The following is a 288,358-nucleotide window of genomic DNA, read 5'->3' as shown; positions in this document are numbered from 1 at the left end:
ATCGATATTTGTAAAAGACACAATAGTTTGGTTTAAAGATGATAAGAGTAGGTCTCACAGATCTACGTGGAGATTTTCACCAAGCTAAGAATTTGAGGAACCATATTTTTAGAACCTCAAAGGCACCATCATGTCATTCCAAATGTGTGCTTTAAAACACCTTCGGCTTTTAAATATGAGATTTTAATCATATTCAGTTCTAATTTAGCAAAGACAGTGACTCCAGGATACCACCTTTTCTGGAACTGTTTTTTTTTTTTTTTTTTTTGAAACAGAGTCTCCCTCTGTCGCCTAGCCCATCCTAGCTCACTGCAACCTCAAACTCCTGGGCTCAAGTGATCCTCCTGTCTTAGCTTTCTGAGTAGCTGCAACTACAGGTGCATTAGCCACCACACCCTGCTAATTTTTGTATTTTTAGTAGAGACAGGGTCTTGCTCTTGCTCAGGCTGGTCTTGAACTCCTGACCTCAAGTGATCCTCCTGTCTCGGCCTCCTAGAGTGCTAGTGGCACTGTGATCTTTCCTAACAGTTGGTCCCCTTTTTTTCTCATAGCAGAATTAAATAGTAGATCTCTTATATTAACTGCTATTTAGTTTGTAAATGTTGGGCTTTGTATTTTTGTCTGACATTTCATTTTTGCATCTTCCTCAGTAGATAGATGTGATAAAGAGATCATTGGTCGTGTTGTCCTCTGTGCACTGCATGTCAATTGCACAGATCTCCCCCACCCACCACAGGAGGCTTGTACCTCTGTGTGATAACATCTCCCCAGGTGGGGACTGTTCATACACTAGGAAAGAATCACTCTGGGTTTTCCAATTTTTTAAGCCCAAACAGAGCATCTCCTGTCTTTTTGTGCCATTGGGATCCCATTAATTCTCCAGCTCAGCCGTATGTATAACTCCTGTCTTATACTCCAGCATCCTTGTGGTTGGAGATGATAGAAGCTACTATTTGAACACTGGGCTAATGTCAGTACATGGACTCCATGGATAGGCTCATCTCCACCCCCATCTTCAATTGCTTCCTCTACTGGCTTTTTCTTTCATACGAATGTTTAAATCTATTTTAGATTTAGAAATAAACAACCACTAGCATCCAAATAGGAAAGGAAGAAGTAAAATTATCTGTGTTCACAGATGACATGATCTTATATGTACCAAACCCTGATGATACCACCAAAAAAAAAAAAAAAACAAAACATGTTAGAACTAATAAATGTATTCAGCAAAGTTGTAGAATGCAAAGTCACAAAAAAATCAGGAGCAGTTCTTATACCCTAAAAATGAGCAATCCAAACAGGAACTTAACCAAACAATTAGCGTGAAAAAAAATAAAATACTTGAGAATAAAATAAGCTTAACCAAGGAGGTGAAAGACTCATTTATGAAAAACTACAAAACATTGCTAAAATAAATAAAAGACACAAATAAATGGAAAGACATCCCGTGTTCATGGATTGGAAGACAAAATATTGCTAAAATGTCAATACTACCCAAATCGATCTACAGATTCAATACAATCCCTATCAAAATCCCAGTGATAATTTTTATAGAAGTTGAAGAATCCATCCTAAAATTCATCTGAAATCTCAAGGGACTATGAATAGCCAAAAAAAATCTTGAGAAAGAACAAAGTTGGAAGTCACACGTCTTGATTTTAAAACTTGTTATAAGGCTATAGTAATCAAAACAGTGCCATACTACATAAAGACAGGCATGTAGACCAATGCAATAGAATGGAGAACCCAGAAATAACCCTCACATATATGGTCAAATGACTTTTGACAAGGGTACCAAGACCATTCAATGGGGAAAGAACAGTCTTACTAACAAATGGTATTAGGAAAACTGGATATCCACATACAAATGAGTGAAGTTGGGTCCTTACCTTATACTATATGCAAAAATTAACTCAAGGCTGGGTGAGGTAGCACACGCCTGTAATTCTAGCACTCTGGGAGGCTGAGGCAGGAGGATCGTTTGAGGTTAGGAGTTCGAGACCAGCCTGAGCAAGAACGAGACCCTCATATCTACTAAAAAATAGAAAAAAGTAGCTGGGCGTGGTGGTGCGTGCCTGTAGTTCCAGCTACTGGGGAGGCCGAGACAGGAGGATCCATGAGCCCAGGAGCTGAGGTTGCAGTGAGCTAGGCTGACACCACAGCACTCTAGCCTGGGCGACAGAGCGATACTCTGTCTCAAAAAAAAAAAAAAAAAAAAAAAATCAAAATGAATCAAAGAACTGTAATAAATGTAAGACCTAAAACTATGAAACTCTTAGGAGAAAACAAGGAGGAAAATCTACATGACATTGGATTTGGCAAGTACTTTCCAGATATGACATCAAAAGCATAGGCAACAAAAGTAAAAACAGGCCGGGTGCGGTGGCTCACGCCTGTAATCCTAACATTCTGGGAGGTCAAGGTGGGAGGATCACTCGAGGTCAGGAGTTCAAGACCAGCCTGAGCAAGAGCAAGACCCCATCTCTACTAAAAAATAGAAAGAAATTAACCGGACAGCTAAAAATATATAGAAAAAATTAGCCGGGCATGGTAGCGCATGCCTGTAATCCCAGCTACACGGGAGGCTGAGGCAGGAGGATCACTTGAGCCCAAGAGTTTGAGGTTGCTGTGAGCTAGGCTGAAGCCATGGCACTCTAGCCGGGGCAACAGAGTGAGACTCTGTCTCAAAAAAAAAAAAAAAATTAATTAAAAAGAAAAGAAAAGAATTGGGGGTTCGGAAACCATCTTAATAGGAGAATGAGAGGTAGTGAGGGAAAACCTGACTTTTAGGAAAGATAAATGGCCCGTAGGAGAAGAGATGGGGGATGTGATAGTTTTTGTGGCTGTGTCTGTTTAGGGAAGGTGCCGACTCCTCTCTGCTCCAGGTGAGAGAATTTGTGACAATTGACTTCTTCTGGGAGGCTCTGCTTTTCGGCAGATAATGGAGTTCAGAAAAAGCCTATTCCCAAATGCCTTCAGTTCAAAATAATTTTTATACCACAGTGGTGTATTCTGGACCCTGTCGGTGGCCACTTATTTGTGGAGAATGCCCAAATATGTACCTCAGCTCCATCTCCTTTCTGTGACCCAGACAGACTGTCAATTGCTTTGCTGCACGTCAGCAAGAATATCAAAATGTTTCTCTGTATTCCATATCCTGCTAGTTCATCAAGTCAGAAGGCTTCAAGTCACGCAAAATCCACCATCTCCTTCTTCCCCTCATGCAGTAACCAAACGGCCGGGTCTGTGTCCTAAGAGTTGTTTCTCTCCCTCCATCATCGCTGCTGCCGACGCTTGTCCTCAGGCCCTTATTATCCTCCCTTATTGTATTGTCCTGATTTACATTTGTGGCACAGACATACACAGTCTGACACATGTATGTTTGTGCAAGTTCACTTTAATCCACATTCTAAGAGTGGCTAGTGGACATTTAAAAGACCCTGATCTTAATATTACTCAGCCTTTAAAAAGAATGAAATTCTGCTACAGGCTACAACATGGATGAACCTTAAAATACATGCTAAGTGAAATAAGCCAGACACAGAAGGACAACTATTGTATGATTCCTCTTACATGAGATACTCAGGATAGTCAAAAGCAAAGAGACAGAAAGCAGAATGGTAGTTTCAAGGGAGTGGGAGGGAAGGGTAATGGGGCATTAGCATTTTATAGGTACAGAGTTTTAGTTGGGAAAGATGGAAAAGTTTTGAATATGGATGGATAACAATAATGTTAACGTACTTAATAGCTCTGAAATTGTACACTTAAAAATGATTAAAATGGCTGGGCATGGTGGCGCATGCCTGTAGCCCCAGCTACTCAGGAGGCAGAGGCAGGAGGATCGCCTGAGCCCAGGAGTTTGAGGTTGCAGTGAGCTACAATGATGCCACTGTACTCTACCCAGGACGACAAAGGAGAATTGGTCTCAAAACAAAAAGGTTAAAATGGTAAATTGTATTTGTATATTTCATCACAATGAAAAGAGTGGGGGAAAAAAGACCAGACTCTAATCAAAAGTCCACCCTCAGAAGGTACTGCAGATATCTCACTTAATCTGCACTAGAGGATTCACTGATTAGCATAAAGATGTTAAAGATCATTTTCAATTGGTAAATGAAGTGATCCAGGCAGTGGCTGCTAGAAAGAGCTATACCGGCACTTCCCCTCTTGTACAAATGGGTATACGGGTGAGCTCAGTATCCTAACCCTTTCAGAGTGCTGCTTTAATCTGGAAATCCTAGAAATCCACTAGTGCGTCCCCTCCAATCGCCACACACGCACACATTTAATGGAGCCTACTTAGGGAGAACTTGGTGACATCCTGCCCTCAGCACACTCACTGTTGAATTTGTCATAGATTAAGTCTTTCTCGCATGAGCCACCTCTGCTCCAAAAGGGCAGAGGGCTAGGATTTCACCAGGCTCACTCACACAGTGGGTTGTCTGACTTTCTGTGCCTGCTTGCTCCTGACATTGGGACATGTTTTAGAACTCTGGGGACCTGTAGCTCTTGGCTGCCTCTAATCCCGCGAGGCTGCTGAATTTCTCCAGCCATCTCCCTACAATGCAAACAGGTCATGTCAATTTCTCCCTCAAAATTCTTCCTGCCACCACCACCACCACCACTGCTTTCCAAGTAAAATCCCAAGGGCTGGCCTCCGGGATCTGCACCTGTCTTCTTTCCCCTTTGCTTCCCAACCTCACTCTTGACCCCAACATACTAAACTCCGACCCCAGTGTGTCAGACCTTGAAGCTGCCCACACCTTTCCCACCTCTATACCTCTGCACTTGCCATTTGTTCTGCCTGAAAAGCTCTTCCTCCCCATACACTCTGGCTTTTGCCTCTGGGAACACAGCCGGTTTCAGGGACGCCAAGTCCTTGCCTGGGATAGCATCTGTGCCTGGAATTTTACCTTTTCTCACAATACTTTCAGCAGCAATGAAAGCATCCAGTTGCTGCTGCTCAGAAAGGAGGGAGAAAGAGAGACCCAGAGGGCAGCTGCCTTTGTTCTTAAACTGGTCCAGTTCCCGGCTCCCTTTCCTCCAGGGAAGCAGCTCAGCTTCCTGTACTTGGGTTCTGGGGAGCGAGCTGGAAAACTCTGTTGTACCCAATTGAATCTTGACCAGGCAACAGGTCTGCAGACTAACCGCACTCTTGGAGGTGAGGCCAGCTTCCAGCCACACTGGAAGACCGCCTCGGGGCAGGGAAGGGGGCCAAGTGACTGCCCCCAGCTCCCTCCCAGGACTGGCCACCTGGGGCAGCTGGCTCCCTCGCTTTTGGAAGAACTGGTTTAGCAATCTGACACTTTAAAGTCAAATTAGGTAATTTGACTTTCTATTCTGTTCAATTGATCACCAAGAGAGGATTTTAAAAACTAAAAGGAATTGTTCACAATTTCTTCAAGAGGAGCATATTTAACCTCAAAGGAAAGAAAAGACAGAAGGGTACCTAAAATAACAACGGAAACCATAAGGATTGTTTGCCAGGGACTGGCTAACACACAAAAGGGAATGGCATCTCCTTGGGTTAGTTATAGAAAAGCAATTTTTTCTAGAGGTTTCATTTCCTTATGCTCCAACCTGAGGCTCTTCTTGGGAGCTTAGGTGAAACTAAAAATGTGAATAAGCTGTATTGGGGGCTTTTAAGTTAATAACAGCAAGAAAGACCCAAAATAGGACCTTGAAATCAATATTTATATTCTTAAAGGGCTTGTATTCACAGCTGATTTCCAATGTGAGGAACCAGGCAGCTTTTTGCTATAAAGCTGCGCGTGAGAACAAGAGGTACCTTTATCTCACAAACATCTTCCAGTGGTGCTGAGTCAAGGCACCTCATCCGATCCTGCAGAAACACCACCGTGGCCTGCAGCTGATTCGCTGCTGACACAGAGAGGCGCCCAGCGAAAGCAAGCACTGCAGTCTCCAGAGAGCACTTAATCAGATTGTCGGGACGAGCTGGGCTCCTTGTGAAATGGAGGGTGGAGTGGGCACCAGGGCAGGGACAAAGCTCATTGAGAACAAGGGCAGGATGCAGGGAAGGAGCAAAGAATAAACCTGAGCTCTGTCTCGATTACAGTTAAGTGTCAGCCACCAGAATGCAACTTCAAACAGAAGGCAACCACCTCGTCTGCTACCGCCTGCAGGCTCTTCGGACCAGTCCTGGCTATGCAGCTATTCTTAGTCGCGTCCCCCCACCCCCAGTCGGGAGTAGAAGTTAAAAGACTCTTCCACCTACAATAAAGGGCTGTCCTCTCCCCCTCTATCTCTTGATTTTTACATTCTGTTCTGTAGTCTCTGTTAGTGCGTGTCCGGGACATGATAAAATGTAGCTAATTAATTCAAGCAAAAGCTTGTGGTGAGTTGGCAAACCATTATCGTGATTAATAAGAAGACAGGCAGAGGGTAAAAGGAGGTTGAAACTGGCTTTCTTTGTATTTGAAAATCCTAACTCCTCTTTTTTTTTTTAAATTATCTTAGCTGTGCATTTTTTTAAAGCTTCTTGAATTCAAACTGGATACAGCTTCATTTCTTTCAAATGTACATAATAACTCACATTGAGCCCTCACTGTGTGGTTTCAATGACTATAAATGCTCTCTTTAAATCAGCATAATTTCTAAATCAAAATGTTCTGAAAGCAGCAGAAATGTTTACTCTTAGATAAATTAGCTATGATTCAACAAGCTTGTTTGTGCTCAAATCTGTGGAAGGGATTCTTTCTCCAGGAACACGGGCTGGGTTGTGTTGTTATACATGTAGCAATACGAACTGGGGAGATTTTCCTGGATCTGCCCTGTCAGGTTGGGTATGTCTCTTGAGACTGATGGAGAGGAATGGCAAGTGTCAGAGAGGAGCACCTGAGTCTCGGGGGTGGGCACGTGTCGGGAAGAGAGGGGGGGGTGTCGCATTGTGCCTAGAACACAGCCTTTACTGTCAGACAGACCTGACTTGACCACTATAGGACCTTGGGTGAACTGCTTAATGTCGCTAAGTCTTCATTTTCTGTTTTCTCATGTGTGAAGTGGGCATATAAAAGCCAATCTACACGACAAGATTGTTTAAAGGATTCCATGAGATGAAAGATGTAAGGCATTAAGCCCAGCAGAAAAACATTAGCTGTTGCTATTGTTCCAATACCAGCCCCAGCACGTGTGACTGTGGAAGGTCGGGCGAGGCTGCTGAAACCTGGTTCCTCATTTGTAGAGCGGGGCTATCAACATCTGCTCGGCAGGATCACTGTGAGAATGAGCAGACAGAGGTGTGTGTGCAGAGTCCTGGCACACAGCCTGTTGCCAGTCAACCCTCGTCGTGCCTCTGTCTCACCCCTGCTCCCTTCACGAGAAGACCACAGATTCTCTGGGTGTAAGGTCTTACAAAAAAAGGAAAAGAAAAACACGCACACTCAAAAAACAAAAAGCATCTCCCCAGATTCTGATGTGAACCCAGGGCAAGACTCTGGATTGCCTGGAGGTTTGGCTCTAGAACCTGGGACACGGAAAGTGACCTACCTCTATTTCTGCCACAGACACAGAGTAGAAGTCCTCATCCTCATAAATGCCAGCCATTGGTCATGAGGGACGTTGAGTATGTGAATGACAGTCCGGCTCATCCTTACTCCTGACAATCAACGGTATTTGTTAGCTGGAGATGCCATAACAAAACACCATGGACCAGGTGGCCTGAATGACAGGCATTTATTTCTCGTGATTCTTTCTGGAGGCTGGGAGGTCCTTGCCAAGGTGCCAGCCTATTCACTTCCGGCTTGCAGATGGCCCCTTTCTCTGTTTCCTCACATGGCAGAGGGAGGGGAGGAAAGAGAGAGAATGCTCGGGCAAGCTCTCTGGTGTCTCTTCTTATAAGGGCACTAAGCCCATCACGAGGGCCTCACCCTCATGACCTCAGGCAGCCTCCTTGTCTCTGAGCCCAACTTTAGCCCTGCCTTGAGGTAACCTAATTACCTCCCAAATGCCAGCACATTGGGGGTCAGGAATCTTAGGAATACAAATTTTGGGAGCACATAATTTAGTCCATGGCACCAACTCCAAGAGGAGGCCCCACTGACTAACGATTGATCATCCCTTAGGGCCAAATAAGCTCATTCAATGAAAAATCATAAGTTAATGCAAAAGTTTTCAAAATAGCAATAATAGCTATATTTTTTGAGTTTTCACTATGTTCCAATTTTGCACATACATAAAAGTTTCTCCTCTTTCTAACAGCTCTGTGGGATAATTGTGAAATACGCCAGTTGTTGCCTGTTGCAGGTTGTGCATCTCCCAGTGGCTGAGCCAGCAGATTCCAAACTTCATTCTTTCCATTATATCAAATAAATGGCCTTGAAAGATCTGTAATGAGGACAAGAGTGACCAGTCAGAAAAACAGCAAGGGAAACAGTAACACAAAGGAATATGACAATTAAGTGTATAATAAATCGGGTAGGGGAGATAATGACAAGCAAACAGATAAAGGAAGAACGCATGAATAGAATTTAGGGCAAGCATCTATATTAGCAAAAGAGACCGAAAAGTCCAAGGGAGTCTTTTGTGAAAAATAACGAAACAGGCCCAGCATTTTCTGACTCGTGTTTTATGTGTGTGCAAGGCTTATGTTTAAAAGTTTTTCCTGAACACTCCTTCCTCTACTCCACTCTCCCAGGTTTTTTGACCTCAGGAAAATCAATATAAAGAGACTATTTCTGTCATCTCCAGCTGTCCCCGTTGTCCATCAAATCCAGGCTTTGTTTCTCCAGCAGGCAGCCTCCTCGTCTCTGAATTGTCCTCCAGGCTGGGGGCCGACAGCGGAATCCAAGTCTCAGAGACACAGACCTTGACCTTTACAGCCCACTGACCCACAACATGCATCAGTTAATACCCACAGGAAGAGATGGGAGAAAGGCAGCACAAGAGTGGGAAGGATTATCAAAGGAGGAATAAAAGGACAGAGAGCAGAGCCAGCTGAGCAGAGAAATCTAGATACATGCTAAGGCAACCGGTGGATGGCTTTCAGGCAGGCTGGGGAAGGTCCTGCTGATGGTGTTAGCAGCCATTTCTTTTTCTTTTTTCTTTTTTCCAACTAGGCCCAAAAGAAAGGAGTTAAATATAACCTGGAATTTTGATCATCTGTAAGAAAAAACGTTCACGGACAAAGCCTACTTAATAAAGGAAAAGATGTTGACAAGGCTCCAAGTCACCCTTATTGGAGAATGTTGGGACGTAATTATTATCAAGCACCAGCTAGAAGTCTGGCAGTGTCCTTGGCACTTCAAATGTATCCATTTCTTCATTTAATCTTTTAGGAACTCCCTGAGGTGAACATTATTACCCACAATTTACAGAAAAGTAAACTGAGGCTCAGTGAGGGTGAGGGACTGGCCAGAGACATGAGCAGTGAGCAGAACAGCTGGGTTTAGGCCAGGTGATGTTTGACTCTAAAGTCAATGCTCCAGACACCCTATCAGAGGGATCCCCGGTCTTGGTTCAGATTAAGCCTCAGGCATGACCAAATCAACTCAGGTGGGCATCAAACCTGCCTTATCTTAGGGACTGAGTGTAAGAAAAGAGAAGGGAAGAGAGGGGAACTGAGAGTGACCTCACAGGGACAAGTCTCCCGGTACTGCCCCCAGCACAAAGCCAAGGAAAACCTTCACCTATTTCCCTCAGGGTAAATGCTTTTAGATTTGAATTAATGGCATTAGGAAGTCCAAGATCAAGATGCCTGCCTATTTGGTTCCCCAGGGAGGGCTCTCTTTCTGGTTTGAAAAGAGCAACTTCCCAGCCTCTAGAACTGTGAGAACTAAGTATCTGTTGCATAAGCCAGCAGTCTGTAGTATTTTCTTATGGCAGTCTGAGCAGACTAAGACAGCGAGGCTTAGAGAAAAAGACCAGGGGCTTTGAGGACACCACTGAGCAGAGGGTATAAAGCTCCCACCCAGGTTTGAAATGTAAAAAAAAAAGGATGTCAGCAAAAATAGCAGAGAAAGGACCCCTGAAAATTATCTTCTTTATAAAAGTAATGAGAAAACTGGCAAAAAATTGTAGGAATCAACTTTTTGAGGACTCTGGAAATTAACCAAAGGGTGGTAGGAATTGAGGGAGCATGTATTCAAGAAAAATGGCCAAATCTCAGTAATTAGAGAAATTAGAAAATACTTTGAGATAAATGAAAATGAAAACATCCCAAAACTTATGGGATGCAGCTAAAGCACTTATTACAGGGAAATTTATAGCTGTAAAAGCCTATATTAACAAAGAAGAAAGATCTCAAATCAATAATCTAAACTTCTACCTTAAGACATCAGAGAAATAAGAGCAAACTAAACTCAAAGCAAGCACAAGGAAGGATATAATAGAGATTATAATGGAAATAAATGAAATACAGAATAGAAAATCAATAGAGAAAAATCATCAAAACCAAAAGTTGATCTTTGAAAAGATCAAGAAAAATTGACAAAATATTAGCCAGACTGACCAAGAAAAAAAGAGAGAAGGCTCAAATTATTAAAATTAGGAATGAGAAGGACACCATAACTCTAGAGCCTATAGAAATTTAAAAAATAACTTATGAGGGAATATTTTGAACACCAGGAAATTATTAATAGATAACCTATATAAAATAAACACATTTCTAGAAAGACACAAGCTATTTAAACTGATCCAAGAAGAAACAGAAAATTCAAACAGACCTATACCAAAGAGATTGAAGTAATAGTAAAAACAAAAGGACAAAACAAAAAAATACTCCCACAAAGAAAAGTTCAAGTCCAAACACAAGAAAAGAAAGGATCGTTAGACGTATGATTGATTGATGAAGAAAAAAGACTTAGCATTCCAAACCCTTGATTAACCTACCATCCTTTATTTTTATTGTGGTAAAAAACACATAACATAAAATTTATTATCTTGACGATTTTTCAATGTACAGTTCAGTAGTGTTAAGTATGTTCATGTTGTTATGAAACAGGTCTCCTGAACGTTTCATCTTGCAAATTGGCTGCTCTATACCCATTAAACCACAAGTCCCCTTTTACCCTTCTCCCCAAACCCTGGTAACCACCATTCTACTTTCTGTTTCTATGAATTTGACGACTTTAGCTACTTCATGTAAGTGGAATTATATAGTATTTGTTTTTGTGACTGGCTTATTTCACTAAGCATAATGTTCTCAAGGTTCATCCATACTGTAGCATGTGACAGGATTTCCTTCCTTTTTAAGGCTGAATAATATTCCACTGCATATATAGACCACATCTTGTTTATCCATTCATCCTTTCATAGACACTTTGATTGCTTCCACCTCTTGGCTATTGTGAATAATGCTGCTATGAACCTGGGTGTGCAAATATCTCTTTGGGATCTTGCTTTCAATTCTTTTAAATACACACCCAGAAGTGGGGTTGCTGGAACATGATAGTGCTATTTTTAAGTTTTTGAGAGATTGCCATATTGTTTTCCATAGCAGTTGTCCCATTTTACAATCCCACTGACAGCGTGCAAGCATTCCAATTTCTCCATTTTCATTCTCCATTTATATATTCTAGATATTAACCTATTTTCAGATATATGACTTGCAAATATTTCCCCCCATTTTGTACATTGCCTTTTTACTCTGTAGATTGTGTCCTTTGATGCCCTAAGGTTTTTACGATTGATGTAGTCCCATTTGTCTATTTTTCCAAACTTCTTTTTAAAGTTGATTTTCTTTTATGTATTTCAATCTTACTTTTTTTTTTATTTTTTTTTATTTTTTTTGTTTGTTTGTTTGTTTTTCAGCTCATTAAGGGGGTACAAAAGATCAGGCTATATACATTGCCCATGCCTCCCCATCCCCCCGAGTCTGAGCTTTAGTTGTGTCCATTCCCCAGACAGTGCACATCACTCTCATCATGTAGGTGTGCACTCCTCCCCTCCCCCCACCCCATCCCCCCCATTTTTCCACCCCATGTTTCTTTACCTTGATTCGTGACTCTCAAACTTGGGTATGCACCGAAACCTCTTGGAGGGCTTGTTACACCATAAATTGATAGGCCCCACCACAGAGTTTTTGATTTGGTAGATCTAGGGTGGAGCTTGAGGACTTACACACCTACCATGCTGATGCTAATGGTCTAAGAACACACCCTGAGGACTGATGCTCTAGTCAAACTCAACTCCATGTTTTTAAGCAATGATTGGCATGCTACCGTGCCCTTGCTCGTGCTGTTTCTTCTGCCTAGAATGCCCCTTATTCATGCACCTCCTCTGTGAACTTTCACTGAACTCTCAAGCTGGGATGAATCTCTCTCCTCCTGAGTTTCCGTGTCATTTTATATTTGTTTTATCACTTAACACCTTTTACTTCCGATTATACTTATTTATGTACCTAATTGCATCCTCTATTAGGATAGTAGCCTTTTGGGTGTCAGTACTCATGTTTACTTTATCTTCTTACTGCGTCCTCTATTAGGGTAATAGCCTTTTGGGTGTCAGTACTCATGTTTACTTTATCTTCATACAGCCCCGCAGTGCCTAGCGAAGTACCTCACTTGCACTAAGCGTCCATGAATATTTGTTAAATGAATGAAAAAATAAGGAAATGCTCCATGAAGAAAGAGCAGTATTTAAGGAAAGAAAAAATAAATAAAAATAAATTTAAAAAGGGAGAAGATAAATGTGGTGGAGTAAAATGGTGGGAATTCTTTCCGAAAGGGAATTTTGTTTTGCCAACTAGATGGAAAACAAAAATAGACCAGGTCTTCCCAGCTGTTCTGTTTGTGTCTCTTTTCTTGCAGCTGTGCTAGAATTCTTCTTTTTTTTTTAAGGCCAGAGTTGCTAATGACCATGCCAGTAGGGCCCTTGTGATTTTAAAAACAAGAAAGAAAAAAATCAGTGACTTTAATTCCCAAACACCTAGGGTGTAAGTATGGAGGAGTGCAATGTTCTGGCATATGTCTGGAAATCTATGCTGTACTTTGCATCTGATCAAAGATCAAGACACTTGTCCCTGTGGAGAATTAGGTGCCACTGAAATATAAAAAGCAAGCACTGAAGAAACAGTTAGGAACTCTAGAGTTATTAATAGTTGTCTATGCATGAAATTTTAAATTAATGCTTATAAAATGATCCCAATCTACAATTCTATATTATATTTATGGTCCCACTTCTCTAACAGGTTAGACTCGGCATGATTTCTAGCTTTTGCTTCTTAGTTTGATTATTTATTAGGTGAGCCTTCATTTAAAACTAGTAATACCCAATAGAGTGTTTTCTCTGCCATGAGATGGCCTGTGGGCTGGCAGGGAGCTTTACCAGTGCATTTGTGAATAGGCCTGTGAGCCTGAGAATACAGCCTCACTGCAAACACTATGAGCCAAGGAAAGAAAAAAAACGCAAAATGCCCAAGGGTTTCTCATGGAACACGTGCCCTGAACACCCTTTGGAAGTTTCTGATTTTTGTCCCCATGGCAGTGGTTCACACTGGGTCGTGGCTGCTACTCTGGGGTTGTTCTGTTCATCTGCTTGCTCTTTCCATTTTTGTTTCCTTGCTGTTTCGATACATTAGGCAGATTCCATTTTGTTATCCAGATGTTTCTATGCCCAGGTGCACTACCTAGCATTCTAATCACTGGACATGTGTTGCTCTTTAATAGTACATAGAAAATTCAGAGTCTTGAGAGCTGGCCTGAAAAATTTATTAGGCTCTTACTAGAAATTCATATTTTAAAATCATTTCTCCATGGTGTGATTGCACCTGGAAGAACTGGAAATCAGCCACTCAATTATGAGCGTAAAAGTCTGTGAAATTAAACACGATCAGAAATTAATCATTATTCTCTTCTCTTCTGTGAATGATCTCTCAGCAGTCAAGTTATCTTCTGCTGTGAGGAGACATTCAAAAGAAAGAATTTGGAAGATCTTTCTAAAAGACTTTACACAAGACCTTGAAATAGATTCTTTGCATTTTGTATGCAAATTGATTTTTTAAAAATTTCCCTACATATGCTAAGGGAAATGATGAGGCTGTCTAGATGGCTTTGTGTAGCAAAGTGGGATTAGAGCCTTGGGGAGATGAAAGTGTAGCTATTGCTCTCAATGAAATTTAACCCAAACTGAAAATTTTGGAGGAAATTGGCTATATCAAACATGAACCTGTTCTAACATCAAATGAATAAACTATTTTCTTCCTCAACCAGGGTGAGCTAGCAGTGACCCTAAGCTGGGCATCAATAGCCCCCTGTTTCTTCAAGGACTTTTAATACATGGTGCCTGTGTTTATCCATAAATGGGACAGAGATGCTAAAAGGCATTCTAAGAGGAGAAGCAAAACTGAGAAAGAAAGAAAGAAAGAAAGAAAGAAAGAAAGAAAGAAAGAAAGGAAGGAAGAAAGAAAGAAAGAAACCGGTTTTAGTACCAAAAATTCTTTCTTTTCCTTTTAAAAGTGATAGTATTTTTCAATTTTGGAAAATAAACCCCACAACTACACTTGTATACACGTATTTTTTTTATCTGTCCTGTACCAACCCCTGTTCTGGGAACTGCTCCTTCTATGACTTCAGCCCTGCGATTCCTGTGGGAGTTCTTACGTGACCTGGCCCTCTCCTATGGATGCTTAAAGGAAAGATAGCACCAGTGATTCCCTTCTCTGGGCTATTTGGACCTGATTCCAGGGATGATTGGCAATATCTGTAACAACCAGGTACCCACCAGTCAGGGCAGACATTGAAACCCAACGGATACGGTTGCCGCAGTGCATGTCGTCTGACGAGCACCTTGTTTGAGAAGAGAAGCCACAGGGAGTCCCCTTCAGAGGCAGGACCTGGACCGTGTGATTTGGGGAGGACGTGTTTTCTCCATGTAGACAAGCTGATTACAGTGAATAGGAACAAGGCCAGTGGCAAATACAGACATGGACAGAGACTCTCCGAGATGTTGAAACTCCTGGTCCCTGCTGTTCCAACACGCCAGCTGGATTCTCGCTCTTCCATAGCTTTATTGCTCAATGCCTCCTCATCTGGGAGCAAATAAATTCCATTTTTGGCCTAGTTAGTTCAAGTTCAGTTTTTTCCCCCCCCGTAACAGAGTCCTAACTGATTGAACATTAAACAAAACTTTTTTTCAGCTTTATTGGAGTAAAATTGACAAATAGAAATTACATATAATTAAGGGTACAACTTGATGTTTTGATATATATATACATATATATATATATATGTATATATATATACACTGTGAAATGATCATCACAATGGAGCTAGTTAAGATGTCCAGCAGCTCACATAGTTACCTTAGGGTGAGTGTGTGTGTGTGTGTGTGTGTGTGTGATGAACACACTTAAGATCTACTCTCTTAGCAAATTTCAAGTATATAATACAATATTGTTAACTATAGTCATAATGCTGTACATTAGATATACAGAACTTATTCATCTTGTGTAACTGAAACTTTGTACCCTTTGACCGACATTTCTCCATTTCCTCCACCCTCCAACCCCTGACAACCAACATTCTACTCTGCACTTCTCTGAGTTCAACTATTTGAGATTCTACATATAAGTGAGATCATGCAGTATTTGTCTTTCTGTGTCTGGCTTATTTCACTTAGCATAATGTCCTCCAGGTTTATTCATGTTGTTGCAAATGGCAGAATTTCCTTCTTTTTTAAGGCTGAAAAATATTCCACGCACACAACCCCACACCCCCACACCCCTACTTTATTTTCTTTGTCCATTCATCTGTCAACACTTAGCTTATTTCCATATCTTGACTATTGTGAACAGTGCTATAATCAACATGGGAATACATCTATCTCTTCAACATACTGCTTTCATTTCCGTTGGATATACACCCAGAAGTGGGATTGCTGTATCACATGGTAGTTTCACTGTTAAGTTTTTGAAAAACCTCCATACTGTTTTCCATAATGACTGTGCCAATGTATAGCCCCATCAAAAGTGTGCAAAGGTTCCCTTTTTTCCACATACTCACCAACATTTATCTCTTGTCTTTTTTTTTTTTTTTTTTTTTTTTTTGAGACAGAGTCTCACTCTGTTGCTCAGGGCTAGAGTGCCGTGGCATCAGCCTAGCTCACAGCAACCTCAAACTCCAGGGCTCAAGCAATCCTTCTGCCTCAGCCTCCTGAATAGCCGGGACTACAGGCACGCACCACCATGCCCGGCTAATTTTTTCTGTATGTTTTTAGTTGTCCAGCTAATTTCTTTCTATTTTTTTTAGTAGAGACAGGGTCTCGCTCTTGCTCAGGCTGGTCTCGAACTCCTGAACTCAAGGGATCCTCCCGCCTTGGCCTCCCAAAGTGCTAGGATTACAGGCGTGAGCCACCACGCTCGGCCTATCTCTGGTCTTTTTGATAATAGCAATTCTAACAGATGTGAGGTGGTATCTCATCGTGGTTTTAATTTGCATTTTCTTGATGATTAGTGATGTTGAGCATCTTTTCCTGTACGTGTGGACCATTTTTATGTCTTCTTTTGAGAAAAATCTTTCAGGTCCTTAGTGCATTTTTTAATTTTTTTTTCTATTGAGTTGACTGTCTTATATATTTTGGTTATTAACCCCTTATCAGATCCTTATCAGATATGTGATTTGCAAATATTTTCTCCATAGGTTGCCTTTTCACTCTGTTGATTATTTCCTTTGCTGTGCAAAAGTTTTTTAGTTTGATGAAATCTCACTTGTCTATTTTTGCTTTTGCCTGTGATTTTGGTGTTATAGCCAAAAGAATCACTACCTAGACCAGTGTCAAGAAACTTTTTCCATATGTTTTCTTCTAGTAGTTTTATATTTTCAGACCTTACATTTAAGTCTTTAATCCATTTTGAATTGATTCACTATATAAGGTGAGATAAGGACCCAATTTCATCTTTCTGCATAATTGGATGTCCAGTTTACACAACAGGATTTATTAGAGACTATTCTTTCTCCATTGTGTATTCCTGGCATCCTCGTTGAAGATCAGTTGACTATAAATGTGTGAATTTATTTCTTGGCTTTCCACTCTGATCTATATGTCTGTTTTTATGCCAGTATCATCTGTTTTGATTAAGGTAGGTTTGTAGTATATTTTGAAATCAGGAAGTGTAATGCTTCCAGTTTTGTTCTGCTTGCTCAAGATTGCTTTGGCTATTCTTGGTCTTTTATAGTTCCATATGCATTTTAGGATTGTTTTTTATGTTTCTGTAAAGAATGCCACTGGGATTTTGATAGGGATTGCATTGAATCTGTAGCTCCTTTTGGGTAGTATGGACATTTTAACAGTATTAATTCTTCCAATCCATGAACACAGAATGTCTTTCCATTTATCTATGTTTTCTTCAGTTTCCTTCATCAATGTATTATAATTTCAGTGTACAAGTCTTTCACCCTTGGTTAAGTTTATTCTTAAATATTCTATTCTTTTTGTTGCTATTTTCAGTAGGATTGTTTTCTTTCCTTTCTTTTCTTTTTTTTTTTTTGGAGACAGAATCTTGCTCTGTCACCCAGGCTAGAGTGCCATGGTGTCAGCCTAGCTCACAGCAACCTCAAACTCTTGGGCTCAAACGATCCTCCTGCCTCAGTGTCCCCAGTAGCTGGGACTACAGGCATGTGCCACCATGCCTGGCTATTTTTTTTATATTTTTAGTTGCCCAGCTATTTTTTTTTTTTTCTATTTTTAGTAGAGACGGGGTCTCACTCTTGCTCAGGCTGGTCTCGAACTCCTGAGCTCAAGGGATCCTCCCACCTTGGCCTCCCAGAGTGCTAGGATTACAGGCGTGAGCCACCATGTGCAGCCCTGTTTTCTTTCCTTTCTTCTTTCCTTCCCACCTTCCTTCCTTCCTTTCTTGGGGTCTCACTCTCTCACCCAGACTGGAGTAAAGTGGTGCCATCATAGCTCATTGCAGTCTCAACTCCTGGGCTCAAGCAAGCAATCCCTCCACTTCAGCCTCCTGAGTAGCTGGGGCTATAGATGGGTGCCACCATGCCTGGCTATTTTTTTTTAAATAAGTGGAGGTCTTACTATGTTGCCCAGGCTGGTCTCGAACTCCTGGCCTCAAGCGATCATCTCATCTCAGTAGCTGGGATTATAGCCACCATGTTTGGCTATTTTAAATGGGATTGTTTTCTTAATTTCATTTTCGGATAGCTGGTTGTTTGTGTATAGAAATGCCACTGATTTTTTGTATGCTGATTTTGTATCCTGCAATTTTATTGAATTTATTTATTAGGTTTGTTTTTGTTTTTGTTTTTGTTTTTTGAGACAGGGTCTCACTCTGTTGTCCAGGCTGGAGTGCAGTGGCATCGTCATAGATCACTGCAAGCTTCAACTCGTGGGCTGAAGCGATTCTCCCGTCTCAGCCTCCCAAGTAGCCGGGACTATGAACACATGCCACCATGCCAGGATAATTTTAAAAATTTTTTGTAGAAACAGGTCTCATTGTGTTGCCCAAGCTGGTATTGAACTCCTGGCCTCCTGAAGTACTGGGATTACAGGCATGGGCCACCATGCCCAGCCCTTCTTTTAATTTTTGGGAAGAGTTTAAGAAGGATTGGCATTATTCTTTTTTGGATGTTTGGTAGAATTCACCTGTGAAATCATTTGGTCTTGGGCGTTTCTTTGTTGGGAGGTGTTTGATTATGGATCCAATCTCCTTATTTGTGACTGGTCTGTTCAAGCTTTCTATTTCTTCTTGATTCAGTTTTGATAGGTTATATGTGTCTAGGAATATATCCATTTCTTCTAGATTATCCAATTTGTTGACATATAGTATATGCTAGTATATACAATATACTATACATATAGCACCTAAAACAGGAGGAGCATTTAGTAAAGAATAATAAACTGTTACAAATTGTTATTTTTATATATTCTCTCTTTATATATTTTGTATATATATTTCTCATAACAACCATAGAGGAATTATTGTCTTCAGTGTAGTGATGTGGGGACTGGCTTAGAGAGGCAAGGTTACTCCCTTAAAATCACATGGAAAGTTATAGACTAAGACTAAGTCTTGGTCTGTGCCATTCCAAAGCCATGTCTACCATGCAGCGTGGCTCCCCACTACCATGGTTCACTACAGCAATCCCACCCTTGGTTGACATCTATGTTACTTCTGGATTTTGGATGCTTCAGACTGGGTTAGAAGTTTGGCATCTAATTGTTTGCTTCTGTTGACTTCCAAATTGCTGTTTTTATCCACAAAGAGCATTTAACCTAAAGATATATACATTGTGTCATGTTGTTGGACTGTATTTTGTTATCCTGTTGGGTCCAGTTCTCTACCTTTATTATTAATAATTTACTCAATAAATTTTTTGAACAGCCAGCAGGTATTTGATGTTAATATCTAGCGTAAATGTGAAGAAATATGATATCCGTGGGAATATCAAGTTGACTCAGCCATGGATCCTGCATAGAGCTTTTAGTTTCATGGATCCTGCGTAGAGCTTTTAGTTTAGTAGAGAGGAAGAGAAGTAAAGCATGAATAATTATAATAAAAGGAGTAAAAGTTTAATATAAAGTGTAGGTTAAGAGACATACAGATAAATATTGTAGAAATTCAGAGGATGAAAAGATGGCTTGCAGCTGAGAAGACTGGGGAAGACTTCCTGGAGGAGATGGCATTTGAGCTGGGATACGAGCCGTGGGTAGCGTTGGAACCAGTGAAGGACAAGGGCATTTGGAGAACAGAGGTCAGCATCAATGCTGCGCATGTCAGACAGAACTGCAAGGCCAGTGTCCACCAAAAGGAAGCACTGAATGAAGACTCAGACATCTCCAAACAGGAGGAGGGAGAGAGGTCAGCACCATGATTTATCAACCTCAAACATATTATTAAGTCAGAAGATGGAGTTATTTTCCTTTCAGATAATATTACCCTACTTACTAACTTTCCTTTCATTCCTCTATCCACTGCAATCTGACTTCTAAAGTCAACAGAAACCTCCTAATTACCAAATCCAGTTGTGCCTGTTCAGCTTGCATCCCACTTACCGTTCACATTGTATGTGATCATCTTCCTCCTTGAAAATCCCCCCACCTCACCACACCCCACCCAGCTTCTGTGACCACCCCGTTATCCTGGCGCGCCTCACCTCTCCTCTCCCGTTTCAAGAACTTTGAGACAATACATTTCTGTTCTTTCAAGCCACCCAGCTTGTGGTACTCTGTTACAGCAGCCCTCGGAAACTAAAACATTGTTTTAAAAAATCCTTTACAGATACGTGAATTTTTTGTTTAGCTTTGTCTAGCCTGAAGTTAGACACTGAAATACCTATTGGAAGAATGAATTCATTAATAAGCATATTCTCAGTAGATAGACCCATCTTAAAAATGGAAAAAAATGTTAACATCTACCATAGCTTCAAATCAATATTTATTAAAGTAAATTTACTGGAAGGTAACCTGTGATTGTGCAAAGTAGTAGATATTTAAGGATATTTATTGCAGCATTGTTTACAATAGCAAAGGACTGGCAGCAACCTAAATGTCAATAGAGGAACTGATCAAATGAAGGACGCTTCTATATCCACTCAGCTGTTAAAATCAGGACTTTGCCTGTGTGTGAGAAAAGCAAGTACAGATTCACATGTATAGTTGCTATCTTTCATGTAGAGAAAGAGAAAATTTTATATGCATATATATACACACGCATATGGTATTATAGAAAATCTCTGAACGTAAACAGAAGAAAATGGTAACAATGCAATAGCTGCTTCTAGGAAGAAGAAGAACCTGGTGGTCTTTAAATAAGTAAATAAATAAAATATAAAAGTAGAGTGTGTGAAAGGGTATACCTTTACATTTATTCAAATGCACCTTGATATTTGGTGGTATTTCACTGGATTTTTCTATTTTTTCTGGCCTAAGGGGAACATTCTGTAATGAAAAATCAGAGGGTAGTCAAACCCTAAAAGAGAAAAAAAATCACTATTATAAATTCGGCTCTAGTTTAAATTTTTTTAAAGTTTAATAATACAAACAGACTTCTTATTACGTGAGCTTTTTAATTGAAGCAGAACATTCACGCAGACAAGCTCACCCATTGTCTAAATAAACAAACCCTGAGTAAACACTACTAAGATCAAGATTTAGAATGTTCCCAGCACCCCAGCCCTCCCTCATGCCTCTTCCCAGCCCTTTCCCTCAAAAAGACAGCCACTGTTCTGACCTCTATCATTGGAAAATGGTTCTGCCTGGTTTTGAACTGTATATGTTAATAAATGGAACCTCATGGTCTGCCTTTTCTCTGATGGACTGCATGAGTGTGATGAGTATGATGAATATGACGAGTATGACGATGAGTACTTAACCCGCTCCACCCATGCCTGCGAAGCTCACCCACGTGGCTGCCATCTTCCTTCCGGTCTTCCCCCATTGCACGTCTATGCCAGTTTATTTATCCTGTTATGGCCATCTGGGTTATTTCCAGCCTGGGGCTCTTACAATAATACTGCTATGCACACCATTGTACACACTTTCTGGTGCACATACGTAATGCTATGGTTTGAGTTCGTCCCCAACAAAACTCATGTTGACATTTGATCTCCGATGTGGCAGAGTTGGGAGGTGTTTGGGACATTGGGTGGATCCCTCATGAAGGGTTTGGAGTCATTCTCAAGGTAGTGAGTTCCTCCGCTGGTGAGGATGGACTAGTTCTCTTGGGAATGGATTAGTTCTCGAGACAGTGGGTTGTTGTAAAGCCAGGACGCCCTTTGGGCTTTGCCCACTTCTCCTTTGACCTTCCCTCCCATGTTATCATGCAGCATGAAAAGCCCTCACCAGAAGCCAAGCAGGTGCCAGTGCCATTTTTTGTGTCATTCCCAGCCTGCAGAACCATGAACTAAACAAACCTCTTTTCTTTATAAATTACCCAGCCTCGGGTATTCTGTCATAGCAATGCTAAAAGAAACTAAGACAGGTACACATTGCTATCGGGTATTGTATTAGTTTTCTATTTCCGCTGTTAACAGATTACCCCAAAACTTTCAGCTTAAAACAGCACATATTTATTATCTTACAGTTCTGTGGGCCAGAAGTCCAGCCTGGGTCTCACTTGGCTAAAACCAAGACATCTGTGGGACTGTTTCTTTCTGGAAGTTCTAAGGGAGGATCTGTTTTCCCACTCATTCAGGTTGTTGGAAGAATTGTTTTCAGTTGTTGTAGAACTGAGGTCCCCGTTTTCTTGCTGAAGATCATTCCCAACTTCTAGAAGCCTCTGCAGTCCTTGGCACCTGGCTCCCTTTCTCCATCTTCGAATCCGGCAATGGAGGTTTTGAATCCTTCTCCCTTCACGTGTCTCCAACCGTTCCTTCTTTGTAGCGTGTCTCTGACCACAGCAGGAAAAGTTCTCGGCTTTTAAGGATTTCGGTGATTAGATTGGGCCTCCCCAGTTAATTCAGGATAACTTCCCCATCTCATGGTCCTTAACTTAGTCACACCCACAAGGTACCTCTTGGGATGTAAAGTAACACATTCACAGGTCCCCGGAATAGGACATGGACGCCTTAGGTGGAGAGGGATGGTCTTTATGGTTGTCCCTCGGTATCTGGTGTCTGTAGGGAATTGGTTCCAGGACCTTCCAAGGATACCAAAATCCATGGATGCTCAAGTCCCTGATATAAAATGGCATAGTATTTGCGTACAACCTATGCATATCCTCTGCATACTTTAAATCATCTCTAGATTACTTATAATACCTAATGTAATGTAAATGCTATGTAAATAGTTGTTATACGGTAGTTTTTAAAATTTGTATTATTTTCATTGTTATTTTTAATTTTTTTTTCCTGAATTTAGTCATGCAATGCATATATCATTTTGGTCAATGAGGTACTGTATATATGACAGTGGCCCCGTAAGATTATAATACTGTATTTTTGCTGTGCCTTTTCTTTCTTTTCTTTACTTTTCTTCCTTCTTTTCTTTACTTTTCTTCCTTCCTTTCTTTACTTTTCTTCCTTCCTTCTCTCCTTCTTTCCTATCTTTCCTTCTTTCCTTCTTTCTTTTTTTTTTTTTTTTTTGACACAGTGTCCTGCTCTGTTGCCCAGCCTAGAGTGCAGTGGCATCATCATAGCTCACTGCAACCTCAAACTCCTGGGCTCAAGTGATCTTCCTGCCTCGGCCTCCTGAGTGGCTGGGACTAGAGGTTTGAGCCATCATGCCTGGCTATTTTTTCTATTTTTTTTTTTTTTTTTCCTAGAGACAGGGTCTCCCTATGTTTCTCAGGCTGGTCTCTACTCCTGGTCTCAAGTGATCCTCCCATCTCAGCCTCCCAAAGTGCTGGGACCATAGGGATGAGTCACCACACCCAGCCCAGATTGTACCTTTTATATATTTAGATATGTTTAGATACACAAATACCATGTGTTACAGTTGCCTGCAATAGTCAGTACAGCAACATGCTGTACAGGTTTTGAACAGGTTCATAGCCTAGGAGCAACAGGCCATACTATATAGCTAGATGTGTAGTTGCCTGTACCATCTGGATCTGTGTAAGCACACTCTATAATGTCCACATGATGACAAAATTGCCTAATGACAAGATCCTCATCATTAAGCAATACCATGACTGTATTTTTGATCTGAGGTTGGTTGAAAATGCAATGTAAACGCACAGATACAGAGGGCAGACTGTATTCTGACTACCACAGGTGTATACTCGGGAGTGCTGGGTCACAAGGTGTGTATCTATTCAACTTAGTATAGTCACGATTTTTTAAGTGTAACAGTTTACACTCCATCAGCAGTGTGGGAGACTCCAGTTGCTCCACATCCTTGGCAATTCTCAGTATTGGCAGCTTTTGTCAATGTTAGCCATTCAGTTGGGCATGTAGTGGTCAATAAATGTGAGTTTAATTTGCATTTCCTTAGGGATTAATCATGAGCCCTCTTTCATGTTTCTTGGCCATTTGTATGCCCTCTCTTACAAAGTACCTGTTCAAGTCTTTTGCCCTTTTTAAAAAATTGGGTTAAAAGAAGATCTTTTTTTAAGACTGTAAAAACATTCATCAGGGTGAGATTTTTCCATCTGAACATGTTAAAATACCTAGAAAACAAAATAGATCATTCTAATGCATTTAGGGTGCCAGGAAAAGAAGAAAAGTAGCTAACATGCAGTTCTTTTCTATCTTTTTTTCCTTTAAGTAAAGCTTAATGGACAATGAAATCACTGAGAGTAACTCACATCTGTATAGTGCTTTAGGATTTACAAAGTGTTTTCCTACCCATTTTTATTAGAAGTCACAAATGAAATATTGCTTGCTAGTCCCATTTTCGTAACATATATTACTTCCACCAAATGCAAAAATCAAGGCAAAATGCATACATTAAACATAATTGTAGTTGGGTAAATCAGTAGCATAATTTGTGGATTTGATAATTTTTCTTCTGTGCTCACAATTACCTCTAATTTGGTAATAAATATAATACATGCTCGAAGAATGTCTAAAAACCCTCCATCTTCTGATATTGAAAGGTAACCGCCTTCTGTGAGTTGTGTTTAAATCAGGAAGAGAGCATAAATCCACAGGAGCCTGGTGATTGGAAATGTGTCTGCTTCAGACAGGAGAGCAAACTGCTATTGTTGAGGGCAGCAGAGAGATACAAATCAAACAGACATTTTTGCAACAAGCAGATCACAAATAACCTTTCTGCATTACAGATGCTGTTTTCATTCCTTCCAGGCTAGACACTAATTAAATTCGTCTTCTTTACTCTAGTGCTTAAGTAAAAAAACTGCTTCCTCTTTGAAGCCACATGTTTCCCAGGACTAAATATGTGTGTCTTGGGGTTAGGGCAGTAATATCTATATGTACGTGTGAAATGAAGAGAAGCAATGAACATGCATTACAATTCTCAGGCTAAATGGTACCCTGATGTTTTTTACTTTTTTGCTTCTTGACATTTTAAATACCAGTATGCTATAAAAATATATGACCTCTTTTCCATAAAGTTTACAACCTTCAAAGATAAGACAGACAAACGTAAGATAGAAATAAAAATAAAAATTTAATCACTGTTTTTTTCATATAGCCATCTCAAAATTAGAATCATATCTCATAAGAAGTGACATTGTATTAAAAGCCACCAAAGACAGAAGATCTTACTTGCAAATATGGTACCTCCTGCAAGTATGTGTGGTTTTCCTCTCTCTTCTTAAACCACCATCTACCTCAACACAGATTATTGTCTTGTGCCTTTTCTTTATTTTTCATACTTCTTTGCTATTGTATTATCGCATTGGACATCATGGTGTCACTCAACATGCATTTTCCCTTTTCTCGATAGCTACTCTGCTCGGGATTCATCCACACCTCCCCCTCGCAGCTCATCTGCTTCCAGGGAAGTGGACGGCCCTCACCCCCCAATTCCAGGGAAGTCACCCAGCTCAGGCCCAAATTCATCAGCAAAATTCCTTTCTTGGCCACGGCTGGGCACATGCTCCAATTTTGCAAAGAGGCTTGCTGGGGCACTTGGGAAGAAGCTGTCCGTTCTTCTGAGACAGCATCCAGAAGAGCCCTGGTCTCTCTCCCTAGGCTTGGATAAGGACGCGCATGGGCGTGGGAGGGAGAGACGCACCTGCTCGTATAGAGTGGAGGTGAGAGTTAGACAGTGAGTGGGTCCTTCCTGGAGAACCTCACCAGATACTGAAATAGACCAATCCTGGTCAACTCACAACACACCTCCTTCATGGCTTAAGGCAGTTTGAATTCGGTTTTCTGTACTTATAATTGAACATATCTTAATTGGTATATTGTTTCTAAAACGTAGTGTATTAACAGAAAATTTGAGGTATAGTAAGGCCAACAGATCGGGACACAATTGCCATTGAAAAGATGGCTTGTCACTCACAGTTCCTAAGAGAACGGGGCATGCCACACCCATGGGAGCTACACGTGGACACGCCAGGGTTGGCCCAGAGGCAGAGCGGCAGCAGGAACTGTGGTCAAGAACCTTTATTGTGGTTTCTGTGGGAAGAAACAGATGAAGCAGAGTAAGCAGTTGAGGATTGGCTAGTTTGAATCATTTCCGTGGGCTCTGGGGCATAGAAGCCGTCTCTAGTAGTCTGATACCTGGCCCTGGGTGATGAGGACAGGTGGATAGTGGCCTGGAGCACGAGCACTCCGTAAAGGAGGTGGTTGAGTTGTGAGCCCTGGAGTTCTGGGTTTGCATTTGGAAAGGAGGCTTGTGGCTGAGTTGTCTGGGATCTCTAGGAATTGGCAGTGCCTCCAGGGCCAGCAAGGCCCCCGATGTCAAGCATCACGACACAGAAAATGAAAGATGTGATTAATGGATACAATCACTAAAAGTTTAGCCAAGCACCTAGGGGATCATATTTTTACTATTAATATTGCAAAAAGGAACAGGGAAATAAATAAAGCTGATTTTCATGAGGCCACCACAAATTTTCTGACCCCAAAGTAAACGTTGACCGTGCATAATTTTCATGGAATGAAGCACTCTGGACTGCCAGACTCCCCACAGTGATTGATGAGTTGGGTGTGGTTACCTTTGCTTTATTAAAGAAGACTCTGCTATCCTTTGCTCTTTCTCCTTTATTCATGCAACCATGTTTTTGAGCATCTGTGTGCTGGGCACTGTCCTGCGTACAGAGACACAGTGAGGACCACAAAAAGGACCCTTCTGTCTCAGAGCGTATATTCTGGAGGTTGTGGGGGAATGGACTGTGGAAGTAATTAAGCAATTATACAATTTTATATGTTGATAAATACTAAGAAATAAATAAATAGGGTGGGCAGGCAAATAGGTGACATAGGATAAGGCCAGCAGTGTGTGTGTCGGGGGGCGGGGAATCTGTTATTGACGGGGTGATCTGGGAACATAATCCACTACCTGCTCCTCCTCCCACCTCCGCCCCTGCCGCACACAAACTCTGGAGGTATCTTATCTCTTATCTCATACTTATGCTCTCAAGGGCTTCCAAATCCAAGTGCTGGTGGCTTTTACCCCTCCCCTCCATCCTGCTGCCCCAGACGTTAGGGGTTCTCCACTCTATGCCCATTGTCAGAACAAAGACAGCTCACCAACACCACGGAGATCCTTTCTGCCTCCGTCTGCTCGTATTTTCATAATTTCAATCCAGTCGTTGCTTCTGGTGTGTCTGCTGTGCACAGAACAGTGTATGAGGCAATGGGTCTTCCAGCCCATCAGGAGGCTGCATGTCTTGGCTCCGCCCAATAAGGCTGGTTAGCTGAGTGTCACTGACCTTCCCACAGGTAACCAGCTAGTTGCAGAGTGTTTGCGTGTGTGAATGCACCTTTGATTTGTGCATTCCTCGGCTCGATTCTTTTTGTTTGTTAGTTTGGTTGGTTTTGGCTATGCACTGCCATTCCAGAAGGCTGAGGTTTTAGAAGCCTAGTTTCTAGAGAGGACAGATTTATCTTTCAAGATGGCAGGTTTTACTGATTTAGGGTGTTAAATAAAAATTATAGCAGCCCATTGTTTTGGACTAAGCTCTGCACTAGGCCCTAACAGACCAGACTAAAAATTACAATGGAGTCACTCATGCTGAAGTTCCAGATTTCCAAACTAAATTGTTATCTGACCTTCAGAGAAATCAGGAGCAAGGTAACAGCTGATTTCCCAAACAGGCCAGTTTCCATCTTCAGCCAGCATGATAATGATGTTCCCTCTGTTTTAATCCTTCACCAGAAGTAACCCAATGTTAACCAATCAGTTATTTTTCTGTTGTTCTGTCTCCATGTACTCACCTTACAAGGAGATGAACTTTGAAATGACCAATTCACTTTCTGTCCTTTGTTTCAAACTGCGTTCTTCAGCCCTTTTTCTGTCTGTGAAGCCAACCTCCTCTGCTCACCTCATTGGAACACTTATTCTATTTTACAGAACGAAGTGTTGCCCTATTCTAGAATCGCAATTAAAGCCACTTTGGACCTTTAAACTAAATTTGTTGTAAATTTGTCTTTTGCCAGGGTCATAAAGAATATTTGCTGAGAACTAGCTGTCACACCATTCAGGTGTCATTGTTGCATTTTCTTTTCTTTTTTTTTTTTTATTTCATCTTATTATTATGGGGGCTACAGAATTTCAGGTTACATACGTTGCCCATGTACCGCCTGTCCCCCCAAGTCAAAGGCATTTTCTATAAATGTCAAAGAAATCCAAAATCTATGTGTTTCATTATTGCCCTTTGACCACGGTGACTGGTATGGACTGAATTCCATCCCCCAGTGCTGCGTACTGTAACCGTATTAGAGATAGGGCCTTTGTGGAGGTAATCAAGGTTAAATGAGGTCATCTGGGTGGGCCCTAAACAATGCGACTGGTGTCCTTATAAGGGAAGGAAGAGATACCAAGGGCACATTACAGAGGGGAGGCAGGGAGAGGGCCATCTGCAAGCCAAAGAAAGAGGCCTCAGAGGAAACCAGCTAGCCAGCACCTTGATCTTAGACTTCCAGCCTCCAGAACTGTGAGGAATGAATTTCTGTTGTTTAAGTTGCCTATTCTGTTGTGACAACCCAAGCAAACTAATGCAGCAAGGAAGAAGTGGGGCCCTGGCAGCATTATTTCTTGTCTCCATGAGTTTTCTCTTCTGTTCAGCCCATCCTGTTTCACAGGTCCTAGACTTTACAGCTTTGCTTTTTCTCTTCTGTGCCCTAAAACTTGAATGACATCCTTCCTAGCATCCATTCCCCTTCTACTGCCAATAGCACCTCACTTTTTTTTTTTTGAACAGCCACCCTTTTGAACTCTGAATCCCTGCAGTGTGGGTGGGACTGAGGCGACATTGGACTCTTCTGCCCCACCCATCCAGAGTCACAGGGAGTTGGGCAGGTTGTGGACGTTTCTGCAGCTCTAAGGAAGATGAGCTCCTTGGATGGCTAAACTGATAGGATATAAACCCACAGCTGCCAGAGGCCACCCCGTGCATTATGAAGATGCAGTGAGCTCAGGAAAGCAGAGCTGAGGCCACATCCTAATGACATCATTTGGTCTCGAGCCAGCCTTCTCTGAGCTGACTTCTTGCTTTTTTAATTACATGATCCAGCTACCAACCTCCTCCCCACCCACTCTTTTTTTCAAGCAGGGTTAGGTTGAGTTTCCATAACTTGTCGCTAAAAGAGTCATGACTTCCATACTAAATCAGCTTCATTCCTTCACGCCCAGGTCATACCTCATCTCCTTCAACAAACCTTTAATCATTTACTCCTGCACGCAGACTTTCTCAGCTCTGCATCTTCAAAGAAGGTGCAGCCTGTGCTACACAATTCTGCAAGTCACTCTGCACATGCTGCTCCTGGAACACTTCAGCAGATGGTGAGTTCAGTCCTGTGTCCTAGCTTTCTTCCCTGCCGCACCCGCCCCACAGCCATCCTGTGTCACAGCAGGCCAACTAAAAGCCCTGTGTGCTTTCTCCTGGTCTCTCGTTAGTTTATGTCATTGGGTTCTCCCTGCCACTGTGAGAAAGGTTAAGTCACATGCTAAATGAAGGTCGCATAGTAGGATTTGGGGAGGGGAGGTGCTTATAGAACTGTGCCCTTTTAGGAGTTAGGATTAAATTTGCCTACAATGACAAAAACCCAAAATAACAATGGCTTAAATTAGATAGAAGCTTACTTCTCTTTCCCATAAAAGAATGGGGGTTGGCAGTCCAGGGTGGAGGCTGTGCCCCAGGGACTTGGGTCCCTGGGCTTCTTCCATCTGGAGCCCTGCCATGAGCGACTGCCACTGCCAAACTCCCCTCCTGACTCAAGGTGGCTGCTGCAGCTCCAACTGGCAGGAAAGAGGAATGGATTGTTCTTTCCCTTTAAGAATCTCTGTCGGAAAAGCATCATCATTTCTGCTTTTATCCCGTTGAACAGAATTTACTCACACTAAACTGAAAGAAAGGCTGGGAAATGTAGTCTGTGTCCCAGCAGCAGGAGGCAGGAGGGCTGTCTTACTAAAGAAGAAAGGGAAACTAGGAGTCTCTGGCACTGGTTGCTCAGCCCAACCCCACCCTTAGGTAATTTATTGTTTCATATTTGGGTTCTCTCTTCCGCCTGGCAGGAAGTGTTGTATGCAATTCTCCCTTGCATTCCTAGTTCCTTCGATAGTGCTTTCCACATTGTATTTTGGTGACGATAAACCTACAGGTGTTAAGGAGAGGAGGATTTGTAAAAGGAAACCAAAAGCTATGTGACAGCTTAATTGTCCCCCAACGAGAACACCCAGCATGAAGCTGGGCCCATGTTCTTGCTCAGGGTTTGTTTTCGTTTTTTGAGACACGGTTGCCCAGGTTGGCCTCGAACTCCCAGGCTAGAGGGATCCTCTTGCCTCAGCCTCCCGAGTAACTGGGCCTACAGGCATGAATCCCTGCGCCTTTGCACAGGCTTTGAAATCAGATGATTCGGTTCTAGAATCCTGGCTTTACGTCTTCAGAGCTAGATGGTCATGGAAAAGTAAGTAAAAGCTCTCTGAGCCTTATTTTCTTTATCTACTAAAGCAGGAATCATCTCTTCCTTACAGTGTTGTGAGGATTCCAGAGATGGTTTGTGTGAACTGCCCAACACGCTACGGGGTTCATTTATTCCTTTCTTCAGTTTTCAGTATGTGATTATGGACTTGGGGAGGATGCTGTCTGGCTGTGTGTGTGTCTAACTCAGCAGGGCAGGTTTACTCCAGGCACAGAACCTAAAGCCTTGTGATTTCAAAATTGTTCTTTTTTGGCTGGGCTCAGTGGCTCACGCCTGTAATCCTAGCACTCTGGGAGGCTGAGGCAGGAGAACCGCTTGATACCAGGAGTTGGAGGTTGCAGTGAGCCATGATGACACCATTGCATTCTACCCAGGGTGACAGAGTGAGAGAGTCTAAAAAAAAATTGTTCTTTTTTTTAGACACCAATGGAGGCAAGAAAACCTTCCTCTTTCTCTGGTGCACCCCTTTTAATAAAAAGATTTGCTCTGTGAAATTTGGATTCAGTCAAAAGGCTGCACTTAAGGACCTAGGACACATGTGGCCTTAAGGCCACAGGTTCCTCACCCCTGTAGGGCATCAGAAACGTGTCTACTCTTTCTCTGATTTATGCAGTTAGGACTTAATCTTTGGCCAAGTGTGGTGGCTCACACCTGTAATCCTAGCACTCTGGGAGGCTGAGGTGGGAGGATCGCTTGAGGTCAGGAGTTGAGACCAGCCTGAACAAGAGCGAGACCCCATCTCTATTAGAAATAGAAAAAAATTAGCTGGGCAACTAAAATTAGGAAAAAAAAAATTAGCCAGGAGTGTTGGTATGCACCTGTAGTCCCACCTACTCGGGAGGATCACTTGAGCCCAGGAGTTTGAGGTTGCTGTGAGCTAGGCTGATGCGACGGCACTCTAGCCCATGCAACAGAGGGAGACTCAGTCTCAAAAAAAAAAAAAAAAAAAAACCAAAAAACAAAAGGCTTAATCTTTGTCTATCTTGAGCAAAACAAAGGGTGATTCAAAACATAATTACAATGTTAATGTAAGAAGTTTCTAGGTTTGCACACATGACTGAATAAGTCGCATTTATTGGAAGATTTCCTCTGCAATGACTTGCAAATAGAAACTGTAACTTAATTATTCAGAAAAATTCCGGGAACAGTCCCTTTGCCTTTGTATCTCCCTCTTCTGGAACATCAACAAATTGTTCCCTGGTGACTTTCAGCAAATTATTTAGAAAGCTATTGCAGCTTGATTATGGAAGGCTCTCGGTTCTAAGGTATCAGAATTATAACAGGACCAACCCTTAGGAAATTGTTGTCTGTTGCTTCTTAACTTTAACAGTCAACAGATTCATTTTTTAAATTCATAGTAGTCAGGTTTCTGATGCTTGCAACGAGTGGAGTCTAATACATAGGGATTACAATGTTCTTTTTTTTCCTAGTCAAGCATATCTCTTCTGTATTTTAGGTCAGAGCTATATCCATCAGTCATGAGCCTGTTCTCACACGCTTGTCTCAATCCAGAAATTTCTCATATTTAGAAGAAGAAAAGACCTGCTCACAAGAATATTCTAATTTCAACTCAGCCAGGGACAAAACCATTTGCCCAGATACATGCTGCACTCCCTGCCCACCTATTATAGTCTCTCCCGTTCCTTCTGCCAACGCACTTCTCTTCTCTCTCGTAATCATCTTAAGACTCACCTAATTTAGCACAAGGCACTTCCAAAACTTTTTCTTATGCCATTTCTCTTGAATCCACCTGTGAATACTGTCCTATTCCACGTGCAGGAACTTCAACACTGTGACCAGGAAGTGATGGGGTGCTTTTAGCCTCCGTTCGTCCTGTTCTGACTCTGTGACCACTTCTACAAAGGGGTCCCTCTTCTTTTTTTTTTTTTTTTTTTGTCTGAATTAATCTGCTCCAGCCCCCTTTGGTTTTGGAATCGCCCTTCTCTTTTCCCCTGTGACTAGAGTGTCATTGTCAATTACAAAGCCCTGCATCCCCTCCCCACCAAGATGTGACTTGTGCTGGTCAGCGGCCCCACTCCTCAAGGTCCAGTCATCAGTTCAGCCATGGGCCAAGACGCCAGCAAGGCCAGGCTAGGCCATTTTCTAATTTTTTGTTTTTTGTAGAGACAAGGTCTTGCTATGTTGACCAGGCTGGTCTGGACCTACTGGCCTCAAGGGATTTTCCTGCCTCAGCCTCTCAAAGTGCTGGGATTACAGGTGTGAGCCACCGTGTCCAGCCCAAGCTAGGCCAGTTTGAGAGACTGAGATGGATGCAGGGCGAGAGATGATCTCTCTTCACTTCTGGGATTGCAGCCTGCAGGGGGATTGAGCATGGCGGTGGCCGTCTTCCCCACCATGCTGAAAGAGGCCGCCTGGGAAAAGAACAACCCAGAGGAAAGCAAACTGAGCGAGGGGGAGTGCCTGGCATCAGCTGGTGCATTGGAGCCTGGGCTTCTCATGAACAGCAGCCAATAGTTTCCTTTTTCGCTTCATTCATATTAAATCAGGTTTCTGATGCTTACAACCGGAAGAGTCTAATGCACAGGGATTATAAATAATCTTTTCCCCCTTCTTGTCAAGCACATCTCTTCTGTATTTTAGGCCACGGCTCTCTCCATCAAACGTGATTCTGCACAGTTATGGGCACTCATACATTAAACAGACATTCACAGGTAGTACTATAGATCCCTTCATTTCAATACAGACTAGGATTATATGTATTATATGTTTGTTTAAAAGTTTATCTGAAAGGTTTAAAGCTTTTCCTGTGCACATATCTTGCTATCTTGATTCTGGTTGTGAGCTCCTGGACTGCGGCATGCATATGTCTATCTTTCTGTTGTCCCTGGACACTGCCTAGCATATTACAGATACACATTCCCTTACCCAAGGCCCCGGGGGCCATCCTCAGAATTCAGAATACTCTAGATTTTAGAAGGGCAACACAGAGCATAAAAATCCCCAGTGGGGCCTGCGGAAGCTCCATGTAATGTAATGCAGTGATATATTTTCATTAATATGCATATTAACACTATTTGGGGTAAATAAAGACTGAATGGCTTCACATCATTTGAGGTTAAGGTTTGCTACCAAATGAGTTTTAAAACATTTTTGTGTTTTGGAACTTTTTAGGCTTTAGAATTATGGCCAGGCTTGGTGTCCCTGTTCTCTGGCCCGGGTGAGACGCTCTTTCCTAACCACCCTTCTCACAGCAGGGACTAAACTGCTCAAGGTAACACAAGAAGTTCCTCTGTCCAGTCACTTTATATTTCTCCCAACAGTAAGTGGCCTTATAAATAGATATAAGGTGTTTGGAATAAATATATTACGTGTACACAAACATAAACATACACAAATACGTGCAAAAACATAATAGAAGATATGAACCAAATTATTCATTTTTAACATTGGTTTCTTCTGATTAGAGGGATTATGGATGATTTTTATTTTCTTTGTGATTTTCTGTGTTTTTGAAGTTTCCACTTTAAACATGTCTTTTTATTTACTTATCTTTGAAACAGAGTCTTGCTCTGTTGCCCAGGCTAGAGTGCTGTGGCATCAGCCTAGCTCACAACAACCTCAAACTCCTGGGCTCAAGCGATCCTCCTGCCTCAGCCTCCTGAGTAGCTGGGACCACAGGCAAGTGTCACCACGCCAGGATAATTTCTTCAATTTTTAGTTGCCCAGCTAATTTCTTTTTATTTTTAGTAGAGACGGGGTCTCACGCTTGCTCAGGCTGGTCTCGAACTCCTGACCTCAAGTGATCCTCCCACCTTGGCCTCCCAGAGTGCTAGGATTACAGGCGTGAGCCATCATACCCAGCCTAAACATGTCCTTTTAAAATTAAATGCTTCTCTTGGATTTTCTAGGTAGTCAAACAACTTTTTTTTTTATTTTTTATTTTTTACTTTTTAGAGGTCTTGCTGTGTGTCCCAGGCTGGAGTGCAGTGGTGTGATCATAGTTCACTACAGCCTCGAACTTCTGGGCTCAAGGTGATCCTCCTGCCTCACCCTCCTGAGTAGCTAGGACTACAGGCATGCTAAAAATTTTGTTTTGTAGAGATGGGGTCTTGCTGTGTTGCCCGGGCTAGAAACATATCATCTTTAAATTGCTGTTTTTGTGTTTCTTTCTTTCTATTAACTATGTATCTTTATTTCCCAGGTCTCATTTCATTGGCCAGGATTCCAGAAGAGTTTTGAGTAATAATGTGATAGAGACTATTCTCACTTTATTTCTGACTTCAATAGGAAAGAACATATTTATGGAATTAGTGATTACATAAACAGTATTTTTAAAAGCTTTCATAATTTTGATTTATACCACATGGGGAATCCAAATGGTATAGATAAAGGATCTTTCCACATAAAGGGATCCAAACAAGTGCGTAACACAAGGAATTTCACAGTTATAATCTTCACCACCGATTGTCTAGAGGATAGAAAATTGAAAATGGAAATGGGAAGTCAGTGATCAAACACTGATTTATTCTCTATTTATATTCTGAAGAAGTAGTTTTACAGAGTAAGTTCAAGAAAATATAATCTGAAAGCTAAAATGAAAACATTTATCTAAAAAGAGTGGGAGAAAAAGAAAATTGAAAAATATAGCAGCCGTAAAGTCCGCCAGAAAGAGAATTGGGAAATCTTAAAACAACAACAACAAAAGTCTGAAGCGGGGAAAGTTCTAGGCAAAGTCAAGTAAGAGTCACCCAAACCAACACACCAAACAAAAACCGAAAAAACTCCAGGAAAAGTATTTCGTGTGTTAATGACTAAGGAACAGAATATATGAATACCGTGTTAAGGACGTAAGATAAATTTGAGATCAGTTTAAAGTTTATAAGACCAAATTGAAAGGAAAGACAAAAAAGAAGAAAAATGCACCCCACCATCCAATGTCAACGCGTCCATCACTGACAAGTGTGCCACCTTTGTCTAAGCATGGCAGTGCAAACCTGTGACCCTGGGGTGCCTATTGTTCTGAAATTTAAGTCCCAGCTCCAGCCCTTCTGCTACCCACCCATACCCACCAACAGGATTTATTCTGGGGTCCTCACTGGTTTGTTGCAATTCAGAAAGGAGCCAGAAATATTTGCTAAAAAATGCTTTTTTTGTGGGCCAGTAAATTTGCCTTTTATTCCAGGAATGATCTTTGTAATGAGAACTAAGTTCTGTAGAATCATGCAGATCATAACATTTTAAAAAGAAAGCAAAATTCTATTTTAAGGGAAACTTTGCTGGAACAATGCTGAAACCAGCTATTTTTGGATCACAAGATAATTTTACATCTTAAAGAAGAAATGGGCTGGGTGAGGTGGTTCACACCTATATCCCAGCACTTGGGAGGCCAAAGCAGGAGGACTGCTTGAAGCCAAGAGTTTTTGAGACCAGCCTGGGCAACATAGCAAGACTCAGTCTATAAAAAAAAGAAAAAAAAAGCCAGGTATGGTGGCATGTGCCTGTGGTCCTAGCTACTTGGGAGGCTGAGTCAGAAGGATTCATTGAGCCCAGGAGTTCCAGGTTGTACTGAGCTATGATTGTGCCACTACACTCCGGCCTGGGCAACAAAGCCAGATCCTGTGTCTGGGGGGAAAAAAAAAAGAAAAAGAAGAAGAAGAAACTTACGGTTAGAAAAAATAACACAGTCTATCAGGCACGATGTGATGTGGCCCTTGCCCGCCTCTGTGACATCATTCGTCACTCTCCCCATCTCTCAGTGTGCTACGTCTGTTCCCAGGACACATTTTTCTCAGTCCTGGCCTTGTGCCAGCTATCTCCCCTGCCTGGAAGGCTCTTTTCCCAGATCTTCACCCAGCTGATTCTTTCTTGTCTTTAAGTCACTGCTCAGATGACACCTCGGAGATTTGCTTTACCTTCCAGTCTAGAGCAATGCTTGCCTCACTTTTTCCTATTGTATCATTGCTTTCATTTCCTTAGAATCCATCATTATCTGTGATTATCTTATGTGTTTTTTTATTTTCTATCTTCTCCAATTAGAATGAGACCATGAGACTTAGGGTGTCATGTGTCATTTACTGCTCTATCTTTAGAGATTGGAACATTCTGAAACTTGGTGCGTGCTTACTAAAAATCTGTGAATGAATGAATAATTCTCTGTTTTAGAAAATGCATAGCTCATTGTTCTAGGCTTTCAGTAACCTGGCGCTGCGTCCAGCCTGGTCCCTGTGGGATCCCACAGCCTAAGCAAGCAGAGGGTCTCAGGGTCTTGGGGGAGCAGAACTTCAGTAGATGGATCTCTGTGAATATTTATGCAATGGCCTTGAAGTTTCTGGGCACTTTTCCTTGGTGAGGTAGAGCAGGAAGGACCAACAGCCTCACTGAAACTCTTTATCTCTCAAGCTTTCTCTAATAAAACCCGCAAGGAAGTCTCCTCTGCAGAATTTTGGCTCAAAGCCTTTACCCTCAGATGCTCTGCCTGCCAACCGGTGTCTTAGAATTTGAAATCTTCTTGTCTGGTTGCATCTCTTCAACTTGTGTTAGGAGGCTGCTGCGGTAAACCACCTCGGGATTGGTTGAAATGTTTCTTTTTCAAGGAAACTTCCGTACAATCTTATTGCAGTATTTGATGACATTGGGAGAGAGAGACAGCAAAGATGAATACTGGCCTCTGAACAAGGCCCTGGAAAAGATGTATTACGTCTGCCTGGGTTCTGCCAAATAGGGTGGAGAAGATCGATCCGCATCAGGTTGAACATGCAAATGTTCACACTCACCAACCACTGCAAAAAATGCCGTGGTTGGTGAGTGTGGCGGCATGATTTAGGACTCCCACTTAGACAACGATGCTTTTCTTAGGCTGTGATTCTTTGAGGATGTGCCAGTGAATTACAGTTGTCTTTTCCTGTAGACCTAGCACCATTAACAAGTAGTTGGGAAGTTATTGAACACGACCAAGTGCAGGCACTGGGCTAAGCACCTTGTTTGTAAGGTCTCACAGGGTCCTCAAAACAGTCCTGTGAGACAGGTAACATGGTTAACTTCCGTTCTGCAGCTGAAGGGGCTCAGGCACAGGGAAGACAAGTAACTCACCCAAGGCCACGTGGGGGGTGAGTAGCAGCTTTCCTGTGAACCCTCGCCATGGACCCAGGCTAGGAACCCTCATCCCCATGACCTGTGGCTGGGCTGCATGGTTTCCGTGAACTCCATGAAATTGTTTGTGAAAATATTCACCTTATGCAAATACTTCTGGAAAGAGGGTCTATAATGATCACATTTCCAAGGGATTGTGACCTCAAAAGATTAAGATCCACTAAAAAGGAACAGGGGAGAACAGATTATAATTTGTCCTAGAACAGTTTCTATGCTGGTTGGCTTGCTTGGTTTTGGTCCCATATAACACTTATCTACTCACCAGGAAAGACTTTTTTGAGCGTTACTTTCTCCACTGTGTGTAAGGAAAAAAGAAAGCAATAGTATGTTTAAGATGCTTTTTAAAATTACACCTGTCCCCAAGAACCAATAGCCACCCTAGACTATTCTCAAGGACCCCTAGTTCGGTCTTCTGCTCCCCTGTGGTCTAACATTTTTTTCCTTCGATGTCCGAAGGATAAACCCATAAGAAAACTCCTTGGTATTTCTTGTATTTCTTGAATATCTGTCATCTGCCAGGCACTCCGTTTTCCACGAGCCCACAAAGATGGCTGGAACAGTCCTTGATTCTAGTAGGGCAAACAGATATGTAAGTGCACAATTTCCTTCATTTATAAAGAGTTCCTATAAATCAATATAAAAGACTTAATTTCCAGTGAGAAGGTGGCAAAGGATGTGAAGAGACAAGCCACAGAAGAGGAAATGCACATGGTTCTTATACATGAAGTGATGCTTTACCTAATTCATAATACAAGACACACAAAACTAAAATGAGATCAAAATCTTTCCTGGAGCGACCCATAGATCATCTCGTAGCACAGTGAGGCCAATAGGATAAAGTGTGAAGAGTGTCCTGGGTTGGGTGATGAGGGTACAGCTTCTTAGGAATGATTTTTGTTGACACAAAATCCTACTTTGTAAATTTTTAAATGGCCACTCAACATCTTTTGAATGACCTTCCAATCTTTGGGGAATTTTATGCCTTACGAATCTTGACACCCTAGAAACACACTTCCCCTTGAGGTTAGGTCTCAGGCATTGACACAGGCTCTGCCAGCCAACACTTGTTTAGAAAGAGAGTAATGCAAAGAAACAGGTGCTGTGGGGAGGGTGGTGGTGTTGGTCCTGGCTTTGGGGCAGCAGCAGTGGAGATTCTGCAGCACATGCTGGGCAGTGCCCTGGCCGGGTACAGCAGCAGGAACTCTCATGCCGGAGCAGTGCTAGCTGCAGAAACTCTCAACCTGATTTCTGGACTCCCATAAAAATTTTGGTAGTATATTTATTAACATTATTTAATAAATATGTTTTCTGTTTTAAATAGCTTATAAAGGGTTTGTAGTGATTTGCAGGGTTGGGGCGGAGGATGTAATTTAAAAAGAATTCCAAGGGTAAATGGATGGTGGATGTTGGAAGCCAGTTTTCTCACCGTTGGAGTGGGAGATCACAGATAAGCAAGAAGAGAATGCTAGGATGATTCGTGCAGTACTGGATTAGAGTTGGAGATCAGTACAAGCTCGTTTAGCTTGATATAGACACAAATGGCTACATATAGAAATATTTAAAATATATGCATATACCTGGGTAAATATAGCATATGCACATATATTTCCTTGCTCTGTCAGCTGAAAGGCTTACTTGGAAGCAATAAGACCCCAATAGCAATGTGCACACCTAAGGCCTAGATCTTGGCTTCTATCACCATTCTCCAAGAAAGGGTACCAAGGATTCTTGAAGGAATGACTGATGCGAGAAGTAGGGCAGGAAACATACAAGATGAACGTGGAGAATTTTGTAGTACCAGAAAATAAGGAAGTACTCAAAACAAACAAACAAACAAAAACCCCAAATAATGAAAAACCCTACATTGATGGGGATATATAAAAGGGACAGTAGAGCCTACTTAGAATTCCCAATGGCCAAAACTGGAACAATTTTAGCAACCAAATGAATAAAATATTATAAAATATTCCTAAGTCCATACTGATATAAATAAATGATCAAGTAAATAATTGAGGAGAAGAGACAAATCTCCCATGCAGAAGAATTGCAAATAATTTATGTAGATACTCCACCCTCAAGAAGGTGGAGCACAACTCCCTGCATTTAGCTATTTCTTTCCAAAGAGTACAGTATGGCAAGGGGGAGGGTAACTTTAGAGCGGAGAACCTGACGCATATCATCTCAGCCAGGTGATCAGCGTCAACATCAACAGTGATAAGTTATGCTGATACATACCCTTGATGAGATGTGATAAAAATGGCACTTTACCTCTGTGGTCTTCCTCCCAATAACCCATAACCCCAGTCTAAGTGTGAAAAAACTTCAGACAAATTCCAAAAGAGGGACTTTCTACAAAATACCTGACCAGTGCTAGGAGCTGACCAGGAACAAGTCAAAGAATCCGTAGGTGGCATGAGGACCAGCTGAGATGGGGAAATAGACACTTCTCATGACAGCAATCTGTGCTCTTAGCTCTTTTCTCTACGCAGCTGGAGATAGGGGCAGAGGAGACAGAGCGAATTGATCCTGGATTTGTACAGGGAGTGGAATAGGTGGTTGGGGAGTTGAGGGCCAGAGAGTAGTAAAGTTTTAGACTAAGAAAGAAGGTAGTAAGGCCAGGAGAAGCTTGCTATTGGGGGAAAGCGCGGGGCCAAGGAGCTGGAGGTCTGGATTTGGTTGAGGACTGTGGGTTATGGGATAGCGGAATGAAATTCCGATTCTGGTCACAGTAGAGGGACTTGAAGTGTGAGATTTGAGGGCCATGCCATAATAAACTATGGAACATTCACATAAGAATATGTTAAGTAGCTCCTAAGCAAGGTAAATGGGAAAAGCAGAAGCAAAGAGGTGGGAAAACATTAAGTGTGGCTGAGAAATGTTAAGGAATCCTGTTTGGTTAGAATGGAAGATCTGTATATGCGTAAGTTGGGGCCAGATTGTGCCACGTTTCTGTCTGGAGTAGGGTGTCTGCAAAATAATAATGTCTTCTTATTCAAGTCAACATCCTATCAGAAGGTGGGAGATAAACATGGAGATCACAGAGGTAGGTTAAAAGATGAGGACGACTATCCTGATTTCTGTACTAGGTCAATGGCACTAAAAAAAACTGACGAGGGAACTCATCAATAGAGTCTTAAGAGGTATAACAACCAAATGAAATGTGTGGAACTTTTTTGGCTATTGACTCAAATCAACTAAAAAAGATTATTCTATGAACTAGGGGAAATCTCATATGGACTGTGATTTAGATACTATCGAGGAATTACTGTTAATTTTGTAGGAGTGACAATGACATTGTAATTATGTAAAGAAAATGCCTGTATTTTTAGAGATTCTTAAAGTGACATGATGTCCGGAATTTGCTGTAAAGAAAGAGGAAAATTGGGCTGGATAAAGAAATGTGGCAGATCTTGGTAACTGTTGAATCTGGAAGTTCAGCATGCTCTGAATTTTCACGTACACTTGAAATTTTTCACAATACATTAAAAAAAATAATACCTGAAAAAACATTTGGGTTGAGAGTTAGAAATGTTCATTCTACCTGTAATCCCAGGGTGGGTAGAAACCCAGAGGTGACACCACAGTGGTGGGATAGGTGGTAGAGATGGGTGGGCAGCCCCCCAATCCAAGGTTGGACTCTGATCTCAGATCTGGAGTTGGGGTTGGGAGGTGACCGCTGGAGAACCCACCCATTTTTTCCTCTGCTCAATGTCTGCGGAACCCTGAGGCTCCTTCTTTTGGTCCTGCCAGCTGCACTACAGCCCACAGAGCACAGGCTGAATGACAGAAGAAACAGAAGCTCCCACCTCACTTGTGTGTTTGTGGCTACTTAGCAGTTCTTGTTACCCTAGAGTAGGGTGTGAGAATCAGTGATTATGGTAAAGTTTGTGATGTTTGTTTTTCCCAAGATCAAAACTCCATCTCCCCTCTGTTAACATAAGCCATCAAAAGTCGATCTGTATTTAATTTTCCCTGGGTGGTCCTGGGTTGACATCTTGACCTTTTGTCTTACCATATGAACTTGGGAACCCAATCCTTCGTTCCATCTGCTTCTGAGACAGCCCACCTCCCGCTGCTGGCCTGGAGGTTCCAGCATGGATTCAATGTTTTGAAACCTCGTCTAAAATTACAGGGAACAAGAGATCCTTACATTTCATGTGAGTACTCTCAGCGAAAAGCATGTGTCCTGGCCACAGTTGTGCACAATTGGTCTGCATTTATGAGAAAGCAGCAGAGCAGGTGAGGCCAAAACTGTGACCCCTCCTCGCCCCCGCTTCCTAAAGCCTTCCCTGCATTGGACAGACTGCCCTGCTGCCTCAAAGGAGTAAGTGAAGCCCACTCTGGAGTGAGCGAATAGGCCGCCAAAGGCCTGAGGTCTGGCTGGGGCTCAGTGAACTGTCCCCTGCCTGGCCCTGGAGGCTTCTCCCCTCTCTCCCTGGTGGAGTTGGGGTGGGTGATCAAGACCAAGAGTTGTGATAACTGACCCAGGAACCCGAGCTCCTCGAGTTTTGAAAGCACCTTTGCATGCTGGAGTCTTTCCCAGAGGCCACTCCTCCAATCTGAGCACAGCTGCACCACCACCCCGACTCCACCGAAGAACAAACGTGCTTCTCTGGCACCTGCAAGGCTGGGCTGTCCCAGAAATGCAGAAATGTACACAGGGCCACATACTCCTGTGACCGATTACAATCACAGGGCACACCTAGAGCCGGGGGAGGAGCACGGGAGTCCCAGTGTCCCTTCTTGTACGGTTCTTTCCTTGGAGCCATTCCTCCCTGCACAGGGAAACGCACTCACTTTGTTCCTTACCTCCTGGCACCCTCCGGCTACAGGACAATAGTGTTGGAAAGTTAGCAGTTATCTGAAACTTCGGATCATTAGCTTTCTTTTCATTTCCCTGGGGTCTGAAGTCTGTTCCTATTGAAAAATCCTAAAAAGGCTGGATCCAAATCATAAAACACAGCTTTTACATGGAATTACTACGATGTGGGCATCTTGAATTCATTACGAGTATGGTTTTATAGGGTATATTTAAAATGCATATACTAAGATGAATGTAAACTTTATGATTCATTTTGCCCAAGAGGAAAAAAAAAAGAATGAGAGGAAATTGGAGTTGTGTTCTGGCGCGTTTACCTTCACGCAGCCTCACTCGGTCGACGCAGCTGACGCGTCTGGATTGCGGAGGTCTGCAAAGCGCCACCCCTCGGACTCGCTCCCTTTGCGTGCAAGCTCACTTCCCGGGTTGACAATCGCGTTTTTACACAGCTCCGCTCATCGCCTGAGAATCTGCTCACGTGAAACCACCTCATGGCTCGGAGCAAAATTGTTCAGATTTTTTCAGGTGTGTGGATGCAATTATACATCTAAAGCTCGGGGAACTGCCGCTCACCTGCGCGTGGACATTTATCAGTCGTGCCTGAACCTTCCCGGAGATGGGTCCAGAGATAAACTCATTCAGGCATGACCATGAAATTCGAGGCTGGGAAAGCAGATTTGAAAAGCTGCGTTTAAGCAATCTTGATTTTCAGGTGAGGCCGAACTCCCTGAACTTAACTCACAGAAGCTCCGACGTAATGCAGGGCAATCCCCGGTGGCCGTGACAGTCTACCCCTCGGTAAAGTTCTTTCGTCACTTGTGGTCATTAAGTTGTCTGGAGGAAATAAGTAGTACATGCTGGCTCTCTGGATAAAATAAATCAATATATTTAAGACATTCATAACTGATTGACAGGTAGCAAGTGTTACATACAATTTGTTTCAAAATCTGGTTTCCCAAACAGTGTGATCTGCTCTCTCTCTCTTTCTATTTGTCTGTCTGTCTGTCTATCGAGAGACATTGGGTTTGAATCCTGGCCCTGCCACTTTGTAGCTGTGTAACTTATGGCAAGTTACACAATCAATCTTTCTTTGCCTCAGTTTCTTCATCTGCACAAAAGGCATAAGAATTGTACTTTGCAGTACTATTTTGAGAATTACATGAAGGACTATCAAAACTCTTAGAACAAAGTACAAGAGCTCTATAATTCTGCAGTGATGGGCCTTGCTTAAAAATAAATAAATAAATAAAAGAACTCTATAGTGTTCATTGTCATAATTATTGTAACTGGAATGATGTGCACCAAAATGTTAATAGTCACATTTTTGAGTGGTAGACTCCAGATGAATGTCTACTTCATATTACGTTGGGTAAGTTGAAGCTTCTAGGCACGGGTACATTTTCTTGGCCCTCCTAATCGTGGTGTATTTAGTGCTGTGTCTGATTGATAGTGGCTGCTCAATAAATGTTGAACTCAGCTGTTAAGATTGCATTGCGTGGTCAGCATCTCTCCCAGGTATCCATGGTCGTTGTCTCATGTTTTCATAGCTTTTCAAGCAGTTTCTGGAACTAAAGTGGTAAAGTGGGATGAAATAAACAAAGCTTAGCAAATACTAATCCACATGAACATATTTCTCACAAAATTGTGTATCTTTCTCAAGACTTCTTGAGGACTTAGATAACAGGTTCTGGACTTGCCTTCTCAAGCGAGGCCCCTCTGTAAGCCTGCACTGTGTGGTTTGCCATAAAAGTAACAAACAAACTACTAGTTAATCATCTGCATATGTGGCCCATGTACTGCTGGTCCCCGGGAATAGTAAGTAGATGGGATTTTATGGAAGTCAGACCTCTGAACAGGCAGTGAAATTGGCAGTTGAGGAAAACATAAACAGCAAAAAGCACGATTACAAGACAACATATATGGCATGATTTCATATCCATGTAAAACTACATATATAAATTTATATACACATACATGTATGGAATGTCTTAAATATAAATGATGTTTATCTCTGGTAGTGGGATTTGGGGTGATTTTTTTCTCTCTGTTTATACTTTTTCTATACAGAAAAAATACACACAAATATATTACTTATGTATGAGAAAGAAAAAAACATACACCAAGGAATATGCTCTGTTCAATAGACTTCAAAAATTAACCATAAGAATATCAAATCTGATGTCTTGTAGGGTTTCTAGATTTCGCAAATAAAAATACAAGACACCAAGTTAAATTTGATAAGTTTGATAAATAATAAGTATGTCCCATATAATATTTAGGACATCACCTCTTTTCTTCATTTTTTTTTTTGAAAAAAATGAAAAGAAATATTTAATGATAGGAGCATAGCTTCTATACGCCTACCATTATTTATATTTCTTTTCATTCTTTTCTCTATAAGTAGGTTTTGTTTCACATTGTCCAAAATCATACTGTGTGTGTGCAGTTTTCATTCACTTACTAAGTTTGTATTGAATCACTGCTGTAGATCAGGCACTGTGCTAAGAATTGCAAATACAGCTGGGGTAACACACCTTTCACTTTGCCTCCACTCAACATAAAGTCATTTTACATGGTCTTTGTATAAAAAAAATTTAAATGAGTGCATAATCTGCCATCGAGTTGGTATATTCCATTTTACTTAACTAATCTTCCATTGTGGATTAATTTATTCACTCATTTACATATTAGCTTTTTGTTATTGAAAATAATAATGCCCTGAATATCTTTGTATATCAAGCTATTCTCATGTCTTAGCATTATTATTATTATTATTTTAGAGACTGGGTCTTGCTCTGACACCCAGGATGGAGTGCAGTGGCACAATCACAGCTCACTGCAGCCTCAAACTCCTGAGCTCAAGTCATCTTCCTGCCTTAGCCTCCCAAAGTGCTGGGACAACAGGGGTGAGCCATCGTGCCTGGCCAGCATTATTTTATTTTTAGGATAGATATCTAAAAATCCTTTTATTTTTAGCTAGCTGGAATTTCCTAATCATTTGCTTAGAAAAGGTCAATTGGCTAGAATGACAAAAAGAATTTTTCTGTATTTCTCTGACTACTAATATATTTAATCATGTTTCCATCTATGGGTTCACTAATTTTATTTGCTGGGTTATCTACTAATTTTTTTGGTGGGGAGAGAAGGTCTTAGTGATTTTTGTTATTTACTTTATGAACTCACATAAAAATTGTGTTAACTTTGCATCATATTTATTTATTGCATTTTTCCATCTGTTGGTGTTTTAGTTTTGGTTATTGGTTTCATTTTTATTTTTGACCCAGAGCAATTTAACATTGAATCTAATAAAATATATTCATCTTTTGGTTTCTTTAGCTGTTTTTCAAGAAGTGTAGAATATCATTTTTCTATCCAGATGTTTACTACCTGTTTAATTCTATTTTATTATTTTTTATATTTTAAAATATATTAGTCTGGTTCCACTTAGGGGTTGGAAAAATAAGAATTAAAAACAAACCAAAAAAATATCAAAACCTTAAATCATCTGGAACTTATTTTGGTGTAGGTTTGTAGTGAATGGCTGATAGGATTTTTTTCCAGATGACCTATCAATTATTCACAAAGAATAATCCATTTTTCTTTCTTTCCCTTTGATTTTTATGATGTCCTTTTTATCATATATTTAATTTTCTTACATAATAAAGCTTATCTTTGGATTTTATATTATATTCCTAATTCTTTATTATACAAACTAATTACATGGTATTAGAAAGTGTTATAGGATTATATTATAAAGTACATAAAATGCAAATTATTATAGTTTTTAAAAATATTTTTAAATGTTAGAGATATTCCCCTAATTCTAGACTCTTCTTTCTGAAAAAAAAGATTAAGTTCTACAAAACTTCCATGGCGATTTGAGTTGGAATAGCACTAAAGGTAAAAATGAATTGGATAATAATGGACATTTCTCCACCCAGGGGCATGGAATTTCTCCAGTTATTCAATTCTGTTCTTTTCTATATATGTTAACAAAATCTATGTTTACCTCCGTTTTTTACATTTCTCTTATGAAGGTTATACCTGGGTTTCTCCTATCTTTCATGGCCAAGTTCCACAAGATACACCCTGATCTACTCAGATCAGCTCCACTTTTGTCTGTTTTATATGTTGTCTGAAAGTAGTCTTTTAGTTAAACAGAGTTCTGTGGTTTAACATGATTTGAAAAATCACTGGACTAACCAGTCTGTAGAGATTTCTTCTACTCCTGAAGGTCTCCATCCCATCCTCTCCTGAATGCATGGTGCTTTCTTGCCTCTACATTTGCCAATACTGTTCTTCCTGCCTGAAGTGGACCCTTCTCCACTGAACCCAACCGTTTCTTACAATCTAACTCACCTCTCGCCTCCTCTCTTCCCTCTTCATCACATTCTCTAGGACTGAGAAGCTCTCCACTCCTTTGGCACTTAATATATTGTCTTATATAGTTTAATACTATCTCTCTCTACCCATGTCTCGTCTTGATTTTTTTTTTTTTTTTTTTTTAGAGAGAATCTCACTCTCTCACCCCAGCTAAAGTGCAGTGGCGTCATCGTAACTCACTGCAACCTCAAACTCCTGGGCTGAAGTGATCCTCCTGCTTCAGCCTCCCAAGTAGCTGGGACTACAGGCATGTGCCACCACAAGCGGCTAATTTTTCTATTTTTTATAGAGACAGGGTCTTGCTGTTGCTCAAGCCAGTCTTGAACTCCTGACCTCAAGCGATCCTCCTGCCTTGGCCTCCCAAGGTGCTAGAATTACTGGCGTCAGCCACTGTGCCTGGCCTTTGTCTTTGAATTAGATTATAAATACTTCGAGAGCAAGAACCATATATACACATCTATTTCAACAACATAGTGCTATTATACTTTGTATGCACTCCATAAATACTTAGTAAATGAACATAATAAATAGCAAGCATAGAATTAGAAATATGTTTGCTTATTTGTTTTAATCCTATGAAAGTACAGTTAAGGCATGTTACTTTTTTTTTTTCTGGTGTAAGTGAAACCTCATATCTTTTTTTTTTTTTTTTTTTTTGAGACAGAGTCTCACTCTGTTGCCCAGGCTAGAGTGAGTGCCGTGTCGTCAGCCTAGCTCACAGCAACCTCAAACTCCTGGGCTCAAGCGATCCTCCTGTCTCAGCCTCCCGAGTAGCTGGGACTACAGGCATGCGCCACCATGCCCGGCTAATTTTTTCTATATATATTTTTAGCTGTCCATATAATTTCTTTCTATTTTTAGTAGAGGTGGGGTCTCGCTCTTGCTCAGGCTGGTCTCGAACTCCTGAGCTCAAACGATCCGCCCACCTCGGCCTCCCAGAGTGCTAGGATTACAGGCGTGAGCCACTGCGCCCGGCCTGAAACCTCATATCTTAATAAAAATGGAATACTCAGTCAGAGACCCAGTGCAGACATAACATAATTTGTTTACTCATTCATTAGCATTCGCTGGCCTAATCAACATAATGGGTGCCATGGCGTAATGAGCTCCCCATCATTGCTGGCATTCAAGTAGAGCTGGGTGACTGCTTGTGAGACGTGGTAGAGTAGATTCATGTCTATATTCCTTCCAATACTGGGATTCACTTGTTTATCAGATACACATGGCTGAGGAAATATAAACGAGTAAGACATGGTCCCTGATTTCGAGGAGTTCACAGACTAGAGAACAAAAACTTACATATGAGGAAGAAAACCCAAAAACACATGCTGTTCATTTTGGTAGATGTGAATGAGGTATAGAGAAAGCAAAAAGTATTAAAGGGAGTTTTGGTGGAGGTAGAAGTCAGAAAAGGCTTCGTTGAAGAGAGAAAGTGACTGAGTCTTGAAGCTTTTTTTTTTTTTTGCTTTTTTTTTTGAGGCAGAGTCTCGCTTTGTTGCCCAGGCTAGAGTGAGTGCTGTGGCGTCAGCCTAGCTCACAGCAACCTCAAACTCCTGGGCTCAAGTGATCCTCCTGCCTCAGCCTCCCAAGTAGCTGGGACTACAGGCAAGAGCCACCACGCCTGGCTAATTTTTTGTTTCTATTTTTAGTTGACTGGCTATTTTTTTTTTTTTCTGTTTTTAGTAGAGATGGGGGGGGGATCTCACTCTTGCTCAGGCTGGTCTTGAACTCTTGACCTCGAGCGATCCTTCCGCCTCGGCCTCCCAGAGTGCTAGGATTACAGGTGTGAGCCACCGCACCCAGCCAAGTCTTAAAGCTTGAACAGGTGTTTTCCAGGCCGACGCAGGTGAGGGGAATGGGGTTCTTGGTGGAGTGAGCAAATTGAGCAAAGGCATGCAGGTGTGAAACCAATTAACTCTGAATGGTTCACCATAGCTGGCATAACTGCCAGGTCTTGAAGACCCCAGATCTCTGTGAGTGTGGTTGATTCAGAGCACAGGCTAGTGAGGCCAACGTCCACCTCCATGTGGCCCTGCTCCAGGGGCAGTTCTGACCCTGGCCAGGTTGCCACATGAAGGTCCCTGGATCCTGGGGCCTTACTGACCAATGGGGTTGGATCTGCCCCAAATAATTCCTACTACTATAAAAATATCTTAATGGATAGCCTTGTTTGTTGCTGCAAGATTATATACGTGTGTGTTTATATATAGAGAGAGAGTAATAAATTATAGAAAATAAAATACATAAATGTATATTCTTGGACAAGCTATAGAAGTGCAAGGTGGTATTATTATTACAAAACTTATAGCAGAGAATTTTAGTGGCTTCCCAATATCCATTCTATCAACCTATCTGTGGTAATACGTATCCTATTGATCCTCTTTTATAAATTAATCCTGATTTTTATTCAACTGAACACGCTGCTTCCCGGCAAAAAGGCTACGTTTCCTACCCTCCCTGCACCTGGAATGCCTGGCCAGAGAGATAAGAGCAGAAATGTGATGTGATATTTCTAGCAAATCTCCCTCAAAAGGGAAGGGTAGCGTCCTTCGTCCCTCCTTCTCTTCCTTGTTCCCGATGGCTGGAATGCAAATGCTGAGGCTTGAAGATCTATCTTGGAACCTAGAGCAGCACTCAAGGCAGAACTGCTAAGGTGGAACAGCAGGACCGGGGCCTTTGATGATCGTGGGGCTCCCATCTGGTTACAAGAAAGAGTTCTCTCTTTTGTTTAAACTACTGTTATTTTGATTTTCGTTTTGTTGTTATTCAGTGAGGTTGAACCTAATTCCACTGCTCCAAGATCTCTGTTATAGGCTGAATTGTGTTCTTCCCAAATCTCCATGTTGAAATCCTAACCCCAGAACCTCAGAATGTGAGAGCACTGGAGACAGAGCCTTTGCTGTGGTTTAAATTTAATCCCCATTGTAACAGTAGTAACACGTGGGCCTTTGGGAGGTAATTAGGATTATATAAAGTCATCAAGGTGGGGCTCCCATAATGGGCCTTGTGGCTTTATAAGAAAAGAAAGACCTGGATTGGCATGCTCTCACCCTCCCCGCCCTTCCACCATGTTATAACACAGCACGAGGCCCTCACCTCGTGAGGGATTAAGTTAAAATGAGGCCATTAGGGTGGGCCCGAATCCAATCTGACTGGTGGCCTTATAAGAAGAGGAAATTTGGACACACAGAGACCCCAGAGATGCACACGCAAAGAAAGACCATGCGAGGATGTAGACTGCAGACATCTGCAAGCCAAGGTCAGAGGCCTCAGAAAAACCAACCCTGCCAACACCTTGATCTTGGACTTCCAGCCTCTGCAACTGTGAGAAAATAAATTTCTGTTGTTTAAGCCACCCAGTCTGTGATACTTTTTTATGGCAGTCCTAGAAAACTAATGCAATCTCTAAAAGAAGCTCAAATAAATCAATGGACATACTGGTTTCTTAGTCACTTTGGAAACAGGTGAAAGTAATGTTTTAGAATAAAGCTATAAACACCTTTACCAATGTGTCTCTCCATTTTTTTGGAGATCTTATGTAGTCCTGACATGTTTACTCCTGATTAGCATGAACAATTTAAGATTTACAGAAATATCCAGATTTATCTTGTGCAAATATGGTTAACTTCTTATACTAGAGTAAATGAAAGGGCATGGATTTGAAGATTCGTTCACAGGACAATAAACCACTGTACACTTACCTTTCTGTGAAAACCTACTTGTGATCACACCTATTCAGCCTCTAAACACTAAAAAATGTGTGAGAAGTTGCCCCTTTGGGGCGAGAGGCAGCCGTGGAGGCCAAAATGGGATTTTTATTTGTTTTTGTTTTTTGCTAACTGGGTTTTCCTCTGGTTAAGACAACACAGTGCAAACCCAGAGGGACTTGTGCTGTCGAGTATAGAAAGATATTCTGAATCAATGTTGCTTAAAGAGGAGGCCTTTTCTTCCTGGCTCTTTGGCAACAATCCGAAAAAGGAGTGGAAAGTGCCAAGGAACTGGGCTGGGGTGCGGAGTCGGCAGCAGAGCTCACAGCAAACCTCTTCTGACTGTATTTCTTCAGCTCTTCCTTTGAACACAACATCCAGAAAAGCAACCTTTCCTGAGGGTCTGCTCTGTGTCAGGCACTGCCTGAAGTGCTAATCTAGCCACGCCCACAGTCTGAGCCTCCACCTACAGCTGTCGGGTACGAAGCTTGGCGCTCAAGTCTGTAATCCCACAGCTTCTTCCCCTTCCCAATCCCTCTGGCCCCGTTCATCTGGGCGTCCACTTTCTGAATATACCAAGGAAATACACCCCTTCTTAACCACGTCAGAGCACAGAAGCAGAACAATTTAGAGAAAGAAAGTCTCTTAAAGACGGTTAGATTCCTAAGGCTCCCAAACAAAGTACCACCAACTAACTGGGTGACTTAAAATAACAGAAATATATTTTCTCATAGTTTCTGGAGGCCAGAAGTCCTAAATCAAAGTTTCAGCTGTGTTTGCTCTGAAATCTGTAGGGAAGAATCCTTCCTTGCCCCTTCTGGGTTCTGGAGTTTCCCAGCAACCCTTGGTGCTCCTGGGCTTGCAGATGCCTCACTCTCCTGTCTGCCCCTGTGGTCTCAGGGCCATCTTCTTTCTTGTTTCTCCACCTCTGTGTCTCTTCTCTTCTTATAAAGGCACCAGTTATGTCGGATAAAGGGCCCACTACTCCAATATGACCTCATCTTTACTAAGTACATCGGCAAAAACCCTGTTTCCAAACAAGGCCACATTCTGAGGTATTGAGGATCAGAACTGTAACATATCTTTTTTGGTGGGGGCGGGGGTACAATTCAAGCCATAAGAGAGATCATCTCCTCTTACTCATTCCTTTTATAGCTGTTTGTTTTTAAGGAAGTCAGGATCTCAAAGGTTGAGTTGGATTGTGAATTTGTATGAAATGGTACATTATTACTCTTGGCAGTCTTGGTTTCAAGAAATTAGAAACCCATCTTGCTCTACATTAGGCTAAAAAGAGTTCTTGGATCATAGAGTCTAAAAAAGAATGAACCAATCGGTGCAGCTTGGCTTTAGAACTGGAAGAAGGGACTCAAGTGGATCAGGAATTTTCCCTTATTCTCTTCTTTGGGCTTCATTCTCTGTTGAAAGGATATCTCTCTCTCTCTCTCTCTCTCTCTCTCTCTTAGAGACAGGTCTTACTCTGTTATCCAGGCTGTAGTGCAGTGGCCCCATCATAGCTCATTGTAACCTCGAACCCCTAGGCTCAAGAGATCCTCCTGCCTCAGCCTCCCAAAGTGCAGATGGAGGTGTGAGCCACCGCAGCTGATCAGGATGTCTCTCAGTGGCAGGTAACATGACTATTGTCAGTTCCCACATTTTACTCTAAGACTTTCTGGCACCAGAGAAGGCCTGCCTTTAGGGCTGGATCCCAAGGGTACATGCCCTGGGGGAGAGGGGCAGCCGCCCATAGGGACAGGGCACCTAATCATGGACAGTGAACTTTGGCCAGTGGATGGAGCACGGTAAAAACCAGGCAGTCCCCGCAGTAGCCTCACAGATGAGGGCAAGTGAAACAGGACTGAACAGATGATATTATAGATGTCCACTATAAAAAGATAACTCAAGAGAAGAAAATCCAATTTTTATGTAAATTATCCAGACGGGCTCCAATGCATATTGATATTCAGCAGAGAAATTGCCCTGTTCTCTATTCTGTGTCACTTGGTAGATCAGGTTTATATCTGTGCTCCAGGGAAATGACCTATGACATTTACTAAATCTTCAAATAGTGATTTCAGACTAATTTGAAAATTGATTAGGTTGGATGCTTTTGCAGACATGTTTTTGCCCTTTTGAGGTGGGTGGATGTTAAATATCCATTTATGAATCCAGGGGTTATTTGTCAAAACAGGCTTTCAAGTCAATTACTAACATCCACTGGAGTTTAAACATAACCATTTTCTTTCTTTTTTTTTTTTTTTTTTAAATAGAGACGGGGTCTCGCTCTTGCTCAGGCTGGTCTCGAACTCCTGAGCTCAAGGAGTTCCGCCTCGGCCTCCCAAAGTGCTAGGATTCCAGGAGTGAGCCACCACCCCTAGCCAAATTTTGTCCTTCTTTCAAAAAGCTGTGTTCTCACTTCTCCAAGACTCTTTCCCTCTCTCATCCTGTAATTCTCTCCCTGTCCCACACTGCTTGCCTTTATTGCCTTCCTTGCTGCCATTTTTAAAAATTCACGTCTTCCTCTATTTAATTTAGACAGACTGGCTATACAAACGGGTAACGGCCAGATCATATATAAAAGCAGACTCACAACCTCTAGCTGCCTGCCCAGGAAACCACCCCTTTACCTACAACCAGCAGCCCAGGAAGCCAGCCTGCTGTAAGTCAGACTGGCAGGAAGTCAGGCCCCTATCTCTAGTAACAATCCGGAAGGCTAAACACCAGCACCTGCAACAAATGGCCAACACTTGATTAATAACAGACAGTTTCCCTAATTCTTAATTCAGGACCCTACTTCCCTACTTCCAATTTAGGACCAACCAAAAAAACCCAAGTATGTACCCCTAACCAACCACATAGGATGCCCTGCGTCCAGTGAGCCGCCTGCAGCTTCCAGCAGCCTCCAGTCAGGGCACACCTGCAGCCAACCCTTTTGTCCACTATAAAGCTCTCCCACTCCACTCCCTGTGTTTGAGTCACTGTCAAAATGCAAGTGACAGTGGCCAACTCCCTTGCTATAAGCAAACTCTTCATAAATAGCCTTTGCTGTTTTTATTTGGTGGGTCTTTATTTCCACAATTTGTAAAACTGTTTTAAAAAAAGCAAAACAATTGTATCACTGGTCCCTATTTTTTGTATACTCAGGGAAATGCCCATTTATTCCTTTCCTTTGTTAAATCAGTTCCCTAATCTGGATAGAAAGTGATTAATCTCTACGCCAGTCCAAGAAGAAATGGTCAGATGTCCCAGGTCACCGTAGGAGTTTTCTTGTCCCTTTTGTTGGTTTTTTTTTTTTTTTTTTTTTTGAGACAGAGTCTCACTCTGTTGTCCAGGCTAGAATGCCGTGGCCTCAGCCTAGCTCACAGCAACCTCAAACTCTGGCGCTCAAGCGATCTTCCTGCCTCAGCCTCCCGAGTAACTGGGACTACAGGCATGTGCCACCATGCCCAGCTAATTTTATATATATATATATTTTTTTTTAGTTGTCCAGCTAATTTCTTTCCATTTTTTATTTCTTTTTTAATTGAGACTGGGTCTCTTTCTTGCTCAGGCTGGTCTTGAACTCCTGAGCTCAAACGATCTGCCCACCTCGGCCTCCCAGAGAGCTAGGATTACAGGCATGAGCCACCGCGCCCGGCCCTTTTTGGGTTTTATACAACATACTGCTATAATAAATCTTGTCTATTTGCTGCATCACTGTGTTGATATTAATTTGAAGTTATTCAGGTCAGAATTGATATTTTACTTTGCTAGAACCACTTCACTCATTTACCTGAAAGAGTAAGACAAGACGTCATATTTTCAGCTTGTCGTGAGTGACGTTCCTCCTGGCAGGAAGGCGGACACTGTAGTCAGCCTTCTCCAGCCTCTTAGACTTCTCGCCTCTCGAACCAGCCCCCTAAGGGCTTCTCTTGTCATTTCTTTCTGCTCACTTTAACCCTAAAAAATCTGATCCTCTAAAGTCTCATATTTCAATTTTCCAAGATTTCCTGGAACCCTGATTAAGCGGCGGAGTTAGAACAGCCTGCCAACCTGGTAGGACGGAAAACCCAAGACACTATTCTTTAAAATGAGTTATTTTATCCTAATGCAAAGTTCTAAAAAGCTTCAGTGGCTTTTCCCCTGACTATAGCATGAAGTCTGGATGGATTTGTGAGCCTTTCCACTAAATCTTGCTCAATTTCCAGCCAGTCTTTTCTGGTAGATGATTGTCTGCTCCGGCATATGCCTCCTGCCCGCCTGCCTTTGTTCCTGTGGCTTCCCCTGCTTGGAAGGCCCTTCTGCCCTCCTCACGTCAGTAGGTGGCCACACCTGTTGTTCTCCAAGTCCAGCTTTGGCAGTGGGAGAAGCACACTGTGTAGGGGATCATTCTGGGCTTTCTTACTTCCCAGCTGTGGGAAGTAAGAAAGCTTAATCTTTCTAAGTCTGTTTTATCATCTGTAAACTAGGTCTCATAATAATTACCAAATAGGCCTGAGGATTTAAAGAGAAAAATCCTTATTAAAACATTCCCAGTCAAATGTTCTCGTTCTTGACATGGGTGGTTACACAGGCATTTGCTTTGTGATAATTCATTGAACTGTATATTTATGTCCATGCACTTTTTTGTATGTGTGTTGACGTCACTTAAACAATTAGGAACAATTGTCTAGTCTCGCTTAGTGGGGTCTTTTTTTTTTTTTTTTGAGACAGAGTCTCACTCTGTTGCCCGGGCTAGAGTGAGTGCCGTGGCGTCAGCCTAGCTCACAGCAACCTCAAACTCCTGGGCTTAAGTGATCCTACTGCCTCAGCCTCCCGAGTAGCTGGGACTACAGGCATGCGTCACCATGCCCGGCTAATTTTTTTTTTGTATATATATATTTTAGTTGTCCATATAATTTCTTTCTATTTTTAGTAGAGACGGGGGTCTCACTCTTGCTCAGGCTGGTCTCGAACTCCTGACCTCGAGCGATCCACCCGCCTCGGCCTCCCAGAGTGCTAGGATTACAGGCGTGAGCCACTGCGCCCGGCCGAGTGGGGTCTTAATAAAGATGATAAATATTGGTTCTCTTTCATCCTTGTCTTTTTCTGCTGGAAGCAGATGATCAGAGCTGGGTTTGGTAGCTAGTGAAGGAATGACAGACCTACATTCACAAGAGTTTCAACACGATGCATGGAATAAGATGAAATTTAAGAGCAATAAAATGAAATTTAACAGGAATCAATACCTAGGAGATTCAAAAAGAAATAGCACAAGCAACAAGTGGGAGATCTGCTTCAAGAAGAATTGTTATGAAAACTCAAAGATTTTTAATTGACTGCAAATGTGATCTGAGTTAACAGACCAGCTTGGCCAATAAATTCTATGACCCTCTGCAACACAAACAAACAAACAAACCCAAAACAAAACAAAACAAACAGAAATTTCAACATAACTTTATGTTGCAGTAGAGGTATCATGCTCGCATCCAAGAAGTAAATGCAACCACTGATTCCTGAATCCATCAGACCACATCTATTTTGTAGGTTTCAGTCTTGGAAGCCGCTTTTTAGGATGAGCTGAGACCAATGACCAGGTCTAGAGTTCAGTAACTAGGATCCTAAGAGGGTCTTAAAACCATGTCATATGAGGCCAGGGGTGGAACCTACATCTGTAATCCTAGCACTCTGGGTGGCTGAGGAGGGAGGATTGCTTGAGTTCAGGAGTTTGAGACCAGCCTGAGCAAGAGCGAGACTCTGACTCTATTAAAGATAGAAAAAAATTAGCTGGGCAACTAAAAACAGAAAAAATTAGCTAGGCGTGGTGGTGTGCACCTGTAGTCCCAGCTACTTGGGAGGCTGAGGCAGGAGCATAGCCTGAGCCCACCCTTGCTGTGAGCTAGGGTGATTCCACGGCACTCTAGCCCAGGCAAGACTCTGCCTTGAATAAACAACCAACCAAACAAACAAAAAAAAAACATGTCATATGAAGATCTGGAAAATTTCACCTTAAGAGAATGTTTGGAGACTGGCTGGGAGGGCTTTCTATATTTGAAAGGATTTTGTCAAGAGTGATTAGATTTACTCTGTGTGGTTCAATAAGGGAAAACTCAAACCAATAGGTGAAAATTAGGAGAGGCAGATTTTGGATCCTATTAAGAAATGAGGTAGCTTATGATTGAGGCTACCTAAAAATGGGACGGATTGTGCCTGGCTATCATTGGCAGTATTTAAGCAGATGCTCTGTGGCTATACATTATGGGCATTTAGATTATATTTTTATTCTGGGTGAGATGATAAATTATATGCTTTCTGCTATGGGTTGAATGGTTCCCCCAGAAGATATGTTGAAGCTTTAACCCCCCAGCACCTGTAAATGTGACTTTACTTGGAAATAGGGTGTTTGTAGATGTAATTACATGAAGTTAGGGTCATTAGGGTGGGCCCTACCCCAGTAGGACTGGTGTCCTTGTAAGAAGAGACACGTAGACAGGCAGACGGCCATGTGAAGACACAGATGCACAGAGGGAAGATGTCCACGTGACGTGGGAGGCAGAGAACCGAGTCATGCAACTGCCAGCCAAGGAACGCCACGGATTGCTGGCAACGACCAGAAGCAAGGAGAGAGAGCATAGCTCTGCCGGCACCTTGGTTTCAGACGTCAGCCTCCAGGACTATGAGAGAATACAATTCTACCGCTTTAAGCCACCCAGTTGGTGGTGTTTTGTGACAGCAGCCCTAGGAAGTTAATACACCAAAATCCATTCCCATTCAGCCTCTGATCCTTATTATAATAGTTGATGGCAACAATAAAGGCAGGCTTGCCGTACAAAATGGTCTGGACACACAGATATCTTTGGCCTTCTGCAGCCATCCCCAGGATGACAATCTTGACCCTCGACCCCCTTGTCCCCGGAGCCTTCCCCAGCAATGCCGTGGCTGCTGTAGCCCTGCGGGAGCCTCGCCACATTTCACCTTTCCCTTCCAGCCTGCTTTCAGGCCCAGTGCTGCCCGGGCCTCACAGTCTGGAGGCTCCATGAGGCCCAGGGTCAAAGCCAGGAAGCTGTGATAGTTGCATCTTGCTGACAATAAGAATCAATAGGCTTTGAGATCTCTGGCCCTGAATATATTAAAGAAAAGGCTTTCTGAGATGCAAACAAATCCTCTGCAAATGAACCTTTGGCATACATAGTCATGTGCAAGTTCAGGGACAGTCTGTGTTTGACACTCAGGCCGAGTTTGTAGATAAGGCTGTAACATTGCAGCGTTTGGGAACATTCAGCTGTCCAGAAACACACCGAAGGAGCGCAGAAAGCAACTCATTTTTCCTCCCACTGAAACTCAGGAATGTCCTGTGAGCACTTTTGCTGAGATATGCGAATGATTTGCTTTTCAAAAAATTGTAAATCAGGACCTCCGTGTGATTTTCTCCCAAGTCCTGACTATCACGTGCAGAGCTTTTCTGGGCACTGATTGTCCCCGTCGGGGGAAACAGACCTGCAGAGCTGAGACCCAGAGCCTGAGAAGGAGGGAACGGGACATTGTCCATGAAGACAGTAAGTACAACTTGGTCCTCCCTCTGACATCCTTAAAAAGATATCAAAGACTGGAGTCCTTGAGCCCCCTGCAATCCTACATGTCCTTGATTGAGTAATGCTGGTCCCCCTGCACCGTCCCCCACACTCCATCTCAGCCAGATAGCCCAATGTAGCCTTCCATATCAGGGTGCCACATAAGACTGCCTTTGCAAAGAGTCTACTGCTAACATATACACGCTCATGTGAATCTGTTTGAAAACCACTCTATGACCTGGAAGAACATTGTAGTGCGTTGAATGGTGGCGCTGCAAGGACATGGCCTTTGCCTTAACCCTTGGGACCAGTAACGTGATCTTATTTGGAAAAAGAATCTTTGCAGATGCAATTAAGTTAAGGATCTTGAGCTGAGATGATCCTGGATTATCCAGTGGGCCCTAAATCCAATGAGACGTGTCCTTGTAAGAGAGAGAAGAGGAGAACACATAGACACAGAGAGAAGAGGAGAAAGCCATGTGAAGATGGAGGCAGAGACGAGTGATGCAGCCACAAGCCAAGGAATGCTTGGAGCCACCAGAAGCTGGAAGGGACAAGAGGGCCCTCCCCTAGAGCCTTCAGAGAAAGTGTGGCTTTGCCAATCCCTGGATTTCAAACTCTGGCTTCCAGAACTGAGAGAATAAATTTCTGTTGTTTTGAGCTACCATGTTGTGGGACTTTGTCACAGTGGCCCTGGGAAACCAGTAGAAACATCATGAGCCATTTGAGTGTGCTGCACCGTGAGAGGGGCTGGTGCATCCTGCCCGGTGATCTCAGCACTGTGTCAAAAGGAACATTATCATTCTACTTCTGGGAATCTATCCTGAGGAAATAACTAAGAGTACATGTGAGGATTTAACTCGAAAAATGTTTGTCACGGTGCTGTCTGGAATAAACAAATGTTGGAAACAATCTGAGTGTCTCACCCTAGGCCATTAATTTAATCAATTATGGTGCAGTCACTCAAAAGAATCCTATGTAGCTGTTAAAATAACATTGCAGGCCGGGCGCGGTGGCTCACGCCTGTAATCCTAGCACTCTGGGAGGCCGAGGTGGGCGGATCGTTTGAGCTCAGGAGTTCGAGACCAGCCTGAGCAAGAGCAAGACCCCATCTCTACTAAAAATAGAAAGAAATTATATGGACAGCTAAAAATATATAGAAAAAATTAGCCGGGCATGGTGGTGCATGCCTGTAGTCCCAGCTACTCGGGAGGCTGAGACAAGAGGATTGCTTGAGCTCAGGAGTTTGAGGTTGCTGTGAGCTAGGCTGACGCCACAGCACTCACTCTAGCCTGGGCAACAGAGTGAGACTCTGTCTCAAAAAAAAAAAAAAAAGAAAAAAATAAATAACATTGCAGAAATGCAACTATTGATGTGAAAAGATGTTACCAATGTACTTGTATAAAAATACATCATAGTCTGATCTCATTAAAAAATACATAAATACATGTATTTTGTATATATGCCTAGAAAAATCTAGAAGGGAATGTGAACAGTGGTTTTCCTTGAGAAAGTGAATGCTTTATGTTCCTTCGCTTCTCTACGTCATCTGTAATTAATTTATAATTTATAGAAATATTGAAAAGTACTTGTAAGAATAATGAAAAGCAATCAAAGACATTTCATTTAGGGAGAGCAAAAACCCTGAAACTTGTCATCAGCAACACAGCGGGGAATGTTATTTTGCCATGTGGAGGATTTAGGGAGACAGGCCAATCCAGCCCCAGGAAAGCCCTTTGTCCCGGGAGAGGTTGTAGTGTCAGGAGTAGGCTAGGACACAGCGGATACTGAATTAGACAGCTGCAGGACTTGTCAGAGCCTTGTACATGCTAACGTCATCGTAAATCTCCAAGAGGTGGCTGAGTTACAATTTCCCTCCTACCTAATTCGATCACTGATCCAGAAACATATTATAGTACTCCTGCTCTGAGAAACACATTTTGGGAAATTTTGGAATACCAATTGACAAAAACCAGTTCAACTTAATTAAGAGCAAAACTACCCAGACACAAATTGAGGAAGAATGTTTTCAGTTTATATATTGCCGAGAAAGACAGGCTGCTCTAAAGCGAACACAAGCAACAGTGAGCTGTAAACCGAATGTGAGTAACAGTGTCCTGAAACAATATTAAAAGTCTGGCAAGTAAGGACAAGGAGGCTGTCGTTGAGGGGATCCTTGTGGCTGCCTGTGCTTTGTGTTTTGGGAGGAATGTAGAAATCTTAGACAGGGTCCTGAGGATGGTGGCAGTCGAGGCCGCAGACGAGAGGCAGAGCCAGAGGAATGAAAATCTTCCCAGGTTTGAGCTGACAGTTCCAACACGCTCTGTGTCCAAGCGTTAGTGCACACGAGAGACCTGCTGGCAGAGACCTTCCTTGAGCTGACTGGTGGGTTACGAAACCAGCCCTTTCCTGAAGACGCTGACACCAAGTGTTTACCTCGCATTCAAGCGTTCCCTGAGTCCCTTACAGACTGCTGTTTCCATGGGAGCGGGGCTTACCTGGCCTTCCCTTTTCTGCCCAAATGCACACCAGTAATAGGTGTGGTCCCCTCCGTCCCTGCCTTCCTTTCTTTCTATTTCTTTCTTCTTTCTCTCTTTCTTTCTTTTCTTTTCCTTTCCTGACGAGCCTTTAGGAATCAAGTGGCCTGTCTTGCAGGCTTGCCAGGGGGCGAGGACGGGCAGAGGCTGGACACAGGACACAGGAGGCCTTTACCAAAAGGGATGTGATGGGACATCCCGCACTGGTGGGACACTCCTGGATTCCAACTTCCTGCCCCACGATATTATTACAAATGACTTCGCTTTCTGTGCTTCATCTGTAAGACAGGGATGATGGCAGTAACTTCTTCCCTGGGGATCGTGGGGTATTAAATGAGTAACTGTGCCTGGTACACAGCAAGAACTCAGCAGATATTACCACCAGCAGGTGCTATGGTCCCAGGGCTGCATCTCTAACTGGGGACCTCTGACGCACAGTGTGCAGCCAGGCCCCTGGCTCTGTGACTTGGGCTGTTGCAGAGAAGCATCTGGAGCATTAGGGCCGGCTGGAAACAGCTGGAGGTTTGTCCCAACCAGGGCGATCCTGGCACTCAACTTGGGACAAAGTAAATAGAAATACAGCAGGAGGAGCTGGTGTGGTGGGGACAGCAATGCAGAGAAGGAGGAAGACCCTCTTCACAGGGGATTTCTCAAAGATAAAGAAACCTGGTTTTAACATTTCTTTCAGCAGCCCGATATTCCGTGCAGATCATTGTCAATCAATACTTACTGGTTGGTTGGTTGGCAGTGCTTTGTACACATTTTGTCTTCCATGCAGAGAGCACATGTAATTTTGACAGCAGAGCCTCCGTTTAGCGGATGAGCGAAGTAAGGAATACTGTTGCATGAGCTGAATTTGTCCAAATGTTTCCATTTCTTATCATTTGGGTTTACTAGACCTAAATCTCTCCTATTAGGGAAAGACTTTCAAACTGAGGCGGGACACTCCCCAGGTACAAAGTGCCAGGCACCGCACAAGGCACTGAGGCCACAGCTGTGAACAAGGCAGATACTCTCCCAGCCCCGTTGTCGCTGCCCGTCCGGGCAGGGAGGGATGAGCCTTACGTAACCGGCAGCACAGGTGCTGCAGACTCGGGCTTCTGCTTCTCCTGATAGCGTCCTCCCCCAAGAGATGGCTCGTGAGGCCGGCACCCAGGACAGGAGCTGCCTGAGGAAGAGGCTGGCGACACAAATCCCGCGCCTGCTGCTTTAAAGGGCTGTGTGACCCTGAAGCAGGCTGTCTGGGGCTCTGCAGAGCTCTCCCGCCACCCTTCCCTGGGCTGACATTGCCTACCCGTGACCTCCACATGGTAATTCTGATGGAAGCCTTTCCTGCCACCCAGGGCTGGGTCACAGCCCTGAGCACCAGGGCTCTGGCTGCTGCCTGCCTGCCTGCCTGCCTGCCAGTTTCCTGGGCTCCCAGAGGAAGCCAGTGCCACCACTGGACCCCCAGCTCAGCACAGGGCCTGGCACACAAGAGTCACTCTGTAAACATAAGTTCCAAGAAAAGGAGATGCAGAGGAGGAGGAGGAGGAGGAAGAGAAGAAAGAGGGGGAGGAGGGGAGGAAAAAGAGGAGGAAGAGGAGGAAGAGGAGGGAGAGGAAGAGGAAGGGGAGAAGGAGGAGAGGGAGGAGGGCAGCTCCTGAACACTGAACACCCCCAGCTATTTAAGGAAAGAGTGTTAGGCTGAAAGACGGAGGATCTCATCTCAGTTTCCCCACTGATTCTCTGTTTGACTTTATGTATTTTAATATAATTGTAATTTCTGGAGCTTTATTTTTTCCGCTTTTAAATGTGGATAATACTAGGAATTAACTGACTTGTAGTGAAGTTTAAAATAAAATGATATGTATAAAAAAGCTATAAAATTCAGTGTGACATAACTACAAAAAATTGTTTGCATATAAAATACAGAATTACAAAAGCTTCATAAATCAGAATGGAGCTCCGGGGTAGATGTTCCACCTGCCACATACACGGCCGAGCCCAGTGCGCTCTTTCTTGCCTGTGACGTGTTCTGCTCAGGGCACCAAGAGTCCAGGTGGCTCTGTGGGAGGGGGAGAGGTAGCGCTGGGGGAAGGGGAACCATGTTTCTTTTGACTTGATCACTGAGCCAGAAACTTTGAAAAACACACCCTACTGGCCTGGCCCGAAATCCTCATTTGCAAGCACTTTTAGCACCATATTACAGGAACAATTTCTGAAAAAGAAAAACATCAACATAGATTACAGAATATCAACAACACATACAAATTTGGAACTGGAAGATCTTTGGTGTCAATGCTGAGATGATATTCTCTGCCCTCCCCATTCCTTTCTTCCAAACCTTTGTCTCTGCTCCGGCTCCAGGCCCCCTTCCGACTCCCAACCCAATCCACTCTCTACAGCTGAGCAGCCTCCTGACGCACAGAGAAAACAGAGGCCGCAAAGCAGGGACTGTCGCAGCTTCCCTCCGCCCGCCACCCACCACCCACCCACCGCAGTTGTCTGCATCCACACTCATCCTCCCCTCTTGTTCCTGGGGAAGAGGTGTTGTCGTCCCTGCCCAATTCTAATTCTTCCACCTGTGTTTGGAATCTTATTCCTCTCTGTGTCCTTCAGAATTTCATTCTATGAATTCAATCTTCCTTCGCCTCCATCTTTGACCTCTGGGCGCTTCCGCTCCCACCGCCAGGTGCATCCCACACTAACCCTAACCCTAACCCAGCACAGTGACTTTTGGCTGCAGGCTCTTTCATATCTTTTGAATTTTGCTTATTAAATGTATTCCTAGGGATTCACTAGGTACTCAATTCCTATTTGATGAATTTGACCTCATTTAAATGTAGAAGATTCAAAATCCCTAAACCAAAGCATGGCATCAAAAACCAGTGGTGGGCCCCAACGCTGCCTCCCCTTCTCTCTGAGCTGTGACTTGCAACAATTGCCGGTGCTGTGAGCTCCCCAAGGGCAGAGGCCAACTCTGTTTTCACACCTCTACAGCCCCAGTGCCTAGCTCAGTGCCTGGGTCTCAGTGAACATTTGTTTAAAGAATGGACTCAGGATGAGAAGGGATGAATATTTCATGGGGGTTCAAATGGCCCATTGGAAATCATTTTGAGCACTGGCATTTTAAGCATGAAGAATGGTAAATGAAAATGATAACTTACATGTATATATCCGTTTAACATTTATAAAGTCCTTTTGCATATGCTTTAATCTGATCCTCACATACCCTTGAGAGAAAAGCTGAGCCCCAAAGTAATCAAGTTTCTTGCTCAAGTTCACTGGGCTAGTAAGTGGCGAGTTAGAAGCCAAATCTCTTTGCTACTGTTGGGCGTTGAGTCATTTTGTGCTTTCAACAAACAGGGTTTGATAAAACACAGTCCTTCTTCCTCAAGTACTTACCAAGCCTATTGTGAAAAAAATTTCAGTGAGGAAGAAAGTATCACATTTCTCTTTCAAAATGACAAAAATATACACTTGAAAATGAAGCTAAAATTCCATTTTTCTTTTTTTTCAGAGACGGGGTCTCGCTCTTGCTCAGGCTGGTCCCGAACTCCTGAGTTCAAGCCATCCTCCCGCCTTGGCCTCCCAGAGTGCTAGGATAAAATTTCAATTTGTTATGAGAAAAGCCAAATGAATTTTTTTTTCCCCTAAGCTAAAAGCTTGAAAAACATAAATATTAAATATTTCAATATGTAAAGCATTTGCTTTAAAAAAATTGGTCCTGTTGCACTGATCAGTAGTACAATCGTGCCTGTGATAGCCACTGCACTCCAGCCTGGGCAACATAGCAAGACCCCATCTCTTAAATAAATAAATAAATAAAATAAAAGAGTAAAAAAAAAAATTGGTCCTGAAATGAACAGATTAGATTATGGCTAATTATTATTGTTTATCAGATTTTAAATATTTCTATTTTCTTATTTCCTATTTATGACGCAGACTCATCATTGGTAATACTTTTCATTAAATTCCAAATACAAACAAACGTTTTCATCCAGATGGTCTATGGTGGGGTTGGCAAGCTATGGTCGAAGGCCTGTTTTTGGATAGTCCAAGAGTGAAGAATGACCATTACATTTCTAAGGGTTGTAATAAAAACAAAAATATGCAACAGAGACAGTATGTGGCCCACAAACTTTAAAATATTTACTAAAAATGTTTGTTAAGCCCTGGTTTGTATTCAAGTGTGTGTGTGCACAAAATCCTTGGGCCAGAAAGCCTAGCATTTATCTATACAGTCATGTGCCACATGATCACATTTTGGTAAAAGATGGACTTCATATAGGACAGAGATCCCATAAGATTACAATACTATATTTTTAGTGTATACCTTTTCTATGGTTAGATGTGTGTAGATACACAAATACCACTGGGGTACAGTTGCCTACAGCATTCAGTACGGTAACGTGCTGCACAGGTGTGTAGCCTAGGTGTGTAGCAGGCTACGCCATGGAGGTTCGTGTAACCATACTCAATGCTCCCACGATGATGACATCACCCAGTGACGCATTTCTCAGAGCGCATTCTTGTCGTTAAGCGACCGTGACTGTATATTTACTTACTCCCTCCCTCATTCCACAAAGGGCTCTATCAAAGCAGATGACTCCCAAAGGATCCATAAATCTTCTGCAAAATAAGCTACTTCAGCTGTATAACCACGGCATCCGGGGCTTAAAAGTTGAAGGAGAGAACCAGCGTCGGACGGCCTGCTGCGGTCCCTGAAAGGACATGCGAAATGATGAGAGACACCGAGGAAGAAAGCTGACATGGAAGAGCAACCTCTGCTAGGAGAGATGATTTACAATGTACACAGAACTTCATATTTTACAAGTGCATTTTAATTCCGTTTTATCAATTTTCCAGTAACTCCTGATGGTCCGTGTGATGTTAACTACAGACAAATCAATGAGAAAATAATGGCCTAGGCAATGCTAAGCAGTGATCTGTCAGTCTGAGATTTGTTTTCCGGTGCCACAGCAATACAGATTTTAAATATTCCTGATTTTTCTCTAGAGGCAATTGAACTGTGTTCTAGTGGCCATCACTGTTATCTTGCTCTGAGATTTGAAAGTGGTTGTTAAGCTTTCAGGGTCCCTGGATTAAAGTGGAGGGTCCAGAGAAAGGGGAACGAGAAAGGGCAGGGTGGGGCGGAAGGGAAAGGGGACAGACAAATCTCCTCCTGGCCCTGGGCCTTCTACACTTGCGTTGCCCAGAGACCCACACAAAGTAGGGGCTGCTTGCAGGGAGAGCGTTAAAGCATGGGAGGAAAATAACACACCAGAAACTTGGTGAAGCAGCCGGGGTTTCAGGAGCAAAAACACCAAAGGTGTTTTCCTAATTTTCTTAGCATCAGCATTCAGGGTACTCATTCACCAAATGGGTGAATCCTCCCCCACTTACCTAGTCAGCCCTCCCCAAAGACAACTTCGGACAATGTATTCATCTGGCTGTTCGACAGGAGAAGTGATTTCTTAAGCCTACTGCTCAAATAACACGGTTCTGTGTGTCTTCACCACTTTGATGTCTCCCCTCCCAGCCTCTTAATGATGGGACTGCAGCCCCCAAGCCATTCTTTATTTGCCAGGAGGAAGAAAGAGGAAAAGGTCAAAGTGTGAGAGAACAAGATCAATGACTTGCCTGAAGCTAATTCTTTTAACTCTGCCAGTGAGCAGTCCTGTGTTTCTGAGAGAATTCCAGAGACCCGTAGAAGACTGCCCTGTGGGTCCTCTGTATTTGTTAAGGTAGCCCTAGCTACCTTAACAATGATCATGAACTGGATGACTTAAACAACAGAGGTTTGTGTCTTATAGCTCTAGAGGCTAGAAGTCCAAAGTCAAGCTCTTGGCAAAGCTGGTTTCTTCTCAGGGCTGTGAGGGAAGGATTGGTTCCACGCTCTCCACGAGGCTTGTAGATGGCATCTTCTCCCTGGGTCTCTTAGCTTCCTTGTATTCATGTCTATTTCTAAATTTTCCCTTTTTATAAGGACCCTGGTCACCCTAGTGACTTTATCCTAACTTGATTCCAAAACTTTCTCTCCAAAACACTTCCACAGGTACAGCACTTCAACATATGAATTTGGAGGGCATGATAGTCAAATCACATCAGAGAGAGGCAGGAGACACAAGAGACTGTTGAAGAAGTGGAAGGATCACTGAAGGAAATGGGAACGAGTTCACCACAAACAAGTGAAAGATTAAACAGTGTAAGGGTCCAGCTGAGGTTGGAAATAAAAATAATAAGAATAGCTAAATTGATGGAGCTGCTACTATTTGCCAAATATTATGTTAAGCATTTTGTGGCATTATCTCATTTAATCCTTCTAGTAGTCATGTGAATACCGTTGTTTTGTTTACTTCACAGGTGAGGAGCATGAAGTGATAGTAGTACACACAGCTGAATCATTTTCCCAGCTGTGCTGAGCAGCGTGGGTGTAGGAGCAGAAACCAGCAGATGGGAAGGCTGGGTCGTGGCTATGGATCTCCCGGTACAAGGGAAGGACAAGAAATTAAGAAACGTAATGGTTTATTCATTTTACTCAACAGGATACTAGTCCATGTAAAATTAGTTCAAGGGTCTACTCAGAAGATCCAGAGTGGTGCTGTTCATAAACTTCCTGCTGTGATGGGAATGTTCTATAATTTGCACTGTCCAATACAGTAGCCATTAGCTCCATGTGGCTAGTGTGTACTAGGGAACTGAATTGTAAATTCTGTTTAAATTTGAACATCCGTACGTTGCTGGTGGCTACTGTCTAGCACACATAGCACACATCTATGGCATGCCGGAAAGCAAATAGCTCCCTGGGTGCACTCTGGACCTTTGCAGTCACATGATAATCAAGGTTAGATGAGGGCATTGGGGTGGACCCTAACCCAAAATGACAGGTGCCTTTATTAGAAGAGGAGACAAAGGGACAGAGGGAGGATGCTCATGTGAGGACGGAGGCAGAGAGGTCAGATGATGCAGCCACAAGCCGAGGAATGCCGGCGGCCACCAGAAACTGGCAGAGACAAGGGAGGACTCTCCCCTGGAGGTTTCACAGCAAGCACAGCCCTGCCAACACCTTGATTTCTGACCTGTAGCCTTCAGAAATGTGAGAGAATAAATTTCTGTTGTTTTAAGCCACCCAGTTTGTGGTCCTTTGTCATAGCAGCTGCAGGAAATGGACACATTCAGTGGATGAAAATAGAGACCATTAGTTGTGAATTCTCTCAACCTCCTGCACTCTCCTCTGACTCCCCCTCCCCGCACCCCAGCGTGGTTACATCCACGCCCATCCTTGCAGTCTCTCTCATCTCAGAGACTGGAGGAAGAGGTACTTTTCCTGTTCAAACTTAATCCTTTGCATCTGTTATTCTCAAGTTGTCCTTGCATCTCTTCCCAAAGCCTTGCTCTGCCAGTCTCATGTTCTCTCTCTCTCTCTTTCTGCTTATTCCTCAGTTCATAAATGCTCTGTCCCTCCGGCCCCTTGCATGCAGCCTCGGTCTCCTGTCTCCATCCTCCACTGCCCAGCTCCTGCCAAGGTCATCAGTCAACATCGGCACCAAACCCCATGGATGCTTGCTGCGATTCTCTTCCTTGAGCTTCCTGTGGCATTTGCCTTTGCTAACCATTCCCTTCTTCTTGAACCTTTCCTCTCTTAGCCTCCAGAGACATACTCCTGGCTTTTCTTAGTTTCCTTTGCTGATACCTCTACCACTATCCATAATTCTGGGCTGGTGACTCTCATGGTTTCACCCCTTTCCTTTCCAGTCTCCAATATCATGGGCAACTCACGCATGCCTGTCGGTGCACAGCGGGGCAGCCGTGGAGAGAAGCAAGGTCTTCAGGCCTCAGCTGCTGGATCAAGACAGCACTTCCTTGGGTCTTTTCAAATATGAGAGCCGATAAATTATACCTTTGTTGTTCGAGCTTGTTTGAAGTGAGCTTTCTGTGTCTTGTAGCCTAAGAGTCTGACTTGACACAGTGGCCTAGCCTAGTTACTTCTGTGTTCTGCATGTAGCACAGAACCTGCACCTCCCTGACTTTCCAAATCATTGCACCCCTCCCTTCCTGCTGCTAGAGGGGAGAGGCATTTTTAAAGCTATTCTCCTCCCACCCCCCCAAAAAAGCTTTATTGAATTCTTCTTCCAGGTCAGTGAGAAGAACTTTTCCTTGTAGTAATTATTTGTGGGATAAGGCAGATCTGCTTTAAGGAGGTGATCCTCAGTCCCTAAAACAGGTGGTAAGATGAAAAAAACTCAAAATGTAATTCCTGGGAGAACCCCTCGGTAGGGTGCTATCTTGTTTCCTGTGGCTGCTGCAATAAATTACCATAAAATTGGTGGCTTAAAATGACAGGAGAGTATTCTCTCATAGTTCAGGCCAGGAGTCTGAAATCAAGCTGTCAACAGGGCCAGGCTCCCTCCAAATGTTCCAGCAGAAAATCCGTACCTTGCCTCTTCCACTTCTGGGGGCTCCAGGCTTTCCTTGGCTTGTGGCTGCATCACTCAAATCTCTGCGTCTGTCCTTTCATGGCCTTCTCCTCTGTGTGTGTCTCTGTGTCTGCTCCCCTTCTGTCTCCTATAAAGACACCTGTCGTTGGATTTAGGTCCGACCTGATTAATCCAGGATGATATCATGTCGAGATCCTTAACTTAATTACACCTGCAAAGACCTTTTTCCAAATAAGGGCACATTCACAGGTTCCAGGTGGTCATATATTTTGTGGGGGCCACTCTTCTACCCACTATTGGCTCTCTGCTAAACAACTGTCCCTTGGAACCCCTCTGCCACTGTCCAGGATCACTTCCTGGTCATTTGTTAGCTGGCTTACCGTAAAACTTGCCTCTCTCTTCTCGTTCCTCCTCTGAGCAGCATCAAAATGATCTTCCTGCAATGTGAAACTGACCGAGTCACTCCGCTGCTCAGATAGCGTGAGACTGCATCAGCACTGTAATTCTGAGTGTTTCAGAAAATGAGTTGTAATGGAAATGTCCCCAAGCTTTCAAAAGACAGAATTTGCTCCAATTTGTCTATTAGAACAATTCAAATACATTCATCTGGGCGATGCCTGCATATAACCTCCCACTCTGATGCCTGAATTAATGAATTAATATCAGGGCTCCAGCTTCTACCCAACTGCTTTATCTAATTGCATGCAAATTAAATATGCATACTTAGTAAAGTGAATTTGGAAAATCCACAGTCTCTCAGAGGAAACAAACTTCCAAATGCTCAATATGGCCAACCAGTTCCCTTAGACCTTAGTGTGAGATAATTTTCTTAAGTTTCCCACACTTTATCATAAATTGAGAACATAGAACTCCCATTATACATGGGCTAGCACAGGATGGTTAGCCCAGGCCCAAAGCCAATTCACTTAAGACCATGCAAATCTGCTTTATTTCAGCAAATGCAAAAAATCAAAATAAAATGAACAATACTTTTTAAAGATATCTCAGTGCTTCTTATATGCTGATCTCCAAGGATATGCTGAAAATCACCTGCTGGACTGCTTAGATTTCCAAAATCACTGAACAGACCAAACTCCTAATGATTTAGAAGCCTTCCCCTTTGGGAAGCAAATCATATTTTTAAAAATGTAATTGTGTCTCTGAAGCCTAGACAATCAAGTTATAAGACATGATTAGAAAGTCTCAAGTTATCACCAAGTTGAACTTTTCTCATTGAGTCTGTCCAAGGCAGCCCAGCCAGACCCCTGGCGTGTACCACTGTGGAGGACAGGATTAGATACTTTATAATATGCCAAGGGAGCTCGGCTGTTGCTCTGATTTATTAAATCTCTTGAGAGAGCAAGTGACCGAAATTTAACTCAAATGTATGTAATGTAAAAGAGCAACTCTATTGGCTCAGTAACTGAAACGCTTAGGGAATGGTTTGGTTTTAGTCATGATGGAATCCAGGGGCGTAAACAAATGTCATCAGGACATGGTTCCCTTTTTCATCTTTGCTATCGTTTCTTTTCTGTTGGCTTCATTCTCAAGACACCTCTCTCTCGGTAGCTCCAGGCTTACTTCCTACTAACTCAGCAACCTCAGTGGAAAAACTAGTACTTTGTTCCTCCAAAACCTCCTACTCCAAGCAAAGTTCTAGGATTGGCTTTCGCTGGCCTAATTTGGGTCACATTTTCATCCGTAAACAAATCCTGGTGATTGGCAGACCTGGGTCACCAGCTCATGCCTGGAGCCAGTGATGGGGTTTGCCCTACCAGAATCACTCAGGAGTAGAGAGATGTGGTTTCCCAAAGGAAAACTGAGATGTTGTTTCTAGACAAAGAGGACTGGGTGCTGGGAAGGCAAAAGCAGTATATCTGCTACATACCAGGATGTGAGTCAGCAGCACATAGCGTCATAAAAGCACTCTTGTTCCGTCTCTGAATTTTTACTGTCTGGTGCTTAACAAGAAGGAACTCATTGGTGCAAACTAATATGTATATATTAATATATATGTATACCTGGCCGGGCATGGTGGCCCACGCCTGTAATCCCAGCACGCTGGGAGGCCAAGGTGGGAGGATGGCTTGAGGTCAGGAGTTCGAAACCAGCCTGTGCAAGAGCGGGACCCCGTCTCTACTAAAAATAGAAAAATTAGCTGGGCGTGGTGGCGCATGCCTGTAATCCTAGCTACTCAGGAGGCTGAGGCAGGAGGATCTCTTGAGCCCAGGAGTTTGAGGTTGTTGTGAGCGAGGCTGATGCCACGCACTCTAGCCCAGGTGACAGAGAGAAACTCCATCTCAAAAATAAATAAATAAATAAATAAATGTATCTGTATCTGTGTAGCTCTTTTGATTAGAAGACACAGCTCCTGAACCTTGTCACTCTTCAGACGCTGATGCATATGAAATTCGGAAGAGCCCAGGTAATGCTATTCAGGTTTATTTGTGATGAATATGTACCATCAGGCTGCAGGGACTGATTTGCTCCTCATGCACGTGGGTGCTAGTCTGATTGTCATCACACGGTAAAGGTTGGCCAGTTCTGAAGGACCAAGAACTCCCCTTCCCTCCTCATTGCTTTAGGCCTGGTCTTTACTGGGATGCCCCTCCCAGGACTCTGCAGTCTGTGACAGGTTGACAAAGTAAACCTTTGCCACTTCTAGGTTTGTTTTTTCTGTGCTAGAAAGAAACAGCCCCTGAACACTGATTTATTGAGTACAATTTGCCTGAGTTTTGAGCTTAGAAATGTGTTCTTTGGACCACATACTTGCCCTAAAATACTGAGTGGACTACCACACATATACCCCTACCCCTACCCCTACATTACCGATGGTAGGATGGCCACATTCACTGTTTACAAAGATCTCTTCTTCAGGACGGAGTCATTAATACAATCCTGTCTTCATAGCTTATTGGAGAAATCTGAGATAGGATATTTGAATTGAAAGGTACCTAAGAGTCCATCTTGTTTTCCATTGATTGATTGAACCCCTTTCATACTGTTTCTCGAAGATGTTCAATCAGTCCTGCTTAAGTATTTCCCCTGAGGGAAAATCACTATTTGCGTGTTCCCCAGCCCCCTTCCTTGCTGGAAAGTTTGCATCATGAGAAAGGTCTCTCCCATATAGATCTAAAGTTGCTCTCTCACTAATATCCACTGCTTCTTAAAGCAACAAAGCAAGTTTTGAGGAATCTCTTTGTGCCTTTTTTCAGTAGGAGATCAGGGTTTATACTTCAAACGATTTCTTTGGTATCTCTTTATGAGTCAAAGGCTTATCATCTTTATTTCAGATCAGTACCAAGGCAGGTTTCTGGAATGTGTATATGGTTTTCGTATAAACAGTCCCCAAACTCATACATCAATCTGACAAAGTCTAGACTCAAGAGTTTGTTTCAAGAAGAAATAAAAAGCCACTCATGATAGAAAGAATTGCAAGCCTGTAAATTGTGCTGAGGTGTGTTTATACAAGTAGATTAGAGTTTAAATAAAGCAATCCAAGAGTAAACTAAGCCACAAGTCATAGTTGTAAAAGCAACCTCAGAAGGGTCAGTTGAAAGAACAGGGTACACTTGTCTTGATTGTGCACACAAGCAGATGGCCAGGACATCAGGACACTGCTTCCAGGGGGTAAGTTTCATTATCATCATTTTCATCTTGAGAAAATGAAGTTCAGAGAGATGAGTGACTGCCCCAAGTCAGACAGAGCTTTCATTTCAAGGGGCAGGAATATCTGTGACCACTCTGACCTAGTCCAGGTGACAATTTACAGCTGATGCATATGACCCTGTTGACTTAGGCCAGTACCCCAAAGCTGTTTCTCATTTCTTGAGATGGCAAGCTCACCTGGGAGTGCCATATGAGCTGTGAATTTTGTGAATTTTCATCAGTTTCTTACAGATGTCTGTGATATGCCCCTCCCCGCCCATGACTATCTAGAACTCCTGAATCACAGCTCAACCGTCAATCAAGTGTTTTAGAGAACCAGGGAGATAATTTGCTCAGTGGTTTTGGCTTATGCTAAGGGTTAAGCAAAGTCAGGAAAGGAGGAGGGAGGGAGTAATGTATTCAAGTTATGTATTAAAAACAAGTCCAGGAAGTTAGTAGGGTTTATAAGCAAGATCAATGCTTTACAAAATTTCATAGTGTTAAGTAAATGTAATTTTAAGGCAAACTATATTATATGTGTATAATCACAAATACATACAATTATACAGTTATACATCACTTATGATGGAGATACATTCGGAGAAATGGATCGTTATGTGATTTTGTTGTTTGATCTTCATGTGCACTTACACAAACCGAGATGGTACAGTCTACTATACACCTAGGCTATATGGTACAGCCTATTGCTCCTAGGGTACACACCTGTACAGCATGTACTGTACAGAATATTGTAGGCAGTTGTGACACAATGATAAGTATTTGTGTCTAGACATAGAAAAGGTACAGTAAAAATGTAGTATAAAAGATAAAATATAGTATACATGTATAGGGTACTTACCATCAGCGGAGCTTGCAGGACTGGAAGTTGCTCTGGGTGAGTCAGTGAGTGAGTGGTGAGTGAATGTGAAGGCCTAGGACATTCCTGTACACTAATGTAGACTTTATAAACTCTGTACACTTAGGCTACACTAACTATATAAAATTTTTTTCTTTCTTCCATAACAAATTAACCTTAGCTTACTGTAACTTTTTTACTTTATAAACTTTTAATTTTTTTTAGCTTCTTGACACTTTTGTAAGCTTTCTTCTGTTTAAATTTTTTTTTTTTTTTTTTTTTTTAAAGACAGGGTCTCACTGTGTTGCCCAGGCTAGAGTGCAGTGGTGTTATCATAGCTCTCTGTAACTCAAACTCCTGCCTTCAAGCAATCCTCCGGCTTCAGCCTCTGGAGTACCTGGGACTACAGGTGAGCACCACCATGCCTGACTAATTTTAGATTTTTTTTTTATAGTGACAGGGTCTTGCTGTGTTGCCTGGGTGGGTCTGGAATTCCTGGCCTGAAGTAATCCTCCCACCTCAGCCTCCCAAAATGCTGGGATTGCAGGAGTGAGCCACTACGCCCAGCCTGTTTTTTAAATTCTAAATATTTTTTACTTTTTAAACTTTTTTGTTGAAAACTAAGACATAAACACACACATTAGCCTAGTCCTACCCAGGGTCAGGATCATCAATATCACTATCTTCCACCTCCACATCTCGTTCCACTCGAAGGTCTTCAGGGGCAATTACACACATATAGCTTTCATCTCACATGATAACAATGCCTTCTTCTGGAATACCTCCTGAAGGATCTGCCTGAGGATGTTTTACAATCAGCTTTTTTTATATAGTAGAAGGAGTACACTCTAAAAATAATGAGAAAAAGCATAGTATAGTAAATACGTAAACCAGTAACATAGTCATTTATCAGCACTAACAAGTATTATGTACTATATGTAATTGTATGTGATAAACTTTTATACAACTGGCAGAGCAGATTTGTTTGCACCAGCATCACCACAGATACATGAACAACGTGTTGCACTATGAGGTTAGGATGATCAGGATATCACCAGGTGATAGGAATTTTTCTGCTCCATTATAATCTTACAGGGCCACCATTATATATGCCGTCGACTGAAACGACATTATGCAGCACATAACTGTATTTCCAAGGTATCTCTTTAAGGCCTATAATCTATTAATATTAGATGCTGGAACTACTTGAGTCCTAGCTACATACATAATTAGACAGGAACAAAAATGGACAGATGGTGTAGGCTGGTGGCTCAGAAGTGCAGATACATGTCATTGTCCAGACTCCTGACGTTCTCACCTGGGCCACTTTAATTAACTCCCAATTTGTCTTCCTGACTCTTGATTCTCCTTTGTCTAATCCACCCTCTCTAGGGCCAGGAGGGCAATGTTTGCTGGAAATACTTCCATGGCTCCCTAGAGCTCCCGAAATAAAATCCACATTTTTGATATGTCATTCCAAACTCTCTGAAATTTGGCACTAATGTATCTTTCTAATCTCATCTCCCACCATGTCACCAGAAACCAAATGTTTCCCCATTCATCAGTTAGGATCCGCCTAAGACTCTGTCATTTATGAAGTCATTGTACTGTGGAGCACATACTTATAGAAACCAGCTTTAAAGCAGAACTCTGTAAGGGAAGGCTATAGGTGTATCCCAGTCTATGTGCTCTTCTTCCGGCACAGATGTCCGTCCCATGGAGATGTGCGTTTACATTCCCTCCCTTTGAAGCTGGTGGAGGCTTGTGATCAGCCTGGTCAATGGCGTTTGTTGGAAACAATGCTGTGTAACTTCCAGGATAGGTCAGAGCAAGGACACAGCTTCTGTCTGGCTCTCCCTCGGAATGCTTGCCCTTGGATCTCAGCCACCGCCTTGTGAAGAAACCCAGGCCACGTGGAGAGGCCCACATGTGAGCGTCCCAACCAATAGCCCCAGTCGGGCCCTTAGCTGACAGACAGCATCAATGGTCAGACATGCGATGAACAAGCCTTCAGGTGATCCCAGCTCCTACCCTTCAAACTTCTAGCAGAGGCCCCAGACACAGTAGTACAGAGACAAATCTGTGCTCCCTCTGGGCCTTTCCCGATTTCTGGCCTAAGAAATCATGAGAGATAATAAGTGACTCTTGTTGCTTCAAGTCACTAACGTTTGGAGTGATTTGTTATGCAGCAATAGCTAACCAACATGGCGCTACTCACCTGGTTTTACCTGCTCCGGGTAACAGATCTTGGTCATCAGCAGGTAGTATCCAATGCAGAAATCTATACATAAAGTTACCCCCAAAGGCCTTTTAATTCTGGACGTTGTAGGAAAAAGAGAGAGAATTTTTGAATCCTGATGAGGAAATGGGTATATATGTGTGTAGTACCGGATACATAGATAAATATGGTCAGTGGAGTTCTGATTATAAGCATCAATTGCTCCTCCTGAATTCTGGTTAGGGGCCTTAGCCAACATAGTGCAAAGGAGAAAAGCATACTTGGGCTTAGATTTCTGTTATTTGCACTTGAGCTATTCCTTCTTCTACTGTGTCCTACACTATTCTTTTTACAGGCTCTTGTGGTGGCATTGGCTACCTCTCCTTTAAAGATCTTAACAGTATTTTGAGATCTGTTTCTATCTCTGCAAGATGATTGCTCAATTTGGCTTCAAGTTCCAAAGCTCTGTTGATTTGGACAATGATTTGCTCTGTTAGAGATCCCATGCATTCTTAGTAGCTGCATAATGTCATTGTATGGATGGTCCAAGTCCTTTTTATTGTTGTTATCCAATTCCTAGTTTGATTTCCAACAATTTTGGTCCAGGAAGATAAATACAACTGGCCAATGTTCAGTTGTACTCTTGGGGCCTCTTCTTGCATTTCCTCCTGCTTCTCTGGCTGAGGGTCTCTGGGCAGAGCCCTGATCATTGCTGTGGTTTAGGGGGACAGAACAAATAATGGTTAGAAATAAACTTAGAGAACATTTGAAGGTCAATGGATCTTCATTGCACACCTGAGAGTGAGCCGATGTCTGCTTCACAGTCTGCATGCTCAGGGGCGTCAACTGTTGATTGTATTAATGGTGGGGAGTAGGAGTCAGCATAGCCTAACGTTCTGCCTGTCTTCTCATACAGACTTTAATCACATTGAGATAAGGATGTGGCTAATTTGGGGGGATTGCAAGTTGTTGAGAGAGAAAAAAAGAACCCACTATGAAGGCCCGACTTTGAACGAGCCAACAGGCTGCCTAGCTGGCCTGTCCTCAACCCTCCATCCCTGATGAGACGACAGCATCATCCGTCACCCAGTAGGAAACACAGCACTGCGGAAACAGCTGCTCTTTTTCTGGACCTAGGTCTTATATTCCAGCTAATTGCTTTTCCAGGGAGAAAGGTCCTTGGTGGTTTGGTTCGGATGTTTGTCCTGCTGCAGGACAGAGCAGCAGCTGAGTGCATGGGCTTGGGGGTCCCACAGACCAGAGTCCAAGGACAAGGACAAGTCACAGAAGCTGTCTGAAGTCTCAGTCTCCTCTCTCCCAGAAGAGGATAATCCTACCACCCCCATGGGATCCGTGTGAGCAATGGATGGGATAATGCTTATGGAATGTACTGCAGGGAGCCTGGGATGGGGTCAGCTCTCATAAACAGCAGTTGTTATGAATCCTGGAATATCAGAGCTGCAAAAGACCACAACAGGCAATTCTTTTCAAATCTCTCATTTTACAGGTGAGGCAACTGAAGACCAGAAAGGCGAGAGACTTACGCAGGGTTGTGTAACCAGTCTGAGTAGAACCCTGAATCAGAACGAGGGCTTACCTAGTCCCCGGTGACAATATGGGTAAGGATGAGGAGACAGATTGGTAACAAATGAATCAAAAGATTTGTAGGTGTCTGATAATCAAGTATTGAAGCATTTTTTTTTAATTTGGCAAAATATATACAACATAGAATTTACCATTTTAATAATTCTCCAGTGCACAATTTGGTGGCATTAAGTCCATTGACACTGCTGTGCACCCATCACCACCATCCATCTCCAGAACTTTCCCCGTCTTTCCCTATTGAAACTCTGTACCATGAAATAATAATTAATGGATTTTTAAATTAGAATTAAAATATTTTGAATTGGGAAAATAAACGTCCAGTCCCCCAGCATATAGTTATGACTTAAAATCTCGTTAAGTTTTCCTCTTCTTCTTCAACTATTAGTGGATTACATCAGTTTTGACCACTTTTACTTGGAAATTATTTGTTCATTTTTGGACCACGGGGAACTTTTGATTTTCTACTCTCCACCCCTGAACGGGCTCTTGCCGTGTCCTGGGCCTGGCTGGGGGGGAGACTCGCGCCATCCAGGACCTACGGCTTTACACATATTCTCACTCCCGGACACCGGCTCCCCCTCCTCCCCACCCCGCCTCATCTTTCCAGGATGCTTTGGTCACTGTGGTGCCTTGCATAGAGTGTTCGCCGGTGACACCAACGTAGTGATCAAGGGAAGCAAGAACTGTACTCTCTCATCGTAGGAACGGGCTGAATCCCATATGACATGTAGAGAAGAAAAATAGCCCCAAACCGGTAACTGCGACTCATACCCAGGAAACTTTCAGGACAAGGAACAGCCAAACTAGCCAGTCAAGGCTAAATCTCTGCACCTCGAAAGCTCTCGCCACTGGCTGAGCTCCCACGAAACAAGAGCTGCACAGGCTGCGAGGCCTGTTTGTGTGAGAGAAACCGTTTCTGTGCCCAAGCATGCTTTTCTCTTGCTGGATGGTTCCGTATCAGACCTGACACCTTCAAAGCAGGATGGTGACACAGACCAACTGTTTCAAACCCTCCCAAACGTCACTGGGGTCTGGGGCGGGACGGGTGAGAGGGCTAAGGAAAATGGGAGGTTACTGTGTCCAAACTAGCATGGGGATGCATCCCGGGAGAAAGTGACAAAGTGCCAATGGTAAGAGCGAAGGGAACTGTAATGATGACGGAGACACTGGGTCCATTTGCCCACAGCTGTGATTGGCAGCTGCTGGGGACTGGTGGTTTGTCCTGCGTCCCCAAGGAGCCACCAGCAGGCTCAGCCTCACCACCAGGGAATGTTCAGGGGGGCTTCATGCCCTTTCTCAATTCCAAGGACCGAGTTTCCTGGTAGGCTTTTGAGCCATTCTCTACAATTCCTTCTTTTGGGATTGTTAGTGCTTCTTAATCATTTTTCCCTGTTAAATCCCAATCACCCATTTAAAAACCTGAATTCTGTGATGATAATATTAATAGGATTAATAGCTTAACTATCAGCATTTACTATGTGCGAGGCACTATATTAAGCACACTACACTTGTAACATATTTTATCTTCATGACAACACTATGAAACAATTATTATTGTATGAAGCGGAAACCGAGGCATTGGAAGGGTAAGTGACTTACTGGTGGTTGCAGAGGCAGGAAGCAGAGAGCTAGACAGCCTCCAGGCTGCCCTGGCTCTGCCCTCGTCCTGGATCCACTGTCCCCAGGACAGGGCAGTCCTAGCCAGGCTGCCATTATATTGATCACGTCAGCTAAGTTCAAAAGTCATTCAAAATTGGAGTAGTATATTGGAAATAATTGTCATTACAATGCCTTTAAACACAAGCCAATATGAATAATAATTGTCCTCTTGGCCAAAAATTGAAATACTAACAGAAAACCTGAATTTTTTTTCAAAATTTTTGTGTAAAAATATACATAACACAAAATCTACTGTTTTGACCAATTTAAATGTACAATTCAATGTCTTTAAATACATTCACAATGCTCTGCATCCATCACCACTATCTAACTCCAAGTTTTTCAACTCCCCAAACAGAAACTCTGTACCCTTCAAGCAATAAGTCCCTATTTCCCCCTCCTCCCAGCCCCTGGTAACCTCCAATCTACTTTTGTCTGTGTTATAATTTGCCTAACTTATGGCTGTTTCATGTAAGTGGACTCATACAATATTTGTTCTTTTGTATATGGCTTATTTCACTGAGCATAGTGTTTTCGAGGTCAATCCGTGTTGTAGCAGGTGTCAGAATTTTATCCTTTTTCTGTATATACCACATTTTGTTTATCCATTTATCTGTTGATGGACACGGGTTGTTTCCACCTTGTGGCTACTGTGAATAGTATTGTTATGAACATGAGTGTACAAGAATCTACTTGAGCGCCTATTTTCAATTCTTTGAGTGTATACCTAGCAGTGAAATTGCTGCGTCATATGGTAATTCTATATTTAATTATTTGAGGAATTTTCTTTTGCTATGGAAAAAAGATTTAAATAAAGGAGATAAGGGTGCAGCGGCTCATGTCTGTAATCCCTGAGTTTTGGGAAGCCGAGGTAGGAGGATCGCGTGAGGCCAGGAATTCCAGACCAGCCTGGGCAACATAGTGAGACCCCATCTCCACAAAAATCATTAGCTGGGCGAGGTGGCATGCACCTGTGGTCCCAGCTACTCAGGAGGCTGAGGCAGGAGGATTGCTTGGGCCCATGAGTCTGAGGTTGCAGTGAGCTATGATCATGCTGCTGCACTCCAGCCTGGTTGACAGAACAGGACATTTATCTAAAAAAAAAAAAAAAGAAAGAAAGAAAGAAAAGAAAAAGAAAAATGTAAAGTTAAAAAAAAAGAAATGAAAAAAGGAGATAAGCTGCAATTCTACAGAGTAAATTTCATTGCTACGATTAAAAACCAAACAAATAGTTCCATTTGTGGTTGAGAATGGCAATGATATACTTTTCTATTTTATTATTTTTTTTATTTTTTTATTTTTAGAGATGGGATCTTGCTCTGTTGCCCAGGCAGGAGTGCAGTAGCTATTACACAGGCACTGTCATAGCTCACTGTAGCCTTGAACTCCTGGGCTCAAGTGATCCTCCTGCCTCAGCTTCCTGAGTAGCTGGGACTATAGGCACGCACCACTGCACCCGGCCTGCAATGATATCTTAACAATGTATTTTTAATTTTATGGGACAAAAATAAGAAATACTTGTTGTGAAAATCATACTCAAAATTCAGCATAGTTGAAGTGAATCTGTGGTTGCATTCCAAGGATTGGGGTCTCTCCCTTCTTGAGGTGACGTTTGAAACATAGGCTAGAAGAACTGGCTGTGCCGGGGTAAGCGGTTTTCATACCAAGTCACTGGGCCTCGGCCTGGGTCCTTTAAGCCTGAGAGGGTCCTGGCGCAGGGAGGGCGCAGTGCCGGGCAGGCAAAGCCCATAGGAAAGGGCACTTCCAGGATGCTGACTTGCGCTTGGGGGACGTGCGGAGGAAGAAACGCTGGACTATGAAATCACTCCTTGGCCACCAGTGGATCAGAGGAGATGTCGTTCAGAGCTGCAGGTGGTCTGGAGTTTGAGAGAGCAAAGTCGTTGTAGAAATCCCGAGTTCCACGCTGAAGGCAGGTAAGAGCAGTCCTGGTGGGACCAGGAGGGCTGACAGCTCCTCAAATTCCACCCCCTCCCCCCCCCAGACCATCTGGAGTCAGAACTTTGCTCTTTTTGCTCAATTCAAAGCATCTTTTCGGCTTGCACCAGTGTACGGTGTGTGAGTGGGGGCAGGGAGGGGAGCTACCGTGACTTGGCAAGGGCCCTCTTGGCCAGCCTGCTGCCTGCCCCTCTGCCCTGAGCGTCACTGTAACCAGGTCACATTAAAATGGAAACACCCTCAGCAAATGGATAATAAGGTTACACCGGATTGAATTATTTATTTATTTATTTTGAGACAGGGTTTCTCTTTGTCACACAGGCTGGAGTGCAGTGGCATGATCATGGCTCCCTGCAGACTCCAACTCCTGGGCTCAAGGGATCCACCTGCCTCAGCCTTCTGAGTAGCTGGGATTACAGGCATGCATCACCACACCCGGCTAATTTTTTAAAAAAATTTTTTTACAGACATGGGGTCTTGCTGTGTTGCCCAGGCTGGTCAGAAACTCCTGGGCTTAAGTGATCTTCCAGCCTCGGCCTCTTAAAGAGCTGGGATTACAGGCATGGGCCATGGTGCCTGGCCAGGTTCAATTGATTAATAAAGCATTCTAAGGGATGAGTTTTCTCTCCAACTGTTTTCTAAGAGTGTCAGGGGTGGAGAAGGAGGAGGAGATTGTCTAGACTTGGTTGCCTTGGGGAGGGCGCTACGGCCACCAGTTTCCATGGGGCCTGGCCCTCACGCTGTCCTTGGAGTCTGAGAGGGAGTCACTGTCACCCTTTCCTCGGCTGTCAGCTCCACACGTGGGGTTCCCTGCCCACGGAGGCCCAGCCCACACCTGCGCTCATAGCTCCTGGCAACCTCTGGTGGGGGCCCCAGAACAGGCAGGAACTTTCCAGGACATTCTGGGCTCTAGTTTCTCCACCCAAGTCCTTTCTCCCGACCATGAAGACTCCATCGCTGGCTGGATTCTGCCCCTCGGGCTTAGCAAGTCTCAACTTGCACTCGAGCAGATGGAGCAAGTCTTCAAGTAGAAAGTCTTAGTCTTTTAACTTTATAAATGACCAACCATACATTACTGTTGAACCCGGGACGTGCTTCAGCAAATGTGAGGCGACTGTATCCATCCTTCTACTTGCTATCACCTCCAGGACAAGACTTCACTTTCCTCAGCGACACCAGGCTCAGGGGTTCTCTCTGTCCTGTTTCCTGCTGCCATCTTGGGCAGCTGTAGTCTGCATGTTGATGATGAATTGGTGAATTCACTCATTCAATGAAACAATTCTTGAGCAGCTACTACAGGCTACTAAGCAGCAATAGAAATAATACTGCTATCCGCGATAATGACAATGCTTATAACGATAATAATAATGCTCAATGAGCACCATGTGCCAACCCCAGTACTGAGCACGTTATGAGTATTAACTAAGTAATTCCTTCATAACAACCCTGCCAGGCTGGTGCTATTATCCCTATTGAACAGATGGGGCAAATAAGGCTCAGAGAGGTTAAGTATCTTGCTCAGTGTCACACAGCTCGTTAAGGGTAGAGTTGGGAAGGTGATGATTTACTTCATATTCTAATATCTACTGAACCCTCAGTTATGAATCGTTCTCTGTCCCCCATCACCCTCACCTTCCAGTCTCTCTTCTTACCCGTGTTGGACACAATCTGGTGGTTATGGGCTGTCTGTCCGGGTCAGTCCTGTCTTCCTCACTTGGCTGTGTGGGGACCGGGTGGCCTGGGGACCACTCTACTGCATGCTCCAAATTTTTTAAATCCCACTTTCCAAATCATCTATCACAGAAGTGGCCTCGCTCTCTGAGCTTTCGGACTGTCTCCATACAGCTGGATTGGCCCTAGTCCAAGGACCCTTGGGAGCTTCTCTAAGCATTTGTTCCTTCTGAACACAGGCTCATCCCAATTCGGACAACCCCCACTGGATTCAGGGAGGGGTGCTCAGTGGGTCTGTGCATGGGGTCCGGCGGACCAGGCTAAGAGTCCTAGCTGTCATTTGCTGACTGTGGCACCTTGAGCATGCCCCCCTACCTCTCTCAGCCTCAGTTTCCAAAAGGGGAAAAATTTTAAAAAAAACTACGTACCTACTTCCTAAGGTGGTTGTAGGATTAATAATAATCTGTGCAAAATGTTTGGGGTAGTTTCTGGCAGATATTAATCTTTCAGTAAATGTTAACTATGATAGTCAGATGTCACATAAACAGATGCCCCTTTTGACTGGCTTCATTTCTTGTTCTCATTGTTATCCGGTCGCCAGGAGCCTTCACTTAGACGGTGTCTCGAAGGGCCTGGTCTCCACTGTGAGCCCTCACCAGGCAGCTGACGTGGGCTTGGAACAGGACCTGCCAGCCACCATCAGGCGTCTGCACAGATGAGGGACATCTGCTCAAACCTCTGCTAAGAGCCAAACTTTTCATGATTAATTTGTCCTGTAGGAATGACCACTATCGCCAGCCAATTTTGGACTTTCATTCTCGAGCTGCCCGTGGGTGCTTTAGGGTTTGTGCAGAGTTCCTTTCTGTTGCTGACCTTCTTGTGTCTGAATGGGAACACACTGTGGTGGTGAACTGGGGCTGGGGAGGGGACTGAGGGGACATCACATTCTTTTACCCTCAAGACCGGTTGTGTTCTAAGTAGCTGCTTTGAACTCCTAAATTTTTTAATTTTAAGTTTTTTGGTTTGTTTTTTTTTTTTTGTAGAGAAGGGATCTCACTATGTTGACCAGGCTGGTCTTGAACTCCTGGCCTCAAGTGATCCTCCTGCCTCGGCCTCCCAAAGTGCTGGGATTATAGGCATGAGCCACCACTCTTGGCCCCTATTTTTTTTTTAAATAGGGGACCCTAATCCATTTGCCAGTTAGCATATTCTTGCTCCCAAATTGCCACTCACTAAGAACATTTTTACCCCTTGCTGTCTCTGCAGAGGGGCAAGTGGGGCCAGTCCTGGGGTGGAAGCTGCAGATGTGATGCTATTAGGTGTTTCTCTCTGCTCTGTCTCGAAGTTCCAGGGGGACCTCAACCATCTCATGTATTGTGAACTTCCTTTTCTTCACGTTGGCCATGGCTCTGTCACCTCTGCCTCACTGAGTTCAGAGTTATCAGAAACCAGAACCCACCCCATTGGGTCTTTCCCTGCACAAGCTTTGCTCCCCAGCCCTGGCCGCCCCCTTCCTCTCCAGACCCCACCCCTCCTCTCCAAACCAGCCCCCATCTCCAGCTGTTTCCGGAATAGCCCCACTTGCTTGTCCCTCCAGAGCCGTCCCACCCCGCCCCCTTCCTCGGCTTCCCTCCGTCCTGATTATTTAGCACTTAAGTGGATCTTTCTGTCCATCTGTAGTTTGTTGTGGATGTTGTGGCTGTTTCTGTTTCTGTCATTTCTGTTTATGCATATTTACGGTTAGTACAATTAATTGTTCTAATGGCGAGCTAGGTGGCATGAATAATTTAAGAATAATTTACATTTGGCTTTGGAATGCATTTCTGTACTCACTTTTGAGTTCATGTCTGATATTCTGGTAATTTACATTTCAAACTAAGAAATGGAGCCACAATCTAAAACGCCTTGGGAGGAGCAGGAGAGTTATTCAGCATTTCTTTTCCCCTGGCTCCTGAAAATCTCCTTTGGCTTCCAACTGCTTGAAGAAGTTGGAAAGCATCAGTTCTCATCCAGTTGGCTTGTTCTGAACCCAGGAGAGCCTTCGCAGCTCTTTCGGGCTGTCTGTCTCTGCTGTTTGTCTGGTGCACGTCGTCTCTATTGAGGGGGAGGTAATCAGCAGGCGGACTTAGAGGAGGATCCTCAGGGCTCATGTAATTATCTGCGGAAGAAGAATTCCTTAATTGTAAGTCTTTGCCAAATGAACATTCATTAAATGTGTCTGCTCATAAGCACATACACAAATGTAACCTATCTCATTGTTTTGGAAAATTGTCTCTCCACAGTCCTTATTGTAAAATACGTAAGCAACATGATGTATGCTTGAAAGTATTAACTGGCTTTAAACGATCAGGGTCCTCTCACGTAAACACGATGCCCACACAGGGCCGAGTAAACAGATGACATTCATGCTGGGGTGCCGGGCGAGGCTCGCAGCCCTGACCGCACCATGAGAAATATTTAAGTCGAACTGATTTGTTACATAAACACTCTAACCACAAACTCGGTCTGAGCAATTAGACTGCTCTCCTCCGAGGTCTGCCATGCCAAAACAGAGGGGGCATGGGCCGGTTTTCATTTTAATCGTGGGATGAAACGTGGTTGACAATCTAGCCGAAAGTTCGTATTTTTAAAGCATTTCAGGAGACTGAAATACAAACCTAGGGCGCTGAAGAGAAGAGAAGCCTGACCACTGAGTGTGATTTTGTGAACATGAACTCAAAGTATGGATATAAACCCTCTGGCAGGTGGGAGGCAGGCCTCATGCTGTTTGCAGGAGACCCTGCCAGCCCCTGCCCCGCCAGGATCCTCTTGGTGGCTTCTGGGACCATTTTAGAAGTACCCCTCCCCAGACTTGTTCCTCTTCCTTAATCCGCCGGGCCTAGCGAGATGGCTGGCCTGGGGCGGCACCCAGCCCATCCTGGATTAGCGGACAAGATTCTGGAAGGGGAGATTCTGAACTCGGATGACCCCATCCCTCCTTCGTTGTGAACTGAACCTTCCTAAGAGGGCTGTGGTGGCTGAGGTGGCATAGAAATCAAACTTTTAGGGCTTGGGAGCCTAGCACAGCCATAGCTGAGAAAGGCAGGGGAGAGATGCCATGAGAGCGTACCAGGGACTGTAGGGCTGTATTGGGGATGTATTAATGTCTGATGACGGGGAGTGGGGAGGGGGACATAAGGCCAGAAGGTGGCTGCTCCCAGCCTTTATTCATCCTCTCAACAAGTATGTGTCCAGCACCTTCTATGTGTTTAGCATTGTGCTAGGCAAATGGTGATACAAAAGTAGAGTTTAGGCCGGGTGCGGTGGCTCACTCCTGTAATCCTAGCACTCTGGGAGGCCGAGGTGGGTGGATCGCTCAAGGTCAGGAGTTTGAGACCAGCCTGAGCAAGAGCGAGACCCCGTCTCTACTAAAAATAGAAAGAAATTATCTGGCCAACTAAAAATATATATAGGAAAAAATTAGCCGGGTATGGTGGCGCATGCCTGTAGTCCCAGCTACTCGGGAGGCTGAGGCAGGAGCATTGCTTGAGCCCAGGAGTTTGAGGTTGCTGTGAGCCAGGCTGACGCGACGGCACTCTAGCCCGGGCAACAAAGCGAGACTCTGTCTCAAAAAAAAAAAAATGTAGAATTTAGGTAAATTCTTGAACTTTAGTACGTAGAAGAATAATTTAGCGAACTTGTTATATAAATTATAGACTCTCAGGATCACTCCCAGGGAGTCAAATTGATTAGGTCTAAGTGGAGACAGGAAGTTGCATTTTAAACAAGCATCTCAGGTAGTTCTAATGAAGATGGTCTTAGGACCAGTTTAAAAAAAAAGTCATAATTCTAAAACCTAGAAGTAAAAACTAGCCTCAAAACTTAGGGACCTGCTATAATTGCCCAGAGAGGATTTCTGTGTTGAGCGAGCTCACATGGACTTAGCTTAACTCGAATACTCCGACGGGCCAGCCACAGTGCTGCCTCCTGAAACTGCCCACTGTGGTTGAGACAGGACACCCACAGCCTCAGACGCAGGAAAGCAGTGCTGGGTTAGGTGGCCACACCCTGGACCTGGGGAGGTTGCTAACCCAGAGCGTAAGTAGCACAAAGGAAAGGATCAGATCACCTAGGATGAGGACCCACAATGAGGAGTCTGGATCACAGAAGGGTGGCACAGCTAAGAATTTCATTCTTTCTTTCTTTTTTTTTTTTTTTTTTGCTCTTATTGAAGACTCAGCTACATGGTCCTACTTCAATTTGTGAAGTTATGTTCCCGTCCTTTTTGGTTCCTGACATCTACCTTTTGTTCTGGAAACCAACCCTCTTCCTGAGACTTTCAGGGAGGTCCAGGAGCCATCGAGAGCTGGCCCCTGGCAATCCCCTGAGGCTGCGGTTATCTACTTGCACGCTCAGGGCATGGGGTGCCCGCAGGCAGCATTCCACACAGTGGCCAAGTGGGACTTTGGCCTTCCAGGAATGGACACTGGCTATCCAGCTCTGTCCCATCTACAGTGACCAGTGGCATCTGACCAATAGGATGCAACCTGGGGCCCTGTGTAAGCTGGGGGGGGAGGGGCAGGTCAGGTGGGGACTCCGTTGCTGGGCAGCATCTAAAGCCACAGGGGTTAGGGGGAGCCTGGCCTTGGAGCAGAGTGGGGTGGGCGCTCAGGAGCTGGCTGGGGTAGGGGGAGGGTGTGGAGTTGCTAACCCAGCTGTTCCCTGACATGGCACTCTACAGTGTCCAGAGCTTCTAGTACATCATCTGTATCAGGGGAAACTTTGGTGACTGGCACTGCCTGTCTCACTATTGGACAGAGACCAAGACTCTCTGCTAGATGCAGACCAGCCGCCCTGAAGCAGGGAGTCTCGGGGCTGGCCCGAGGCACACAGATATGGAGGTAGCAACATCCAAGACAAGGCAACTCTGCCACAGAACCGGGAGTTAGGCTGTCAGAATTTCATCTAGTCCAGGGGATTAGAACCATTTATGTGCCAGGCACAGAACACTTTGAAATGCTGAAGCTAAAACACATATGATTGTAAAGCAAACCAATGATAGTGAAGGCTGATTTTATTAAAACATAGAAAAGGTACCCAAAATTGGTTATAGCTCTTTACACTTGAAATAAGGACACATGAAATAAGGACAGTGGCAGATCTAATAACCACCATAATTTTGAGGCAATGATGAGCATAAATGCGACTATGAATATTTGCAGAAACTATGTAATATTAAAATATCCGTGATTCCTACTGGTGACAAAGACCAGAGGTACTGTTGATAGCTGTGGTTTGTTGCTGACGCTCATTCTGGAAGGAAATTCTCCATTACAGTTAGAGGACAGTGAAAATAAAGACAATGCTCGACTTTTTCAGAGGACACAGATTAAAGATTTGTAACAAATGCTATCAGAATGCACATATTACTTTATTTTTAGTCTCTTGTACATACAAATTTATACAAAAGGAATGTACAAATACGTGTCTGTGGATTTTCCTGGAATACATAGGGTTAAGTTTAGCACACCACCTTATTTGTTGGTATGTGTAAATCATGATAAAAACTAAATTCCGGCCACTGTCAGAGGGGAGAGAATCAGAATTCCCTAAGTGTGAGGAACACCTCTGTGTACTTTAACGGAGTCGGCACATTCTGGTTAAACCAAATAGCCCTGGCAATAGCGGAATGAAGAGTATTAATGGATGGGTCGGCTAATTGCCTTGCTGCCACTTTCTGGAGTCCCTGTTCAGCTGTCCCCCAGTCAGTCCCTATGGTGCATTCCTCGGGGAGCTTTCTGACGATTCTTCTGGCTGGGAGTTAACCTTTGCCGGCGCTGCCACCACCGGCCCTCAAGCGGAGAGGGGGTGTGACCGCACATTTGTGCGCCATGGTGGGTAACTGGGCCCCTCACCATTTCTGCTCTGTTAGTGTTTGTTTGTTTTTTTTTATATTTCAATGACAGAGGCAGAAGGAAAGCAGGGCCCACCCTCCCTGGGCACATTTCTAACCTAAACCCACCAGACCAAAGGTTATGTAATTTTTTTTTTTCTCACACTGTGGCCTCAGAAGAGATGGTTGATAACCAGCTACTCCCAATACTCCCCCAAACAATCCCTCCTCTTGTCTATGAATACCTCAAGTCATCATGCATTGATAGGCCCACTAATTAACCTGCCAGAGACCCCTCTTTGTGGTGGAGACTGCGAATCACCCGGCAGGAGTATATTCCACCACCAGTAGGGTAGTGAACAAGGGAAAACACAACAATCAGAGGCTGAGTTACGACACCCAGAGGAGTTAAAATGAACTCTCCAAATGGGAAAGTGGTTCCCAGCAACACCTGGGTTACAGATCCTTCCAAGGTGCTGATAAAACTCTCCCACACCTGTGCAGAGGATGCTTTTCTCCCCTCGTTGACGGGTTGCCTGTGAAAATAGGTAAGGAGTCCCTAGTCTGAAGCCCTTTGAGTGTAGATTTCTAAAATATATTTTTTAAAACATTTCCAAAAATAGAAAATGGAACTCTAAATGGCAGAGGAAAAGAATAAAAAAGTCAATAGCAGAAGGCGACTGCTTAAAAATCAATTTGCAATGAGAAAGACCACTTTATATAGAGAAAAAAATTACTGTGAACCCTTATAATCTTAAATTAGATTTATACATCAAAAATAACGGGCCAGGCACAGTGGGCTCATGCCTGTAATCTCAGCACTTTGGGAGGCAGGGGCAGGAGGATCACTTGAAGCCAGGAGTTTGAGACCAGCCTGAGCAACATAGTGATGAGACCCCCATCTTTACAAAAAATAAAATAAAATAATTATTAAAAATAAAAAAGAAAGTACTAGTTAATTGTACATCAGGAGAGGTGTACTCCCAAATAAAGGGCACGGATGGGGAGAGACACTTCAGAATTGCCAAGTAAAATTATTCTTGGGACAGACAGCCTTTGAGTGGGGAGGCTTTTCTGTGATTGGACAGTGTTTTGGAACAAATGAAATTGTGCATAAAGATACATCATGGGCTGAGCAATGAATAAGTTGGGTCACTGGAGAGTGGAGCACAAGGGCATGCAGGAAAGATACTGCAGGATGTGCCTGGGGGACAGTCAGGATATTTATGGCGACTGTTTCACTTACACTGTTTGGAGGACAATCACTTCTTGTTTGTTCCCCAATCCTTGGTTTTAACTTTTATATAATTTTATATTTTTTGTAGGAAAAAATGGAAACAAAGAAGGGTCAGGAACTCCCGGGAGAGGGAACAGGACACAGAACATTCTCAACTATGAATTAAGGGTTGGGCCAAAGGAAAAACATTTGCCAAACACCTGACCTTTAAGAGCTACTTTTCCTAGCCCTCGGGGCCTTACTTAGAAAGTTTAATGGCCACCGAGATTCATTCATAGGTGGAAGAAACTAGCATAAACTCATTTGTTTTAGGTAAGAGATAAACTTTACTGGCACTGAAAAATGGTTCTGGATATACAATGCACTTTGTTCCAAAATCTTACAACTCTCTAACCGTCAGAAGGTTTCACAATTGACCAGCTATTTCTCTATGTGTGTTATTTCTTGTCTTGTTGCATTTAAAAAGCTCTTGTTAGCTGGGCGTGGTGTGGGCGCCTGTAGTCCCAGCTACTCCAGAGGCTGAGGTGGGAGGATGGCTTGAGCCTGGGAGTTCGAGGCTGCAGTGAGCTATGGCTACACCACTGCACTCCAGCCTGGGCAACAGAATGAGACCCTACCTCTAAAAAAAAAAAAAAAAAGCAGCTCTGGTTGCATTCCCAATGTTCTGAGAAACTGGTGCCAGGTAACAACCCTGCCACACATAATTGCTTCACATGAAGTTACCTCTAGAGAGCACAGAGTTTTATCTGGCACTGAAGATTTGCTGGTTGGTTTTCTAGATATATGTTTACTTTCATTTCAAAGACAAAGTAGAAAACTCCATAATGGAAAATGTTACCTTTTAGTTCACACTCTTTTAATCCCTTAGTCCCCATAAAATAAACATTCTAAAGTGTAAGCAGTGGAAATAATGTAAACTCTGCAGAAACAGAAAATAAATTAGTCTCTTTCAGACGTGGCGGAGGTCTTTTTGCCGAACACTATACTCTTGCAAACAGAATTTGACTTGGAGGAAGAAGAAATCTTTGGCCTATTTAACCATTTCTCCAACATTGCATAAGAGACATATTTCAAATTCACTTTCTTCTCCAACTATAGCAAAAAGGCAAGTAGTTTGTGTTTCAGGAGCCTGAAAAAGAGAAAAAAAAAAAAAGTTTCAGTGGTTTAAGAACAGCTTTCTCCTTTGGTGTTAAACTGTTAATATGTTATAGCTCTAAAGTTTGAGGCCCAAAGAAAATTCGAGAGCAGAGAAGCGATTCTATGCACAAGATGAAGGCTGGTGGGATCACTGTTCGGAATATTTCACTCATGGGAAGTGGAGACTCAGATTGTGCCCCACTCTGGAACCACGAGTCAGCCGGGCTACTGCACACCGCATTCTGAACCCCCCAAGAGATTTACTTGGGGACAGTGGCAGAATTTCCAGAACTTCTGCATATGGTATCTATAGTCTGCAGGATCCTGTGAAATGAGAATGTTTAGGATAAGGGATCCTGTCACCCTGGATTTTTCTCTCTCTTTTATATAGTAGGCACAGAAAGCAAGGTTTAAAAAATGTACTTAGGACAATATGGAAATTAGTGGTCCTGGAACTTCTTATTATTGAAGCTTTGTTGCTTTCTCTCAAAGAATATTAAATTCTTTGTTATTCTTTAATCCTGCAATCTTTTAGAAAGATACGTGATCAAACTATACTTGAAAAACAAACAAAACACCCAAGTCCCAGGAAAAAATGCGTTCACCACTCCAGAAAAAATGTCAATGCAAGTATGTTGCCTTTAATCTGAAGTTATACATGGAAGGACGTATCTGTTGGGCCGAGACAGTTCAAACTCTGCCGCAAGCCAGGGAGTTGGCCTCCCACAGATAACTGAGAGGTCTGGAGACAGAGAGGATGCTTGATTAGTTTCAAAACAGAAGACAGTGAAGAGAGGGGATGAGGAACTTCAAACACTCCCTTAACATCTGACTCAATCCAGGGGAGTAAACAGAAAACAGAAGTATTACAAGTATAATAAATATTAACAAAAAGAAAATATTTTAGATGTCAGGAAGGGAGGTTTGGTTGGTGCACTTAAACATGCCCAGCTTCACGCCAGTGGCTCTGGTGACCCTAGATGTGAGGGTCAGTATCTCCTGGGATGGGAGGGCATGCTGGGGGCAGGAGGGTGGCTCAGTAGACGGCGTAGCAAGGCAAGGCCGGGCAAGGCCGCCCGTGCTCCAGAGGCAGGCGGTGGAAGGCCCGCTGATTAGGCACGTTACCTTCGTAGGCTACGGTTTTGTGTTTAAAGGGGCTTAGAGTCTGTGGTCCCACATTTTAAGGAATGTTGAAGGGTTGCCCAACATGTAGAAAGTCTCATTATAGATGAAGAAAATCAGAGACACAGTAGCTAAGGTGAGAATGTAAAAAGGCATCTGTTGTTTATTCAGTGCAAAAAACAATTTCAGAAGTTTATTCAGTGGGAAAATATTTTGGAAGATGTACAATATAGGAAACATTCTATTTTGGTATGGGAATTCTAAGAAATCAAAACGTGTCCAGAAAAAGTTTCTTTTAAGGGGAATTAGGAATTTCACAATTGTTACCTAAACTTCAAAACATTTCATTTTAGTTAGATAGGGACCTATCATTACCTTTTAGATGTCAATGAGGGTTATTTGAGTACCCAGGGCTTCCAACTCACCTAGTCCCTGCCTGGAAATGGGAGGGAAGGGGGCACGAGGTACTCATGGATGGCTCAGGGTGATGAACTGACACTCTATTCCTTGGAGCACAGAGGCGATGAACAATTTTTGAGCTGCTCTGTGAAAAGAAGTTTCAAGACTAAAATCACAGAGCTCAGGTGCTCTCGCCGGGCACCTTGCAAGCCTGTGGTTTGTACCTTGGGGTTGACCAGCCCTGTCCACAGAAGGGCCAGCATGCAGCAACCCTCCTCAAGATGAATTTATGATTATTGAGTATCATTGAAAATTTCTGCCCTAAAGGCAGTTTAGGAAAGAAATGAGCTGGTATTATACTTCTTTCTGTGTATGTCATCAGAGAAAAGCAATTCTTTGGTAAATAACGAACATTTATTAGGAGCAGAGTGAATCTGATTCTGCACTAAACAGAACTTTGTACATCAGAACCAAGTAAGGGAGAACCTGAATTCTTTAGGAAATCTGCCAGACTTTATTACGTGTTCATTTGAATGAATCCTGCCAGAGCTCGGAAATATGATAAACGTTAAGAACAAGAAACCAGAAGACAGGGAAAAAAAAAAAAAAAATCAACTCCCCAAATCCAATTATTTTCAAACAAAAGACTCAACAGCAGGATCAATTTCATGAGGACAAACAACTTATTTCAATTAGTTCTATTTACTGACAACCAAAAGAATGAATCATGCCCTTATTCTAACAGTAGCGAAAGCACAACACCGAAGTCTTGGGGAGGCGGAGCAAGAGCTCGGATTCTGGTGATTCCGGGGCATCTCACGTTCACATTCAGTCTCACAAAACTTCCTAGAGGGCGAGGGAGGCAAGACAGGTGAGGGAGGAAGGAAGAAAGGACAGTGGTCATCCACTGATCACAATCTTCCCACGTGGGACACGTCTCCAACACGTTCCTCGAGGAATGATGCATGTGCTGTCCAGCACCCGAGTGTGCAGAACCATCAACAGTCCGATCCCTGAGTGAGCAGAGTAAGCCAACCAGACATTTCCTTCCGGATGCCCAAATTGGTCCAAGCTGGCTTTTGTCCAAACTTTCACATTTTCATGTTATGCATTTTTAATAGCCACAGACCTCTGACTATCAGAAGTGGTCCCTGACTGCCACATGCGAGAGGCACAGGAAACAGAAAGAACATTTGCTGGACCATTATATTGATGAGTCACCGAGAAGGAACGTTTGCTTTATATTGTGGTTTTATCTTAGGACACTGGATCTGTTTTTGATTGTTCAAGCAGGGTCAAATGATGGGTTCTGAACCACTGCCCGCCAAGCCTAGAACAGTGTTTAGCAATTTACAAGGAAGAAAGAGGCCTTGGACAAAGGAGGGGGAAACTGCCATTCAATCAGAGAGTTAAGAGTAGCCCTATTATACTTGGACGAAAAAGAATTTTGACAAAGCTTTTAATACCCAAATAATTACCCGACAGATAACAGATCTGATTTGAGTCTAGGCTTTTGTAGTTATCAGCTGCGCAAATCAAGCAAGTTATCAACCTCTCTGGGCTAGAGTTTTTGCAGCTTTGATATAAAAATACTACCCATCTCCCTGGGGTTCATGCTGGCACAACACATGATGGGGGGGGGTGGCAAAATGACATATACCAGCTATGAAATGAGAGGCAGCACCTCTCTGTGGCCAGGTGGCTCTGCAGTCCTGTGCAGAGGGACCCCAGGAGAAGACCCAATGCTTCTGCAGCCTTTGTGGCCTTATGGGACAACATCTGTCTCCAGAGGTGCTGTGACCATTCAGGCAAGGTGTGGCACAGTGCCTGGGTCATGGGAGGTCATGACCACGGGCCAGTGTCCTGACCTGCAGGGCCCTGTTCAATCTGTGAATAAGATCTGAAGGCGAACTTGTTAGGAAACACCAATGTCTTAGGTAGTAAAAGACTTAAGTGTGTGTGTTAGTAAAGCTAAGGACATGTCCCTTGGCATTACCTGAGTCTTAACTGCAATAATTAAGGTATAATTGGTCTCATACGACCTACTTGGAGAGTAAATTAAAATTAACCAAAAGGCTGGAAAAATACTATTCAAGAGAGACAAGAGAATTGTACACACTTGTGCTGGAGAGAAATGACAAATGGCAGAAATGTAGCATAATGAGTTCTTGACATGAAAAGAGAGATCAGTTGGGACCAGCGGTTGATTTTCGGTTTAAGAGGAATGATGCTGCTACTTTCCCAAGGTCCAGCTGAGAAATCCAACTCACAACACACAAAGTCGGCCGGGCGCGGTGGTTCACGCCTGTAATCCTAGCACTCTAGGAGGTCGAGGCTGGAGGATTGCTTGAGCTCAGGAATTTGAGACCAGCCTGAGCAAGAGTGAGACCACGTCTCTACTAAAAATAGAAAGAAATTAGCCAAACAACTAAAAATAGAAAAAATTAGCCAGGCATGGTGGCGCGTGCCTGTAGTCCCAGCTACCCAGGAGGCTGAGGCAGGAGGATCGTTTGAGCCCAAGAGTTTGAGGTTGCTGTGAGCTAGGCTCACGCCAAGGTACTCACTCTAGCCTGGGCAACAGAGTGAGACTGTGTCTCAAAAAAAAAAAACACACAAAAAAAACCACCGCAACGAAACAAAACAAAACAAAACAAAAACCCCACACACAAAGTCATACCAAAAAGACTAAAATAACACTGTTATCAAAGGTCAAGTTTATGGGTTTCTTTGTTAAACTAGTGACTAGTCTCTCTTGTTTCATTTTCTGGAGTTTTCTTTTTCAGAAATGACAAAGATATAAGATGTGATTGTAGCTAAAACTTAACACAGTTCCCACTCCTCGGCAAAAACCACACACAAACCCCACCCACAACCTAAACCAAGCAATTCCACACCTTGTTTTAACGTGATTTCATTTTAGCGATCACTTACCTTTCTCATCATCACTTAGGTCTTTAGTGTTTTAGTAACAAAAACTTAGAAAAACAAAAACCAAGACACAAACACCTCGCGTTGACACTGGTAGGGGAAGAAATGAAAGGAGAACCCTGGGCGGCTTCGGGCCATGACGCACAGACAGCTGCAGGGAAGGACCTTTAGGTCAAGGAAGCTCATCTGGAAGGCCCAGAATATGCTGGCAAGAGGGAGAGGTTCTGGGCCAGGACAGGAACGGCAGTGAGTGGGGAGAAGAGACCGGTGGTGCTTGGGGGGAAGGTACGTGTCCTAAGACCATGGTGAGGCCATGTTTGATCCCTGGGGTGGGGAGAAGCAGCCCTAAGCCTTTCAAACTTCTGATTAAGAGTTGTCCGGAGAGGAGGAGTGGGAGTTTGGTCATTTTTCTTCAGATGGGGAGTTGGGACAGAGGCCAGCAGGTGTGGCTGCAGTATAAGGGGTGGACATGAATGAGGCTGCGAGCCCCCAGCTCCAGCTGCCCAAGACAGCGCCAAGTCAAGCACGACCTTCTTAAACCGTGTAGACTGTGAGTCGCCAGGTGGCCTGACTTCTGCTGCCCTGTCCCTCCTGGGACTCATCTCCAGTTAGATGGATCTGTCCCATCTCTATGTGTCTTTCCAGGGGCATGAGAGCCCAATACACGTGTTGTGCCATAGTTGACTGTTATAGGTTGAATTGTGTCCTCCAAAAGATATGCTTAAGGCCTAACCCTGGGCACCTGTGTCAGGGACCTTATTTGGAGCCAGGGTCTTTGCAGAGTAATCAAGTTAAGATGAGGTCAACAGGGGGGCCTGAATCCAAGAGGACTGGGATCCTTAAGAGAACACTGTGTGAAGACAGTGCCACACAGGGAGGACACCGTGTGACCGCAGAGGCAGCCTGGAGTGATGCAGCTGCAGGCTGGGCAACCTGACGGATTGACAGCCGCCAGCAGATGCTTGGAGGATGCAAGGAAGGATTCTATCCAGAGTCTCTGGGGGCGTATGGCCCAGCCGGCACCTTGGCTTTTAACTTCTAGCCTCCAGAACTGTTTTAAACTTTCTGTTGCTTTAAGCCACCCAATTTGTGATATTTTGCTATGGCAGCTTTAGAAAATGAATACCCCAAGATTCCTCTATCCCATGATTCTAACTCTGTACCAAGAGATATATGGTATTGGTTTTAATTGGTATGTGATATTGGTTTTAATTCTGGAAAAAGAATAACGAGTTTACAGGGTTCCTTTGTTATGGCTAGAGATGCTCTACACAAATTCATAGATGACAGGATCTGACTTTCACTGGACTCAAGCCAAGGTCCACTAAGGGCCTGTGTACTGACCACCTAACTCATATCTGCACCCAGGAGCGGACTCAAGTCATGAGCAGTCATTAGGTAGGAATTTGTAGTAACTAGGGAAGGAAATGACTTATCAGATCACTTTTGTAATAAGTATTAGAAAAACAAAACAGAAAAAGGATTTGAAGAAAGAAAGAAAGAAAAAGAGAGAGAGAGAGAAGAAAGAAAAGTCGAAACACGGCAGCTTACCTGAATTGGGTTCTGTGAGAGTCTTGTTCACTTAGAACAAGCCTTTAACTTGTTCTGTTTCTGTATCAAGATCTATATCATAAAAGCAGGGCCGAGTGGGCAGTCCCGGCATCGTGCTCATCTGGGGGAGAAGACAACGTGTTATACATTAGCAAATGCTAAAAGTGATCGTATAGAACACTGTGCATCTGATGCCACGAATTAACCATATAATTGAACACAACTTCATGTAACTTTTAGGGTATATATATATATATATATATGTATCTCTTTAAATTTGCCATCTGCTATTTAAATTTTTGTTTAAGGAAATAAAATGGAAAAGACAAGTGTCAACTTCCCGAAAATGTAGAGCATTTACTTTCCTCCATGGTCCATGCCGTAGCTGCAAAACTGACTTCCCGAAACTTCTCTTCCAAAACAAATCTTCATGCTGAACCCCAACAAAGATGACCCCCTCCGGTTGAAGGGGGCGCTGGTGTAGGTGGAGTGAAGGATGGTCTCCTCCTCATCCCCAAGACACATTTCTGTAAAACCAATGGCTCCTCCTGGAGCACAGTTTGAAAACTGTTCTCCAGATCCCAAGGTCCCTGCTGTACTGAGAACCTGCTTTGTGCTGGGCACTAAGTGCTTAATGCATTTTATCCTCTCAGCAACCTGCAAGGTAGGTACTTTAATTATTTCCATTTTACAGGGGAGGAAATGGAGGTTTAGAGAGGGTAAGTCACTTGCCCGAGGTCACACAGGTAATAAGTGGCAAAACCAGAAATCTGATTCCACGCCTGCAATCTCAAATTACTCATTTCCCCACTACCTGTCGCTGCCACCACCAGCACCCCCCCACCACTGTGGCACTTGGTGGGCCGTCTATGGGTCTTACAGATAACCTCATTAAGTTCCCCAGCATCCTATGAGGTAGGTACTAATTTTAGCCTCACTTTATAGATGAGGACAGAAGACATTCAGACACAAAGGCATGTGTTCAAGGACACGAGGCTAGTTAGTGGTGGAGACAGGGTTAAAACCAGTTCTTCACTGCTTTACTTTGCTGACTCTGGGTGAAAGATCTTCAGACTGTGCTCCTTGCCCGCCTGTATCAGAAACCCTCCGCGTGCCAGGGGCGGGGGCGGGGGGAGGAGTGCTGGCGCCCCAGCCGGTGATTCTTAGACACCAACACTGCTCTGGGATCCGGATTGGGAGGCTCCCTGATGACCCACTTTCTTTCCAGTGTAGCATTTCCCACTGTGCTTTAATAGTATGCATTTCATAGGAATGAACGACGCTGATAAAGCCATGCTGCGAGCAATGACTCGGAGGAAATACCTGCGGCTCTGCTTAGCCCGGCTCTCCCAAGGGCTGATGCTGCGCCTCGCAGACCTCCCACCTGCCCGGGCCAAGAACACCGCAGGGGATGAAGCTGCGGTGTGGCTAGCGGTTAAGGCATTAGGGTTTGCTCGCTTCTTCCCACCCAGCAAACAGGAAGCCCCCTGAGGCCCACAGAATAGAACTCAGCCCTGTCACTCTCCGCTGCCTTTATATGGTGACTCGGGACTTCCCCACCTTCTCCTCCCACCGTGGTGTTTAAAGATTCTTGCTACTCAAAGCGGGTCTGTGGACCAGTAGCATGGGCATCACCTGGGAGCCAGTTAGAAATTCAGAATCTCAGACCTCACCCTAGACCTGCTGGATTGGAACCGGCAACTGTAGCCAATCCCGGGGGATTCCCGTGCACACTGCAGTTGAAGAGCGCTGGCTTCGGATGGCTCCCACTGCCCCCCTCACCTCCCCGCCCCGCCTCTTCAGCACTGGGAAAGAGAGCTTGCAGGGGAAGGGAGAGGAAAGCCTATTTAACCCCCACCCCAGCTGTGGCAGGTGGGCAGCAAATCCCTGCACCTGCAGGCCTCATTAACCACCCCCTTCCCTGCCCGCTGGGCCCGCTGAGAGTGGGAGCTGGGAACACATAAAACATGTGATGGATGGTGGCTGGCTCCTGTCTTGCTAATTGCACAGGACTGCACTTTAGGTATATTACGGGCTAAAAAGGCTTCTGAGGCCTGCCCGGAATATAGGTACCGTTTATAACATGCCTATGGGAAAATGCATTCTGGGTTCCAAACGATGAACTACAACTAAACTTTTGCACATAACCTGCTGGTAGGTGGGGACTTCCTGTATTTTAAAACTGTAGGTATGTGGATGGCCACTGTAGCCTCCACAGGCTAAGGTCTCTAGCAGGAACATGTTTCTCTGGTTATTACAGTGGCTGCAAATAACTGAGGAGACCCCAGAAAGAAAACCACTTACTGTTTTAATGCTGGGACAAAGACAAGGGTCATTGGTTGACCTTGTTCATATTTTTTCCCAGTTGCCTGGGTTACAACTCAAACCAGGCACTCTACAGCAATTTCTCTGCCTAACTGCATTTGAGATGGCATTTGAAGGCATCTTATGGCATTTATAGAAGGCATTTTAAGATGCCTGTATAACCTGTGTAGAGCTATGGATTTGGAAAAACCCAAGTATTTTATAGTGTAAGAGAAAGGAATAAATGATCACATTCGGCCACAGTGATGCTGCCCCACCCCTTAGTTCAGCACTCTAGGTTAAAGGCATCGTTTACTCGTGGGGCCATCTGGATTCTCTGTCTGCTGCTGCTGAGGCTGCAACACTATTACTCTAGGGCAGAAGTTGGTACCCGTGAGGCAGGTCAAGTTTAAATATGCTGGGGGGTGACAAAACCCAACAAGAACCCTGAAGGCAGTGTATTTGGGCCCATGTGACCAAAGCTACTAGTGGAAGATTCTATTGTAGATAACACCCTCGTACCCCATGCTGGTTTACACACTATCTCAACTCCCCACCGGTAACTTTCAGCTGAGGAAAGACGAAGACAGACAAAGGCAGAGTGTGATGCGTGTGTTTCCTGGAGTCGTACCGACTAGCTGCGGTGAACCAGAATGGGCATCTTTTGGTCACTCTGATTCTGTCACAAAACCAGGAGCTAAATTCCACCAAAATATTAAATGCCAGGAAGTGTGAAATGTCTTTCCTCTAATTTCAACTTCTTTCTTTCAAACGGGAGAAAAATGAGTTCAATCCGAAGACTCCCACGTTCCTTTCCAATGATGCAATAATCACTTCCAAGAAGTGCAACTACTTATTCGGGGTAAGCAACAACAGACAAGAAACCACAGAATCTGCAGACCCAAGGGACTCCTTGACTTGTGAATAAACAGCCATCTCTAATAAGTCTACTTTTAAAATAAAACTTCTCCTGTTGAGCCAACACAATATGGAATTATGTGGACAAGACCTTATCTATTCACAGCAAATTCTCTCTCAATAAAACACTGTTATCAAAGGATTGTAGCCCCCAGACAAGAGTCCACACAGCACTACAGGACAAAAGGAATCCAGACAGCCTTGGGAGCTGACCTCTGGCCACACGCCTGGGGTCAGTGGTGATCCCTGTTGACTTTATCTGTGTGCCCTCTAAGGAGGCCGCCTGCTTAGAATAACTGAGGAGCCACTAAATTGTACTTACTTGTCACGCACATTAATGGATTCTTTTACAAAGGCTGAAAAACATGGGCTTTTGCCCTTCACAACCCTGATTTTAACTACACTGAAACTTCCAAATTTTTACTGTTTCGGTTTAACCTTATTTTGGAGAAAGGACAAGGTTCTATCAATAGCCTTTATGAACATACAGTAAAGACCAGTACAGAGACAATAGTCATGTTTTTAAAACTAGTCATTAAAAGAATATTCTTGGCATGAGCAGAAAAATCATTACAAATTCTGTTTCATAAAGTGAGAAAATCATAATTTCTAACCGTAATTTTCTTTCCTTTTTTTATTGTCTTTTTTTTTTTTTTTTTTTAAAGAGATGGGGTCTTATGTTGCCCAGGCTGGTCTCAAACTCCTGGGTTCAAGAGATCCTCCCTTCTCAGCCTTATAAGTAGCTGGGACTACTACGGGTGCATATCACCACGCCCAGCTGTAACCATAATTTTCTTAGCCAAAATATTGGAATTAGTTTTGTCGTGTTTGTGAAATAATTTATTTTCTGATTTCTCCTGAAATCTACTGTCTTTTCCAACTGAATAAATAAGCTAGTTTTATTTTGGTTCAGAAAAGAAATACCATTTTTACACATATCTATTTTGTTCCTACGGTTCATGATCTGAAGTGGAGGAGAGTCCTTCTATACTCTGCTTCCCTCCTCTACCAGGGGAGTGACATATGTCATCTTGTTTCAAAGCTTTAAAAATAACCAAAAAGATTATAATGGTTAACTATATGATGATATAATTTAAATAAAAAGAATTTCTTTTTGAGGAAATAACTCAAAAATTTAAAGTCTTTAATAGGCAAATGTGTTTTCTGAATTAACACAGTGCCTGGCAATATTAGACCCTCAAAAAATATTTTTTAAAATAGATGAGTAAAAGTATAAGATGATTCGAAAATAGGAAACAAAAAGAAGTCTTCTCAGGCATTTGGCCTTTCCTTTCTGTTTCTTCCCTTCTCCTCTTTTGGATGTGAGGAACGGAATTGCTTATATCAAAGGTCATTTGATAATTATACAAGTAACCCTAAGATGATGCATGAGGAGAAAGAATGGCCCAGTATGAATGACAAGTGACCGAGGGGAAGAAAGAGAGAGATTAAATGTCATCATAGGCTGGTGAGGTGGCTCTCGCCTGTAATTCTAGCACTTGGGAGGCCAAGGCAGGAGGATTGCTTGAGCCTGGTTTGAGAACAGCCTGGGCAATCAATATATAGAGACCACATTTCTACAAAAAAATAGAAAAATTAGCTGGGTGTGGTAGCATGTGTCTATAATCCCAACTACTTGGGAGGCTGAGCCAAGAGGATTGCTTGAGCCCAGGACTTTGAGGTAGCTGTGAAATATGATGTTGCCATTGCACTCTAGCCTAGGAAACAGATCGAGTCTCTGTCTCAAAAAAGATAGTGCTGCTACAACTGGAATTTCTATTGGCTTTACTTAGTAGAGAAGGAATGTTCTAGGATAGCCTGAGAGCTTGACGATATACCCTCCTGAATATACTTGTCTTTCTTGGTGGCTGATTAGCGAACCCTGTGACGAGGACCCTCGAGTGCTTGCTACTGTATGAAAGGACATAGGGCCTTTGTTAAGGGCTAAGTACGAGGACACCAAGGTGACCAGGACCTGGCCCCTGCCTCTAGAGGGACAGACCGTTGAGACATTCAGGTCACGTCATTTTTTTACTTTTTAGTTTTAAAAAAATGTTTTTCATATTTTACTTTTTATATCAAAAGAATGAACAAGATGAATTCCTAACTTATGACTTTCCGAGATGGAAGTCACATTCAATTACTATAAGAATTACCATATTGTGCTCCCACACTGTGCTGGTGCTACACAGCTCAAATCATGCTGTTTCTGTGGCCTTGAATGAAAGACTGAACAAGCACAGTTATTTTTTGCTTCGTTTGTAAAGGAGATTACAGATTTCTTTTAGTGGTAGGAAGCCTGGCCCTGAGTAACTTTTCTATTAGTTTCTAAAAATTTAATGAAAACTATATTTTCAACATAGAAGTAAAAAAGCACACCCCCCTACTGCTTCCCAGAGGTAACCCCTGTAAATAATTTCTTATGTAAACTCCCAGGTAATTTTCTATTCCTATATAAGCAATGTGTCTATATAATGTATATTTCTATATAGAAATTGGATAATTGTACAATTCTAGAATTCGACTTTCAGAAAGATTACTGTTTAAGCTTCCCCCCTGTATTTGTTCTGATTATAAAGCTGTTCTCCCTTTGGCTGCCGTCACCTGTGGTTAGCAGCTCTGCCTCCCACCCCTCCCCTAGTAAGGCCACACCCTGCTCCTGTGCCTGGAAGCCCAGCCACCCAGGCTTGGCCGAGTCCCCAGCCCCAGCAGTCCTGCTGTCCTTCGGGTGTTACCTTCATGCTCAGGCTTGCTGCCGTGCGAGCAGCTGCAGGCCAACCAGCCACCCCCATGAGATCCAGTGAAGGAAGAATGTCTTCTTTGGTAGCTCCTTATTCTTTTTTCTTGATTCTTTTGTTCACCAATTTTTGCAGTAATAATTTGGTGCCCTTGCAACTGCAATAGTGACACCTCTTGATGGAGGTGTTTACCATTTAGAAAATGTAGCTATGGATGTAGTCATGCTCAAGGAAGGTTTCTAAGGAAGTCAATTTCTTGTATTTCAGGACCTTACATATAACTTGTGTTTGTGAATTTCTGACTGTACACCAGGCGCAGTGGTAAGTGCTTTATGTGCACTGTATCTCATTTAATTCCTACAACCCTGCAAGGCCAGTGTTGTCATTATTTCCATTATCCCTATTTTGTAGATTAGAACAATGGAGATATTGAAAAGCTCACTGATTTGCCCCAGATAGCTTGTACCTGGTGGAGCTAGAAGTCACATGCAGTGTGACTCCAGGGTCCAGGCCCTAGCCACAGAGCCCTCCTGCCTCCCTTGCGTCGTGGTATTTGGGGTTACTGACACCCAGGGACAGCACGCCTGCCTCTGTTCCCATCCACAGGTGCAGCGTCAGGCTCAATGCAGTTGTGTGACTTTCCCTGGACCAGTTAGGGAGGAGAACCGAAAGTGCAAGGCTCTCAGCGGCTTCACAAAGCCTGAGGGGTAACAGGAACCGGCTGGAGACTCAGGTGTGCTGGAAAGGGCCCCAGCTTCCCAGGGAGAGGTGTGACTCCTCTCCGGTACTAATACACCTTCTCAGGTAAGTGACCTCACTGGGCCTTGGTTCTTCATCTGTAAACACAGTGTAACAATACCTATATTATGAAGTCTATTTCCAAATTAAAATGAGATAAGGAAAGGACCCTAGTTTAGTGTTTAATACATAATATTTACTTTTTAAAATTATCGAATGTACAACTATAATCACCTGCATGAAATGACGGAGTTGTAAGTTATTTATGATGGAAACAAAAAGGAAACTCAGAACCAAATCTGATCGATGACTAATTATATGTTTCTTTTACAGGGGAAAAAAGGTCCATTAGTTTTATGAGATTATTCCCTAATTTTTCTGGCTCTATAAACAATTTAAAAGTCAAACTTTCCATGGTTCCTTCTTACGGCAATCAAATCCTAGGCTAAACCCAAGAGCCAAGAGCCAAAGTATTCAAGTAGCCAGGGATGGGTCCGGCTGAGGTCAGATTCTACTGGGAGGGAGAAACTTTCCGAAGAGTGACCATAATCCCAAAGCAGGTATGACTCTAAACTGAGCTTCGGTCTTCAGGAAATGAAAAGATGCCCCTGTGCAGCCAAAGAAGATGCTGTGAAGAGCAGGGCACAGTTAGATTCTTCACGCGTGCTCTTCTCTCCCAGGGTTTTTGCAGCACACGCACTCGCCAGCCTTTGATGGACAGGTGGCAAGCCACAAGTGTCTCCACCCGCTTGGGCAAAACAAACCAATTTCATAGTATGTCTCATTGTTTGGAAACTCAAATAATGAGAAGCTCATCTCCTGGGCATGGGTTTTACGCCAAGGTCCTGCAGCCAATTACATCATGATCCCGTAACCCCTTTAGGAAGAGAGAAGGTGGAGGTGATGGGAGGCGAGAAGGAAGCAGGGAAAAGGGGGCGGTAACATTGCTTCTACCTGGCCCAACTGGGCTTTCTCTTCCAGGGGCTTGTCATCAAAGGCACTGCCGCCCAGACCTCATCGTGGCATGTAATTTAGCATTTCCCTTTGGTTTTCATCCCCACCCTCTGACCCCGGCAAAGCCCCTCCCCTGAGATAATAAGATCTTGCAGCAGGAAACATAACAAGACACAGGGAAATTATATCCATTATGTAAACTCCCCTTTATGCCTCTCTCGGGACAGTGGGTACGTCTGAAGGTGGCTGGGGGAGTTGCCTCATCGGTGCTCACCACCACCCCGACACTCGGCTGGCCAAGATTTGCTGAGTTAGGAAAGAATTCAGGGCCACTCTGCGACTTAGTTTAATTATTTTAAATACTAGAGGCCTACAATGTTCTGTAATTTTTTTTCACATGATCCAGGCCAGATCCCGGTTGAACACTCAGGACTTCAGACGGGGTCTAGAAGTGATTTACTGTATATTATGGACTGATTGGGGTCCCCTCAAAATTCGTATGTTGGAGCCCTAACCCCCAATGTGACTGTATTTGGAGATAGGGCACTTAATGAGGTGATTAAATAGAAAGGTCCTTTTAATGTCATGATGTATTGTTTAAAAAAAAAAGATAAAAAGGTCACAAAAGTGGGGCTCTCATCCAAAATGAATGGTGTCCTTTTAAGAAGAGGAAGAGACACCAGGGATGCACGTGCACAGACAAAAGCCATCTGCAAGCCAAGAGGCCTTAGGAGAAATCAAACCTGCCAGCACCTTGATCTTGGACGTCCAGCCTTCAGAACTGTGAGAAAAAAAACTTCTGTTGTTGAAGTCACCCGTCTGTGGCATTTTGTTATGGCAGCCCTCGCAGACTACTACACCAAACTTACGTGGGTACTTCCTTCCCTCCACACACTTTTGAGAATATCAACTGAACACGTTTTTAATTATTTTACCTTCCCCCAATTCCTGGACTGAAAGGGTCCTAACTATGCGACTTGCCAAGGCTTCTAGACACAGAACACGCTTGCTCCTTGCAAGAGCAGACGATAACGAATGGACCAGGTGGGTGCAGCTGTTCCTCCTTGGCCCTCCCCTGGGCCTCTCCCACCCTCTATCACCGGCTTCTCCAACACCTCCAGCACTGTGGGGACACAGCAGCCGCCCACGCCGTCTTCCTCCGGACCAATGCCAGAGGTGAAAGAAAAAGAAAACTGTGGACCAAACATCTTCAAATCCTTCACAAATCACCTCTCCCTCTTTTAGTGTCTCACAGGCACATACACGATATAGTAAAAATAAGGAGAAACACAAAGAGAGCAAGATGATGAATTCTTTTTTTGAACTTAATTTTTACAGAAGTAAATCATGTACATGGCTCAAGTCACTTTGCTCCTCGGGGTTGACTATAAAATATGACTGCCCCGTCCCCCACATTCTTCCTCCTGAGAGGGACCCACTAAGGACTCTCAGCTGTGTCCTTTCGCTGCAGTTTTAGGTGTTAACTACTCGTTTTCTGATATATTAGTAGAAGATGAGGACTTAGCTCTTATTTCCCACTACACATTCTCATCTGCTTCCATCTCTCAAATACAGATCTGTCATGACTGGTTTATAGCAGGATCTATCAGGGCTGTGTAAGCATTTACAGCAAGGCCGTCTTATGCACCGATTGCATCCCCATTCTTGTGCAGCTTCTGCTTCTCCTGTTGTCTTGCCTCTTCATTTGTTCAGCGGTCTACATACCTATCACTCACACACCACCACACTTGTGGAACTCTATCTAAGTCATCCCTTGATACGTTCGAGTGTAAGATTAGTCTTCCTTGGTGCCGTCCTGGAACCCTTGAGCCTGTGGCCCCATGAAACACGGTGGGCTCTTCCTTTACCGTGATCCTGGGAGTCCCGTCACCTCTCTATTTTGGTAGTTGTCACTTCCTGGAGCCATACTGTGGTGGCTGTACTGTATGGCGACTCTACTCTCAGGGAGCCCTTCCCCTGGAGTGCAGGGGAGACCTGTGACTTGCTTACCAACAGAATGTGGCATACGTGATGTGACATTACTCTGTCTCAGCAGAATCAAGAGAAAAACTTTGCTCCTCGCTGGCTTGCAAGAAACAAGCTGCCGTGTTATGAGTGGGTATAAGGAAAAGGTCACGTGGCAAAAACACACATGTGGCCTCTGGGACCTGGGTGTGGACTCCAGCTGACAACCAGAAAAAGCTGGACCCTCAGTCCTACAACCCCAAGGAACTGAATTCTGCCAGCAGCCCTGTAGCTTTGAACCCCAAGCCTCAGACGAGACCATTACGGCACCGCGAAGCAGAGAACTCAGCTAAGCTGCGTAGACTCCTGACCCACAGAAATAGAGATAACAAACATGTGTTGTTTAAAGCCAAAAAATTTGTGGCAATTTGTTATACAGCAAAGGAAAGAGAGAATTAATACACATATCTTACTCTTTCATAGTTTACTTGCTCATTTGTGCGGAACATCTCCTCTAGTAGCTTCTTGAGACAAAGGACATTGAAAGTAAAATTTTTATAAACTGTCTGGATTTGACTTTATTCTTATACACTTGATTGATGGCTTGGCTGGTTATACTATTTTCCTTGAATTTTGAAAACATTGTTCCATGCAATCTAGCGCCAGTATTGCTGCTGAGAAGTCTAATGCCATTTTGATTCCAGACTATTTGTCAACATTTTCCCCCCTCTGAAAGCTTTTATAAATAGTATCTTCTTTTTGGCCCTATTGTTTTTTAATTTTATGATAAAGTGCATTGGTTTGAGCCTATAAATCCATTTTGTTGGCCCTTATGATTTGGAAGTCCTTCAGTTCTGAAGGAAAAAAACATTTTTAGAGGAAGTTTGAGGATTATTTCTCTGATAATTTCTTCCCATCTGGTTTCTTACTTTTGTCTTATTGGAATTCTAATTATTTGGATGTTAGACTTCTTGGACTGGCCCTGTAATCTCTGAAACTTTTCCCTCTAGTTTTTATACTTTTTACAACTTCATTTTGGGAAACAAATTGCATTATTTAACACCTTTCATTGAGGCAAATGGCATACAATGTCAAGTGTAAAGCTTATTGGATGTTATTACCAAAAAAGCTGCTATGAAGATTCATCTACAGATATTTATATGGAAATATGCTTCATTTCTCTTGAGTAAATATTTAGGAAGCCAATGGCTTGGTCATATGGTAGGTGTATATTTAGCTCTGTTGCCCAGGCTGGAGGGCAGTGGTACGATCATAGCTCACCACAACTCTAACTCCCCGAATCAAGTGATCTTCCTGCCTCAGCTTCCTGAGTAACTAGCACCACGGGTGTGCAACCATCATACCTGGCTAATTTTTCTGATTTTTGTAGAGATGGTGTCTTGCTTTATTGGCCAGGCTGGTCTCAAAACTCCTGGCCTTAAGAAATCCTCCCACCTTGGCCTCCCAAAGTGCTGGGATTACAGATGTGAGCTACCGTGCCCGGCCATGTTTAACTTTTTAAAAAACTACCCCTAACAGTTTTCCAGAGAGGTTGTACTACGATATATTCCTACAGTAGTGTATGAGAGCTTTAGTTGTTCCATATTCTCACCCACATTTGGTATGGTCAGTCTTTTTCATTTTAGATACTCCAACAGCTATGTAGTGATATCTACTGTGCTTTTAATTTGCATTTCCCTAATGACTAGTGATAGTACATTTTTATGTGCTTATCATCTATATATTTTCTTGGGTGAAATGTCTGTTCAAATCTTTTACTCATTTTTAAAAAGGGTTGTTTATGTTCTCATTATTGAGTTTTGAGAGTTCTCTTAATATTCTGTATACAAATCCTGATCAGATAGATGATTTGCAAATAATTTTTCCCACTGTGTAGCTTATTTAGTTTCCAAATATTTGGAGTTTTTCCAGATGTCTTTAAGTTTTGATTTCTAATTTGATTTCATTGTGGTTAGAGAACATATTTTGTATGATTTGAGCCCTTTAAAATTTATTAAGACTTACTTTGTGACCCCGAATATGGTCTATCTTGGCAAATTTTCTGTGTACATCTGAAAGAATGTATAATCTGCTGTTGTTGGGTGGAGTGTTTTAATCATGCCAATTAGGTCAAGCTGGACTGGAGTATTGTTCAAATCTTGCTGAACAATTGACTTCATTGTACTTGTTCTGAGAGGGGTTGAGAATTTTCTAAATATATTTGTGGATTTTCTATTTTTCCTTAAAATTTTATTTTTTTTCCTTCATGTATGTTGAAGCTCTTATTATATGCATAAAGACTTAGAATTGTTATGTCCTGTTGATAAAATGTCCCTTTTATCATTATGAAACAATCCTCTTTATATCCTTGGTACTATTCTTTACTCTTGTTCTTCTTTAATATTAATATACCACTCTGGTTTTCTTTTAATCAGTTTTAGCATTTTCCCATCTCTTTCCCTTTAACCTACTTGTGTCTTTATATTTAAAATGAGTTTCTTGGCTGGGTGTGGTGGTTCATGCCTGTAATCCTAGCACTCTGGGAGGCCAAGGCAGGAGGATTGCTTGAGCTCAGGAGTTCAACAGCAGCCTGAGCAAGAGTGAGACCCTGTCTCTACTAAAAATAGGAAAAAAAATTAGCTGTGCAACTAAAAATAGAAAAAATTAGCCAGGCCGTGGTGGTGTGCACCTGTAGGTCCCAGGTACAGCCTCAGGAGTTTGAGGTGGCTGTGAGCTAGGCTGACGCCATAGCACTCTAGCGTGAGCAACAGAGTGAGAGTCTGAATCAAGAAAGAGTTTCTTGTGGACAACACATACTTGTTGCACTTGCATTTTTTAGCCAATCTGTCAATCTTTGCATTTTAATTGGGGTATTTGGACCATTTACATCTAATGTGACTATAGATATAGTTGAGTTTAACGCATGAACTGCCACACTAGAAAAGAAATTTTTTTTTCCCTGAGGTGACGGTGTTTTAGTACAAAAATAGAATAAAAACTTCAAAAACAAGATGATCCTTTCTAATTTAATGCAAGATTTGTTATTTTTTATTGTTTTCTGTGTGTGAGTTATATGGCAACTTGAAAAATAGTTCTCGTGGCTTCCAAGGTGGAGAGATGTGTGAGTTACATATGCTTCACGAGGCCCCGGGCTCAGAACTAGTGTGAGTTAAATACAACTCACTATTCTTTTTCTCATTGTACTATCTGTTCTTTGTTCCTTTTGCTCTTCTTTTGCCTTCTTTGGGTTGAGTATTTTGAACAATTTCATTTTATCTCTTTTGTTAACTATAACACAGTTATAGTTGCTAATTATAACTGTCATATTATTTAGTGGTTTCCTTAGTGTTTATAGCACAATCACGGCTCACTTAACAACAGGGATATGTTTTGAGAAACGTGTTGTTGGGCGATTTCATCATTGTGTGAACATCATACAGTGTACTTACACAGACTGAGGTGGTACAGCCTACTGCATACCTAGGCTATACGGTATAGCCTATTGCTCCTGGGCTACAAACCTGTGCCCCATGTTACTGTAGTAAGTACTGTAGGTAACTGTAACACAATGGTTAGTATTTGTGTATCTAAACAAAGAAAAGGTACAAAAAAATACAGTATTATAATCTTATGGGACTGCTGTTGTATATGCGGTTTGTCATTCACCAAAACATTGTTATGTGGTGCATGACTGCATATACATTTAACTTTCCACAGTCTACCTTCAAGTGATATTATACTGCTTCACATATGGCATAAGAATCTTACAAAAGTATACTTCCATTCTCTTCTTAGATTTTGTGCTATTGTCATATATTTCGTTTCTATATATGTTATAAACTCTATACTACATTTCTATTATTTTTGCTTTGTATGGTAATTTACCTTTTAAAAAGGCTTAAATAATAAGAACAAGTCTTTATTTACCTATGTGGTTACTATTTCTGCTGCTCTTCATTCTTTTGAGTAGATTCAGGTTTTTGACTGGTATCATTTTCTTTCTGTCTAAAGGACTTTCTTTAACATTTTTGTACTTCAGGTTGGGTAGTGATGAATTCTTTTAGCTTTTGCTGGTCTAAAAAAGTCTTTATTTCACCTTTGTTTTTGAAAGATATTTTAACTGGGTAAAAAAAATTACAGGCTGTGAATTTTCCTTTAGTACTTCAAAAATGTTGGCCCCGTTGTCTTCTAGTTTGTGTTATTTCCAACAAGAAAACAGCTGTCAGTTTATCTTTGTCCTCTGCACAAGATTTGTCTTTCATCCTCTGATTATTTAAAAAAAATTTCTCTATCATTTTCTTTGTTTCTTGTACTTGGGGTTCGATGAGGTTCTTGAATGCGTGGGTTTACAGTTCCTATGAAATTTGTAAAAAAAAAATTTGGCCATTATTTCCTCAAAGATTTTTCATTTCCTTTCTTCCTCTCCTGTGGGACTCATATAATTACATGGGTTTTTGGCTGGTTGAAATTGTCCAAAAGCTCTCTGATGCTCTTTATCCTTTTTAGCCTCTTTCTGCTTCATTGTGGATGGTTTCTATTGATATGTCTTCAAGTTAACTAATTTTTTTCTGCAATGCCTAATCAGCTATTAATCAGCGTATTTTTTAATATTAGACACTGTAGTTTTTATCCCTAGAAGTTTGCTTTGTGTTCTTTTAATATCTTCTTTGTCTCTATTAAGCATGTTAAATCTTTCCTCTAGTTTCTTGAACATATGAACTATAGTCACAGCAGTTTTAATGTTTTAACTTAGTAAACATATTGTATCACCCGTGTAATGATTAGTTTTGATTGACTTGTTTCATTATAGGTGGTATTTTCCTACTTTTTTGTATGCCTGGTAATTTTGGATTGGATGTCAGGTAAGACCTTTTTTAGTATTCTAATCAGCGCCCCTGCATTATGAGGTTTTTCACTCTAACTGTTGGAAATAGGCAGCTCTTCCTGGGTCCGTGTGGGAGCCAGGCACTAGTCCTTCTAATTCTTTGGGTGATCCTGTCCCTGGCTTCAGGTAGTTTCTTTGCATCAATGCACGGATCGGTGCTCACTTGACTATTCAGTACTTTCCTCCTTCCTCTCCTCCCTTTTTTCCCTCTCTTCCTCCTCCTCCCCGGTCTCTGAAGTTCTTGCCTCTCTAGTACTCTGCGCTGCAAACTCTAGCTGCCTTGGTTGCCCTTGAGGTATCCTCAGCAACATGTCTTCAACCCAGGGAGACAGCTGAGCTCTCCCGCTCCTAGGTTCCCTCTCCCTACACAGCAGCCTGGCAACTTTTCCTAGGCTAGGACAAATGTAAGGCTCATCTTGTTTGTTTCCTGTTTTTCAGGGATCACTGTCCTTTGCTGACTGATGTCCAATGCCGCAAGTGATGTTTCTTCATATACTCTGTCTGGGTTTTTACTTGTTTCAGGTGGGAGGGTAAATCTAGTCCCTGTTACTCTATCTTCACTAGAATGCAATTTACTTTCAAGAATGTTATGTATCATTGGGTGAGATAATATTGTCTTATAAATGTAAGTATGAATTTTATAGGTTATTATTCTATTCACTCTACCTAATTAAATTATAATATGATAAATTTTATTTTAAGAAAGTATTCCAAGAATACGGCTGGGTGCGGTGGCTCACGCCTGTAATCCTAGCACTCTGGGAGGCTGAGGCAGGAGGATCGCTCGAGGTCAGTTATTCGAGACCAGCCTGAGCAAGAGCAAGATCCCGTCTCTACTAAAAATAGAAAGAAATGATCTGGACAGATTAAAAAAAAAAAAAAATATATATATATAAATTAGCAGGGCATGGTTGTACATGCCTGTAGTACCAGCTACTCGGAAGGCTGAGGCAGAAGGATTGCTTGATCCCAGGAGTTGGAGGTTGCTGTGAGCTAGGCTGACGCCACAGCACTGTAGCCTGGACAACAGAGCAAGACTCTGTCTCAAAAAAAAAAAAAAAAGAAAAAGAAAGTTTTTCAAGAATAAAATTAATTAAAAAAATGTCCAATGACACAATACAATGAGCTTAAAATAAATTCACTTTCTTAAACCTGGAGCCAAAATTTCAATCACTTACTAACATATACAATAAATACTGGAAAAAATATACTGTTTTGTGTAAAAAAGTTTGCAATCTTTAAAAAAGGGCACGATAAGTACTATACTTAAATGTAGGTTAATATATACAATTTTTTTTTTTTTTTTGAAACAGAGTCTCACTCTGTTGCCCAGGCTAGAGTGCAGTGGTGTCAGCCTAGCTCACATCAACCTCAACCTCCTTGGCTCAAGTGATCCTTCTGTCTCAGCCTCCCGAGTAGCTGAGACTACAGGCATGCGCCACCATGCCCGGCTAATTTTTTCTATATATATTTTTAGTTATCCATATAATTTCTTTCTATGTTTTTAGCAGAGACAGGGTCTCACTTTTGCTCAGGCTGGTCTCGAACTCCTGAGCTCAAACAATCCACCTGCCTGGGCCTCCCAGAGTGCTAGAATTACAGGCGTGAGCCACCGTGCCTGGCCTTACAATTTTTCTAGAAGATAATTGTTTGTAGAAAATAGGAAATAAGGCAACAACAACATTTTCTGTTTAGATTTATAAACTGAACAACAACCATGATTTTAAAAAAGAGGATTCATTAGTTGCTTGGTTATGTGCTTTTCTCAAACAAAACAAGTCAGTTTTCTCTGAACTCTTATTTTTTTGGCAAGTCAGCTCCTTACTTCATTGCTTTGCAATTGACACAAGCAGCAAGAACCATCTGAAGTTCAATGTGTTTCCCTCTGCTGCTTTCCCAGTGACCTTGGTGAATGAAAGCTTTCCATGATGGCACATTCTCAGTTAAATATGTGGTTCAGGCATCTGACAAGTGTCTCAGTAATTCTCTAGCGTGTTGAAGCAGAGTTGCTACCATCCACCCACTGGCAATTTTCCCACAGAAATCAAGCCAATAAAGCCTTAATTTTTCATATATATTATACACACACACATGCACACACACGAATTATCAATGTAGATGCACTTTATAACAGAAAACAGTTCTACAGCATCGCTCATCTCCCAGCTTAGTATGCAGGTATCCAGTTTTGACCAAAATCTCTCTTTTCCTTCCATCTCCATCCTCCTACAACCATTTTACCCAATGCAATGCCATTTTTTGTAAACCTAAAGTAAGTCTGGTGTTTACATGAGAATTCCATTTCAAGCACATACATCACCTAGACTGGGCAGGACTACAAACAACATTTATTTCATTTGCTGTTATGTTTTTGAGTCGAGGCAAAGTGACCTGGAGCAGGGCTTAGAGACCCCTAAGGAAACTGGGACTGGCTGGGGCCTTCCAGACCAGCTGCTTCCCCTCCTCGGTGCCCAGCGGGGATTTCCATGGGGAAGGGAACAGGGCTGGCTACCCGCTTTAGGGAATGGTACTCTTGGCCCCCTTTCATCTCATTCCCACCAGTACTTGCGGACGCTGGGAAAGTAAAAATAGTTCCCAATAAGGAAGAAGTTAGGGACTCCTGGAACCGTTTTGTATGCTTATTACCCAAACATGAAATTTCATGAAACTCTCTCTTCTTCCATATCAGGGGTTGGTAAACTAATGCCCACACGCCAAATCTGGCCAGCCGCCTATTTTTACAAATAAAAGTTTTATTGGAACACATCCACAGACCCTTGTTTGTATGTCGTGTATGGCTGCTCTTGTGCTGCGACAGCACAGCTGAGTGGTTAGGACAGAGACTGCATGGTTCGCAAAGCCAGAAATACCTACTGTTTGGACCTTGACAGAAAGTGTTTGTCAACTTCCATTCTCAAAGAGACAATGTCACAAACAAAAGGGTTTCATAAAAACCAAGAGAGATGAACAACTTGAGAAGAATATGGATATTTCATAACTTTCCCTAAAGCCACCCAAAACATCTTATAACTAGTAAAGTGCAGATATCAACTGAAAGAAGGAGCCCAGTGATGGGGTCTGAATCTAGATTAGTGGTTCAACAATATACACATTTTCCAAAAGTAAAAGGATATTGATCTGGTATAGTTTTAATATTTTGGGGGACTTCTGGGGAGCAAGCCCATCTCAGGTTAAAAGATATTGAAATATAAGGGATAGTACTTTACAGTATTTTTGCTTAGAATCTACTTCATAGATTCTGATTGGCAGAATACAATTCATAAAACCTAGTTTGCAGAGCCTAGATAGAAGTTTTACTTGGAATCTAATTCTCCATGATTGGAAAAACACCCAAGTTCTTGGAGACATGATGTCTTCTTGTACCAAAGGGCATGTGTAACTCTGTTCCACCTCGGCCAGAGGTGGTCAACCTATCAATTTATGTGTCACTGAAGGCTGAAAAAACAACACTCTCGCTAACAAAGAGTCAACACAGGTCCTCTGTGTCCTGAGAGCAGCACTTGTTGATGCTTAAGAGGGAGTGTTCTACTGTGCACTGGAACAAATAACTGGTTCTGTGGCACATTCAATGTGTCAATGGGACTTGTGGAGGGATCTATGATCTGAGAACTCTGACATGGTGGTTGGGGTGATCTAGTACTTGCTAATGTCCCTTAGTCACATGGTGTTGTCCCAAAGGCACTGCTGGGCTCTGAGCTAGAGGGTCACCGGAGAGGCCTCACCAGGGAAGTGATCCCTGGACAGGCTGGTAAACAAGACCAAGGACAGGTGATGCTAACAAAAGAAACACCGAGGCCTGCTGGAAGAAGGAAAGTTGCTATAGCAGCTTGGTTTAGCTAATGATGGTATGGGGGCAGTTTCCTAAGATCAAAATCAAAGTTGCAAATCCAGGGGAGAGGACTGCGATAGGAAAACAACATAATAAGGAATTTGGTCAAGGGGGAGCAGTGGTGAAGAGAAAAAGCGCAGAGTACACGAGAATCTGTACGGATTCTGTATTTAGTTTTTGCCATGAACATCCAGCATCCAAAGGTCCCCTGACCTACTGCGCCAGCAAGGCAGCAACTCCCTTGTTCCTGACTACACCTTACGCTTCCCGGCGGTACAACCTGAAGGGTTAGGGAGAGCTCCCCATCAAAGAGAGAGAGACAGAAGAGATAAGTGCCCAAATAAACATTGTGTGGTCTCCAGGTGCCTAGGTTTGGGCCTGATGACTGCAGTCACTTTGGAATGAAGCCACAGCTAAAAAATGATGAGGTCGAGGTGGCTGAACTTATAATATAAAGTGAGTCCTTATTGAGTTCCATCCTCCTTGCCCCTGGACCTGCCTTCCCAGCCTGAATTCCTCATCTTTCACCAAGACCGCCCCAAATTATGATTGATGTGAGGATTGCAATAAAACGATACCATAGTTTTAGTCCTTTCCAAAAATTTAATGAAATCAGGCAAACTGGCACAAGTCCACAGAAAAGGAATCAAAGCTGGATACCACAATCAGTGCTTCAAAGAAACTGAGCTGAGTTCAAAAGCAGTGAGGCTGCGGACAAGTATCGATACTATTCTCAAAGACAGCGATGAGCCCTCCAATGAATGTGTCAGAAAAATGAAAATGCTCTCGCCTACTTAAAGCCCTAACATTGACTAGCTTTTACATCCTCTCAAGTTTAACTGTCTTAGGCTGTCAGTAAACAATTTTTAAATTAAAAAATGTATTCAATTGATATCAAGCTTAAGAAATTTTCTGTTAAATTAGCTTTTTGAAAAATAATTGGGCTGTATACTCAGAATATTTAGAGTGTCCCTTGGGATGAGTGGATGGAAACATTAAAAGCCTGCAAAAGTAGTGGAAAAGAACAAAGGTCAGAGAGGGGCTGGGAAGCATATGGATGTTGTAACTAAACCCTCAGTTCAAGAAGAACCTGACCCGCAGCAGCTACTTGGAGCCATGAGGAAATGCCTCAGGATTTGAGAGATCTGGTAGCATTATTAACCATGTCCAAGAACAAAAAGTGAAAAACGATACTGGAAAATCCTGAGGTGTCTCCATCCCCATTACTGATAAAATCTCGGCTCGAGTTCCTCTTAATGGGTCACCAGGCAAAAGGCACCGCCCCTCCCGCCCCCCAATCACAATGTGGCTTTTCTCCCTCGGTGTGGTCAGGCAGGCATGCCTCTGTCGCTACACATAGGAGGACTAGCATAAACTTTTCTTTGTCATCTTTAGATTTCATCAAAACACAGTGCTGTTATCAGATCTGCATGAGAGCTGTAACTTTGGTTTGTTTACCCAGAAGTCTCCTCTGCTGCCGATGGCGTGAATCAGAATTGTGTTATCTGTTTAGCATTACTCATCTCTTTTATGTAGCTTGCCTGGGAATAAATTTGTTATTCAAATGCCACTTTCAAGTCCTCTTGGATCTCCCTTAGAGTCTCACTAAAAATGACAAACGTGCAATCAAGAATAACCATCCCCTGTTTATGTGCACCAGAAGTCCACATGCAGTACGTGAGACACATCAAAGTTCGTGTGGCTGGTGTCCCCACAACATCAGAAGAAGAAAACCCCAAATCAATGGTGATGCCAAGCTGGCAGGCTGCCACCACGTCCCAATTCCTGGAGAAGAACCAACCATACAGTGAGCCCGGGCCACTGGGTTGGAGAGATTTTACTCTGAGTATAAGGAGATTTGTGTTTACATATCTAGTTACCTAACTACATTTAAGTTGAACATACAAACTTATTTCTGTTATCTATTACTTATGAATTGATTTAAAAATGATGAAATAACTTGTGATATTTTTAACTGGTCAAACTAATGTAACTTGATTTTATAATAATCAAATTGATACCTTTTTAAACACTACCATGCACTACAAAGACCTACATACACTGCTTAATGAGCTGAATATGAAAGGAGTAAGATGAGTAACTGTAGGAATTTTGTGGGAATAAGATGAAAGAATACAAGCTTGAGAGGACCCAGGTTGGGCATCAGAGAAAGGATGCCCTTGGCTGCAGACCCTTTGGAAGAGCCAGCAATAGACTAAGGACACTTTTCCTGTGGTTCTTTTAAAGCTAAAACATTATTTTTAAAAACCCAATGCTATTCAGCCTTTGTGAGGATGGGGACCTCTTTTGAAGTGGAAAATTAATTCCCTTGGGGCAGGATCCATTCAACACAAAAATATACAATGAGAAGAGGCTGCTATAAATTTAGTTATGCTTTTAAATACCTTTACATTTCATGCACTCCAACATCCACCTATAATTAAACGAAGAGTAGTTTTTGCCTGTGGGATACATTTGATTCATCCACACTAGAGATCAGGCACAGTCTGAGGGGCAGCCACAGGGGCCTGCCCTGCCCAGCACTCCTGTCCTGGTGGTCTTGCAACCACGACGGCCATCCCACGCTGTACAGGTGCGTCTGCCCCCACCTCACCCACAGATGGGCAGTGGTGGATTAGGACTGGGCGCAGGAGCCAAAGAGCTCAGCAGTTCCTGAATATTGACACGCAGATGGTGGGGGAGACAGACTCCTCTTCTTCTGTAATAGTGAGTTTTGGGTTTGAAGTAGTCCAGTCTGAATGGAACCCGTCACTCCGAGAGAGGCGGGGCTGAAGAATGCAGAGTGACAGCCAGAAGTCTGAATCCAGCTGTGGCTAAAGCCAGACCAACCCTGGAAGATTTCTGTTATCTGTGTCAATTCAGCCCCTCTTTTCATGTAAGTTTGAGCTGAGTTTGTCTTACTTGCACCCACAAGAGCATTCTGACAACACAGTGGGTCTAAGACTGCCCTGGCTAGGAATGTTTCTGTCCCCGGCTCCCACCCCCAGCACCCCACCCAGGGCCCTCAGCCCGGAGAAGGTAAGGGGAAGAGGCCAGGGGAGCAGTGAGAGGCAGCCTGGGGCTGGGGGCCAGGCCGACAGGAAGGACACACAGCTATGGTCATCTGCTCTCCTGAAAAGGCTTCCTTTGCTAACATGCTCCAGCTGTTAGGCCAGAGTGGCATTTCCAGATACTCCTAAATTAGATGACATCGCAGGCACAAAATTGTAAAGAGAGATGCTGGTGGTCATTTAGGAATATTAACACATTTTTCAAGATTAGCGAACATTTGCTACCTTGAAAAGTTATAAGCTATGATTTGGTTTAATATTTTAAGTGTTTTATGGGGAACCATAGTGAATTATTAAACCAATCTTCACTACATTGGAGAAAAAACTGTTTCCAGCAAGTTAAAAATAATTTAACACTTTAAGGATATTTATCAGGAATTTTTAAAAAAGTAATAAAGAGAAAAATTTTTAGATGTATGGGATAAAAATAAATTTCTTTGGAAGTAAGCTCTCTAAGTGAAATCAGAGATTTTAAAGAGACAGCTCTTCAAATTGATTATTTTTGCCAAGTATTAGCTTATTTTTCCTTCTTTGATTTTTTTTTCTAGGACTTTAAAATAGCATATTTTTAAGACAATTTGATTTTGTATTTTGAGAAACTCTCAATCTGTGAGTTCATCCAAGAGTGGCCTGGTCCCAGTGGAAAGATTCATGACAAAGATATCCTGAATGTCTTTACAAATTCTAAGGAGCATGTGCTGAAAATGAGCACTCCCAGAAATGCTCATAACTTCCTGCAACAACTATAATATTATACTGTGCTTTATTCAAAGCTGGGGGGAAAAAAACCTGAAACACAATTCAGATCTTTGGTTTTAAGGGTATATTTTTAAAAAATTCATTAACTTCCAACTTAAGGCCAGATAATGTAACATGGCAGTTGGTGTTACTACTTCCTATCCTATTCTTGACATTTGGATATTCTGTTATTATATTCACTTAACTGTCTAAATATATTTGCATAAGTTTGCAACAGTATCAGATGGAAGCCTTCATGAATTTGTCAATATTATTTTTGGCTAGCTTAATGGAAACATGCTACGCTAAAAGCATAAAATTTTGAACAGGGAAATAAGCAAACTACCCTTACATCTGCATAAGACATATTTGTTGGTAAAGTTGAAAAGACAAGAAAGATGGGCGTTTAACTAGATTACTCATCTTACAAAATATTCAGCCTTCTCCCTATGCTATGCTGCACAGCGTCAATTAATCATGTTTGAAAGCTGAAAGAACAAAGGCTGTTTAGATGACAAATGAGGCAGTAAATGAAGCTGAGATAGGAGTAAAGATTCAAGAGGGAAAAATCTTGTTTCTTGTTTAATATATATTTCGAGTTTATACAAATGACCTGTAACTTGTTTTAAAATTTACATTCTATCATTAAGTTTGACTTGACACATATTTGATGCTGTCCCCTGAGACAACTTAGGATGATGCAAAATTGCCCAGTATTATTATGGGGGGGATGTATGACCACACAAAAAGCAGCAGCAAACACAAGGAAAGACATCCAGTCTAGCCCTAAAAAGGCTGGCGTGGGCATCAGAGAAGGTCACTCTGCCCACCCCTGCCCCCACACACCCCTAATTTACAAGTTGTGTTCATCTATCTCCTTCCTGGCCCTAGAATATAAGTAACTTGAGGGCAAAGACTATGCCACATCTATCTTTTTATTCCTAGTAGCTCAGTGTCTAGAACCATACAAATTTGTTGCACAGACACAAGAGCAAAGAGGAGAGAAAGGTCTTAATACGTTGCTGCCCTTTGATAATCAAGATGGATTGAAGACGAATGGCTGATTCGCGGCTGCTTAGAAATTCCTTCCAGGCTGGTCTTGAACTCTGGCTTCAAGCAATCCTCCCACCTCAACCTCCTCAGTAGCCGGGAACACAGGGGAGAGCCACGGCACCCAACTCAGTTCTATGTTTGAGGGTCCCAGGATCAGCTCTTTGGGAAACCAGTTGCATTAACCATACTTACAAGGGCCTGCTTTATAACCTAAATGCCATTTCATTCATTTATGCAAACGTATGACTCCGTTACTTTGCGAGGCAGTCTGGTACGATGGAAAGAACAATAGGATTAAAACAGAAAAATGTGCAGCCAGCCCCTGCCGTTGGAGCCTCAGTGTTCTCACTGTTATAATGGGAAGAGCTGAACTAGATGATCTCTAGCATGGTGGTTTGCAGAAATATGAAATTGGACTTTCTGTATCACCTTGGTTTTAACGACGATTTGAGGTGCTAGTGACTCCAGAATCTTTAATTTATAGCCCAGATCTCTTCACTGAACCTTAGACTCAATACCCAATTGTCCACCAGACATCTTCACTTCAACTTATAACAAATGCTTCAGATCCAACATGTTCCTAAGTGTATTCATATTGTGTAGAAAAGAGATAATGTAGCAGGTCTGAAAAGTCTGTCCTTGGAGAGACCTGCTTGCAAGGCTGGCATCTGGGAACTTGGATTGTGGGAGGGCTGCCACTACCCGCTAACTGGTAAGAGTGGCTCCCTCTGCCTAAGTTGTCTGTACAAACAAAATAGTTTACGTGGAACATTCACTTTCCTTCTGGGAGTCTGAAACTTGGTGTGTGGCAGGCAGAGGGTGCCTATGTGACCAGCCTCCAGCAAAAACCTTGGGGATTGAGCCTGTAATGAGCTTCTCCTGTTGACAATGTTACAGGTGGTGTCACAATTCGATGCTGGAGGAATTAAGTGCATCTTGTGTGACCCCATGGAGAGAAGACTCTGGAAGCTTGCGCCTGGTCTCCTCTGGACTTCACCCCATGTGCCATTTCCTTTTGCTAATTTTACTTTGTATCCTTTTCCTGTGATAAATCATGGTCTGGGGGACTCCCCTCACCCCCCACCAACACAATTATCTTCCTCCTAAAATTGGTTCCATTTTCTTTATTGCTTATCTAAAGAACCCCCCTGAACCTAGGGGAACAAGTCAGAAGTCCGAGAGCCATTTTTGAACTTTCTCTTGCCCTCTCCTGTTCATTCTCCCTCTATAATATCTGTCATCCCCGTCTCCTGCCTGTACCTCAGTTTGGGCCTTGTGCATTTCTTGCCTTCTTAACTACCATCTCTCCTAACTACGTCTTTATGCCTCTAATCTCTCCTCTTTCCACTCCATCCTCCACATTCCTGCTGGAGTGATCTTCCCAAAATGTGAAAATAACTATGATACTGCTCTGTTTAAAGTCATGACTCTTAAGCTTGACCCTCAAGGCCTCAAATGACCCGGGGTCTGCCTTCCTGCCCAGTGTCACACCTCATTCTTCTGTTGCCTTTCCACACCACTGCCGTAGTAAAGGATTTTATGCTGGGCGCGGTGGCTCACGCTTGTAATCCTAGCACTCTGGGAGGCTGAGGCGGGAGGACAGCTTGAGCTCAGGAATTCGAGACCAGCCTGAGCAAGAGCAAGACCCCATTTCTACTAAAAATAGAAAAAATTAGCTGGGCATGGTGGTGTGCACCTGTAGTCCCAGCTACTCGGGAAGCTGAGGCAGGAGGATCGCTTGAGCTCAGGAGTTTGAGGTTGCTGTGAGCTAGGCTGATGTGCCTGGGCAACGGAGTGAGACTCTGTCTCAAAAAAAAAAAAAAAAAAAGAATTTTAGCGATGTCCTCTCCTGCTTCGGTGCTGTGTACCCACTGCCTTTCTGTCCCCCAATGCCTGCTTAACCTGTTCTTGCCCTTCACGATGCAGCTACGGTAACCCCACTCCCGGCCTGACTTCTCTCGCCCTGCCAGCCCTCAATGCCACTGGCCCCCCAGGCTCCTAGAGCACAGGGCTCGCTCTGTCCCTGGCCATCAGCTCTTTCCATTGTCTATATATTTCACCTGTGTTCCTCTCTAGCCTGTGAACACCTCAAGTGCAAGGCCCAGGCCTGTGCTGTTGTTTTTTGTTATGGCCTAGTACACAAGCACTCCTCGGTATATATACTGACAAGTGAATCAGAAATTAGGCATCTGTGAGGCTGCATAATGATGCAGCCATTATGTTAGAATGGCCTAATGAATCATCGCTGTTCGAGGAGGCTTGTGTGTCTAAAGAGAGAGGGCCAGTCCACTGCAGTGAGAAATCTCTATCACCCGGACTCTCTTGGTGACAACAGTGAAAGCTCCTTCTTTCTAAAGTCCTTTCTAAAGTCCATGTGGTCCTACACCCCCTGGTGTCCACATCCCGCCCAAAGCAATGCACTGAATTCCTTATATGTAAACACTGAGTAGTTTTCCGCAGATTTTCCTGCATTGCTCCCCACAAGCTCAGTGCTGTTCATCTTAGAGATGTCCCCTTGCTGACCTTGGCCTGCTTTGCCCTTCCCTTAAATCCCAATGTCCTTCCTCAGTCTCTGTTGTACCCTCCCTATGTCACATGAAGGATCTGAGTCTGGAACTAAGCAAAGCCAAGATCCGTGGAAAGCATCAACTTACTCGTAAATAAAACGGATGGCTGCCTAGCGCACTCTGTGGCGTACCGAGGAAGAGCCCGCCCGCACCGTCCCGTAACTGAGCTGTCTGTGCCCACTGTGCAGAGAGCACAGCCACCCTCCCGCCTGCGGGGTGACATGCGGTCTCATGCACGACGTAGAAACTGCTCTGGAAAATGCCAGTCTCTGCGAAGCTTGACTAGCAAGAACACTTCGTATCTCCAAGAGTTTTTTGGGATAAAAGCAGGGCCTCAATACATAGGGAAGTACCTGATGACGTTCAGAGCATTTTAATCCTTCAGTAGTTGTCATTCCGCATCAAAAAAGAACATTTTCAAATTTTACATTCTGATTTTATAAAAATTCCAATCACATCCAGTTTAGAATTCCAGAAACTTGGAGCTAAAAGGGCCTGGAGAACGTTATCCCACCGCAGGAGTAGAGGGAGGTGCCCGGTGGCAGAGGCAGGACTTTGGGCCTAGAGGCCCTGCCCCTTCAGTGGCCTCACCCCTGCACCATCTTGCTCTTCACTGAGGTGCGGCCTCCCTTTGATTTAAAAAAAAGTTCCTTTATAAGCAGGGTGAAATGCATAATATTGGTAAGGTGCTATCAAATAAGTTAAGACAGTTCAAAAAAAAAAAAAAAACCACAACGCTTGGTCCACAGCTGCGGTGTCCCTGACTGATGTGCACACGTCCACACGGCTCGCGTGGCCAGGCCAGGCGCCGAGCCCGCCAGGCGGGGACAGGGGCCCTTGAGAAGGAGGGGACGCGGCCACGCCTGAGCCATGGCTCTCTCTTCTCACAGAAGCAAATCACACAAATCACAAACCACATGATCAGCTGTATCTTGGGGGTTACGTGGGCTTCTGTAGGCTTATTATCATCCATCCCACCACAAATTTGCAAATGTACATGGAATTAAGGATTGTGGCTGGCTGCCAACCAGGTCAGCCTTAAAAGCAAGCAAAACAAAACACGTTTCTGCACAGCATGTCGACAAGCTTTCTGTGAGATCAGAAATGCAGTCTCCGCCAGGACAAAGGCCAAAAACGAATGTGACAGATCTGAGCATCAGAGAGCCCTAGCCCGGCCCCGCCCAGGGAGACCTCCAGATACTCATCTTTCTCTCCTCTCTGTTGAGAAGCTATTTATATTTCATTAACACATCAACTTGGTAAGTCAGCTTAAGCGCTTACTAGGTACTGAAATGAAGGAAGAGAAGAGGTAAAATCCAACCCCTCAATACACAAGCCACAGGTTGCCCCCAACTAGCAATGAAAATAAGGGTGCAGCCAGGCGCGGTGGCTCACGTCTATAATCCCAGCACTCAGAGAGGCCAAGGTGGGAGGATCACTTGAGGCTGGGAGTTTGAGACCAGCCCGGGCAATAGACCAAGACCCTGTCTCTATAATAAAAAAATGACAATAAAATAAGGGTTCTGCCTACCACTTTCCTCAAAGGTAAGACTATTCCCTGGAGTATTCTAATTGTGGAGGAAAAGGCAGAAATGCCATCTTTGTGTGTGTGTGTGTCTATGTTTTTGGCAGGGAGGAGTCTAGGTCTCTTGGTTCTTGGAGCCGTCTGAGGCAGCACTGTTAGGTAGACAGCAAGGGGTTCTGGGGCTCCTAGGGACTAAAGTGGGTGCTGCTGTGATTCACGCCCCCCATGGGCTTTCAGAGAGGCTCATGGGAGATTTGTGTACGCAGTACGACTCAGGTCATGCAGCTCCCAACTATACAATCAAAGTGGTTCCACGGTGACATCTGAGCCACTAGAGAGGTCCCAATCTCCGCACTATAAAACAAGATGCAAACAATGACCAGTCCTTTTTTTGCACCCTAGCTTTTGCTCTCCCCTTGCTGTGATGATAGGTCTGGTCGTCATCTGTGGCGCATGTATCACGCTCTGTAAACCTATATCTTGTTCTTGCCCTATAATCCTATCTTTCTCTCCTTGATAAACCTCATTTTCACGCTTGCCTAACTTTGGCGTGTCCGGTCATTCTTCCACCATGAGCGCACTAAGAACCGACATTTTCACACTGAAACCTGACAGCGCCATTATCATATCCTGCCTCTTAATCTTCTGTATGTCCATTCCAGAAGAGGGAGGTTTTCAGCAAAGAACATGAGGAGGCTTACCTTAGAATAAAATTTAAAAATGAGATTGACAGAAATCAGGATCACGGAAAATATATACGGAATAAGAATCAAGATTCAGTTAGAAAGTAGGCACAGGGCCCAGGCACCCTACAATTACTAGAGCTGAGCTGTTTATGAGTTACAGAGATTCTTGGCAATCAGAGCAAACGAAAGACATTCAGCCCCAGGATGTGCCTTGTTCATATGGAAAAGGAATTTAAACATTCCTTTATTCCTGCTTTTTTTTCCCCCATGCATTTCTACATTGTTGACATTTTGCTCATTTTTCTCCACTAAACACACCAGTTATTTCTCCAAGTCATTAAACATCTTAAACATATAATCACCATATATCTTTAGAGACACTCATTCTGGCTACGAAACTATCTAAACATTACTATCTTTAACCCTCCTTTCAATGAGTCTTTTTGGATTACCCATTACATTTCGGGAAAAAGAAATGATTATTCGGGGCTAGAAAGATGTCAGTTCATGTGCTCAATAGAGAAGATACAGAAAAAAATAAAATTACAATTCAAGATCTTTGAAGATTTACTGAACCACTGCAGGCAGAGTTTTTGTTCTTAAAGTAATGACATCGAGCGCCGTGACCGTATGTTGATAACACTCTGGAGGGAGGCCGGGAATGTCAGAGTGCGCGGCAAAGTAGACTCGTGCACTTCGGATGAACTAGAACACTCCATCACTGTCCTCAGCTTGAATTTGTAATCACAAAGAAGTGCTAGAGAAGGATTTATGGGCATGTGTTTTTTTAGTCCTGCAAAGATCCTCCATCATGGTTCTCACGTACCATTAACTATTTACTGTCCAAAAAAAAGGATTCCACCTGAAGTTCTAATTTGTAAACTTAACTTTATTATTCTTACGAAACCATCTATTCTTTTTCCAGTGATGTGGTGGTAGCAATCATTTTTTTTTTTTCTGTCCCAAATACTTCCTACTCCAAAGAAAGACATAAGGTTCCACTTTATGCTCAAAATGAAAACTAAAAATGCTCCAAAGAGGCTGAACAAATCTCCCATTGGAATCCTGTCGTTAGGTGTCTCTTCTTTCTCCCTGCCAAAATGTTTCCACCTCGAAATAGGAGCACATTCCACTCTTTACGGCAAACTTATCAAAATTAAAATAACCTCCAGCTGCCAAAACAGCTTTAAGAAGAAAAGTCAGTTATGGTTCTCATAAATAACAAAGAACTCACAGCTACCTACATGTTTAACGAAATGATTTTTAAATGGCATAAAAAATTACAAATGAGTAATTTGCTGAATTCATTATGTATTAACTTGGGAGGGAATATCACCCCATGGACCAGGGGGAGCTGGACTGACTGCCCTAAACTTGGAGAACTGAGTCCTTGTGAGTGGTGATGTAAATATAAGTATTTTTAGGACAAAACTAAAAACTATCTCTTGATATGAGCGCTGTAGTTGGGATTTACACTTCTCTTGGATACTAAGGTACGAAAGAGAACCTTTCACCTCTTGTTGTAATTTTATAGCTTTGATGACAAGTCTTTTTTTTTTTTTTTTTGAGACAGAGTCTTGCTCTGTTGCCTGGGCTAGAGTGCCGTGGCGTCAGCCTAGCTCACAGCAACCTCAAACTCTTGGGCTCAAGCAATCCTTTTGCCTCAGCCTCCCGAGTAGCTGAGACTACAGGCATGAGCCACAATGCCCGGCTAATTTTTCCTGTATATTTTTAGTTGTCCAGCTAATTTCTTTCTATTTTTAGTAGTGATGGGGTCTCACTCTTGCTCAGGCTGGTCTCGAATTCCTGACCTCGAGCGATCCTCCAGCCTTGGCCACCCAGAGTGCTAGGATTACAGGCGTGAGCCACTGCGCCTGGCCTCAAGTTAAGTCTTGAAAGTAGTGTCAACTGTGCTATAAAAGGTCGCAGTGGCCCTATAATAATTGCGACACAGCAGCAAATCAGTTGAAATTAGAGCATTCTAATGGATCAGAAATATTTGTACAAGTCAGACAATGCATGGCATCTCAAACGGAGAGATTACCTCCTTTATATGTAGGATAATTCTATTTGTGTAATATAGTTTGAAATAATATTAAAAGCTTTTGAGCTATAGCAAATAACAGCCTATTTAGCAACCAAATTATTGAGGCTTCATAACTAGATGGATATAGAAATATTATTTCAGCACCTCCACACAGGCCATCCCACCGTGCAGGAATGGCTCGTCGGTCCCTCGGCCTGGCCTGGAGCTGCCAGTTTTGGCGCTTCTGGCCTTCCTGTTTACCTAGGCCAAGATCCCTCCCGCAGCCGGGCTCACACAGCCCAGGTAGGGCAAATGGCTGAAAGAAGCATTAAAGGCAGTGAGGAATGGCCCAGAGCCCTTGCTCAGTAGGCACCCAGGAGGTGGCCTTGTACATGTCCGGGGACCACCATTCACACAACCGCTGCTAGGAACAGTGTCCCTTGGTTAAGGGCTTCTGTGGCTCACCCCACGGCCTTTGGGGTCCAGTCCATTGCTATGCTATATGGAGTGTACCACCCTGCCCTCCCCCATAAACGCTGCTCTTTTTAGGACACTGTGGGCCACTTCTGGGCACAGGAGAAGCGACCATCCTTCCTCTGTGTCCCTTTGCACCCTGGCAACTGTGGGCTCTCTGCTTGCACACGGCAGCCTGTCTGCCTCCCCCAGCTCTGAGCCTGCAGGGCAGGGTCTGGGCCTCTTCCTTCTCGGTAACCTCAGCGCACGCTGCACGGGAGACACGCAAGGGTATTTTCAACTGGAAGGAAATTCCAGGCTGCATCTCACCCCCCGTTTAGAGAACTCCCCGGTTTTTACCTCTGGCCTCTCCCCTGAACTCCAGAAGCTAATTTCTAACTGTCTGATGGACAACCACGCAGGAAGTCAAACAGACACTCCTACCGGCAGGGCACTTGCCAGTCAACCACTTCCCTGCAAAGGCCAGTTTGCTGTCCTTGCTCTTCTGGGTCCATCCTTCTGGGTCACCAGGACTCACCTGGGCTCCTTCCTCACATTCCATCACTTGTCAGTTCCTGGGACTTCCCCTTCACTGAGTTTCCCAGCCACACACACCAACCTCTCCACCTACTGGAGATGTCATTGCCCCCGCTGGTGGCTCGGCACTACTCCCCGGGGCCTTGGCACAGGCCTAAGGTCTCCTGCCTCTGTCCCTCCCTCCCTCAGGAGGGCACTGCCAGGTGGTCGTCCACCCACAGACCCTCCAGTGCCCTCGTATGTCTTCCCAAGCCCCACCTGCTCAGCCCACCTTCCGGGACCAGCCCATCCACCCACAGTGGTCTTTGTCATTTATATCTTTCTTTTGGCAAGCAAATGACACTAATTGTATTTGCTTTGATTTTTCAGGTGTTTACGCCTTATTTATCCAAACATCCTGGTGCCACCTCGGGAGAAGTCTCCTTTGTCACTTATCCCTGACTGTGCTCGCTGGGCTGCACGAGGAGTGAAGAGCTAATCTATGCAAAGCGTTTGGAGGAGAATCTGACCTCTGGTGGGGACAGGCAATGCTGGTGACGATGCCGCCTGGTACGCAGGTGTACAACGTGGACACGCAGCTTCCACACACACGGTGGGACTGCCCAGCAATCACGTTTGGTGGGTGTGGTGTAATAGAAAAGGTATTTGGTCTTTGTCCTCACAGGGCTCCTAAAACCCTAGAAATTTCCTGAGAGATATGAGTGCCTTTTCTTAGTCATAATGAGCTCTTCTGATAATACCTGAGTTCATGCTAATGAGGTGACTTAGGCTGGGGCCCCCACACAGCCTTAGGATGGAAAGACCAAGTGATCAGAGGTCTTTCAGCCCCATCACCAACCTCCAGGAAAGGTGGGGGTTGGGGCCGGGAGATTAGGCTCTACCAAAACTCCTGACTGAGATTTGCAGAGCTTGCACGTGTCAGGAGGGAGGCACACCCCAACTCCACAGGGACGGAAGCTCCTGTACTCAGGGCCCTTCCAGATCTCGCATCTGGCTGTTCACCCATATCCTCTGTAATTCCTTCACGTAACCTCCCTGAGTTCTGTGGGCCACACTAGCAGATCAGTGGAACCCAGGGAGGGGGCCGTGGGAACCCCAGTTTTCAGCCAGTCTGTCAGTTGTCTGGATTTGAGATTAGCATCTGGAGTGGGGGCAGTCTTGTGGGACTGAGCCTGCAGTCTGCAGGACTGGACGCCCCCTCTAGGTCCACAGTGCCAGAAGTGAATGGACTGATGGGATGCCCAGTTGGTGCTCGCTAGAGAATTGCTCAGTGTGTGTGTGTGTGTGTGTGTGTGTGTGTGTATGTGTGTGTGGGGGAGGGAACCACCACACAGCTGGTCACAGGAGTGTTCTGTGTTGAACGCAAGAGCACCAGGAAAAAAGAGTTTGCCTTTTTCCTTTATAGTGGGACATTCAATGTGTACGTCCCTATTTAAGCACATTAATAAAAATGTATTTGGGCTTGGTTTTATTGTCTTGTTGGTCAGTGACTTGTTAGACAAGAAAGACGAGGGAACTGATCCCAAAAGGGTGGAGTTGAGAGCAGATAGGATTTGTGGGCACTTGAGGCGCTCCTATTAGCTCCTTAAAAGATGTACTGTTCTAGACTTTTTGGAGCCTGGGATTCTGGTACTGCCGAGTTTACATGGCCAGTGGACTCCTTAAACATTCCCTTGCTCTCTGCAGTGCTAGCGGGCCGCCAGCACCCTAAGTCGGCTCCTATGGTATGTTCTACACTGGACTTCCAACTGTGGAAAGGTCAACAGAACTGAAGACACAGTCCCTACTGGGGTGGGGAGGGGTTCCTGGATTAACAGGAGACATTGGGTAAGGTGACATGGTAAAGTAAGAGGACCCCCAAAGGCAGTAACTGCAATAAACCTTAGCTGGGTAGAGCTGGTGACACAAATGCAGAGGTGTGCCTGAGTGACAAATGGGGTGCTGGAGGTAGGTAGGTATTAAATATATCCTGGTGGGTGTGCTGAGGACACCACCCCCCCAACTCCAGTCCTGCAGAGGCTCGGGAGCCCGGGTGACGATGTATGCAGAGGAGAGACACAGGTGAGTCTGGGAACCGGAAGATGGGCTTGGAGGTGCAAGGAAGCCCAGGGTAGGTAACTTTAATGGGTCCTGCATCTCCACACTGATGCTTGGGGGTAGGATGGGACTCATACAGGAGACTGACGGCTTTGATGGCTTCAGTGCCTTATGTCCTGAGCCCTGGGTGTCTTCCTTGGCAGCTTGTGGTACCTTTATCACAAATGGCTGGGGCAGCACCGCTCACACAGGCACCTCAGCAGATTCTTGCAGGGGTTGGTGATGTGGTTATGAATTTTCACTCTGGGTCTTCCAGGGACGTAATAAAATTCCTTCAGTTAATCATTTAACCCAACATAAATTATTCCCCTAAGCCTACTTTACACCTGTTCCCTGATTTTATTATACCAGTGAGTACAGCCAGATCTAATTAAAAGTTTTAAACCTTCAATGATGTCCAGAAAAAAGTCTGTGATAACCAATTCTCTCAAAAGCAATTTCTTGCAAATATTTTCATTTACAGTAAGTACATTTTCTTCATGTAACACAGTGGATAGATTCCTGGAAACTACAACTTTAAGCGAAATGAGGCACTGTGTGCCCAGGGAACTTAACTCTCATTTATATTAATGAACCTATGGTAAAACTGGGTTTGTTATACAGAATGACCATTTGCTTAAAGTGGCCGTTTCCAAGAACCTGTTAATGACATTAGGTGAGGACTTACCATAATCTGATATTCACGGGTGGGTAGTTTAAAGAACACGTATACAGTTAAGCCTGCAAACTGCCATGAGTTCCAGATACTATCAGTTATGTTTCTCCACAAATTACAATTACAGTTTTTAAAAGTTTAGCTTTTCTTTTTATCCATCCTTCCCACTAAACCCTCAAACTGACTCTGAGGGTGGCCTGGCTGTGTAATTTGCAAAACTGGTATTTTGGTTTGCATTACTTTTATTCCCTTGCATAAATTGTTTAGCTGCTTCTGATCACAAGCCTCTTAGTGAAGACTGGGATGCAGAGTATAATTATTTAACAAAGAGGCACAGAACACAGAGAAGCTCCAGGGGTACCCAATAATTTTATGGGTGCCTTTCCGATGTTCTAAACTGGGATATATCTTTGTTGTCAATTTTAGGCTATGAATCCAAACCAAGAACAGGAGAAAGGAAACAAGCTGGCTGCAGATTGCAGTGGAAGAAAAATGAGCCAACATTCCATCAGCTGCTAGGAAAAATGATAGATCAATATGCTGATTGTGTGCCTGGACACAAAAGTATCACAAGCACTGTTTTTCCCTTTTCTCTTTTTCCCTCTACCCTGAAGAGAAACATACACCCTTTTCCTACGCATATCAATAGTAAAAAAGACAGAACCAGCACATGGGGATTAACGGCAGTGGATTGCAAATTCAACTCAACAGTAGAAATATCTGGCATATTTCTAAAACTAAGTATTATTACTCAGCATATTTCCCTGGGTGAGACTGATTTCACTTAAAGTCGTTTTATATTTGTGCTAAAACTAAATCTGCATCCAACCAGGGGAGAAAAGATCCTTTAAACAAATGGATTGGACCTAGATGACCTCCTGTGTCAGAGAGGAAAACATCATTTTCATGAGTCACAGAGCTTTTCCCCCCTGATCAATATGATACGCAGTTTCTGGAAATTGAGAACCACGATGGTCACCTTCCTCTCCCCCGAACACGCCACACTGAAGAGACAGGAACACTCCTCTCCTACTGGACAGAGGCTGCGGAGGAAGGCGTGGCCACAAAGCAGTCAGGTGACCTGCTGCAGGGATGTCAGGACACCAGGAAGCTGCGCATGCCTGGGCCAGGGAAGGGACTGTTGGGAAGAAAGCAGGAAGTTCTGATGCAGAGATAACGGAGAGCATGGGGAAAAGGACCCAAGCTGGGTGGGGAGAAGGAAACAAAATTCCAGGATTGCAGGGAAATGACACAGGGACACAATGCGAGGCCAGCCTGGGGCCGAGAGTGGGGGGTGGCCCTGGGCGGGGCATGAGCTGAACCTGGCTTCTTTCATACTAATCCGACGTTGCAGGTGTGCAGCTAAATCAAGGCCCAAGAACACGGGAGATAGGAAGGTCATCTGCAGAGACGTTTGTAAAATAAGCTAAGAGTTTCTCTGTTTATTTGTGGGGTGAGAAGGTAGGGACGTGCAGAGCGAGCGGAGAAAGGAGGGGTAGGTGCTGTCACAGGCAGCGTGCCCGCCCGGGCTAGCGCTTTACTACATTACTGCCCATACGTCTCACTTAAGGTGCAGCTTGGGGAGCGAGTGCTTAATTTTCTCACTATGTGACTGGCCATCAATCTCTGGAAAATGTGAGGAGTCATGCATTTGATTTAAAGCTCCGCGGTCTGAATGAATTCACCTTCACGCCTGATGGAGTGAAGCGAGCGTGTAATAACCATGCATCCCTAATAGGGCTGGTACAAAGGGGAGAAAGCACCTCCCCACTGAGCTTGCAAAGAACTTCACCACTGACCCGAATCAGATCCAGCAGGAAGCGAAACATTCAGTACATACTTTTACTAGAGGGAGGAGAACAGAAAACAAAGTGAGCGAACTGAAACGTGAGAACCAACAGCATGGCAGCGACTCTGCCAGGCGGTTCCCCGCCCCCCAGCCTCTGGTCGTGTACCACCTTCCACCCAGTATTAGCTGAGGATGACATTGCTGATGCCCCAACACACTCCAGCAGTGTCCTGCTTCCCAGAGTCCAGCCGGGCCATGACATCAGCGGTGCACCTGGGTAGAGATGTGGCCGGGCCAGGTCACAGGGAGTGGAGGAGATAAAGAGCAAGTGAACCACATACACTTCTAGTTTGACTACAGGTCTTTTAGTCCCTTGTCCCTGGACAGACTTCCACCTTGTGATGGGTCCAGCCCAGGCCAGTCCCAACAGGAGGAAAATAAAATGCACGTACACATGCTGTGCTGCCTTCACTTTCTGCCCTAGAAAGGGCACAGGGACCAAAGTGACGGGTTCTAGGAAGACAGAGGAAAGGACACGTCTCAGGGATAAACACAGCATGGGGCCAGGCCAGGGGCTCTGAGCTGCGGGGTCTTACAGTGGCCCCAGCCACCATGCGTCTCTCTCCCGCATCTGGAGGACACAGCACACATGGTCTATTTTGCTATAGTCCCAGGAGCCACCCTGTCCCCAGAAATACCCTAAATGGCACTGACCACCACCTAAATGCCACAAGACAGCTTCATCCCTTCCAGGTGAATGCCAGGCTGTTTTACCCTGAGAGTGCAGCCCGGAGTTTGTCATATATAGCCTTCATGGCTTAACTATATGTCCCAGGTTTGTCAATGAAAAAAGAGTTCATATTTTAAGTTCTTCAAGAGCCTCTCTGACTGTCTCAATGCGATGTCAAAGGAATGGACATCTGCTAAGAATTCACACTTGGTCAGACACCTCCCCATGCCAACTGTCTTGAAAATGCACCGCTGTTTTAGAAAGCCCTGTGAGAAGAAAGGGGTCACTCATTCTCTTCCGACCCTAAAACAGTACGCAAGAAGGGCCCCGGGGCAAATTAACATGGGGAAAAATCTTGCCTTTCCTTAGGAGAATTTGAGGCTCACAAACATTAGTCAGATCTAGATGAACCACACTCAGGAGTGTATTTCTTTTTCTTTCTTTTTTTTTTGAGACAGAGTCTTCCTCTGCTGCCCGGGCTAGAATAGAGTGCCATGGCATCAGCCTAGCTCACAGCAACCTCAAACTCCTGGGCTCAAGCGATCCTCCTGTCTCAGCCTCTCAAGTAGCTGGGACTACAGGCATGCGCCACCACACCCGGCTGATTTTTGTATTTTTAGTAGGCACAGGGGTCTCACTCTTGCTCAGGCTGGTCTCGAATTCCTGAGCTCAAGTGAGCCTCCCGCCTTGGCCTCCCAGAGTGTTAGGATGACAGGCGTGAGCCACCGCGCCCGGCCAGGAGTGCATTTCTTATAGGAACGTTCCAGCTTGTTTGTCCTTTCATCACTGTGCTACCTTTTGAGGTGCTGAGCCACTGCAGCCAGGATGGGCCAGGCGATGTCCCACGTGCTGCGCGTGTTCTGACTCTCTGGCAGCTCTTTGGCTTGAGTTAAGCATTTTCCCCAAGTACTTATATTACAGTTTATCATCTTCCCATTTATTGCATTTTCATGTTATAAAAGTGATATATGCCTAATGTAGTAATCTGAACTACACAGAAAAGTAAAGAAGAGAAAAGAAAAAAAGCTACTCATAATATCACTGTCCAATGTTACGGTTTTGATGTTGTCTTTACAGACTTTTTCTATGTGGAATGTAATTTACTTCTCTATAATATCATTTCATATACTTTGCTTACATATTAGTATTTTTATGTGATGAACTTTATGCCAACTGATTAAACAGTCCTTGTAAATTATAAAAACTTAAAGACAATATCAAAACAATGTGACCACAAGACAAAGACCACCTACTACTTAATTTTTTTTTGGCATGAGATTGTTTTTTGAGAAGTTTTATAAACTCCTGGGTTTATTGAACACTATAAACCATAAGCTTTGAGAGAGAATTCTGGAAACATACCATAACAGGGTAATTTTTAGAATATAGGGTTGGAAAATCCTAAAAAAACCAACTTGTTCTTTTCTTCCTAGATCAAAGATCTATACTGGATAAACTCTTTCTTTCAAAAATACATATTATGTGTTGTGCTGGTTGAGAATCTTGTACTATTTCCTAGCTTTCAATAATATGGTGGAAAAAACCACGTAAGTGTATCATCAAACAGAGGCAAGAATACCTATGAAGCTTACTGGGAATGAAGAGTTATTTAAGGAAAAATGAGCTACCTTAAAGTAATATGGAAAACACTCCCAATGTATCTGAGAACGGTAGCGAAGGGCACAGCTGCCCTGTTCTTGCTTCTGTAAGAACAGCATGGGGACGTGAAACCCACCACTGAAGCTGCTACACTAGTTAATGGTATTTATTATTATTATTATTTGATTGTGTTGCCCAATGTTAAAGCAATAACTAAATAGAACATGATGAAATAATTCATTGGTAGAAAAAATTTGTTCTCCAAGTAAAGATGGAAAGTAAAAGTAAATATTTAGAAAGCTAAATCTGGAGGGGAGAAAGGCTGAACTGTCCAGCATCTCACCACGCCATCTCCCAAAGTGAGCAACGCTGGGGATGTTTGTTGCAAGCAACAAACACTTTTGGACCTGTGAGGTAGCCAGCGGCAAGCGGGGCTCTCTGCCTCCCTTGAGGACATTCCAAGAGGGAATTTCCTTCTTTGTTATAAAGCCCACAGCGTTCTGTCTTGTACGGTTTTACTCCAGTCCACCTAAGGCCCCTGCGGGAAGGACCGGATCTTGCTCATCTCCCTGTGGTCTGTGGCCCTGCACGCTGTGGGTGTTTAGTAACAGTTTGCTGAACGAATGAATGAACACTGCAGAAGAATGGGGAAACTTTCTAATTCTGAGGTCTCAGTTTGCACTTTCTTTCTGGAGTGGATAGAGGAATATCTACTTCAATGACACTCTGGTCAGCCCAAGTTGAGTGACTAAGCACAACAGTGATTCATTTTGCTAGAATTTTCCCACCTGCAGGAACCAGCTCCCCCCATCTTGTCCCCATTCCCCTTTCCCTCGGTCATCTCAGCAGGAAATTGCCACACTGTCTCCCGCACGGGTGATGAATGTGCAAAGCATTCCAGCCGACTGTGCCAGGGCCCAGAATGGGACAAAGTAAAAGTAAATACCAGCCCTTATTAGGAGATCCTGGCTCCGCTTGTGCACTGTCCCAGCTTCCTGCTGTCATAGAAAGCAGCCCTCTAAGGCCACCACCCCCAGGGACAGTTTCCTGACCTCCAGGAACTTCTTTAGTCAGGCATCACTTCCTTCCTCGCGCCTCACACCGATTGTGTCCGGAGGATTTTACCACGCTGTGTTGACGCTCACGGTGACCCTGCCTGTGGCCGTGGGAGGAACCCGGCCAGTGCTGCAAGGATGAGATAGCTGAGATAGCGTCACACAGCACGGAGCGCACACAGCACGGAGCGCACACAGCACGGAGGGCGTGCTTCAGGAATCCAGGGGCTGCGGCCGCTCCGAGGCCATTCCACACGTTCTTTTTCTACCTAGTCACAGTTCCGAGTGACATCAAGAGCGGCCACCAGCCTAGTGCTCGGACGCGAGCCAAGGCTGACGGAATTCGGATGTTCTAGAACTGTTTGGTCTTTACCTGGCACTGGGTGTGGTGGTGTTAGCTGGGGTAGGAAGAGATTCATATTATACATTTATATTATAGATAAGATTTTAAATTATATTGTGGCTTTTATTCAGTGACTGTTAAATGTTCAGAAATGAATTAAAGTATCAATCAAAAGCACATTATTTTTACACCGAACCATTTTCTTTGTCAATTTACTTCTATCTACCTCTGCTATGTAGAAACTGACTAAAGCAGCGAAAGCTTCTGCATGTCAGGGCTCCCTGTCCCCCTGAGCAGAGTGCCGGGTGCACAGCGGCTGAATGAAGGAATTTTGGGGGTGAATTACCCTGGGATTTCGAATCTGCCTGGGGCAAACCAGGACACATCAGGAATGTGGCTAACCTTCTCAGTTATGCCCACTGTCTCATGCTGTGTGTGGGCACCCCGCTGCCCTGGGTCTCCCCTGGCACTCCACTCTCCCGGCCTGCACTGCATGGCTGTCCTCTTACCCCTAAGCTAAGGCCTTCGCCAACTGAAGCCCAGGAGCGCAGTGGCCACCACGGAGGCCATTATAAGGAACAGAAAGCAAGCTTTTCTTATACTCATTTTTGTTAATTGAGTTATAATTAAATTATACACAATAAAATTCACCTTTTTAGGTGTACAGGCCTATGAGTTTGGATACAGTCATGGAACCACCACCACAATCAAAATATACAGTATTCCCATCGGTCCCAAAAGTTTCCTTATACCCCTTTGTAGTCAACCCTGTTCTCCAATCTCCAACTCCTAGCAACCAACCACTGATCTCAATTGTATGCCTGAAACTGTCATTCAGAACTCATTTTATTCAAACTCTTCCCTATCACCATCCAGAGTCACTAAGCTGGGACAGCCCCTTTCCCCCAATCTCCACCTGTAGGTAGCTGGGTCTCACTCTGTCACCCAGATGGGAGCACAGTGGTGCGATCAGAGTTCACTGCAACCTTGAACTCCTGGGCTCAAGAGATCCTCTTGCCTCAGTCTCCTGAGTAGCTGGGACTAAAGGCACACACCACCACACCTAGCCAATTTTTTAATTTTTGTAGAGATGGGGTCTTCCTATGTTGCCCAGGCTGGTCTTAAACTCCTGGCCTCAAGCAATCCTCTCGCCTCAGGCTCCCAAAGTGCTGGGATGACAGGTATGAGTCACCATGCTTGACTGGTAGCTACTTTTAAAATATGTCTCAAATTCACCTCCGTTTTCCTTATCTGTGGTGCTGTTCTAGATTGCCTCTGGCCCCCGCAGATGTAACCTGTCTCCCTGGGTCTGGTTCTCTATCCTCTAAACACTCTCCACACTGCTGCCGGAGCTATTTTTCTAAAATACACATCAGACCACATTCTTCTTATTATTAAAAAAAAGAAAAACAACCCAAGAAACAAATCAAAACCCTCCATCCTATAATGGCTCCCCAGTGCATACAGGACAAAGTCTAAATTCCTTAAGATGGCATTCCAGATCCTTAACAATTTGGCCCCGTTCTGCTCTCCCAATCCCATTTTTCAGCCTCCCTGCCCCATCCAACTCTGGCCACACTGGACCACCCCAGTAAGGGACATCACGTACTTTTGTGACTTTGAGTCGAAACTCACTCTGCTTTTCCAGTTCAGAGGTTGAGCCCTTCATTAAGCCTTCTTGAGTCTCCTCGTCCTCAACAAGCCCTTCCCCTGGTAGAACTAGCTGTAGCCTCCCCTGGGCTTGGAGGGCATCCGAATGCCAACACAGCACTCCCCAGATGCCCTGTGCTGTGCAAACCCACACATCTCACACTTCTCATCTGAAAATCCCCGTGCCTCACATGAAGAATGCAAAAAATGCTTATTGAAAACATTTTGCCCAGTATTAGATGAAATGTGTAAATATCAAGGCAAGAGTTCTGTACTCTTTGCCTATCCACTGCTTGTTCGCATAATAGAACCACATGGCTTATTACAAAAAATTGTTGTAATGTGCTCTGTTTGGGCTCAGATCAGTCTGTAATAGTAACAGTAATATTGAGGAGAAAGAGGAGGCATTAGAATTTTTTTGGTCTAAACCTAATCCAGGAGCGCTTCCATGACAAGAAGTCAAATTTAGGCCACTGGCATGCACCAAGAGAAGGCTATCATTGTGTAGCTCCAATGAAGTAGTTGATGTATGAAGCCCATCACCATGGATTTTAAGTGCTTTGATAAGCTTTTATTTCTCTTCTCATTTCCTTTCTCCCATAGATAACCTGAAATAGCATAATAATCATCTAATAGCAATGCAGTCCCATCACAACAATGTTAAAAATGAGAACTGGTGTGATTCACTGATTTTCTAAACCAGAGCTTCCCACCTGCCATGCTGGGGAAGAGGGCGGCAGGGGAGGCTGGGCTGGTCCTGTCCAGCAGGAGCAGTCGCCTCCACCCTGCACTGAGGTACAACGTCATCGTTCCGAGAGCCACGACAGGACCCAGGGCCAGAAGCCTGTCCTAAGTCATTCTACCACTCATGCAGCAGACTGAATTCTCCCAGCTATTTTCTTCCTAGTCTTAGGATGGAAACAGTTTTGACCCCGTGGTTCCTGAGCACATGATCTAAAAAAAGAAAACCCAAACCACAATGGCGGAGGTGGTTGGGTTTTTTTGCTGGACGAGCGTTTAGAAAAAGAGCAAATACTACACTATTAATTACTCCCTAGAACATGATTGGCAAACAGTCGGCAGAGCATGATCGTTTTAGGCGCCACGACAACACAGAACCGGGAGGGTTTTTGGAGAACGTTACTCACTCACCGTTCCGACCAAAGGGTAAATGAACCCAGCGCCTATGCTGGCCCGGACATCACTGATAGGTAAGATGAAATCCCTCGGCACACCCTTCTTGTCAGGTTGGTGAGACAGAGAGAGGTGGGTCTTTGCCATGCAGATGGGCAAATTTCCAAAACCCTGTAAGAAAGGAAACGTGTTCATTGCCATAGATGTTAGTCTCCTGTGCTTGTTTAATTTGCACCGTACACAATCTCTGCAGCAACAGTACGTTGGCTCAAATCCAGGAACACACAGTAGCTGCCTGTTACTACTTGTTCATTAAACAAGAAGTTGAGGATAAAACTCCATGTGATCATTACTGAGCAGGTTGAGGATGACTGTTGTTTATTTTGGCGGTTCTCTTTAGATAAGGCAGCATTACGAGCACGTTTGGGCAAAGCATGGCTATTTTCCGGCAAAGCGGCTGTAGAAACCCCTTTCCAAGGCTATTAATATCCGGGACCTAGCAAGGTAGTCTGGAGAAAGGCTCCGGAATGAGGCTTTTAGTTGTGTTGTTCACTCATTCTTGGAATCTGTCAGGAAGCAAAGGGCCCTTTTGTGCTGCTGTATGAATCATGCTTATTTGATCTGCGATTACATTATAGGAACTAAGATGAGGTCACTATTTAAGCCTCTTATTTTTAAGGACCAAAGTCTAGGCCTGACCCAGAGTTAAAAAGGTGAAAGGGCAGGAAGTCACATGTGGTGTCTCACAAAAAGGACAGTGTCTTCGAAGCCTGGATCTGATTAAATGGCACATAGTGTTCCTTTAGAGACTTTGTTAATTAATTGCAACCACATACTTGACACTTAACTTTTAAGGAATATTCCCTTGGTAGACAGAGATAAAGGGGATGCAATCTTCGGAGGTAACCCACATAGAATTTCTTATGATTCAGCCTCAAACTATTTGGAAGATTTTGGAGTCTTACCAATGGGGGGGTAGGGGAGGGGTGTTAGAGCCATTCTCTTTTGGAAACCCCTGTTCTTATAGTCTGATAAGAATTCTGCTGAGAGACAATCACAAATGCCCTACAGAAATGGTGCCAGAATTTTGGATATCAAAAATCAGTCAAATATTAAAATAACTTCTATGAACTGATATAGGTTTGCCAATTTAAAAATTGTGCCAGTAGGGATAGTAAAAAAAAAAAAAAAGCAACCAACGTGCCACACACCATCACCTCGTTATGTTATAAAAGAAACACATTTTAAAACTAAAAAGAGAAAAGATTTAATGTTAGAATTAATAATAGTCCTAAATAGCTTTATTAAAAACTCATGGAAAAGACCAAACCAACCTCATGACAATGACCTTGTTTTACTCAGTTCATTGCACACGAATCAAAAAATCTCACAATGCCAGTGGGAATCTTTTTGTGGCAGATAAGCCAAGAGCATACATGGAAAATTCTAAGAAAAACTGCATTGCTGACTATCTTACTAAACCTGGGAGAATACCCTGGTTAGCAATGGTAGTGTTTAACAATATATTAAACAGGATTTACAATAGGATTAAGGAGTTGAAGTATTAAGAAAGGAGATCAGTGCTATCCATAATGAAGCTCTCTTGCCAGCAAGCACCTTTCTTTCTTTTTCTTTCTTGTTCTTTCTTTTTCTTTCTAGGCTGGAGTGCAGTGGTGTGATCATAGCTCACAGCAACCTCAAATTCCTGGGCTCAAGTGATCTTCCTGCCTCAGCCTCCTGAGTAGCTGAGAGTAGCTGAGACTACAGGTGCACAGTGAGACACGTGGCAAATTAAAAAAAAAAAATTTTTTTTTGGTAGAGATGGGGTCTCACTTTGTTGTCCAAGCTGGTCTTGAACTTGAGTGCTGAGATTATAAGCGTGAGCCACTCCGCCCGGCCTTCCAGCAAGCTCTTAAAGCACTCTGACTTCTATCTTATGCAAAACTGGACGGGGCACTCAGCATACAGTCCTTTTGGTCAGGATGGCTGAACACCTTGCAATGGAGTCAAAGGATTATGACCATTATAGGACTTGGTGACTCTGCTGCCAGAGCACAGCCATCCTCACAGCTGCCTGCCAACTTGGCCTTCTCATTGCCTAGAGGTAGATGATGATGGAGCCTTCAACCTCAGAGGACGATCTCAGCAACAAGCCAACGAACCACCATCTTCATACGCTGTGCTCCTGTTTGCCTCACCTGGCAATAGGCTGACATTTTTAAGGTAACAAGAGGCCTGCTCTTTAAGAAAGAGGAAGCACTACAAATCACCTAACCTGAAGCCACAGGTGCACACCAAAGGACAGTTTCGGTTTCTGGCTGAGTGGGAGGGAATCAAGATCACACATCACACACAAACATGGACACATCCTATGTCAGACACATCACAGAAGTCAATGATGCACGTATCAGAGGACATGTGCCCTCATCATGTGTTCTCAATATAGTGGACACTCTCTACCCAACGAAACACCTTCAATCTTTATTAACTATGAAGTAGACTAAGCCAAGTTTGGCTGGTCAGACATATACCGTAAGTCCTCAAGTTAAGGTGAGTATTTTGAGAGGCAAAGGTGGATTTTTTTCCCTAAAAGTACAACTTTTACCTGTTCAGTATAACGATCTATTTTGGATTGTGCCATAGGAGATAGTTCGATATCTTTGGCTCCATAGACAGCCTGGGCAATGGTTCTTATCTTTTCCACAATTGGAAGCTGGAGAAACACAAAAGATAACAAAATTGTTAACTTTAATATGGTTAAGGAATTAAGGGAAAGCTTAGTGAGATTTTCTGCAATTACTTAAAATTCCCTACGAGAGTACCTCCTCAGCAACTGCAGCATTTGTAGCAAACCCTCTTTTCCCTATTATTCTTAAAGCACTGAAATTTTCAGATCAGATGTCAACTAGCAAATAAGAAGCCTTAGATGTTCAGCTAATTTAGAGGCTGCTTATCTAGTTATAACCATTTTTACCCATTGCAACATTTTAAAAAATGTAGTTTATACTATGCTTTTTAATGATCATGTACATTAGAACAGAAGTCTCCTAACTAAATCGTTAGTTTTAGCTAATTTTTAAGTGGATCTGAATAGTGATTCATAGCACTGCTAAAGAAAAGATAGCAATACTAAAGAATGAGCGTATTTTTTTGTGAGCAGGAATGGGTTGAGATTTTAATATAAATGCTGATGTGATCAAACACGTTATTGGAAAATTAGAAGTTGACCCTACTGTCACTTTAACAAATTATGAGAAATCACGCTGCCTGGGAAAAATGCGATAAGACTAGAAATGGGCAAATAAATGTGAGCAGGGAGATGATTTCCATAACGCTGTATGGAAATCCTGCATGCAGATTGCTGGTCACATACAGAAAGTGACCTTAAGAAACAAGAATGGTTCATTAGGAAAGGAATATTCCACAGATACAGTGATTCTTAATTGAAGCAAAGCACTTGACAACATTGTTCATAATCTTACCACGGGTAGAAAAGACATAGGCCTGATGCAGTTAGAGGATTTAGTTTGGTGGACAATTGCTGAATCAAGTGCTAATGAAATGATGTCAACCAAGGGGCAGAAGTCTCTTGAGCCGCCTCAAGGACTTTGCTTGGCAATGGTAAATGGCATTTGTATGAATTACTGTTGATACAGGAGAGTTATCCAACAAGAGAAAATAAAAACTAGTACTCTCCACCCTCCCAACCCTGACAGACCCCAAAACTGCTTTAAAGTGTGTTTTTCATTACTATAGTTTTTATTACTGTAGAGTTATTCTGTGGTCTGGAACTTAAATATTAGACAATTTAACAAATAAAAAGGAATAAAGGTACAAGCCATTATAGCCTTTCATCGAAGGGCATAAAAAAGGTCTGAATCAATGGAGAAAAATACTACTTTGTTCATGGATAAGGAGACTCAATACTGTATAGATGTCAATTCTCTTAAACCTACCCCATTAGTTCCATGCAATTCCAATTAAATTCCCAAGATCACTTTTGCATACTTGGCCAACTAGTTCTAAAACTCATCATGAAGAGTAATGGCATAAACAGATAAGATAACTTAGAAAAAGGACTTCTCTACTAGGTATCAATCACACCATGAAACTATGCTAATTAAGTCCATGGGTACTAGCATGGGAATAGACAAATTAATCAATGAAACAGACGAAAGAACCCAGAAAGACCCCTCAACAGGTGTAGGACAGTATATCATGGAAATGACACGAATCAACCAAGAAAGGGCTGACTACCCAACTGACTGACTTTTGGATGGAGAGAAATAAAATTAGGTTCCTACCACATGCCAAATCCCCAGATAAATCCAATATGGAACAAAGGCCTAAACTTGACAAATAAAACTCTAAACATTAGTAGAAAACAGTGGGAATTCTATCATCCTGCGGTAGGGAAGGATTTCTTAAACTCGACAACAACAGAATAAGCCATAAAGGAAATGATTTATAGACTTGACTACATCAAAATTTAAAATTTTTTTAAAAAAGACATTATTACTTAATAATGGGCAAAAGGAGTGACCAGTAACCATATGAAAAATTGCTCAATCTCATTTGTAATAAAAAAAATGCAAAAAAAATGACAAAAACCAAATCCATACTCATTAAATCAGCAAAACTGTAATGCAGATATTATAATATCAGCTGTAGGTGAAGATGTGAGGAAATGTGTTCTTGCCGTGGTTGAGATGCTAACCTACCAAGAAAGACAACTTCCTAACTGATCTCTTTGCTTCTAACACTCTCTACCACAAGGCTAACCTTCCTGGCATATAACTAAGCAAGAAAAATTCCCCCATCTTCAGCTCCCCACGGTTTACTGAAGAACAAAATCTAGTTCTAATATTTAAGCATCTGCACAATATGTCCTCTGAAGTGTAAGTAGATAAACCCCTGTATCTTCAAGTTTCTCCCCATCTTCTTGTGCCTGGGCCCTGCACATAAAGCCTCTTTCCCTATAATCTTCAAAGACCAACCTCGGTTAAAACTCTCTAAGCTCTCCAACATTGGATCCTCAAGGCCACCTCCTATGGATCCTCCTCAAGCAGCTGTGAGCACTCTTCTTTGATGTGCAGATGCCCTCGTGGCCTCTCACCTGCTGCTTCAGAGGACAGAGGTTCAAGCGAGTGGCTGCTAGAGAAGCTCATGCTATTCTGGGGAGTGCTGATGGAGCTCAAGTAGTTGACAGTCCCACGACACTCAGCACGACCAAACTCTAACACTGAACTCTGCTGGGGGAAAGGGGCCTTTTGTAAACAATGTCGTATGACAAATTGAAGAATCTCCTACTCTAAAAGGGACAAGTCTGGAAAGAAATGATCTTTATTTGCAGGAAACCAGAATGTGAACCAAGGGACAAAAGTTAGCAGGAAGTAATTTTTAGCCCAATGATTAAGGAAGAACTATAATAAACAAAGCTCTCGCACTAAGCAGTGACCTATCCACTCCAGGAGGGTTCAGTATAAGCTGAACATGGTGCCGAGAATGTTGAAGAAAGAGTTCCTGTTCAAGTGCAAAGCTGAGGCTGGGCTGGAGAGAGAACCTTCACGGTAACTTCTAATGTAAAAGATTCAATGTTCAAATCAGCTGCAGAATAAAGCATGGCTTACAAACTCTTTGAGGTCAAGGACCATCTCTTGTTTACCTAGAGGTGGGATATAATACAGCCCCTGGCATATATACTAGGCCCTCAATGTAGATAGAGTTGAACAGATGAATGACTATTTCTAAATTTCCTGTTGGCTAAGCATGGGTTCCATACTGCAGATAACAGGGAGAGAGGACTTTTTCCATGAATCTTAGATCTCATCCATCAGCATATGTTGCTGGACACTGAAGTGCTTGATATTGACACTATCCTGAAGCCCACATGAGCTCCTCTGCTGGTCAATAAATGCCTTGCAAGGAGCAGCCTCTTTTTTTTTGAGACAAGAGTCTTGCTCTGTCGCCCCGCTGGAGTATAGTGGCGTCAGCCTAGCTCACAGCTACCTCAAACTCCTGGGCTCAAGGATCCTCCTGCCTCAGCCTCCCGAGTAGCTGGGACTACAGGCATGTGCCACCATGCCTGGGTAATATTTTCTATATATATTTTTAGATATCCAGATAATTTCTTTCTATTTTTAGTAGAGACGGGGTCTCGCTCTTGCTCAGGCTGGTCCCAAACTCCTGAGCTCAAGGAATGCTTCAGGCTTGGCCTTTCAGAGTGCTACTAGGATTACAGGCGTGAGCTACTGTGCCCGGCTGGAGCAACTCTTTTTAAGAGATATTAATAAAAGTTAGTAAGGCGCTGGAAGATGTTTCTAGCAGGAAGGGAGCCACAAGACAAGTGCAAGGACCATGCTTTGTCAGGGTATAGGTCAGCTCCCAGGATACCTGTTCCCTAAGCAGTGTTAACAGTGGTTCCTGGGAACCAGGCAATGTTCTTGTTGCATCCGGTCTCTTCTCTGTGCCTCCCCCAGCTCGGCAACTCCCTCCACGGGTTTTGCGCAAAGGCGGCTGGTGGCTGTGTAAGGCAGGAGGGCTAAGAGAGAACACGGGCCTTGCTTATGGTTAAATCATGCAGCTGCTCTGATGATGTTTCCTCCTTTCTAGGAGGGGGATGTGAATTACTCCATTTGTATCATCGAATTGCACACATCGAAGCAGCGTAAAGCAAGCCAACGTAATGCTGCGCTATACAAACCTTGAGTAACATTATTACAGAGTGAGGTGGTAGGGTGAATGAAAGAACTGTGTTTTCTCTGGAAGCACCACAAAACAATAAGATATTACTACCCATAACATATTTAAAGAACAGAATGCATTTTATACTGAACTCTAGATCATGATTCTAAAATAAAGAGTGACTGTGATTTTTCTATTAAGACAATAATCAAGGAAAAACTCACAGGGGAGCAAAATAATAGCAAATGAATGACTAGTGAAGGAATGAATGTGAGTGGGTACCTGATTTATTATTATTTTGAAACATGAATGTATTTTATTTCAAGAAATATATATATCAATTTTTAAAAATTTTAATTGTGGTAAAGTACATGTAACATATAATCTACCATCTAACCATTTTCTAACTGCAGTTCAGTAGTGTTTAGTACATTCACACTGTTGCACAACCAACCTCCAGGACGTCTCCTCTAGCAAAACCAAAACCGAAACTCTCCACTCCCCCAGCCCCCAGGCCCCGACAATTACGATTCTACTTTCTGTCTTTATGAATCTGCCTACTCAGCTTCGCCACTGCTGGGGATGATGAAGGTGCTTCCCAATGGCTTCAACAGGTACGATACTGGCTCCTGGGACCTGAAGAGAATGTACCATCTGAGCTGCAGTCCTGTGGCCACATGCTTCAACTCACATAGCTAGGAAGCCCACGGCCAACATCTTCTCGGGACTCCTGATATAATTTTTCTTTTTCATTTACATGTACAAGTAAAGAAATAAAAACATCTTAGCTAACACATCTTTTGGATTTGGTGTAAAAACTAAGGACCACTCTGATAAGGTACTTTCCATTGCACGCCATCTATTTATATTGCGTCAGTAGGCAAGAACTTCCTGTTGTTTCTCTGCTCAATTTTAGGGAAAACTGTAATCTTCAAAGAAAAAAATAAAAGCCAAGCTTAGTCCAGTGATCTTGATCTGAACTTAATATTCACTTGTACTTCTCTGTAGTAAATGATAGCTTTTATAAAACAAACAAAATGGCAAAATAAATTATGAGTGTTTATGCATTAATCATTGCTGGCTCTTCCCTGGTCCTGTAAATATTGACTAATCTATTTATTCACCACATCTTTCATCCTGATAGTCCTAGGGCATAGGAGAGTGGCTGGCACACAGTGGGCATCCCATAAGCATTTGCCGAATGAACAAATAACCCTCTAGGGCAAGTACTTTAAAGATGCCAGGGCATCGTACATGGAGCTTCAGGGACTTTGTGCACAAAGAATTGATGGACTGGGGATAATGAGAGACAATAAGCAAGTATGACAGAATAGAGTGTGTGACCAAGGCTCTGCATAAATATTACTATTTAAGTTGGGAGACTGCAGATTGCAGGGGGAGGCATAACAATCGGCAAAAGCTGGCAAGACATAAAAAGGAACTTGAATAGTGCCTTTAAAGGAAGGATAGGAAAGATCTCAACAAGTAAAGGAGGGAAAGAGTATTGCACGTGAACAGCAAGGCACAAGCAAGGTGCAAATGGTGGCAAATACAGGGCTTATTGGGGAAATAGTGAATATTCTATTTATATTATGCACAATTGCTTAACATATTAACAAGTTACTTCATGAAGCCTGGAGTCCACACTAGTATCTGTGGTCACTTTTTAACTAACCCTATGTTAACTTTTCATATTCGCCAAGAATATAACTCTACACATATTCTACATTAATTCCCTCCCCAACTTCTGAAATACATATTTAGGAAATGAAAATACTCTAGAATACAGCTGTCCACTGGCATTTTCTGCCATGATGGAAATGTTCAATAGCTACGCCTTCCAGTCCAGTAGCCACCAGTTTTGTGTGGCCATTAAAGCATTTGAAATGTGACTACTGCAACTGAGGTACTGTATTCTCAATTTTGTGTTACTTAACTTAAATTTAAATAGTCATATGGGATCTTGGGCAGCGTGGCTCTAGAAAATAACTATGACCCATTATCATATTGCTGTTATCTTGCATAGGGTAGGCACACCATCACCACTAGCTCGGTGGCAAGAAGGTATGTTGGAGGATGCGGTGGTCTTCGTGCTTTATTAAGTGCTTTGTGTAGATGTGGCGCTCCAGGTTCATAGACATCACTCAAAGTTAGATAGCATATCCTTCTTGAAAAGGTTCTAGAAATGCCCACTGGAATTATGAAACTATTTCAGACATGCTTTTTAGTGGAATAAAAGTGCTCTATAAGTTCCAGAAAAGCAGTTATTTAAATTTTTAAATAGTTTTTTGGTGATAAAAATGGACAAAATAAAGTGAAATGAACAAAAGTTTAAAAACGAAGCTGCTGGAAATAAAATGAAGTCTTATGAAGGCTTTATAATGTAGTGACATCTCATCTCACTGGGAGATCAGATTCTAAAGTCAGCAGCCCTGAAAATCATTTAGAAGACCCGCAAAAACACTACATACTACTCCCCCATCAATACCCTACTATCTCTTAATAAGCCCATGCCGTTGCTGAAGTGTTGGAACGCATTTCTTTCTTTAATCCTGCACCAAATGAAGTCGTTGGTGTGCATCAGGGCCACACTGAATGAAAAACACATTGTTCTTTTGTTTCACCAAGGCCAAACAGCTGAATTCATGTGAGTTAAATGTTTCTATGCTATGATACTGGCGAAACATATTCCAATGCCCGTAAAATATATAAAGAAAAGGATCAATTAATAAACTTGCCAGTTGAATAGAAATCTCTGGACACAGAGTAATTATTTCAATTTGTATTTTGTATTTTAAACGAAGCATAAATTTTAAATGATCTATGAGTATAGTTTGGGAAATAGTCCTTCCTGTACTTCAAATACAAGTACAACATGAAATTCCCGATATTAATTTATATTGACCATTTGTATACAAGGTGCAAGTGTTAAAAACACACCACCTGGCCAGGCTCGGTGGCTCACGCCTGTAATCCTAGCACTCTGGGAGGCCGAGGCGGAGGATCGCTGGAAGTCAGGAGTTCGAGACTAGCTTGAGCAAGAGTGAGACCCTGTCTCTACTAAAAATAGAAAGAAATGATTTGGACAGCTAAAAATACATAGAAAAAATTAGCCGGGCATGGTGGCACATGCCTGTTGTCCCAGCTACTCGGGAGGCTGAAGCAGAAGGATCGCTTAAGCCCAGCAGTTTGAGGTTGCTGTGAGCTAGGCTGATGCCACGGCACTCTAACCCGGGCAACAGAGCGAGACTCTGTCTCAAAAAAAAAAAAAAAGACAAAAACAAAACCACACCACCTGGAGCCACGGGAGCAGCTCTGCCATTGTTGCTGAGAACAACAAGCCCTTGTATGTTTGACACAAAGCATGTCCTTGGCTGGAAACCAACACTTCTGAGCTACCAAAGGTGTACGTGCCGACTTCCATGAGTCCGCCCACGGAGCACCAGTCCCTGCTGGCTCGCTGGCCCTGAGCAACTGGTTAACTCTGCAGATTCCCAGAGGAATCGGATTCTCCCGAGGCAAATGTGTTATATGGTGGAGATAACTGGGAAGTGAAAAAAAGGCTCACTGCCAGAAAATCTGCATTGGTCCACGTGAAATGATGACAATAAGGAATTCACATGGTGATCTTTTATTACTCCCAAATAGAACATTACAGCAATGCCAAAGGAAGGGTATCCATAGAAATACGTGACTTTAAAGATCTCGTTTCGGCCGGGCGTGGTGGCTCACGTCTGTAATCCTAGCACTCTGGGAGGCCGAGGTGGGAGGATCGTTTGAGCTCAGGAGTTCGAGACCAGCCTGAGCAAGAGCGAGACCCCATCTCTACTAAAAAATAGAAAGAAATGATCTGGACAGCTAAAATTATATATATAGAAAAAAATTAGCCGGGCATGGTGGCGCATGCCTGTAGTCCCAGCTACTCGTGAGGCTGAGGCAATCCAAGGCAGAAGGATCGCTTAAGCCCGGGAGTTTGAGGTTGCTGTGAGCTAGGCTGACGCCACGGCACTCTAACACGGGCAACAGAGCAAGACTCTTGTCTTAAAAAATAAATAAATAAATGAATAAATAAAAAAATAAAGATCTCGTTTCACCCAAAAGATGGGGAGGGGCTGACGGTGGCCCGAGCTCTCTGCTGGGCTCACTGACATTCACGCAGTATTTGCTCATTCCTCTGTCACCAACCTGACTTAGGGACCTCAGTGTGGTATAGGAGCCATATGAACGAACGCAGGCGCAGTTGTGGTTCTATTCTCACAGGCAGGGAGCCCTGGTCCTTTACGAGTGGTCGTTTTTCTTGACTGGACGACAGAAGCCACATATTGCCCATCGAAATCTACTGAAGACATGCTTCCAAAGAAAACACCTTCTGTCTAAGACTAAAAGTGCCACTGAACAGCAAACTACTTACATGAAAGGAAAGAGAAATCATTTTCTGAGAAAATGTTATTGCTCAAAACAAATCCCCCGGCCTCTGCGAGACTGGAGTGTCAGGAAGCCTGTGCTGTTTGAGCATGTTTTCTCCCCAGTCCTAAGGTTGCAGTTTTCTCTCTTAAAGTGGTCTATTATACGTGGTACCTTTAATGTTTATACTGGAGACCATATTTAATGTTCCTTAAGTGCTTGCTTTTAGGTTGAGAAAATGGATACACTCTCTATTACAATGGTCTCATCCCATCTAAACTGAAGTCGGAAAGCCTGTGGGGGGATGGAGTGGATGGTTAAAGGCAGCTGGCCAACATGTGGTGTGACTTTGATAGTTCATCATTTTATATTATCTCATAATTTTAGATGAAATAATGCATTTCTGGAAACTTCCATCATAATGACATTCCATTTTTCATGCTAGAAGAAAGCATTTCAATGAAATTATAGGGATCTTTGTGACATGTACAAAGGATGGGGCACGCTTTGCCAGAATCACACAGGATGCTTTGAGAAAGCTGGGCTGGTACTACCAATAGCTGCAGATCTCTTGAGACTATCGAACACAGACGAATGACCCACCACATACGCTGGGGAGGAATGTCACATATTGCAGGCAAGAAAAGACTCCACAGAGAACCTAGCAGCCAGTGTCGGAGAAGAATCTAGATTTGACACGGATCTGAGGTGTGTTTGCGGAAGCAGCAGGGCATCTGGGGGCTGAGAGCTGAATCACAGAAGAGGAGGCCAGGGAAGAAGAGGCTTATGAGGGGCTCGTTGAAGCAGTTCAGGTTGGATGATCAAAGCTCTTTAGAGGCAGCTCAATCATAAATAAGATGGCAGAACATTAAAGAGTATGGGGAGAGAAACAGATTTACGAATGAGATTCTTAACGGACTGGAAAACGTTAAGGGGCAGCTTTCCACAGCGCACACCACACATTCAATGCACGGGGAGAGGAAAGGCGAGCGAAGACAGGCCTGGTGTCCCAGCACACGTGGCAGGCGTGGCGGGGTGGGGGTGGCGGGTCATAAGGGGTCCTGAAGACGGGAGGAAAGTGCCTGGGGAGACAAAGGCCCCAAAGGGGAGACAATCCTCTAGGGATGAGAACAAAACGAAGGGACACCCTTTCTCCTTAGATTCCTTTTTTTTCAATTACTGTGAAATACAAAAGATGTACAGAGATGTGCTAAATATTTTAAAATTTAAAACTCTTAAACTCTATATGTACAATGTGAATGTACTTAACGCCACAGAACTGAACATTTAAAAATGGTTAAGGGAGAAATTTTATGTTATGTATATTTTTACCACAATATAAAAAAAAACCCCACTATATACACATAGATACAAATATATACATATGCATATTTATTTATTTATTTAATTTTTGAGGCTCTGGTTGCAAATGCCCTAAGTTCAATTAAAGGGTGATTCTCAAAACCCCACCAATAACTGGCATGTGTTCAAGTTTGAACGTTTAAGGAATAAGAGGCCAGGCGTGGCACTGTGATCCTAGTAGCCCTAGCTGAGGCGGGAGCCCAGAGTTTGAGGTTGCAGTGAGCTACGATGATGCCACTGCACTCTAGCCAGGGTGACAGAGTGAGACACTGCCTCAAAAATAAATAAATAAAAAAGAAAGAAAAAATAAATAAAAAAAGAAGAAATATGAAATATGTTCTCCATAATGCACCAGATAACACCAATGACAAACACACCCTGTTTTACAAAAGGCCAGCAGGGGAGGAGGCGCCCCTAACCACATGGACAGTGAAAGTGTAAGTTCAGAAACCAGCGTGGCCGCTGGTGGCCCTGGGCTGAGACCTCGTGGTGTGTTTTGGTCTTCCTTCCTCCAGCCCCCACTGTGATCAAGAGAACGGCTTCACGCAAGGAACAGGAAAGATCTTTTAATAAAAACAAACACTATTCTGTCTCGCTGTCAAGGTTACACCTCAAAATGTTTGTAAGGTTAGAGGAAGGATATAGAGATGGTTTTTAACCTTAACTCCTGATTCAATAAACAATACTCACACCGACTTTCAAGTTCACTTTCGGTGCCATACCTACCTCTTCGCAAAGTGACCGACTTTCTGTGATATCACTAAGGGCTCCCACTTCTCACTGAGAAGGAAAAATGTCAAATGCCTTGGTTTAGCTGAGTGGTGCCTTTCTTTCCTGGTGCACTAGGAGCCCTACCTTCTAATTCCTATTTTAACCCACGTGAAAAAGAAACCAACCCTAGAGTTTGACAGAGTGACCTTGACTTACTGGAGAATAGTTGAGGGTGAAGTCAGGAGGCCTACTTTCCTTCTGCAGAGAGCATGACTGCAGAAGAGCTGGCAGCGCCTGTCTGCTTCCTAGGGTCCAGATTCTACGCCAAGGCCTTTCATTTTGTCCCCGCTGCAGTTCAGGGAAGTTGGTGTCCGTGTCAGACGCCACTGCGCAGATGAGGAAGCGCAGGCTCAGAGAGATTAGCTAGTTTGCCCACGTTTATATCCAACCCAGGAGGACGAGTCAGGATTTGAACTACATTCTGCATGGCCCCAAAGCTTTAGCCTTTTAATGACATGTAATATGTCCGTCTCCTATCAAGTGTCCACTTGCTATGAAGCAAGTCTGTCACCGTCTTGTCCATAACGCAGAGCTGAGCCCATGTAGCAGATGGGACTTGCTGAGGCCTGAAAGAATGTGTGGAAGAGGCATTTCTCAGCTGACAAGGTGTACACACAGAGTAGGTCTTCTTTCAGCTATACTATCTCCCTGTGTGCTTGCAGATAAGGGGACATTGCACTAGTCAACTGTACAGATATAATCCGGAGCAATCACACCACTACATCTTATTTCGTATTTTTGAATTATTATTCTGAATCTGGTTCCATAACCAGAAGTTGACTGCTGTTTAATTAGAAGCTACTCTGGTAAAAAGAGATGTAAAATTGTTCTCTAGATGACAGTGGCTGTGAACTAACTCAGTTTCTTATAAAGTTCAGCAGAGACTCCCAAGTCAGAGACGAAATTCGCTTCTTGCCTGAAATATGGGCTTGTCCGGCTTCATGGCGTGTGAGAGGCAGGTGCTTCCACGTCTCTCTAGCTGTCCCCCTTTCCTGTGGGCTCCTGAGACCATTTCTTCATCTCACACAAAAGCAGACATGCCCTGGGCTCCAACACTACGTCCCATTCCCCTAAAGGATCTCAGGCGTCTTTCTTCCATAGCACAAGACTAGGGTGGGGGGAGAGCAGCAAATAAGATGTCATCAAGCTCATATTGAATCCATTTTTGGGGAGTTAACAAATGGCACGTGGAAATAAAGTTTGTACCGAAAAGCAAAGGGAGGAGAGTGACTTATCCAAAAACATTTCTAACATTTTCCTATAGAGCAATCCCACAACTATCTAGCTGTCCAGCACCAAAAGGTTAGTAGTGGGTGGGGGAGGGGGGAAGGGAAAAAAGGGATTCCAGAAAACCATTACTTAATCCATAAATTTTACCAGCCCCGAATAATGCAAGAAATCAGGGGAGAAAAAGGTTTGCACTCTCTTACTGACTGCATCAACAAATTCAGATTTTTATACGGTCACAAGACAAGATTGTAAATGGGCTTACACTATCTAATCTTCTTGCCAGTGTGAGGGACACAGCTATTAGGGAGACAGGACAAAGGGAGCCAGAGGCAGCAACAGCTCTTTTCATAAACTGTCATGTTGCAATAGGCCGAGATGCTGATTATCTAACAAACAATTATGCAGCTCAAATTGAATTTCTGTGTCCTAAGAAAAGGGAGAAGTGTGTTGGCAAAGGAAGCAAAAATCCTGGCCTTGAGGCTGCCTATTAAATATAAGACTGCAGACCACATTATTATAAATTTTTTCCCTTTCACAGGAGAGCAGACATTTTAGTAGCATTATCTCCATGAAGAACGGGAATTCAGAAAAAAAAAATAATTAAAACATCAGTGGAAAGGAAAAGGGTTCATCTTAGGGTTAGTGCATGTCTGAGGCAGTGTAACTCAGAAACATTTCTTTTGTTTGCTGACCTTCCTTTCACCAGGGATGTTTTCCATGAAAAGAGACACTTTGTGAAATCATTCATTAAAACATTGCCTTTGCCACTGAGAGTGGGGTGGTCCGGTGATCAGATGGCAAGATGGTCTGAGGCACTTACAGGACATGGAGGGTGAGTTTCCCGACGGTGGTTTGTGTAGGACAGCCATGGGCTGTGCCACGCATTATAGATACCCTGGCAAGCCTTACCCGGGACCAAGGAACAGGTCAGGTCACCTTGGCCACCCGCCAACCGTGTTGGCTTCAAGCCCTCGGACTTGCCCACGGCAGGGCTGCATCTATGCTATGGTTACCATCTCAACACTGGAGAACTCACAGCTTCCAATTAGCACATTTTTCTTTATGTTCACTCCAAATCCTCCCCCTAGTTGATCACGACCACCTCTGTAAGCCAGAATATTTCAGTCCCTCGTTCATAAAACCACCCTTCAGCATGACAAACCTTTTGTGAGCTAGCCATCCCAATTCACTCCTTACGTCCTTCCACAAACACTAAATGAATGCCAACAGTGTCCCTCATTTGGCATGGATTCTGTGCCTGTCCCTGTCTCTGTCACCCTGCCTCTTCAGGTGGTCACTTACTCACTGCCTCCGTTAGCTGTGTGCCCCCAACACTTTTGAGCATAGCACTGAGCTCTGAAGCACAGGGCAGGAAGACAGCTTCAACCGTTCCAGGCCTGCCTTCCCCCAGCTCTGCCTCTTTACAGCTGTGGGACACTGGGCGGGTTACTTAATCCCTTTGTGCTTTAGTTTGCTTATCTGCAAAGTGGGAGGAAATCACCAGTTCCTACCCAGCAGGGATGTCGGGACTAAGCTGGGAGCCTACATAACACGTCAGCCTTGTGCTCTTGCTGTCGTGCCTCTGGGCTTCCCGAAAATGCTGCTGAGCTCTCTCCTCACTTACTTTTTTCCTTCTTCACTTGTGCTACTGACTTAGGTCATTTGAACAAGAAAGAGCGATGCTGTCTGTGACACCTGGATGGAGGATGGAGGATGGAGGATGGAGGAATGGGAGAAACCATTGTCAGCGTGAAGGCTGAACTCTCTGGCCACCACGGACTCCCTGTGAGGACAAGTCTGTCAGCTACCACTGGAGCCACAGGGTTCAGAACGGAGGTGACAAGAGGATGCCAAGATAAACCGAGGAGGACAGTGAAACTCAGATTTTCTGTCTAGATGTGTTTAAAAATATACTACATTAAGGTAGCAATCCACTTCTGGGTGTATGTCCAAAAGAATTGAACATGTGGTCTTGAAGAGATATTTGCACCTACGTTACGAACATGCACGTTCACAGTAGCCAAGAGGTCGAAGCAACCAAGCGCCTGTCAGCACATGAATAGATGAACAAAAGGTGGTGTATCCATACAATGGAATATTACTCAGCCTTGATAAGGAAGGGAATTCTGACACATGCTACAACATTGGTGACTATTATGCTAAGTGAAATTAGCCAGTCACAGAAAGACGAATACTGTATGATTCCACGTGGATGAGACACAAAGATTCATAAAACTCATAGAAACAGAAAGTGGAACGGTGGATGCTGTCGAGAGAAAGGAATGGGGGCCGGGCGTGGTGGCTCACGCCTGTAATCCTAGCACTCTGGGAGGCCGAGGTGGGCAGATCGTTTGAGCTCAGGAGTTCGAGACCAGCCTGAGCAAGAGCGAGACCCCATCTCTACTAAAAATAGAAAGAAATTATATGGACAGCTAAATATATATAGAAAAAATTAGCCGGGCATGGTGGCGCATGCCTGTAGTCCCAGCTACTTGGGAGGCTGAGACAGGAGGATCGCTTGAGCTCAGGAGTTTGAGGTTGCTGTGAGCTAGGCTGACGCCACGGCACTCACTCTAGCCTGGGCAACAGAGTGAGACTCTGTCTCAAAAAAAAAAAAAAAAGAAAGGAATGGGAAGCTGTTTTTCGATAGGTACACTTTCAGTGTTGCAAGATGCAAAGGGTTTTGGAGATTGGTTGTATAATAATGTGAATCGATTACTATTGAACTGTGCACTTAAAAAATGGTTAAGATGGTAAATTTTAGATTATGTGTATTTTACAATAATGAAAACAAAACAAACAAACAAACAAACAAACAAAAAATATATATATATATATGCGAGACATAGCTCGAGGAAACCAGAATGAGGGGAAAGAACCACAGCAGAAATAGTCAAGGAAAATACCTCCCATAATTTCACAAGCCTTATGCGATTGCTTGAAGGTCTTGTTCCTGGGCAACCCCTGAAAGTGTTAGCGGTCGAACCCTGTTCTTCAAAGCATCCCAATAGGGCCTGCTATTTGGAAGCAGAGTATAGTCTTCAAGAGCATAGGGTTTAGGCCAGGCGAGGTGGCTCACGCCTGTAATCCTCTCACTCTGAGAGGCTGAGGAGGGAGGATAGCTTGAGGTCAGGAGGGGAAAAAAAAAAAAAAAAAAAAAAAAAAGCATAGAGTTTGGGGCTAGGAGTTGGTGTCCACCCCAGGCAACTTGACTTTGTCGGACAGCTTAACCTCTTTCATCTTTAGTTGCCTTATCTGCAGGGTTGCTGTGACAACGAAATGGGACAACCCATGTTAAAGGGACAAGAAATGTGAGCCCTTGTTGTTGTTGCTATTGACACTAGATCTTACCTGAACATCATATAGAAACTGGAAGCGGCTTCTTTTACTTGCAGCTTCTCTCACAGCCTGAGCCAAGTCCACCGACCCTCTGCCACCAACCGACCAGTGATAGCAGGGGACGGCATCAAAGGCACCAGCCCGCTTCGCGAGCTCACACACCAAGTCAATCTCGGCCCGGGTGTCGGTCCTAGTGATGAAAATATTTGTGGTTGTACATCTGTATTCATTTAGTGATGTTTTTAAAGAAAGACTAACTGTTTATACAGAACTTTGCTCCCTAACACTGAATACATTTGAAACATCAAAAGTGGTCACATCGTGTTTAAATAAATCAGACTTAAAGAAAAGCATGGAAAAAAATCCTCTCCAACACGACTCAAATATTTCAAGTTGTCAAGGGTTTTATCGAGAAAATTCCATAACATATCCCTTTGATCATTCAGTCTTTGAGACAGAAATGCTGGGTGGAATTAAAAAAAAAAAAAAAATAAGCCCAGGAAATGGCAATTCACTATATAGATTTCACTTCCCTAATAACATTGGGAGAACACATCTGCTTAAGTGAAACCAAACCAAACAAACAAATAGAAAGGGCTGAGTATTTCTGTATACTTTTAGATGAAGCAGAGAAAGACCAAATACCCTCAATGCACAAATAGTTCACAGGGTGGCCCAGTGATACGACCACATTTAGAGTAGGAGGCTTGACTCACTTGAAGACATTCACAGCCACCACAACGGGGACCCCGAAGAGCTGAGCGATCTGAATCTGCTTCTGGAGGTTACAGCAGCCGTCTGCCACCAGCTGTATATTCTGTTAAAAAAAAAAAAATCCAAAGCACAAAAAAACTATTATATCTTTGTGTGTTGCCTCCCCCAGACCTGCTGGACTAAACCGGTAGCACCACTTTGCCAGGTTTTGCTGACGTCTCTTCTCACTTTTTCCTCCAATAAAGATGGCCACAGAACGAGGAAGTTGAATTTCAAAGTAATTTCTAAAAGTATTCAGGGTCCAATGGCATATTTGGGTCTTGAGCCCAGCAGCTACCTCTGCTGCTGGGACCTAAGCCAGGTGCCCACGCTGCAGGGTGGCGGACAGCAGGCTCCAGGTCCCAGGAGGGCGAGGAGTCCTGGGCAGCTGCTCCAGGCTCAAATCCCTGGTGCCACCTGTGGGAGCTGAGCGGTACTGCTGCCAGCAAATCAAAGCCTATTCACAGCAGTGAGTCCTGTCATTGTGCAAGTCATAAAGCCAACTGTACAGCTTCCAAAAGTCAGTTTATTCCATACCAAGAGAATCTATGGCTTTACGTTTCATATTTTTTTCTGTCCTGGAGACCTTGGGCTCCTGCTCTGACAGGTGCCCGGGGAGTAGAGAAGAGTAGATTAAAGCCTACATCTATCTTTTCTGGAGATTTGAGAGTTAACTGAATGGATTTTATCTCATCATCCCACCATATCCTCTTGGATTCTTAGGAAAGCACTTTTCTAAGATAAAGGCATTAGTGGACGGCGCATGCACCGACTGTCAACTGCAAGCCAAAGATCGACTGGAGTCGAATGATTCTTCTTGTAAAGTGTCTCTTCTTACCTCCTCTGTGTATTCCTTCTTAAGAGGGACACCAGGAGTTACCTGAAATAAAAAATGACAAAAATTAAGAATAATCTCATAAAAATGCTTACTCTGATAAAGATCTGGGGGGAAAAAACTCCACAAGAAAACCCTAAATCACGGCCACTTTCTGGAAAGGTAGCCGCCCTACATTTTGAGCTTTTAAACCAGTAGCTGGCAGCGTTAGCTAAACATAAAGACTTGTGGGAAGCTTTTTGAAAACACTGAGGCCTGGGCTCCACCCGGAGCAATGAAACCAGAATTTCTGGAAGTGGGACCCAGGATCAGTAATATTTAAATACTCCGCAGATGATTCGAATTTGAGCCAATGTTGAGAACTTCCATAACATAAAATGGAACTAATCATATGTTTAATGCCTGATTTATACAGAGTGCATCAGCATTCTAAATCAATGCTAAATCATTTCAAAGTCATTACTTTCTTTTTTTCAGTCTAGTTTCTCATTAACACCCTATGAGGTTGGAAGATGAGGAAATTGAGGCTGAGGGAAGACAGGTATCTTGCCTAAGATGACAAAGGAAATGAGAGGCAGAATGGGGATGTGAATATAATAGGGTTTTGGAACCCCAATATGGTGCCTTTCCACAATTCCACATTGCTTTTGTCTACAGCAGGCTACTGATTTAGGGGAAAAACACTAGAGAACATTTGGATTCATGCAGGACATGATGACTTTCTCTCCTCTCAGTGGAAAAGGCCTTGAGAACATAGAAATCTTTTGAAAAGAAGTGACCTCTGTGAAAGAATTGCTTTTTATTAGTGTGTAGGAACACAATGAAGTATTTTAAGGGGGGTATTTCCAGAAATAGTGTAGAAAAAAACCGTGAGTGAACTTTTCAACTAGAAAAACGAAAATGTTAGATTAAAAAAAAAATTAAGCATTACTGAGCTTGCATGCTTGTGTGCAGAATTCCACAGAATCCAAGAATGAAATGAAAGCAGGGAGAATAGGTTACAAGCAAACGCCAAATAGTAGAGAAGATCAACAAAGCCAGAGCTGGTTCTTGAAAAGACTAACAAAAATTCTAGTACGATTTTAGAAAAAAGGAACGAAAAAGATTAGACAAAGAACTAGTAGGTTACTATGACAACTTACACATTTAAAGACAGATAAAATAGAGAAATTTGCAGAGGTATAACTTTCATTAAAACTCATTTAGGAAAAAGAAGAAAACCTAAACAGTCCTATTGTTATTAAAAAATTAAATTTGTGTTAAAAAAAACTATCCCCCACCAATATGCAACAGGCCTGGGCAGGTTTACAAGTGAATACTACCCAACTTTGAAGAAACAAATTATTCTACTGTTACACAAACCCTTATAGAGTATATAAAAAAGAAAACAAATCCTCCCCAGTGTATTTTATATGGCTAACAAATATCACTCATACAGATACTTTAAACATTAGAAAACCAATTAGCAAAATCCACTTATTCATAAAAAGGATAATATATGCCCAAGTTGGATTTATTTTAGGAATGTAAGGTTCATTTATTATTTGCAAGTTAAGTAATACATAATTTACAACATTAATAATTACAGAGAAAAATCATATCATCTTAATAGATGAAGAAAATTCAGTATCCATTCAGTATAACTTGGCAAATTAGGTATAGAAGTCAATTTCCTTAATCTGATAAAAAAAGACATTAAAAATTCTACAGCAAATGTCATAGTTAGTGATGAACTATTAAAAGCATTTCCCTTAAGATCAGGAATAAGAAAAGAATGCCTGTTATCGCCACCCCTATTCAACATTGCATTGTGACTAGGAAGACCCAGTCAGTGACAAGAAAAAAAGTATAAAGATTGGAAAGGAATCAACCAAATTGTCATTATTTTCATGTATGACTGCCCACATAGAATTCCCCAAAGTATCTATAGCTAAATTAGTGCAGTTGATGTAAGAACTTAGGTCATTGGATATAAAAGAAATATACAAGAGTAGAAATAGCCTGTTACATTATTAAAAATATAAAGTATACAGAGACAAATCTATAAAAAGATATACAAGCCCTTTATGGAATAAACTCTAAGCCCTATATAGAAATAGGCTAGAGTAACCTTGTCCTGTAAGGCTGTGGTCTCCAACCCCTGGGCTACGGACCAGTACGGTATAAGTCTGTGGCCTGTTAGGAACTGGGCCAGACAGCAGGAGGTGAGCAAAGCTTCATCTGTATTTACAGCCGCTCTCCATTGTTTGCATCACAGCCCAAGCTCTGCCTCTCAAGACCCCCCAAACCAGTCCCTGGTGCCAAAAAGCTTGGGGACCGCTGCTGTAAGGTACCAGTGTAGCAGAGACACAGTTATAAAGAAATAGACTAGAGCAACTGAAGCGAGATCCCAGAAAGAGGCCTATGCATGTATGGGGGATGCATTTATCACAGAGTGGGCCTGAAGGTCAGGAAAAAAAGAGGGACTATTTCAATAAATAGCATTGGCTTATTGCTTATTCATGTAGCAAAAACATGAAATTAGATCTGGTCACTGCACCACACACCAAAATTCAGTAATAATGGGTGTGTTGGTTAGTTTTGTAGGTCAACTTGACTGAACCATGGGGTGCCCGATACTTGCTCCAACATTATTCTGGGTGTTTCTGTAAGGCTGTTGTTGGATGAGATTAATACGTGAATCAGTGGACTTTGAGTAAAGCAGGCTGCCCTCTACAGTGTGGGTGGGTCTCAACCCATCAGTTGAAGGCTTTTTTGAATACAGTACAACAAAAAGAGTGGCCTTCCCAAAGCACAGGCGAATTCTGCAGCAGACTGCCTTTGGGCAGAACCTGCATCACGGGTGCTCCTGCGTCTCCCGTCTGCGGGCCCGAGGTACAGACTTTGGACTTACCAGCCTCCACAATCACGTGACCTAATTCCTTATAATAAATATTTTTCTATCCTGTTGGTTCTATTTTTCTGGAGAACCCTGATTAATACAATGGGTTTAAAGAACTAATTATGAAAGGAATATGTGGATCCAGAAGTATAACTAATAAAAGTATTAGTTCTTGTATTACACCAAGAATGGTGAGCACAGTGAGGGCCAGGATATGAATTTAAAATAATTGAGGCTAAAACAGGCCAGTTCAAGAGCCACAGGATTTTCCACTGCACAAATTATGGGAAAAAACTAGCTGAGTAAACACGAGAGGCAGTGATAGTTATTTGTGTAATGGTATCAAAAGGAAGTGGATCTGAGCACAGACCCTGTAGAAAAAAAATTATAATGGATCAAAAACATTACCGCAGAGGCCTTCCAAGTAAGGAATGACATTGAGACAAACAATATGAAATGTAGGATTAAGGAGATGAAAGTTCATTTATTACCTAATTATTGAAAACATTTCCTGGACACAGACTATGCCAGACATTAGGGACATACCAATTAATAGAGCACGGTCTCTAATCTCAAGGAATTGGGAATTAAGTGGGGAGATGCACAACCAGACATCCACAAAACAACAAGGCAGAAGGTCCTCCTGGAACCCAGGAGAGGGACGCTTAGCTTCTGGGGCTGCTGATCCCAGTCCCCACCTTTATTACCCTCCACCCACGTCTGTGCCACCTGAGCCTCCTTCCAATCCTCACTGGCATAGAACCAAGACTTGAAGTGGGAATGGAAGAGGCACAATGGATTAATGTGGAAACAAAATGCCACCCCTGTAAAACAGAGCATGTACATTAAGATGAAATGAAACTGGATTACATATAAAACGTGGAGAATTTTTACAGGACAGAGACCAGAGTCTGGAAAAACACTGGACTGGAAGTCAAGAGGCCTTGATTTTAGATCTGATTAATCCCCAAAATAGATGTGTGACATTATACAAGCCACACTGTGCCTCAGAGATTTTCTGTTTATAAAGACTTGAGCCAGACTAGACAATCACATAGCCCTTCCCAGTATTAAAGTCCTTTGATTTTTCCCAAGGGTGTGTGGTCTTTAAAAAAATTAAAAAAAAAAAAAAAAAAGAGTAGAATTGGAATGTTCCTAACACAAAGAAATGATAAATGCCTGAAGTGATGGATACCCCAATCACCCTGATTTGATTAATTCACATTGTGTGCTGGCAACAGAACATCGCATGCACCCAATAAAGATACACAACTATTTGTGCCCTTAATAATAAAAAATTTTTAAAAATTAAAAAATTAACAACTGGTGTCTTGAGGAAAATCAGAATTCTTTAGGATTTACTACCTTACGATCCACATTTATTTTATCAGTCTTGCATTTGAAATGACGATGAAGCTTTAGGCAAAATGAAGTGGTTAAGTGTCTCATACTACGAGTGGATTTGGGATTTAGAACATTTTTACCCTTCATTAATATTCAGCCCTGCATGGTGGACAGAGCGGGGGGATTTGGATCTGAAGTCCTTGGCTTCTGAACTGGCTCTCTGCTGGCCTAGTCACACTGTCCACATTCCCTGAACCCATCTAACCTCAGCTTCCGCATTATGAAATGGTAGAAAAAGAGGTCTGCCTCTCCCAGAACAAAGAATTGCTAAGACAATCAAATAATGTGCATACATGATGGCAAACCTGCATAATAATCATCGATTATATGACTTTTGTGTACACAGTACAATACACTAATTAAGAAATCAAACCTGGCAGTTTGGCTCATATATGACTATTATCATGATAAAAAAACTTTAATGCTAAGTATAATAGGTACAAAATTTCATATTCTGCACTTGGAAATTCCCAAAAATGAATCAAAAAAAGTAAAAACTACACATATTTTTCCTACGGAAAAGAAAACATTTCCTTAATGATATCTGTAATTTTTCTATACGTATTGAGATAGGTAAATATCAAAAGCTTTTAAAAATGTTAAAATAGAATTTGTGTTTTCCAAGCAGAGCTCTTGTAGAAACAATCCAACATTATAACAGTTATGGGGTGAAATCATAATAAACAGAAAGAGAAGGAAAATAGTTTTAGATGAAATCTGATGAGTTGCAGCATCAGTGAACCAAAAAACTATCTGTATAAACATTGAAAAACTTTGGTCATCAAAGAAATCACTCTAATCCTCATGTTCTCCGTTCAGGAACAAGAGCCTCTATCCTCCCATTACCATGTGGTTATACAACCTTGGCTTGAGTATCAGATGTGAATTTTAAGACTACAAAGTGGTTACATTATGCTCCTTTCCAAAATACTGCTTAGAAATAACTGGGTGTTACTGTTTACTTGAACTAAACTCAAGGTGCTCTATGGTGGCAATTTGTACAAAAAGGTTTTAGCAAGAAGACATTCTAGAAAACCACAGCCATTAAGCAGGCAGGAATGTTTCCAATGCAAAATTCCGTTTTATCTTAACTCAAAAAAATTTTTGCTGGGAAGTTAGTGTGGGCACTTACACTTGGTCCACCTCCATGCATCTTCAGAGCTCGCACCGTTGCCACCAACACAACCACGTTGGGCACCAAGCCAGAAGCCCGGCACTTGATGTTGAAGAATTTCTCCATTCCAATATCAGCACCAAAGCCAGCCTCAGTCACTGCAGGGAAGCAAGATGGAAACGTGCTATGATCTTCTAAAAACAAAAGTAGGTTTTGGCAATCATTGTTATGATTCAAGCTCACAGAATAGCTTAAATTCATTTTGTTTACCTCTGCAAAGGTAAACGGACTTTCCTGTTGTCACAGAAACGTTCTACTTCATTATATGCCCTAAAAAGATGGCTTTCTACTCTGCTTCTCACCACCCGCCCTAAAGGATTCTTCCAAGATTTTTCTTCTAGTATTGTAACTCAAAAAGAAGCTTTTCAAAATACAGATGGGATTTTCAACTTTGTAATCAGGTTCCAAACTGTATCAAAGGACAATGAAAGTATGATTACAACAAAAGATCCTTTCTTACTCTTTACATTTGGAATAATTTATTTTAGTGCCACCTGGTCACTTCTGCTGATTGACAATATACAAGTTCGTTGAGCGGTGTAAGGATGTTGATCCTCAGACCTGATACAAGGCAGCAGCACCTTTGTTCCAGAATCAGAGAAAATACTCGTTTCCACGTGCACCCCCTTCAATTGCTAGAACTATTACAGTGGCAAGCACGGAAATAGCAGAGAGGACATTAATATTGCCTCCCAAGATAGTGCCACATACTGGGTCAGGGGCACTTGATACACGAGGAGGAGCTCTTGGACCTCGCTACTCCATGCGTGACCCACGGACCAACAGCATCAACATTACCTGTGCTTCTTGGGAATGTAGAATCTGGGCCCCCCATAGAAACTACTGAGTCAGAATCAGCATTTTAACTAGATTCTCAGGTAAGATGAACGTCCACTAAAATTTGGGAAGCACATTACTCTAAAAAACGAATACTACTGATGCAATAAAAAGAAAATAGTTATGAAATATGCACTATATACTGACAGTACAACTGGGGCCATAATTTATAGCACAGATAGTAAAATTTTTTTTACTGACAATTCCTAAGAAATCAAAACATCTAAAAGTATAAAAATGAAGATATTTGTCCCTAGCATTCACTGAATACACACATTTTAACAAGAATGAAAGGAAACGAAAATGATAAAATTTCAGGCATAATTGCAAACTCTGAAGACATCGATCAGTTGTTCTAATTCCCTTGGTTTCCTTTTAGTACTTCACAAGTGCTATAGTTTGGATGCTGAAATGGGGGTGGATCCATTAATGCTGTGTGTGTGAACAGATTAATGCTGTGTGTGTGTGTGTGTGTGTGTGAGAGAGAGAGAGAGAGTGAGCGAGAGCTCGCACACCTAGCACCTCCCTCCCTCTTGCTTCGCGTCTCTCTTCACGTGACTTTTGCACACAATGGCTCCTCTCCACTTTCCATCCTGAGTGGAAGCTTCCTGAGCCCTCGTCGTAAGTAGATGCTGGGGCTATGCTTCTTGTGCAGCCTGTAGAACCGTGAGCCAAATAAATCTTTTTTCTTTATAAATTATCCAGTCTTGGGTATTCCTTTACAGTAAGTAACACAAATGGACTAAGATAATATGCCTACATAATTTTTATAGAACAGGTAGAATTTTATAGTCTGATCTTTCACTTCAAAATGATCGGTTTTCTTCCTGTACTACAAACTTTCAAAATTTACGATTATAAGTGGCAGCTTATAATTTTGTTAAGTTGATGTACCAAGATTTACAAAATTGTTCCCCCTATGACTGAACATTTGGGTTGTTTCCAATATAAACAATGCTAAATTGAAAATATTTGTGCACATGAGCTTCAATCTCTTTTGAATTATGTTCTTGGAATAAATTCCCAAGGGTGAGGCAATGCTGCCAGAAGATATAAAAATTTTTTATGACCATTGATATGCTTTGCACAAAATAAAAATATTCCTTATAAAAGACATTCCTTTTTATATAGTGTTTGGGACAATTCTTCTGAGTTTATTAGTAGTCAAAACCAGAGAAGGTTGTTTACAGAAACAATCCCTATTTCAGCGGTACTCCTGGTAACACAAATATTAATGTTAGCATGTTGGTGGCATAGTGGACCCCAGAAAAGGAATACAGTTGACTTTTGTCAAAGGTCATTAGAGAGTGGGCTCCCAGAGGGGGACACTCGGACGGCACGGCAACCTCACTGGATCACAAGGGACTGTCCTGTGGGTCAATGTCACAGGTGGGATCCTGGGTCCCTCTTAGCTGTGCAACCCTGGCGAGTTCTTTACCGGAGTCTCAAAGTTCTCATTTGACTTGTTGAGAGGATTAAGTGAGATGTAAAATGCTGAGTTACTGGGTTATTTGGGGTGCATAGTAAGAGCTCATAAAAATGGATAGCATCATTGATACCAAAAGGACACAGAAATCACATTTATTTCCTAAGCAGTTGTTGAATTTGTGCCACGTCCAGGCATTTTCCTCGGTGGTAGGAACCCATTCTCAGGATCACCATCCTCAAGCACTCCAGGGAATTGGGACAGAGACCACCTGCCCTTCAGCTCCAGAGCACTGGAGGGCAGCATGCAGGAAGGGGTGGCATTTGCCTGGACATGTGGGGAGAGGTGACAATGGAGCCAGGTTCTGAGGGACAGGGAGAATTTTTCTAAGCAGAGAAATAAGGAGCTGGGAGAAGGGGGACAGAGGGTATGGGGAGGAGAGGGAAGGTGGAAAGAAGGGAGTCACAGGTAAAGGACAGAGCCAGGGCAGATGCCACCTTGTCCAGATGAAGGGAAATCGCCCGTCGTGCCTGGAGAAGCCAGTACTTCAACCAGCAAGACCTGTTCTCTGGCCTAGTAGCACTGAGGAGTGAGAAGCAAGTACCCAGAGATTTACCCCTTTTTTCATAGCTGTGGTATTTTGAGAAGCTGTTTAATGTTGCCCGGTAGTTGGAGGTAGATTTTTGCGCACATTTTACACAACTGGGGTTGATCGGGTCATGTCTAGGTTTTTTCCAGTTGGAGGCAGGTTTACACGTTAAGCTCCCCTATTAGCCTGTGAGATCCGGGAGGGCAAGGACCTCGTCTGTTTGAGAGAGTAACACGGCAAGGCACACAGAAGGCACTAAATGAACGTCTCCAAACCAACTAAAAAGGAGTAGACAAGAGCAAGATTCAAAATGCTTGGTCACAAATACACTGATGACATGGTTTCATTTACAATTATTTAATGCCCTGGAAAAGTTGCAAGCTCAAATTCCCTTCAAAAACCTCGCTCTCGGCCGGGCGCGGTGGCTCACGCCTGTAATCCTAGCACTCTGGGAGGCCGAGGTGGGCGGATCGTTTGAGCTCAGGAGTTCGAGACCAGCCTGAGCAAGAGCAAGACCCCACCTCTACTAAAAATAGAAAGAAATTATATGGACAGCTAAAAATATATAGAGAAAAAATTAGCCGGGCATGGTGGCGCATGCCTGTAGTCCCAGCTACTCGGGAGGCTGAGATAGGAGGATCGCTTGAGCTCAGGAGTTTGAGGTTGCTGTGAGCTAGGCTGATGCCACGGCACTCACTCTAGCCTGGGCAACAGAGTGAGACTCTGTCTCAAAAAAAAAAAAAAAAAAAAAAAAAAAAACCTCGCTCTCTCTCCCTTCCCGCACACGGGGGCACCATGTTTTCCTGTCTTCACTGGCTCCCTCTTACCCAGAGGGAAAAAGCCAGGAGCCTTAATTAAAACCCTAGGCCATGCTCATGTGAACCTTAAGCATACACCCCTACCTTCATCTTCCTCCACATTCCCTGCCTCAAATGTCCTGCGTTAGCAAGATCATGCTTCCTGCAGAAACACACACTATGCAGCTCGTCACCTCTACCCCTCTTCTCCCATCTGGAACATCCCTGGTGCTCTCAGAGTTAGTTACTCCTCCTGCCCTCCCTTCTTCACAGCCCACTGGTGTGCTCCCCTCACCTGTCACTGCATGTGGCTCCCTAATTAGATTTGTGTGGCACTTCCCACTGGGAGGGCAGGGACCATGCCTTATTTACCTTTGTGTCTCCAGGTCCTCTGACAGCACCTGGCACATGTAAGTGAGTGAATTAACAGAGAGAGATGTGGGAGCCAACGATGATCTCAAGTAAAAGTCACACTTCAATGGAGATGGACACATAAAATAGAATTAAAAATGTTCTTAGTCCTTCCTATCACATTTCTTTTTTCCTTATAATACCAAAACGGTTTTACTCAAAGGCATAAATGTCAGATCTGATAAAGAGATATGACCATCTCAAATGTCCACATAGGCTAGCTAAGGTTCATTTCATATTTTAGGAGACAAACTGGAAACAAAGAAAAAGTAGTGACAAAGAGAACTTCAGTTGGGAGAAGAAAACAGGATGCAGTAATACAGGTCCAGGGCCTATGGCTTCCAAATGCAAAGGAAATATAGAGACAAATACTGGGGAGAAAACAGAAGAAAGTGCCAAATTCTCACACTTTGAAAACTGTTCTGAAATACTGCATGTGATCACTTTTATGTTGTTTGTTTTCAAACGTCAGGCTGCCAAGGAAAACAGAGAGCATGGAAAAGATATGCTGATGTGTAATCATAATTACAAAAGTAGGAACTAATTTAATACGGTGTCACCAGTAACTATGGACACTGTGGAGTGCGGTGTCTCTGTGCCTTAGAACCCCAGGGGGCCCTGAACTGAAGACCCGCCCTGTCAGCAGGGGACAAAACACTCCTGTAGGCAGGTTCCATTTCTTAGGTACTTGTTGGGTATTGCCAACATATAAAACTTGCATGTTAAGTTTTCCTAGTGACCTGAAATAAGCAATCTATTCCCTTATCATACCTGCTGCTCTTAATAAATTTTAAAAAAGATACAGGTCAAAGAGTGATTTGATGTTGAACTTAATATAGACTTGATCTTGAATCATGAAGCCAGTCCACTTAGTGTGATTTAGCTTTCCTGAAAAGCATGTAATATAGACTACTGAAAGCTGCAAATTTAATAAAGTTCGCAATAAAATGTTTGCACAAGCTACAACAATTATTTGTCTTGGCAATCTCTTTCCCTTTTGTTACAGCCATCCAACTTACAACATGAATGAAAACAGGAAATGCTGACTGATACTCTTATTGTGTAAGCATAGAAGTTATTAGATAGCAAATCCATAGCATGGTTTGATTTAACCTTCAAAACCCCAGATCAGCTCGGAAAGGGTCAGTGGGTTTGAGTTAGGAAGGGACTATTTGGACAAAGACTGTTAGCAACGTTCACAGGAAACAGAGCTCTGGGTTCAGATGGACAGTGAAAACCCATCCTGGAAAACCAGGCCACTGGCTTTCCACGGTGATCCACGAGGGCACCAAGAGTTCTCTTGTAAAACTTAAACGATGATAACGACAACCGCAAAAACACCAGAACAACAAAACACTACTGGCAGGTGCACATGGTATCTATGGAATTCTTCAAGGAATGAGAGAGACGATTTTGATATCTCCAATTATTCTGTATGTCCTCAATTTACTATACGCATAGAAGAAAGTTACAGTGACAATTAGGACTCAGATTTTAAAGTAATCACCAATCTGCTAACTCAAAAAAAAAAAAAAAAAAAGTATTACTGTCATCACTTCATAGGGATGCCCTATAAAATATGGGTTTACCAAATCCGACAGGTCTGAGGGAACTGCAGGCACCAGGTGCTCTCGGCTCCTGCTAGCTCCTGTGCACCAGACAAGCTGCCATCCTGAGATAATGCCACGGAGCCCAGAGTGTTGTCCCAGGTCCCCTCTGATGGCCAGTGCAGGGTTCTCCCTGCTATATTTGGCTTTCTACTCAAAAGCACTTTTGAGTAAACACATACATCACAGTATTTAGGAACAACCTTTATTTATTTTCATTCAACAATTACTCACCCTTTCTTATTCTGCCTGGCATTTAAGCAATCATCTATGGGCCAAGAAAACAGAAGAAAGTGCCAAATTCTCATACTTTGAAAACTGTTCTGAAATACTGCATAGAATCACTTTTATATTGTTTGTTTTCAAACTTCAGGCTGCCAAGGAAAACAGAGAGCATGGAAAAGGTATGCTGATATGTAATCATAATTACAAAAGTAGGAACTAATTTAATAAGGCGTCACCAATAACTATGGACCCCGGGGAGTGCTGTGTCTCTGTGCCTTAGTACTTTAGGGGCCCATGATCTGAAGACCCACCCTGTGACCAGGGGACAAGCCACTCCTCTAGACAGGCTCCATTTTTTGGGTACTTCTTAGGGATTGCCAACATATAAAACTTTCATGTTAAGTTTTCCTAGTGATCTTAAATAAGCTATCTATTCCCTTATCATATTTGCTGCTCTTAATAAATTTTAGAAGAGGTACAGGAATGTGAGGAAACAGCCTCTAGCACATTTTTAACATGGCAAAGATGGGAAAGATTAATTACCTAATTAAAAAGAATCTTTTTGTCCTTTCCTTTTTCATTTTTTCTTTCTTCAATTCCCTTTGATTCTTTCAACTTTTTGTTTATTTACCTGTATGCAGGTAAATTTGAATGCACTTCTGTTTCTCATTCACTTCTGGGTGTTTTCATGCTTTAGTACATTTACGGGACCCACTTGTACAGAATCACAAATCATACAGTTAAGTCCTTCTTGACCGGGGGCAATTCTGCCCTCCCTTTCCCCACCCTCCCTGGGGACACTTGGCAATGTTTGGAGACATTTTTGGTTGTTGTAACTGGCTCTAGTGGGGATGCACAGGGCAGTTGGACTCCATCCCCCCTCCCCTTCAAAGAATAACCACCCAAAATGCCAACAGTGCCGAGGCTGAGACAGCCTGCTGTGGTTCAAGCAGGACGAAGGAGGCTTGTACTTTCTAGACATCGCTCTGAGAATATTAAAAATTTATTACATGCCAGACTAAAAGACAGAGCTTGGACGAAAACCAAGGCCTATCTGCCCAAGGCCCTGCTCCATCCTGCCTTGTCAATACATCAGCTGAGCATGCAGCATTTCTCTAGCTAAATCCCTTCGTCAGGTTTCTGTTCAAAAATCTTAAGACCTCCTACTTCAATGATATTTCAGCATCTAAAAAAGCTCTCAATTATTTTCCAGAACTGATAAGTGTATCCAGGTGTGCTTTCTAAGTGCATATGGCCCTGCCGTGACAACAGAAGGTATGGAATCTGGAGTTCTCCCCTTTATGATCAATCTCCCTCCCTCCCTCCCTCCCTCCCTCCCTTCCTTCCTTCTTTCTTTTACCAAATTCAGAATGTGTTTTCTCTCAGAGCAATTCATTTAGGCATTACAGATCACCTCCTCTCCTAGTTCTAGGTTGGTTATTTGTCAGCAGTGGTGAGCCCTGGGGCAGTAGCAGGCAGTATTCTGGTGAACAAAGAAAAACGTCAGAGAGAGGAAACTCTAGGGACCAGTTCCACCTGGACTTGGCACTCAACACCAGGCAGAACAGGCCCTGCAGGTAGACAACACTCTCACAGGTAGAGAACCAGCGGGCTCCTGGGGGCCTGGGAGGTATTTCACCACCTCCTACTGAGCAGTCAGACCCCAAGACTCGGCCTCCCAGCCTCCTCTGGCCAGGGACCAGCCCTCCCATCCCTGAGTGGGGAAGTGAATGACTCCAACCCTGTAGCTTGGGTTTTCTATTTGGTTATGTGCACATGGAGGGGAAAAGGCTGAACAATGCTAGAGGAAACAAAATCTAGACTTTTCAGAAAGCCTTTTCTGCCCCGTGTAAACATACCTATTCAACTGCAGCTGTCTGCAGGAATAGTTGAGTTCCAAGTCACAGAGGCGCATGAATTCTGAACTTGAGCACAAGGTGGGCTAGTGAGGATTTTAGTCATTTTTAAAATCAGCTTGATTTAGAACTTATTAACTCTGAGGCTCTGGCTTTTCTTAAGTCAATGAACTTTTGTTAAAAACTAAATCTTTTCAGCTCCTTAGGATGTATGTATTTGATATATGATCTTCTTTGATTTTATTCAATGTCTCAGGGTCACATTTCCATAGGGTATATAGAATTAACTGGACACACATTAGTAGAGCTAACAGAAAAGAAACCAGTGAAAACCTCAATATTGGCTGGACATGGTGGCTCACACCTGTAATCCTAGCCCTCTGAGAGGCCAAGGTGGGAGGATTGCTCGAGGTCAGGAGTTTGAGACCAGCCTGAGCAAGAGCGAGACACCGTCTCTACTAAAAAAAGTAGAAACAAATGATCTGGACAGCTAAAAATATATGTAGAAAAAAATTAGCCGGGCATGGTGGCACATGTTTGTAGTCCCAGCTACTCGGAAGGCTGAGGCAGGTGGATTGCTTGAGTCCAGGAGTTTGAGGTTGCTGTGAGCTAGGCTGACGCCACGGCATTCTAGCCTGGGCAACAGAGCAAGATCTTGTCTCAAAAACAAAAAAACCAAAAAACCCCAAATAATTCCATGTTCTTGCAGAGAGCATGAACAGTTTGTAGAAGGTCATGACTATGACCAGCCAACAGTGGTGTTCCCCGGACTGGGATTCTGGATGACTGCATGGAGGCAGAGCTGCACTCTTGAACCTCTTGAGAACTGGACACAGGGAAGTTAACTTGAAACAGTAAGAATCCTGACAGGTGTGGCTACTACCATGACTTAACCTAAAATAATGGAAAGATGAAATGGAGCATTTCTTATTGCGTGGTTTATGAAAACAAACCCAAGGAGGGAAAAAGTACAGTATCCCTTATCTAAAACATTCATGACCAGAAAGACACGTTTTGAATTTTTTTGGATTTTGGAATATTTGCATATATATAAGGAGATACCCTGGGGATGGGACCCAAGTCTAAACATGAAATTCATTTATGTTTCATATGCACTTTATACACATAGCCTAAAGTAATTTTATATAATATTTTAAATACTTTTGTGCATATAGATTTTCCTGCATTTTCACTGTGACCCGTTCACATGAGGTCAGATATGGAATTTTCCTCTTGTGGCATCATGTGGGTGCTCAAAAAGGTTTGGATTTTGGAACATTTCCAATTTCAGATTTGGGGATTGGGATGCTCAACCTGTACAAACAGGAAGAGGTAAATACATCTGATTTTAAAACTTCTTAGGAAAGAACAGTATCAAAAACCTTGCAATAACTTTTTCTGGGACTGTTAATGTAACTCAGCAAGAGAAACTATGACTATTGAATCTGAAAACAAAGTCAATGTGCCAGCATTCCTGGTACGACAACTTAGATTACAGAAGAAATTAAGACAGACAGAAGGAAAATATTTTAAACTTGAAAGTTGTAAGATAGTCAAGGTGTTAACGCAATACAAACAGGCAAAGCATGAAACCAATGGTGGAGACCCACTAGCTTATCATTATATCAGTTTACTGAGTTGCACCCAGCATTAAAAAAGGAAAAAAAAAAGGGTAGAAAATATGAGGATACATCATACAAAATAAGCAAAAGCAGTATCGTTTTAGAAGATTTGATTCAATTTTTACACACACTTGGTGTGAAATAAAATGTAATTCCTGCTCTCTATCACATTTAAAACATTCAAGAGCCAGTGGTGTAGAATCTGCCTCAGGTGATGCCTTAGCTAAGAATTGAAGAGAGAGACCTGCCAGTTTCTTGGTCATGTCTAGACCTACCAGTGTTTCACAAGCAGATCAATTTATTTTTATTTTTACTTTTATTCTTCCTGCAAAGACCCAGAAGAGAACAAGCAGATCAATTTACTGATTACTCAGGCCTGGCTTGAATAATCTGCTCAGTATCGGCACAGACAGGCAGCTCCCGCGGAGCAACAATCCCAGTGTTATCCGTGGATGTGTTTATATTTAGGGTCACAAAGCACAATCAGAACCCAAAGATGAAGAAAAATATCTATAGTGCTACTCTCTCTGATGCTGTGACTCATTTCCACTGACCTGGAGCTGGACAGGAAAAATGTAACATAAAAAAGAAATGCGGTGAAGAGAATCCTACTAAAGTCTGCTCAATCTGGCCATTTCCTTTATTTTGTAGACTATTGGCAAGTTTTCCCTTATAGCTGCAAACACCTTTGTTCAGGACACATCGTTCTACAGGTAACACACTCATCCTTTCGCTCAATGAACTGTGGCCCCCTCCGCCCTGGAGGAGACAGAGGGTCCTGGCCCTCGGTCAGGAAGAAGGAAGGGAGCCCTCGGGGCTGCCCAGGGCACAAAGCGGAGAGGCTCGGACAGAGCCAGGACCAGAGTCCAGGAGAATGCCTGGGTCAGACCAGTGACAGCAGGTAAGAGTCCTGTGACGTGGTGGAAGATTAAAGAGCCCCTTCAGATCAACTTCAGCTCCGTAGGGAGGGAGCCTGGGATTTAGTGTTCTACCCTCACCATGCCCCTGGGAGCCAAGGTGGCTGTTTTCTCGGCTTTCTCTACGTGTCTAGAGAGCAGGCTAATTCAGGGATGGAGGGGATGAAAGAAGGGCATCGTTCAGGATCTTCCAAAGATGAATGGGGTGACTAGCTGCCCTGGGCTGCCCTCAGATCCTGACTGCTTGCCTGGACTCTGCAATCAGAGGAAACTGCTTCTTCGCACCTACTTCCAGGTGCAAAGGGTAAACACCTGCCTTGGACTGGGAGACCCAAATTCCCCAGCTTAGGTTCTCCAACTCAGCTAGTGAATCCGCTGGCCTTGTGACTAGGTCTTCTTGAGCAGAGGGAGGCCTACCTTAGCCTAGGCTGGCTGCTCGGACCCTGGGGCCCTCAGGCTCCGTGGGAGCCACGGAGTTTGAGAAGAGGCTGCAAACATAAGAGATGGGAACACAATGGAGTGTATCTGTGTAGAAGTCATCACCTAAGGAGGGAATTAACACTGAAGGCAAGACCGGTGGCTTCTCTGCTGCTGCTGCTGCTGCTGCTGCTGCTTCTGACATTAAGAATGGTGACAGGGAAGATGACGTGGGTAAGTTGACACTTGATCAAGTTCTCCAAATTCAGCCCATAACAGCAGCTATTTCCTACCCCATTGGTGTAGGCGGACCATTTTGGGGCGCGGAAACAAGAACAATCTGTACTGTCTTGCTTTTCCTACGTCCTTCCAATGTATCTGACGCAGCCACTAGCATGAGACAACCCTACCGCCCGCACAGTAGTACGGGATCGTACAGGGATTCAGCTTTACAGAACCGGTGAGGGTACACTGAAAAGGCAAGTTTGAGTTTTTAATAAATTTACGTTTGTTAAAAACTCAAACCACAGGTAATAGCCTTGAAAAGGAGGGACGAATATATTTTTTTCTTTGGCTTATTTCCAAAACAACTTCTATTTAGAAAAAATATATATATTAATATATTATTAGAAATACATTATTAGTGATATATTATTGGACAATTTGATATAAGGAAGAAAACAAATCAAGCACTTTTAACCATTTTCACTGCAATCTACGTTTCAGGTTATCTCTTTACTCTTTGTACAGAGGAATGATGTCCAGGTAAGCATATATTATAGGGGAAAAGTAATGAAAAATCAGGAATAATTCTCATGTCATCTTCCCCTTCTACCCCATCTCTAAACCCAGGAAGAGCGGAGACTAAAGTTTGTTATGTTTCTTATCAGTATAAAAATAGAACAAACCCTCAATTTGCCACCTCTCCCTCCTCCCCAGCCTGACCTTGTATCCTCAGACAGAAGTGAGTTTGACTTGGGTGAAGTATTAATAGCTGGTAAAAATATGATTAATTGTATTGTATGGGAAAATACTAAATGCATAGAAATATTTAATTTTTATATTTATTATATTGGCAAAAGATATGCATTAGAAACAAGGTTTCATTATGCCTAACTAGCTTGCAAATTTCTGAGACAGGGTCCTGAGGGGCAGTTTGGGGCTGTCCCTCACAAGGACAGCATTCTCTACCTACTCGCCCTATCTTCAACGTGATGGACGCCAAGCTCTGAGGACAATTCTGCATCGAGGAGCTACTATATGAGCCCAGAGTCCCTACCCTGAACTTCTTTTATAAGAGAGAAGCAAACTTCTATTATATCTTGGTCATTTTTCTCACTGCTGCTGTTTTTTGTGGGTGAAGATAATCCTACTTGATTATTTGTGAAAATAGAGCCTACTTAGAAGAATAAAATAATAGCATTTTTCATTTTTATCATTTCAGTTTGCACATTACTAGAACATTGTGCAGTGTTTTCTTTCTCCATACAACATTAACTCTGGGGCCTGAAGTCAAGGTCACATTTCTAATTTAGAAGAGACAGGAGATTTGCTCAAAGTTTTGCTTATGGAAGAGCTGAGCTTTCAGAGGCTGAGATGGGGCCATCACTCTTCACCTGACACTCCAAAACTATGCCACCGAAGGTAACTGGGAGAGGGAGGGTCACCAGCTCCGGACACTGAATTAAATCAAGACAGCAGAAACCAGTACACACAACAGTTTGGAGCAGCACAAGATATATATGAGCAGGATTCCGGAGGATTTCGTGTTCATCTGTCTTAAAAAACTGTTTTTACTCTAAATTTTATCTCCTTTCTGTATATGCTAAACAAAGAAATGTTTTTTGGAAGAAAAAAAAACTGATTTTTATAGTTGTTTTAAATATTTTTAGAAGTTATGTCATGAAATTGTTGCCTGCCGCTAAAAAAGTGAAAACAATCTACAGTTAACCAAAACATTTATGCAATTTTATAAGACAAACAAAGAAAAAAGGACTAAACAATATGGGGGGGAAAAAACCAAACGAAGTCACTCAGATTGCTGGTGTTTGAAATTCAGAATGTTTGTGTGCATAAACACTTGAACACATGAAAAAATTTAAAAACTCGTTAAAACATAACCGAACATCTCAGTGCTGAATAAGGAGTTTTCTTTTTCTTTTTCTTTTTTTTTTTTTTTTGAGACAGAGTCTCACTCTGTTGCCCAGGCTAGAGTGAGTGCCGTGGCGTCAGCCTAGCTCACAGCAACCTCAAACTCCTGGGCTCAAGCGATCCTCCTGTCTCAGCCTCCCGAGTAGCTGGGACTACAGGCATGCACCACCATGCCCGGCTAATTTTTTCTCTATATATTTTTAGCTGTCCATATAATTTCTTTCTATTTTTAGTAGAGGTGGGGTCTCGCTCATTGCTCAGGCTGGTCTCGAACTCCTGAGCTCAAACGATCCGCCCACCTCGGCCTCCCAGAGTGCTAGGATTACAGGCGTGAGCCACCGCGCCCGGCCAGGAGTTTTCGATGAAGGCCGTCCCTACTGCCCTTGGAAAGGAGGCTACCCAGGAAACCACTGAGGAATCTCGTGACATTGCTCACGTCTCCAAGTTCCATTTGCAGAGAGTCTCACCCCGGCTCAAACCAGCCTGATTTACCCTGGTCACCTACTGACCACATCTCTACCACGCATCCCAGCAGGAAATGCAAGAGTGAGGATGGCGACATATAAAAGCCACCACCACTGCAAGACAGTAACATAAAGCCCCTGGCCCACTATACATGGCTATTAACATCCAGATTTAGTTCTAAAAAAGGTGAAGTCTTGACCACATACTAATCACAGCTGCCAATCTTGGCTCAAGCCTCAACCTCTCTCCTAAATTATAGACCCGTATTTCCTTCTCCTCTCCCCTCAACTAAAAAACATTAACGTTTTGCCACAGTTGTTTAGATCTTTCCTTTTTCAGAGAACTAAAGCAGCAGAACAGCTGGGCTGAATCTCTCAGGCACCCTTCCTGGTCCAGCATCCCTGCCCTTTCCCACCGTCACAACTGCAATGAACTTGGTGCTTATGCAGAACAGGTTTTCATACTTTTTCTACATATGCATACACACTCATGAACAGACTACAGTATTGTGTCGGGTGTTCTGAAAATGTAATAAGCTGTATATACACTTCCACAATCTGCCTTTGCACTCTGTATTTCAGAGCTCCAGCCGTATGGATATACCCAAGAGTGGCACTGCTGGTGGTGGTATAGCGTGCACATCTCTAACTGTCAAGGGGGTCCTTTCCGGGGTGGGGGGAGGAAGCCCTAATAGAGAACGCTTTGTCCTCTCCTTCCCCTCATTGATTCTACTTCAGGAAGGTCAATGACTTGTCTGATGGAGGGTTGAAAAGAAACACCACGTTAAAGCACAGTCCTGGCAACAGTAACTCTCTGCAAAATCATTCAGAAGTTCTCATAGATTTAAAACGATCCAGGACTTTTAAAGACACTGAATATAGACTCCAGTCTATCTGCTCGCCCAATCTCTGAACTAGCTGAGCTATTTATGATTCCTTGAACGCAGGAATCTTTCTCCCCTCTACCCTTCTTCCTGGGTTGTATCTTACTCCTTCTTCAGGGCTTGCCTCATTGCCATCTTCTTGGGACAGTATCACTGGAGCCACTATTTACAACTTGTTGATTTCTCTCCACCGGTCATTGAAAGCATAACATTGCAGATTAGCATTTATTCCCCTCCAAAATATGACCTCATCTAATGCTAAAACTCATCTCCCCCAGATGTTAGTCCTTAAAATATTCCCAGAATCTACCAGCACTTTTCATCGACTTGCTCTTTGCACTCTGCAAAGAAGAGTGCATGTCTCTGTATTTCCCACGGCAAATTATCTCAGATGTTTCAAGTCAATTTTTCCTTTATAAAAAAAGTACAAAATTAACACACTGTAAAAATTTCAGCATACCATGATGCATAAAATATAAAGTGAAAATCACTGTGACACCATACCCTCCAGGTAAATAAAAGTAATCCCTTGAGGCCAGGTGCGGTGGCCCATGCCTATAATCCTAGCGCTCTGGGAGGCCGACGCAGGAGGATTGCTTGAGGCTAGGAGTTCAAGACCAGCCTGAGCAAGAGTGAGACCCCCGTCTCTACTAAAAGTAGAAAAATTAGCTGTGTGGTGGTGTGGACCTGTAGTCACTCCTGGGACGATGGAGCAAGACTCTGACTCAAAAAAGAAAATCCCTTGATCTACTTCTATATCTTTTCATTGAATAAATAGATTTATATTTCATGATTTTATTAACATTTGAAAATGTATTGTAAATATTATTTTTGCAATGTGACTTTTTACTTTATATATTGGGACTATCTTCCCATGTCACATATATATTTACCAGTTCTTTTCAATAACTTTGATGTCATACCAATTCTATAATTTTAGTTTGCTATTCGCTTGAAGCTTTATGTTTTACTTTTCACATTAAAAAGTTAATCTATCTTTATTCTGAGTATATTGTGATACAAGACAAGGTTTATGTTTTAAAATTATTAGTCAAATGTCCCAATATCATTTAATCAGCAATCCATCCATTCGCCACTGATTTAAAATGCCTTCTTTTGTCCAATTATTAATTTCTACATATGATGGAAAAAGTCTATTTAAGGACACTCTAGGGTGTTCCTCTACTATCAGTTCTCTTTGTCTATCCCTCTTTTTATTGTGCCAGTATTTCCCCATTTTGATATCTAGAATTAGGCAAGTCATCCATCATGATTCTTTTAAATTTTTTCTTGTTTATCCTCATGAATTTATTCTTGTAGAATCTAGACAAATGTTTACTAATTTAGCTTCCTCCACAGCTTTTAAAGTAAGTACAGTATAGTACAGCATGGCACAATATAGTATAGTAATTTTGTAGTAATTTATTATTAGTTTTACAGAGGAATGCCGCCTTCTTCTTCTTCTTCTTTTTTTTTTTTTTTGAGACAGGATCTTGCTCTGTGGCTCTGGTTAGAGGGTAGTGGTGTGATCATAGCTCAAACTCCTTGGGTGAAACGATCTTGCCTCAGCCTCCCAAGTAGCTGGGACCACAGGTGCAGGCCACCAGGCCTGGCTAATTTGTTATTTTTTGTAGACATCGAGTCTCCCCACACTGCCCAGGCTGGTCTTGAACTCCTGGCCTCAAGCGATCCTCCCACCTTGGTCTCCCAGAGTGCTGGGATTACACAAGCGTGATTTACTGCGTAAAGTGATAGTTTAATACTAATTATTCCCATTCAAGAGTATGTTATATGTTTTAGCATTTATTCAGGTTTTTCTATTTGTCTTTCAATAAAAGTTCACAGTTTCTTTCTATCTGCCAATTTCTTGTTAAATTTATTCATAGGCATTTTATTAATATATTTTGGGGGACATGTATAAATAGGATTTTTGTCCATTACAGTCTCTGTTTATTGCTAACATAAAGGATAACTATTGACTGTTACATATTTACATTGCATCCAACTAGCAAATGAAAACTTTTTATTACTTAAAATATATTTTCAGTTGACCGTTTTGAATTTTCTAGTTATACAATCATTCTGTATATAAATAATAATAAACTTATCTCTGCCTTTCCAATATTTATGTTTTTTTATTGTTCTTATTTCATTCCATTGGCTAGGACTTCCAGAATAATGATGAATAGCAATGGGGACGATAAGCATTCCTGCCGTGTTCCTTACGTATTAGGTGTGCCTTTTGGGTTAAACTACTTACTGTGGATGCTGTTTGTTAAGTTTCTGTTTTTCAGTTTCACTTAAATTCTTCTTTCTTTATCTCTTTCATCCCTAAAGTTAATTCTTTACCCTGCTTTATTTTGAACTGAATACTCAAGCACTTTGTAATTTACATAGTACTTTTAAATCTTAGGGAGGTTTTTACTGATATTATTTGTATCAAAGCATTAATGACTAAAACAATACTTTTATGAGTGCAGCTAGCAAGAGACTGGAGACTTTTAGAAAGTCCTAATAATTTATGTTTCTCCCCCTTCCCACCCCAAAAAGCCTAAAGAGGTCCACAAAAAGATACGCTAAATCACACATTCCTTTAACAATGGCTACTTTCCCAATATTCCCTGCTCACAGTTCTATTATGTTTTCTTTGAATGAGAAGAGCACAGTATTGTAATTATACCAAACATTGCTAAAAACTAAAAAACAACCTCATATAATTGCAATTTGCTAAATTATAGCTTCTATAAGGAAGAGGTAGCTTGACTCCTTCTTAACATCCTCAGCCTGAATGTTCTCAGCCAAGATCAGGTAAGACAGCAGTCATACGATGCAATTTTTTTTTTTTTTTTTTTGCATGGGGAGTGGGTCTTCCGGTGAGAACAGCAAAACCTGCTAGACCAATTCTAAAAGAGCTGTAACATTCATACAATGTAATTTTAAAAATCATTATGAAATGGATATCTAAAAAAAATTCCTCAAAAAGCGTATACATTTTGTGAATTTCAAAACTTAAGTTTAACCCCTGGATCACATTTTAAAATCATTTTATGTTAGCTTCCATAGCACTAATCTATGCATGACAGTGTTTTGACAAGGGTCTTATTTTAACTCCATTGTATGATGGTAAGCAGAACTGCATTCTAAGCACATTATTTAGAATACATATAAATCATAAGCTGGGAAGGGCTATCTTATTGAAAATAAATTTGCATTTTATAGCACATAAAAAAACAGTCAAGGTCGAGTTAGATATTCCTAAAGTTCAAAACTTCTCCCAAAACGCTTACTTTTTAAATTTAATCACTTGTAATTCATTTATTTAATTACTGCTTCAACAAACCACATGGCAGCTATATCAATGTTCACCATAAAAAGCCAAGTGGCCATTCAGGCAGTTTTACCAGTAGGATAAGTCATTTAGTTATCTGAAGTGTATTATTAGTTTTTCATTCAACAAACATTTACTTAGTGCCTGTTTTGTGCTGTGCGCAGCGCTATGTGATGATATCATGGAACCAATGGCAAAGCACAGTGGTGACAGCAAAGGCTCTGGGGCTGAAGGCTTCAGTTCAAATAAATCCCTGCTCCCTTCGCACTACCTGTTTGCCTTTGAGCCAACTAACTGCTAACTCGCTCTGATGGTCGGTTTTCTCACTTGTACTACGGGGCTAATTCTGATAACTACCTCCTAAAGTTGTTGTAACCATTAAACGAGTCATCACATATAAAGCACCTAGCATGGTGCCCAGCACGCAGCAGGTCCTCCAGGAAGGAGGCAAACTCTTGTTACTGTTAGCAAAGATCTATCCGTGCCTGGAGCTGCATCACATACTTTATCTGAGTCATATCTGTCATCCTTACACGGCCTTGAATGTTAGGTCATATTACTTTTCATAGCTTTGCAGACAAGAGAACTGGGGCACGGGAGGGTGGTCAGACCCCATGGAGCAGGTACCACCTGTGGGGGTGTGTCTGGTGGTCAGAGATCGGGAGCCACCAGGGATGCTGGACTTCTTATGCAGAAGGCAGTCCCACAAAGACCTGCCCCACACTCCATCAGACGTTCTCTTAGTTGGGAAACCTGTTCATGGTTATAGGAACCTAGGACCCTTTCCCCCAGTCTGTCTTACGCAAAACACAAACTGTTTTTTTCAAGAGATCAATATGTACTGAATTCTTAAGGAATGCACACAACAGGAAACACTGAGGGAAGATTAGACTTTGTTTTCTTTGGAACTTTGCCAAGAATTGTTTGCTTTTTCAGAAAATTGCATCATCACTGCCAATAACTACTAGTGACATTTGAGTTGCCAACAACACACATGATCCTTCTGCATTTGTGGCTGTCCTCTCCACTGATTCCGGTACATGTACAAGCACCTGACCACTCACAGTATCTTCCAGTGTAGTCGAAATGTCTTCTAGTTAATACAGATTGAAATACGTAGCATACTATCACAAAATACTTTTATATCACAATTAATACATTATATTGGTTTTGGAAGTTATATATAGGTTATATTACATATAGGTTTCATTTCAGAATAATGAAGTATTTGTTATACAAAGAGGGCACTGGGCCTGTTAAGTTTGAGAATAAATACATGGGCTGCATAACTTGCTCATAGACACAGAACTGACAAAGATCAGAGCTAGGATTTGAACCTGGCTGATCCTAGAACCCATGTTTATAATTCTGCTAAATATATATTTTTTTGAGACAGGGTCTCGCTCTGTCACCCTGGGTAGAGTGCAGTGACATCATCACAGCTCACTGCAACCTCAAACTCTTGGGCTCAGGCAATCCTTGTGCCTCAGCCTCCCGAGTAGCTGGGGCTACAGGTGTGCACCACCACACCGGGCTAATTTTTCTATTTTTAGTAGAGATGGGATCTTGCTCTCTTGCTCAGGCTGGTCTTGAACTCCTGAGCTGAAGTGATCCTCTGGCCTTGGCCTCCCAGAGTGCTAGGATCACAGGTGTGAGTCACCGTGCCCAGTTTATAATTCTGATACTTCTGAAGTGAAAAATTTAGTGCTCTTCACCTCTGCAAAGTTATTTGATCTGGTGGGTTGCTCATCAGATATTTACTCAGAGTTTACCCAGTGCCACGCACTGTTCTAGAAGCTGGGGATACAGCAGGGACCCAAAGGGCTCAAACACACACACGTCTGGTGGAGGCAACAGTGGAGAGGGCGAGGGTGCTGGGTAGGTGGGGGCGGGGGGGCTCTGTCTGCTAGACTGTGCACAGAAGGCTTCTCTGATATGTAAGCAGGGACCTGGATGAAGCTGGCAGTAAGCCGTGTAGTATGACAGAGCTTTGGGAAGTGCGCAGAGACTGTGCAAAGGCCCTGTCAGGGAAGAAGGCCCAGTGGAGCCAACCTAGGTGCTAAGCAGAATGAGTGGATGGCAGGGCAGCAGGAGATGAGACGAGAGAGGAAGGCAGGGAAGAGTAGCTTGGGTTTATTCTGTGCCACGGAAAACACTGCAAAGTTTGAGCAGAGGTGGGATGTGATCTGACTTAGGCTTTGGAAGGGCTGCTCTGGTGGCTTTATGGAAATAGTCAGTGGTCAAGGTGCGGTGGGGTGACTGTTACAAAGCCCAGGCAGTGACAATGGTGACCTGGACCAGGCAGGGGTGTCATGGGTCAGGAGTGGTGGTTGGATCACAGATATCCTGAACTGATGACACTCGGTGATGGGATGGGAGTGGAGTGTGGATGTAGAAGAGGGGGCAAGAATGACTCCAAGGTTTTTAGCCAACGTGTCCAGAAGAGGAGAGCTGGGAGGGGCTGACATCTAGAAAGTGCTTTATAGAGGAGGAAGCCCCGTTACATGTAGCTAAAGGCTGAGCAGGATGAAGAGCATTGGAGAGGAGAACAAATACACAATCAAAGTAGTAGAGAGAAGCAGAGGCTTGTACAAAGTGGCATTCAGTCGGAACACAAGCACAGCCTACGTGAGCCACAGTGAATACTGATGGTGGGCGGCAGGGGTGTGGGGAGCTGTGGGGAGAACCAGTTTGGAAGAATGACTGTAACCAGGAAAGCTCAGTCTAGTCAGCGCATCGTTCTGCACACAATAGTGCTAAGGGAAGAGCCTGAGCAACTCACAGCGATAGGATCATCGCTGACCTTTTAACAAGAAACCCTCTTATGTAGGAGAAGTATAAAAGTATTATAACAAAATGTGCATTACATCATAGCATTGTTTGTCATATCATGACATCTGGAAACAAACTAATGTCTGTTGGCAAGAAAATGGATAAATAAATTACTAGATGCAAGTACTAAAATGAATCTTAGGAACCTAATATTAAATGAAAAAGGACAGGCCAGGAGTGGTGGCTCACACCTGTAATGCTAGCACTCTGGGAGGCCGAGGTGGGAGGATCACTTGAGCTCAAGAGTTTGAGATCAGCCTGAGCAAGAGTTGAGACTTGTCTCTTCTAAAAATAGAAAAATTTACTGGGCATCGTGGCGCACGCCTGTAGTCCCAGCTACTCAAGAGGCTGAGGCAGGAGGACCGTTTGAGCCCAGGAGTTTGAGGTTGCTGTGAGCTACAATGACGCCACTGCACTCTACCCAGGGTAACAGAAAGAGACTCCCTCTAAAAAAAGAAAAGGAGAGAAAGAGCAGGCTGGGCATGATGGCCAGCACCTTTAGTCCTAGCTATTCAGGAAGCTGACGTGAGATATTGCTTGACCCCAGAGTTCAAGTCCAGCCTGGGCAATACAACAAGACCCCATCTTCAAAAAAGAAAAATAGGTGTAAAAAAAAAAAAAAAAGAAAGAAAGAAAAAGCAAGACAGAAAGAAAAATAAAAAGGCACATCAGAGAAGATTCTAACACAATAAAACACCACATTACTTTTGCAAATTTGAAACTTTTTGTTTTATACTTCAGTAGCAAGAAAAGAAGAGACTAAAATTAAAAGCTTTGTTATTGTCTGGTTTCCTGCAGAACGGATTTGGCATGGTAAGCCTATTACAGCATAGCACATACAGGTCAGTTTTAGCTCCTGGGATTTGGAATTTAAGAGTTATATCACAATGCAAGTTAATTTATAGGGTTTTTTTTTTTTTTTCTAAGTGAAAGTCCTTGATTTGGGCCTTTAGATGGAATTCCCAGTTAAGACCGATTGTAAAGCAAACACATTTATAAAAGCTCCCCAATTAAGTTCTGCATTACTGACTAGCACTTTCCTGAAAGTAAATGCATTTAGAGTAATAATCAGGTGCTACATATGTGGACCTACAGACTCCAAACAGTTGGTTAAAAGTAACACATACTAAATGACTTCGCTTACTCTACTTTTCAAAAGCATTTGTCTCTGGTTTCTCTCCCCCTGGCAGCGATGGCCTTTCCCAAATAAGGAGTGAAATCCCTAAAGTTTTGATTAGCGTCCCTTTTGGCACCAAGAGTCTTTTTGAGATGTTAAATATGCCAGTTAGATTTAAGACCATATGTTTTTAATTTGAATGTTTAATGCCACTCAAAGATTCTCTGCATTGCTTCTCAACAATTTTCATGTTTAAGTCTCTTCACTCCTTTGCACTCTGGAGTAGTGGAAGGCTTAGCTAGAGGGAAAGGCACTGAAATGACATTATGTAACAGTGTCTGCTGGGTTCCTGCTTCCTCCCAGGTAACGATGAAGCATTTTAAACCAGGCTACCTAGAAGGATTCTACCCAAAGGAGGAGGGTTTTTTATCAGAGCCCCTCAGATTTCTCAGATAACCTCTCTTTATAATGGTCCTGGACGCCTTTGTATGAGAAGGACACACCAGCAGTAGCTTTTCCCATCGTCAGAACTCTAATTGCACTATAGGTTTCATTTATACACACACACACACACACACACACACACACGATTTTAAAAAGTGTACTCACACAGATATTCTTCACTTGAAAGAATGCATTATGTTGGTGAAGGTTTATCCTACAGTGGTAACAGTAGCAGGTACCCAGTGACTGCTCAGTGGGTATCAGAGTCGGTCCTTTTCCCAGCAATACTTCATGCCTAGAACAAGCCTTGAGATACGCATGAAGACACAGAGATTTGGAGAGTTTAAGTGACCCACCCAAGGTCACAGCTAGCACATGACAAAGAGCAACTCAAACCCAGGTGACTGGAACCTGCAACCTAATACGCTTGGCTGCTCTGAAGAAAATCATCTCCATTATCTCAATTTTCATTGTATTATAGCAGAAAATGACCCCTGCATTATAGTGGTCTCAAAATGGGTGCTAGGATTACAGGCATGAGCCACTGGGCCCAGCCAGATGAAGAAATTTAATTTAAAGAATCTTGTAAAATATTAAAGTAAATAGAAAATGTAGAGTTTGACCATAAAATTAAACCCTTGCTTTTCCAATTTCCAAGGGACCTTTTACAACAAATGTTTAGAATTGAACCCTAATAGTTACCAGAATCAACACAAGAGACATTCACTTCTCCAAAAGATCATGTACCACCACCCGAGTAAAGCCCAGCAGCAACAGATCAAGGAAGAGTCAGGGAGAGATGATGCTTGCAACCCCTTCTAGAAGAACAGCAGACCACCACCTGCATTAGCCTTGGACGATGCAGGACCCCAGATAAGGGGAACAGCGCAACCGGCTGATCTGGATCTATGGAGGTTTCGTGGTCCTTTTCTTAGGGCTGGGGCTGACAACCATCTCTGCATGCATCACCCAGGAAGAAAAGCTTGCAAATTGTATGAATTAAAGAAAAGAGACACCATATACAAACATAAATTCTAAGGTGACTAAAAGCCTCAACTCTAGAGACAACATTTTATAAGACAATATAGAAGATTATCCTTATAATCCCCAAAAGCAGAAATCATAAGGAAAAAGGGCAGACAAGAAGAGGTACAATAAACGTATTTAAAAGATAAGCCACACAGGGGAGAAGAATTTGTAGCACATAATGGCAAAGTATTCATATCTAGAATATATAAAGGGTTTATATAAATTACTGAGAAAAAGATACATAACACAACAGAAAATAGATAATTCACAAATGCCCAGAAACATCCATCAATATGCTTAACCTCACAACTATAAGGAAATACCACTTCACTACTATCAGATTATCAAAAGCTGAAAAATCTAACAGTACAAACGTTAGGAAGAATGTGGAGAAATCAGAAATCTCACAAACAATTGGTAGTAATATAATTTGGTACGACGTTAGAAAAGAATTTGACTTTACCTATTAAATTGATACTAAGCATACTTTTAATCCCCCAAATCTCACTCTCAGGCATAGTCCCTAGAAAACCTTTTGTACTTAATCTCAGAACATGTACAATAATGTTCCCTGCAGTATCATTTATAACAGCAGAACACTGGAAACAATCTAAATGCCCCTCAATGAAGATTATAAAAATCTATGCGATATTCATACAAAGGAAGACTACATTGCAGGTAAAATGAGGACTCTTAGTCACAGCTACATGAGTACATGCAAAAATGTAATGCTGAATAAAAAGATCAAGTTATATATAGAGCAGGGGTTGGCAAATTATGGCCAACAGGACAAATCCAGTGTCCTCCTGTATGGCCGGCTGTTTTTTAAAAAATATTTGAAAATATTTTTAAATTTTAAAAATTTAAATTTTAAAATATTTGAAAAAGATAGCAGAAGAATAGTGTTTCATCACTCATGACAATTACATGAAATTCAAATGTCAGGGTCTATCAATAAAATCTATTAGAGCACAGCCGCACTCTTTCATGAACATTGGCTAATTTATGAATTTATGTTGTGCCAATGGCTTTCTAAATTGGATATTTCTGACAGAGACTCTATGACCCACAAAGCCGAAAATATTTATCATTTTGCCCTTTACAGGAAAAGTTTGCTGACCCCTGTTACAGAACAATGCAGACAGTAACATTTATTAATATAGAAAATTTGAAAACACATAAAAAATACAAAAAAAAAAAGGCTATACATCTGTGGTTCCCAAATACACACTTAGTCCCCATGAAGCGTGGCGGTAAACTCCCAGGAGCTATGAGATATTTCAAATCTTTGAGGGAAACATGGTAACACCTGACATCCGCTGGACACTGCAAACCATACTACTAGTTTGAGGTCGTTCACTGTCTCAGCAACAGTGCTCCACATTCCTTTCAAGGACATCATATATTTGCAAAGCAAAATTTTTGGCAGGGCCTCAGTAAAAAGCAAACTCCACGTGAAAACTGACGTGGAACAGGAAATGAGGTTGGAAGTGTTGACTGGCTACAAAGGTTGAGAAGTTGTTCAGTGCCCAACAAGGACACACATCTCGTTAATAATGTATGGTAGTTATTTAAGAACAAAATATTAATAGTATTATTTCTTTCTTTGAATTCCTATATATTATGTTCTCAGACGGCTACTGAGTTTTAAGGACATAAATACCCACTCAGTTGTTTGGACCTAACTACTTAATAAATGGAAGTGGTAAGTATTTCTTTCGGTCTGGGCTGCCATGAACAGCACCGTAGAGCCATCCATCAGGGGTGTCGTGAACAAAGAAGATCTGGGAACCTCCTGGACACATACATATGTGAATGGTAACCCTCATCATGAGAGTGCTTCCCTCTAGAGAAGCAGGAAAAAAGGTGAGATCAAGCAGGAATTTCAACTGTCGATCTCTTTTTCAAAAAAACGAAAGCACATATAGCAATAAGTGAAAGTTTTGATGAAGCTGAGTGATGGGAACATGGGTGCTTATTAATTTGCATATTTTCCCATATAGTGTATATACTGAGAACATTTTACTTTTTCATTTTATTTCCCAGGGGCAGAGGAGTGGCTGTTGAAAGAAAAGAGGGCTCCTTTATATAAAAACTTGAGAAGAGAAAGGTGAGGTAAGGCAAAGGCCGGTCCAGAGAGTGAGGGAGGAATGAGATTCAGCCCCAAGCAACATAAAAGAAACCAGTACTCCAGGAATAACACAAAACAACCTCCCCTCGAGTTAGGCTTTCCTGAATACAGGGGTTAAAAAACACTACCCGAGATTTCCTGAGTTAGCACATGACCTTCGGCCAGGGTCTCCAATAATCCGGCACCTCTTATCCTTGATTGAATTAAGAATACGGTCACTAAAGAGGAAAATCGGGAGTATCATAACAGAAGCGGAGCCCAGGCTGAGATCAGTGTTTTTAAATAATGTACACAGGGTGCGGCCTGAGAGAGCTACAGCTTAGAAGCCGGAGGGCCACTCAACGTCAGATTTTTTTTTTTTTAAGGGTGGATGAAATCATAGGAATATTTAGTTTGGCCTGGTTTTCTTCTACCAAAATGAAGGAATATTTAAAATTTCATAGCAATAAAAATGGAAACAGAGAACAAGCCAGTAGCTGGGTGTAGTCACCAGCAGAGACCTCTGAAGCCCAAGGCATAAGATTTAAAACTGTCCCCAAAGGACATGGGCTGAGGGGAGCAGCAAGAAGACAGAGTGGGACTCAATGAAGTCACCTTTAATCAGCAATCTACTAGAGAGGAAGAAATGTGAAAAGTAGGAGGGAGAAAAGCAAAACAAAACAAAACAAAAGCAATCCATCACTGTCAGCACATATTGATACATTGGCACAATACACTCATATTGGTACTCTTCGTCAAATGTGACCCTCTGCTGTAGATGGGTCATCTGAAACTGTTTTTAATGGGACTGGGCGGAGCCAGGTAGAGAGCGTTGAGAAAATCCCCAGAGGGAGAAGAGCGGACTGACCATCCACAGGCTTTGGCGAGAGGGGCCCTAGGTTACATCTTCTGTCACTCACTGTCTGGGCGATCGTGGACAGGTGTCATAATCTTGCTAAGCTCCCGCCACATAGCCTGTAGGATGAGGATAATAACACTGACCCCACGAAACTGTCGTGAGTATTACCTGAGAATGTACATGACAGCCTCAGCGCAGGTCTGACGCTCAGGAATGGCTCAGAAAATGGGGGCGTTTATAATGAAAATATTAGCCTGGCTTTGTTTCCCAATCCTACTCAGTTTGTCTTGGAACTGTGATGGCTATTCCTTCGGATCTCTAAATCCTAATCCTGAAATGTTGGAGGCCAGGATCATTGCATGTCTTAATTGGGTAGCGGTCTCGTATTTCTCTTCTGCCGCGGGTGTGTTTCTGCTCACGTACCCAGGAAACACCTGTGTAATTCTCTACAGAAAGAGACCTGGATGGAACATCGAGCACCACCTAAGCAGAGGTCACAGTACATACAGTAAAGAAGGTTAAACAATACCCATGAGGCTCTGAGATGGACACTCACACATCTCTTTCTTGAGCCATGGTCCCCTTTGAGAATTTAATGAGAATTGTAGAGCCCCTCTCCAGTTTTTTTTTAAGAGCATATATACCCATATGTCTACGTCTGCATTTAATTACTAGAGGGATTTGTAGATCTGAGTCTATCCATAGATCCCCTGGTGGCTGGTGACCCTCTGTGAAGGACCCCTGGCTATAAGAATATATACAAGTGTTCACTGCACTCCCCAGCAAAGGCCAGGTCTTTATCTGAAAACTGGAATCAAAACCAACTAAGAGAACAGAAAACAAATTTTAAAAATCCAAAGTTCAAGTGTAACTTTGAAATCCCTACACATAGTTTACATATGAGATAAAAAAAAAAAAAAACAGGAACTCAGTATTGTTTTTTCCTTTCTTTTTTTCCTTTTTTTAAACAACATGGTTAGGGCTTGATGCCAAATAAATGTTTGCCTTTACAGCAGTAAATGGAAGTTAGGTGGACTCCCATGAGGACTGTTGAGTAATGGGAGAAACAGCCATCATGGTGACCACAGCACTTTTTCAAAAATTCTCATGAAGTGTTTTGCTCTAGTATGACAAATTCATGCAATTAATTAAATAAACATCACTCTGTTTTAAGTCTAAATGGACTATTGATTCCATTACCTTGGACAAATTACTCACAGTAGACAAAATAACCCTTCCTTGTGTTTGCTTTTTGTAAGAACAAAATATTAGACTAAAGGTACCTCAGCAACACCAGTAATATGAAGAAAATTCTGAGTGACGCCCACCATCTCTCAAGGTTCTTAGTTAATCAATATAATACTTAATTTCTCAAGTGCACTGTACTCACCACTGAGGTTCTTGGCTCCCACATTACAGATTACTGGGGAGTAAGAATGTGTCTTACTTGTCTTTGGTTCCCAGCTCCCTGACACAGAGCAGTAGCGCAGTAAGTGTGTCGTGAACTAAATTATTTTAAAGGACTTTCATATATTTTCAATTCCTTCCCTTCTACACGTAGAACTGAAACTGCCAGATCATTTGCTCATTTTCAGTCTTACCTGGAAATTCTTTGTAAAATGTGACCATCTGCTGTAGACAGGTCATCTGAAATCTCTTTTTGCTTTTTCTGAGAATTACTTTTTAAAATCCTTTGCCTGTTTTTCGACTGAATGATTTATCTTTCTCTATCAGTCTGCAGTCCTTGGTGTTCTATATATTCTGAACGCCAGTGATTTGTCTATTACCTTGGCAAATGTTTTCTCCCAGTCTATCACTTGTCTTTTAACCTTGTATCTTTTATCCAACACAGTTTACTTTTTAATGTAGCCCAAATTGTCAATCTTTTTCTCTCTCTCGGGTTTGAGCTTTTATATCTTAAGAGGTGCTTCCCTAGTATGAGGTGATAAAGACAGTCTCCTACAAACAATAGTTTTTTTTTAGCATAAATTCTTCGAGACTTCAGGTAAACCTTATGTCTACTGCATTTAACTTCTGGAAAAGGATATTAAAATGTAGTTCTTTTTGTCACACTTTTGTTTCAGGCCACAAAACAGTGTCGATTGCTCACATGCCAAAGGATGATGCTGGCTGACCCAGCTGGATTTGCAAAGAATCTGTCTGAAAATAGATTTTGTATCCCTTAGCCCAACAGTCACCTTGAGGTTTCAAAAGGTTAGAACCTGTGGAAGGATTTCTTCAAAGAAAGTTATGGGTGGGCCAAATCCAACTTCTTTCCCACCACCCCGTGGGAAGGGTTCAGAGCTGCTTCTCTCTTTTCTCAAGCCAGTGAGCAAGGCTTCAGAGACCAGCTGGAATGGCTCAATACATGTCCCCTGCCAGAGGTCAAAGGTCAGTGGTGCCTGGAGACCAGGTGTGGAACCGGTGGTGGGACTGTCTAACAGTGATACCACCCAGGCACTTCTGCCAAGCATGCGAGGACTTCAGCTCTAAGAGGCTCCAAGGTCACCATCACACACCAAAGCTTCAACCCCAGGGTTGGGGGCCAGGGTCAGCCTAAGTGCAAGACTAGGGTACAGAGAAGAAACCACCATCCCCTCCCCATTCTTCGCCAGAGGAGGCTCAAGATAGGGGAGGGGAGGAGCTCAAAGCTGAATGAAATTTGAAGTTTTTGATTTTTATGTAAGACTAGACACACATTTTTTATTAAAAGGGGGCTATTCTTGTGACTGAAAGTATCCCAAGGAATTAAAAAATATATATTTTAGAGGGACCAGATATTAACTGAGAGCAAGAGGGAGGGAGCTACCATAAACTTCACCCAGGGCAGGGAACGCACAGCCCCACGGAGCAGGCTGCAGCAGGCGACGGAGGAAGAATGTCGTCTCCTGGCTGTGCCCTGTCCCCGCCGTCCAGTTCGCTGGCTTTGCCGTCAACATTCAAATGGAGCTACAGCATCCATACAGCACCTTCCTGAGAGTTTAATGCTATAGGGCCAGACTCCTACGGTCTGCACATATTTATGTATATCAGTCATTGCCTGTCACATATTTGTACACAATAGAGCATGACTTCTATACATTAAAAGTAACATACAGGGAGGTATTTGTACACCTATGTTCACAGCAACATTATTCACAATAGACAAAAGGTAGAAGCAACTCAAATGTCCACCGATGGATGAATGGATAAACAAAGCGTGGTATATGCATACAGTGCAATGTTATTCAGCCTTAAAGAGGAAGGAAATTCTGACACACGCTACAACATGGATCAACCTTGAAGACATGATGCTGTTTGAAAGAAGTCAGTCATAGAAGGACAAATGCTATGTGATTCCACTCGCATGTGGTACACGCACTTAAAGGAGTCAAATTCATAGAGACAGAAAGTAGAATGGTGGTTGCCGGGGGAGAGAATGGGGACTGTTTAATGGGCACAGGATTTGGGCTTTTGTAAGATTAAAAGAGGTTGGCTGCCTGACAATGTGAACATACTGAACTGTACACTGACAAATGGCTAAGATGGTAAATTTTATGTGTATTTTACAACAATTAAAAAATAAAATCATAATCCAAAAAAAATAAACTAAATTAAAGGAAGAAAATTTAACCTTCATTAGCCATATATCAACAGTGGAGTTACCAAGTCTCACCAGGTCTCGGGTGCCAGGATTTAATGCGCATGATCTCATTTAACCCTAATTTCAAACCTATGAGGCAAGTTCCTTTCAAAAGCCCTATTTTCCAGGTAAGGAAACTGAGGCAGAGAAGGGTTAACCTGCCTAAGGTTATACGACTTGAAAGGAGTTGAGAGCCAGAACCTCTAATCCCTCGGGCAGTAGAGACAGATTTCATTGTCACGGAAATCGCCCCACTCACAGCCTCTTAGACTAGATTATTCCTACGATCCTTTCCAGTCTAAGAGGCTGGAATGGATCATAGGAATAATTAGTGTAATTGCTGACACACGTGTGGTTCTCTATGCTGTGCCACATACGTTCTCATTTGATACTAGTCATTAAAGTACCATCACATAGGTGTTCTTTAATCAAAAGAGGAAATCAAGCCCTAGAGAAATTAAGGAACTTGCTTCAGGTCACACTACCAGTTAGGGCTCTGATCCCACAGCTTCTAAGTCTAGATCCGTGGCTTCCCTTCCAAATCCAGCTCCTCATGTGGTCCAACGTGTCCTTTTCCAGAGGAGAATGTCCATAAGGAACACACCCAGTGAGACTAATGGCTTATCCAAGGTCATATAAACATCGAGTTTATTTTGCATACATCATCAGCTTATACCTTTAAAAATATTTTGCCATGATAACACATATTCTATAAATATGTGTTTGACAAAGTAAGGATAGCTATAGAGGCAGAGAGCTCTCTCAGCATAAAATAGAGTGCCTTCCTTTAGAAGCTCCTCTATTTGCAGAGCTGATATATCAGAACCACCACTTCACTTAAGTACCCAGCTTTTCAGTGCCTGCCCTGACCCAGCCTCCTTGTCCATTAGCTCTACAATTATGCAGCAATCAATTGAGCAAATACTTAGACAGCACGTCTAGCCGCTCTCATAGTGGATTTGGTACTGAAGCAGCAAAGTACATGAGAGCTGGAGAATGCAGACCTTTGGGGAATGAACTATATAAATCCTCATTTGATCCTGACTACCTGTCTATAAGGAATTCTTAAGGGTCTCAATAACGCTGAATGAACTTTGTGATGTTTGAGTATAAAAGTGCAGGGCTTAGTTCACTTCTGCAGCACACTCTTTTCTAGAAAATATAACTCATTTCTGAGTTTGATTCGAGGCTGCTGGTAAGTGTGAAAGAAGACACTGCAGTCCCTGATTATAGGCATATATGTGGTTAATGGGATTTATCGGTTAGCATGTGAGATCTGCCAGTGTAATCCCTCGTATGCCAAATTAAGGTGCTCTTCGGTGAATGCCTGTGCTTTGGGTTTCTTGTTGTTTGTTGCCCTGTAGCCTTAATACTGTGGGTGAGGCTGGGGCTGGCAAGGACTGAGCAGACTCTATGTCGGGTGCCCCTTCTCTCTGGTTGGAACATGCAACAAAAGCCAAAGGGTTCTACAAAGAGCTCAATAGCAGCAAAAGATGTACAGTCCTATCAATTAAAATTCTGAAGTCCTTTGGTTTGGAATCTCACCTCCATTAGTTCACAAAAACAAGGAGAAACCTGATTTCATTTCAAGTTATTAGTACTACACAATAAGAGTAATAATGGCTAACATTTAACGAACACTTTCTCCTATTAAACTATATATCCATTAGATAGTATACTTCATGAGGGCAGGGACTAGGTCTACTTCTTTGTTTTCAATTTTTTTTTGAATAAAGATGAGGTCTCGCTATGTTGCCCAGGCTGGACTTGAACTCTGGGCTCAAGCAATCCTCCTGCCTCAGCCCCCAGAGTACCTCGGACAACAGGTACACATAACTGCCCAGCTGGGCTAGGTCTGTTTTACTTACTACTATGTCCCTAGATCTGAGTAGCATGCCTTGTATATGGTAGAGTCTCAATAAATGCTTGCTGAGTGACTAAACAATCTCATTTAGTTTTCATGATAACTCTATAAGGTTTGATATAATACTATAATCACAATTTTACACATGAGAAAACTGAGGCCCAGTAGTAATTAAAATGTGTCCAAGGTCACTCAGCTGTAAGGTGTCAGAGCTTATATTCAAACCCATATGTACCCGACATCAGAATCTACGGTTCAATCACAACATCATAAGTTCACTAGTATAGGTCAGACCTTAGGGCTTTTCCAATACTGAGACCATCTAGCAAAGGGGGCGGGGGGTCGGGTCCTAAAAAAATGTATTTCACGTCAGTATGGATATCACTTTAGTCCAGTCATCATTTTTTCAATTTCTTCAATATTCTGCAACAACTAAATTTAAAAGAAATGACTCACCCACAAATCCTTCTTCACCAACCAGTTTCAGGGCAATTTTATCAGCCAACACTGAAGAGTTGCCATGAGCAATGTTCGCAAAGGGGCCAGCATGCACAAATACAGGTGTTCCCTAGAGAAGAAGAAGAACAAGTCAAAATCCCAAAAGACTCATGGAAGCACAGAAACCAAGATTGGTTTGTGCCAAACAAGGTGGGAAGGAGTGTAGGGTGTTTAAAGACTCATCCAAGTCACTCTGCTTTCATTAATACCATATATTTAATGCACAAAATCTTTAAAAGAGGGTTAAAACACCCTCACTTGATCAAAGGAATAAATTCCCTATATATTCTGGAGCAGTGTCATCCGACATTTAATGATGAGCCAGTGAGAAAAAGCTATAAGAATACAGTCCTTTCTTTCTATAATTTTGATAAGCCATTGTATTAGCTGCCTCAGTGACCAGGAAATAAACTATTTATCTAATTTCATTTTGCTCTGCATTATATTTTTGAAAAGAATGGAATTAGACTGTGATGGGCTAAGATGTGTATTTATTTTTTTTTTTTAATTAAGAAATTAGTCGATTTTCAAGAAAATCAAAAGTAAGCATAAAAATCAAGACAATTAATAAATTGTGGATGTCACAGAAGGCCAACTACATAATACCTAAGTTTATAGACTGTTTTTATTTTAGTAAGAAAGTTGCTCCTTTGATTTTTATAAGTTCTAAGTCTTTCTCATTGTTTAATTGCCTTCCAAGTTAGAAATCTGGTAACTATTAAGATAACAAAGGCAAAGAAAAATTTCACTCATAGTAATATGTTGGAGTAATTCTTATTAATAAAAAGCACAAAAGAAACCAATTTAAGAGAACCATCAAAAGCTACAGATTTTAATTCTTTAAACAAAATCTGTCTCTATGTTCATTTTTAATGCCACTTCTACACTTTTCCCTTTTCCTTTATTGACAATAGACCTTAATCCTATCCAAGAAGAATTTATCCACATGTGTTAAAATGTCCAGGTTTTATTCAGAGCCCAGCCAGGGCCACCGGGGTCTGTACACGCGGCCTTGCTCGGCTCCACCTGTGAAAATACAGGCTGCCCTTGCAGCAACATGGGGAGGGCAGGGAGCACTGTGGGGCCTGGGGGGCCAGGAACCGTGGAAAATTCCCAGGAACCACAGTGGGCTGTTAGCTGACCACGTTTCAAAGATGAGAAAGCTGAACAAAAGCAGGCAGAAAGGAAGTGCAAGAAAAGTAATCGCTGAGAATGAAAAAGATAGTTTATCAAAACCACTATGTTGAGTTCTCTATTTACTTTTCCTCCACAGTCCTCAAGCAGGAGAATAATGCAAGGCCCTGATATGTTTGTACACATGGATGTGGAAATAAACCCCATAATAAACTGACGACCATAAAACCCAGATAGACATGTTGATGGATATGTATTACGGATGTTTAGTGTCTGTATCTCTTTCTTACCATCTAGAACTTCCCACCTCTATCCAGATAAACCTTTTAAGTGCTCTCAAGAAAATATTTTAAAAAAGAACGTAAAGTCTCCAAAACCTCCTAATCTCGCCAGTTCTAGCACGTGCTGCCCGTGGTAGGCTAGAGGCATTCGTAAAAGTTGAACGCAGACAACGTCACGGGTTCCAACCCTGGACGAGCAGCTGACTTCCCTCCTCTTCACACTGCAGCCCTCACCAAGGCCATCTGCCTGAGAAGCACCATGCCCTGGACTCCAGGGGGGGCGAAGGGGGGGGACAGGTGACAGCGTGTGGCTAAATCAGCACAGACACATCACAGTTCCTGGGATAACCACACCCTCAGCAATACTTTCATTAAAAAAGAAAAGAACTTATATCCTTAAACATTAAATAAGATTAATATTTCAATTATACGTTTGCTTACTAGCAAAAGAACACTGTCCAAAAGAAATGTCTGCAATGCTAGAATTGTCTCTATCTGCACTGCCTGATATCGTAGCCACCAGCCACATGTGGCTACTGAGCACTTAAAATGTGGCTAGTAAAAACATATTGTAATAAATAAATGCATAAATGGAAATGTGGCCAAGACAGCCGAAGAACTGAATGTTAACTTTTATTTAAATTCAATTAATTTGGACTGGAATAACCACGTGTGGCCAGTGTTATCATATTGGACAGCGCGCTCTAGCACACAGCGTTTCTGTCAGCACCGCACACGGCTAGCCTGTGGGAAAACGTGAAGACCTCTCACTGCTTTCCTGTCTTGATTAAGTCTTCTACAGGTTCTCAGCCTGGCTGCACCGAGAATCACCTGGGGCACCCAGGCCCGACCCCCAGACATTCTGGCTCACTGGGCTGGGGGCGGAGCCTGGCACCAATCAGTAGCCTTACATCTCCCCAAGTGCAGCCGGGATGGGGGACTACTGGTCGCAACGTGCAGATGCAGCCCCTGATGACCTCCCACAGGACCGACAATCAAGGGTCTTCAAATGGGAGCACTGAAGCACGATCCGCCCACTAATTAATGATTTTTACATTGCCCTCTAACGTAGATTCCTAGTCACCGATTAGCTACGTTAATCTAGAGTGACTACACAGGACCAAGGTAGCCGATGCCATGCACGCATGACATGTCATGCATAAATATTTTAACTGATTGCTGTTTTATTTTTTTAAGCAGGCCCATTATCTTTTAAAATAATCTTAAAACAGCCTATGCATTAAATGAAAGATAGACATAAACTCTTGGAGAACAACAAGAACTGCTGGGGGTAACCCCATCTACTAATTCATTCATTAAATGCAAACTCAACTTTCAGAGTGAGAAATAGGTTAGAGGCCCAAGAAGGAAACTGGCAACTGCTGTAACCCAGGACAACACTGTCTCCCCAACCTCCTCCCCTCTCTTTCCATGTGTCTCTTTGCTCAACCTGATCCAGGCACTGTTTGGGCCCAAATCCTGGGGTCTCAGTAGCCAGGAGGAAGAAATCGGGCAATTACTAAATCAAATAAATGTGACTAGTGACCAGAAAACTGGATTAAAATAGAGATAATTTGACCAAAAAAAAAATTTAAGTTCAATACAGACAAGAGCAGGGCAAGGCATGTACAAAAACAGTATTCTTACAAGAGTGGAGTACAGCATGCGTTTCCGGAAAACACTTCTCAGCATTTACTGTGTTTTGCTTGGGGACAAAAAATAAAACAAACCAAAAAATCCAAAACTTAATGGTTGAGAGATTAAGTAAAAAAAAATGTGAAATAGAAAACATAATGTAAATGTGGCTGTACAACCTACTAAAATATTAGACAGATACTAAAAGAAAACCACTTACTTCCAGGGTCTGCATCAGAGTTGGTTTTATTGCATCTTTCATCAAAACTGTCAAAGCACCTGTCACCCCCTACAGGAGAGAGAAAAACATTTAGATTCCTGACAAAAGATCCTCCCTTGGCCATTTCTCTTCAGCCTGCTTCCTGGGTGGGTGTCCCCGCAGGCACCACTTGGCCACAGGTGACAGCGCTTTGCCTCTGTTCATGTCATGATGTCAGCCGTTCTAAGACGTGCAGGGCACTGGGGAAGTAGAGACCTTGTCCTTCCTCGAAACCTTCCTTGATGGTGTTTAAGAGGCTCGTCAGAAAACCGATCTTTCATCCACCTGAAAGTGTTCTCTCGTAATTTACGGACATGATATTTTCGTTACCAGAGGCTTTACTCTTGCCCAAAGAAATAAGATGAAGAACTGAAACAAGGCTATTTACAGAGCAGGAATGCAGAGAGGCAAAGGGAAAAATCTAAAAGCACCCATTCTGGTTTCCCACCCTTTCTAAACCTTTTATCCTGCATATAAAGAGGCACTCAAAAAACTGCAGCATTTGGTAGGCTTCATGCTCTCTCTCTCCCTACAGTGAAGCTGATGCCACTTATACATAAAATAAGGCAGCCCCCTGCCAGTCCGGGGAAGCCCGGGGTTGGGTTCCCTCTAAGTTCTCTTTCTCTAGTCCTGGAAAAGAAAAGAAAAGAAGAGAGAACAGGAATGAAGCCCGAGAATTACAGCAAAAAGTGTGCCAAAGAATGCCACAAGGCTATAGGTTGTTTTCTTTTGGTTATAAATGAGATGCTATTATTCACTTTGTTTTCTTTGTTTCTTTCTTTTTAAATCTCTTCTTGTTTTGCTAAAGACCCTGGGTGGTGTCTTGGTGTTTCCAATTAGTTATTGGAAGACTATGTTAAGTCTTCCAATGAGCAAATGCCTGTGAATATAGCTCTAGAAAAAATGTTTTAAAGGGTACTATTCCTTGCTGCACCTGGTATCAGAAAATGGTACTGTTTTACCATGAGGCCTTAGGTCTAACAGGTGAGGTGGCAGAATGTGGAGAATCTTCTCCACCCCAAAGTGCATTACTTTCTCCCTTTACTCCTATCCCCAACAATCTCAAATGTTTCTCTCATGTGATCAATTTGTATTTTCATAATATTTAATCATTTATGATTTATAAGAACATCCAATCTATTTTCTTCCTGCCTTCCTTGCACAATAGATCTCTTGAACTTATTCTTCCCATCTAACTGAAATCCACCTTGCAGTACAAAATACTCTTTCTTTCTCCTTTTCTCTCTCTCTTTACTTTAAGAGAGTCTCACTCTGTCGTCTAGGCTGTAGTGTGGTGGCCTGATCATAGCTCATCATAGCATCCAATCTTGGGCTCAAATGATCTTCCTGCCTCAGCCTCTCAAGTAGCTAGGAGTACAGGCGTGTACCACTATGCCCAGCTCATTTTTTTTTCTTTTTCTTTTTCTTTTTTTTGTAGAGACAGGGCCTCCCTGTGTTGCCCAGGCTGGTCTTAAACTTCTGGCCTCAAGAGATCCTCCTGCCTCAGCCTCTCAAAGTGCTGGGATTACAGGTGTGAGCCACTGCTCCTGGCCCAGAGGAGTAAGTTTCAAAACTACTACTGACACATATTTATTTATTTGCTACCTAAGATTAATAGGCTGCAGATAAATTTATTTATGCAGAAACTGTAATATGTTAGTTTAGGTAGAAATAGTGAGATTTTGGTGATTTTTAAAAAGCAGCACTTTTACAGCAACCTGAATTTGGATTTTCTCTTTAAGCTTTATATTATATATACCATAGAGCTGCTCACATAAACATATCTATGTAATTTACTTGATAGGACCTATGAGATGAGTCAGTTGGATTCATTTCTTCAAAAGTAGCCAAAAAATAATCAAGAAACTTTGAAAAAAAATTCAACATATGTCCTAAGCCCTTGGAATTAATCAAATATTACATTGCCTTTCTCCGTTCACAATTGTTTTTCAGCGCTCACTTGGACAGCACATGCTAAAACTGGACCGATACAGAGAAGGTTAGCACAGCCCCCGCGCAAGGATGACACACAATTGTTTTTCAAGCGTCAGTGTGCATTTTAAATTCCATTATTGTACGTGACCCAATATGTGGGAAAGTGAGCTTAGATTTAGAGTAATGTTACAGTATCCCGACTTGTCACATGGAAGACCGGTGTTCAATTCTCCAACAGGAGGCAAAAAAAAAAAAGGAGGCTTACGTCATACCTAAGCACTTATAAACATGTACGAGCAAATGAAATGGCTATGGCACAAGTGAGGAAGTGAGGTTTAAGTTAATAGTAAAGGTTGTTACCGCAAAGAAGAAGAAGCGAAAGAGATTAGCATGCCAAATTAGAATAAGCACTAAAAAGGCAGTGGTATACCATGAAGGCCTTATAGAGAACAACATACCATTCAAAAGGCAGCTAGAAGATTAAGACCAACTGAGGCAGAAATTTGTTTTTACAATGTGACGCCCAAATCTAAACATAAAATTAAATAATAAGCCAGGCTGGTGCCAAAAATGTGCCAATTTTAACTTTATCTTCCTGTTAATGAAGGCAGAGCCACTTATTTCTACTCCTCCGAAAGGTGAGTTGCCCTCAAATTTTTTCAGGCAGGCATAGATTGCACATTTTTAAAAGGCCACCAACTGCAGGGGATGGCACCACCCCAGCCCAGGCAGAAGCAGAGATCAGCATTGGCAAGGGTGGTGGAAATCTTATCAAATAAATTGCACATGTTTTGGCTGCAGCCAGACATTAGCATATCATAAATGCCCATGAGAACATTGGGAAGGTATAAGACAAACTGGCTTGAGAGGAAAGAAATGTGTGTACAAAAATTGTCTGGATCCCCATTACACACACCAATAAAAGGAAGAAAACCTTCCTTCTTCTGGTTATGAAAGAATAAGGACGGCGTGCTCGCTGGAGCTTCTGCTTGGACATACTCACCAAATCTTCTGCTGTCACAGGCTGCCCGCTTTTGTCACTGGCCACCACCATCCTTCCCAGCCGCACCTTCATGTCTGTGAGGCTGTCCGTCAGGGCCAGCACTGCCATGATCTCACTGGCCACCGCGATGTCGAACTGCGCCTGCACCAGCCAAGCACAGGTAGCGGTCAGTTCTGCACCATGGGGATGGCTGCACCTACATGGAGCCGGATTTCAGCACCGAAGCGATCACAGGCCCGGGGTCCGGGGCGGGAGAGTGATTATTAATGTCATTATCTGTCTAGCGTGTGTCTCCATCACTGGGTTGTAAGCGCCACAAAGGCAGGGACCACACTGGGTGGCTGACTTCTGAATTCCCAGCACAGAGCTCGAAACCCAGTAGGCACTCAGTACAGTGACAAAGTGATAAATAGCCTACTGGCCACCTCCGCTCTTAGTCACTGGGCTGTCAACAGGGCTGCATTTGTCTGTCCAGCTGGGATATGAGGAGCAGATGGTGAAAGATGATGCCGGTTTCCCAGAGCTAGATCTCAACATGGCAGTGAGGGCACCCACTGTACCCCCCGTCAAATGGTGGCACAGATTCAACTTTCTGCTACTCGTTAGGTATGGCCACATCAGAGCCTGAGGCATTCAGCAATGAAAGCCAGAGAGCAGCGACGTTTTACACAAAGTTCCCAGGACTTCCTATGCCCCCTCTTGGCTCTGACTCCAGGTTGTACAAAGTCCAACAGGAACTAGAAGGGACACGAGCAAAGTGTGTACTTCCTGCTCATCGTAATTCAGCCACTAGGAAAGTTTCTCTGGACAGAACCACTTCATTACACTCCAGCTTAATTCACCTCTTCCCGAGGGGAGCGTGAGCCAGACAAGTTCAAGCTTGTGCAGAGAGGGAATGGCTGTGCCCTGGTTGGATCATCTTGTGAGACATTTTATTATCCATTTCCGTCCCCGACAAGTGAGGAAATGAAGGAAATAAGGAGCTTTCTGGCTACTTCCTGGTTGAGATTGCATTAGTCATTGATTTAGTGAAAAAATATTACCTGAAAGTCAAATACAACTATATTCAATTATTATATATATTCAATCCATATATATATATATGAATATATATATATTCAATCCATATAATTCATTCCAAACATAAGTGATTTTTCATTGTATGAAATTTAGGTTTCTTTATACCACTATTCTGTTCTAAACAGAGCATATAAGAAAATGACTGAAAAATACTGAGATTTTCTGTATAAAACACGAGACTAGACATATTCCTGGAATATTATCTGTGTAAATAAGTATAATTTATAATATATATTCAAATTTTTCATTTGTAATCGGTACAATTTCAAAATTTTGCATATTGAGCATCAGAGATGAAATAAACTGGGTCAATTGAGATATCATTGTATTCATTTTACTGACCGAATCATGTGTATAGTAGAGGGCTGCTCATTTCTGTTTTGCAAATAAAATATCTCAAAATCATATAAAGGTGGAAATGAGATTATTTATCAGATTAGCATAAATTTAACCAAAGGCCAACACGCAATGTTGGCAAGGATGTAAATTGATATAACTTTTCTGAAAGGTAATGTGAAAGTATACATCAATATTTGAAATTTGTATCTTCTTTGACCCTACAATTATACAACTACGAGGAATTTGTTCTAAGGATATTATCAGAGAAGTATATACACAAATACATGTTATATTTACTACAACTTATTTGTGATAGCCCAACATTGCAAATACTCAACAAGTCCATAACAGGGAACTGGTTGAATCGATCATGGTATATGTATAAGATGAGATACAATGCAGCCATTAAAAATGATGACATAGATTTCACATCCACATTTATTGACATAAAAAGATGCCCTCACTAGAATTTTACGGTTAAAAAAAAAAGCGGTTAAAGCTCGTAAGTATAAAAGGATCTTTTTATTTAAAAATATGTATGAATAAAGCACTATGAGATATAACCTTGTGCAAGCTGCTTAACATAACACCCTCAATTTTCTCATTTGGACATCAGATTTACAACTTAAATGTGTTCATGTATGCAACAGACCCATCAACAGAAGGCGCATAGTAGGCATTGAAATCAAGGCCATTGTTAATCTTCCATCTCACCACTAAACAGCACAAAACATGCAGAGAAAAGGTGAAAGGTCTTCTTCACTACCCCATTTCGTTCCCAATCCTCTTTCCAGAGGCAACACTTGGTGTACACCTTTCCAATTTCCATCTAGGTGCCTATATACATACATGAACATGTACGCTGGCTTCTTCTTATACAGGATTACATTGTCTATATTTTACTTCAAATTGGTAAATTTCTTTTTTAAACTTTCCATTTCACAGTGTACATGAGAGCTCTCTTTATGCCACTCCATCTGTATACACTTTAGTACTTTCAACTCCCATAAGATACAGAGGATGTACCACATATATGTACACATCCATACTTCTGGACATTTGGATTATTCCAAATTTTCACCATTACAAAAAAATGCTACGATAAATATCTTTATATATAGATTTTTTTTTTTTGCACATAAGCAAATATTTCTTCTTCTTTTTTTAAAAAAATATTTTTAGTCTCCAAGTTATAATTGTTGGGTCATTTCAAATTTTAATACTAACCAACTGTCATCCCCAAAGGCTTTGCCAATTTCTACTCCCACTAACTCTACATAAAAGTCCCCATTTCCTTGCAACCATACTGGCATTTAAGCATTAACTATTTATGTTTTGATAAGCTCCTAGGTAAATAATACTTCATGGTTTTAATTCGCAGTTTTATGATTACTTGTTAATATCTTTTCATGCTGGCATTTAAGTTCTGTATCTTAACAGAACTTAAAAGTGTCTTTTACTTATTCTGTCCATTTATTCAACAAATACTTATTGAACAACTGCTATTACTACGTAACAAAATTCTGTTCTAAGCATGGAGAATACAGCAGTAAATTAAAAAGGCAAAACCCCCTATCCTTGTGAACTTTAGGAGGAGAGGCTGAGACCAGACAAGGTGAGCAGGAATGTGTGATAAGGATGTTAAGTCCAACAGGGAAAGGAGGAGGGAGGGAGTTTGGGGACAGGCTGTTGCACTTTTAAATAAGGTAGCCAGGGAAGGCCTTATCAAGAGAAAAATATTCTAGTATTCACTTCTGGAAGTTCTTTTTATGTTTGGCACATTCACTGTTTGTCATATGTGTAGCAAATATTCCCTCCAAGTCTGTTACTGGTCTTGGTGGTTTTCTGTCACTTTTTTATACCGAAGATTTTAATTTTTTATTAAATCAAAATTATCCATTCTTTTCTTTATCGATTCTGCATTTTATGTCAGTGACAGTACATATCTATGGCAACTGCTGATCTGTTTGACTTATTCCAGCCAGCTTATTCTATATTTTCTATTCTACATGTTTTATTGTTGCTGCTGTTGTTTTACTCTTTCTGCTAAAGATTCTAGATTCAGAAATCATTTCCTTTCACAACTCTGAATCGATCTCCCCAGTGTCACTGAACATTCGGCATTGTCAATGAGAAGTGTGATGCCAACCTGAGTCATTCCTTTGTGAATAATAAGGACCTTTTCTCTCTGGCAGCTCTTAGGAATTTTTTTTTAATGCTTCATGTTCTGAAATTTCAACATGACGTGTCTGGGTGTAAGGTGTTTTTTTCATTTATTCTGCTCTGCATTTGGTAGAGTTTTTTTTAATATGAAACTTCGTTAGGGAAATTCCCTTTTCATCATTTTTTTGAATGCATTCTTCCCTCCATTTTCTGCCACTTTCTTGTGCGACTCTTTCTAGTTGCCTATTAGAACTTCTTGATGTGTGTTCTATGTTTCTTAAACTTTTCTTTCAGATTTTCTATTGCTTTCCTTTTGGGACTATGTTCTGAGACATGAGACAGTTCCTTGATTTAGATGTCCCTCTAGTTCATTTAAGCCTGTTCAATTATTCAGCCCATTAACTGGATTTTTGCTGTGACAATATTTAGTTTACAAGATTTTAACATGCTATTTAAAAAAACAGTCAATTCTCTCTCCTTGGATATGACAGCTCTTTCAACCCTGAGAGTACTGATTATATATACTCCTCTTAAAGACTCTGTCCACTGATCTACTATTTTGTTTTCCCTGGGCATGTGAGTTTCCCTTCACTGAATCTGGTATCACTCTTCCTAATGTGGGTTTCCTTAAACATCTGGTGATTTCTGGCTCTGATGCCCCTTTTTACCTGTCTGTGGACATGATTTCTGATGACCCCAGTCCATCTCCAGAGATGGCTCCCATACTGAATCCATTCCTGGGGACACTGCTTAGGAGGCCCTCTTTGCATATAACAAAAGGCTGCCCTTTCCTCAAAAAAGGGTCAGAATGTAAGGGCTGTCTTTGAACAAGACCCCTTTCACTGACGTGCCAAACGAGAGGCATAGCACATACACAGCCCCGTGACTGCGCTGTGGGCTGGTGGGGAACACTGCACTGACCGCAGGACCACACCAACGCCCCCAGGCTGAGACTCACGTGTCCTAGAAAGGTGTCCATCCACCAGCTTGTGGGAGCTGTCCCTAGTCACTAGCCCTAAGAGGTATGCCTGAACGTTCCTATGTCTGAAAAATAGGATATTTATTGCCTCTGAATTTAGAGAACCCCTAAAATCCTTGCATCATAATTTGGGCTGTCCTTTTCTCCATCAATCCAATTCTATCTTCCTATCTTTCAGAAACTTCTCAAAATTTTATGGCAAGGATTCTGGTTTTCTAGCTTGGACACTGACTGTTTGAAATCTGTCTGTGTGTGCGAGTTCCAGGATTTGCAGGAGAGGAGGTGCACAGGCTCAGTTTCTCTTCCTGATCTAATCCCCATATTCACTTTTCTTTTTTATTTATTTTTTATTTTTTTGCTGCCCCCCCCCCTTCACTTTTTAATTCAAGATATTTCAAAAGGTCCACAAGTCTATTTAGTATCAGGACTGGTTATTACAGTACAAGCGACTCTTTTCTCACTAATAAAAACTTAACATAAAGATCATAAATCTAAAACTGTCATAAAATATAAACTTTATTACCAATTAAAAAGAAAAAATAATTTAGAAGCCCACTGTGCCCAGATGAAAAATTGTGGAATGAATTTATGGTCCCTAAGTGCCACTGACTGACATCACGGACCTATTAAAATGAAGGTGGATGTCATATTTTTTCTTCCACATTCTCCACATTTGGGTAATGAGCCATTATCCTTAAAAAAAAAAAAAAAAAACCCAAAACTCATGCTATTAAGCATAACTGTTTGTCTTTTGATTTATGAAATCTGAGCAATTTGTTTTCATTTTTCAGTTATGCAGATGTGGTATTAACTGTGTGGGTTTCCAATAAACTGTGCAAGAATTTATGTTCAAGGGACACACCGAGTGGCTCTTCCCAGTAACACAGCTGAAAATGTAAAAGGATGACAAGAAGACCCCACAGCCTTCCAGCCTCCTAATCTTCTCCCAGTCCTGCACAGGGGCTGTCATGGGGGCAGAGCCGCTGGCCACGGCAGGTGGAAGATGAGGAGAGAGAGAGGCAGAGAGTGACCCCCTGGGCTAGTGGAAACCAACACAAGTAAGAACAGAAACACTCCCGGGAAGAAGGCACTACCTACCTGCCGGGAATAGCCCTTCTCCGTGCCGGCCTGCCCAATCGTTATCTTCCGTAGAAATCGGTCATTTGTATCCAACACTGAAAGAGAAGAGAACAGATTAGCTATTCAGTCAACAAACATGGACCAGCTGCCCCGTGTGTGCTTGGCATTGCTCTGATGCCAGGGAAGCAGCAAAGAGCAAAACAGACAAGGTCCAGCTTTCTCTGAGCTGACAGTGGACACAGCAAAGGAATCAAATGAACAAGAAAATATCCGCTAACGACAAGTGCCCCAGGAAGACAAAAAGGGTGATATGATGGAGTGTGTCAGTAAGTAGTGGTGGAGGTGCCCTGTTAAACTAGGAGGCAAGGAAAAGCATTTCTGAAGTGGTGATATTTTACGCTGAAACCTAAGTCACAAGAAGAAGCTGACTCAGTTTCTCAAGATGTTAAATAAGAACAACCAGCAATTTCACTACCAGGTACTATTGAAAAGAATTGAAAACAGGGACTCAAATAGGTAAGTGAACATCATGTTCATAGCAGCATTATTCACAGTAGCCAAAAGGTGGAAACAACCAAAGTGTCCACCAACAGATGAATGAATAAACACAACATGGTTTGTACACACAGTGGGATATTACACAGCCATAAGTGGAGGGAAATCTTGACATATACTACAACAGGAATGGACGCTGAAAATGTGCATAGTGAAACATGCCAGACACAGAAGGGCAAATACTATATGATTCTGCTTATATGAGGTACCTAGAACAGGCAACTTCATAGAGACAGAAAGCAGAACATGGGTTAACAGTGGTTGCCAGAGATGGAAGGGGAGTTATTATTTGATGGATACAGAGTTTTAACTGGGGATAATGAAAAGGCTTTGAGTATAGATTGTGGGGATGGTACAATCACTATGAATGTATTTAATGCCATGAATTTTATGCTTATGAATGGTTAACAAGACAAATATTATCTGATGTAAATTTCAGCACAATTACAAAAACCCAAAAGCAATAAAGTAGCCCGGCGGGGATGGGTGGTCAGCCATGATTACTGCAGGTGCCAGGCCTTTGTTTTCATCACTGGCCTGTTCGGATTACACCGATTTAGACTTTGTCGGTGAAAACTAGATCTGGTTTAGGGAAAGCCAAATTTACACAGCCAGGAGACAAAGCCAGAAGGGCATAGACCTCACTAATAATTGACGTGGCTTCAAATAAGCTGTTCACACTGACAACTTGGATCCAATTTGCCAAATGTATATATTACAGCACTAACGAAAACGGTGATGGAAATGAGCTATTTGGGGCCTGTGGGCATCTGCAGGATGAAGAAAGTTGGCCTTTTCTGTTACACACAAAGCCCTCCAGACCTGCCGGCCCTGCCTGTGTTGCCCCCTGACTCGGCTGTCGCGGGTCCTTCTCTATAATACGCGTACTTTCTCGATCTCTTTCTCACACGTACACACTCAGACACATGCACACAGATCAACACATATAAACCCTCTTCATGATTTTTAAAGATATAAGCAGAATGTCTACAAAAGGAAAGGAGTGCTTCTCAACATTATCACTACTACTTTTATTCCTAAGACATACGGTGCAAAGTCATATAAAATACAAACATCTCCTTTCTGATACGTAATATACACAATCTTGGCACCTGATGGAGATGATCTTTTATCAAATTCCTTTAACATCAACAATGGAAATTCAGCCAGTTTTTATTTAGCAAAGAGAAAAGAAAAAAAGGAGAGAGAGCAAGAGCGAGAGTTTGACAAGAGCAACTGCAATCAGTGGCATCCAAAGCCCACCTGTGCCTTAACACGGCCTGGGAGAGCAGGGCGTCTCGCCATCCACCAGGACTTGGATGCGCAGGAAAGAGATGTGTGGCAGCACCAGTGACACACAAGGGAAATGTGAACCAAGTAGCCCCAAGTTAGTGATACACAATTCCTCTAAATGACAGAGCTAAAGGTAGAATAAGAAACATATTTACTCCTTCTGGAATACGTATTGAGGGCCTATTTCGCGCCCAGTCCTGTGCTAGCTGTACAGCGGTACAACGAAGAAGAAGACATCAGTCTCCTCTAGGGTGTGACTTGGAGGGTGGCAGTAAGCGTACGGGGATGGGGAGGGGGCAGATCTGTTGTTTATTCGTTGCTCTAGACGGTCCTTTCAGCACTACAGCGCTGTGTCATGAGGAACATCCTCAGTGTGCCTAAGGACTAACCAACACTGGCTGAGAGCCTGGTGACATGAGGTGCTGAATCAGGGGCAGGTCTGCTGTCGTGGCTTCCACGGAAGCCATGGCACTGGCTCCCTGCGGTGCTGTCAAGGCCATGCTGGGAACCGAAACTTGATGTTGATCCACTGAGGATGACTGAGGCTCCTGGGGCCCTGGTCCAAGCCAGGACATGTACACGCGAGGGAGATGGGGGAGAAGGCGAGCTGGTGAGTCCCTGGGGTGTCAGATGCTCAAAGAGACAGGGGCTCCGACCTGTCCAACTGTGCAAAGTCCTACTCTGCAACAAAATGGCTTGATGTCTCCTTTTTCTTCTGCTTATGTTAAGTGTTTCTGGACTAGTCTATGGGTTTCTGGTTTCTACCTGGTTTCCACCCAGTTACCAGGCACATGAAGCCTGTAAGCTTCTGGTACAAGGCATAGGAGGAACAATCACCAGATTTCGTACACAGGCTGAAAGGAAGGGTGGAACTAAATGGTGGAACATCCACATGGCCTGAGAAGAAAGTTTCACCCCACCCTCCCCTAGGACCACTGAGTGTCCGCCTCCAGTGATCAAATCATATAATGATGCAATCTCATCACCAGAGCTGCATTAGTTCTGGGTCTAAGCCACAACACCCTACCAGAAAATGTCCTCAATTCATTCGATGAACAGGCCTATTTCTTATATTACTTTATAGTAATAAGGGCCAAACTACTTGTCAAATGTCATTCCAAATTCCTTTGAGCCAGGTGGCTTGGCCATAGCAATAAAGTTTTTTTTACTTTAGTGTATTGAACAACAACATAATTCAAGTATTTTCCTGGAATAATCTGTTAAAGTTGTCTCTTCCATTAAAATGGCAACCACAGAACACTTCAGTCCTTTCTGCCTCTGCAGAGAGAACCGATCTCATGCTGGCCAGGGATAAAACATGATGTAACTTTTCTAAGACCAACATCTGAGCCAATGCCCTATTTCTGATACGTGCCCAGGCTGGAACCCCAAAGCAGAAGTGGAAGAATGCCAACTGGTGTAAAAAATTCTCTTTTAGCATATCCACGTGCTTTGTTTAAAATACACACATTTCCACCTGCACGATTTTTCATTCACCAGTAAACCTCCAAAAAAGTTCTAAAGAGTAACACAAATTCACAAATGCCTTTTAAAAAGATGACTATATATTTTGGACATAATGGCATGTTAATCATTAACCTTCCTAGCTATTATAAAAATTTTTTTAGAAAAACTATGTAGGCTTCCCAATAAAATGCTGAAAATATTCATGGCAGTTATTTAAAATGTTGGTTTGTTCAAGAACAGAAGCGTGTTTAAGTAAGTTGTGGTTCATCCACAAAGGAATATTCTAGAGACATTTAAAATGGCCATTATAACAAAGAGCTAATAAAATAGAAAGTGCTTATGACATAAATGAAACTAGTGCAGGGTATAAAATCTACACACCTAAATTATAATTAGAGCTACACACAAAACCCAGATGCACAAAAAAACTATGAATATAGTAATTTCATTAGTATAGTGAGGTTTTTAAGACATTTCCAAAATCTCTATAATGTTCTTACTTATTTTTAAATGAAAACTGTATCCTCAAAAGTTTCCAAGATTTTAATTTAGTTTGGGAGACCAAGACACACAGAAAAACAACATAATACAACTATTACCACAATGACATCTGATGATCACCCAGGCAGTACTTTCTTTCCAGTAAGGAAAGGACTCGCATTTCAGTGGAGCGTCCCAGCAGGGAGGCTGATGCTACCATTCCATTTTAAAGATGAGGAAATGGAGGAAGTAGTTTGTCCAAAGTTATGCAACTCATAAATGGCGGAGCCAAGACTTGGTCTCCGGTCTTTGTCTCTCTGCTTCACAGTGTGTGTGAAAACACTAAATTCTTAGTGGACTGGCTGAGTGGATTCCCAGGAGGGAAGCTTCATGAAGATGTGCAACCTGGACTAGATCTGGCGGGCAAGACTGGGCTAGACAGGGAGATGGGACGGGAGGGTTCGGCAAAGGCCCGCAGAAGGACAAAGGTGGGCCCTCCTGACTGGCAAGCAGACGGGGAGCAAAGGGAGCGAGGTGGCCCCAAAGGCCAAGATATGCAAAGGCTACTTCATCACCCAAGATGGAGGGAGCCCCGGAGGCTTCTGACAAAAGAAGCGACATGATGAAATCTCTGTTAATACAAACCTCCTAAACTGGGGAATGGAAATGGAAGCAAGATAAGTTGTTAGAAGGAAACTGCTATAAACTATGCATCAGGCTGGGTGCGGTGGCTCATGCAGATAATCCCAGCACTTTGGGAGGCCGAGATGGGAGGATTACTTGAGGCCAGGAGTTCAAGACCAGCCTGAGCAATACAGTGAGACTATGTCTCTGCAAAAAATTTAAAAATTAGCTAGGCATGGTGGCAGACCTATAGTCCTAGCTGTTTGGGGGGCTAAGGTGGGAGGATCATGTGAGCCCAGGAGTTGAAGGCTGCAGGGAGCTACGATCACACCACTGTACTCCAGTCTAGGTGATAGTGTGAGAACCCATCTCTAAAAAGAAAATATTAAAAAAAAAAAAAGAAGCATCTGATAAATATGTTCTAAAAGTGGGTAGAAATGGGAAAATGGGGGCACAGTCTGAGAAGGACAATCCAGGAAGGCTCAAGAACACAAGCCATCGAGTATTTCTGCAGCCCTATGGGGTTCACAGAGTGCTACTGCCGCATTCCTGTGGAGCAGGTCTGATCATCTCCAACTCCTCCAAGAGCCCGAGGCCGACAGCACGCACGTGAATGGCTTAGGGTCATGCAGTGAGTCAGGGGCAGGTGGGGGACACACTCGGGGCTCCTGGTCCCTGCATTTAGTGCTTCCTTGCATCGTCCTGCCCGTGTCGTGACTGACCAGATGTAGAGGGCAGTGGAGAAGGGAGGGGGTGTCACAGAGAAGAGGGAAGCAAGGGGAGCTCTCGGGGAGTCCATCCAGGCAGCATCTGAAACAGTAGAGGGATGCACAGGAAGAGCTGCAAGCACATCCCAGACTCGAGGAAAAAACTCAGCACTGAAAACCCAAATAAGAGAACTGCCTAGAGCTCGAGGTAAGGGCATGAATGGGAGAGATTAGGATGGTGGGTAGAGAAGGCAGCAGGATACAGAAGGGAAGATAGTGGCTTTACATTTTTTTTTGCAGAGACAAGAAGCCAAGGAAGAGGGAGACAGAAGAGAAAATTAAGTAATTTTCCTTGGAAATTTGGATGGCATTGGGCCAGATGGAGCAGTTGGTCTAAACAGGAGGCAAGGAGAGGGAAGAGATGGCAAAATGGTAGTAACTGAAAGAGACGGTGTACCATGAAGCGCAGGCCAGAGATCAAACCGAACGTTTACGAAATGAACCTAAGCTTCAGGGGAAGACATCCTCCCAGCCCGGCGGTCAGCACCCACCTCGCTGCCAGGTGATGGTGGATGGGTCGATGTCGAGACGGGCAAACCTGCTCATTTCCTCCTCCGTCAGGGTGCTCGGATCAGTCTTATTTATTCCCAGTTTCTAATGATTAAGAAGGAAAAAATGTGGTAAGTTTCAGAAGGAATGGAAAGCAAAAGGTAACCAAAATTATCCCTCCTCTTTTATTTTCTCCATAATTAGTAAATCCTTTGGAAAACTAAACTGAACTTTGTAGGTGAGTTCAAATCAGCTATAAAAATGCTGACCAAGTATCTTCTACAAGTGGAAGAAGACACTGAACATTTGTAATAGACGTAAAATGACAGATCGGAAACCGTAGCGCAGGTGACAGCAGACAATGAACACTCGGGCCTGCTGCTGGTGGCCTGGGCTGCACGCCCTCGGGCCCCTCTGCGTGGCTTCCATGTCCTGTGCTCAGAGGGACGTAAACTGCTGTCCATATAACTGATGCTCTGGTTCATTAGTTCTTTTCAGATACAAATACCAATCATTCCAGTAAAGTGTATATCTATGCTCTAAAACAAGTTATTTCTAATTCACTGAGGAGAAAAAACAACATTAAAACTTTGAATGCATCTGTTTCTGTGAAGAAAGCATCGGAAGAAAGTGGTTTTTAATGATGAAGTTTAAGAAAAGAATCTGGGAAACAGAAGCTGTATATGGTATAGCTGCAGGGGTTGAATTTCTCACTATTCTCAACACACCAAACACGGTTCAGTAAGGAGCAAGGGGGTAAATTTCAAAACCATCTAATGCCAACCAGTGGTTGTAAATTACACCATTAAGCATTATTTTTTAGTCTCTGAAAAAGAACAAGTGGAAAGCAATTTGCATAGAAGGCCAGAAGCGGCAAAACTCATCAGAAATAAGATAACAGGGTAAGAATTAAGATGGCTTTCGTAAGTATGCTTATAGTATCTTGCTACAACAAAAACTGAGATAGATGAATTTTCAAAGGCTAGTTTATCATTTACTTCTCTTTAGAGAGAGGATTCACAAAAATTCTAATGTTAGTTTTTTTTTTTTAAGAGATGAGGTCTTGCTATGTTGCCCAGGCTGGAGTGCAGTTGCTTTTCACAGGTGTGATCACAGTATACTATAGCCTCGGACTCTTGGCCTCATCTTCCTGCCTCTGCCTCCCAAATAGCTGGGATTACAGGCATGTGCCACCGCGCTCAGCTAATTTGTTAGCTGACTAGGGAACTTGTAGATTAGCAAAGTAGATCTCTCGTTTCAAGTAATGAAAGTAAGACCTAAAAACTTTAATTAATTTGTCCACCTGGTTCTTTGGTGCAGGGTCCAGTTTTCAGGCTTTTAATACTGTACTCTCTCTGCTATATTGATTTGTCTCTTTAAAGTTTAATACCCAAAAGAATATCTGAAAACCAAAACCAAATCAAGTTCAAAATTTCTGGCTTCGACAATCTTTCTGGTGTGTTTCTAGGACTTTGTTTTTCTTTTTTTAAAGAACTGCTAATTGGAAACTTACTTTCAGTCGAGCAAGTTGAATTTCTGAAAATTCTCTGACACCGTTCACTAGAGGAACCAGTCGATTATACAGAGCCTAAAAACACAAAACAAAAACAAAACCTCAGAAAAGCTTAGGGGCCAACTATGAATTTGGACAATTCACAAGATATAACAAACTTCATTACATTTGTAACTAAACTATTTAGATAACAGACCCTATTAAAATTTGTAGGCTAATATAAATAATGTAGACCTAAATTCTGTCATTTTAATGAAACTGACTGGACCTGAAATAATGCACATTGTAAAGAGTTTGCATAAACAGATTTCTTGAGCTATATTATCTGGAGCCTGCTCCAAAGACTCACTAAGGAATTACTTTAATTGAAGAAAGTCAAGACCCTGCTTTAAAACATGCCAGAAAGTACGCTTTTATCCATGTCCTATGTCTGCTGAGGAATTAGCACCCATTCCCCCCGGGGGTGTGATTTACCTCTTAGCCTGCACACACATGAAACCCAACAAAGGTCTCTGACCTTTATAACAGCACACCTAGGATAGCTACGTGTAACATTACTCTTCAAAAGACGTCTGTCCAATCCCCTTAGTGTAGACCAGAGATTGGATCTACAGCAAGAAGGAAGAGAACTGGTCTACCCATTACCTTTAAAACTAAAGACTCATCTCAAAGAATATTTGACTTAAAAAATACAACATAATCTAATTCTCCCAACAACTTGGCAGTGGTGATAGACCTATTTGAGAATCTGACCAAAGTAAGGACCCTCTCCTCAGGAAATACAGACAGACATAAAATTCACCAAGTTCTGGACGTTGGTACTTTGAGATGGGAGACTGCCAACCTCCTCATTTGCTGGCAAATTAATAAACTCCCCTTTCCTTCTCCTCAAACCACTTGTCCTCATTCTTCTGATGTGGTCTCAGGGACAAGTGCCGGACTTTCGGTAATATGGGCTCCGAAGAAATGGTCTGGCTTTCAAGGGTGGCAGCTAAGAGGTTTTGTCTCATCTGTATCTGTTCCCGCCACACTCACTCACAACCCTGGAGCACACAGTCCCTTCTCTTCCTGCTTCTCCCCAACCCCATGTTTGTGGGGATGCAGAGACATCTAATGATTGTGTGAAACGAACATTACCTGTCAGCAAATGAGTGGGTGGTTTGCAGCAGTACTTAATGATAGGGTTGGGGAAGTAAATTAAAAAGGAAAAGAAAAACTGATTGTGGAACCAGCGCTCACAAAAAAGAAAACAGAAAGAGAAATTCATCAAGTTCTTAATAAAATTTCAGAGTTTACCGATCTCAGAAGTCTCTTCATTGACTCCTTAAGAATCCAGGAATCCCGGATAAGATGCCCAAAATGGACAGCAAGGAATCCTTCTCACCTTATCTGTTTGAGTGTTCTCATGCAGAATCCTTGTGTCGATAGCAGCAGCCAGCAAGTTGTTGGCAGCAGTGATGGCATGGATGTCCCCAGTCAAGTGAAGGTTGAACTGGAAATGAAGCGAGACATCTTTCTATTTGTTTCAAACAACCGTGGCAGAATTCAGGGACTGCCTGAATAAATAAAGTAATATGCTAACTACATATCCCTATAATGAGCTGAGTCCACAGGACAGCCTAAATCAGAAAACTAACGTCAAGGTCTTCCATTTGACAACAAAGAACTCTTAAGCAGTCTCTCTGATTGCAAATTCTCCCGTTCCTGGTTTAAGGGCAAAATATTCCATTGGACTTAAAGACTGGTTTCCTTATTTTCACTCTTGTACATAGTCACGGTTTATAGGGGCTGTGTATAGTAGATGTACCAAAATTTTCAGCCTTCTATGTCTGGATATTTAAGTTGGCTTCCAAATTTTTCACATTTGCAAAGAAGGCTACAATTATAAAGAATACATGTAAATAGCTTTTTTCTCTTTTTTAGAAAGGTAATCACTAATGAGCAATATATTTTCAGGAGTGTGGTTATTGGGTTAAAGGATCTCGATAATATCACCGAATTATTTTTTGAAAGGGATGAAGTTACCACCTGCAATTCAGAAACAAAGTAACCTCTGGAATAAAAAAATAATTTAACAGTTGAAAAAGTAGTGTTCTGGTTTAAGTTATATTTCTTTAATTCCTTGGAATATTAAATATTTTTATTTTCTTGTTAAAATTTTATTTTATAATTTATAAAAATATGTTTACTGGAGAAAATCTGAAAAATTAAATATGTATGTCATGTATATCTTATAAAATATATTTGTAATTTTAAATATTGGGATCTTAGCACCATAATAGTTTATATTTTAGCTTTTATACTAAATTTTAATATTACTAGCATTTTTACATTAGTCTCAAAATACAGTAAAGTTCTCCAACTTTTTAATGCTATAAACTATGTAAAGGTACATAGTTTTAAAGTTAAATTTTTGCACACACACCCAATTTTTCCTTAGGATAAACTAAAAATGAATTTATCTGGGCCAATGACTATAAAGGTTTTTAAGGCACTTGATACATGTTTCTAACTCTGCTCCAGAAGAGCTTAATCAACATACACTTCCCAGCAGTGCATGGGAGTGTACTTGGACCTCTCATTGCCAAAATCTGGTATCATTACTATTTTGAAAAATCCAATCCTGTCAATTTGACAAGTCAAATGGTAACTGATAGTGGGTTTCATGTAGATTTATTTATTAGTGAAGATGAACATTCACTGGTGTGTTAATATTTCTTTTCCGATGTTTCTACTGAACCCTTTGGCCATTTTACAATTGGGATGTAAGTTTTTCCTTCCAGCTGTCTCCTTGAGACCCACTTGCAACGCTTCACAGGCCCCAAAGAGCACTCTCCTGACCACAGCCCTCCACCACACCCGCCCCACACAGTTCAAACCTCCCACTCCTCTCTCCTCTGCTTCTCCGTTTCAAGAAATGACTCTACTGAGTTGCTCAAGCCAGTACCCTGGGTGTCAGGGTGTCAAATCTGAATCCTCCCCCCCTTCTCCCTGTTCACATCTAATCCTACGAACATCAGCAAACAGATCTCAAATCGCCATCCTCTTTTCTACCCTCACTGCCACGAATCTGGGCCAAGCTGCTGCCATCTTTCCCCTGGGTAAGTCCAGTTCTTACTAGACTCCTCATGTCCACTTGGGGCCCCCTCAGTGCCTTCTTCGCACAGAAGCCAGAGTGAATTTTATAAAACCCGATTTGCATCATGTAACTGTCCTGTCAAGATCTCTTCCACAGCTGGCCATGGCACCCCAAAGAAAATTCAGCCTCTTGGCTACAAACTACAATCACCTGAGAGAACCGGCACCTCCCCACTCCTCTACCTCCCCTGCCTCCCAAACGCCAGGCCACTGGGCTCCAGCCACCATGGGGTCCTCCAGTTCCCGAACAGATCAAGCCCTTTCCTGCCCCAGCAATTCCCACTGCCCGGAACGCGCAACCTCATTCTTCCCGAGGCTGGCTCCTTCTCACCCTTCGAGTCTCAGTATTTGCACCGTCAGTTCCTCAGCCCACCTGGACTCTGTTCTAACATGTTCCCAGATGACCATTTATTAGGTTTCCTCCAGCATGCATTGTCTGTGCAGGGCACTCGGTGAACTGACACTAAGTGTCAGGCACGGTGCTCAGAGCTGGGGACAAGATGAAGTGGATACGGGAAGTGCTCAACTTCAAGGAACAAAGTGCCCAAGTGTGTTCAGGTGACTCAACTACCATAAGGTAGTTTCCCTTCGGGCTACGCAGCTGATGCCCTAACACAGTGGGACATCGACGTCCTTTCAGTATTTGCTGGCTAAATCCTAAGCCGTTCCCCCAGGCACACACCTTGTCCTCCATCCCCAGTTTGGCCTCCTGGGCTCCCGGCTGGGCGTGGTGCCCATCCCCACCCAGATGTGAGGCTTTGGGCTCCTTTTCTCAGACATGCCCTGGCTGCTTTCTCACCCCCATCCCCAATACTTGACATTTACCCAAATGTTCTCTTTGGCTTCCCTGACACTCAGGCCTCCTTGAGTAAACACTTCCCCTATTCCTTCAACAAAGCCAAAAAATATTTCCTCGTGAGTACCTACTATGTGCTGGGCACTCTGCTAAGTGCTGGGACCTGAAACCTCCAGAAAGGCCTGCAGCTCGTCACAGCTGATGGAACCAGACGGCGTAAACACAGAGTACGAGGGGGATTTGTGGGGTGGAGCAGAACCTCGGGACTAGCATCTGGGCTGGGTAGAGAGGGCAGCAAAGGAAGGGTAGAACGTTCCAGGCAAGGGAAAAGTCCTGGAACCAAAAGAAAACAGGAAGGGAGTCTGCAAGGAGCTTGATATGGTGGAGAGAGGGGTGCAGGTGGGACTCTGTGGACACCGAGGCCAGAGCAGCCACCCACGAGGACCTCCGTGCCCTGCTGGAGAGGGACGGATGATTGCTGAAATTACGAAACAGGAAAGGAGCCTGCTCAGACTTGGGCTTAGCAAGATGGTGCAAGGCCTGGCCTGCAAGGCTGTTGCAGAGAGCAGAACTGACGCTCACCGGTCACTGGGTAGACACAGGGGACAAGGGCAAGGCCATGCAGAACGTCGATGGCGTTCTTGGAGAAGTAAGAATTAACAGCATCCGCTGTTTTTGCCCATTTTCTTCTGGAGCTATCTAATTGTGGAGTCTTAATTGACAGAAGTGAAGCATCTAAGTCTTCCTGAACTTGGCGATGTAGCAGATGATGGATGGAGATGCAGGTCCACAGCCTCGTACCCAGAACCCTCAGCGCCAGATGCGTTTTGGGATTCAGAAGTTTTGGAAATTAGGAAGGTAATGTGAGGTTTATAAAACACCCCAAGTAGGGGCCACGACAGCACTCATTAATCAAAATAATTTTTCTCCAGCAATGTATGTAAATATTCACATCAAGTGGCACAAACAAAACACATACACAGCTCATAACAGTCAATGTCAGGTTTTGTCACCACATAAGCTATGTAAACACTTTTGGTTTTCAGAGCCTCTCTAGGACTTTGGGGTTGTGCATGGAAGGTTGTGGGCCTGTGCCTAGCGATCAGCAGAGAGAAGGGGGTCAGAAGGGACGCGCAGTGATGCCCGACACAGCTCTCTTCATGGTCTTACCTCCTCCATGGGAATCACCTGGGCATATCCACCGCCCGCGGCTCCCCCTGAACAACAGAACGAGCAGTATTTGAAACGAGTCACCAAGAACAGCAACCCCGATGGACACAGCCCCCCAGACCCAACAGGGAATCATCTACACCCAAGATGAAATAACAATAGACAGCAAGAAACATTAACTGCTCTAAGCAGAACAGAAGTAAAATAAAAAGTTCACATTGTGTCCAACTATGTAATTTAAAGACCTCTGTTTCTTTGTGTAAAAATACAAAGGTAAGCATAATATAGGAAATGTCATTAGTGTAAAACATATCAAGATATGAGATTATGTTATTACTTTATTATTAGATTTACGTGACTATGCTTCATCTAAATCCTACATGCCTTGAAGTATCAGAAAACTTTGTTAAAAACAACCTACCTGATAACCACCTCAGATTAACAAATTATCACCTTCAGTCAATTTATTTCAAATAATAGTAAGATTTGTCATGCTGCTTACCCCTTAAAACGTTATAATATTAAAAAGACTTTCCTAAAATAATAACGATACCATCCATGTTCGTATCATTTTACAATGCACCCCGTTCTTTATATGCTATCTCATTTGATCCTCACTCCCAGCCATGAGACTGGTAATACCAGCCCTTTTGCATTTTTGCAGATGCAGCTCAGAGAGGTTATGACTGGCTAAAGGTCACACAGCAGTAAGAGACACAGCTGCGAATAAAACCTCAGCCTTCACGCTCCAAGTCTAGTGTTCACTGCACTACATAATGTATGGCACTCTGTGAGTTATCAGAACTTAATGAGATAGGCGGTATTAATATTTGTAATAGTAATATAAATATAATACTGTTAAAAACCCAAAAGTGCCAAGAATAAACAGTAATTGCAGCAATAAATGCTGTTGTAAAGTGAGCTAAGGAATGAGTTCATGATAAATCAAGGAAAAAAGAGGAATGAAGGGGAAGGTGCCAGATATCAGCCCAACCACAGCCAAAGAGGCATTTTCATTATAACTCGCTGTCCGCAGCCAGCTGGTTTCCCGAGAGCTGCTCAGGCCCCACAGAGCCACCCTGACGGGCTGAGACGAAAGGGCCTCCGACTGTTCGGAGGAGAGACCTTTCCCTGGGGCTGGGATGAAGACACCAGCATGAATGGCAGCTTGTCAAGTTCGCTTGGCACTTGGCAAAGAGGCGCTGATGGAACGGGAGGCTCTGCTCGAGTGCTGAGCAAGGGAGCCAGGGGAACGGGCTTCCTGAGGGGCTCCACTGAAGTCCCCCACAGCTCCCTCTGCTTGTCTTTGTCCCCAGGAGGACCAACGTGGGGAACTGCTCGGAACTGAGCGTGCAGCGATGAAACGTGCTAGCTCCTCTGTAACCTTTTAACTCCTTATCTGTTGATGATTTTTTTAAACGTTCCTCCCCCAAAGTTTGCTCCGAATAATGTGCTATAATAGTTCTTAAACACAGTACCTTTCACTCCAAAAGTCGGTCCTTGGGAAGGCTGTCTCAGACAGGCAAAGGAGTTGACATTCAGGTGCGCGGTCAGAGCCTGCACAAGCCCAATCGTGACGGTGCTCTTCCCTTCTCCAAGAGGAGTGGGCGTGATCCTGATTTGGGGGGAAAAAGTGAAGTTAATAAAAATTTCCCAGGCAATCTATGTGAAAGCAGCCTAAGATACCAGAAGCAAACGAGAGGATGTTGGTAGAGAACACACAATCCCAAAATCTACTCAGTAAGTCCATTTTCTTGGAGCAGTGTGGTCCACCCACACATCACCCAGGCTGGGCTCAAGCTAAAGTCAAGACACAGATACATCTTTACCAAGAGACCAAAAATGGAAAGGTTATTGGGCAGTGGGGCTGATGTTAATAGTGGTATCAATCCAAAGAAATGCCATAGAAACATCCGTTAAAATGGTTTAAATAATTATGTGGATGTCATTTCTTGCTGGTGAGTAATTAGGTACTATTCTTCCCGAGCCATTTATTGGGGGCATGGTGTGGACACGGGGCCTAGCTCAGTGGTCCTTGAGTGAGTGGGGCACGGCCACTCTGAGGCTTAGAAAGGACCTGAAGGCCCACTCGTCCACCTGCTTCTAGCTATGCTTGCCCACGGCTTGTCCCTGCCATGCGCGAACACAGACAGTGACGGGAGCCCATCACCTCCAGGGCGGGCCGCTCATTTCCAGACAGCTTTTACGGTTAGAAAGTTCTTTGTTCTGAAGAGGAGACATCTGCATTCCTGCTGCCTCCTATCTCTTGGAATCCCACACGCTAAGCCTAATCCCTTTCCCTATAACAGCCCTTCAAATATTTGAAAAGACTAAGTCTGAAGCCCTTCCACATTCTACGGAGATAACTTCTGCCCTGGAGGAGCTTATTGTGGACAACAACACCCTCCAAAATGGAATATTCACACGTTCATAACGACATCACAGTACTAAGTAACAGGAGGGGAGCCTATTACATTCCCAGGGAAGACCTCATGAATTGTTCCTTAGCATACTATAACCATCACTAAAATTCTTTAAACTGTCATGTGGGCTTCCAATTTGGTCTTCTGCGGATGATGTGGGCCAGGCTGTCTAGGATACTCAACCACAACAAATCTGATAAGAGCTTTCTGACCCACTAAACCTAGTGATGTGACCACAAAGGAGTAATGCCTTTAGATGCATCACCACCCCTGCAATACAGTCATTCGGCAAATATTTATCAAGTATTTTGTGGCAGGCCCCAGGCTAGATGCTGGGGACACACTGCTGATCAGGTCAGATTCCATCTCTGCCCTCGCAGAGCTTCTAGCTGATAGGAGGTTTGGATACATCAGCAACCACAATAAATGTGATAAACACCAACATGGGGAGAGCCGGCAATTAGACTGTGTTAAGACAGTATATGGAAAAAGGACCTAAAGGATCTCACTAGATTTGGAACATCCGGGAAGACTTTCTGTAGGAAGTAACAGCTAAGCTGAGACCAGACAAATGAATAAATATTAGCCAGATAAAATTGAGGGTGGGCTGGGGGCAGTTAATAGGCAAGGAGCTATGTATTATGTTTATTGGGTTAATTATTTGTATCTCCATTTGACAGACGAAGAAACTGAGGCATAGAGAGTTTAAGTCACTTGCCCAAGGTCACACAACTAGTAAGTAGTAGAGCTGGGAATCAAACCCAGTCACCTGACTTCACTAGGCTAATTCTGTGGATGGAGACCATAACCATAATTAGCAGTTTAAAGCGTGGGGTGGTAAGATCACCCAGGGAGAGGGCACGGGGTGAGAAAAGGGGTAAGTACATTTACTTCTAAGGACCAGTCAGGAGAAGAGAGACCACAAGGAAACCAGGATGGATGGTGTAAAGTAAGAGAACCCTGGAGAAGGAGACGGGGCGTTACAGGGAAGTCCCGGATGGGGGCCAAGGAAGAGGGTGTTTCGAGATGAAGGAAGACAAATGCCACTGAGGCTGGAAGCGGGGTGAGGACTGAGAGGTGGTCAGTAGATTTAGCACCAAGGAGGTCGCTGGTGCCCACTGCAGCGGGAGCTGGTGAGGCAGTCTGAACACTGCTGGGCAAAAGAAACCTCCAGCTCCTCGTGCCACACGGCACTGGCTTCTCGGTCACCTCCGCATCTGTCTAAATAGCAAACGTCTAATGGAGTCAACGTGAAGACTCAAAGCTACACAAAGGTACTTATATTTTGAGTCAACTTTTTATTTTCTTAGATACAGTGGGAATAAAGGCACTTAGAATGGCCTGCAAAGACACTGTAGCATCAAACGTAGTGTAAGTACCGTACTGAGCATTTGGTGTTTGCAGAGGACTAAGTGGTTTACTTAAACTGTGTCACATGAAGGATTACATTTTCATTCCCAAGGATATGCTAGCATAGCTGCCGGAGACAGCCAAAAGCAGACACGCCCAGAGATGACCTCCTCAAACTTCAGCTCACCATCCAATTTTTAATTAGAAACACAGGGCTGCTCCGCTTTCTGCCAACTAATACAATTCAGGAAAATCAGAAAGTAGGAAGTATTTATTGGGAGCAATAAAAGGAGAGCTACAATAAAAAATTTATTTCACCTCATTCCTGCATTTGGTATCAAAATTGGGTTTGATTTTTTTCCCCCATATCCTTAGCTCAGATTCTAAATCATCAAGTTGATTTAGAAAAGAACCAGCACCAAGTTAATCTAATTTCTTTTTCTATAAGAGCTTAGAGTTTATGGAGATTGGACTGATTTTCATTCGTTACTTTCCTCAACTTCTCAAAGCAGATTATGCGCTCCCTCCCCGACATCCCAGAGCATTTACCACATGATCATTATAGAACTTTCCAGACTGCATTATTATAAGCTTTCTGACATGTCTGTCTCACCTACCAGGCCACAAGCTCACAGAGGCAAACAAAAGTGGGTAACAAAAACTCAAAAAAAATAAAATGCCCACTCTCCCTGCATTCTTATCACCGGTTCAGGGCACAGACTAGCAGAAAATGGCTGATGATGTAATGTTGCCTTTTCTAAGATAAATATTATTTACTATCAATTACAGTACAAATTTGTCAAAGTACTCTGAGACAATTGGGACAAAATCAGAAAGAAGTTTATCATTTACTCAAAGGTCAAAAAGATTGCTTATCATGGAGTACCACTCAGCCACAAAAAAAAAAAAAGTGGTGAACTAATACCTCTTGTATTATCCTGGATGGAACTGGAGCCCATTCTTCTAGGTGAAGTATCACAAGAATGGAAAAACAAACACCGCATGTTTTCACCATTAAATTGGAACTAATCGATCAACACTTAAGTGCACATATGGAAGTAGCATTCATCTGAAATCAAGCAGGAGGGAAGGGGAGGAGGGGATGGGTAAACTCACACCCAACGGGTACAGTCCACACTATCTGGGGGATGGGCACACTCATAACTTTGACTCAAACGGTACAAAAGCAATTTATGTAACCAAAACGTTTGTACCCCTGTAATATTCTGAAATTAAAAAAAAAAAAAAAGGCTGCCTATACAGAAAGATGTGGTAAGACTTTGAGCCATTCTCAAATCCAGAATCCCATTGAACAATATTTTCGCCATTAGCCATGAGCCTAACCGTGAACTCCAACACCACATGCTCCAAACAGCATCTGAACATACAGCATTCGTCCTAGGCATCTTGATGACTTCGAAGGTTTTTTTAAAGCCTTTTATTATTTAACGATAAACTCCACAGTCCATTCTGTTGTGTTTCCCATTACACTTGACTGAAGGAATAGTTCAAAGGCCCTCTCGGGGTAGTGTTTTTTTCGAAATAACTTTGTTCTCTTCTGCAAGTAGTACAAATAAAAGAAAATCTCACAGATATGTAAATAGTTACTCAAGACAAAAGGCAAAAGCTTAGAAAAGTCAGTAAAGATTATTTTTACATTGTACCAAAACAATGGGTTGAAACAAAAAAAAAAAAAAGAAAGAAAGAATCAAATCAGGCATTTGGCACTCTGCAGAAAAAAAGATGAAGTGACATGAATGATTTTAATTTTTCTTTAGTGTGAAATTCAGTCTGTTCACAGACCAGTTTGGGCTTCTTTTTTAGCTCCTCCGTCCAAGCAATTCAGAGAAATTCTAGAAAATTCTGCATAGAAATTGGTGAAGGCCCAATGGAGCCGGAGCACACATTCAAATGCCCTGCAGCTGCACTCCGAGTCAAGTTCTCAAACAAAATTCCTTTTCATTAGTGTAACTGGGAAAATATGTAAAGCTCAAGAGTCCCTAAGATTCTTTTGGCATATTTCCCTGAACAATTCCCAATACTTTTCATTTTGTCAGGCAAAGCAAATAAAGTGATGTGTAGGTGTAAATACCATGCGATGTGTAGTTGATGAAATACAGATGATTCTGACCGAATAAGAAATCCTAAAGTTTGAAGAATGGCTTTTTAGAAAAATTAATCTGTTCTGCATTTTGGTAACTAATAGAAGATTTTTTAAAAATCTCATTGTTTTATATTTTAATCCCACTGTTGATATAGTTAAATCATATTTATATATAAATTCAAATGTATAACAAATATATTGTTATTTAGGTCTACTGAAAAATTACTTGGGTATTTGAATTCTGCTAAAGCATGGGAAAAGATTTATGTTATAGTGTTCAGAGAAAAAGTCAGGACAAAAAAATGGTATTTATAGCATGATGTCAACGTTTAAGAAGGATGAATGTATAGATAAAATCCTGAAAGGAAATATAAAGATTTGTAACACTTCTGAGTAACAAGGGACTTATTATAGTTTTCTCTTTCTTTTCGCTTTTCTTTATGTTACATTTTTTTACAGTAAGCTGACATTATTTTCAGAATGAAAAAAAGACTTTCAGAAAAAGGAAATAATTCTCCATTTAATGAAGGGATCATTCGTATCTCTAAAGAAGTTGCAACAGTGCATATAATAGTTTGATAATATCGTTTTCTCCTGTTGACATGATCAAAAGGAAAAATATAGAAGTCATTCTTCTTTCAAATTGACTTTTCAATTTAGATTATAGATAAAATATTGTTGGCATTTTAAACTGATCTCAATCATTCGGCTATTAAAGGATTAGATGCTGTTGGCAGTTTACACACTTAAAAAAATATACCATTTGTTGTGTTGGGGGTGCTGTTTATTCTTCCATTATAGAATCCAGTAAGGTATACATTTCCTAAAAAATCTTCAAGCTCTGTTACAGATGCATATATATCATAATTCTATTCTCACAGTTTTTTTCCCAATACAGTTGAAAGGACCACCACTTAATTTTTGTTCCTTCAAAGGCCTGTTAGGTAAAGGAACTTATATCACAATTTCAGAAAAAGAATTGTTGATCTTGGTGTTAAATTTGTTCTTGAGAATTCATGTTTAATTTTCATTTCTATTTACAACACGCAGGCCAACCTCAGCCTCAGCTCAGCCACGCATATTAATGCTGGCAGAGAGAGGCGTGCAGCGATGTTCCGCTGGGCATAGAGCCATGTTAGCTGCAATCCCCAGCTATCCATGCTCACGAGCGTTCTCTAGCATGTGGCTAGAGGCCAGGCCTTGACGGTTTGATTCCCAGTTAGGAACTTGATAACAATATCATATCACAACTGTTGTTTTAGAAGTATTGATGCTATGTTCCCAGCTGAGGGCAGGGCCATGTCCAGATTTGTGTTTTTATTTCCAGTGTTGACAAGCCCAAAATGGAGTAAGTCTCAGCCACTCTACAAGAAAAATTGTTGCACGATTCTTCCTTCATAAACTGAGACCTCATCCTCCTGAGTTTTCCTTAAGTCCTCCCATCTAAACACAGTGAGAAAACCAGCAAACCCACCTACCAAGATCACGTAAAGCCTAGAGGAAGGGAACCACATCCTTAGGGATGCTTTTAAAGTTCTTAATGTCCAAGAGTTTGTTTATTCATTGCAAACAAAGGTACACCAAGCAAACTTCCATGAAAACACCCCTGCTAGACGTACGCTCCAACCTCAGAGATCCTGGAGCCAGGTATAACTGTGTGCTTCTCAGCTAGATAGCCGGCCCAGAGGGTGCCTGCAGGTGGGGCCAACATCTCCCCTCAGCAAGGAGCTTTCCCGAAGCTTAGTTACGTGGACATTGGGGTTAGGGTCCTAGGTTGGAAAGGGGCCCGGGAGTCCAGCTGCAGTGAGCCTAGAAGCCTGAGGGACAAACTTTAAGTCACAGGCAACTGAGGTGCTGCAGCAAAGTATGAATTCCTTAAAACCCCAGCTGCCGAGGGACTGAGAGACCCTGGCTGTCTAGTGCTCTCACAAAAAAGTAACAGAAGGAGGAATAAGAGGAGGGGGAGGTGGGAAAGGGAAAGAGGGAAGGAAAAGAGATATGAGGAAATTACGACACCATTCAAAAGGTGGTATTATTCTTGGATGATATTTTGCTTTACTTGTAGACTTAAGAAAGTTGCCTCTAGGGATCTAAGGAGGCAATTGGATAAATGCACAAATACGCATGCCCAAGGTTGTTAATTTTAGCACTGTTTATAATGGCAAAAAATTGGGAACAATTCAATTGCCCATCAATAGAGAATTGGTTAAATAAATTATGGAACATCTGCTATCATATTTTAAAATCATTTTTCTGCATCAATGCACTCAAAGATTAGAAATGTGCTGTACTGTCCCAGGCTGAGCCACAGCCGTGCTTCTCAGTGGAACCAGAGGTGCTGGAAGGTATGTACAGTGAAATCCACCCCTACCCCAGGCATTTTATCCCCTCCGTTCTCTCTTCTTCCAACATGTTTAAGAATCTGCGACGTGAACATTGGAATGTTATGCAGTCATGAAAAATGGTAACATAGCTCTATACTCAGTCACATGGAGGTAGGTACACAACATATGAATTATCAGGTCACTTAGAGAACAGCATGTCTAGTATGATCTCACTTATGAAAGGCTCTATTAATGTCAAGATAGCCCTCACATGTTTCACAAAAACTACAGTTGTTGCCTCTAGGTGGTAGGACTTGGGATGTTTTACTTTCTTATTTATATTTTCTGTATTTTTGGAACATTTCTACAATGAGACTGTGTTATTTTTATAACCAGAAAAAGAAATAAAGAAAAAAGGACTTACATTAATAATTAAATATGTAAAAACAAAGTTAACTATGAGTCAAGTCCTGTCACGAGAAATGTCCTCTGCCTAACACGTAGGTTTTTGTGCCTCAAGCCTTGGCCTATGCATTGCAAGCAACAGTCACTGAAATGAAATTTCAAGGCAACAAAGGAATTTATATGGTTTCTTGGTGTTCCCCGAGGTCACAGTGAACAAATATTTGAAATCCCTTGCTTTCTATCATCTTTTCAGCTAGTGAATGCATTTCTTTTTTTAAAAAAGAGGGGAAAAAAGCCAACACTCCCTTTCACAAAAACTCCAAATTTCTTTTTTAAAATAACGAACACAAATGAAAATGGTGCAACATTAGTTTTGAAATACAAGAACAGAGAAATAATGAGTTTCTGTAATGAAAATATGTCAGAAGTATTAACGACATTAACAGGAAAACATAAGGTTCACACAATTGTTTGTACATTTTTCCATTAAAATATTATTTCTAAGTAGAACACACAGAAAAATCTTCTTGGTTCAAAATATTTTACTTTCAATTCTTGTTTTGACTTTTATCACGAAAAGCTAAATAAAAAAGCTCAGGGGAGCAGGGGTGATCACAACACAATATGAGAAACAAAAGATAAGGTTCTGCAACTTGTTACACTTTCTATTTTGTAGAGGAAATTAATTTGCTCTGCATTGAAAATAAAAACTTACCTGATGCCAAGTGAAGGACTGCTAAGTGAAATGGATAAAATAATGTCAAATTTGACAACAGGATGGATTTGAGGGGCATGAGGACAGAGACAAACAGGGAAGAGAGTTTTCTAAACATGCCTCTTTAGTGAAGTAGATTTTAAATGTAGTCTTACCCAGCAACTAAGACGTATTTTCCATCTGCTTGATCCTTTAACCTTTCTAGCAGGGACAAACGCACTTTGGCTTTGCTTTTGCCATAGATTTCAATTTCATCTGCAAGCAATCCTATCTCCTTGGCAAGGACATCCACAGCTTTTGGAGTCTGTCCTCCTGAAATCTCAATATCGCTGGTGGGGAGAGACAGCATGAAAGAGGCATGAGTCTTGTCAGCTTAGGTGGTCGCTGCTAGAGCGAAAGCAGCCATACTTCACGCCAACAATTAAATCAACGCAACTGCTTTGTGGTCCTTTCTCCCAGGCGGTATTAAGCACAACTGCTAACAATTAATATGCATGAGAAAACGGTGCATACTTTTAGAGCTGCAACTCCAAAATACGCACAAAGATCCTAGAATTGTGTCCAGGCATAAGAATAACACCTATGCCATAGGGACAAGAGAACTATGTATCACCATGTGTCCAAGGGCCTCCTGCAAGTGTAAATCCACTATAAAGCAAAACGCTCTATGTGGGCCATCACTGCCCTACGTTAGCCATGAATAGAGGGTTATTGCATAATGCGCTCCCATTGGGCTAGCCACGTGTGTCTCTTGGCTATTCAGAAAGGTGGAAATGCTATTTTGTTTTATCTGTGTCCATACTTTCCCTCTCTTTCCTATTTCCAGTCCAAAATCATATTTCAAAATATTTTAATAATTACATAACTGTCGGTAAAAGGACCCAGTGCCTGAAGCTCAACTCCAGACTGAGGAAATATTGGGAAGCCCGGAGTGTCTCTGGGCACAAAGTTTAACTCTTCAATTTTACTGGCAAGACGAGAACGCCCCTGCTCATCTTACAGGAGTGCTCTGGACACAGCAGGTGTAACGCTCTGGACACAGCAGGTGTAACGCTGCCCTCTCCAGAGAGCCATGTGGGGCTCGTGTGCTCAGTCATTTCTTTATTGTGGGGGTCAGGCCACCCACCTTTCTGACTGACCGTCAGTGTGAGAACTGGAGGTCACACTTATTCCCCTCCCGTGGCAGCAAGGCTAACCCAGAGCCTTGAGCACAGGAGAGCAGGCATCGGGGAACGGCTCTAAGGGTCACATCCGTGAGGACAGCCATCCCCTGACTGGCACTGGAGCACTTATTTGTGGCACAGCAGCCTCCTGGCCACAGGCAGCAGATTGTCCCCTCCTTGGGCGGGCAGCCCTGACTATTTCTGTAGGCTGCTGCCTGCACTCGACTCTCGGCCCTCAAACTTCCGTATGTTCTCCTGCAGGGTCCTGCGGGAAGCGGGGGTCGACCGTGGGGTAAGAGACAAGAGCAAACACACCTCCACACAGACTTCTCCAAAGGGCACCAGAGAAGTTAGGAGGGGAGCGAGGCCTCAGGGCCCTGCGGGGTGAGTGCTGGGCCCCTGCCAGGTTCCCCCGAAGCCCACCCTGTTCCTGTCCAGCTCTCTGCCCACTCAACCTTTACTCTACAGGCTCCTACTTCACTTTGCCTTCCTGGCTATACCTTTTTTCTGTTTCTCTCCTCCCACGATCTCCTAAATTGAAGAGCCTAATCTTGGAGAATCTCCAAGGTTTTCTCTTCACTAGCTCAAGAGTCATAGTGACATCATTTTGATTTTTCTGAGTGATTTATAAACGACTCGGCCTACCTTTCTTCTCCCAGTGGCTCTAGAAATCAAATTTGGTTAAACAATTAAAGCACTTCCCTCTCCCCCAAGTAGAAATTACTTTGAAAGACTGTGGTACACAACTTGATGGAATCTATCTTTTTTTTTTAGCTCTCCGTGGGTAGAATTTGTTGACTTTTGTTTAAAAAGCTAAGGCCCCAAAATAACATAAATAATTTCAAAAAATAAGATATTTTCACTCTGGGAGGCCGAGGCGGGTGGATCATTTGAGCTCAGGAGTTCGAGACCAGCCTGAGCAAGAGCGAGACACTGTCTTTACTAAAAGTAGAAAGAAATTATACGGACAACTAAAAATATATATAGAAAAAATTAGCCGGGCATGGTGGCACATGCCTGTAGTCCCAGCTACTTGGGAGGCTGAGGCAGTAGGATCGCTTGAGCCCAGGAGTTTGAGGTTGCTGTGAGCTAGGCTGACGCCACGGCACTCTAGCCCGGGCAACAGAGTGAGACTCTGTCTCAAAAAAAAAAAAAAAAAAGATATTTTATGAAACAGATTGCACAACTACAGGGATGATGTTACGAAGAATAACAGTCCTCAATGGAATTTACGTATCAATGAAGACAGAGCATGACTAAAATGTTTAGTCTATTGCAGGGGTGAAAACAGAGCCTGGAGGGTATAATCGTACCAGAGTGTTCAGCTGACTGCCCAAGGAAAACAGAGGTCAGTTCTAAAAAGTCACTGGTTATCAGGTGAAAATCTACTCAGTTACTGGAGGGGTTTTATCTCCTTGACACTGTGCTGGATGAAATTACCTGAGGGGTCACACCTGGCCATGCACACCTGGATAAAGGGGGTGGGGCCAATTCCCTAGAGCAGGGCGGACAGAGATGAGGCATCACCAGGCTGGAAAATGCAGCTCTCTGGCTCAAACATCATCTCCAAGTAATCATTCTAAATCACACGCTGAGACTATGTCTTGTAGTTTGTATTTCCAAATTTATACAGAGACAACATGTAGCTTAGACCTCATCAAATACCACTCTGAGGTAAACAATCATCTTGACCATCACAGACTATCCTATCAGGTAGTTCTGAAGAAAGCTGAGCTCAGTCCTCACGTCGGATGATGTTTGATTTGCTTGCTCATTCACTCCCAGAGTAGAAACCTACATGGCCTGCAAGACCAGGCTGATATGTGTGCTGGGCATTTCTAACACTGAAAAACATATTCCAAGTATTGCATTACCGTATTTTATCAAATCTAAAACCATTATTTTATGGACCACTATGAAAAAAACATTGCCATTTAATATAGGAAACATCACTGAAATGAAATGAAAATATGCATTCTTAGAATTGACAGACTATGTAATTTTGGAGAATTTACAATAGAAAAAAATAGTGTGGCAATGTAATGATTAGAGAAAATTATCAGTGGGCATGGTGGCTCATGCCTGCAGTACTAGCTACTTGGGGGGCTGAAATGGGAGATTCGTTTGAGGCCAGGAGTTCAAGGGTGCAGCGAGCTATGATTGCCCCACTGCACTTCAGCCTGGGCGACAGAGTGAGACTCTGTCTCTCTAAAAAGAAAAATTATCTTCCATCAAAACTATAAAGTTGTGCCCTGCCCTCCCATGACTAATTTTGGATATTTAAGGTGCTCTGGAGAGCTAACATCAGTGTAAACAAATCACCAGCGTTACCTTGGTACAGGCGAGAGAGGCTGAAGTTTCAAGCAGTGAAGCCTCCACCTCCGGTGCTGCTGTTCACGAAGCCATCTCCTTCCACTACTGACCATGTTCTTCAGCAGGGACAGAGAGGAAAGCGTAAGTTATAAAAGTAAAAGCTGACAGGGTATGCACTTAAATGATACTGCTCGTGGATGTTACGAAACAAAAAGATTATAATCACACAATAATCCAAGGGAACTTTAGGAATAATTTTATTCACATGTAGTTAGGTTTGTAGGCTTTCCTTAAAAAGAAAAATGTGAGATAATAAGTGTTCACAAAAGACATCAAGTACACGAATAAAATTATACTGAGTGGGTTCATCATCTAAATTAGAAAAGAAAAATGAGGAAAACGCAAGACTGCATGAACGATCACTTAGATGCCAAGCTTCCAAAATTTGCAACACCATTTCAAGTACCATCCTTCTATACTTGGTATAAAAGAACAAGCAAATTGAATTATTGAATAGTGATATGCATATATATAAATTATAAATAAAATAAAAATAAATCAAAATAGGAAAAAAATTTGGCTTTAGTAGAAATTTAAGTTATACTCCATACAAAAATGTACAACACCCCATTTTAAAGTTAAGAAGTTTGAATTGTATGTCACCTTGTATGTATAAAAGAAATGAAGTAAAACTTGCTTCTGCTTAATTCAGCTGTGATAGCAACTAGAGGTTTGGGTTTTTCCACTGCCAGTTAATGCCACACCCTGCAGTCACCATCACTGCAGGTTCCAGAGCCACAAGAACACTCAGTTTACACAGTGGAGGGCTGGGGACCTGGGGCCTTAGGTCACATAGAGAGTGGTGGTTTGAAAAGATGTCTACAAATTTTTTAATACTCCTGTCTTCAAGAGATGAATCCAATTCTCTTTCCCTTGAATGTGAACTAGACTTAGTGACTCACTTCTAACAAACAGAAGAAAAGAAAGTGGAGGCAGGTGATTTTGGAGACTGGGTCATAAAACATACTGTGGCTTCCTGCTTGCTCTCTCCCTTGGACCAGGGGAAGTCAGCTGCCACACCCGGGAGTGCCCTACAGAGAGTCCGCATGATGAGGAACTAAGGCATCCGGCCAATAGCCAATGAAGAATTAAATTAGCACCTGCCAGCAGCCATGGGAGTGCGCCATCTTGAAACGGATCCTCCGGCCCCAGTCAAGCCTTCAGATGGCTGCAGCCCTCTCTGACATCCTGATTTTGACGGCACAAGAGGTCCTGAGCCAAAACCATCCAATCTGCTAATCTGCTCCCTAATCCCTGACTCACAGAAACTGTGAGATGATACATGTTTGTTGTTTCAAGTTGCTAAATTCTGGGGGTAATTTATAATATAGCACCAAACCCTGATTTAGGTTCCTGCCCCATACATGCCATGTGATCACAGGCAAATAACGTAGTCTTTCTAAGTCTCCTTTTCATCACTTATCAAATGGGCCTGACACTCTGTGTAAAGTGTTTAACATTATATCTGGTAAAAAGACAACACTTGTAAAACGTTAGCAACTATTATTAATCACATCTCTAAACTCAAAATTCTCAAACAAACCTGAATCCGCAGAGCTGCAGCAAGAAGACTCACATCATCCTCCTCAATGAGTCCACTAGAATGTACCCCAGGAGAAGCACATCTAACCTTCCCTGTAAAAAATTTGAGGAGAAAAAACACTTTCAGCATCTTGTCATTTATAACCAATTGCTCCTTGTAAAAAGCCAGCACACTGAATAATGGTCTCATTTCCAACCAAGGAGGTTAGGCTCTCAGGGCCTGGCTGCAGGCTGGTCACTCAGTCACAGCGTGGGGCCTCGCGATTGGGCCTGCTTCATATTGTACATTAAAGAAGTGTCCAGCTAAACTATTAAAACCTAGGATAGAAGCCCCAGGTCATTCATTCAAAGTGCCCCCCCCCCAAAAAAAAAAAAACCTAGGATAAATGGATTTAATTTAACAAATTTAATGAAGCACACCATACTTTGGAAAATCATATCTCACACTGAACCAGAAACATCCAGGCACACTGCCTTGTCAAACTACTCAGAATGTCATATTGTGATTTTTAAAATATGGTATAATTAGAGGTATAAATAGTAGCTCAAGACAATTCATAGTGAACATTTGAAACATTTAACAGGGAGGTGGCATAGTCTGCACATTAGGCCACACACTTTAGAGTTAGACCTGGATTAAATCACGCCTCTGCCTCTTGCTAGCAATTGTGACTTTGAGCCCATTAATTAATGTGGGTAAGATCAACCTCCCAGAATTCTGTGAAAATGAAGTGTGATATGGTATGTAAAGTGCTCGGCATACATGTGCATGTTTAAACTATTAGAGCAAAAATACTGCTCAGAAGAAAGGGATGGGGATGTGTATTCACAGCGTAATGTGTCAGAACCACTTCCTCTCCAAACCTTTTAATTTTTTGACACAGTGGGGTTTCATTTTATTAGATGAAGGGTTCATAAAAATAGATGTGATTTCCCTTTGGACACAAAGCATAAGAAGGAAGATGAACACACAGGGTAAGGCCGGCCAATGTGCTATGCAAAAGATCAGGTTTTCTTGAATAATTTTAAAAATCCCTGTCATAGAAGCGATACAACCAATTTTCTACCAAAACTAAGAAATTATATCTTAGGATATTAACTTTAGGGATTACCTAATTTTCAAAACAGAAAGACGTTGATTAGAATTCTACTTTTCCCTCCTTTAGTTAGCACTTACAAAATTTCTAAAAAGTAAACACACAAGCAAAATGCTTTAGCCTACATCCCCCCTTTGAGAAAAGAAATATTTCTAATAGTAACTTTTTTGAATTAAGAAACTGTTTTCTTCTATTTTGGACAACTCCACTCTTAAATTATCCACTTCTGCTGACAGTCCTTTGCAAGAAAGAGCACAGAACACTTAAGAGTATGTGTTTTGTGATGGTCTACTGTCCAATGTATTAAGGGTGTTGGAAAATCATATCCCTCGGGTATTGTTTAAATATTAGTAACACTTCAGTTTTGTAAATTATTAGGGAAAAGCCAAGAGTCTAGGGGATGAGAGAGATTTGTTTTGTTTTAACCACTAGAGATCTGATCTTGAGATCTTGTCCAACTACTATGGAAAAGAAATATGCTTCTCTCATTCTTCTCCTTAAGTCAGGGGTCCCCAACTTTTTTGACACCAGGGACCGGTTTCATGGAAGACAATTTGTCCACGGACGTTGGGGTGTGGAGGTGGGCAGGGGAGCTCAGGCAGTGATGCGAGCGATGGGGAGCAGCTGTAAATATGCTCGCTAACTCCTGCTGTGCACCCACTCCCTCATTTCCTGTTTCCTGGAAGATAATTTTTCCACACACTGGGGAGGTGGGGTGGGGGGGCAGGAGGTGCAGAGCACTGTGGCCCGGTCCCTAACAGGCCACAGACCAGTACCAGTCCACGGCTGGGGGTTGGGGACCACAGCTTGAAGTGATAGACGAATAAGAAAAAGCTACATTCTGGGAGTTGGTAACAATTTATAACTGCATGTTCCCAGAATCCAATCACAAATACCGGTGTGAATGAAGACTATCTCATCTCCAGAGTTACACAGTAAATAATTCCTCATATAATTATAGTCACCTTCATAACAGAATTTAGCAAAAGGGAGCATATTCCATTTTGAAAAAAAGCTTTATAATTGCTAATACGTCCATCCATCTCACAAATAACTTCAAGGAGCACAATGAGCTATGTGAGGAGAAGGCATAATTAACACAACAAAACTCAAGGTTTCCAGCTCCAGAAGGCAGGAGGCACACACAATACTACTCTCTTTTCCCAACCAAACCTCCACTGGAAGTACTTAAAAGACATGTTAAAAGGAAATAAGTCATAATAGTAAAAAGTGTGCCATGAATGGATCAGAAATCTTGAGAAATTTGTGGAAGAGAGAAGCAAGTAGGATGAGACTGGTGAGAAACCAGAGCAGAAGAATCCATAACCCCAAACGCTAATAATAGAAGCCTGCAAGGAAGTAAAACCTTTTCTTCTCATAGACCCTGGCTATGCCCCAAACTCACAGCCAACGAGTATAAAAAGCAGGAGTGATAAAGTGGCAGTCCTTGGAACACTAAAGGATGTCCACCAGCAGCTGGGAAAGTTGACTTTGTTTACACTGATTTTTATGCCTAGTAACTAAGGTTTACTACTTGCAAAGGTAACTTTTGACCCATTAAAAAACCTATAATTAAAAACAACAAAGATTTTAAAACAGCACAAAACCCCCACTCTCTTATTTATTTTTATATACATGCACAAGTACATATATTTTAAACTTTAGAAGAATCTTGTAGGACCCAGTATTTCTCTTTTTGAAGAAATAGTTATCTGACTTTCAGTAATGCTTTTAGTATCATATTATTTTCATTTTTATGGAAAAATGTACAATGGTTATCTCGAGGTGATGAGATCAGAAGTTATTTCTTTCTGTATACTATTCTATATTTTGCAAATTTCCTACCATGAGCTTTTATAGTAGGAATCAATACAATCTTAAAATTAAATTAAAAGTTCTGAATCCAGAGAATTTGAAGCAATGAAGACCGGTCACTCATGGAATCAGGAACACATTCTTAATAAATTTCATGGCTAAAGAGGATGGAGAAAGGAAATCCTTGTTTCGCCCCCTTGCCTGTGTGAAGACAGGACTCCACCTGGAGGTTGTCTAACCTGGGCCTGGGAGGCGCCCGGGGAGCAGAATCTAACAGGGGTCCTGTCCCCAAGCGTGGCTGGGTCTTTTCACTTCCCGCAAAGTGCTCTCATTTGACTTGTGATTCCCCCAGGGACAAGTCAATGAATCACTTTAAAAGACAGCCTTTCATTTATAAGTTTTCTTGTAACCAAACTTTATGCAATAAGAACATTTAAAGCCAAAATGTTATCTTGCTTTCCTTGGAAATCAGAACAGCCCTTTCCCTGACACGAGCTGTTCTGAGACCACCCTGGGAACTTTGCCAGAACAATCAGTGGAGTGGGAGGGACCAAGGCAAATGTCAGTCGTCCTGTCATCTCTGCTCTACGGAAACTCCTTGGCTTTTGCATAGTCTGGCCAAGGGCCCCCTTCTTATCGCAAAAGTGCTCTAGGAACCCACAGACTGAACTCTCAAATCTTTTTTCCCCCTCTAGGAGGACAAGTTACTCTAAAAAATTTATGTGAGGTTTTAACATCAGAAAGAGCTAAAAATTGGAAACTAGCACAGATAAGACTTTTTTAAAAAACACACCGGTGATTAGTTCTTAAGCTAAATATATTAACTACGTAGGATAAAAAGCAATAAATTAAATTAGTATAAGTCATTTAGTATAACTTGTGGCAGTGCTCTCAAGAGTTGCATTCCTAGTTTAAATCATTTGAATCCTACTAATATCAAATGACAGTCTATCACTATCTTTTTAAAAGACTACAATGTAAGAAATGATTAAAGGAATATAATTAAAATATTAGTGTCAACTTACATAAGCAGTCCTTTTGGAACCACTGAAACCAAATTAAGAAAGAGATTAATACTGCCCTACATATTTTAAATGACTTGAACCTTTTAAAAAGGTAAAAAACCAGGCCAGGCTCAGTGGCTCATGTCTGTAGTCCCAACGTTTTGGGAAGCTGAGGCAGGAGGATCGCTTGAGCCCAGGAATTTGAGGCTGCAGTGAGCTATGATGCCACTGCACTCTAGCCTGGGCGACAGAGCAAGACCCTGTCTCAAAAATAAATAAATTAATTAATTAAATAAAATTAATTAGATTTTAAAAAAGTAAAAAACCAAATATATTATCTTGAGAACTAACTAAAATTTGAAATGGCAAACTCGCAATGTATCTCAGGGATAGATCCAAAATATCCAGAAGTTCCAAGAAAAAATAAAGGAAAACAGGTTAGAGATACAACAGATTTTAGAATGAAATTCATAAGTCATAAACAAATATCCCTATTTTATTCCAAATATTAACACATTAGGATAATGACTAAATTACACATATGTCCAATTTCTCTAAAGCTGCCTTCTTACATTTTCAGAATTTCACTAGACTTCTTTCCTTCCCTGGACTTGATTTTTCATATATAAACTTTTATTCTGCTAAGATGAAGTCTGAAAGCTATTTTATGAGCTGGTGACATGGCAAAATAAAGTGGAGGGAAGAAGTGCAGGAGTGGATCCACATTTGTTGGCGGTATCAAAGCAGCACTGCACCTGAGTTCGACCTCAGTCATTCCCCCGAAAACCCTTGCTCCCATTTTATCTGCAAGGAAAGTGAGGATCAGAGAGCTTAAGTGATTTGCTCAAAGTAACGCAACCAAAGTGCAATGCAATCAAGAGCTTTAAAAAAACCTAACTCTCTTCTCCTCCTCAGGTTAATCCTGATGCTAAAGTCCATGCTCTTTCAGAGCCATAAGAGGGAAGGCCCAAGATCCCGCAGGGTCCTGCAGCTCCTTAGCACATCCTGGGAAGTGGCCGAGGGCTCTTCCCCTACTCTACACCAAATAGAATTATGTGAACTGAAAATGATGCTGTAAACTACTTCAAGCCACAAAGTTGCTATTTCAATGCTATTCTCTGGGCCCAGACATAAGACCAGCTTCTCTTTGGTCCTATTTGGTACATCAGTAAACAAGCCCTAATAGGATACAAAATGGTCTTGCTTAGGGCGAATTCTGCTCTTTAGCAACCAGGGCATTACAAGATCACAGGAGTGATCACAGCACATTTCTCTCATTTGAAATAGTTTTTTAATAATAAAAAAGTAGTTATTTTTATAGCTAGAAAACAGAACACTGACATTTCCCAGTTTTAGAATGTAAACATTTGACTCATGTAATAGCGGGGTGAACAGACCCAACAAGTTAGGTGTAATTGTTTTCGGAGCTCTGCTTCTGGGATATTAGCCATCAGGAAAATCTCCTAGGAGTAGGTATTCAATAAAATGGCTCTACAGAATTACTTCCTCAGAAGTCACCACATCCCATACAGCGGGGAGGGGAAGGGACCTGTACCATTAAGGTGAGAATGAAAATTTCGTTATAAAATCCTGCCTTCACCCAGCCACAAGTTCATTAAACGTTCTTCTTCAAATCTTAAGTTTAAGCAAAAGCACTTTTCTTTTTAATAATGTTTCAAAGTCTATTTATTTGTTTAAAGCAGCAAGATTATGAAGACGAAAAATATCTTTATCCAATTTACTCATAGATTAAATTTTTATACTAATCAAAGTTGCTAAAATTATAACTTTGACTCTTTAGAAATGCAACACTATTATGAATATTACCACCTGGGAAATGTTTGTCTGCATCATCAGCATAGCTTTCTTCATCTTTGTCTCAATGTGCCCTGCCAGCCCCATTTTTAAATGGGAGGCCAAGTTCAAAGAAATATCTCTAAATGTGCAAAAAACTGAAAACCACGAGCAGAGTACAATCCTGAGTCCACATTTATCATTCAACACTCAATATTCACTGAGTGCTTACTAGGTGTCAGGCACCATTCTAGGTGCAGAGCATTCAAAAATCAACACGAGGGTGGGTGGGGGGGCAAGGGCAATATACGTAACCTAAACTTTTGTACCCCCATAATATGCTGAAATAAGAATAAAAAAAAAAATCAACACGAGGCTGGCTCGGTGGCTCACGCCTGTAATCCTAGCACTCTGGGAGGCCAAGACGGGAGAATCACTTGAGGTCAGGAGTTTGAGACCAGCCTGAACAAAAGTGAGACCCTGTCTCTACTAAAAATAGAAAAAATTAGTTGGGTGTGGTGGCACGTGCCTGTAGTCCCAGCTACTCAGGAGGCTGATGCAGGAGGATCGCTTGAGCCCAGGAGTTTGAGGTTGCTGTGAGCTAGGCTGATGCCATGGCACTCTAGACCAGGTGACAGAGAGAGACTCTGTCTCAAAAAAACAAAACAAAAACAAAAAATCAACACAAAAGCTACGACAATTAGACCAGATATATTTAAAATAAACTAACTGTAACCAGTCTACTTGTATATAATAGAATCATTTCAAAATATACAGATGCTTCCTGACTTACCATGTCTCAACTTACTGTTTTCTGACTTGACAATAGTGCAAAAGCGATACACTACATTCAGTAGAAACCATACTTGCAATTTTGATCTTTACCCAGGGGGAAAAGATGTTGCTCGAGATGCTGGGCAGCAGCAACAGCGAACCCAGTCAGCCACGTGATCAGCAGGGCAAACAACCAACACTGTACAGAGTACAGAGTCCCCAGCTCTTTGGGGGATTTGTGTTTTAGTGTCCCAGCATGTCTACCACACACCCATTTCTGACTTAAGATATTTTCAATGTATGATGGGTTTATCTGGGTGTAGCCCCATTTTAAGTCAAGGAGCATCTATAATGCCTTGGTCTCTACCCCCCTCCCCAAGAGAATTGTTACATTGAAATCCAAGGTTTTGGGAAACATTTTCAAGAAATATGTGTCATAAAAAGAAACCTTATTAAAAATAAAGGTGTTTCACTAATAAAGTATGTCACTGTCATATAATAAAAGGGCTTAAGTGGATTCCAAAAGAACATCAAAGTAGACTCTCCTATGTCCATGTGGGACTATGCCAAAATGATCCTAAATATGAACTTTAACAAAAAGCAGCAAGTACATATTGCAGCAAAGAAGCATTCATTTAACAGAAACAAATGTCAGAATCAGCTTTCTTAATCTAAGATTTTGAATACAGGGATAAATCTGTCTCGTTCACCATTAATAGGTCAGGCATTTTTTTTTTTTTTAGGCAAAAAAAATTATATGCACACACTACATATATTTTAAAGAAGTTATGTATATGCCTTCTATTTGTTAAAAAGAGCCATTAACCCCACACTCACATTGCACCTCTAATTGCTTCATTCATCTGTGTGCTTTTGGGTTTTTGGGGGGACAGGGTCTCACTCTGTCACCCAGGCTGGAGCACAGTGGCATGATCATAGCTCACTACAGCCTTGAACTTGTGGGCTCAAGCGATCGTCCTGCCTCAGCCTCCTGGGTCGATGGGCCTACAGGTGCACGCCACCATGCCTGGCTAATTTGTTTATTTTTTAAATTTTTTTGTAGAGGTGGCGTGAGTCACTGTGCCCAGCCCATCCGTGTGCTCTTAGTGCAAGAGCCAAGTGTGTAAGCCATCTGGGAAGCTCATGAGCATCTTCCTTGGACTCTTCCATCCATTCCACCCTCTTCAATTCCAAGGGCTTTTTAATCCCATTGGTCAATTCTAGGAAGACCTGCATTTCCTAGAGGGGAGGGTCAATGTCACCCCTGGGTATGGCTTACTCTTTTCTGTGGGGCTGCCTAGGTTTCAAGATTTCAAACTCAAGTATGTCCCTGGCAGAGGTAAAGAGAGCAGAGGCCTCCATGACTGTGGTGCACGTTCTGCCCACCTCTAGGGGAAAGGCTGCCCCTGCCCTCCAGCCCAACCCAATATAGTCCTCTCCTCCATGTTGAAATTTGGGGGCCAAAGCCAAATTAACAAGAAAGGAGGGTTCCTCTGCCTCCCTTTGCCATTGTCTCTTGCCTACCTATGCCACTCAGGGCCTCGCTGAGCGGGGCTGGATGTGGTCTAAGGCTTTCTTAGCCTCCGTGTCTTTCTGTGAATTGGAGAAGGCACCCACTCTGGGCTGGCACCCACTGGCCCCTGGGCTGGCTGCCTAGCTGTGGGCACAGCTTGAGATACTCTAAAGACAGGCCTGGCATGATCTACAGCATTCCTGGGTCCCTTGGAGAAATGCCGTCAAATATTAATAGCAGCACCAATCCTCAAACCATTTGTTTCTCATGGTGATTTTCATACTGTTCTCAGCGACTTTGGGGCTCCACGAAGAGCGCTTCAGGGATCACTGCACGGGTAAATCAGGGAGACACAGAGGCTGGCGCCATTACCATCCCTCCCCACAGCCCAAGCTTTCATACGTTGAGATTCTGCTAAGATTTCTTTGGAAGAAATGATTCCACTACTTGTTCAGAGACTGAAAACCACTATTTCTAGTTTACCACACACATACACAAAGCATCTATTTTAGGCCAGTAGGGGGAGCCTTCAGAGTGAGGGAGCGGGAGGCACCACCTCAACCGCCATCTTGGCTTCTCTCAGCCTGACGACACGCTTGTAACCCAAAAGGTAAGGGCCTCAACCAACGCTCTAAGTTTCCCACCCTATATGCTTACCCGGACTACAACCCACATTCCAGGAACATATTCTATTGAATAAGGTTAACATTTCTCATAACTGACTCACATCTTAATCAGCAGCTCCATACAGATGTTAAGACATTTACCTGATAGGAAGTCATGGGAGCAATTGAGAACAGTAGTTCCTGGTTGTATCCAAGTAGGGGGAATCTCTTCTGGTTTAGGGGAGCCTAAGATAACAACGTCAGCCTCATGAAGCTAAAAGAGAAAAGGAAAAAAACACACATGTTTTAATCTGAAGTATAAATACATGACTAACTGCTGATGTCAAATGTTTTTAACCTAAAAGACATAAATCACAAATCCAGAGTTTTGTTCCAAACTGTTAACATGGATGGAATTGTTTTGCTGAATCCTTTCAAGCTTACATTAGTACAAACAGAAGTTGATTATCATATCCTAGAAAGAAAAGAAAATGGGACTTTAAATATTTCTTCAGTGTAGTAAGTTCAGCATACACTGTGTGGAGTATTACAATTTATATGTTTTCACCACTAATTGCAATATCAAGAAAAAGGGAGGCAGAAGGATTGCTTGAGCCCAGGCCTTCAAAGTTACAGTGAGCTATGATGACGCCACTGCACTCCAGCCTCGGCAACAGAGTGAGACCCTGTCTCAAAAAGAAAGGATGGTGCAAAGAAAACTATCCTGATGGCAGCAATAAACTGAAAGGAAGAAGACCCGGGCGTTGGTGGGGATGTGAGGAGGTGGCATCTGACTCACGAAGTGGCTTCGAAGCAAAAACAAGGGCTGTCCTGTCCTGGTGAGGCCACATGAAGGTCTGATTGGCACCGTGGGCCTGTCGGCCTGTACAGTGCCATACTCAAAATTAGACCCACGTGGAATTTTACTATATCCATAAAAGGATTTTCAGGAGCTTGAGAAACAATCGCATTTTCCTTGAGGCCCTGGTTAGTCTCTTGTCCAACTGCTTTTTTTATTTTTCTGAGAAAGTGGAAAGAATGCAGCTTGCTACTACAAAATACATTCTTCATGTCTATCCTGTTTGTATTTTGATCATACAGTGCTGTAGAAACACATCTGGTAGGAAGGTTGTATCTAGACATCGGGCAAAAAAGTTGGCTCTGAACTTAACCAAAGAATGACCACCTTTCCCAGCACCACTAAGCAAGTGATGATTTCAAACTGGACCCCCACATGGAGGGAAAGGTGAACAAGGAGTATTAGACAAGTACACACGAGTCAGCTTGGTGCTGTGAATACTATCTCATGGACTATCCCAGATACGTGAGATTAGTGTTATGATGCTCCTTTAATAGACAAGGAAACTGAGGTCCTTAGAGTTTAAGTAACTTTACATTATGCCCTGTGTCTCCTAATCAACCCCATCTTGGAGATACTCTACAAGGTAGAAGGAGAGGGAAGCTGCCTGCTGCTCATTCTCTAACACGGAGGGTTCCGTCCCCCGCCCTGCATTGTCCTGTCTATGGACTCCGATGCCCTGCAGCTGACTGCAGAGTCTCTAGGATCAGATAGACAGAAGGACAGAAAACAAAACACAACAACACCGCCACCACCATCACCAAACCACCCACCCAACCAGCCAACACGTCCTCATCCACTCACAGCTTGGACAAGCTGATCACTGAGGATCTCGCCAGCTCCTCAGTCTGAGAATTTCTAGCAGTGTTTGGGCAAGAGGATACATCAGCTGAAGCCTTTTAGTAATTTTGAAACAAGATGGTCATGAGGGCAATCTGTGACAGTCCTACCTGGTTTATGAACAAAAAAGACCAGATCAAGGGCGGCCCCAAGTCCCCTAACAGAGGAGGAGCACGATGACAATTTAAATACATGTCTTTCATAGAGCCGGCAAAGCCAACTTTCAAAAGTTAATAGCCTGGAAATCTCTGATCCATTTGACCATGCAAATAGGGAAAAGTGCATTAACACTCATTGAGCCTGCTAATGAGCAAACAGCCTTTCCTGCTCCTTGGTGCCTTACTTTACTATGGCACAGGAAATAGAAGAGCATGTTGAAATGGTGTTGCGCTGAATCTACTGTATCAATCATATTAAAAAGAAAAGAAATCCATATTGAAATTTGCCCAAATAACGATTTTTCTTCTGTGCCACATGGCCATAACCCTTCTAACCTGCACCAAGAAGTCTGCAGCCAACATCACCAGCAACCTAGTGCATTCAAGCCCCATGCGAGCCCTGCAGCTCTACAGATAAATCTGAAAGGCAGCTAGACTTCTGGGTGATGTTATATTTAGGGAATAAAAGTGTTCTGGTGGGAAGAGGATTTTACACATTTATATTAAAAAAGTATTTCTTCGGCTAGTCCTCCTCTGCAGGGAGAACTTGCCTCTGCTCTGTCTGTAGACTTTCTACAGTTTCTGAATAAATCCTGCTTTCACTTTAAAAAAAAAAAATATTTCTTCACTTACATGCACTACTCCTGTCATAAAATCAAGCACAATCATCCTCAAGAAAAATGCAAACATTTAAGGCTTGTTGCAGATCAGAAACAGCATTTTGCGAGATTTTCATGCCCAAGAGCAGCAAAAACAGCACACGTTAAAATACCTATAAAAAGGAGGTTAATAGGAACAAGAAAGAAATGTTCATTTTGGAAAAAGCCAAGGATCACAGGTTCACATAAGTCCCCTAAGAACACTTAGTTTCCTACACATGGTGTCTTTGATAAAACCTGTTCTTTTCATTACCTATAAATCTCAGAAATCTCTGTAACCATAGAGCCCCGTCAAGAAAAGAAAAAATAAATAAATAAATAAATCTCATTCCTGCCCCTCCACTCCGTACCTCCACACAGCTCTAATAAGCAACCGGCGGACAGTTAATCCCACCGAGAAAAGACAAAAATCTCCTCCCTTAGCAATGATCACATCATGGATGTTAATTCTTTCTGGAAAGGAAAAGTGCTAGATGCTTAAATCAATAAATAACCCACTGAGGATGAGGGAAGATTTTAATGAGCTAAAATTCGAGGAGAATTATCGTCTCGCTTGCCGTTCCTACTTTCCTCCTCCCAGATGGGAAAGACCCTGGTCAAAGCTTGGCTTGAAACTCTACCTCATAACCAAATATTGCTTTCTCTGCTGAGACCTGAGTAGAACAGCTTAAAGTGAACCACCCACTCCCCAGGCAGAGGACCAAATGTTAAAACAATAGCAAGACACAGAGATGCAGACATTAAATGTGGAGCATGTGGAGGTGCAGTAGTTTAGATAACACGAAAACGATTTTTCTCTAAGTTAGTGATTTTTAACACATTAAGTGCCATGTGAGTTGTATTTAACTCATGCTAGCTCTGAGGCCGGGGCCTCATGAAGCATGTGTAACTCACACATCTCTTCATCTTGGGAGCCAAGAGAACTATTTTTCAAATTGCATGTAATTCACTTAAAAAAGAACAATAAAAAATAATTTTCTTCATTAAATTAGAAAGAATCATTTTGCTTTTGAAATCTTTATTCTATTTTTGTAATAAAACACCATGGCCCCAAGGAAAAAATTTTTTTCCTAGCGTGGCAGTCCATGTGTGGAACTGGTGCAGGCGCAGCATCAGAACATGAAGGGGCAAGAGGAAGGGAGGACAGGGAGATCTAGAAAGTTATGCGGACAATCATAATTTCGTATTTAGCAAATAAATACATAAAAAAAATTTTTAACTACAGAAAGTACAGCCCCACCCTCTTGGCTAGAAGACAATTTATCTTCTGCTATCAATGTGTTTCAAAAGAATTCATTATGAGAATCTCGGGTATGAGATCACCTGAGACTCATGCAACCTGTTTCTGCTTCCTTCAAATGTTATCAACACAGTTCAGAAAACAAAGTTCAACATGAGGAATGTTACTTTTAAAAAATTAGCAATAGGTAAGTGCTTTCTCCAGCAAAGATGCACTTCTTTTTTTTTTAATCTTTTTTTTTTTTTTTGAGACAGTCTCACTCTGTTGCCCAGGCTAGAGTGAGTGCCTTGGCGTCAGCCTAGCTCACAGCAACCTCAAACTCCTGAGCTCAAGGGATCCTCCTGCCTCAGTCTCCCGAGTAGCTGAGACTACAGGCATGCACCACCATGCCCGGCTAATTTTTTCTATATATATCTTTAGCTGTCCATATAATTTCTTTCTATTTTTAGTAGAGATGGGGTCTCGCTCTTGCTCAGGCTGGTCTCGAACTCCTGAGCTCAAACGATCCGCCCACCTCAGCCTCCCAGAGTGCTAGGATTACAGGCATGAGCCACCGCGCCCGGCCTACCTTTTCTTTTCTTTCTTTCCTTTTTTTTCTTTTTTTTTTAGAGACAGGGTCTCGCTCTGTCACCCTGGCTGGAGTGCAGTGGCATGATCATAGCTCACTGCAGCCTTGCACTTCTGAGCTCAAGCGATCCTCCTGCCTCAGACTCCCGAGTAGCTGAGACTACAGGTGTGTGCCACCACACCAGCTAAATTTTTTATTTTATTTTTTGTAGAGATAGGGGTCTTGCTATGTTGCCCAGGCTGGTCTTGAACTCCTGGCCTCAAAAGATCCTCCCATCTTGGCCTCCCAACGTGCTGGCATTACAGGCATGAGACACAAAGCCTGGCCAAGCACATCTTTTCTTGATAACAGACAAGTAGCTGTCAGGTTGGACTACAGCGTATGGCTGTCCTCATGCAGTCAGCGTGTTTTAGGAAGATTTCTCTGCAAGCTGGACTGAAAATGGACTAGAAGGGTGAGAGGAGAAGCATGACACTGAGACATCCCCGGGGAGGCGTCAGGCAGGATGCAGGAGGCACAGGTCTGGAACTGAGAGTGCCCTGGGAGCGTGGGGAGGCAGTCGGGATGCATACACATGTGGGCAGTGGTTAAAACCAGAAGCTTGGACTAGATTTCCCAAGGGAAACAGGCAGAATGGCAACGAAGGCAGGCGAACATGCATCTTGGAGAGGACAAGATGAAGAACAAATGATGGAGACCACGGTGTGGACCAGGAGTTAAGAAGGGCAGGAAGGGCCATTTTCATGTAGCGTGAGGGGAAAGGGTGTGGCCAGCAGGTTTAAATGACACCAGTGTCAAGCAAGATAAAAGCAAAAAAATACATTTTTGGCAATTAGGAATTCACTGGTGATTTTACTATAGAAACAGGCATTAGGCCGGGCGCGGTGGCTCACACCTGCAATCCTAGCACGCTGGGAGGCCAAGGCAGGCAGATTGTTTGAGCTCAGGAGTTCGAGACCAGCCCAAGCAAGAGCGATACCCCGCCTCTACTAAAAATAGAAAGAAATTATATGGACAGCTAAAAATATATATAGAAAAATAGCCAGGCGCGGTGGCTCACGTCTGTAATCCTAGCATTCTGGGAGGCAGAGGCGGGTGGATCATTTGAGCTCAGGAGTTCGAGACCAGCATGAGCAAGAGCGAGACCCCGTCTCTGCTAAAAAATAGAAAGAAATGATCTGGACAGCTAAAAATATATATAGAAAAAAAATTAGCCGGGCATGGTGGCGCATGTCTGTAGTCCCAGCTACTCGGGAGGCTGAGGCAGGAGGATTGCTTGAGGCCAGGAGTTTGAGGTTGCTGTGAGCTAGGCTGATGCCATGGCACTCTAGCCTGGGCAATAGAGTGAGACTCTGACTCAAAAAAAAAATAAATAAAAAATAAAATAAAAAAACAGAAACAGGCATTAGCAACCATGCCTGGTATGTTCCTGCCATTGGAGTAGTGTGTGTCGCCTGCATATGGAAATTTCATTCAGGCAGAATATGTCGTGAGCACAATCCCTGCTTATTCATAAATTTTTCTAACCGAGAATGTCTAACTTTTTATTTGAAATTAACTGAACCTCTACCATGAAATGATTGCTTTGTATCTAGGAATTAATGCTCACCTTTCCCTGAAATATGAAGCATACTATCAAATAGGAAGGTTAAAATAACGGTGTAGCTACTTTGAAATAAGAATCTCAGACCATTTCCATTCGGATGTTGTAATACTTTGGCAAGATAAGAGGATGACAATTGCAGCACAAGGTATTGTCCCCACTCCACATCCACCCAGTGATCTCATCCTGGGAGAATTTTTTTCCTTTCAGGAATTGGGTGTATTTCTTTTTTCCACTCTCCTCTGTGATCAGTAGAACAGATTATTGGCTTTTAAAATTTTAAGACATTTCTTATGGTTATTGCATAAATCATACTGACTACAAGCCAAATGGACAACTGGGAATTATGATTACACCATTTACCTACCATTTTTCCCCTAAAGGATAATTAAATGATCTTCCTTTTTCTAAACGTTCTTAAGTTCACCTCTTACTTCATCATTCAACTTACTGCTCGCTATTTGAGAATATCAAAGATATTCAGTTGTGTCCAAAATGTTAGAAAAGACAGATAATCACTCCAGAAGTGAGCTCGATACTAAAGTCATGACAGATGATAAAAGAAACATGCAGCCTCAAACCTAGTAATGGATACCCGTCATCAAAATTAATTCCCTTTCTCACACTCACACCCTAGGAAAAAAATTACATTAAAGAGTAGGGCTGAGAGAGAGAGAGAGAGAGTGTGGGGAGGGGGAGCTTCCCTCACATGGCAGAGACTCAGGAGCACGGAGCACAAAAATGAGGAAATGCTGAAGTTACAGCTCCCAGAGCAACATCAAGCAAGCCAGGCTTCACAGAGGAATCAGAGCCCTCAGGATTTATGTGTATCACGCTACCCATGTCCTTTAGTACATACAGCGTGTTTATGTTCACTCAAATCGATGTTGCTGTGGGAAATTTAGCGTTGCATTTCCTGACATTTCCGATTTCCAGTGCTGAACCTCACACCGCACACCCACAGAGTTCTGCATTCTACTTCCTTCGAGAAACTCTCCGGGCCTCGGTCGTCTCCTCTGAAAAGTGAGGAATTGAGACGCAGGCGGGAGAGCACTGTGGGTGGAGTCCCACGACCTGGATTCAAGTCCAGACGCTGCTCCTTCATCGGCGACAGGCAGAACCAAGGCTCCCGGTGAGCACGATACCTCGTTTCCAGGGTCGTAGCATGAATGAGATAACATATATAAAAAGCCCTGAGAACGAAATCTCTACACAAATATAAGGTCCCTTATTGTTATAGATTATGTTTAAGGCCTTCCCATTAAAAGATTCTAATTCCGTGTCCTTAGAAAGCTTCACCTTGGAGGAGAAGGCATGGAAAAGAGAGCCAGGCTCTGCTGACGGTACAGAAGAGCGAGTGGGAGATGACAGGCAAGTGGCGTGCAAGGGACGCTGCCGGCCGGTTCTGCACAGGACACAGCCCGTAGCCCCGCTTCCGGGACTGGAGGTGGCTCTCTTTTGTGCAATATATACCTCACGCCCCCACCATGGCCCTGATGACCACAGGGGCTTATTTGTGGCTGGTCACAGGTGACTGCAAAGTAACATGGACCGCACGAAGGCTGAAGCTAACCCCACAGTTTAGAAGAGCGTTAAAGTTCCTGGTGAAGTTTCTCACTGAAAAATCGGAAACTACATCAATAAGATTCTGTTGCATCACTTGTTAAACTGGCTTCACCATCCCGTGAACCTCAGACCATTTGAAACGCTAAGTCTATGAGAAAATACATTTCACATTCAAACCAACCTTCAAACACTGGAAACATGATCCACTGAGACTGAAACTAGAATGTTTTTGCCCAGAAGATAGAGGAAGAGCGTCTAGAAGGGGGAGGGTGTAGGGAAAGGTGGAGATGGATGGCATTTCCATTACAGTTTTACTCACATAACTGATACAAGAACACATCATTTCTCCTAACTTTCAGTTTCTCAGCTTAACTTTTGAACCATCTAAGACTAATCCATCTTAGGTCACCCCCTCTTTACCTGGCACCTTCTTGATCTCACGCCCATTAGTTTCAATACATTGTCTCACAAATCCTTTTCTCAACTCTGCTAAATAAAAGCATCTGATTTTTTTGGCTTTTAAAAAAGTGGTATTCACCTCCGTCTCTGGTGTTAATAAGCAACACAATGATCAGATAGAAGCAAGAGTGAAAAGCAGGGAGCGGATACCCAAAAATCTGTCAAAGAAAGCTCAGGGCCTACACTAGTCGCATAATTACACACCACTGACAACCTTGGCTACTTGCTTAGCACGAGTTATGGTGCCCAGGAGTGTCTGGGGCTATTCTCTGGACCTCACCCAGAACAGGCAGGGAAGGGGAGGAACTCACACAGCTGAGGCTGTCCTGTGGGTCCACACACCTGACCAGGGTGCCTGCCCTGCCCTCTCCAAAGACTGCACACCACCCCTTCTGAAGAGGGAGCCTGGACAGCTGGTGACAAGCCCCAGGCCTCAGGGAGGGGACAGCCTTCAATCTACTTCAGCTTGCTTCTCTTCCACGTATGTTTCTGGGATTATAAACAGCTGGAATAAAACAACAGTGTCTCGACATAAGTCCAGTGTCTTCGGCCTTAGTCTCTCTGATGTTCCACATCTGAGGCGGCAGGTGCTTTCTTGCTTTAAAGATTAGAGATTAGACTTTATGTGATTATCTGGAATAAGAGCTGACACAAGGTAGGGCGCGGTGGCTCACGCCTGTAATCCTAGCACTCTGGGAGGCCGAGGTGGGAGGATCACTTGAGCTCAGGAGTTTTGAGACCAGCCTGAACAAGAGAGTGAGACCTCATCTCTACTAAAAATAGAAAAATTAGCTGGGCGTGGTGGTATGAGCCTGTAGTCCCTGCTACGCAGGAGGCTGAGGCAGGAGGATCGCTTGAGCCCAAGAGCTGGAGGTTGCAGTGAGCTACATCAGTCAAAAGAGAGAAGAGCTGACACGAGACAGTGTGAAAAACACAGGCTGTATTGCCACCTCCATTTTTAAATTATATGATCTTTGGAAAGTCTCTTCTCTGAGCCTCAGTTTCCTCATCTGCACTATGGAGAGGAGGACAGCTCTGCCCAACAGGAAGAGTGTGCCACATCAATAAGGTAACAGGAGTTCACAACAGTGGTTCAGAGTTGCCATCTCATCAACCAATGTTGTCTCTCGTTACTGTCACTACAACAGGTTACTGTTTTATGTGTAGCCTGTACTGGTAAAAGGAATTGTCATGTAACTCACTCATCTAGTCCAGTTTAAAAGCGAGGGATTTTCTTCCCTTTTGGAAGACATATTACTCTTTTTTCAAAAAACCATCCTTTCACATATACAAAACAAATACATTTAGAATTTTCCAATGCCCTTTTAAAAGCCTTTTAGAAGCCACGCTGTGCGCTAAATTTAAACTGGAAAGGACTTTGTGATCGTTTAGCTTTGCTCAAAAAAGCCAGGCACTTTGATCCTTCAAATGTGAAAGACCTATATTTTTTTCCTTCCTCTGTTAGGACTAGTTTTGAGGGTCTCTGTGCTCAGGAGGAGGAGGAGAAACGAGATCCTCTGAGAAAAACAAAATAAAACGGTTCTCTTATTTCTAGGTTATTTCTTCTGCACGCAGCTGGGGTTTACCTGATTCGTCCCAGCTGGAGGCCGTTTCGGCACCACCGTCCAGCTGTGCGCTGCCCACAGTTCGGAGACTCTCAAGGGAGCGGGGCCGTGGTGCCTGCCAGCCTCTCCCTGGCGTGGCGAGGGCACCACCCCGCCTCGTAAACACCACATGCAAGGCCTCCCTCGCCTCGGGCTGGCTTTGGACCGTGTGCAATCACTGGGGTGAGGAAGAGGCTATCTCCAAACCTAGGCTCTTTCCCAGTGTCGGGGAAGTGAGTGTGGGGCCCGTGTGGGGTGGAGGAAGGTGGAGGAAGAAAGGGGTTCCTTAGCCCTAGCCCAGAACATCAGATCCAGAGCCCTGGCTTGCTGACATCTGACACTCCACAGCATATGGCTGATTTGGACAAATGCCCAGGCATCCTCCCCTCCCCCTCGCTAGGATGCCCATGGGAATGCACAGTGCATCTCAGAGCCTGGAAGGGATGCTCAAAAACAAAGCAGGAACTTCTCGGTTTTTAATGATCCATCCCAATGTGCATAAGCTATAAAGCTACCAAACACAGAAGTCTATTCTGGTTTTCTGTGGAACTCTAACAGGGCAAATCCTAATTCTTCATGCTCAGGCTCCAGGGAGATTTTATACATTATCAGTGTCCGTAGAGAATCCCTGAATGTAGGCAGAACGGTAGAGAAAGGCTCCGTTTCTATTTAATGAGCTCAATGCAACTGTCCCTCAAAATCACAGGCCCGGCAGCGAGGAACGGCGAATGAGGAGCGTGCAGCAGGCACGATGTGAAGCAGAGCGGCTTACAGGTAACAAGAAGGGGACAGAAGCGTCCCCAGCTCTCTCTGTGGTTACTTAAAGTTGATAAGACTCCAGTTGAGGACCAGAAAGTGAGCCTGGACGGGCCAAAGCTGGCGCCACTCCCGGCAGTCCCTCCTTTCTCTGGGACCTTGTCTCCTAACAGTTTTGCTTTGGGTTTAGCTCCCTCAGCCAATGTTGTTGGGGACCCCACAGACGGAGAGCTAGACCCTCTCCCCTTCCCTGTGCAGACAGTGGAGGCACGTAGACCGGACCTCCAGGGACGGAACCCAGGTCACACTATTTTATTAGTTTATCTACTTATGATTGGATTGGTCCACCTGATCGACCCACATTCTTATTTAAGCCCTGTAAGGCAGGGCGCATTACGACCCCCATTCTGCACACGAGCAAGCAGGCCCAGAGCGGTTAAGTGACAGCTAAGGGTGGAGCCCAGAGCTATCTGCTCCGAAAGCCTATGCTCCACTGCTTAACAAGGACACAAATGTTGTGCCCGACTCCAACGCTTCAAAGACAGTTCCTGGTGGCTGCAGCAGGTCGAAGATCATCCCACACCTGCAAGGCTACCTGTATTTTAGGAGCTGGTAGAAAGGACTCCAGTGTTACCGTCACATGCTGATGCCCGAACCTCTCACCCCCAGCTGTGGAACCCCCGCCAGATGTCCCACAGGGAGTCTGGCTCCCTGTCTGGAACAAATAAGCATAGAAGAAACACTTTTCAAAGATAATGTCCTTCTACTTAAAAGTCACGAGCCTTGGCCTGTCCTCTTGTTTCCCCAACTCTTTTATCATTGTCAATAATAAGAAGCTAAAGGGACTATAATCTACAAATGCACTTTTATTCATTGTTGATTTAAGTGGACAAAAAGTATCCCCATCTGTTGTTGAATTTTTTCTACCGGTGTTTTCCACAGTGAAGCTTTTCCAAGGGTGTGGGAAGTGTGGACAGAGCCTGTCCCTGTCGGATCCCCCAGGACACTAACCCGAGCCTAGGAGCTCGTGTACCACTGTGCTCTGCTGACCCTTTGAGTGGTACAATCCGTTTATTACCACGGCTCCAAGGAAGGCTAGAATTCCTACTGAGACCAAAACCAAGGGTTTTCTTCCCTGGTTTCTTCTTGTAAAAAGCAAACATAAAAGTGTGACAAGTCAAACGTCAGGGAGAAGCATGGAGGCATGTTGGGGTGGGAGGAGGTATGTGGCTGGTGCAGGGCCAGCCGCCCGTGGACACCCGGAAGACAGAGGCTGTAATCTGCAGTGGGAGCATGTCGTATGGAGGTAGCCCAGGTAGAGGCGAACAACTGATCACCTCCCGTGTTTTTGACTACAAAGATGAAGCAATAAGAGTTAAAGTTAACAGCCTCTATTTATTTATTTATTTTGAGAGAGTCTCACTCTGTTGCCCAGGCTAGAGTGTCATGGCATCAGCCTGGATCACAACAACCTCAAACTCCTGGGCTCAAGCAATCCTTCTGCCTCAGTCTCCCAATAGCTGGGACTACAGGCCTGTGCCACCACACCCAGCTACTTTTTTCTATTTTTAGGTATCTGGCTAATTTCTTTCTATTTTTAGTAGAGACGGGGGTCTTGCTCTTGCTGAGGCTGGTCCCGAACTCCTGAGCTCAAGCAATCCTCCTGCCTCGGCCTCCCAGAGTGCTAGGATCATAGGCATGGGCCACCACACCTGGCCCAAAGTTAAGAGCTTCTAATATTCATGGTGGTGCCTTCATAAGTACCAAAAACTTAGGAAAAAAATTGTGTGTGTAACATCAACTATTAGAGAGAACCTTTCTGCATATACAAAAACAGTTATGTTACCCGATTTCTGGATTCTCTAGAAAGTCAAGCCATTTAATCATTCTCAAAGTTAGGGTGAGATTCATCCGAAAATATAGAGTCAAGGTGATTTATTTCCATAATAAAAAGTACTTAGAAAAATGTCTTTGTTTTTCAAAAGTACAGATACAACTAGCAATAGTATCTGTGGCAGCTGTGAAAACATTCAGTTGCCAGTGAAGGTATTTTCTTTTTTTACCACAGCTGTTCGGTGCAGGGCAAAGTTTATTTTCCTCTTCCACTAAGTTTCCAAATCAAAAATACTGGGCTCTCAAAGTGCAAAATATTATCCTTGAATTTTCTTGGATAGGCTGCCACCATGTGGTGACCACTAAAACTGCAACAGGTTCAGGTTTAATTGCAAGACCACATTCCTGAGCTGTCTTAACATAAGTGTTACTTAAAGTAAATCCACCTGCCACACAAATATTCCAAATCTGTTGAGACATCTGCCTTCCCTGGCAGGACTGCCACTTGCTCCTCATTTCCAGTCTCACACAACATGAGGAACGTGTATTTTTAGAACTTGTTCTGTAGTAATTTACTGCACTTACTGCACTCACTTTAACTTCACTTTGCTTGAAATTTGTGAGCTCCACTGTCAAGTTTCTTTTTGTTTTTTGTTTTGAGACAGAGCCTTCCTCTGTTGACCAGCTACAGTGCAGGGGCAACATCATAGCTCCCTGCAGCCTCAAACTCCTCGGCTCAGGTGATTCTCCTGCCTCAGCTTCCCGAGCCGAGAGCCACATGCCTAGCTAATTTTTTTCGACCGGCTGATTTTTTTTTTTTCCCTATTTTTAGCAGAGATGGGTCTCATTCTTGCTCAGGCTGGTCTTCAACTACTGAGCTCAAGGGATCCTCCCGCCTCGGCCTCGCAGAGTGCTAGGATTATAGGCATTGAGCAACTGGCCCAGTGTCAGTTTTTGAAATGAGAAACTTTATTAACTATTTCGGATATAAGTAAAAGAATAACATAACACACCTGGACACCCATTGCCCAGTTTAAGAAAGAAGGCATGAAGGTCCCTGGGTCTCCGTCCCCCTTGTCGCCCACATCCTTGCCCTGATAAATGCTTTTCTGATTTGGTTCATAGTTCCCATGCATTTCTTCTCTTTTTTCTTTTTCTTTTCTTTTTTTTTTTTTTTTGAGACAGATCTCGCTCTGTTGCCCTGACTAGAGTGCTGTGGCGTCATCATAGCTCACAGCAACCTCCAACTCCTGGGCTCAAGCAATCCTACCGCGTCAGCCTCCCGAGTAGCTGGGACTACAGACATGCACCATCATGCCCGGCTAATTTTTTCTATTTTTAGTAGAGACAGGATCTCACTCTTGCTCAGGCTGGTTTCGAACTCTTAAGCTCAAGCTATCCTCCCGCCTCGGCCTCCAGAGTGCTAGGACTACACGTGTGAGCCACCATGCCCAGCCCCATGCATTTCTTTATACTTTTTCTTCATATGCATATAACCCTAAAATATACATATATGTGGATTGCTTTCAGATATATAAATGGTATTATATGAAACACATCCTTCAGCAACTTGTTTTTTTTTTTTTCACTGAGTACTGTTTTGAAATTTTTTTCTATGTTGATATCTACAGTTCTAGTTTTTTAAATTATTACTGTTGGTATGTCATTCTGTTTTTATAAATATATATCTATATTTACTCTATGTACAACTATACTGATTTATTCATTCACTCTGGTGGACATTTAGGTCACTGTTTATGATACTTTTTGCATTGCATTATAAACATGCTGCTCTGATCTTTTTGCTCTCTCTGTTGCCCAGGCTAGACTGCAGTGGTGTCATCATAGCTCACAGCAACCTCAAACTCCTGGCCTCAAAGTGATCATTTTATCAAATGATTATTCTGCATCTACTATGGTGAATATATAGTTTTTAATCTGATAATGTGGTAAATTACAATAATAAATTTTCTGACGTTAAATTACCCTGGCAATCCTAAAATAAACTCAACTTCGTGCTATATTTGGTTTTCTAAAATTTTGCTCATTATTATTTCATCTATATTCATGGGTGAAAATGGCCTTAATCTTCCTTTAGCACCTGGTCCTTGTCTAGTTTGGCACCCATAGAGTTAGGATATGCTCCTTCTTTGTCCATTCACTGGAGAAAAGATTAGATCAGAACGATCTGTTCTTTCTGAGATAGAACTCATTTGTAAAACCACCTGTTGCCTTTTTTGTTTGCTTCTTTGGTAAGTGGACTGAGTCAATGTCACTTAATATCTATAAGTCTATTCAATTTTCTTTCTCCAACTTTTTAAGTTACGTGCTTAGCTTACACACTTCCAGCCTTTCTTCTTTTCTAACACAAGCATTCAAGGTTGTGTGTTTCCAACATGGAATTTACCTTGCTTTGAAGCTGGGGCGTTTTCCACTGGGAGCTCATTGTCAGGGACCCTCTTCTCTGGAACAGGCACTGCAGGGCAGCTTCCACAGAGCCATGGGCCCCTATTACCAAGATCTTCTTTCCATCTAAGTTGACACCTACCAACCAAATGAAAATTCAATATTACAATCAAAACTTCAGATCCTTCCTCACATACAGCTTTGACTTAAGGAAGAATGCCCTTTTAAAACTTGGCCTTCTTAGCAACAACCTACAATGACTGTAAGCTAGGAGTGGCGTGCTGTGATTAACCAAGATTCTCTATTTGAATGCTTTTAGTTCCAATTCGTATTGCTGATTTTCTTTCTACAAGGCATTACTATAAGTTACTTGCTGTAATTTGCTCTTCTTTCTTGGAGAATTTTCTGGTGAAGTGGCTCGGAATCAACATCTTGATAATCCACGTGATGGAAAAACGCTATATATATATGGATTATCTCAGAGATTTGACCTTAATGGTTACTGCCCAAAAGGTATATCCTGAAAGTTAATCTTTTACTAAAACTTGGCTATATATTTTTTGAATTTTTGTTTGCTTATTGCATGTTTGAGGTGGGAGAGGGGCATTTGCCTCTTTTTTATCCAAATTGACATAGAGAAAAATTTAGTTAGTTGAATTTTTATGTTCTCAGCTAGACAGCCCTTAGATATATCATATACTTGGCAATAATTTACCCATTAAATTTAATAATGAAGAAAGAGAAAGTATTCATTTCTATTTCACTAACATAAAAATGTAAGGTCAAGGGGAGAATGATGGAAAGTTTTTAAGTACTCACTATTGAAAAGGATACTGCTCACTAATAAATCCCAATCTAGGTTTCTGTACCCTAAACTACATCTAACAGCTTCTGCATTTAAGTCTTCAATGTAAGTCTTGATCCTTTTGTAGTTCATGAGCATGATGAGTGGGTTTTCACACTCATGTGTGAGATGGGCCTCCCTCAATAGTTGTTACCATGTCGGCACATTATCTGTCTGACATTGGAAAAAAATGTAAGTCTTACCTCGGCATACATATTGACAGATTTGATAAGTTGAAACTTGAAACATTTTTCACTGTGGTTATTTTGACTGTTTCACAAGGGAAACTGAACATGTTTAAAACAGGCCAGTCATTCATCTTTACCAATTTCTTTTCTAAATTATAATACAGTCAATCTTACCAGAAAAATATTCTAGTTATTCATTTGTATCTCCCAAAAGAAAAGTACGTCAACATTAAGTATTACTACCAAGTTTCAACTAGAATCTCTCAGAAACAAATCCTTATGAGAAAATAATGTAAACACCAATAAAGAGAAAACAGTATTTCTTTTCTTTTATTGAGACAGGATCTCGCTCTGTTGCCCGGGTTGGAGTACAGTGGTGTCATCATAGCTCACTGTAACCTCAAACTCCTGGGCTAAAGTGATCCTCCTGCCTCAGCCTCCCAAAGTGCTAGGATTACAGGTGTGAACCACCATACCTGGCCAAAACTCAACATTTCTTAAGGAGCACCCTACCTGATTTTTCAAGAAGTTCAATTATAGCTCTGGCGACAGGTGAAACAAAACATTCGTGGGCATCTCCACGAACCAACTTCCCCAGGTTTATATCTGTTACTCTGGATCAGAAAATAAGGGAACAGGTAAGTCACAGTCCAGTCAAAACTCACTTATATGTAGTTCACCTGTATTAGTCTCAAATAACACACAAGTCAATGTTTGATGGACAGAATACACCATACGTAAATTAAAAAGAGGACAGACAATAAAGGCTGTTAAGCCCCTCAGGAAACTTCACTCTGGTCCCTTCCTGGGGCTTTCTGATTCTGCCCATATACCAGGATGTAGCATGAGGCTATGCAGGGCTTCACTTCACAACCCCACTTCACAGAGAGCACATTTCTGTGAATGACAATGCAACGTATGTACCCCTGGAATAGCACAACACCACAGTCCTACAGTCTACTTGAAACCCAGAACCAATCCTAAGAATCTGCAATGACCCAGTAAGACCTGGGGTTCACAGGTCTGAACCCCATGACTTTAGTATTTATCTCCTTGGGAAATCAGGAAAAACACAAATGGGTAACCACACATTTTCAATGGCTTCTGTGCCTTTCCTTGTTCAAATCTAAGACAAAACATTCTGTAAGTATCTACAAGAGGGGATCAGCATGTTTCCTGGGGATTAAAAACCCCATTTTCCTACTTGGAAATTTAGAATTATATTTTATATTAAACTGACAGTGTCAATCCAGATTAGTAACAAGATGGGGACATTTAGAAAAGTTTTCACAATTGCCTCCTTTTAGGAAAGACTTGAAACTATGCCCTGATACCTTCGGATTCTGAAAGTTTTCTCATTGATTGGGGCTTTTTCTCCCTTTGTAGTTAGTCTGCCACAGCACTGGAGATTTTTGCGACAATGTTTCAACCTGTGTTTGGGTCTACCCCAAGCCACAATAACAGACTAGAATGGAAGATGCCTGGGTGTCTCAGGGAGGTGGCAGCCTCTATCCAGCCCCTGAAGGATATACTCCCAGATCAAGAGTCTGACCTTATAAATTTGCTTACCACCTTATGACCCTAAACCCATTGTGTTCTTTTTTGGCCACAGTACAAGATATAATAATTCCTAATTTCCACGTAGGAAAATGGGTTTTTAATCCTCAGGTAACATGCTAATCCCCCTTGGCAGATTCTTTGGGCAGTATTCTTTGTCCTAGGAAGCTTACATCACGCCATGGCATGAATCAGGGCACCTGATAGTTATGATTTTTCCCTCAAATTTCAAATAAAACCTGTGTCACCCAAGCACTATAAAAAGGTTAGTGTATTTTCCAAAATAATGTGCTTTCTGTACACAGAATTTAAAAAGTCCTCAAACTCATGAAATATTTTAAATGATTTTTTCATCTCCTAATTACTGACATAGTTGAAACAAATAGCAGGAATTTAGGGGGTAAAATCACAGTAGAAGAAGTGATTTAGCAATAGGTTTTTTTTTTTTAAATATGTTTTTTTACCCATCAACATCTTTTTCTGGTGTCAAGGCATTGAGGACTTTGTTGCTAAATGAGTTTTCCGAGATCTGAAGAGCAAGGCCATGGACTCTGGTGTCTTCGTTAATCTTCAAGATTTCATCTATAATCTAAAGAGAAAAATAAAACAAAAACCCAAAAATTAGTTTTGTAAAAATAAGACCCAACAAAAGAAACTTTATATAAAAACTGGATTCATGAAAAATGCATGTTATAGATTTTGGGTTTTTTTTTTTTACTCTGTGTTGAAGCCTTGGTCTAAAGCAGAATGAAGAGGTCTAGTTTCTCCTTTTATCATGTTTTAATAAGATCAGAAAAAGAAACAAAATAAAATCTTGGCTGAATTTTTTAGTGACTTCTCCGTGTTTCTTACTATTCTACTCTGTGCCAAAACCAAACCAAACCAACCCAAAGCTCAACAGCTATTAAGGATTAGATAGACAAAAGACAATGCTAGGTGAACAACCATTTTAAGTCAAACACACTGCCAGTTTCCAGGGACGCCAGGTAGCATGAGTCTCAGGTGCTCCAACCTGGCCCAGCTAAGCCTGTGAGCTTCAAATACAAAGTGTTCAACAAAGCTTAGGAATCATGACATGCAAGAAGTCACAGAGGCCCTCAGGGTCTCTGGACCTGCATGGCACATAGGAAGCCTTTCCAAAGGCGTATGATAGAAAAACGCTAAGCACACACAACTCCTTTTTATAGAAAACACTAACTCACAATTTATGAAAAAGACCAAAGTACAGTTTGGGAAGCTAATGTGTAATAGCTAATGAATGGCTAGGTACGTCTCTAAATAAACAATGCTCTGTCCTCTCTCTGTTTTTCTCTACTTTATGTCAGGAGATAAAATCCTGATTCATTTCACTTAACAAAAGTATTTGCTCACGAGTAAGAAGATACTAGCCTGGGCATGTGGATGTCACTCTGAGGAAGTGTTAGTTTACCATTTTTGTTCCATTGCCGAGTAAAAGATCACTGTGGTATTACCACCTGGTAGGGAGCAAAAAAGCTATTCGATGTACAAAATCAGAAAGAAAATTTTGTTTCATTTATTCAGCATTCTTTCATTCTTCATTCAGCAAATATGTTTTGAGCACCTACCTACTTTGTACCAGTTCTAAGTAAAGGGAATACACAGTTGTAAACAAAACTACTCTCACGGAGCTTCCATTCTAGTGGAGGAAGCAAGACCCTCCTCCAAAAAATAAATAATAATAATAATATAATCTCTGGAGGTAAAAAATGATATGCAGAAAAACAACGCAGGTTATGTGAGTAAAGGGCCAACAGAATGATGGGAGTGGGGGGTGGTCAGAGACTGTGAAATCTAAGAGCCCAAAATGAAGTCAGGGAACCATTGTTACCTGCACCTAGGATTTGGGAGAAGCAGCAAAAACAAAAACAAAAATCCTAAGCAGTAAACTGAGATACTTTTTCCAACATCATAATGTCATACTATTTCACTTTAGGAGAATTTCACCAAAGAAAAATAAGGAATAAATGATTCCTTGTCAAAAAACAAGCCAAGGCAAAGGTAACAAGAACACACAGTGGAGAAAAAACTGTTTCTTCAATAAAAGGTCCTGGGAAAACTGGATATGCACATGCAGAAGAATGAAACTAGATCCTTATCTTTCATCCTTTACAAAAATCAACTGAAAATGGATTAAAGACTTAAATGTAAGACTGGAAATTATAAAATTTCTACCAGAAGAAAATACACGGGAAACACTTCATGACATTGGTCTGGGCAAGGATTTTTTATATAAATTCTCAAAAATGTAGGCAACAAAAGCAAAAACAGACAAATGGGATTACACCAAAATAAAAAGCTTCTGCACAGCAAAGAAAACAATCACCAGAGCCCAGAGATGACCTACAAAATAGGAAAAAGTATTTGCGAACTATGCACCCGACAATGGGTTAATTTCCAGAATATGTAAGGAACTAAAAAAAAATAAATAAATAAGAATAATAATGTGATTAAAAAACAGTCAAAAGACCTGACTAGACATTTCTCAAAAGACATACAAATGGCCAGCAGGTATATGACAAAATGTCACTAATCATCAGGGAAATGCAATCAAAACCACAATGAGGTATTACCTAACCCCAGTTAGAATGGCTATTATCAAAAAGACAACAACAATAACAAAAAACAAATGCTGGCAAGGATGTGGAGAAAGGGGAACTCTAACACACTGTTGATGGAAATGTAGATCAGCGAAGCCATTATAGAAAACAGTATACGCTAGGTGCGGTGGCTCACACCTGTAATCCTAGCACCTTGGGAAACTGAGGCAGGAGGATTGCTTGAGCCCAGAGATTTGAGATCAGCCTGAGCAAGAGTGAGACCCCATCTCTACTAAAAGTAGAAAAATTTAGCCAGGCGTGGTGATTCGAACCTGTAGTCCCAGCTACTCGGGAGGCTGAGGCAGGAGGATCACTTGAGCCCAAGAATTTGAGGTTGCTGTGAGCTAGGCTGATGCCATGGCACTCTAGCCTGGGCAACAGAGCAACACTCTATCTCAAAAAAAAAAAAAAAAAAAAAAAAAAAAAGAAGAAGAAGACAGTATAGATTACTCTACAGAGAGTCCTCAAAGAACTACAAAAGAAACTACCGGCCGGGCGCGGTGGCTCACGCCTGTAATCCTAGCACTCTGGGAGGCCGAGGTGGGCGGATCGTTTGAGCTCAGGAATTCGAGACCAGCCTGAGCAAGAGCGAGACCCCATCTCTACTAAAAATAGAAAGAAATTATATGGACAGCTAAAAAACATATATAGAAAAAATTAGCCGGGCATGGTGGCGCATGCCTGTAGTCCCAGCTACTCGGGAGGCTGAGGCAGTAGGATCGCTTAAGCCCAGGAGTTTGAGGTTGCTGTGAGCTAAGCTGACGCCACGGCACTCACTCTAGCCTGGGCAACAAAGTGAGACTCTGTCTCAAAAAAAAAAAAAAAAAAAAAAAAAAGAAACTACCATATTACCTCAAAGGAAAACATTCTCTGATCTACTCTCCCCTAAGGCGACCTTTCTTTCCTCCCACTTCCCCTGGGGCAAAGTCCCTTTCCCTACCTTGCAATAATCCTTTCAAATAACTCTCCTTACTAAGTCTGGATTTATTTTTTATCTGACACTGGCTAGACTGTGAGTGTGACAGGTAGAGCTGAATCTCCATCCTGGCCCAGGAGGTAGCACAGCAAAGATGGCAGAGCAGAGGGACAGTAGGAGCCCGAGTTTCTATAACTTGCTGATGCCACCAGCCAAGGCCTGCCTACTTCCAAACTCTATTCATGCTTAAGAAAAAAAAAAACTCTGTTATTTGAGGTTTCCTATCCCACAAAGCCTAACCCATAAAAAGCACAAGCCATAGAAGCAAAAATACAAACAATAGCAAAAAACCAAATATTCTGATTAAAAAACAGACGAAAGACCTGAATAGACGTTTCTCAAAAGAAGACATACAAACGGCCAGGCAGTCGGAAGAAAAGCCAGCCCCGAAAGGACCAGGCCCTTGCACAGGGACCTGTGGCCCGAGGTCCAGTTTCCTCACCTCTGCTTAGCAGGGAGGCTGCTTCTCCCAGGCTTGAGATGGCACCTGGAGAGGCTGTGACTCCCTGCTGGCAGAAACAACCAGATCACACGGAACAGCATCGGAACAGCGGCGAAAGGGAGACTATGGGTGTTTTTTATCTGCTTCCGCAATACGCCTCTGAAGGAAACACAGATGTTAGCCTGGAAAGGACCCTGAAGACCATCTGGTCCTATTCTTTTATTTTATCAGCAAGGCAACTGTGACCCAGAGAAGCCAGAGGAATGGCCCAAGGTCAACCAACCTGTCCCGACAGAGCCAGACCAGAACCTGTCCTGCAGACACCCGCAGCCTGACAGTTCCACTAACGGACGCTGCCACTACAGCTGAAGAAACACAACGAAAACCGCCGAGTGGCAGCTCAAGTCTTCAGGAGAAATAGCAAGAAAGGAAAAAGAGATCAAGAAGCATTTACGTTAGAGAAAAAAATGTTTCCTTCTAAAAATTCAGCCACAGGACAAGGCTGGATCTGTTGCAGCCACAATAGAAGATGCGAATAGGCCCACGAGGTCTAAAGAGGAAAGAGTTTCAGCGCTAAGCGCTCTGCCCTAGTTACCTCATCTTCACTGCTGCCGGGAGGAAGGCAAATGTGAGTGATGTTCAGACCGGCCTGAAAAGGGAACACAAGGTTATTTGTCACTATAAGAGAATAGATTGTTAAAAACGATAATGAATTTTTAAAAATTCAACCATCCTCACCTCCTCGGCCAAATTCTGGTTGATTTCCTGCATCAAGTTCTCATCACCTGCCTTAGGAGAGGGGAGGAAGGAGAATGTAACAACATAAAAGAATCTTGAATCGGCATAAAATATAATACAGGGACCAATTTTGTGATTGTAAATGATCTAATTACAAAGACGATAAGGAAAATGCAGAAAAAGAATCGTATTGCTTCTAAAAAGGGACTAATGGCAAGTATTTATGAATATATTACTTTCTCAGGCTTTCAAGTTATGTCACTTAAAAAAATATATCCCTCCTATTGTAAGACCTACATGGGAACATAGTGACCATCCCTCCGTAAATGAGGACAAAGATAGGAGTTTGAGTGGTTTGCCCTTAGGTAGAAAGCCAAAGAGTGAGGAGATTCCCAGGAGGCCCAAGCTCCCAATCTAATTTTCTTTCTATTGTCCCAACTTGTCTTTCTTTGTAAGGGGATGTGTATACAGACCCCAAAGAACGTAAGTAACTTGAGTAGAGTTCTACAGCCTTGAAAAACAACACTGATGGAACGAGAGGCTGCTATTTTGATACACTAGTGTGTGCCAAACCCCCAACTGTCGGGCTGTGTTAGCTTACAGGCTTGGCTCACCTCATTATCTCTCGGCACCTGCCACCACACACGAGTGCCAATCGGGATGGCACACAGTGCCAACTGCAGCTCAGAACCAAGGGGCTGCAGCCAAAAGATGTTCATGGCTTGCAAAGCCCTTTTGACATGGTAATGCCTTCTGGCCCATGAAGCTTATAGCAGGCTTTAAGAGAGAGAGTCAAAAGATCACCAAATACCCATGTTTCATCAAGCATCTGTCTTCCACCAGAAACAAAGGGGAATTTTTTTTTCTGCCGTATCACGTGAGCATTGTATCACAGACCACAGTGTATCCTGTGTAATGCAGTCTGCGTGGGCATCTACCTCCTGACCTCTGAAAGCTACCCCAGAGAGGAAGACTCACGAAGGACAACACCTTCAAGCAGGGCGGGACCTACCGAGACCCCAAGGAAGCAAATGACCAAAGAAAGGGAAACTGACAGCATTCCCAACTGAGCCATCTCTTCTTTGACAAGAAATGCAGATGGTCTTTTGCATACAATTTTCTAGAGTGAAAGGCATCCTAAAATAGTAGGGCTGAATCAGTTCCCGGCTTACCTGAATAATAGCAAGAACTGGCTTAAAGGCAGGGTTTTTTTCTTGCAATAACCTCAAAGCTTCTTTTGAATTCTGAATGACTTCTCTACATTGAGAAAGAAAAATAACATAGTCATTTTTTGGTTAATGAGTAGAAAGTCTTGATACAACACATTTTCTTAGAAAGTCTGTTATTACAAGTGAAAATAACGAGACAACAGAAGGATGCGCTCCAAGTATACAGAGAAAAGAAAAATACCTCAGAGCAGTGCGAGGGAGCAAGGCAGGCCCAGAGACCAGGAGGGGGAGACTTCAGTCATCCCTTCCCCACAGCCATGCCTGGGGGCAGCGGGTTAAAGTCATTTGTTCCAGACTAGATCTTCCCTTTCAAAGCAGTTTAAAGAGGTTTAGCAGCAGGTAGAAGTGGATTTTCCCTTTAAAGACCCACTTGTAACTGCTGCTAATCAACTTGAATCTGCTACCCAGTTGCAATCCTCAAGCCTGCCCCAAATAAACTCTCCACTTATATTAACACGTACAGTAATTTTGCCTCAGCTTCTTCCTTTTAGGTTGACAATACAGTGTGGAGGGAAGAGACAGGCTAACAATGAAATCAAGACACACTAACGCAGTGTAAACTGTGGCAATCCAATTCTGAAAATATGCAGAGGGAGACAAACTAGATGTTAATAAGTTTCTAGGGGAGAATTTTTCTCTTGTGTTTTCCAAGTTTACTATAATAAAAAGTTTGGGTTTCTATTTTAAGTAATCCCCTTCCTCCACCATACTCCCCCCTCCAAAAAAAACAAAATTGGGGTCCACAGGGAAAGCACATGAAGGTGGGAAAAGGGTAGTGAAGATGGGGTGGGGGAGGGGCTGCTGTTGGACAAGAAGTGGTGGGTCTGGATAAGGTCCAGGGCCCAGGGAGGAAGGAAGGAAGGAAGGAAGGAAGGAAGGAAGGAAGGAAAAGGAATGGAGCAGAAATGTCCGGGACACATCAAATCTGACAATGCTACAAAGACCTCCTAGAGAGAGAAGCATTTGGACCTTCTAAAAGCTCAACAGGGATCACCTTCACCTTCACCTCTCTGGAGGTGAGAGTGCTGGCCCAGGGTGGGGAAGGCCTAAGTAAATGTGGTAAGGGCTAGGCTTTCTTTCTGGAGCCTTCTGGGATGAGTGACTTCAAAGGCCACCTTCACCACCACCACCCCTAGGAAATGTTACCACGTTTTTTCCCCCTCTGACAATAGACTAAAGGTTCAGCCAAGGCAGTACCCAAGCTTCAGTGTTACAATCTTTAAATTTTGGTTTTGGTCTCCCACAGGGTCTTGCATGCACCTAGCTAACAATTCAAGGGGAAAAAGCTCCAGCCAGATACCATCAGCAGTCAATTGCCAGGAACAAAAAGGCATCGGGGCAGCTTCTCCCAGTTTTCAGAGAGGTAGTGGACGAACATAACTACAGAACGCTTTAGCTTGCCAGGAGGGGGTCGAGGAGAGAGGGATGCTCAGAAAAAGTTTAAAGGCTTCAAAACCAGGATCACCCTTTCCACTGTTAACTGAGCTACAAGTAGGCTAGGTGGGCAGGCAACTGTCTGATGCATGAACATTTCTATTTGTTTTGTTTTGAAACACTGGGATAAAGCAACTTAATCCCCAGCCAATCAATTATATTATTGTGTTGAATAAAGGAGACCATATGGGAAAGTTTACAAATCACCTAATAAATGAGCACCAAAATCCATCTGTCCAATAATGGGTGACTGAGGTCCATATGCTGTGCTCTCTCCAGCCTTTTGTAACTGCTAATCTGGGCACGTTGGGTCTTTATTTCTGCTTAGTCTGGGAAGGCACTGAGGTGTGGGTCCTAAGCAGCTCTCGGCATAAGGATCATCTGGAGAGCTTGGTAGAAATAAAGGTTGCTGCTCAGGAGCGGTGGCTCATGCTGGTAATCCTAGCACTTTGGGAGGCTGAGGCAGGAGGATCCCTTGAAGTCAGGAGTTCGAGAGCAGCCTGAGCAACATAGTGAGACCCTGTCTCTACAAAAACCAGAAAATTTAGCTGCGTGTGGTGGCATGTGTCTATAGTCCCAGCTACTTGGGAGGCTGAGGCAGGAGGATCACTAGAGCCCATGAGTTTGAGGTTGCAATGAGCTATGATCACAAGTGAGGCTCTGTCTCTAAATAAAATAAATAAATGAATGAATGAATAAATACTTCTGTGCCTCACGCCAGAAGTCCGATTCAATAGGTCTCAGCAATTTTGAAGGAATCCAAGTAGTTCTGCAACACTGACTGAGTGGAGATATAGCCCACGACTGGTCCTTGGGCATTTCGTTTATAAGTGTGGGCAAGCGGGCAATTGACTTAGTCTCTAAGGACCTCAGTTTCCTCACCTGTAAAACAGTTATACTACGGTGGCTCTTGACATTTTTCTTATGATCGTACATATTTTTTTTTTCTGTCACCCAAAAGTACCCTTAAACACTAAGAACACTCACACTAGCAGCAATAATTTTCTCAAGGACATTCACAGTCTTGCCTAACCCTCAATAAAATAAAAGGAACACTTCTATAGATAAGTCAGCAACAGTTAAAAGGAATCAGATTTTTAAAATAGTGTGTGTGTGGGGGGGGGGGTGGATAGAAAAGAAAACACAGCCATACCTCATTTTATTGTGCTTTGCTTTATTGCACTTGGAAGATTTTTTTTTTTTTTTTTTACAAATTGATGGTTTGTGGTAACCCTGCGTTGAGCAAGTCTATGGGCGCCATTTTCCCAACAGCATGTGCTCATTGTGCGTCTTGTGTCATACTTTAGTAATTCTTGCAATATTTCAGACTTTTTCATTATTATTATATTTGTTATGGTGATCTGTGATCAGCGATCTTTGATATTACTATTAAAATTGTTTTGAGGTGCCATGAACCCTGCCCATATATGATGGTGAACTGAATTGATCAATGTTGTGTATGTTCTGACTGTTCCACCAACCAGCTGTTACTGTTCCTCTCCCTCTCCTCAGGCCTCTCTATTCCCTGAGACACAACAATATTGAAATTAGATCAATGAATAACCCTACGATGGCTGCAAAGCATTCAAGTAAAAGGAAGAGTCGCATGTCTCTCACTTTGAATCCAAAGTTAGAAATGATTAAGCTTAGTGAGGAAGGGAGGTCAAAAGCCTAGACAGGCTGATAGCTAGGACTCTTGAGCCAAACAGTTAGCCAAGCTGGGAATGCAAAGGGAACGTTCTTAAAGGGCATTAAAAGTGCAACTCTAGTGAACATAAAATAAAAACGATTAAAAACAGCCTCATTACTGATATGGAGAAAGTTTCAGTGGTCTGGGTAGATCAAACCAGCCACAACATTCCCTTAAAGGCCAATGCAGAGCAAGGTCCTACCTCTCTTCATTTCTATGAAGGCTGAGAGAGGTGAAGCAGCTGCAGAAGAAGAAGTTGGAAGCTAGCAGAGGTGGGTCCATAAAGTCTACGGAAAAAAGCTGTCTCTGTAACGTAACAGTGCAAGGTGAAGCAACAAAACCTGATGTAGAAGCTACAACAAGTTGTCCAGAAGATCTAGCTAAGATCATTAATGAAGGTGACTACAATAAACAGCAGATTTCCAATACAGAGAAAACAGACTTCTAAGTGGAGGAAGATCCCTTCAATGACTTTCATAGCTAGAAAGGAGAAGACAGTGCCTGGCTTCAAAGCTTCAAATGACAAGCTGACCCTCTTGTTAGGGGCTAATGCAGCTGGTGACTTGAAGTTGGAGCCAATGCTCATTTACTATTCTGAAAATCCTAGGGCCCTTAAGAATTATGATACATCAACTCTGCCTGTGCTTTATAAATGTTAACAACAAAGCCCAGGTAACAGCACATCTGTTCACAGCAGGTTTACTGAATATTGTAAGCCCACTTTTGAGACCCAGAAGAAAAACAGATTTCTTTCAAAATATCACTGCACATTGACAATGCACCTGGTCACCCAAGAGTTATCATGGAGATGTACAAGGAAATTAATGTTGTTTTCATGCCTGCTAACACAATATCCATTCTGTAACCCGTGGATCAAGGAGTAATTTTGGCTTTCAAGTATGATTATTTAAGAAATACATTTCATAAAGCTATAGCTGCCATAGATAATTATTCCTTTGATGGATCTTGGCAAAGTAAATTGAAAACCTTCTGGAAAGGATTCACCATTCTAGATACCATTAAGAACATTTGTGGGGCCAGTCGCAGTGGTTCACGACTATAATCCTCACACTCTGGGAGGCCGAGGCAGAAGGATTGCTTGAGCTCAGGAGTTCGAGACCAACCTGAGCAAGAGCAAGACCCCATCTCCACTAAACATAGAAAATTAGCTGGGCATCTTGGTGTGCACCTGTAGTCCCAGCTACTTGGGAGGCTGAGGCAGGAGGATTGCTTGAACCCAGGAGTTTGAGGTTGCAGTGAGCTACGATGATGCCACTGCACTCTACCCAGGGTGACAGAGCAAGACCTTGTCTCAAAGAAAAAAAAAAAGTGTGATTCATGGAATGAGGTCAAAATATCATTAACAGGAGTTTGGAAGAAGTTGATTCCAACCATCATGGATGACTTTTGGGGGTTCAAGACTTCAGTGGAGGAAGGAACCGCAGATATGGTAGAAACAGCAAGAGACCTAGAATTAGAACTGCAGCCTGAAGATTGACTGAATCGCTGCAATCTCACGATAAAACTTGAATGAATGGGGACTTGCTTCTTATAGGTGGGCAAAGTGGCCTCTCGAGATGAAATCTAACCCTTGTGAAGATGCTGAGAACATTGTTGAAACACCAAAAAAAGATTAGATTACATCAACTAAGTAGTTGAAGCAGCAGCAGGATTTGAGAGGACTGATTCCGATTTTGAAAGAAGTTCTGCTGTGGGTAAAATGCTACCAAACAGCATCGCACAATACAGAGAATTTTTTCTTGAAAGGAAGAGTCTGTCGATGTGGCAAACTTCATTATCTTTCAGCAACCACCACCCTGATCAGTCAGCAGCCGCCAACATCAAGGCAAGACCTTCCACCGGCAAAAAGATTACAACTTGCTGAAGGCTCAGATGATTGTTGACATTTTTTAGCAATAAACTATTTTTTAATTAAGGTATACATAGTTTTTTGTAGACACAAGGCTATTGCCCACTTAGTAGACTACAGTGTAGTGTAAACATAACTTTTACATGTACTGGGAAACCAAAAAATTCGTGTGACTCATTTGATTATAATATTTGCTTCATTGTGGTGGTCTGGAACGGAACCCACCTCTCTCAGAGGCATACCTGTGTAGGCATAAAAAGGAGGTTCAACACTGTTACCAACTAAGCTAATAAAACAAAACTAGCTTGGCTCCCTGTAACTTGTCCTGTGTGTAATGTTTCATTCTTCGGGTTACTCATTATTCTTCCAGTTACAAGCAAAGCAAACAAGAAAGGAGACACCAGCCTCAACAAATCTAAAAAGTGGCATACGTGTTTCTAGTCAGAGACTTTTCTGACTTTAGGGGAGAAAAATGGCCTGTCAGCTTCCATTCTGACTGAGAACAGTGGGAGGGAATGTGGGATTCTCTAGCTGGGCTGTCATGTGTAGCTAAAACCCGGAACTCTATTGTTAAAGGCAATAATATTACTGTTACTATTACATTGAATGTGTCTACTACCACCGCTAGTACCACGGACTCATGCCCCTCTCCCTCTGGCTGTCTGTGCCAAAGCGTGTAAGAGAAAGCAGCTGGTAGTGTTATTGAAAATTATACCAATTTAAATACTTGAATGCTGAGCCTATTGATTAATAATACCCTACATTTCAACTTCTCAATCAAAGGCAAAAGAGGTACCCTTCTATAAATATAGCAAATATTTCCAAAGCAGTTGCCTCCAACGACAGCCACCGGTTAAAACCAGCACAGAACATGACTGCCACCTAGCCAACAGGGACTGTAAGACACAATCAATTGAAGGACAAATACCCGTTTCAGAGACATTAAAGATGTAGGTCATAGGACGACTAGATGACAGTAATGTCCACAACAATCTTATGAAAAGGTGATATTACAGTTTTCCATTTTATATACAAAGAAACTGAGATCCAATAGCTTGCCCAAGCTCTCACAGCTAATGAATGATAAAGTCAGCTGCAAAGGGAGGTACCTGGCTCTTAACCACATAATTCTATGAAACACTAATTCATTGATATAATTCATTAATTTAAAACAAGAGCCAACAAACTATGGCCCAGCAGCTAAGAATGGCTTTTATTTACTTATTAATTTCTTGAGACACAGTCTCGCTCTGTTGCCCCGGCTAAAGTGCAGTGACATCATCACACTTCACTGCAACCTCAACTCCTGGGCTCAAGGGATCCTCCTGCCTCAGTCTCCAAGTAGCTGGGACTACAGGCACCATGACACCCAGCCAATTTTTTTGCATTTTTTTGTAGAGACAGGGTCTCACTCCTGCTCAGGCTGGTCTCCAACTCCTGGCCTCAAGTGATACTCCCACATCGGCCTCCCAGAGTGCTAGGATTACAGGCGTGACCCATCGCACCCAGCCTACATTTTTAAAATTTTTTTTAAATCAAAATAAGAATATTTCATGGCATTGGGAAATTATATGAAATTTAAATTTCAGCGTCCACAAATAATATTTTGAATTTCATCCCCAAAATTGTGGAAGTTTGTTCTTTTGTTATAAAGGTGCTTACATAATTGTTTGATTTTTTTTTTCCTCTTGGCCCGCTAAACCTAAAATATTTACTGTCTGGTCCATTACATAAAGTTTGCCGACCCTTGGTTAAGAGTAATAAAAAATAATAGCCAGCATTTGTGGAGGGCTTAGAATGCAAAACAGCCCTGAGCTTCGCATCGTGCATGTGTCCGCTCCTGCAAGTGTTTTCATGCCCCCTTGAGGTAGGCACTGTTATCTCCCCCGCTCCCCCGTTTTCCTAAGGGAATTGAGGTTGGTGAACCCAGTGCAGCCCATCTAGAAGCCCCCTACTGACTGCTCATCTGGAGGGCAGTTACGGCTTTAAAGGAAACTATATTGCATGAACACAACCCGCAGATGACCCCAAATCTTGATTCATTCATTCACCCACCATTTCACAGGCACCTACCCACTCTCCCCAGCCCCGAAGACAGAGCAGGGAAGAAGACAACTCCCCGCTCTCATGGAGCTTACATTCCAGGTGGGTGAGACAAACGAGAAATGAGTAAATAAATAAATGAACAAGAAATTTTCAGATAATAAGTACTCTCTATAAAGCAAGACAGGGTGGTAGGCTGGTGGTTTCTGCCTCACATGCTGCCCTCAGACTCTAACCACTAAGATGAGGCTCAGCTATGCGCTGGTTAAAATCCACTGACCTAAAGTAAACCCAACGTTCAGAGAGAGAACAAGGTGGACTCAATAAGCCAACAGCCTCAGAAACTCACATTACAGAGACAGAGGAGGAGGGGGAGGGGGAAAGGGAGGAGAGGAGGGAGGGAGAGGGCGGAGAAGGAAGGGCAGGCAATGACTTTTAGAACGCGGGCTAGAAAGAAAAGCGGTTGTTTGTAGAGGAGGCGGGGCAGCTTGCCCAGGGCGATGGCACGCTGGACCGCTTTCCCAATCCTAGTGGGAGGGAGGCAGGAAGGGGCTTCCGCACCACCTCCAGGTGCGTCCTGGGCGCCCCGCTCTGCACGGTCTGGGTCCCAGCGACCCCACTTCTCCACGGCTCTTGCTCCTCTCTCCCACTGAGGGGAGGGGTGGCTGAGGACCGGAGCAAGCGGTCTGAGCGCGTGGGGAGCGCAGGTGGCGCCTCCAGCGGGGGGCTGCCCGGGGCTCCCTCAGTGCGCTCAGACCGGAGACAGCCTTCCCGGGACAGCTGCGCTGGGAGTGGGGTGGGGTGGGGTTCCAGGTGGGAAGCCGGAAACCAGGTGGCAGCGACCTCTCGGCTCATCCCGCGGATCACGCGGCGGGCCCGGCTCCACCAAACTTTCAGGAAATGGTGCCGGCGATCACAGCACCCGCCCCCTCACAGAGGCGGCGGCTCCGGGCAGAGGGCAAACTTCCATGCACCGCTAGCCGCCAGCAGCCCACGCCGCAGATGCGGAGCCCTCGGGCGGGCGGGCTCTGGGCCCGAAACCGCCTTTCTGAGCCAGGAAGGGAGGCCGCCCCGGCCCTGAACCCCAGGCGAGCGGGCGGACAGAGAGGCCGGCGGGGCGGCGCAGAGCCCCAGCGGGCACCCCTCCTCCCGACTCCCGCCCTCCGCCGCGCCGCCCCTTTCCTGTCTGATCGCGCCGGGAGCCAGCCATTGCATCACAGCCGGCGGCCGGCGGCGCACGTGGAGCGGGGCGTGTGGGGCGTGTAGGGCGTGCGGTCCGCGCCGCGCCTGCCAGGGATGCTCGCACCCGCCGATCCCCAGGCCCGCTCGGCCCCGGGCACCCCAGTCCTCCGCCCGCCATCCCCGGCCCGCGCTTCCCCCGCCAACCGGCCGGCGCGCCTAAGTAGTCCGCACCAAGCACTCCCGGCCCCGCGCTCCGCGAGCCCCCCAGCGGCGGCGCCCGGGACCCGCGGAAACCTGAGAGCTGCGGCCGCCTGGCGCGCAGGGGCCAGGCTGGACACTCACCTGACGATCGACTCCGGCGCCGCGGGCGCCCGGCCGCCGGGGCTGCAGCTGCTCCGGGCCTGGCCATCCTGTAGCCGCCGCTGCCCGAGCAGGCCCTCCCGGCCGCCACTGCCGCCGCCGGTGCTGCTGGCGCGACAGGGCACGGGGAGACCCCGCGGCCGGCCCGGGGGCTGGGGCGGGCGGCGGAGCTGGCGCAGGGCGAGCGGCAGGCGATTGCTCATGGTGCGGCGCGGTGGTGCAGAGATGCGGATGCAGAGCGCGGGGACCGGGTGGCGTCAAGTTACCGCAGGCTAGCCGGGCGGGTGCCGGAGAGAGCCGCGCCGGCAGGTAACGGGCCAGAGGCAGGAAGGACCTGGTTCTTCCTCCTCGGCCCAGCAGGGGCCCCTAGGGAGCACTGCACCTAGTGGCCGTGACGTCGCAGGGGCGGGGGCCTGTGGGCCGCGGGGCGGCTCGTTGGAGTGGCCTGGATGTCAGGCGTAGGCTTTCCAGCACTTTCATTTGGTTGGCGATACAAGTAGGAGGGTGGAGTATCAGAGTGGGGCCCACACCCTGCCCTGAAGCCCTTCTGCCTAAAATGCTGATAGGACCCTCGGTTGTCAGGTGGCAGTTTACTGCCTGGACAGGCAACTCAAGTTTAGGTAGCGGGGTTTGGATTTACTGTGCTGGCGGTGGCCTAGGTAAGCGCGAATAGGCCTCGGAGTTCTAACGACGGCCTTGCAACCTCAGGCAGGTTACTGAACCTCTGTGAACCTTCAGGGCTTCATCGGTAAAATGGATAGCTATACTCTCCTTACAACCTTAAAAGGCTTATATAGTCCTGCTTGGTTTTAGGACCTCCCGAGTGTACCAAAATTTAAGGATGCTCGAGTCCGTGATATAAAATGACACAGTATTTGCATATAGCATACGCACATCCTCCCATATACTTTTTAATTTTTTTGAGACAGGGTCTCGCTCTTGTTGCCCCAGGCTGGAGTGCGGTAGCGTGATCATAGCTCACTGCAACCTCCAACTCCTGGCTCAAGCAATCCTCCAGCCTCTGCCTCCCCAGTAGCTAGGACTACCGCCCACCATGCCCAGCTAATTTTTCTATTTTTTGTAGAGACAGGGTCACCTGCAATGTTGCTCAGGCTGGTCTCAAGGGATCCTCCCTTTCTCATCAAAGTTATAACAAAACTATGTGGAACAAAACGATGTTATTCTAGGACGTGCTGTATTTATAATACCTAATAGACTGTAAATGCTATGTAAATAGTTATGCTATATTATATTTTATTTGTAATTTTTTTATTGTTGTACTGTTATTTTTTACTTGCTTTTTCAAATATTTTCATTCCAGGGTTGGTTGAATCCCGGGATGCTGAACCCAAGGATACAGAGGGCTGACTGTAATTCCCAAGTAAAGTGGAAGTCAGATTCTAACTTTATAACTTTATGATCTTATTCCCGAGTAAGGTAGGAAAAAAAGTAGTCAAATTAGAGACGCCGGTTTTCCATTAGCTGAACACTGTATGTACTAGGTGCTGGGAAGACAACCTTATTTAATTCTAACGAATGCAGGGAACTGAGTATTCCTGTCCTGATTGTCAACCTTGGGAAACTGGGGTCAGTTGGTTTACTGGCAGAACTGGGAGTTTGCCTGACTGCAGCAATCATGTTCTTGATCTTGCACTATTGTCTATCTTTTTCATTGTAGGATGATTGCCACATCTGACAAGATGGGTACAGGAATAGCTAACACTTTCACAACCCTATGAGGTAGATATTGCCAACATTTTTACAAATTAGGAAACAAATTCACAGAAGTTGGGTTTTGTAGAAGCAAGGAACCATTATATAAGCAACGAGACTTGAATCACCCATTCTCCTGTTGCCATTATGATCTTAAGCAAGTCACATAACCCTTTGGTGGCTTATTCATTTCATCCTTACTATGGGGACCGTTCATTTATCAGACGTTCATTGAGCACTACTGAATCACCAGGTACTGGTCACAGGATGAAAATTACCCAGTCCCTATTCTCTAGAGGTTGCAAATAGTAACTCTGCTACAGTAGTAACATTTGCTGCTCCACCCAATGAGTGGGCAATAGTGATTTTTAAAAAGGCTGTGGAGACCACATATTGTGTGATCTCATTTCTATGAAATGTCTAGAATAAGCAAATCTATAGAGACAGAAAGTACATTAGTGATTGCTTACAGCTGGGGGAGGGGGAATGGGGGACTTGGCCCCGATTTTTTTTTTTTGAGACAGAGTCCCGCTCTGTCACCCTGGCTAGAGTGCTGTGGCTTCAGCCTAGCTCACAGCAACCTCAAACTCTTGGGCTCAAGCAATCCTCCTGCCTCAGCCTCCCGAGTAGCTGGGACTACAGGTATGAGCCACCATGACCGGCTAATTTTTTCTATATATATTTTTAGTTGTCCGTGTAATTTCTTTCTATTTTTTTAGTAGAGACGGGGTCTTGCTCTTGCTCAGGCTGGTCTCAAACACCTGACCTTGTGCGATCCTCCTGCCTTGGCCCCGATTTTTGATCTGTAAAATAATGCTGTTCTGAGCATTCTTTTATTCGTTTATTCAATAGCAGGGCATTGAGATCCTCCTTCTGTGTGCTGGGGAAAGGCCGGGAAGTAGGGCAATGAGGGGCCCATACCTATGGTGGTAACATTTATCAGTTCCCCTTTGCAGAAACAGTTCTTAGAAAACTCATAACTAATGAGAAGATGCTGGGCGCGATGGCTCACTCTTGTAATCCAGCCCTTTGGGAGGCTGAGGTGGGAGGATTGCTTGAGCCCATGAGTTTGAGACTAGCCTGGAGAACATAGCGAAACCTCAAATCTGCAAAAAATTTTAAATATTAGCCAGGAGTGGTGGCACATCCCTGTAGTCCCAGCTACTCAGGAGTCTACAAAGTGAAACTCTGTCTCTTAAAAAAAGAAAGAAAAGCTAGTGAGAACAAACAGTACAGAGAATTGGAGTATAAACAGCACAGTAGCAACATCCTGACCATACTGAATTGCAAGGAAAAATATGGCATTTTTATGAAGTTCATGGCCCAATAGTTTCCCAAGAGGACTTCTCAGCATTTGATTAAATACTTTGGTATGGATGAAAGATTTGAAGAGAAAAGATCTTCAAGTTAATAACTGCCTAAGCCAAACTGTTTGGAACTGTGAGCCACAAAAACTAACTTGTTACTGAAAATCCCTAATATGGAAATGACTCAGGGGATACATATGTGCTGCAAAGATGTTTTGGAGAAGGCAGTTTGGAGTCTGTTCTCTCAGTCAGCTCCAAAAGCTCCTGGGGAACCACACCTCTAAAGTGATACCCTGCATCTTTTTTTTTTTTTTTTTGAGACAGAGTCTCGCTCTGTTGCCCCGGCTAGAGTGCCGTGGCGTCAGCCTAGCTCACAGCAACCTCAAACTCCTGGGCTTAAGCAATCCTCCTGCCTCAGCCTCCCGAGTAGCTGGGACTACAGGCATGTGCCACCATGCCCGGCTAATTTTTTTTTCCTATATATATTTTTAGTTGTCCAGCTAATTTCTTTCTATTCTTAGTAGAAACGGGCTCTCCCTCTTGCTCAGGCTGGTCTTGAACTCCTGAGCTCCAGCGATCCACCCGCCTCGGCCTCCCAGAGTGCTAGGATTACAGGCGTGAGCCACCGCGCCCGGCCCTGCATCTTTTAATTATATAGTACGTTAACCTATAATCATGGTCCTCACCTGAAGGCCATATTGATTTTTCAAATCATTAATGTTATACTTTATAATCTTAAGCAATTTTAGGTGAAAATGAGTTGCTGTTGGCATGAAGGTAATAAAACAAATTTGAACCAAAGAATTATAGGTTACGACAAATTCCATTAAAGTAGTTAGGTCTCCCACTCGGTCTTAACCATGAAAATAGTGGAATAAAACCAAGAGCGGAACATTTTACGTGAGAAATGGAGCAACATTTAATAGCACATCATTTCTTTACAATGTTTGATGCTTAACTAAGGGCTGTCCCATTATAATATGATTCATTTTGGGGTTTTTGTTTGTTTGTTTATTTGTTTTAGACAGAGTCTTGCTCTGCTGCCCAGGCTAGAGTGCAGTGGCATCATCATACCTCACTGGAACCTCAAACTCCTGGGCTCAAGCAGTCCTCCTGCCTCAGCCTCCCAAATAGCTGGGACTACAAGTGCATGCCACCACACCTGGCTAATGTTTCTCTTTTCAGTAGAGATGGGTCTCACTCTTGCTCAGGCTTGTCTCCAACTCCCAACCTCAAGCAATCCTCCCCCCTTGACTTCCCAGAATGCTGGGATTACAGGTGTGAGCCACCACACCCAGCCCTTTGTGATCTTAATATGTAATTTAAAAAAATCTTTTGGAGTTCTAGGACAACAAATGCCTGTGCTGATCAAGCCAGTTAAAATATTTTACTCGACGCCTTAGGTTGAATCCTGGTGTGGATGAGCACGGAGGCCTCTGCTCCCCTCCTTCCCTTCTCAGAGTCCCAGGCCTGGCCCTGAAGTCAACACAGCCCGAGCCCAAGCCGAGGTGCTCACATTCCACATGAACGGTATTTGGGTTCTTCTCCACTCATCCTGCGTCCTTGCAGGACAGAAGAATAGGAACAGGAGGAGGGATCATGGAAGTAAGCTCAGGATCCTTCATATTTCTGGGCTTCTTTCATAGGCAAGTGTTGTGACCTCATTTTGAGAGATCTGTCTGAATCTCCAATTACCCAAAACTTGAATTACTCAAATATGTATTAACTTCGACATGGTCAGCTGCAGTGGGAGGGCAGGGATCTATTAGGCTGAAGCCTTTAAAAATTCATTTTCTAATATTCTTTCCCTAATGGAGATAGGTAATTTTAGTGCACTTTGAGAGAACATTTGGACATTTGTCAAAGAAAGCTTGTTTTCAGTATAAGCTAAGGACTATATATCTAAGAGGTGAAATAACATTTGAGAGAGAGAGAGAGAGAATGTATTCTATTCCAGCGTCTATGCTAGGCATGTAGTTAAGGAGTCAACTGTGAGCAAGAAAGACACACAAACCTTGGTCTCAGTAAGTCTATGCATAGAACTGTAAAGTAGAACACAGGCATGTTGACGGGAAATTGTAAGAACATGATGGTTCGGAGTCCTAGAAGAGCACCAAGCAGAGCCACCTGCCTAGACCAGGAGAGTCACTGAAAAGCATTCTGAAGGAGGTGGCACTTGAAGGCAAGACTTGAGGATGATTTAGGAGTTAAGCTAAGGGAAGGGTCGTGGTTGGAAATTAGTGTTATGGATGGAAGGAACCACATGAGCAAAAGCCTGGAGTGCAAGAGAGCATGATGAATTTGAGGTACTGAAAGTTATCAGAAAACAGAATGGGGGAAGCAGGGGAATGAGGAGAAATGGCAAGGATGTCGGAAGAGCTGGGCAGGTCATGAAACTATGTGAAGGAGTCTGCATGATATTTTGGGAGCAGTGGAGAGCAACGGAAGGGTTTAGAAGCAGCAGAGTGGCAATCTCAGATGTCTGTTTTAGAAGGATCACTCTGGTGACAACTTAGATGATGGAAAATGAAGCCAGTAGACAGATTTGGAGACTGTTGCCATTACGGGGGAAGAAGTGATGAGTACGTGAGACCATCCTTGGCCAGTGGAATGGTGAAAAGTGGATGGATTCAAGAAATAAGTAAGGGAACAATTGGCTGCCTTTAGCATTGGAGTGGTGTGGAAGGTATGTGGAAGGAAGTTGTCAACAATGAAGCCCAGTTTCTGGCTTGAAGTATTTGCTATGAGGGGTGGTTGGGGGAGGTGCTATTCACAGAGGAAAACCAGGTGAGAGAAGCCACAGGCTTAGCCCTATGGAGATTTGCGTGCCTGTGGGATATCAAAGCGGAGATATTTAGTAGGACATTGGATCCAGGGATGTGTAGCTCAGGATAAGTTCAAAGATGGAGATTTAGATTTGGTAAACATATAGGACCAAAACTCAGAGGTGAAATCTAAGCCTATGGTTATGATACGATCCCTGAGAGAGTGTATAGAAATCGGAGACAGGAGGACCTAGAATAGCACCGAAGAACACAAACAAGAAACAAGCAGAGGAAGACAAGGCCACAGAGGAGACTATGGAAGAAAGAAACCAGATGAGTCAGAGAAAAACTGAGGGGAATGTCTTAGACGTGTGTTTGGCTACAAGCAACAGCAAACCTGATTCACAGTGGCTTCAAGAAAAAGTTTCTTTTTCAGCTCATAAAACAAGAAGCCCAGAGGTAGGCAATTTATCCTTATTTTCTCTTACCTGTTTTATGAGTCTGGTGCTCTGAAATTCCCATTAATTCTGTGAGTTGACATATATTCTTCTAGTAATATTTTTTGATGCCTAAGTCAATGAAGCAAAATAAAAAGAACCACAAGGAGAAATAAACAAATGCACAATTACAGTTAGAGATGTCAACATTCCTTTCTGTAATTTATAGATCCAGTAGACAGAAAATCAGCAAGGATATAAAAGTTGTAAACTATACTGTCCACCATATTGACCTGACATTTATTTTGTTTTTTAGATTTTGACAGGATTTATTTTCTTCTTACGCTTACCTTTTGCATTTAGAGAGAAACAGAAGAATATACATTGTTTTCAAGTACACAGGGAATGGCCAACAAGATAGACTATATTCTGGGCCAAAAAACAAACCTCAACACATTTTTAAAAATTTAACTCATATAAAGAATACTCTCTGACCACACTGGCATTAAACTAGAAATCAATATCAGAAAGGTATCTAGAAAATCCCCAGCCGGGCGCGGTGGCTCACGCCTGTAATCCTAGCACTCTGGGAGGCCGAGGCGGGTGGATCGCTCGAGGTCAGGAGTTCGAGACCAGCCTGAGCAAGAGCGAGACCCCGTCTCTACTAAAAATAGAAAGACATTATATGGACAACTAAAAATCTATATAGAAAAAATTAGCCGGGCATAGTGGCGCAAGCCTGTAGTCCCAGCTACTCGGGAGGCTGAGGCAGGAGGATCGCTTAAGCCGAGGAGTCTGAGGTTGCTGTGAGCTAAGCTGACGCCACGGCACTCACTCTAGCCTAGGCAACAAAGTGAGACTCTGTCTCAACAAAAAAAAAAAGAAAAGAAAATCCCCAAGTATTTGGAAATTAAATAACACACTTCTAAATACCTCTGACCCAAATCTCAAATGAAATTTAGAAAAGATAATGAAAATGAAAAGACAACATAGCCAAGTGTGTGAGATGCAGCCAAAGAAGGACTTCACTTAGAGGGACATTTGCAACATTAAATGCCTATAAAAAAGAAAAGACCATCTCACACCCAAAAGAATGGCTACTATAACAAAACAAAAACTCCCAGGAGATGATAAGTACTGGTGAGTGTTAGGTTTGTTCCAGGTGGAAACCTGAAAAATATTATAAAGCCTGTGAAACAAAAGCTACAGGAGTCTGGAGAGTCCAAAGTCATAAATCTAACTATGTCACAGACGGCTGTAGTGACACCAGCATTCCCATCCCCGCTGATAAGGAGGAAGCTACTCCCCTCCCCTAGCTCTGCAGGTGTTACTCCCCCCAGAAAAACCCTCTATAAAACCCAAGGCTTTCCCTTCCTTTGGGGTGGACGCTTTTTCGCCTCCACCCCTCTGCACCGAGATGCTCAAAATAAGCGCATGATGCTACACATGAGACTTCGTGCGCCTCTCTCACCTCTGGACCTAACAGTGAGGATGTGAAGAAATTGGACCTCATGTGCACTGTTGGTGGGAATGTAAAACAGTGCAGCTACTATGAAAAATACATGGTGGTTCCGCAAAAAAATTAAAAATGGAATTACATATGACCCAGCAATCCCACTCTGGATATATACCCAGAAGAATTAAAAGGAGGGCCCTGAAGAGATATTTATACACCCATTTTTATGGCAGCATTATTTGCCATAGCCAAAAGGTGAAAGCAACCCAAGTGTCCATCACTGGTGAATGATAAACAAAATATAGTATATGCAGACAAAGGGATGTTATTCAGCCTTACAAAAAAAAAAAAAAAGAAAGAAAAGAAAATTCTGACACATGCTACATTACAGACGAACCTGGAGGCCATTATTCTAAGTGAAATGAGCCAGACATAAAACAACAAATACTGTGTGACTCCACTGATACGAGGCACCTAGAGAAGTCAAAATCGTAGACAGAAGGTAGAAGGGAGGTTGCCAGGGCTGGGGGTAGGAAGGAATGGCAAGCAGCAGTTTAATGGGTGCCAAATTTTTGTTTTGCAGGATGAAAAGCATTCTGGAGGTGGCCGGTGGTGATGGTTGCACAACAATGTGAATACACTTAATGTCATTGAACCTTACATTTAAAAATAGTTAAGATGGTCACTTTTATGTTATGTGTATTTTACCACAATCTTAAAAAATCAAGGAGGAGGAGGAAGAAGAAGAGGAGGAGGAGAAACATCTCCAATTGGTGATTTAGGTTTGCAGAGTCAGTTTTTATTGTTTGCAGTGAAGAACTCTGTTGTTTGGTGTGGTGGCTAACATGAATGGTGTGAAGGTCACTGGTGGAGAGCAGGTCAGGGAACTGAGGCCGGATGTTGGGTAAGTCATCCATCAAAATATAGAGGCTACTCAGGACAGGGGTAGTATATAGGGCAGCGAGTATGCGGGGTGAGCAGAGCCCTGACTGTAAGTGGTGTGCCAACACCTTCACCAAATAAGGGCACTTGGCAAGAAGGTCAATGGGTGATAGCAGTCAGTGGCACAAAGATTGCATTCCAAATGGTTCATTCATCCATGAGGACAGAGAAGGAATGGTGTCCGGCCACCGGCATGGATGGAGCCATGAAGTGCTGCCACTACCTCTTGGACTTGAGGTGTTGGATTGTAGGAGAATGAATAGCCTCCCCTGAGGAGGACCTTAGGAGTAGTGACATCCTTAAGGAATGTCAGTGTTAGTTAAAAAAAGAAATGAATTGAAGGAACAGCTTCAATTAAAAGGATAAGGATGGGCCAGGCACGGTGGCTCACGCCTGTAATCCTCCCACTCTGGGAGGCTGAGGCTGGAGGATCGCTTGAGGGTCAGGAGTTCAAGACCAGCCTGAGCAAGAAGGAGAGCCCGTCTCTACTAAAAATAGAAAAATTACCCGGGTGTGGTGGTGCACGCCTGTAGTCCCAGCTACTCGGTAGGCTGAGGCAGGAAGATCGCTTGAGCCTAGGGGTTTGAGGTTGCTGTGAGCCAGGCGGATGCCATGGCACTCTACTCAGGGCAACGGAGTGAGACTCTGTCTCAAAAAAAAGATAAGGATGTAGAGGAGTTCGAATATGGACCTTAAGGAGAACCAGAGCACACGGAGGAAAGATGTGGAAGAACAGCAGCAGTGCGGAGGGGGTCAGGAAAGAGAAAGCAGTGCAGGGACCTGAGCCAGGAGGGATGGTGAGGAGGCAACAACCCCGGGTAACAGAACGTGAAGCCTGGTGGTTTATGTGGCCCACAGGATGTCAAAGAGACAGACCCAGCAAATACTGAAAGGCTAAAGTACAGAGAGGACACTGGACTTTTCAAGGGTCAAGACAGTTTGCACTTCCATGGAAGTCCTAGTCTTCAGTGGATGAGGAGACTGTGGTCTTCCAGGATTGGTAGTTTGCTGGGCCTGGGGAGAAGCTCTAAGTTTGATGCAGCTTTTCTGAAGCTCCCAGGAAGTGGCCTGGACCTGGTGTCTGAGTGTTTAGGCTGGAAACATGGCCCTGGAAGGTGCAAGCCTGGTCGCTAGGAGTGTGGGTAACATGCACACCGACGCTGATTTGCAAAATCTATGTTACCAACCAGTGCAGGATTCTGCAGGTGAGGCATGCATGGAAACGTTTGTTACATAAATCTTTAACTGCAGCTGATGATTCTCTTAGAATAAATTCATGGAAGTATAATTAATGGGTCAAAGATGAACTTTTAATGTAATTGATCCATATCACCAAATTCATTTCTGAATATTTTATACCAATTTATACTTCCATTTAATTGGAAGTAATCTTTTCCATCCTTCATAATACAGTATTGGGTAATAATTTTAAAAATGTTTTGTATGTCACGAAGTTGCCCTTATTTTGAGACAATTCTTTATGGGTCTCTTGCATAAGAATTGGGTCTCTTGCATGAAGAATCTTTTGGATTTCTTCATGTCTTGTTTATCTCTTATTCAAGGCCATCAATTCAAGGACATTTGTAGAGCATACAGCCTTGGAAGAGATGGTGTCTCCCTCTGGGGCAGAGGGCAGATTTGTTTATTGTCCAGAGAGTAAAGATAACGCCTCCCTCCAGGGGCAAAGGTGGGGCCCTGGGCTGCCCTGAAAGGGGAGGAACAAGGACAACCAATGAAAATGCAAAAGCTCATATTGCCTCCTGTGTTATACAACTGCCCTTGATCTCTGACCTGGGCATCTGGAGTCTTCTGCCAGCCTCCATGGAACTGAGGCAGGCTACCTTGTTAGCTTGCAAGCTTGGTAAAAGCTCAGACCCATCACAGTTTTTGACAGTCATTTCTGAGCTGAGTGTTGAGGACAAAGTAGGTTTTTTTCTTGGAGAGTGGGGGAAGGGCAATGTGGCCAGAGACAGATTGTGGAGGATTTTATTCTGTTTGTGTTTAGAAATGTTATTCTGGCTAAGATTGTGAAGGTGGAGGTGAACGAGACAGGAAGTAGGGAAGACAGTGGCAAGACAACCAGTTAAGATGCTATTACAGTAGTCCAAGAAAAAGACTGCAAACTAGAGCAGGCGCTTCTGAGGAATAAAGGAGTGCTAGATGGGGGAAATGACATCAGTTTTGGACAACTCAGGTGGAGATGTTCTGTGGGAAAAAAATCCTCCTGGCACTCAGGAGGGAGGGCTGAGCTAGCGGTGGTATTTTAGGAAACAGTATAAATGGTAGTTTAAGCCTTAGATGAATTCATGACATTAAAGGAGAATGGAATGGAGAATACTTGGTATTACAAACCTGAAGCCTATGGAGGCTCATAGAAGCCAGGCAGATAATTCAGTATTAACTGGTGAAGTGGACCAGGCATAAAATTTCCCCCAAAGGGCTGGGTGTGGTGGCTCACGCCTGTAATCCTAGCACTCTGGGAGGCTGAGGCTGGAGTATCGCTTGAGGTCAGGAGTTTGAGACCAGCCTGAGCAAGAGCGAGACTCCGTCTGTACTGAAAAATAGAAATTAACTGGACAACTAAAAATATACAGAAAAAATTAGCCGGGCATGGTGGTGCATGCCTGTAGTCCCAGCTACTCCGGAGGCTGAGGCAGGAGGATCACTTGAGCCCAAGAGTTTGAGGTTGCTGTGAGCTAGGCTGATGCCACGGCACTCTAGCCCTGGGCAACAAAGTGAGACTCTGTCTCAAAAAATAAAAAATAAAAAAATAAAATAAAATAAAAATTTCCCCCCAAGGAAGCAATACATTCTGCAGACTTTCAATGACATATATTTATTTTACCCTAAAAGGAGTGTTAGGTTGGGACAAGTAGGAAGGGAAACAGATGTTTGTCTAGGGGTTTCCATGGAGAAATCGATGGCACTAGGAGATGCTGTGTCTACCATAGAGGGGACAAATTGGCAGAAGGGGGCTTCCAAGAAAGAGCAGAAGACATGTCAAGGGGGCTTCCCAGGACTGAACAGATGTTTAGTCTGTGCATGAGAGGGGGTTTCCAAGGACTGACCAACCAGAAGGGGTAGAAACACCACAAAATGGAGATATGATCAGGGTCACAAATGAGGGTCTCTGGGCCATGCGTACAATTAACATGACAGTATCCTCAAATGACCTACCACCCTTATTAACATAGTAAAAATCACACCCACCAGCGCCAGGACAGCTTACAAATACCACGGCAACCCCCGGAAATTGCCTCACAAGGATAGAAAAGGGAAGGATTCGCCATTCTGGGAATTTTCCACCCCTTTCCAAGAAAATCATGAATATTCCACCCCCCACTTAACATACAATTAGGGAATCAGCATTAAAGGAAAAATCTTGTTAAACTCACGGTCTCCTCCACTCCCAGGGGTAGACCCGTTCCTTCCCTGGAATGCACTTTGCTTTAATAAACTTTGGCACTTTGCCTGCCTTGCATCTTTTTGGGCTGCTCATTTGCTCTGTCGACTCAGTACCAGTAACCACTCTGCGGTACTGGGAACCAAGAACCAGAGAACTCGGACCTGACATCTGGTCCCCGCACCGACAGGAGAGCCTTTACTTTCTGTCTAAAACGTGTGTTCAAGTGCTCCCTGGCTGCTTTAAGTTTGCTGACCAAGTCCATACCGGAGAACAAAGGAACTGGCTCCCCTAAAGGTGCAGGCAAGTTGCCACCTTTTAGGGTGACTTTCATCTTTAGATCCCCCTCACATCTTGCAGCATCGCCTCGCCAGAATGCAGGCCCAAACAGGATAGATCTTTTTTTCTTTTTAAGCTAGACATTTGGATTTTATGGTTAAGCCTTTTTAAAGTTGCAAAAGCCAGATTCAGCCCCTGGGCCAGCAGTTTACAGCCTCTAGCTGGTCTATAGAAGGAATCTGCTTACCCTGTGTTCTTGTTTGGTGGTTCCATGAGAACTCTGTGGTGAGCCATACATCGCTATACAAACAGGAGGACATTTGGGGGTTTGTATTTGCCCCGTAGAGCAGATGATTTGATCATCCTCCGAGCCCTGTTCTTTTACAGTGGGCCGAATAAGCATGGTTTCAGAACTAATGAGGTGGAACCGCCTGCTTCCCTTCCTTTCCTATTGTATGGTGCATGTGAATAAGCCATTGTCAGGAAAATAAAGCTTTGTTGTTTTTCCTAGATACATAAAGTGGACTTGGCCCATGGGCATGCATCGCAATTGTAAAGTAGGCAAGTTTGTCTTCTGGCACCAAACATGTCAGCATTCTGGGCTGCTTCCCTCCATCTCACCTGACTTAACCCGGCACCTGCGCGGTAGGGTGCTCTGTGCTCTCATCTCATCACATGGTCTAAAGCAGCTGTTCCGACAGGCATTTGGTCTAGATGGAATTTGGAGGAGGCTAAGATAGACCCACCCTCATGTGCCCACGTAGATGCTTAGCTTAAAAGGTTCCTGTAAACCTGCAGAGTACACGCCTCCAAAATTCTATCAGCCATGAGATAGAAAAGGAACAGAGTCCTTCCGAAATGCCACCTTCACCCGACCTACCAAATAGGAGCACTAAAAAAGTCAGATGACTATTTCTCAGGATACTGTGAATTTTTAAAAGCAACTTAGCTGCTGCTATTCTATTTCCTTCCTCTGTGCCTCTGATTTGAATGTGTTTTCCAAATGCTTTGGGCTCAAACAATTTTTAAAATCTACTTATTCAATCATTAAACATGTATTAGACACCTACAAATTGCCCGGCACTGTGGGCTGGTAAAAAATTTCCACCTCAAAGGATCAAATCAGACAATGGTTGCACATGCTGAATTTTAGAATATTATTCTGAAGAACAGGAATTGATAGTAGGAAAATGTGTGCTCTCTTTGATTCTAACTGATGCTATTTGCTTCTGTGACTGTGCTTGCTTTTAGTTGTTTGATAAATATAGTTAATCAGAATGAAAAACAGGTATAAGAGCAAGGGTAACTCCATGATAGGCTAGGCTTCCTGGATGTGAGAAGCTAACAGCCTAGTCCTGCTTCTGTATATATGGCTTGCTGGCTTGGTGCTTAGTGTAAGTGGAACCAGGGCAGGCTTCACTAAAGTAAAGGAAAACAAGGCCCGGGGAGATAACCGCAAGTTACTTCCTGATAAAGGGCTGGAGAGTCCAGGGGCCTCCAACCAACTAAGTAGATAAGAAGGGAAAGACATGATCAAAGCATGAATGGCTTGTGCAGGGTGTGTGTTCCCAGTATCGCTTGT

General features: G+C 42.9%; 1 protein-coding gene and 3 non-coding genes across 6 annotated transcripts; 2 read left to right on the top strand and 2 right to left on the bottom strand.

The window, feature by feature from the left end:
• Positions 1–88,435: 88,435 nt before the first annotated feature.
• Positions 88,436–275,112, bottom strand: MTHFD1L (methylenetetrahydrofolate dehydrogenase (NADP+ dependent) 1 like). 3 transcript variants are annotated; one of them, XM_069488614.1, is made up of 28 exons: positions 274,457–274,876; positions 265,839–265,923; positions 264,667–264,717; positions 264,524–264,577; positions 260,357–260,481; positions 258,849–258,949; positions 257,305–257,441; positions 242,915–243,026; positions 234,152–234,243; positions 232,567–232,664; positions 229,228–229,401; positions 221,230–221,366; positions 219,752–219,798; positions 216,032–216,139; positions 214,648–214,722; positions 213,137–213,239; positions 207,478–207,554; positions 201,819–201,959; positions 198,842–198,910; positions 195,530–195,641; positions 163,624–163,763; positions 158,210–158,251; positions 157,335–157,435; positions 156,631–156,808; positions 141,434–141,541; positions 138,847–138,999; positions 96,769–96,889; positions 88,436–90,760 (listed from the first exon to the last, which is right to left on the bottom strand). In XM_069488614.1, exons 1-27 carry the CDS (start codon positions 274,675–274,677, stop codon positions 96,800–96,802), a joined length of 2,931 nt encoding a protein of 976 aa, XP_069344715.1. In that variant the 5' UTR covers positions 274,678–274,876; the 3' UTR covers positions 88,436–90,760; positions 96,769–96,799. The 3 variants fall into 3 exon arrangements, with proteins under 3 accessions (XP_069344715.1, XP_069344716.1, XP_069344717.1); XM_069488615.1 differs by lacking the exon at positions 88,436–90,760 and adding an exon at positions 92,080–93,135 and having other exon boundaries at positions 274,457–274,877; XM_069488616.1 differs by lacking the exons at positions 88,436–90,760; positions 96,769–96,889; positions 138,847–138,999; ... (16 more) ...; positions 234,152–234,243; positions 242,915–243,026 and adding an exon at positions 243,334–243,442 and having other exon boundaries at positions 274,457–275,112.
• On the bottom strand, positions 180,730–180,791 carry LOC138396168 (U7 small nuclear RNA). The gene has a single exon (XR_011235638.1). It is a non-coding gene; the product is annotated as a U7 small nuclear RNA (small nuclear RNA).
• On the top strand, positions 200,835–200,942 carry LOC138396147 (U6 spliceosomal RNA). Its single transcript, XR_011235623.1, has one exon. It is a non-coding gene; the product is annotated as a U6 spliceosomal RNA (small nuclear RNA).
• On the top strand, positions 258,224–258,327 carry LOC138396208 (small nucleolar RNA U13). Its single transcript, XR_011235672.1, has one exon. It is a non-coding gene; the product is annotated as a small nucleolar RNA U13 (small nucleolar RNA).
• Positions 275,113–288,358: the final 13,246 nt, after the last annotated feature.

This window comes from Eulemur rufifrons, chromosome 15, assembly GCF_041146395.1.
Source record: "Eulemur rufifrons isolate Redbay chromosome 15, OSU_ERuf_1, whole genome shotgun sequence".
NCBI lineage: Eukaryota > Metazoa > Chordata > Mammalia > Primates > Lemuridae > Eulemur > Eulemur rufifrons.
Note: the sequence above shows the minus strand (reverse complement) of the source record. Positions and strands in the feature narration are given on the sequence as shown.

Bases quoted from the DNA above. Each gene is read 5' to 3' on its own strand.
- MTHFD1L (XM_069488615.1), bottom strand. From the start codon at position 274,677: ATGAGCAATCGCCTGCCGCTCGCCCTGCGCCAGCTCCGCCGCCCGCCC. The intron at 234,244-242,914 runs GTAAATGTCTTA...AATTTTTTACAG, and splicing joins CTCCCATGACTTCCTATCAG to GGAAGGTTAGATGTGCTTCT. The intron at 221,367-229,227 runs GTAAGACTACAT...CCCCCAAATCAG, and splicing joins AAATACGTCTTAGTTGCTGG to GATCACGCCCACTCCTCTTG.